Raw genomic sequence first — 288358 nt, 5'->3', positions numbered from 1 at the left:
ACCTCTCTTAAGATTTCCAATGTTGTGTGAAACCCCCTGTGACCGGCAGTGGCCGCATCATGGGCGTGACTTAACATCAGGCTTCGGAATGAGGTAGGAACCACCCACTGATCGTGGCCAGCTTTGGATTTCCTTACCAACAAACCGTCTTGGATCCGGAACATTTTTGGACATTTCATCAACACTCTTAGGTCCTCTTTCCCAGTGTAATCGGTATCCGTCAGGGGAAAGTTCTCAGGGTCCTCAAAATGCTGGTGAAATTTACCAATTATTGGATCCCCCTTCTGAGCGGTAATCAAATCAGCATCAGGGGTCTCCTTACTCCATTGGGCAATTGAAAGGTCGTTGTGAGCATTTGTCTGGGACCTAGTGATAGCAGTGACCTGGATTTCCCCCAACAGGGACTCAATCTCAATTAGATCCCCTTGGATGGCCCCGGTTTTGGCCAGCCGATCAGCTAAGTCATTTCCAGTTTTGTCTGGTCCCTCTACTTTGGAATGACCCTTGATCTTTTTCCAATAGATGGTCATCTCATTCGAGGTGACCAGATCATCAATGTTTTGGATCAACTTCCCATGTTTCAAGGGTTTGTTGTTGGCACACAACATGCCTCTGGTTTTCCAATTAACCAGGTGCTCCACGAACCCGTTCCGTACATAATCTGAATCTGTGATTATGACCAGTTTGTGGAGTTGATGCTGGACAGCAGTGAGGATGGCCTGATGCACAGCCATCACTTCTGCCACCTGACTACTTCGGGGACCAATTTTGTATCCAGCGGAGGGTTCTGGGGACTCATTCACCCATGCATTCCCTACGTCAGCCACCAGTTCTTTCTCCCCGTTGTTGTCAACATGGTAAGAGCATCCATCCACATACACAGTGGGCATTCCCTCACACTTGTCTTCTTCAAAGACTTTGTAGGGGGAATTAAGGTATGCCTCCATGTTGTCCTTTATTTTTAGACTTTCGTCCTCGAGGCAGTTTTCTCTGGCACAATCATGCAAGTCAGCCAGACCTTGCGCGAGGGGACACTTCTTGTTTTGGCCATATCTGACCTCCACAGGACGCCTTGCATTGACAGAATCCAGGAAGTAATTCTGGAATTACTCACATTTCCGGCCCGGATTCTGTCACTTTGGAGATATTGCAGAGGCTGGTGTGGAGTCTCCACTATGATGTGTTCCCCCTGGATAAACGGGCGGTAATTCTTCAATGCCCACACCGTTGCCAGGAGTGCCTTCTCACAATCGTTGAATTTTTCCTCCACAGAGGATAAAGTTTTGCTCGCATAGGAGATTACTTTATTGACCTTGTCATGCTTTTGGTATAATACTGCCGTCAAGCACGTATTAGAGAACCCCGTCTCCAGGAAGAACTCCTTGTTTCTGACAGGGTAAGCTAGGCAAGGCGCTTGTGAGAGGCTTCTCTTGAGTTGTCTTACTGCCTCGGCTTGTTCTGGACCCCATTCCCACTTGACCCCCCCCTTCAGGAGATGAATCAGGGGTCTGGTGATCTCTGCGTAGCCCTCCATGAACTTTCTGCTGTAATTAGTCAGTCCAAGGAGGCTCCTTAGTTCCCGCAGAGTTGTGGGGTCTTTCAGTTTTTGAAGTGCTTCCACTTTCTTTTCCTGGGGACAGAGACCCTGAGGAGTAATCTCATGCCCCAAGAAATTAACACGGGTTCTACACCACTGTGCTTTTTGAAAGGAAAGTTTTGCTCCGGCGGCCATCAACTGCGTCAAAACATATTGGATCTCCGCTATGTGTTCCTCCACAGATGAACTTTTGATGAGGACATCATCTACATAAGCCAGGTTACCCCTCGCACCCAGGTCGGGCATGGCCTTATGTAGGAAAATGTTGAACTCATTACCGGAGTTAAGGTATCTGAAGGGAGTCCGGGTCCATGTATGCTGCTGGCCCCCAAAGGTAAAAGCCAGCTTGTATTGGTCCTCCCTACTGACAGGCACAGTCCAGTATCCATTGGTCAGGTCTATTGCAGTGAATACCTGTGACCCCTGGATCTGGGCCAGCCCTTGGTCAATGTAGGGCAGAGGCTATCGGGAAGTATGGACCCGTTTGTTGAGCTCCCTAAGGCCAGCGCAGAGTCTCCACTGGCCGTTTGGCTTCAATATTCCCAGCACCGGATTATTGAAGGTGCTGTGGACTGGACGGATTATTCCCCGGGACTCAAGGTTCTTAATTATTTCAGTAAGGGACTCCATTGATGCGAGAGGCAAGCGATATTGCTTCACAAACACAGGAGTCATGCCAGGGTCTGTGGGGATTGTTGTTGTGTGGATGTCAGTGCGACCACAGTCATATGAGTCTACCGCAAAGAGATCTTGGAAATCCAAGAAAACTTGTTTCAACTTTTGCTTTTGTTCCAGAGTCACACAGGCATCAGCTAGGTTGACTCTCTCTTCCACCATCTGCCTGAAGCCTGGAAAGACTTCTGGTTTGGCTATCTCAGCGGCCTCCTCCAGCTGGGTGGAGAAGTCCCTGGTCAGAGTGCTGATTTGGACTGGAGGCTTCAGGTGGGAAAGGCAGCCCTCATGGACTTGGAAAATCACCTCATCCCTCCTGAAGTCACATCTTCCTTACCATAAGGGCAAGAAGTGTACACCAGGAAGTTCCCCCCATGCCGGGTAAAAATCCTGTCTGGTGTTGTATTGTCGTCACTGTCACTGTCAAAGCAGTCCTTGGGGATTGGCCCTAACAGTTCATTACCTAAATCTATGGAAAAATGTCGGTCATCAACCGCCATTCCAATAATGGTGCCTGCGGCTAGAGTAATACTCTTTAAGTCGCTGTTATCCACCTCCATTGGAATGGTGTCATGTTCTATGTTGACTAATGGTGTTGGGTTTACCCCTAACCCTTGCTGTTGGAGAGAAGCATTTAGATGTATGTAAGCATCAGGGTTTTGCAAATATTGTCCTCTTTTAACTTTCACTTCCAGGGAGAATTGTCGGGTCCTTTCTGGGATGGTGACTTCCTCTTTGATCTGAATTTCAACTGCATAAGGTAGCAATTGAGCTGACCTAAATGCTTTTTCTGGATCATCAAAGCCCATGGGATTATCCGCTAATCGGGACCAAGCTTTGAAGTTTATTAGGTCCAAACTAATGGCAAAGCGATTGAGAAGGTCACTGCCTAAGTAAAAGGCGGCAGGGACGTCTCGCACGACCCAACAATTGTGGACTATGCTCTTGTTGCCAATGGAGATTTTGAGCATACACCTGCTTGGCAGGAGATGTTTGGAATTAGGTGCTTCCAGGTCCATTTCCCATTTGTCTATCAGTTTGAATGTGGGAATGGCTGGATCTTTTGGGAGTTGGCGGAACATGGCTTCGCTGATGAAGCTCTTACCGTTGTTCACACACACTCGAGCGAGAACAGAGTCCTTCCCATCATTTAACTGAACAGGGATGAACAACTGCTCTCCAATTTGCTGAATATCAGCCAGGCTCTGAGCTGATTTCACATCTTTCTGGACTATAGGAGTGGGAGTTTCTGATTGTGGATTAGTATAGAATTTCAGAGTGTTTCCTTCCAGCGTGGAGTACCACTTTAGGCTGGAAGGAAGGTTGATTTTCAGAAATAGAGAGGACCCCCCATCACCAGTCTGTTGTCCTACTGCTATTACTGTCACGTCTGGAATTTGACTATTCTGGAAGTGAAATTTTACTTGGTCAGATTTTTGTTCAACCATGTGGCAGGTGCTGTTTAAACTAACATGGTTGACACTCTGTTTTAATTTTATTGGTCGGCTAGTCTGGGTCCAGAGGACCTTGTTTACACAATCTATTAGGGGTGACAACCTTCTCAGGAGGTCATTCCCTAGTAAACAAGGGGTGCCCTCTGGGGTCACTATTATGACCGGGTGTTTCAACTTGTGTCGCCCAATTTTAATGTCCAAATCTGCCGTCCCCTCGACGGGAATTTCCTTCCCGTCAAAGTTCTGCAGTTGTCCAGGAAGAGAGGTGAGAGGAATTTGGTGATTCTCTCCCCTTCCTGCATTCAGTTCATCAAAGGCCCTTCTGTACAGAAGGGTAGCTTGAGATCCAGTGTCCACCAGCGCTGAGATTGTACCCTGCCCCTGTACTTGTACTTGGGCATAATATCTTCCCTCCTTCTCCTCAAGGGGGCACAGATAATGTACATTTTTGGACAACTGGTGGGCTAATTTTCTGGTTTTGGACATTGCTAGCGAAGAAATTTGGGCAGAATTCTGTGGAGAGCCTTGGGAATCTGAAAGAAAAAGTTGGCAACTGGAGATCGGAGCCATTGTGGGTTCCCCTGGCTCTGGTTCTGGGCCGCCCTCCCCTTTTTGGAGGCAGTCATCAGGATGGGTTTGAACCAGGGGATTTTCTTGCTGTTGGTTCTGGGATGAGATCGTGGGCGGCGGTAGCTCAGTCTCCACATCTCCCCAGTCTGGATTTGCATCCCTAGGGACCCATTTTTCTTTGGGAGGAGTTCCCCCCGCTCTGAAGGAGAAGATCCTTTTCCCAGGATCCTCTGAGGATCCCTCTCCCTCAAATTGGAATATCTGTACCTCCTCCTCAAACTGAGTCTGTTTGGGTCTTTTGTTTCTCCTACCCCCTCTCTGCTCCTTGGGAGGCAGGCTTTCCGGGGCAAGAGATTTTGTTTCCGGTTCCTGGGTTTCCAGGGGCTGTTTACAAGTTGGGAAGGAAGCTTCAACCAAGGCTTTACACCCCCCTTCCCCTTGTGCCTCCTCCCTGGGAACCGGTGTGTTATCGGGGTGCTGCCCCCGTCATTGTTCTGGAGCACCAGGTCCAGAGTTGGGTGCGTTCTGCGCCGGCATGCCGATCTGAGGGTTCTGCTGAGCCCTCAGTATGTGACCCAGATCCCGCGCCATGTTTTGAACCTGGCGCTCTAACTGGGAAACCCGCTCAGGCTGATAAGGGGCCCTGTTTTCTCCCCTGGGCTGATCCCGGGAAGGGTAGCTATCCCTTCTTTGGTAGTACCCCTGGTTGGGAAGATTTGGGTACCCCACCACCCTTGGCCTCCCCTCTCCCGGATTAGGTTGTCTGGGCTCAGGGAATTGGGGAAAGAAGGATGGATGATTTTGGGGCTGGAAATTGGGTGGATACCTGGGGAAGAAGTTCTGACCAGGGTTTGGTGAGTTTCTGCCCTCCTGTGAGAAGTTGGGAGGGACGTTCCCTGGGTTAGGTGCTTGGCTGGATCCCCCCCCTTGGGCTGGAGGAGTCCACACATAACCCAGGATGGGTCTGTTTCCCTTGTAACGGGGGCTTACATAGTCAGGAGAGCGAGGGACCCCATTTGTGGGGCTGCCTCCCTGGCTCCCTGTCTGTGCCTGGCCCGAGGACCTTCTGGGCCTAGCATTATTAGGTGCAGGTAGGTTTTTAGGCCCCCCCATCTCCAAATCCAAAACGGGGGTGACCTTTACCTCTGCCACCTTGGCAGCAGCAGGGGTGCTGTTGGCTTTGGGGTTTTTCTGGGCATTACTTTTGCTATCTACCGGTTTCTGCACCTCATAGATCCGGGTAGCCTGTTCAATGACCCAGTCTAAAGATCTTTTCTCGTGAAAATCCCTCACGAGCTGGGTCATTATGTATTTGGGCAAGGCATGAAAAAATGTATTAATGAATTCTCTACTGTCTGTGCGCACCCTTCTGGTGGTCTGCGCAAAAGCACGTTTCAGTTCTTGCACAAATTCTTGTGGGGCCTGATCCTCCCCACATTGCAAATTGTAGGCTTCCTTGCGAGCCTCTTGAGGATTTCTGTGAATAGAAAAATGTTTCAAGATGGCCGCCTTATAGGTGGACCATCTTAAATGATTTTGGTCCTCCAGCCCCGCAAAGAAACTGGAGTATTCCGGGGAGAAGGTCCACTTTACATATTGAATACAGCTTTGGCTGTCCTTCAAATGAAAAGTCTCCATCATTTGCTCATAGATCTCCAAGTGTTCCCAAACAGAATACTTGGCGTTCTTATGATAAGGCGTGATGACACTCCTGATCGCCTTAATCTGCTTTAAGGGGTCCTTAAGCAAGGCCCTTTTTGCCTTATTGGCCTTTTTGGTTCGGGTAACCCTGGTCCATTCATCTTCTGACTCAGAGGCACTGCTCCCCGAGGTTCCCGTCTGTTCTTCCAGGTTTTCCCGGATTCTGCGAGCCTGGAAATGGCTGGCAGAATGTGGGGACCTGGTCTCCTGTGTCCTGTACCGCTCAGAGGAGTCTTCAGATCCCTCCTTGCTGCCAGGATTTGCTGGGTACCCCCCCACTGACCTAACTGGGCAGAGGTTTTCAGGATGCCCTTAAGGGGCCTACTCTCCTGGGGTTCCCCACTGAACTGTACTGTACTTGGGTGCCCATACCCGGATGCCCACCCCTCCATTCCTGAGTGGTACTGGCCTATGAGCCCCATACTTTTAGCTGGATAGTAATCTGCCATCCCTGTGGCCCTGTGCTCATGTGCGCCAGGGGACATGGGGGTGGTAGAGTCCAGGGACTGGGAGAGATGAAGGCCCCTGGTGTTAGGGCTCCTGAGGTTATGGTCAGGAGTCTCTCTTTCCCAGCGGACCTCATCTCTATCCGCCCCTGCTCCCTGTTGCAATGCAAGAGCCTGCATTTGTGCTTTCAGTTCCTCAGTCAAGGCCTTACTAGACTCTATCAGTCTCTCCTGCATCGCTACCTGTTGTTGGAGCCTATCATTGTGTTGACAGAGGGCCTCATTTTCCCTCTGTGCTTTCTGGTTGGTCCTGGAGAACTGGGCCAGTCTTTGCTGCAGGAGGTTTACCTCCTGAGTCCCATCCCTACTGGCCTGCTCCTTTCTTGCCAGAGCATCTTCCACCCTTCTGGTGTGCTCTACCAAGTTCTGGTTTTCTTTTTGGAGGTCACCCAGCCCCTGGAGGGCCAGGTGATTTTCTTCAATTTCCTTTTTTAAGTGGCAGACTTCCTGGCCTAAAGTGTCTCTTTCCTGACTGAGAGCCTGCATCTGTGCTGCCAGGTCGTCCCTCTGTCGTTGAAAGGCACCAGCTTTTTGGCGCTCCTCATCAAACTCTGCCTGGGTATCCAGGTCTTTCAGAATCAGTTTATTGCTCTCCTCTTTCTCTCTATCTAGCTGGCTTTGCAGGGTGACTACCTGCTCCGCGCATGCCCTGTTGAAATTGATCTGTTGTTCCAACTTTTTCTGGTTCTGCAGTAAGGAGTCCAAACTGTCTTGGTGCTCCTTCTGCAGGGCCAGAAATCTGGTATCCTGGTCTGTCTTTTCCTGTTGTAGGATGCCCATATCCTCTTTTATTTTAATGATATATTGCCTACTATCATTTTCTGACTCCTGGCTCCTCTGGAGCCTCTGCTCAGAAGAGGCCAGATCAGATCGGGCCTTCTCTACTGCCATCTGTTGCCTATTTGCCAGATCTTGGCTTTCAGTGCATTTATCCTGCATGTCTCCCATATATAGGTACAGGTATGCTGATATCCTGGCAATCTTATTGTGTTCATCTTTGGCTTTAGGAGCCATATATAGTTCACTCAGGGCCACATGTAATGGACCCTGATCTCTCCATAGGTCTGACCCTGTTTCAGTGACCTGTCGCGTGATGGCCTGCAACCAGGCATCCTGGCCCTGTTCAGTCCATTCACCTCTCACAAATAGTTTATGTAAGAGGTGCTCTCTGGCTATTTTCATGTCTACTAAGGTCGTCATTCTAGAGATTGGTCTCTGTCCTGACTTACAGAAGTTTGTATTTTATTTTTGCAAAACAGACCTTTTCCTAAGAGCGTTCCTTTGAGGAGTGCTTTACAGCGTAACACAGCGTGGTGATCCGACTGGATATGTGTATCTGGTCAGCTGGCACGCTGTATTAATCTGCACAAATGGTAGATCTAACCCAAACATCCCGGACGAGCCCCCAATTTGTAAGAGGATTCAATTCAGCACTACAGCCAAGTCAACGCCTAGTCTAGAATACTGAATGAAAACCCTTATTGATATATCTTTATGTCCAGTTCATGCGTTCTGGATGACTACCCCTATATAACACCCCTCCCTTGGAATCCCCCTGACCCCACTGAGCCAAGAAGTAGTTCTGTTTTGCAAGTTAAAAGGTATATTTGAGAATTTAAACAATATAGATATATATCACACTTTAGAATAAATTAATAATTGAATAGCGCACTTAATCTGATATGATAAAGATTAACAACGGAGAATCTGGCACTAGCACACTTCTTGATAATCACTAAGGAGTTGACATGAAATGGATAAGATAGCAACAATACTTTTATGGTTTCAAATGGATGCAAGGTGGAATGAAATTCAGTAAAGAAAATAACTTGATAGGATTTCAGCAAAAGACAATGTAATCACTTTCTTGGACAATTCACCCCCCCTTTTATGCAATGCAAGGAAATGGAAGGAAGGCACACAGTTCTCAGAAATGCAATCAAATGTGATTCAGTTCACCCCAGCAAGCTTAGACTACAGATCGGAGTTTTAAACACAGGCCCAAAATGCTTTTATATGTGCTGGCAATGAAGTGAAAAATATGCTAAAATGCTTTTAATTCTCTCTAGAGGTTCAGGTTGAGGATTAGTTGGTTTAAATTAGTTGCAGGCTTACTTTAGCAATGTCCTAGGAATGATTAGCAGGTTAAACGAATTTTTGGCAACTGAAAGCAAGAAAACTGCTGTTTTCACACGTTGAGAAATTTGCAAATCGCGGTAAATTCGCGAGTGCGTTTTCCGCGATTGCGGCAAAACTATAGGGGGTAGGAATGCGGTTACTGCAAGTCTCTAGCACAAACGGTCACGGAGATATGACCGATTAAATAAAGGTCGTTTTTCAGATTTTAAATTTTAAAGTTCAAAAAGACAAGTGCGGCTTGCAACTAGAAAATGACAGGTGACAGCTTTGCAAATGACAGTTGACAGTTAGGAGACAGTTCTACTTAGATTAAAATAGGATTGAATTATATTATTTTAACTAAGAGATTGGTTCTGCACAGTCTGCTAGGTACTCACAATATATTTTTGAAATATGCCTCGCCACAGATCTGGTCAGGTTTTGGACTGGACTCTGGTCTCTGCACTTCACAGTGATCTGGGTCAGCTCTGCTCTGCCTCTGGTCTGGTCTCTGAAGGTGGATAGATTGAAGTCTCTATGTGAGCTCTCTGGAGGTTGATGGAGGTAAAGTATGGATTTTCCGGCAGAGCTTCCAGCTGCAAATGGATTTGAAGGTCCCTATCTGTCCTGTCTGTCTGCTTTTATGTGTTTTGAAAATGGGTGTGTGTGCAGCATCACTAGGCTCTACCCCTCTCCACTTATCATTGGCCAAGCTTTCATTTCTCCCCTGATTGGGGGAGCTAAGTTGTGTCAGAGTGATGTCATTTTACAGCCTGCAGAAAGTCCACTCCTCCTGTCAACTTGCACACAAATCTAGATTTGAACCAAATACATATTTGCAGAGGTACATATTGTTTTAAAATTACACGCACCCATCACATATCACAGGAGGTATACCCTGTCCAAATCTGCTCTTCCTGGGGGCTTGCATTCAGAAATGGCTATATTTTGCACTTTTTAACTGGTTTGCAATACCGGACATTACCCCAAATTTACACACATGTGCGCAAGGAGTATGGACATTAGTTGATGAAGTGTCAGATTTTTCACATGCACACATTTTGAGTAATATCCTCTTTTCCGCTAAAACCCCCCTGAACATACCACCGGGTCCTAACACGTCTTAAAATGTGGGCAGAAAAATCACAAGAATTATGGTATCATTTAAATAATTTTCACATGTCCGCTCTATGAATGATCCATCTTTTTAGAGTTATGTTCTGGCCCCAAAGGGGTGTGGTTTCCCCCCAGCACAAGGTTGAATTTCTGGTTTTTCCAGTTCTGCCAAGCCAGCTTGCTCTCACAGGCAGTGCCCCTCCCCTTCCCTTCCAGGAGGAAGCTACATTTACGACATCTGCAATAAACCATCTGCCTGGGTGAAGGGGGTTGCATTGTTCAGAGCTCCTGTATTCTGTGGGGGCTCCCCTTAATTCAATTATCAGAGAGATGGCATATCCTTAGTGTGGCCAGCAAAAGGCAGATAGGCCTGGGAACACAGCTGTGACTCAAGTTTCACTCCTGATGGGGGGTAGTTGCCAGGCAAAATTGGAATCTCTTTAAGCCAGTTTTTAGCTACATGTCATTTCTGTTCCCCAGTCTTCTGCATTCAAATAAAACTGAACATTTTTACATATGCAGCTAGAATGCTGATTCTAAGTTTAAAACTATGACATTCAAACAATTGAAACCTATGTGACACTCAAAAGTAGGTCACTCAGTCAATTTAAACATTTAGATTTTTAGTGTCTTTCAGTCCAAATTTACTTAAACTGCTGAAATCCACAGCTCAGCCAGTCTTGTTATACACCTTCAAGTCACTTCAGAATATAACTTTACATTGGATCCACCTCTCAGTAAGTCTTTCTTTGGCTTGCTTTGGGTTCATTTATTCAGTTTTATACAAAAAGTAAAATCTGGTGTTGTTTTAAAACGCCGGCTTTTGGATAGTGGTGAGTACTGGTACTGCACCCCTTTTTGGGATTTAAGAAAATGAATTCCCAACAGTTATGGGTTTGCTTTTGGCAATCAGCATTGCCACTCCCAATGGTTTCAGACTACTGTGTGGGTAGTCCAATGGTGGTTTTAGGCAGTGTCCTTCTGTGCCCATAACATCGGCAAAAATGAGTGGCAGCCTATTCTTCATGCATTTCCCTGTGCATTTTCTGGGAAGCTCTGGCCCTCATGATGTTTTCCATGTCAGTACTGCACAGTTTTGAGGTAGGGCTTGGATGCGTGGATAAAAACATCCCACAACACATTTATTTACAGTTATAGCAGAAGCAAAGAAACTATACGAGGAGCTAAAATATAAAACTACAGAGACTAGAGTGACAAGCATGCCTGAGAATCCTCCAGCAAGGAAAAGTCACTCAGACGCGTTTAGAGATGTAGTTATCGCAGACTACAAAAGGACACTAAGAATCAAGAGAAACCCATATGAAGACAACAATGAACTGAACGATTACCTGGACAGCACAGCACAGCTAGGAAATAACATTTCGTACCAACACATGAAAGAGGTCGGAAGAAGAAAAGCTGAAGGAGAATGCTAGGTCTGTGCACTTCTACCATACAGCGTGGGAAAATCCAAGATCTTTGTGGCTGTAGAAATTAATGTTCCGACAACACACTGTTTGTCAGACGTAGCAATGTGCAACACCAGAGGACAGTTCATGGGAAGAGATGCCTCACTGATATGGGCAACAGAAACAGCATACCCCGATGAAGATGACTATATCCAAGACATTAAGACAAGAAACAGAGATCACACCAGGAATCACGTGATTAGGTATGCAAAGCCAGAAGCACAAGGAACAGGAACAAGATGGGAGATAAACCTGAGACTGAACGTCCAAGGAAAAACTCCAAAAGAAGCCCAAATTTGGAAAAATAGAGGCCAGATGCAGATTTGGGGATCAGTGCTTTCTCCAGACGGATGGGAAGCAGGAGTAGTGATATGCCGAGCATGGATAGTCCTTGGAGCCTGCAAGGAAGCAATAGAAAACTCACAAAAACTGTGCAAACCTCTGTGGCCAAAGTTGGTGAAGTTACTAACATGGGTCAAAGACAGAGGAGGACCCCTGCAGATAGTGCCAATGGAAAGCCCAAAATTTTGCTTTAGGAACAATGGCATGAGGAAGATGGGAGAGAATCAGAACTGCAGACGGATCTTTGAAGCTCCAGGTATGACTCACGGAACTGCAGTAATTATGGACCATTACTGGGCGTGTTTATCCAAAGCATACATGAGGTTGCCGAAAAACTGAGGGGGCATATGCATGATAGTGAACGTCATGTTCCAGCACTAGTGATCCCAAAAAGTGACTTGAGTATTGACAGCTTCCCAAAGGCAGATGCTCACATGAGAAAGAGGAGGTCTGTGGAACTGGTATCCCAAATGAAGAGAGAGAATTACTTTTCTGCCAAATCAGAAGAAACATTTCATGCAATACCATATGAACACAGGCTGTTCAGCCTCACCTCAACAGTATTCACAACACTGCTCTTGCCGCACATCCAAGTTGGAGTAAATACAAAATGGTTGCAGATGACCAGATGGGAATTATTGCAGACCATCAACACCACCATAAAAGGATTCAACGCAATCAAAGAAGAATTAAGAGCAATCCAAATTGATGACCCTCCAGAACAGATATGTACTCGACATGATCACTGCGTTGGATGGAGGTGTTTGCACAACAATTGGAGAATCATGTTGAACATTTGTACCTTCGCATGATGAAGTAAATGGAACCTTAACAGAAGCCATAATTATGCCGACAAACCTACAGAACCAGATGATCAGTGAAACTGATGAAGTAGACGATAACAGCTGGTTTGGAACACTGTTTTCATGGGTCCCACAATGGATGGCAGACATATTCAAGTTTCTGGTAACCCTACTATTGATGATACTACTAGGATTTTGTGTTATCAAGATAATCATCACGCAATGCCAGAAAAGTGCAAAGAAAGCCATCGGGATGAAGATCATAGTTGACGTCAAACCAGGTTGGAAGCCCAAAGACCTAACAGATGAAGAAATAAGAGACTTTGTGAAGGCCAGAGAATTTGCGCCAGAAAAAACAAAGTTTGCATACCCCAGGAAACAAAGAATGTATGAAGGGAAATGGATCTACTGCAGCCCAAATGTGCAATGCCAGCTAATGACCTGGAACAAAGACGAACACGTAAAAACCGCAGGAAGTTTGAAAGGAGTGATAAATATATGGACTCCAAAGAAGCACACGTAACACCATCTTGTACAAACCCTGAAGACGATGAACAAGATACAGAAAAACCAAGGAAAATGAATACAAAGGGGGAAGCAGAAGTGGTCGATGGACCGACCAGAGGGGGAAGTGTAGAGGAGGTCCCAGACATGGCCTACACCCCAACCCCACAGTTTGAAGGACCAGGAACATACTCGCCAAAGTATGTGATGTACGAGGAGAAATTGAACCACCAAAGAGCCATACTGACCCTATGCCCGGTGCCCATCAGAAGAGCAATACCTGTTGAAGTGCCTACAACCAGACAGCCATGGGAAGCTCGGTACCCACTGAGACAACCGTACGAGCAGCTGACACGAAATGAAGACTACTTACCAGCTGTCTCCGAAGAGACCCAAAGAGCCCTAATGGAGGGTAAATGGTGACGACATAAGAGCCTGAACAGATGTACAAATAAACATAAACGACGAATGAAAGTTGACACACAAGGGAGAAATGCTAAGAATAACGATGTAATGGACATGTAAGAAGAAACAATGTGAATATAAAGAAACGTAAACATGAAGGGAGATGAACACATGTAAACTGACTGAAATTCCTGTAAATAGGCTTGGAACGCAAGAATCTAAGAGAACGGTTCTGCTTGCAATGCTTATTAGAAGAATAGAGCGGCATGCACCAATTATATATCTACCTCAATTAAGCACAGTACACAAGTGCGACTCCATTTTGTAAAGCAGAATTAAGCCCATGCTGCAAAGGACTAACAGGGCCAAGATTCATATTCCAGCCAAAGCCAAAGGAAAGAGCGGAATCGAAACTTGTTAAGAGGCAGCTCATGCCTGGGAATTCGAGGTCAACTCCAGGAAGGGAGGAGAGCCGCAACTCTGAAGAATCGTAACTTCAGAGCATGACTGCCAGCCAGTGAAGGTCGCGATAAAGAGGCCCCAGGCAGGTGGTGAGGCTAAACAAAGAATTAAATACACGAAAATGAAGCAAATTCACGGTGAACAGACATGTGACCAGCCAAGGGCAAAGAGGTACCAACGTCTGATGTCACCCAGAACCCAAAGATGCCATAACTTTTCCTGATAAGAATCTACAGTTTCAAGGCCATCCTCAGCCAACTAATTGACACATAACCCTAAAGCGCTGATTGATGGAGGGGAGGCAGGGTGAATCTTGGGGCACTCCGCATCTGGGTTTCCATTCTGCATTCTGCTAATTAAAGTGGAGATTTATGCCTAGGGGTGTAACCCACCCAATCACAATGGACCAAATAATCTAGGGTCCTATAGTTTGTAGAGCCAATCAGACGTCGTAGTTGTAGTGACGTCTATCACGAGTGATGTAGAGGGATGGGCGTAGATGCCCGCCCAATAAGAGTTATCCAATCCACACACAAGTTTTGACACTCTCTTTTCTGATGGCTACAAGATCCTCTCTGCACCCAGATCCAACCGTTCCGGTTGGGGTGTAGCCCTGATATTCTCTGAGTAGATTCCTGCCTCTATCAAATGTAGGCCTACTCTTCCTTTGAATGCCTTGTCTGTAGGCTTTCTCTCTCGCCTGGCCACTCTCTCACAGTGGCTACTATCTACCAGCCACCTGGTCAGATCACCTTCTTCTTCTCTGATTGGGCGGACCGCTCTTCCTCCCTCCTGGCCTCAACCACTCAACGCCTCCTCCTTGGAGACTTCAACATCCGCCTGGATGCTTCTTGTCCCGCTACGGGACTCTTTCGCAATCTTAGCGTCTCTCTCCCTTTATTCTTCCCTCTGGCCCGACTCACTCTGCCAGGCACACTCTTGATGTTATGATCTCCTCAGGCCTCCCCCTCTCTAACCCGCTCACCACTCCTCTCTCCTGGAGTGACCACTTTCTCCTCTTCTCTCAACTTTCTCTCTCAACGCCTCAGGGCAAGCCTACCCCCACACTGCCACCCACCTTCACAGTCATTCGACCCATGAAGCGTGTGTCATTTGGGGCTTTCACTGCATCTTTCTCTCCCCCTCCTGCACCTCTAGCTGACTCACAACCTGACTGCTATTTCTGATACTCTCAATGTGATTTCACCTGTTGTGCGGATCCGCATGAAATCTAAAATCAAGTGCAAAGCCTAGTACGATTCAGACCTCGTCACCCTTAAACGCAAGTGTAGGGTGGCTGAGAGGAAATGGTTGGCATCTTGTACATCCTCTGACAAAGTGACCTGCCGATTGCTCCATACCGACTCTCTGTCCTCACAAAGAAGAGAGCTCAAATCCAAGTCATTGTTTCGTTGGCATCTAACAACTCGGCCAAACTCTTTAAAATCTGCAAGGAGCTGGTCAATCCTGCCGCAGTCTCTACCTCTCCTGTCCCTTCCCAGGCCCTGTGTATGGCTCTGGCTTCTCAGGTCATCTCTAAATGCGAGGACATCCCGTCCACCCTCTCGGCTTCTCTTACTTCTCCCTCCACTCTCTCCTCTTCCTTCGGCCCCGTTGTGCCTACCTCCTCCCTTCTCTGCCTTTCCTCTCTTCTCCCATGACAAGGTTTCTAGACAAGTCCGATCTATGAAAACCTCATCAAAACAGATCTTTCCCTGCTCTTCCAAAACCAGCAAGGACCACATTGACACCCTAGCTCCTGCTTTGGCTGACTTCTGCAACCACTCTTTCACGTCTGGAACCTTCCCCTCCCCCTTGTGCACCCTCTTCTCAAGAAACCCTGAGCCGACCCCTCCCTTCTGGGTAATTATTGCCTGATCTCTATCACTCCTTTCATTGGCAAACTCCTGGAAAAGCTGGTCATCTCCCATCTTCACACTGAATTTGTTGGTTGTCTCCATGACCATCAATCTGGCTTCAGAGCAGCCAGAAGCACAGAAACTGCTCTCCCGAACATCAGTGTGGACCTGCTCTCTAACCTCGATTCTAATTTCCCCTCTGTCCTTATCTTACTTGATCTCTCTTCTGCCTTTTACACGGTCAACCATGCCATCCTGCTGCACCGGCTCTGTGAAAACCTGGGTATCACTGATCAGGCTTTGGCCTGGCTGATTTCTTTCCTCTCTGACCGACTCTCCCGGGTCCAACTTGGGTCCTTCCTCTTTTCTATTTCTCTCTCCTCCTGTGGTGTTCCCCAGGGGTATAACCTTTCTCCTTGGTTGTTCAACCAATACCTGGCACCTCTCGCCCACTGCATTGCTGCTCTCTGCTCCACCTTTCAGGCTCCCTCTGCTGCCTCTTCGCCTTCTCTTATCACGGATTGTCTGTCTGCAATCTAAGAGTGGTGCGCCGCCAATGATCTCTGCCTGATTGCCAGTAAAACGGAGATCCCCCTCATTGGTTCACTTGTGCCCCTCTTTCCCACCACTTTCTGGTTGGCATCCCTTGGCCCTCTTCCTGCTCTCTCCTGTGAGGCTAAGAACCTCGGGATTATCTTCGACTCCATACTCTTCTTCTCTCCTCTCATCTCCCACATCTCTAAGAAGTCAAACTACCAATTGCACCTCCTCAGAGGTATTCTTCCTTTCCTCTCCTTCTCCCAGAAGCTCACAGTCTCCAGCGCTCTGGTTCTCTCTAGGCTTGACTACTGTACCAGCCTCTTTTTAAATCTGCCCACCTCTACTCTCTGTCCTCTGCAACTCATTCAGAACAGGAATGCAAGACTTGTCCTTGGCCTCAAGCCCAGGGATCGTATCTCTCCAGCACTGAAATCTCTCCATTGTCTCTCAGTGGCTGCACGGATCAAGTTTAAGACCTTTGGGATTTTCCACAAAGCCTTTTGGGGTCTGGGAGCAAAATATCTCCAGCTTTCTCTTCGAAAGTATCTTCCTACTCGAGCTCTTCGCTCCTCTACCTCCACTCCTTGAGTGTCAGTCGCTTTTCCAAGCAACTGGTTGTGGGCAGATCTCTCTTTTCAGCTGGCTCCTCCCCCTGGAACAGCCTCCCTGCCTCTCTGAAACTTGAGCAGAACCATCTCCGGTTCCAGCAGCAGCCAGCTCAAGACTTTCCTCTTTGCTTCTGCCTTCTCTCTTCCTCCTCCCTTCTGATCTCCTGTCTGTTATTTCACTGGTTACCTGGTGACCCTCTGAACCATGGGCCCAGGTCCTTGCCTTCCCAGTTGCACACCTGCACTGCGCCCTTACAACCCTGCACTTGGGGCTAGATCTGCAACCCTACAGTCCCTCCCTACCTTCACATATCTAACACTTCTCTGCCCATAACCCCTGCTCCGCCATTTGCTGGCCGGAATTCTTGTTTTTTGATATTTTTATCCTATGTCTTGCACTCGTTCCTCCTCCCCCTGCCCTGGCACTTTTCCCCTTCCCTCTAACCTGCATTTGCACGATCTCAATGTCACTTGGCCTAGTAAGATCATTGTCTTGTCCCCCCCTTTGTTCCCCTCCCTTGCCTTGTCGCGCCTTGAAACACCTAGGTATAGGCATGCTATAAATGTCATATCATATCATGCTTTTTACTCTATTTAGCATAGACCATGAACCCAGTGTGTTTAAAACATCACTTCCAGTGGCAGAGTCTCAGGCATGTTCTTCGATTGGGTCTGTTTACTGTGGGAATCCAAGTTGTGGCTCTTCTTTTTTCTGTGGTACCACCACCACACAGCTTCCTTCTTGCAGTTCTTGACCTTCTCGACCCATCATCGCATTTAGCAATCACCCCTATTCCTCCTCTCCTCCCCTTTCTCTGTATTATTCGGTTTTTCTATCTCTCCAGCACCTCTTCTGGGCAGTTCAGTGCATGTCTATTGTGCCCTATCAATGTGGGGGTTATTCTATCTTGCCCGCTCTGTGTTCCTATGCTTGCCCTTTCGAGGGGCAGACCCATGTAACCTCTATCTCTTTGTTTATTATCCCAAAGGTGACAAACTCTTGACACCCTCCCTTTTCTTATCTAGGTCCCTTCCCCCTCTTGCATTTCTGCTTCCCCTCTGCCACCCAGTGCATGAACCCATCCCCCTCCTATTAAACTACATCTCGGATCGCCACAAATGTTGAATGGAGGACCATGGTTTCTTGCTCGTGATATGATGACCCACTCCCTTATTGTTAGACTGGCATTCATTTACTTTTCCCATTTATTATGTATGGGTGGCTCATCCATGATGGGTGAGGAGGCATTCACCTCTATGTACCCTCTTCTATTAAGGTGGTTTCCCTTTGACAGTTTATGTTCTCCAGCATTGGTATCATGCTGTTTTGCCGACAGGAGTCTTTCTCAATGTAATTGTTACTGAAAAAATTACAACGAAAAAACTCATTGAAAAATATAGGGTTGGGGTAGGGAGTTAAAAGGGGTGGGAAGGTGTTTGGGTGAGGTTACAAAACATAGGGAAAGGTGGGGATTGGGGGGCAAAAAATAATTGGATGTGTTTTTCGTTGTAATTTGTTCGGTACAAATGACATTGAAAAAACTCCTGTCAGCAAAGTAAAATAGAACCCCGGCATGCATGTCTTTTGCGCCATGCAAGGCAGGTGACTTTTTGCTTTCAAAGCCTTAGATGCTCAATTGCAGATGCATGCTGGGGAACTGCATGTCTGAGGGTGTCATTGAGCTTGTTTAATGGAGTGGTATTTTGTTTGAGAGCTGCTGCATCCATTGATTAACCTGCACCAGAGTTAGCAATATGTGAGGAATTCGACCATCGGCATGGTGGGTGTGGGCTCGCCTGGGCTTTTTTTGAAATTTTTAAGTAAATGGAATGGTAGACCTACCTCAGGAAATGTGTAGGGCTAACCCACATGCATTTTCCTATGCCCACACCACAACAAATGCATAGACCCAGGTAATTTGGCATGGACACAGCCTACAGGTACAGTCCGCCTCTGTCATTTATGGAATATGACATGAGAGGAGAGCCCGATGTCATCCCAAGGAAGGGGGAGAAAAGATTCCTCTCGCCATGGACAGCCTGATTAACTGACAAGGCTTCATGGAACTGCTTTGCTCCTTTGGTAGCCCATAGCTGGTGGCAGTGATTGACATACCAATAGAGGGTACTTCAAACTGCCCCCCATACAGCCTGGCTGCAGAGTATAACAAAGGAGATAGGAAACCAAACAAACCTTTCATGTGTAACTGTGTCAACCTGAAGCCAGCTCCCGCTGCTCAGTGCACTGATATGTCTGAGTCTATTGTTGCAGTAGCCAACCCCTGATAAGGGGACCACGTTCATAAAATACAAGAATGTGCTTTGCAGAAGCCAGAGAGTCTGGTCTCACAGCATTTACAAGGGATATCTGCCGCTTTGGAAAGGAACCACACAGGGAGAACCATTAACCAGAGAGACGCTTTGATCACAGCAGACAAGAATGTGCGTGGGACCTAGTATCAAAGGGGAGTGAGTCCAGAGCTCTTTCTGATGAGGGAAGCATTCAGCCATATTGGTTATGGGACACCCCTTCTTCCTGCAGAACCCCATACCTTTTACTGTTGCATGGAACTCTGGTTATGACCTGACACACACAGAAAATTCTTGGTAGGGACACCAAATTGGTACACTAAGGTAGGCTCAGCCTACACCAATCACTGTGACCGACTTGGCTTTAAAAGAGGGCTGAGACCCTCTTTTGGCAGATGATCTGAAGATTTCACCTGAAGAACAAAGAAGAACTCATCCTTGAACCCTGCCTGAAGGTACAGTCGGCCTTACAGCTCCCACCATTGAAGGAAGGCCAGGAACATCCAAAGAGGGAAGCAGGATCTCTCACCTTAAATTCTCCCAGGGAATAGAGGGGGAAACAAACTCAGAAGACCCTCCAGCTGCTTCAGAACTGGTACCCAGCCAGCATAAAGCATGTCCTACTAGGCTCTGCAGCATGCTCCCTCAACGGGGAGTGCCAGAAAGTCTCTGAACCCAAAACCATGGACACAGCAGCTGCCTCCAACACATTCCCTAGGTCTGGGCCATCAGCCTTAAAGGACAACTCAACGCCATTGTGGAGGTGGGGGGAAGTGCAATGACAAGCACCTGCCGTGTCTACCTTAAAGGTCACTCTCGAGCCAGTCAAGTTTCTCGATCTGCATCCGCCTGCAACACTGACCGCCGTCAAGTCTTGAGCTACCAGGTCAAGCCACAGTCACTGAAGGAACCCGAGGCGTCTCAACCAGTGCTTCAGAACTGCAGATCAGCACTGAGACAATTCCTAACCCCGAGTCACTGTGAAGGTCAACCTGCAGCCGTTCGCTAAGCTTCATTCAATGAACCGCTTTGCCGCTTGATACCCACAGCTGACCCCCATCTCAAACTCTGTCACAGAAGCCTGAAGAGTGCCCTGAAGCTGACTCGACGTTGTCGAGCACCAAGAACAACTACAGCAAGAGGTACATTGTGGTTCTGTCCCCTAGTCCTTCCCAGAAGGGCCCCTAGAGACATTTTAAGATGCTTCCTCCCTGTTTACTGAAGCCAAGCAGCCTTTTAAAAAACGATTGCATTTATTAACCATACCATCTATCAGTATCCAAAGTGCATCCCTTTTCCTTCTTAGAAACTGTCTGTTCTCTGCATTCCTTTACAGGATGGGTTGTATTTAGTAGTGTTATTAGATTGTCTGTTGTGATAATAATAAAGTCGATATTTTTACACAACCTTGACTGGACCCTCCTTGCAGCATCGGGTAATAATTGTAATTTCACTGTGCTGCAAACAACTAACGATTCACAACCTTTATAGGAGATAAGCCTACCGTTCTACCCAAGTTACCGGAATTGGAAAAGGAGGTTTACATTTTTAACTAGCGGTACCACCCGGCAATGCATGGGTCTGTAGCTGACATGCACGTGGGGCTCTGCTATAGCCTTCTGTAAGTATTATTGTTTCATAACTTCCTATTTTAGAAAAACCGCAAAATTGGCAATCTCCCAAAAATACCCTATACTGTGCAGGGTCAATGGGTGGGGTTGGTCAGATTTTACTATCGCCGATACACCCCAGACTGGCATGCCGACTTCACCACCAACTGCTGTGGCGCTGGACCCAACAATTGCAAAATCAGCAGTCTCCTGAAATTGGCCATACGGATAGCACAGGACCGAACCCCGCCCTGTGCAGGGTGGATGGGTGGGGTTGGTCAAATTTCACTATCAGCAGTACACCCCAGACTGGTATGCTGGCCAGGGGGCCAACATTTCTCCCCACCATCTATTATGGGGCTGGAGCCAACCCCGAACATACAAACAAACTTTCACAAATCTGATTGCATAGGGCAGGACCCCACCCTGTGCAGGGCTAATGGGTGGGGTTGGTCAGATTTCACTATCGCCACTACACCCCAGACTGGTATGTTGACCATGGGCCAAAACCTCAGCTCATCAACTGTTGTGGGCTGAAGCCAACCCCAAAAATACAAACAAACTTTCCCAAAAATATATATATAGATTGTATGCTTCTTTAATCCAATCTGTTCAGGTACATTCTGGTGTAGTAGAGTTGTGGGGCTGACTGATGGTTTAGAACCCGATATTAACAACTGGAATACTGGTTTGTTACACAATATTTTGTACCTTCTGACTTTTGCTGAGCTTTGTAGGTCATGCTTTTTTTTATACATTTTTATCAAGAATATGGACATAGGGTACATTATTGTTTTTCAAAGTTTTTTAGGTTATGCTTTTTTATGCATGATTATCAAGATTATGGACCTATTGCACATTATTGTTTTTCAAAGAGTTTAAAATGTTGATATCTAACAAACAAAAACTATACTCTACATTTGGTCCACAGAAATATGTCATTGGTTTTCTTGTGAAGATGCCGGCCATGCAATTAGAATATTTGGAAAGCGATGAAAGTCGTCATTTGAACTAATTCTACTTACTCTCTATACTGTGCCTTTGTCTTCTATTATTCCTTCTTTTGGTCTGGCTTGCCCTTTGCGGATGATTCCCAGTTCTTTGTTGCTTTCGCTTCCTTTTCTGATGAACACCAATTTTCTATTTCTGACCGTCTGTCTGCTAGCAAGTCTTGTATGTTTGCTCACTCTCATCGTCTTAATAATGGATCCGAAACTGAGCTCCTTTTTTCCCCTGCTCCTTATGGCTGCCCATCTCGCCATCTTTCTTTATCGTTCAACTGGACATAACATTGATGTTATTTTTGATCCCTCTCTTCCTTTCTCCCTTCACATTTCTGCTTTTCCAGATTCCTGTTGCTTTCAACTTTGTAACATCTTCAAGATATGTCCTTCTTATACTTATTGTTCTACATTCTCACTCTAATTTTCACTTTACTTGACTACTGCTCTTCCCTCCTACTTGGCTTTCCTGTTTACGGGATTTCTCCTCTCAACTCAATTTTTAACTCTGCGATTCATCTTCTATTTCAGCTTCTGCCACATTTTCCTACCTCATCCTCTTTAGACTCTTTACACTGGCTTTCATCCCTGATTGCCTTTAGTTTCAACTCTTTGTATTGTTTTTAAATGTCTATTCCTTTTCTTAATAGGGATTAGTCATCCCCTGCCTGCTGCACAGTCCCATTTCTGCTTTTTGTCCCACTTTTTGATCCTAAACTCTGCAATACACCTCGATGTGCTCTTTATTTTGCTTTTACACTTGTTTCCTTTGAATCTTTTCTTAACGCGTAATTTCTCTTTTCTTTTAACTTTTTAACTCGTTACATAATGTCAGTTTCATTTTAGGCTAATCATGACATTTTATTGAAATATATAAATAAATACATTTGCCATGCATTCAAGGATCAATGGTACGATCAAGCCAATAATCAGAACAATTTGAGAAGTAGGTAAAACATGTTCCAGTTGTAACCCAAAATTAATTCTTATTTCTTAAGGGGAGGAGTTGATACTTCAGGTGCCCCACTCATGATGGGCAGATCCTTATATTTAAAAAGAATGATCTTACAATTATTGAGGACGCTCTGAATAGCCAAAGATTCGACCGATGCTCTATGCATCCTCAATGGGTATCTTTAATTGAGTTGCTGCAAACTGCAGGTAGTCTTAGGGTGCAGTTGCAAGAAGAAGCAACCATGGTGGACGGAGTGAACATCCGAACATGAGATGTGAAGAGCAAAGGCATTGGTTCAACCTCATCCACACTGTCATATGTTTTAAGAGTCCACAGGCAGAGTCTAACCGTCTGTGGGATGATTCAACCCACTTTTTGCTCTGCCATGCAGCATCACTGTGTTCTGATGGTGCCAAAAATATTAAAATGGCCGCAAAAATCTTGTAAGCGCCAAAACCTCTGAGAATCGCACTTTGCAAAGCACAAAAAGATGGCTGCCCAATCTGCCATGCATGTTGTTAGTGGTGGAACAGAGATCTCACTCCTGAAATGTGTCACTGGGCTCCACAACAATTGAAAATGGAGTCCAGAAGGAAAAGGCAGTGCTTTGCTAGCTGAAACCCCAACATTTTGCTTTAAATCCTTTTTCTTTGTTGCTGAAAGTGCAGAATGTCGGCATAAAACACCCTGAAACATCCAAAATTCTTGCTGGGGGCTACAATTCACTTAGTGCAAGACACGATTGTGAACTTACAATGTTCTGAAAAGCTGAAAGCATCAGGGGATTTCCACAGCAAAAGTGGCCTGGCTGTGGATCTGTCAAAATCTGGGCGCAGTACCCTCTGCCGCCTGAATGACAGCTGTCAGGGGCCTGCAGGATTAAACCTAAACATGTATCAACTGAAATCAAATGTTTGCAAGCTAAGAGGCCTGTTATTGAGAGTAACCCATCTTGTAATTGTTTTGATTCCATGGTTTAAAATATTGAAGAAGTATTTAGCTGTGGTTTGATCCCACAAGTTTGTTGTATGCTAAGGGAAAAATTCAACAGAACTAACATTTAAATTTAAGCCTGGCTAAAGCTAACCAAACTGGAATAACAGGTTTCCTCACAGAGGCCATTCCTCTCCCGCAGGAAATCACACCTAACCGGTAATTATCGGGTTTGGAAAGAACTTGGGCTACAGAGGCATGAGGACAATGAACAACTGCTGCTCAGGAAATGCGAAGTGCGAAGACAGTCGTAAATGGCTTCTGCCAGGAGAAAACAAAGGGGGATGACTCCTGGGCTCCCAGGGAGAAACTAAAGGGGTGGATCTAAACAACCATTTGTTGCTTAACAAGGACAAAGGACGGGGGATCAAACTAAGCCTGGGTCCAATGTCCCATATAGTACATAATCCTGATTTTAGGCCTGGGCTCCAACAAAAGTTCTGGGACGGTTGGCAGGGAGCAGACACAGTGTCCTTACGAGACTTGTACCAGGATGATGCCCCACTTTCCTTTGAACTATGCAAACAAAGATTTGGTATCACCGAGCATTACAGATTTAAATATATACAAGTGTGTCACTGGATCTCACACCTAGAGGTAAAACAGGCTGGAATACGCCCCCCAGTAGGTCTAGAACTCACGATACAGGAGGGGACACAGGGAAAAGGGATAACTAGACTGTACAAGTTACTCGATAAAACGCAAGCAGATGAAACCCTCCAATATATGAAGGACTGGGAGCGGGACATAGGGGAGGAAATCACACAGGAAGAATGGAGTCAAATCTGGAGAAGGGCTCACAAACTATCCAAATCCATGGCAATCAAAGAATCAGCCTATAAGATATGCCACCGGTGGTATCTGCCCCCAAGTAGAATACATAAAATGAACCCCACGTATCCTTCAGATTGTTGGCGTCAGTGTGGAGAAAGAGGTGACCTATTCCATATGTGGTGGTCATGCCCAAGGATAAAAGTGTATTGGAAAGGAATACTGAGTCTAATCAAAGACATAACAGGCGCAGACCTACCACAATCCCCTAAGGTCATTCTGTTGGGGGCAGTGTCAGAAGGAATATACGCAGCTTCAGGGAACAGAGCGGCTCTCATCACCCACCTACTGTCTGCAGCAAGGATGACAGTGGTCCAACGATGGAAGACAGTGGAAGGTCCTACAACCCCATGGTGGTGGATGAAAGTGTGGGGAGTTATGCGATGGAGAACATTTGCGCCACAAAATCAGGGACATACCTGAAATTCTTAGCCATATGGGATCCACTTCAGGACTATGTGGGGGAAAGGGAGGCTCAATTCTTTAAACCCAGGACTCTAAGAAACATTCAGATCGGATAGAGACAGCAGTAGACATGGAGGAGCGATGAGCTCAGGAAACAGCTTTGCTTTGGTTATAACCTTGATTCATTTTGGTTCAGATAACTCTAAGGGAAAGGGGTAGGAAGGGTGGGTGAAGGTGGGGATACTCAGGGGGGAAAGTTGGAAGACAATAATAGTCTAGATGCCAAAGTTCAAGTAGATTAAATAATTTGTTTTCACAGATGATAATGGTTGTAATACTGCTGTAACCAAAGGCTAACTGTTGTCTTACATTTAAAAAAAGAACAAAAATGAAAATAAAGTTGGTTAAAAAAAAACAAAACAAAGGACACATTTTAAAAAGACTGATAACTGACTATGTAATATTGTGAAAAATGTAAAAATAACATCATTGTTAATGTAATTTCTGGATGCACGGGTGAAGAGGTGCCAGAACTCTGTGACATGTTCTGGACAGAAACAGCAAGAAATATGGTTTTCCACAAAATGTATTGTGGCTAGAAGTATGAAACTTTATAAACTTATGCCCATGGTAAACGTGCACACTTGTAGAAATTTGCTCATAAATTGGACATTGTGTTCCCTTTGAAAAGGGTAAAATTCTGGGAAAAGCAGAGCCAAGATCCCATGGCTACGGGGTTTGGAGGGATAGCTGCTACATAAAATATGTAATCTGGATATGTGATTCTTATAGAGGTTTCACATGTGTAAATTTGTATGGTGCCAAAAGTAGATTTTGTGTTCAAGGGAGTAGGGGTGTATCGTCAGCCTCATAAAATCACACCATAAAGGTGACACCCTGTTTTTCTCATCCTATCAAGGTAGAGAGGAGACTCTGACCCAATCAGCTGTCAAAGGGGCGAGCTTAGGATAAACCAGCCCACACACCCTTTATCATAGCATAAATAGAGGCAGCTCACCACTCAAAAGGACAGACAGATTTACCGACGATCTGAATGCTGGCAGAGCACCATTGTCATGATGCCTGCCCCCGGGAAACCAGGTTTGGCCCAGCTACCCCGGAAGCAGGCATCATGCCATTTAATGCAAGCCCATGAACCCCAATTAGGGGATATTTGGGTGCAGTCCTGGCGCCTATGGCGCCAGGCTCATAAGTTCAGAATCAGTCCTGGCGCCATGGGTGCCAGGCTCATGGTCAAGGACTTACCTGAAGCAGACCATGATGCTAACTTACCTGAGGCAGACCATGCTGCCAGTGACCAGAAGTCAAATGAGGCCTAGGAGGGACTATTTTTCCCTAGGAACTATTTTTTACTCGGGTGGGGCCGCGGAAGGATACTTACCTGGAACTACTTCCAAGGCTATTTAAACCACGCCCTGACAGCAACCCATGCTTCTCGTTATTCTGCACCTGCAGCATAACGCTCACCGTGCCTGCAGCAGCTTCCAGTCTTCAGCCACACCCGCCTGGATGCTGGAGCTCCTGAAAACCTGAAAGAAAGCAGAGGGAAGGTTAGAACCAGAGTTTTATCTGCAATCCTTACCTGAATCCTGAATCTTCTTGGCTCTGACCTAGAAGGAAGAAATCATCAGACGCGCGCCGCTTCGCATCCTGCAGCACCGCGCGGGAACTCACCTGAAGCAATCCTCTGCATTCCATCGCGCTTTTCAGCACCCAGCGGCCGCTCTCCAACACCTGTGGAAATAAAGACAATTAGGTGAGCAAGGGAGCATTCCCAAACAATAAAGGCAATCCCCAGGATTTACCTGACACCACAGGGGGTACTTACCTCATCTCGGGTCGGCGCGGCCTCCACAGCTTCTCTGCCGTACCCCGGCCCCAAAGGGGAAACAAAAGCAACACAAAAGCGCAAGTAGGGGAAACTGAATTCCTCTACAGACTTACCTGGTTACTGTCTGAGGCCGCAATCACCGGAACCTCCACCGATTCAGCGCCTGCAAAAGGAAAGGGTCACAGGTTAGACCAGGTCCTCATTATCGAACTGAACCGAATCCATAAACACTTACCTGCATATTACTGGTTGCCACTTGGAACTCTTCTCAAGAACTATTAAGGCAACCTAGGGAATTTGGACAGAGTGAAGGCCAGACGTTTTTGAACTCTTTTTCAAACTATTTCCTTACAGAGTCAATACCGTTCTGCAACTCTCCAACATCCCACACCAGTGAAGTAACTGGTCATCTACGCGCCCCTGCGCTCGAGGCAGGATGGAGAGCTCATCTTTCCAAACTATCAGGTGAGAACATAGCAAGAGTTCGGAAGTAATTTGTGGGAAGAGATCGCAGGAGTGGGGGAATGTGGAGTTGGCGCCCAGTCCCCGCAGGTGGCTAATTCCCTTTTCTCCATTACAGAACAATATTCATACGGGCAAAACAAGCTAAGCTGGGTGGTCCGGTCCAGTCCATCATTTCGGCGCCCCGTGTGTCGCTGGAAGAGGTAACAACAGCCCAGTTCAGATCGACGCCCCCGTGGACACCAGGTGAGCGTAACAGAATACGAAGCCTGCCCACAAAATGCCACCTGGGCGTTATGGAGACCTCAGAGACGGAGCAGTTAGCCCAATTATTAGGGGAGCTAAGAGCAGAAGTGCACTCCGCCCGCCAGGAAACTAATGCCCTTAGAAGGGAACTGATAGTTTCAAAGGAACGGACAGATGATTTGGCCAGACAGTTATTGTAAAACCAGGCGGGGCAAACACCACTACCTGGACTCGGGGTTAGTCCAGCTCCTGTACCATCAAGTAACCCAGTACAAATAAATTTGCCAAGAACTGTTCCATTGGCTCCGGCCGGACGTTTTGCCGTAGACCCTAAAAGGTTTGCCGTATTCATGAATCAGTGCCGCTTACACTTTTTATGCAGACCTGCAGCATTCCCAAGTGATCAAGCCAAGGTAGCCATTGTACTGTCCTATCTCAGCGGCAGTGCAGCAGATTGGTCCATTCCTCTAGTTAATTAGGATGACCCAATTCTTCGGGATTTTCCAGGGGTTTCAAACAAGCATGGAAAGACTTTTTGCCCGACACTCCCAGGGTCAGGCCCTGGATAACAAACTTTTGTCCCTACGACAGGGGAATCAGGATCTTCTTTCTTACATTGCAACCTTTAATAGACTAATAGTAGAAACCGAATGGCCTGAAGTTAAACGAATCACATTGTTCCATCGAGGGCTTCGAGGAGAACTCAAAGATGTCTTGGCCCAAATTGTGAACCCGCCCCAAGATTGTGCGGAATACATCAACCTAGTGGTCCAACTAGATCACAGACTTCAAAATAGGAAGGCCGATCGAGCCAAGTTTGAGAACCGAGTGTTGGTCAAGACCCACGTCAGTTCCAAGGGAGCAGAAGCCTCAGAACCTATGCAAATCGGTGGGGTGAGAGGACCCTTGACTCAAAACGAGAGAGAAAGGAGACGGCAATTGCAGCTATGCTTATATTGTGGGAATACTGGTCAGTTTCTGCAGAACTGTCCTATAAAACCGCCTAAGAAGGTCGTGGGGGCAGCAGATAAAAACTCTGACTCGGGAAACGATCTCGCCCGGCAAGCGTAGAGGTCCACTTGCCGAGCTTAAAGAAGGACACTCAGACCTCGCATTTCATCATTCCAATGGTCCTCGTACGTCCAGAACAGCCATCTTGGATGCATGCGGTAAAAGCATACGTTGATAGCGGAGCCATAGGAAACTAAGTGGACCGTGAATTGGCTTCCAGGATGAACATACCTCTCGCCCAAAAAACCACCTTAGATGTCATCACCACAGTTGATGAAACGGAAATTGCCTCTGGTCCCGTAACTCACTCCACCACAGAGATGACATTGCTGGCGCAGGATGGGCACCGAGAGGCTTTGGTGTTTGATTTAATCAAGGCCCCGCAGTTCCAAGTAATACTGGGGATACCTTGGTTGGAAAAACATAATCCCTGCATAGATTGGCGAGAGAAGAGAATCACCTTCCCAGAATGTGCGCACACCTGTTACCCCAGGAAATCTCAGAACACAGCCCTGGCTTCTGTAACCCCAGCTGCCATGCAATTACCTGCGGAATATCAAGAGTTTCAAGATGTCTTCCAAAAAGAACAGGCAAACACCTTACCTCCGCACAGATCGTATGATTGCCAAATAGATCTCATCCCAGGTGCACAACCGCCTTGCAGCAGAATCTATGCCCTTACGGAGCCCGAAAACCTTCACCTACGCCAATACCTGGACCAGTACCTTGCTAATGGTTTTATTTGCCCGTCTAAGTCCCCTGCATCATCCGCTTTGTTCTTCGTGCCCAAAAAAGAAGGTGACCTCAGAACATGCATAGACTATCGCGCACTGAACCAGATAACCATTAAAAATCGGTACCCGTTGCCTTTGATCCCAGAATTACTAGACCAAGTGAAAGAAGCTTGCATTTATACTAAACTTGACCTCCGGAGGCATATCATTTGGTACGTGTCAAAGAGGGCGACGAATGGAAAACAGCTTTTCACACTAAGTACGGACTATTTGAGTACCAGGTGATGCCTTTCGGACTGTGCAATGCACCAGCAGCCTTCCAGTTCTTCATGAATGATGTCCTTAGAGAACTCATCGATGTTTGCGTTGTCGTTTATATTGATGACATCCTAGTATATTCTTCATCAGAATCTGATCATATCAAACACGTCCGAGCAGTTTTAGAAAAATTACGCCAGCACAAGCTTTATGCCAAATTGGAAAAATGCGTTTTTCACACCACCGAAGTGGAATTCCTAGGATTTATCCTAACCCCGAGAGGAATCAGGATGGATACACGAAAGGTGGATGCAATTCTCAAATAGCCTTCGCCAAGTTCTGTCAAAGGTGTGCAAAGCATGCTCGGCTTTGCCAACTTTTACTGCAGGTTTATCCCATACTTTTCGCATATTGTTCATCCCATTACGGCGCTCTTACGAAAAAACAAACGCTTTATGTGGACAGACGAAGCGGAAAGCGCCTTTCAAGAGCTAAAGGCTAAATTCACATCTGCACCAGTCCTAAGGCACCCACGTCCTGAACTCCCGTATATTGTGGAGACTGATGCATCCAGCTTGGCAATGGGAGCCGTCCTCTCTCAAAAGGACCCCGAAACTAACCAGATTCACCCAGTGGCCTTTTGGTCAAAAAAGTTCTCGATTCCTGAATTAAACTATGCCATTACTGATAAGGAGCTGTTAGCTATCAAGTCCGCCTTCAAGGCTTGGTGGCATTATCTACTCGGAGCCAGACATACCATTACAGTCATCACCGAAATTTACAATATCTAAAGACAGCTAAGGCCCAGTCTTCTCGCCTACTCCGTTGGGCACTATTCTTCGCCGAATTTGATTTTGTAATAACCTATCGGCCCGGTTGTAAGAATAATAAAGCAGACGCCTTATCCCAAATAGGGATGGGAGAAGCAGAAGTGACCCTTGAACCCGTACCTTTAATTCCTGAACAGCGAATTCTTGGCATAACATCTGTACAGACGCTGGAAAACATTCAAGGAATTATCCGACAACTCTTTGATCCTCTTGCCTTACAAGACTGGGCTAAGAAAGGCCCAGACTTCTCCGTCACCAATGAGCTACCATATTACAGAGGATGTCTATTTCTGCCACAAAAGGAACTACAAGAGCTAGTCGTCTCTCGTTACCATGACACGTTAATGGAGGGGCATCCTGGTATTACAAAAACGGAAGCTAAAATCAAGAAACAATTTTGGTGGCCCACCTGGCGAAAGGACATTAAGTCGTTTGTCCTATCTTGTGGCATTTGTGCCCAAAACAAGAGCCAAAAAAGAAGACCAGCTGGTCTATTACAACCTATGGACATCCCACTGATTCCTTGGCACACCTTGTCATTAGACTTTATCACGGACTTACCCCCATGCTATAGTTTCAACACTATCCTAGTTATTGTGGATCTTTTTTCTAAAATGGCCCACTTTATTCCATTAAAAGGGATACCTTCATCTGCAGCCCTGGCCAAGGAGTTCCTTGAAAACATCGTTTGTCTACACGGCTTCCCATCCGTGTTAATTTCCGACCGAGGGAGTCAATTCATCTCACACTTCTGGAGAAAATGTTGCCAACTGGCACAAATAGATGTTAGGCTTTCAACTAGTCACCACCCCCAGACCGATGGTCAAACTGAGAGGACCAATCAGACTCTTGAACAGTACCTGCATTGTATGCTACATCAGTCTGAGAGCAATTGGAAAGACATCTTATGGATCGCTGAATATGCGTACAATAATTAATTACACTCAGGAACTGGACACAGCCCCTTTTATACTATATATGGACATCATCCTCGAACCTCGGACTTGGATTCGCCCCAACGTTTGGAGATGCCTGCAGTAGACCATCTCCACACCGTCATTACACAAACCTTCAAGGAAGCAACAGAACATTTACAGAGAGCTAAGGATAAATACAAGAAAAACGCTGATCAACTTAGGAGAGAAGCACCACAATACCAGATAGGAGACCAAGTATGGCTATCTACTAAACACATCCCACTCAAGGGAACACAAACCTTTAATCCTAGATATTTGGGACCCTACTCGATCAAGACCATTATCAATCCAGTGGCCGTCAAGTTGGACCTGCCCACCCAAATGCGAATTCATCCCGTCTTCCATGTCTCTCTCTTGAAACCAGTCCAACCAGGAACTAGATTAACCAAACCACCAGATCCCATCCTCATTGACGGGGAACCTGAATTTGAAGTTAAAGACATCTGGGACTCCAAGAGGGTTAGGCCAAAACTCTTTTACCTAATCGATTGGAAAGGATACGGACCCCAAGAAAGGTCCTGGGAAAGTAGACACCATGTGCACGCACCCCAATTGGTGAAGAAATTCCACCGGGAGTTCCCTAACACACCAAAGCCCAGAGGAAGAACGACTTTAGGAGGGGCCTTGAGGGGGAGTGCTGTCACGATGCCTGCCCCCGGGAAACCAGGTTTGGCCCAGCTACCCCAGAAGCAGGCATCATGCCATTTAATGCAAGCCCATGAACCCCAATTAGGGGCTATTTGGGTGCAGTCCTGGCGCCTATGGCGCCAGGCTCATAAGTTCAGAATCAGTCTTAGCGCCATGGGCGCCAGGCTCATGGTCAAGGACTTACCTGAAGCAGACCATGCTGCTAACTTACCTGAGGCAGACCATGCTGCCAGTGACCAGAAGTCAAATGAGGCCTAGGAGGGACTATTTTTCCCTAGGAACTATTTTTTACTCAGGTGGGGCCGCGGAAGGATACTTACTTGGAACTACTTCCAAGGCTATTTAAACCACGCCCTGACAGCAACCCATGCTTCGCGTTATTCTGCACCTGCAGCGTAACGCTCACCGTGCCTGCAGCAGCTTCCAGTCTTCAGCCACGCCCGCCTGGATGCCGGAGCTCCTGAAAACCTGAAAGAAAGCAGAGGGAAGGTTAGAACCGGAGTTTTACCTGCAATCCTTACCTGAATCCTGAATCTTCTTGGCTCTGACCTAGAAGGAAGAAATCATCAGACGCGAGCCGCTTCGCATCCTGCAGCGTCGCGCGGGAACTCACCTGAAGCAATCCTCCGCATTCCATTGCGCTTTTCAGCATCCAACGGCCGCTCTCCAACACCTGTGGAAATAAAGACAATAAGGTGAGCAAGGGAGCATTCCCAGACAATAAAGGCAATCCCCAGGACTTACCTGATACCACAGGGGGTACTTACCTCATCTCGGGTCAGCGCGGCCTCCACAGCTTCTCCACCGTACCCCGGCCCCAAAGGGGAAACAAAAGCAACACAAAAGCGCAAGTAGGGGAAACCAAATTCCTCTACAGACTTACCTGGTTACTGCCTGAGGACGCAGACACCGGAACCTCCACCGATTCAGCGCCTGCAAAAGGAAAGGGTCACAGGTTAGACCAGGTCCTCATTATCGAACTGAACAGAATCCATAAACACTTACCTGCATCTTACTGGTTGCCACTTGTTACTCTTCTCAAGAACTATTAAAGCAATCTAGGGAATTTGGACAGAGTGAAGGCCAGACGTTTTTGAACTCTTTTTCAAACTATTTCCTTACGGAGTCAATACCGTTCTGCAACTCTCCAACATCCCACACCAGTGAAGTAACTGGTCATCTACGCGCCCCTGCGCTCGAGGCAGGATGGAGAGCTCATCTTTCCAAACTATCAGGTGAGAACATAGCAAGAGTTCGGAAGTAATTTGTGGGAAGAGATTGCAGGAGTGGGGGAAGGTGGGGTTGGCGCCCAGTCCCCGCAGGTGGCTAATTTCCTTTTCTCCATTACAGAAGAATATTCATACGGGCAAAACAAGCTAAGCTGGGTGGTCCGGTCCAGTCCATCATTTCGGCGCCCCGTGTGTCGCTGGAAGCGGTAACAACAGCCCAGTTCAAATCGACGCCTCTGTGGACACCAGGTGAGCGTAACAACAATGTTGCAGAACTTTCCATCTTCCTTGCTCCAGACTCCAGAAACTTGGCAAAGCAGAACTCGTTGCATAACTGAACCACTTTCAGCTAGGCCTCAATTTCCAGAAGCAGAACCAACCCCACAAACCTAAGAGGAACTACAAAATACAGCCTGGCTGCGCTGTACTGCTTGCCTGCTGAAAATAATTTTCATCATAACCAAGAAGGGCAGATCCAATCCAATCCTGTGCCATGCTGTGACCAGAGTGCCTTGCAGATCCAATCCAGTCCGGTGCTGTGCTGTGTCCAGAGGGCCTTGACGCTGCCCAATCCGAGGTGCCCAGCAGTCTGTCTTAAAACCAGATCCAGTTACCTGACCAGAATCCCTGACCAGAATCCCGGACCAGTATCCTGACGGTTCCGTTTAAAAACATATCTAGTGAGTATCTATAGATAGACCTGTGTCACTAGCATATGTACTGTTTTTAGTCAATCCCTATCTTAAATCCATCCTATCTTGTCTTCAGAACCCATATTGTTAGGAGTATTTTTGAATTGTCTAAACTCTCTATCCTATCCCTCCTATCTTCCTCCTGTACTAGTATTGCCAAAACTATCTTTGCGCTGATATTTTTCATATGAAGAAGGCGAACTCCCCGGCAAGCAGTCACCCTGATCAAGTGGCTGTGTCCTGTGTGGTATTCGTTTATTCATAGTCATCCTCTAGTGTAAGAAATCTTTTTTGTCATTTTAAAGTGCATTCCTGTTTTTCCTTCTCGCGCATTTCTCGAAAAAGCGACCTCCACTTAAACATCCATAACTTCCTCAGTTTTAGTGCTAAAAACATAATTCCAGCTTCAGCTTGTAGCTAATATCCACAGCTTTAAATCGCATCTAAATCCGCATCCCAAATCCATATAGTTATCCCGTTATCGCGATTATCGCGCAGTGAAAAGTTTGACGTGAATTTCATTTTAGGAAAATTCTTACACATGTGAAACAGCTTATGATTGCTCCGACCTTAAATTAAGATTTCAAATTGTTTCTTGGTATTAAAACATTGCTAGTATTTGTGTTCAACTATCCAAAGCATCTCCCATAAGAATTATAACAATTTCAGCAATTTTGACCATATTAGTGTTTTTTGCCCGATCCATTCTCAAGATAACATTAAAACCATTCTGACAGCTTGCCAATCAATTCTGTTTTTTCTTGTGTTTATTGGGGGAAAGTGGGATTGTTATTTTGTTTGAATTCTGCCATTTCTGAATACCTGCTCTCTCCTCCTATCTCTTTACATTGCCTATTGGGGGTTTAGGTGTGCAAGGGGAACCTTTAACCACAGTGATATCTGATCTGCACACACCCACAAAAGTATTATTTCTGTGCTGAATTGTTTTGCTCATTATGACTCCTTGTGTATTAAAGAGATTATTCTGTGTTACATCGCCCCATTTGTGGTTATTGTATACCCATTAAAACATAGTCTGATTGAATTGTAAATACATAAATAAATATTTTAACTTTGCAACCAGCCTGATTCCTGGTTCACTTGTCACCGGGGGGGGGTTCCAGGAGAGGGGCGTGATATGAGTGGTACATCGTTCGAAATAAAATAACTTTTAGATAAAAAAATAAATAAGGATTTCAGTTGTGCATTACACACTAGACATTGACTTGGGTGTGTGCCGGATTGAAATCACTTACACGTCTATACATTGGCAGTAATAGACCGCAGTCAAGTTTTATGTGCTGTCAAACCTTTTTAGTTTTGGCTAAAAGTTGTTTGCTTTAGCACCACCTATAGACTGAAACTATTACACTGGTGAGCAGAAAGGAGGGCGGTGAGATGTGAGGAACGATACACAGTGTGTGTTTTTTTAATATGTATCCACCAATTGACCACTTACAGCCATGCTAATCCCTATGGCCACTCCCACCCACTACCTGTCCCGCCCTGCCAAAAAATACTCTCCTAGGATCTATTTAGGCTACCACTATCAATCAGTATAAACCTTATGCTTTATGATGCCTGACATAATTTCGAAGGATTCGTCTGGGAGTTGATGGCTTAACTAAAGCTGTAAATGGCTCATGTGCTAATGAAACATGTGTAACCAAGTGTGCATTCAGCCAGTTGATTTATATACAATAGGTGTGTTCTCACACCTGTTCTTTTCACTGAATGTCTGTTGAACAAAAGCACTAGCAAAGATAACATTTGTGTCTTGTATGTTAGATACTAAGTATTTGCCAGGCACTGAAATCAAGTGCACAGATACGCCTCTATTGAAAAAGCCTGGTTTGTGTTTGGATACACCAACCAACTACAGGCCCATCACTAATACACCTTTTTCTGGTGAAGATCCTGGATCGTCTAGCATACACACAATTGGTGATACATCTGAAGACACATAGGATTCTGACTAGGTGGCAGCCAGGTTTCAGGGAGAGCCATGGCACAGGAACAGCCCTATTGGACTTGAAATCCAGACTGTAACGAATCATGAATAAGGGGCAAACTGCACTACTTATGCTGTTGGACCTTTCCGCTGCCTATGACCTGGTGGACCATGCTTTATTGGTTAGCAGGGTGAGGGAGGTGGCGGGCTTCTCAGATAGCGCAGCACAATGGGTTAACTCATTTCTGAGTAATAGATGGTGCAGAGTCTGCCGCAAGGCAGCTGGAGCTCAACAAGTACTTCTGACATATGGTGTGCCACAGGGGGCTTGTCTATCTCGCTCTCTATATAATATCTGTACTGTGCCGCTTTTTACCTCATTGGAAGAAAACAATGTTGCTTTCACCAACTATGCGGATGACACGCAATGTGTCAACCCTCTGTCTGGTAAGCACAAAGATGATGAGGAAACCATCAATAAAATCTATGGACTCATCCAGTTTTGAATGATTAATAATGGCTTTGCTTTGAATAAAGACAAAAACAAGCTGAGGGGGGTTGGTACAGAGGTGAAGACACGCACATTGCGAATAGATTACACTCACTTTTAAGTGACAGGATGTAACATCAAAACTAAAGGAAAGGTTAAACCATTGGGTATCTATTTAGATCAGAAACTGAATATGAGGGCCCAGGTGAGCAGCCTTGTCTCCTCCAATGCATATTCCATTAAGCTACTAGTGCAGCTTCGTCTGTTCATCTCAAAAGCTAACGGTGAAACTCTGGCAAAAGCTATAATCGGTTCAGAAATGGATTATTGCAAACTATTCAGAATAGTGCAGTGGGAGTAACCACATGACTACAGAAAAGGGATTGTATATCCGATGCCAGACGTCATCTGCCCTGGCTGTCCATAGAGGTAAGAATTAATTTTTGTTTACTGGTGATGACGCATAAATGTCTTATTGGGTCTGGCCCGTTGTACCCAAGTGAGGCATTAGTGAATACATTGATATCAGGACGCCAAGATCAAAACACTCCAGTCAACTTAAAATTCCTGCCTGCAAACTAACTCAGGAGAAGGAATGTGAATTCTTTATGGCAGTTCCTAGAGCGTGGAATGCGATTCCTCTCAATCTTAGGGGGATGAAATTGACTGTATTGTTTAGGAAAAAACTGAAAACCCTTCTATTTAGATAATGTTTTTTGCCGGATGGGAGAAGGAGCGGGTGCTGTTCTGCACTTCATGTGCTACATGTCTGTTTTTTAGACCTGTCCTATTGTTTGTAAAGTTACATGTGGTTGGTGCCCTTAAGCCTCCGCGCCATGTGGTGCGCGTTACAGACATATTAAAGTAAAGTAAAGTAATACTATTTTCCAGCCATTACCATCCTGTGGCCTTATAGTGAATCATCGCACCATATACATCACTCCATGGTGCATGGAGCAGCATCAATATACTTCTTGTTTAATGGACAAACATTATTTCTGGCACTCGATTTCGGAATTACTGTGTGTATTGTCCTGATGACGGTCCTCGCAGTTAAACAGACTAAAACCTTCTTGCTCCTTTGCCATGGGGAAAAAATTAAATGCTAACATAATCAAATTCACGTAATGAACTGCACTGATTTCCATTGTGACTGTAAATATATATGTATATATATTCAAGGAAAAAACTTTAATTGCAGGGACGTAAAGGTGAGCAATACATTGTAACAAAACCTTTGAAATTGAAGAAAAAAATGTGCAGGGATGTTAAGGTGAGAACTTAATGCAACAAAACCCTGGAAATTCAGCTAAAGCCACCTTAACTTCGTGCCCCCTGTTGCGCAGACTATGAACACAATGATGACATCACAGATCACATCACTGATCGAAACTTTGCAGTGGGGGATGCGGGGGGGGGGCTGCACACTTTTAATCACTTTCGAAATTTCAGCCAAATGCGTTACTCGAATCAAAAGTTATTAACAATAGAACCGTGAGGGATTCCTTTGTGTTTCTGACTCACCTTAACTATAAGGCGGCGACCGCCACCCTATAATATATATGTATATATATATATTTATATATATATGTTTTATTTTTTTATTTTTTATTTTTTTTATTTATATAGATCTTTAGGATAGTCCATTTGTTCCAAGTCACACATTCCACAACCCCACCTAGTAGCCATTGCTGGAAGTTAACTCCAGTTCTGAGCCACATCAGCAAGGCATTGTGGGTATGCAAATTAGCCAAATGCAAGCCTTTTTCTCCAGGAAATTGTCTGTGTCTAAGAAGACAGTGCTACTTTATACATAGCTTAATGAACACAAGACAGGCCTTTTGCAAGGCTGTCAGGATAACTACATACCTGGTTTCACTCTTATATATAAGCGTGAACCGCAGTTGCCCAAAGCGCCTCTTTCTTTGCTTTTTGCTTGCACGTTGTGCTGTGCAGTGCCCACCTGTGAGCAGCGACTCAAGCTCTTTTCTCATGTGATGGCTTTGTTTATTTTGCGTTCCTTGCTCATGGGAATGCACAGGTGTGGGCAAGCAGTAAACAAGAGGATTTTTTTAATGGAATTGGTCGTCCGTGCTACAGTGAGCTTTCCTTTTGTTCCGGGTTTTTATACCCGTGCTTTCACGGTATGTCACTTTGCTTGGCTGAGTATTTCCAGGGAACAAACATGAACAGAGGTTCTCTATTCACCTTGGGGCATTTGGTGTTAAGAGCTGGGGAGGTACAGTGCCTGATTTAAAAGCAGAGGCATAGTCAGGGTAGGGCTTGAGCGGGCAAGGCCTGCCCAAAGTCTGGAAAAGCCCACTCAGCAGCGCTGTGTGGGCATTTACAGATGTTAATGTCACTGCGGTGGGCCCAAATACATTAGCTTCCGTCCCCACCTGTTAGACAATCCTGGTTACGCCTCTATTTGAAAAGGATGTTTCTCATTAATCTTTCGCACCTTACAAATATCTCCACTTTTCCATCCATTTTCTCAGGCACCCATAACTGTCTTGGGGTTGCACATTATTGTGCAACTTTTGAATATATGTATGTTTGAATTCAATATTGCTAAGGATGCATTGAATATTTGTTTAAAGCTAGCACTGCGTCATCGCTGTTTGGCTTTTTTTTTCTCTGTCAGTATCACATACCATTTTTTCAGAAGATTATTGGCATACCGGAAATCCGTTGCCATTATGGACTCAGCAATGCCAGTAGCGAACCATGTTAAATTGGCAGATTTAGCTTTTGAGGTAAGTGTCAATACACTATCTAGCGCAAGCAACCAAGTCCCTTCCACCACTGTCACATCTACCTTGGACACATTAAAATGGCTGGAGAAATTACAATGTAAGGTGTTGTCTAAAAGGTGGGAATTCACAGTTTAAGAAAAGTATGTTGAAATTAAATTGATTTTCGAAGGACTCCGCATTATGACATTCGCCAGCTATCAGCATAAGAACAGGGGCATTTTAAAGGAGTGGGAATTGGCACTCACAGAACACCCACATTACATGTTACGCACTTTGATCAAGTGTGCCAAATTATACGACACACCAATTACTGATGAAATCGCTGAACTCACAGCACATCTTGAAAAGGAACAGGACCATCACATGGTCAAGTCTTTTAGATTCAAATTGAATGAGAAATTACAGTGGTATCAGGATGAAATTTGACAGAAGAAAATCAGAACATTTCAACAGCATCAAGCAGATTTTAATATGATCAGGAAATACACTTTTGTCAAAATGTATGACTCTTTGTATATGTTGCCTACTCAGATCCCAGTAAGCACGGTTACAAAAATCTCCACCTCCTGAATATTCTGATGTCAGCACTGTGTAAGATGGCAGTACTCAGGTTCTACTACTCTCAATAAAGGCAAACATGATTATTGAGAACTGTGCAGTTTGAACTTATTACGGGTTTCTATAACGTCTCTAAACTTGACTGTTTGAAATTATCTCAACATCATAGAACGCCGTAAGATAAAGAAACTATCAACCAATCCAGTGCCACTGTGACACAGGCTCAACACCCACACTGTGAATATTTAGAAGAAATGTGCATGATTTACAACGAGAAAGAAAAACTCAAAAAGCTTACAAAAGAGAAATTCAGAATCAGACGGGGCAGACAGAGGCAGAGGAAGAACGAAGACCAGAGGCAGGGGACAGCCAACAAGAGGCAGAAATCAAACACAGATTTGGACACAATCACAGAAATAAACTTAGTAAACATGGGTCTAACCAAAAAAGTCAGTAATTTGACTGATGTTAAAGTTGAAGATTGTACCAGAAAATTACTTGAATTAAGACTATCTTTTGTCCCAGAGCATAACATTGATAAACTGGAAACACTTATTCATATTTTTAGTTCTGCTGGAAATAACATCTGTGTAAGTCCTTTACTAATTCCATCGAACTGACTACCCTACTTTACTGTATGTTCAACATCTTAGCATCAGAGAAATGGAAGCTCTGACATGTTTTATAGACTTGAATTCTGAATCCAATACACACGAAAGTGCTTTTGAATTTTCGGATTAAGAATATGTAGATTTCTGTCATCATAGTCAACTTTAGACATAAATCATACTTCACTCCTCCCTTTATTGATGATAGGCTTATCCTACAATTTGAGAACAGTGTCAAATCTGATGTGTCCAAAATCAATTGGTTCCAATCTTCTACCAATATATCACACAGTGATGTGACTCTTCTCAAAACTCTTAAATCTAATCATAACCTGCAAATAAAACCAGTGGATAAGGGAGGTAATGTGATGATTTGGAGAAGAAGTTATTATGAGAAAGAAGCTTAAAAATATCTCGAAGATGGTCTATGTTATCAGAAATTGACTAGTGACCCAACTTATACATTTCTTGCCTCACTAAAGTTTCCTTTGGTCAAATGGTATGGAGAAGGCATTCTTTATAGAGATGAATATCAATTTGTATGCATCAAACATTGTACTATTGCCACCCTATACCTTTTTCCCAAAATTCAGAAGAATATGACAGAACCCCCTGGCAGACTGATTGTCAGCTCTATTGGTTCTCTAACTGAACCCATGTCTAGTTTTATTGTTTTTTTTCTGATTCCTTTGGTGACCAGCTTACCTTCCTATTTCAGGGATACTGTTGATGTTCTCAACCAATTACAAGATATCCCTTGGGAAGATCTGTTTATTCTGGTGACTTTAGATGTCACCTCTCTGCATACAGTCATTAAACATGTTGATAGCATCAAAGCAGCACAATTCTTTTTGAGGAACATATCTGCAACTTTTACCTGACACAATGTTATGCTTTTGGAAATGATTTAATTTGTATTAGAACATAACTATTTTATTTTCAATGAGGATATTTACAACCTACTGGTATGGCTATGGGCACCATGCTTGCCTCTTTTTATGCCAACCTGCTAATGGGTTACTGAAATGAAGTATATGTCCTCTATGATCGTCTCATCAAATGGATGGGCAATATTGCATCTGGCTGAGATACATCGATGATCTGTTTTGGCAGGGTAGTTTGGAGGATCTTCATTTTTTTTTAAATTTCTTCAAGTAAACAATTTAACAATTTAAATCTCAAATTTACTAGGAACTTCTGCAATCAAAATATCAAATTCTTCAATCTGAAAATCTTGGTCATTCATGAGTTAATTCATACTCAGAGGTACGAGGAACAAAAACATACAGCTGGCAATTCTATCTTACAAGCGCATTCTTGTCATCCAGAGAGTAACATCACCAACATCCCTTATGCAGAATTTCTCAGGGCAAAAAAAGATTGTTCCTTTACCATTAATTTTGAAGCAACATGTGCAGATATGAGCCCGAGATTTCTCCAAAGAGGCCATTATTAAGATACTATCAGGAAAGCTGAAATTAAAACCCACAACCGTATTAGACAGGACCTTTTGAAGTAAAACAATATGTCTTCTAATGTTTCCCAAAGTATCAGATTTGTCATCACATATGTTATTCAGGCCAAACAAATGTATAATATTGTTAACGAACACCAGCATATGTTATTAAAAGATGAGGACCTGAAATCCTGTTAATCTAATAAAGCACAGATTACATATAAACCTGCTAGAAACAGTGGAGATTTAGTTACTAGTAGTCATATTGATGTTCTTAAACATCCAACTGGCTTCAACCCCAAGTGGGTTGCTTTCCTTGTGGCTCTTGTAGCATCTGTAAATCCATCAATTACATGATAGTATATAATATGATATACATCATTTATAACACGCATGTACACAAGTGTTTAAAGACAGTAGCTTCAAAGTCAAAGGGAACAAATGGCGGAACCACATTACCAGTCAAATTGATTGTAATTCTGATTATGTTGTTTATGGTTTAGTATGTCCCTACAAAAAAATGTTTACATAAGCAGCATAAAAAGAAAGATCAAACTATGACTTATGGAACTTTTTAGAGTGATTAATCATTTGATGAGAAGTATCCTGTTGCTGTTCATTTTGCTGAATTTTGTAACCACGACAAATCCCTCCCTAAATGGATTGGGTTGGCACTAATACAATTGCATCCACATAAAGTAATAGGGAATTGACTCTTCATAGGACAGAAAAAAAGATGGTTCTAAGGATTATCACCAAAATACCAAATGGTTGGAACACCAGTAAAGGCTGATATGTGTTTCTGTAATTGCACTTTTTCTCCCCCAATTCTAAATATGTATGAAAGTTCCTTTGGGATTTTTGTAAGCAATTGTGTTAGGTAGTTGTCTTTTAATGTAATTTGTAGAAGTATGTATTTGTCAGGTGATTCTGACAGTCTAAGGTTGATATACATTGGGATATTGTGCAGTATTAGTTTGGAGTGTGTTAATTGAACATATTTTTTATGTACCAAGCTGTGGCTATTTTCTTCTTTTTAGTCAGTTATTCTTTGCAATATATTAGTTCTTTTATTGACTATCTTTCTAGCCAAATTAGTAATGTAAATTTGCTTGTACTTCACAATAATGTGCAAGTCACTTGACCAATACGGTTGGATTTTCTGCCTTTGAATTAACTATGAAGGCAATGTTTTGTCACTAACATGCCTCAAGTTATGTGGCTGCTATTTGGTCATTGCACCTTTATTGCATTAGTCACTCTAGAGTTCGAATTGACCACTATGGTTCGATTTTTGTCTCTCAAAATGATTTTGGAGGCACCTTTTTGTCCACCAAATATATTTGGAAATGTACTGCTGCTAATTAGTGAATGCACTTTAACTGCACTTATCATTTTACTGGCCAATTTTCATATGTTGCACTAATGTTATTTCTATTTTTCACTGAAACTACAAGTTCATACCATATATTCTGGCTAATGTGGTTTTCTTTTAAATGGGGTTAAAAGGCCAGTCCTGTTTTGTTGTTTTTTAACTCTCCATTTCAATCTGTGGCACACAGGAACTGTCAGTGGCTTTCCTTTTGCTTTCAATCAATCTTTAAATAAAAGCTCTTTTTTCGTGAACCACAGTTTCCCAAAGCATCTATTTCTTTGTCATTTGCTGGCATGTTGTGCTGTGCAGTGCTCACCTCTGTGCAGCGACTCTGCTCTTTTCCCGTGTGGTGGATATATATCTTTATATATATGTATATTCATTGAAAAAATGTTTGTTAAAGGGACTTACGGTTGCAAGGTAAAATTGAAACGAAAGACATTCACCAGTTTTGGAAAGTTACGCAACCATAACTCGCACCTTTTCCATGCTCGGCTAAAACTAACACCCAGGACATCAAAGATGACATCACAAATGGCATCATTGATGAGACTGTAACCGTAATCAGTATTTTTTCCCCTTTCAAGCATGTCCCGATTTTGAACAGTTTTGGATTCCTCGAGATTTTGCCCCTTCATGAGGAAATCCCTTAAAACATTACACAAACATGCAAAGTAGGGTCTATAATATTTTTGCAAACTTGTGTGTGGATTCGTCAAACGGCATCAAAGTTATAAGCCATCCAAAACCTTTGGGCCCCCCTCTAATTTTGCTCCCTCTTGAACAAACGGCACCACTTTGCAACAACATTCAAAGTCAGCTCTATATTTTTATTGCAACGTTCTGTGTTTTGTTGAACTGCACCAAAGATAGAAGCCTTCTAATAACTGATCTTCCCCAACCCTGTTAAACACACAAAGGCATGGAAGTCCTCAAACATTTGTCAAGTTTGCGAACATCACAGCAATGTCCCCGAATATCTGAGATGTTCACTGACATCAGAGAAAAAAAGAATACAATTTTTGCTTTTTCTGGACATATCCCATCCCATCCTCATCACCCCTCACCTTACAGTGATTGTTTAATTTGTTTGACAAATGTAATGTGTTTTTTAAAATGTTTTTAATGAAATGCTCACAGACTAAAGGCACAGATTGCAAATCGAAGATGATGTCCATTTCAAACCTTTTGACATACGTCAAAATTTTTAATTGACCAATTAGTGCCACGTATGATGTCCGCGAAAATAAAGCGTCTCCGTTTCTGGTCCAGAGGCATCCGCAGACACCGAACCAGAAAGTGAGCTCACGGACCGGACAGAGATATCCCTATTTTATTTGGATCTACTTTTTGGCCATTTAAAAAACATAAATAACTTGATGGATTAATACCAAAGTTGCAAAAGCACACTTACGGGACCAGGCTGCCACTCCTCATACAAGTTTGATGCAAATCTGTCCAGTGGTTTGGGCTGTGGCTGAAAGCAAAAAATGTTTCCATTCATGTCTATCTGGATTTCAAAGGTTTTGGGAGCCCACCTATAACTTTTCACTCCTTTGACAAACCTTTGCAAAATAATTCAGAGTTGGCTCTATACATTTTTTGCAAAGTTTTGTGAGGATTTGTTGAATGGCGCCACAGATATAAGCCACCCAAAACGTTTTCTTCCTATGGTAAGAGCAATTTAACCATAACGACATGGTCTCTACCGAAGACCCTCTAAAAAAAGAATATATATGCCCCTACTCAGGAGAGCCAAATTGTTGGTTTTCCCCCTTCCTCCCCTGCCACTGTGGGATTTACACTATGTAATTGGAAGGGTGAGTTGGTTCCTGGCTACCTGTATGACTACAGCAACCAGAATTCCCTGAGGCCACAGTTGGTATTAACTGCCAACACCTTTTACTTTACTTTACTTTACTTGAATGCATTTATATAGCGCAGCCATAGACCTGAAGGTGTGAGGCGCTACATGACATATACAACGAGTAACAAGAAGAGTAGAGGAACCGGTATGCAGCGCCACAAAAAGTGATATTCCAGAGAAGCTCAGAGTTATTTAGTTGAAAAGATGAGTCTTCAATCTTTTCTTGAATATTTCTAATGAATCAATAGATCTCATATCCAGTGGCAGAGCATTCCAAGCCCTTGGTTCAATGGAGAAGAAGGCTGAGTTGGCTACTCTGGCAGTATGGCACTTTGGTTCAAACAGGAGGTACTGATTATTCGACCTTAGTGTTCTCATATTATTTCCCGTAGTAAGAAGCTGTTGCAAATATCCAGGCATATTGCCAGATCTACATTTGTGTACGACAGTCAGGGTTCTAAAGAGAGATCTAGATGCTATGGGCAGCCAGTGGAGCTCTCTTCTTGCCGTCGTAACATGATCTCTGTGTTTAAGTTTCATGACGGCTCTAATAGCCCCATTTTGACATATTTGCAACCTATTACAGTCAGACGTATTACGTCCCATGAGAAGGCTAGAGCAATAATCTATTTTTCAGCCTACTATTGCTCTAGCAATGGTCTCTGCATTTTCCTGAGATATAAGATGCATTAGATGCGCTGAGAGTTTAATGTAGTATGAGCATGACGATACCAGAGTACTGACATGCTCTTTCATAGTCATATGTTGGTCAAAGATCACTCCCAGTGTTTTCACTTTTTTTAGGGGCTTAATAGATTCTTCCTCCATCTGGAAGTTATCATATTGTGGACCGAGTTTGTTTATAGTGTGTGGAGAGCCTATGACAAGCAGTTCAGTTTTTGATTTATTCAAGGCCAACTTATTGTGGACCATCCAGGTTTCAATTAAAGTAAAGACTCTGTTGGTGGCCAGTTCGTCTGAACTGTGAGAACCAGAAAGTGGGATGACACATTGAGTGTCATCCGCATAGTTGGTGAATATTATGTTCTCGTGATCAAGCATTGCGAACAGAGGAGCCGTGAAGATATTATAAAAACAGGGGGAGGTACAAGCACCCTGGGGAACACCACAGGTTGTTATAACAGGCTCAGATTCAGCAGCGCCGCAAAAAACTCTATCACGATTATTAAGAAACGATAGGACTCATTTGCATGCAAGAGGGGAGAAATTGGCTACTTCGCACAACCTGGTGGCCATGATATCATGGTCCACCAGGTTGAAAGCGCAGAGAGATCGAGTAACATAAGTAATGACGCTTTCTTACTATCCATACTGGCCATTAGCTTAGACTTGAGTTCAAGGAGCGCGGTCTCGGTAACGAAGCCGACCCGGAATCCAGACTGATGGTAATTTAGGACAGGATAAGTCTTTAAATGGTCTGCAATTTGTATGTAGGTCACACAATCAAGGATTTTGAGTAAGTACGCTGTGTTGGTAATAGGTCCATAAATGTTTGGCATATCGACTGTAAGCCCATTTTTTTTTTTTAAATTGGCATAACCCATGACTTCTTAAGTTCCTGAGGGACTGTGCCAGTAGATATAGAAGTGTTAACAAATTGGCAGATAGTCATTAAAGAATGGGCACAGGTTGTGATTATCATGGTAGTATGAATAACATTTTTACATTTTGTGGGCTTAAGTTGATTGATAATAATAGTTTCTAATTCCTTTTCTGTTATGGTGGATAGATTAAATGTTGGAATGATCGGTGACCTGTGATAGGACCAATCCGCAGACTTACACTTAGTGCATTTTAAGTTGTTGCTTTTCTGTAGTATGTTTTTCTTGATGGTATCTAGTTTTTGTACATAGCTTGCTGCATAACATTGCACCAAGTAACATCATCAGTGACAGATCTTTCTGGAATGATGTAGTTGGTTCTTTCTTGTTCTTTCAGTATGCGGAAGAGCTCTTTTGTATTGTGCTGAGCATTTTGGATTCTATCATTAAAGAAACTATATTTTTCTTTTAAAATGGCCTTTTTGTAAATGGAAACAGAAGCTTTATATTTACTGAGAAGCAACGGTGTGTGTTATACTTCTTCCATGTGTGATAAGATTTAATGGCTAATGACTTCAGGGATTGAAGCTCCGACGTAAACCATATATTGTGTTTAATTTCGGGTTTTATCGATTTCATTTTTATAGGTGCTAACATTTTTGCAACACCTTCTAGGTTAGAAGAGATCCTTTTTGCTAGATCTTCCGGGGTGTCAATTATAGAAGTGGACATGGTATTAAGTATAGATTGCAGTTTATTCATCTTGATGTTTTTTAGGTTCCGATGCAAAGTTTTAGTGGGATTTTGACATTTACGTTTGATGGGAGGATCTACCAACATATCAAAATTCACAAAAAAGTGGTCAGACGAGGGACATGGTGATACCAGTATATTATTGATGTTAATTTCATGACTGGCTAACAAGTCCAAAGGGTGACCCATACTGTGTGTAGACTCTTGGATACGTTGAATAAAGCCTAGTTCATACAGAGCTTTTTGCAATTCAAGAGCAATCTTATCATCCTTGTGGTTAAACCATAAGTTAAAATCTCCCATAAGCAGATATTTCGTGTTTGCCTTAAGAGAGGCAAGCAAGAAGCTTAAAAGATTTTTCATGAAATCAGCCGTGATGTGGGGTGGTTTATATAACAGGAGAATGTTTAGGGTGCTCTCTGCGCTCAGACTAGTCTTAATGCAAAGAGAATCCACACCCTACATTATAAAATCGTTGCTTTCCCAAAAGTTACGAGTTAGCTTGTATATAAAAGTGACACCGCCTCCCTTGCCGTCTTTTCTATCACATCTGATCATTCCATAGCCTGATGGAATGGCTAGATTAAGAGAAGGGCCAGCTGCTATGTGTGCCCAAGTTTCTGTAATAGCGCCTGAAGATTGCAAGAGGCATGAAAGCGCTTGGAGGAGATCAACTGGACTGTGGAAGGTACACCCAGCTGGGAACCAGAGTGTGACCCTCCCCCCTTTTCTTTTAAAAAAAAATCATATATATATATGTGTGTGTATTGTATATATACATAATTATTGATATATCACAATATTACACATGAGGTTTCCTTGACACATTTACGGAGTCTAAATCATTCTAGTTCACAGTAAAGCATTCTTATCCATGCTTGCTTGAAAAATTAGAATTTCCTGGAATGCGGACAAAAACATGCAGACACTCACAATAGAATCACGCAAATAATATACCATCAACATGCAATATGAAATCCAAGTAAAATACAACAGGTTCGCATTTTATTTTACATGTTTCACAATGGTTTCATTGTCAGAAATATTTCTTTTCCTTGTCAATTTTCTACGTTCACAAAATGTATAGAATATTTGTTTTGCTTTTTACAAAAAAAAATACATGTATGTACCCACTGTGGGTGCAGGAAAATGTTGCACGTGACATCACACACAGAGAGGCTCCTTCACAAGTCTGGGAGACTATTGCAATCTCATTTAAATAAAAAAGAAAACAAATCAGTACTCCATTTTTAAACAAAAAAATAATAATACTTTCTTAAAATATAAATAGGTGCACGGAAACGTTGTGACCTGCACGGTCCCCGGAGAGCGGTTTCTAAGATGGAGGTTCACTTTTCTGTGTCGATGGGAAGGTCCACAGAGATAGCACTGGAGCTAGAAATGCAGAAGGGAAAGTGGAGAAAAGGACCTGCTCTCCATTGCATCTCACAGTAGTGTCTACCCTTGCTACCTTGAGCCGGTCATCAGCTGAGCCCCACTTCATTTCAGCAGGACCTTCAGCTTTTCAGCCATCGGCCCTGCGTATTTTTGCCTTTCTCTTCCAACAATCTGAAAATTCTCCAGCACTGGTGCCGGGCAAATTAATCTGCCTGATGAAAAGGCTTGACTCTTGTATTAGTAAATGGAATATGTGGGTGGCCTGAAAGTAATGCAAATGTGCCAGTACTGTAACTGATCCTTCACAATGTTAGTTACAAATGCTTTCTATTGGATCCTTTGGATGTCATGTGGGAGGGGGCGGGGACATTTGATTCTCATTGCATCCTGCAATTAGTTATTATTGTTAAATTTTGTCTCTTGATTTTAGGGTATCACTACATATTATCCCCACCAAAAAAATCGTATATATGGTCATCTGGAACGGCCATATGGAATATTTATTGGGGGGATAATTTTTAGGGTTCTTGGGAGCGGAGGTTGCGGGGGTGTCCTCTGCTCCTTTAAAAATAATGCGGAGGTTGCGGGGGTGTCCCTGACAGGTTCCATGCCTTAATATCACCTAAAAAATATGGTGATATTTTTGTATGGCAATATTTTTGCAGGGATACCATTTAAGCAGTAAATGTTCCCTCATGTTTTATGCTGATCAGTTATATCATTATTATTATTATTATTATTATTATTATTATTATTATTTTTATTATTATTATTATTATTATTTTTATAATTATATAACACACGCCTAGCTCAGAAGCAGCAGAGCTCTGTACAGCAGGATTAGGGTGACAGTAAAAAGCAAGATTGTGAACGGGCGCAATATGCATTCCAACATCAAAAACCCTCCTGCCACCTCTGGCTCCTGTAGAAGCCATTTGCTTTTGGTCGGGAGGAATTTCCACCAGTCACTGTGGAAGGTTTAAGACCATAGGTATGTGCAACAACGGGTGTATGTTCACTGTGCTGGGCACAGCACCGGATGCCCTGTGTCTAAAAGGTGAGTTTTCAATGTCACATTACATTAATGGGGTGTTACCAGGTCATATACGGGTGCTTCATGGGACATGCCTGGTGTCAGTTGTAACTAATAAACAAGCATTGGTTTGGATTGGGGGTTCCCCATTTTGGTGTAACCTTCCCGGTTTATAGCATCAAACTTACTTTTTGATATAGCACAAGAGTTCCTGGGTCTCCTTTAAACAGTTACTGAGGGTCATATAGGTCAATAGTGGCCTTAAAGATCTCATTTTTTGTTCCAATATTATTGACTTTTTAGAATCCTTTGAAAGTGGTGCTCCATTTTTTGAGGTACACTTTTTGACCTGTAAAATAAGGGGCACACTATAATGCCAGGGGCTCAGCTATAACTCTTCCTTATCTCACCATTGATCCATCCTGCGTTTGCCAGGTTCAAGGACAATCCCCCAATTGTTGCTTGATTGTCCTCCCAATACACTCAGGCAGGACTACATGTCCTCCTGTGACCCTATCCGCTGCTTAGGTTTGAAGGGAGATGGATCGAAGAGCACAGTAGCCTGGCTGCCATCTCACACCGATCCCCGGCATACCCCATGCTTCCCTACAGTTTCCTCATTGAGTTGCCACGGTTGCTACCATTTGATCCAATTTGAGGGTCTGTAGCTCTTCTCCCAGGATCTAGAGCTAGCTACAGAACCAGATAGAGTTTCCCGAAGGGCGCCACCAGCGGCCTTGGGATACCCTGTTGCATTTAATTGACTTTCACACACCACTGAGAGGGAAATACGACATTGAGTAGGACAAACAACAAAACACGCATTTAAGGAAGAAATAATTGCAGTGGGGTGAAGGCTGAGCGAGGAACTTGACTTTTATTTAACACATACAAACATTAATTTTTACGTGCTTTTAGATTGACCTCTAGTACATTATACGTTTTGAAGATTTGTTTTGACTAAATATTAGACAGGGCCACTGTACAGCAATGTGCTTTGAAAATGTGGGGGGGGGGAGGGGCAGCCTAACTCAAGGGAAACGTTGAAAGGGATGCCCTAAGGCTATCCACGAGAGAAGTGGGTCAACAGAGAGAAAGGGGCACACATCGATGCTGGCATAGTTTATTAGGATTAAACTTGCCATATTATGTTATTTATAATGCGCTTAATACCCAGATGTTTCTAAGCGCGGACCGGGGATCGAACCTGTGGTGCTGCGTGTCGTCTTGTTTCCAAGGCGATCACATTGCCCCTGAGCTACAATGTTCTGCTATAATAGGTGCTATGTTCTATGATAATAACACTGCTTTTAATAGCCACTTCTCATGGTGGTGAGGGATCTATTTAAGAGGGTGGGGACAACCCCATGAGAGCTTTTGAACTGGAGTGTTTTGTTTATTTTACTTGTGAGGTTAATTTCAGTGTACTGTCACTATGGAAGTTGTTTTGGGGAGCTCGATGTTGCCGGGTTCTAGTCGGGCTTGTGGAGATAGTAAAAGGCCATGCTAATGCTACTTTCAATGTATAATTGTGGGAATTGTTGCTTTCAAGACTGTGAGGAAACGGGTTGATACATACTCCTAGTCCTACACTCTTTCCTTGTTGTCATGGTTTCCTCCGTCCTGTTGCTTGTGTGAGGTGCACAGTATTTCATTCCATTTTTTTTCCTGTGAAATGTTAATATTTATTTTTTTTGTTTGTTTTGTGCGTAGGACAGGATGACTTGTGCAGCGTTTTAACATATTTTGGAGTTCATTTTTGTAATTATTGTTTTTTAATGTCTGTTCATCATTTTGTGGTTTTTGAGAGTCTTTCTTTTCTTCCAATAAATAATTGGTTTAAAAATATAGCTTTGCCATATGGGTTGTTGCACAGCACAAGAGTGTTTTGCTGTGGTAATTACACCAACTCACCTTGCCCCTTTCACTGCCTGTGGTGAAGAGCCAGGTTACTGCCCTTTTGCCTGGTATTTAAGGGTGGGTGCAGGACAAGGGGATATTTTAATGGGATTTTAGGGTTTGGGGTGGTGGTGAGGTGGAGGGACCCCCAAATAAATCCCACAAAGAAATGTGGTGATATGGCCCAGGTGGTGAGTTGTCCCTGATCTATCTCCATAGCCTAAGATTATTTTTCAAAAAGGACGTTGTCCATTCAAAAGAAAAATGGCCACGGTGACATACAGTGGTGAAAAATATGTGCTGTGGCCCCACAACAACATTTGACCGGCAGTGGCACAGCTGATTGATCCGTTGACGTTGGCACTGAACGACTGGTGCACAATTCAGTCGTTGCAGTGGTCAGTTGATGCAAATGTAATTTATGTACTGATCAGTTAGGGCAAATGCCTTTGCAACACTGTCCTGGATTGGTGCAAATTAGCTTGTCCCTGGTACACAATTGACTGACACCACTGCACTTCATGCAGTCTGGCTACCGGGGACCACACCTGATCATCCACCTCGGTGCCAGTTGTGTGTGCAGCAACAGTTCAGCGACAGTGCAACAACAGCCCAAGTCCAACTGGTTTCGCTGAACTCCGGTGCTCATCAAAGACCTTTGGCAACACTGGTCTGAAGTACATGCTGGGCTTTGCCCACTGTTGTTACTTTTTTCATCTTCAGTACGTGGTTCAAGCGAGATACAACTGGTAACTCATTTCACACTGCGCCGAGAGATACAGAGGAAAAACCGAACCAAAGCAAATCCGGATTTTAGCCCGAGAGCTGCTTCAAGAAGTTCACAACTTCAATAGCAAAGCACCCAATTCAATGAGATTCAAATTGGATACAACTGTATTTTGCAGGGAATGTATTAAGTGATTTAAAGGCCTGGGGAAGGTTATTTTGGGGATTTATAGAGACAACTGTGATTTCAAGGTGGATAGGTAATAGAACAGGTGAACTGCATTAGCCTTACCTTGGACACCAATGAAAGACCCATTTCTATCACCTGTTGCCCAACAGGTCAATGTTTTCTGCTTGATTTTCCGGTTGCTAATGGTTAGGCCTCTGGTACTGCTTCTGTTGACAAACCCTCAACTCTTTTACCATTTTAATCAGCGCTGGTGCAAGGATTGATGTCGGCCCGGGTGCATTGCCATTGTGGCCACCCTGGTGCTTGCTGTGGGGCCAGCTCTGCTGATTCTAGCCTGAATAGCCACTCTCCCAGTTGCCCAACTGTTGGCACCCTATGTGGCAACCTGGTAGTGCCTTGCCTTTGTTCCAGAGACTCAAACACAAAAAAATGCCGAAATGTGAGCAGGACTTCCTCTCTCTCCCCCCGGCACTCCGCCCCCCCCCCCATCTGAGATACATTCACAGCAACGTTTCACAACTCCAAATTCAGTGTCTTTTACGTGCAGTGTGTCATTGACTTAGGTTAAGTTGTTAGTATCTTTATTGAATTTTTTGGCCAACTCAGAAGTTAAATACACAAATATGACATTGCTCTTGGTTCGTAGAAGATGAAAATGACTCCTTATTTTTCTTGTGGTCGGTCTTCTTCGTTCTTCCCTTGGTCCCTTTCCCTCCCCGCTTGGCAAAATGCATGACATGAGGGTGCACAAAGACACTTTTTCTCCACTTGTAGTAAAAAGGCTGAAACCTAATTTGCTTTGGTGCTTTCTGGTGTTTTATATATACATATTGGGTTTTCTTTAACATAAACTCCTTATATGACAAAACAACAAAACAAAAACAAATTGACTTAGTTAATATAAATGTTCTTTACAATATATATTTCTTGTTCACTCTAAAGGGCATTTTTCTGTGAGGGTTGCACGGCGTTTCTCGACCGCCTCCTGGGGCTTCTCTTGTGCAGTCTGCGTCTGTAAGTGGAAGCTGTGGGCAAATGGAAACACACATATAATCAGATTGTAGGTTTCCAGTTATCAATGTAAAATCATTGCTTTTAGTTCAAACAAATATGTGCAGGAAAAGGTGCTCAATGCTATCAGGGGGTATTGATCTGAACAAAATACCTTCGGGTCTGGCGCACGTTACAAATAAATAAACAAACAAAATAGAAGCCCCCGTGCTTGACATGAGCATTACACTATATTTCGATAGTTCCACCTCTTTCAAGCAGCCACATTACAATATATTTTAACATTTGCACTTATGAAACGGAGGACGAAATTTAAAAACTGCATTTGGAGTATTTGTCCGTATGGCCTGTCACAACCTCTGTGGTCACTGAGCTCGTGTTGGTAGAGAGCTGCACTTATCTCCCACCCAAGAGGGGTCAGAGTTCAATAGATGTTCCATAAAAGTCAGGCCTGCATCTGCCACCTGATTTTGCATAGATGGTTTAATTGTGGCTCCTTGCACTTGCAGCTGTGACTTTCCTCATCTGAAAAGCCCTGGACTCCAGCGAGAGACTCCCTAACCTAATGGGATCCTTAGTTGCTAATTTTGGTAGAATCCTTAGCAGCAATCCCCCCTCCTCTTGGCACTCATTGATTACTGATGATATGATAGGTTATTTATAACGCACTTAATACCCAGAAGGTTCTACGCGCAGACCCGGGGATCGCTCCGAGTTGTCTTGCTTCCAAGGTGAGCATGTTGCCCATGAGCTATCCTCCCGAGATGGGGGGGGATTGTTGTACGTGTACATAAGGAGGTATCCAGAGCGAGTAATGGTTTTGGAGCAAAATACATGTGATTGTCCCCGAAATATATATATTTTTCACATATGTGCATGATTGTCTTGAAAGCATCAGTGTCATTGACCATAAGCAGTCAGATATCAGCTTTTGAACTGTCTGTCTGATATATAGAGAGAGAGTGTCCTAGACCCAGCCTTATGGGCAGGCTTTCATTCCCTATTAAGGTTTATCAAATCAGATGTTTTAATAATATTGGAGGTCACCCGAGTTTATGTTTTGGCCGACATATTTCTGAAATGCCTGTAAATAGATGTACGAGGGTAAATATAGAGGATGTCGATACAAGCATTATGCTTCTATGCCAGTTCTACACATGGTACAAGCTGAAGGCTGTCAATATCCTTTGTTTTATACCTTTACTTCTACTTTTCAATCTTGAAAACGTTTTGATTGCTATATCATGTGGGTCATTCACTTGTGAAAATACTCGATGTATGCATGTATTTTTTGAGAATCGCTGACCATTTCATTTAGAGGGTGTGATTACATGAAGGGATTGGTGCACATTTTAACAAGCGCCAACATGGCCCACCGATTGCAGCCTTGCTCATGTCATGTATAGAGAGTGCCAACACAAAGGAAGGACTGTGATTGAACAGAAGGCTACCATAGATTTGTGATGAATAACGGGGCAATCCTGATGTGATCAAGCAACTTATTTTGCGTTGTGAAACGTGTCATACCTCTGCTTACTTGTCAGTCCCTGGCACGGGGATTTTGTACTAAAATAATCTGTACCTACGAACTTGGATGCGTTCGCGCCTTAAATTTGGACGAGGTTGGGGAGTGCACTTGCAAGGTGGTTGTGCACCTCTTCTTGGCTATTTGATGCGTATAGGGCTGATTTCATTGACTAAGCTAAATTAGTAGCTACATTTACTAATGAGCTAAAGAAATAGTGTAAGTAGCACTTAAGCCATTTTTTGGTTCAAAGGTAAGTAAAACTATTTTTAGCTTAGTAAATCAGCCACATATACGTGATCTAGTGCTCAGTTGAGCGTGAAACACGTTGTAAGCTTGTCGAGCCCATAGGCGTCCTGCCTCTGTTTGTTTTGCTGTTTCCCCAGCCATTTGCTCTGCACATTATGTGCAGTTTTTTTCATTAAATGACTTCCTATTATCCCGTGTGAGCTGCGTTTCTTTTCCTTCCCTTCTGGGATTGCAGGATTTTACTGGGTCCACGGAGAGTGTGGTCCCTCCCCTCTCCTCTTTTTTATTCAATATATATATATATATATATATATATATATATATATATATATATATATATATATATATATATATGTTTTGTCATGGTCCATCAGTTTGGAGTACCATCTCATAATGGACATTCAGCACTGGGGGGTCTTCAAAATTTCCCAAATTTCTAACCTATCAACTTGTTGGTTGACCTAAATTAACGTTCTCCCTGCTCCTTTTATTAAAAAAGTTCTATCTATCTTTTATTTATCTCTTTTTCAGAGATTCTTTTTGAAATGTGTGAACAATGTCTTTAGAAACAGTGCTTTCTTGGCATCACATGTGTTCCCATTGCAAAGGAAAGCTATGGCGTGTGTGAAAATACTGATGTCATTGTTAATGGCTACTTGTAGAAAGGTAATTGTGGAGTGTGGCAACAATGTTAAGTCATGGATCAATGGTGTTGAAATGGAGAAATTCACAAATCAAAGAGATGGTTACGTACGATCTATGCAGGCTATCCTGGGTTCTTCCCAGTTCCCGCTTGGTTGACACCGGACTGTTGGCAAATGCCGCTGCAAGTATCCTTGGTGACACTGGTACCTCACCAGTGAGTTTATTTCATAACGGTCCTTCTTTTTCCCAAAAGCTTGGGCGTTGTCTACGTTTGGTGGATCACCACAAGCAACTGCCAGATATCAAAGAAAAGGGACAACATAGTGAAAATGCATCACAAAAGGTAAGAGATAACAACTTCCACAAATAAAATGTGTTTTTCATGGTAAGGCGTATAAGGAAAAATGAACATTTCTACATTTCCTGGCCCGGGAATACAACACAGACAGCAAAATGCATTGGTTTAAATACATTTAACTCCATGGTACACATCAGTCCCAACACCACAAAGCTCTGGGAAAGAGGTTGAGTGGGAGTCTGTTTATTGATACTTTGCAAGAGCTAATTAAAATCAATGCACCTCTTTTAATTACTGTAAATGCTGAGTACATATGGGACCATGTTTCAAATGTTTGGACAGGGATAAGTGAAATGTTTTATGGTATTAGAATTAGGGCAAAAATTGCCTGAGTGCAAACAAGCATATTCTTCCAATGTCTTTCTGCTAGAAGACATTGGGGCTCATTACGAATATGGTGGTAACAGGATTACTGCCGCTTTTCCGGCTCCGCCATACTATAAGTCTGTCCCTGGAGTGGGGGATATACCCCAGCATCAAGCTGGAGGTAACTCCTCCTACTGTCAGTTGACAAAATTGGCAAAATCGGTGGAATTACTGCAGCAGTAATTCTGTCAAAATCTCCAATGGAGTCCCACATTATTGGGGACTAACCCTGCCACCACCACTTGTAATTCAGCTGTAAATCCACCAGACCAAGTGGCGGTCATGGTAATTCCATTGGGTGGTATTCCAGCGGATTTACTGTCGGAATACCACCCAATTGGTAATAAGGCTGAATGTTTGCTCTAATGTTAATAATCAACAGTATTGGAACTAGTGAAAACATCGCCCTTGTGCCAAAATGCATTGAATTCCAACATTGTTTGTACCAGGGCATTTTTTTCTAATGCTAATAATGTCCAAAGCTTCTTTAATATGGGCTGTGGCATTGGACCAAGAAAGATAGCTGTCAAATATTTAATATGTACAAAATGGAAGGAAAGTAGGACAAGCCATAGGACTCAACCCCAGGGACATCATTTGGGGGTTGCCAGGTGTCGCAGCCACAAACTCTGGGGTCTCCCTGGCTACCCCTGCAATCTCCCTTGCTATCCCTGTATTTTTCTTTTTTTTGTTAGTTTTTTAAACGGAAGCTCCTGGGTATGGATTAGTAGCCCCCATCAGCCCCTGCAGTGCACTCCATGCCCCATCCCAGTCGTCACCCATGAGGGTGAAGGCTGGGCTGGGGCTTGTAGCCCGAGAAGGAAGTGCTCAGTAGAGGTTGGAGTTGACTGTGACATGTTGCACGTGTCATGTGCCAAATTCAGCCCCAACCCCTTCTCCTCTGGCTTCCTCGCAGCTCATATACAGGAACCGGGAAGCTCTCCTAGCTTCCTGGTTCCTGTTTGTGAGCAGCACAGAGGAGCTGAGGGTGGCCTGGAGTGATGGACTGAAGCTGGAAAAACAGGTAAGAAGGCTTTAAAAAAAATGTGATGTTTATTTTGCATGTGTGAAGTTCATGTCAGATGTATTTATGTGCTAAGGGTCAGTGACTGATTGATGCATGAGCGGGAATCTGATAGTGTGTTTTGTAATGTTCTGGGTGGGGCGGTGTGTGCCTGTGTAGATAATGCAGTCAGAATGGATGTAAACGAAGGTATATGAGTAAGTGACTGGTGGGTGAATGAGTATGAATGTTATGGTGTGTTTCAGTGTTCTGGATGGGTATGTGTCAGTGTGGAGAATGCAGTGTGAGTGGATGTGAGAGTTTTATCGGTGAGTGAATGGTGGGTGAGTGAGTAGGAAAGTGATTGTGTGTGTGTGTGTGTAAATGTTCTGGGTGAGTGGATGCCAGTGTGAGTGTATGTGAGAGAAGGTATACGGCGAGGGACTGGTGGGTGAATGGGTATGAATGTGATTGTGTGTGTGAATGTTCTGGGTGGGCACATATCTGTGTGGTGAATGCGCTGTGAATGAATGTGGGGAGATATGCATGGGTGGGTGAAAGGGGATGCCTGGGTATGTGTGTGTGTAGGCTCTGGGAGACTGGGGATCACTGAAGCATTTTTGCCACATCTTTTATTGACTTTGCATGTTTGACTGGTATTTATGGGCAAAGCCAAGTTCATGTGTGTCATTACCTGTCTAGACTGGCATATTGATACAGCCAGTTTAGCCATTTCTTACTGTGGCATGGCATTTATTACTCAGCATCTTTGATGAAGCAAGCATGATCAGTGATATTACCGCGCTAGACTGACATTTTTGTGTAGCGGCCTGTATATTTCTTACTGTAGCATGACATTTTATTAACTGTGCATCTATGATGACACAAGGATAATACGTGTTGTTATGGGTCTAGACTGGCTTACATTGGAACCAATCTGGACATGTTTTCTTATGTGATGTCACTTTTAATGGACAAACCAACCGGAGTATTTTCTTACATAGGAGTACTGGCATATATCGGCAGAGCCAGCTTTGTGTCTACTGCCAATAATGATGCTATTAAAAACATCTCAAAGTGAACATGAGTATGTTCTTATATGGGAATACTAGCATATGTTGTGGGGCCAGCATGGAAATGTATGGGCACAGCCAGCATGAAAATGTTTTTTATACTGCCATATGTTGAAGGGACAATGTACTGGGAAATGTGCTTGCGCACTTTTGTTGACTTGCATCTATTATACGTTTTTCACAAGTTACCCTACACCCTACAAAACCAATTGCAAACTGTCTGGCATTTTATCCAAAGCTTCACAGAAAGTGTGCTCTGTAATGCACCATTTTAACCCATTATTCAAAACATGTTCTCATGGGAGGGAGAAGAATCCCCCCGAACCTCCCTCACATGTTTTCTTTAGTTCTGGCCCCCTCGCTATGCTCAGTCGCAATCACATACTTTTGCCAAATATTTACACCCTCCAATAAAACAACTCATCAACCACCACCGGTGGCTGGTATATTTTTTGGACCAGGCACCACCCCCTTCTTTCTACAGTAGGTGAAACTTTAAGCTTTGATTAAAAAACATATTTACTTCTTTCACTTGAGTAGTGCATGCCCCTGCAGCTCGAAAAGTGCAGTGCAATCTTCATGGACATTGCACACACTTGGTGGTCTGGGCTGGCCGGGGTGTGGCATGCCCAGTGCTATATATGGGAGCTTGGGGGCAGGGGATCAGGCCCCCAGATTCTGTGCTACACCACTGATTGGGCTCTGCTCACCTTGAATGCATTTAAGTGTGATGTGAATGGTTGAGAGGGGCTGCAAGCTTGACCCAGACCCTGCTCTAGTGCAACACTGTTTAGGAAAAAATGCACTTGACACAGAGGCCCTCATTCCAAGTTTGTAGGTAGCTATGGCGCTATTTGCGCCACGGCTGCCTCCAAACCCGGGTCCCTGTCCGGTCTGGGTGAATGAGAACTTACCGGGACGTGCGGACCCGGTAAATCCCCATTCACCCGACCATTCACCATTCCCATTGAGCCCCCTTAGGGCTCAATGGGAATGGGGAAGGTGCTAATTACGGGACTGCTAACAGCAGGCCCGTAATTGGCGCCCTGGTCCCTTAGCGAGACCCGTAAAGAACGTGTGGCCCGACCACACGTCCTTTGCGGTTCCCACTAAGGGACCTCTGAATTGGGCAGTAAGGGATTACCGGCACCGGTCTTCTTACCGGTGCCCAGTATCCCTTACCGCCCAACTCGGAATGAGGGCCAGAGTCTCTAAAGTGAGAGAGCCATGGAGTGACCCACCCCTGCCCACTCAACTCCTTCTTGGAAAGGGATTTGTGCAAGCTTCATTCACGGGCCCGTCCTGGGGGGGTCATTGAATAATGCACCTCGCACATAGAGCTCTAAAAATCGTATATGCATTGAGCCCCACTCTTGAGAGAAATGAAGGCCCCATACCCACACCTCATCTGGGTAAAAAAGATTGAAGAAGAGTCATGTATCAAAGCCTAGGACATTGAGGTATTATGTTTGTCTCTCGGTTGTGGGGGACAATATGTGGTTGCTTGTTACAAAACTTAAAGATAAATGCACCCGGAGACAGATGGCCTCAGCTTATACCCACATAATAGGTTTCTTATATCGTAGTGGAAGCTGACTCATAGATACATTTATAACCAGGGAATTTTGCTGATACTAAATCCTGGTCAATGATTTCATGTTCAGGTCTTGCTTGTGCAACAATTTGCTTCTGAGTAAACAGGTCAGTGCTTTTTTGGTTTGTTTAACACATAAATGCCACAGATAACAAGTACTTCTGTGTAGATTGATCTATAGATGTTTCATACACTAGCTGTAGCCTCCATTAGAGATTCTGATTATCCTGATACAAGTACTGCATTATGTATGTTTTACATATAGGCCCATGTCGAATTTGGAAAATGACATTCCCTAAATGTGTCACCGTGGACAAATCAAGCCTCCCTCTGTGCCTTGGTTCTTATATTTGGCTGAAATGAGAGTGCCTGGAAACACAGTTGTTAGATGCATATGAAGGTTGTGTGCCATCACTTCCCGTGATTTCACTTGGGATGGGGTTCCATGAAATCACTTCCTGTGATGTCATCAGCAGTCAAGGGTCGTGTGATGTCACGTCCGCTACGCCTGGCATTTTGGTGAAATGACGTCCCTATCGACCACAAAGGATGTCGCTTATAGTCACACAGTTACAGACAAGCACCCATGTGTGCAGAGCACCATCACCGCACATTTTGATTCGATTGGGTCTCAGATGAAGATTGGTATCACAAATGTGTGTATCACATGTGTTGGAGTTTTAGACAAAGGGGTTCAGTCCACTTGTCAGTTTTTTCATTGATGTGAAGCTTATATTTACACAAATGAGTGACGGTGAATGTCATCCCCATTGAAGGTAGTAGCCACCTCAGCGGTTGTACATGTGTGCTCCACCACACCTAAATCAGCATCTGTAGTCTTTGTGCCTATAGCCTCAATATAGTTACAGGCAGATCGTGTGAGCTATTCCATTGGCATCCTGCGGGTCAATGGTCTGAAACCCTTGGCTCTATGGATTTGTTTTTGACTACATATCCTATCAGCCCTAGCCAGCATAGTCAATGGTAAAGGATCATGAGAGTTGTAGTCTGAAACAACTGGAGAACCAGAGGTTGCACCCCCCTGCTGCAGGTGTTGTTCTACTTCTTAGTGAAAGCACACTTTGGCCAGTCCCTTCATGCAGGCATGGCGATGTGAATTCGGGCAATAGTCTATGCTGTCAGTGTTGCTAGGTCTGGAAAAGATCCGGGGCTACACTAACGTCAGGATTGTCGGGACTCAGGGCTAGGTCACCTTTTGGTTGTAGACCCTGAGATTATATCTGGGGCTACAACCAAAAGACCCGGGGCTATAGCCCCCTAAGCCCTCCCGCTAGCAACGCCTCTGGAGTCCACCATTCCATGTGGTTTGTCACTTTGTTCACAGATGCGGGTAATATGAAGGCGGTGAACGGTGACCTAATGAAGAAAGGCTTTTGCATAGTAACTCTGGTACTTCAAAGGCTGAGCATTTCTGCCAAGTGGCCTATGTTGGGGCTTTGCCAAGCATCCATCTCTTCTTACTTTTCTTCACTTTACAAGTCAAACAGTCACAAGGACTAAACATGATAAACAATCTGTCAGTGGAATTTATCCGGTCTAATAAATTCCAGCAAAACTAGAGAAAGCAAAACACCTCCTTTTCAACATTGCGCCTTTTTCTCCGCAGGTCAATCTCTGTGAAAATTAAATATTCCCATATTTAAATTCTGTGGTGCACTCTTCCCCAGCTGGGGTACTTGGCAACAATATTCCATGGGCTTAGGAAATAAAGCACATTCTATTGAAATGCACAATGCCACTCATTTTAGCAAAAGCCGCAAGAGTAGCTTTTGTTATTAACACACTGTGTTGGCGCAAATGTGCCAGCAGGGAGGCGGGCACAGCCAGTGGAAGCGATGCCTTAAAGGGTGGCAGGTTAACACTCTCAGCTCTGACAGCCCTCCGGCAAGGCAAGCTTAGACAGGATACACAATATGCACATGGATGTTTCTGGAACTGGATGCTACCCACTCAAGATCTCGTGGACCAGTAACACAAGTAACCTTCTGAAGCTAGTGGGTCCGCCTTGCCCTCGATACCTGCATAACCACGCGGTCACCCTCTGCCCCCCTGGATTTAAATCTTTATAATGGTACCCTTAGTAGTCTTTCCTTATTATTGTATGCTATCACTCTATCACTTTGTGCTAAAGTGCTACGTGAGTTTGGCACTTTATAACTCCTCATGATGAAAGCTTTTATGTTCTTGCTGCACAACCAGATTCCAGAAACTTCTTACCGGTGCAAGAGCAAAGTTTGCACGGTATTAGCACTAGGGCAAAGTTTGCCCTATTTTTAAAAACACTGGAACACATTAAAAAAACCATTGCAACTTGACATGTGAAGTTTGGCATATTAAGAGCACAAGGGCTAAAATTGCCCTAGTGATAAAAAGATGCATTTTCACTACATTTTTGCAACAGGGCAAAGTTTTCCCTAGTGCTAATTCGGAACAGTATTAGGACTAGGTCAAACTTTGCCCCGATACAAAAATGCTTCAAAAACGTATCTTTTTAGCACTAGGTAAATGTTAACCCTGGTGCTTCTAATATGCCAAACTGCACTTGTTGAGGTGCAATGTTTTTTTAATGTGTTCAGTGTTTTTAAAAATAGGGCACACTTTGCCCTAGTGCTAATATCGAGCTAACTTTGCACTCGCACCGGTGCCAAGTTTCTGGAATCTGGCCCCTGATATCAGAGCAAGACTTTGGGGTCGGCAAGTCCATTGCATTCTCTTATTCACGTCTATCCCACCCACCTGCTGCCCAGGCCATTTGCACAGCAGCAGCAGCTCTGAGGCATGGCAGTAAAACAATGACTCACTTGTGGACTCCCCCCAACTGTTAAAATTCGTAAAGGTTATGAAAGGAAATGGCTGCTAGGCCTCCCCGCTAGAATTAGCTGGGAAAGTGAGTACACAGGTGGAAAGTGCACCCGAAAGGGGAGATTATTCTGCTTAGTAGCATTACAGTCAATCTATAGCAGGCTCTTATCAATATAATGTGAGATTTATCACCTGATTCATTTAGATAGTCTGCTCCGTGTCAACCATAATGAATGCCTTTAGAAGTGAAATTTGATGGCTCTCAATATTCATTGATAAAGGTTTGAAATCGCAGCAAATACATTTAAGGTGGATGGATTCAGAGAACAGCCCTGTTAAGACATGGCGCTGTGTTTAGGTAGAATGATGGATTGACATCAAGAAGATCTCTTGATCAAGAGCTCTTATCCTTCTATACTCTGTCTCGTTCTCTCCAGTCTTCCTCTCACTTTAGACTTGTGGTTCCTCGTCCCTGTGTGCCCAGTCTCATTTCAGATCCTTTGAGCTCCTTGCTCCTCTCAACTGGAACGCTCTCCCACTTTGTCTATGGTCTATCACTGTCTACTCTTTCTTTCGTGCCTCTTTAAAAAAGTACCTACTTCAACATTCCTGAATGATTTTTATATGGATTTGATTGTTTAATTGCTTATCCATTTGTATTGTACGGTATCCTGTTTTAATTGCTGGCTTAAGGTTGGACCTAGCGGGCGTACCGGCAACCGTGAGCAGACCATGTCGAATGCACCAGCACCATTCACGAATGGTGCAGGTGCATCCGGTCTCTCCATTCCCACTGGGAATGGGGAGCAATATTTTCAGGCATCCGGGAATGGGCAATTACCAGGTCCGCCGCAGCTGTAGTGCCCTGGTAAGTACCCATACCCGGGCGCGGTAAAAAAATGTATTCCAGCAGTCTCATAATGAGGCCCATTGACATCATTTTGGCCTCACACATCATTCCTATGGATCTTCTTGAGGGCATACCAATAGGTGAAGCTAAATAGTTACACATTGTCCAGTGTCTTTTTTGGGGGGATTCAATCTACCATGGCATTTGCTCAATAAAACAGAGATTAGAGCCAGTGGTGCAAATTGACTTTTTCTAACTGGGTGATGCCACATAGCAAGGGAGTAAGGGTGGGGGGTTATTTTAGTCACCCCCATAAACATTTGCCTCTCAGCACCCCAGAATATGATTTATAAACACCTGGAAAATAGCAAAATGTCTTACAATGTTGTCAGCAAAGTAGAAAATGTGCACACCTTTTAAAACCCCAATAAATTCACATCAATATGTCCTGTGCAGTGCAACATTGACATGGGATTTCAGAGAGCTTCTGCTCAAACCCTCAAGTGGACTTGCGGGGAAGTATCACCGTTCAAGTGCCAGCCCTGACATGAACATACGGAACACACTGCAGCATTCAAAAATATATATAACATGCACCAGAATTCCCCAGTATTGAGGAGCTGCACCTGAGATCCAGGGAGGCATTTTTTTTGCCGGATCCCAGATCCGAAGAATATCCGGTCAAATGACAGCACTGATTAGAGCCCCTTGTGGCAAGAACTCGTGGCCGTTTGAAATCTGGGCGGACCCAGCAAAGCATGTGGACTTTTTGTCGATGACAAGGTAGTGACTAAGCGCTGCTATGGTAAGCAGTGTAAGGATACATTGGGAAAGTCCACCAAGACATTGACAATTAGAGTCTATTGAAAAACATTCCAATAATACTTATTTAAGCTAGGGTGAATAATCATGCATGTGATGTTTCATATGAAAGGCATCTGCTAAATAGAGGCCAGCATATGTTGTAACTACATGAAATGATAGTGTGGTTCACAGCTTATCTTCGTTCAGGTTTACATAGGTGACACAAGCCGGTCTGTGCTGGTGGAGTCACTCTGAGGAGGATTTATTAAGGGCCCATACATGTGGCCCAACCAACCAGCATGCTGATGCCCAATACCAAATCCTCCACTTATACAGACCATATCCAATGCCAACCGTAGGTTTTAGAATATGTACCCCGCCCTATACCCCTGCATGTATCTCTCCCATTATTGTGGCAGCAAATGGACACAGGCGGAGCATATGGAAGCTTACAGGGTCATGCTAAGTGAACATCCGGTGGCCATTGGATCGGTTTCATGCCATAGCCATGCGGGGGGTCTGGTTTGCCCGATCTTGACTCACCTGTTCCTTTCTTGCATGTAAATGGCAGATGGTAGTTACAGGGGACATCATTCCACTCCCCGCGCTCATGCCAGATCATCACAACGCAGTCTTCTCCGACAGCAAAGAAGTTATCTGGCTGGTTTGGCCTCCAGTTTTCATATTGCTTCAAGGAAAATTAAGAAACATTAAAAGCAAGCAACATGACTTGGCATAGCTCTACAGGTTGAACTAATCTTCCCCCGCTCTGCCATCTTCTAGTCACCCATCCTTTCCCATTTTAATTTTTTTATAATTCCAACCACACTTACCTTATTGTGGTGGAAGCACCGCTGTGCACTGCAGCAGCTTCACTCCTTCCCGGTTTTCCGCTGCCATGGTAATGGAAGAGGGGCTCTGTACAGACCCACGCCAAGTATAACCATGGTGGCCATCTTGGTAAAGTATTTTCATTCATTGAACGGGACGCATGCGGCGTCCCGTTCAATGAATAAACATACTTTCTGTTTTAGCACCATGGGTAACCGTTATGCTAATGGCGTTAGTATCCTGTTTCATGGCCTACACTGGGGGCTAATGTCCCTGAGCCCTCATTAACTCAAGCAAAGGCTTGAGCTGTCAACTCAGGCTGCCCGGCCATTAGCTCCCGGTGCAGCCCGTGAAACGGGTTACTTATGAAACATTTGTAGATTAACAAGTGGTCAAGTTTCAGTTTTAGGTCCTATTTTAAACACATAACCGACCAAGATGGAAATGAGTCCTCAGACTACCCTAGATGACCGTAACTCGCAAATGTAGCATAACAGACACCAACCAGGTATACAGCAGGTGTATCCCCACACCTCACTGTACACCTTGATCATGTCACAACAGGCTACATGCCAAAAACACCTGGAAACATTCTCTACATGCAGATCCTGTATGCTTACAATCTGCATGCAGCAATACAGCTGCAAAGCTATCTTGCACAGCTACCTCTGCTCCTAGTAACCATACCCTTTCTCTTGCAGACAGGAAGCGCCAAGAGGCCAGGAGAATTGCAGAAGTTGTGCTACATAAAATCCATTAACATAAAACAGGGCAATGTAGAAGTTTTGACACTCACCGTCAGTGAGGCTTTGAGGTGTGTGCGTTTGCCTAAGAGAGCACAAGATTACAACCTGAGAGTACCTAGAGTATAAGGGCCTGATTCATGAACCTTTTTTTTTATCAAGGTGCAAAGTGACTTTGCACTGGTGCAAAAGTGGTGCAAAGTCACTTTGCACTGCAAAAATACTCTTTTCACTTGAAGGACACATCTCATTTTCTTAACATCTTAAAGGAGAAGGGCCCCCTACGAGGTGATGACATTCTTGTGTCCTTTGACGTACAGAGCCTCTCCACCTCAATTCCTCATGATGGAGGTGTGGAAGAACTTGAATGGATATTACTTCAAGAGGAGAACTGCCACGCAGAAAAAGTGTTCATTCTTGAACTTACCAGGATAACACACTGGGCCTCATTACGAGTTCGGAGGTAGCCATGCCATTTCTAGCGGCATGGCCACCCCCAAACCGGTACCGGGTCTGGGTCCTGCAAAAGGGGATTTACCAGGCCATTCCGACCTTGGAGCGCCCGGTAATTCCCTTTCGCAGAACCCAGACCCGGTACATCCCCATTTCCATTTGAGCCCCCCATAGGTCTCAATGGGAATGGGGAGGATGCTAACAACGGGCCCGTTAATGACGGGCCCGTTCTTAGCATCCTGGTCTGCTAGCGGGTCCTGCTCTGCATGTCTGGTTAATCAAGCATTACAGAAAGGACAGCAAGGCAAGGCATCCATGCTCATTCTCTGACACCACAATTCTACAGCTGCAATACGACTAATGCAAGTCATTGCACCTTATGCAAAAAAGAGGACTTCTCAGTTTCTTGACATTTGCATCTTCTCCCTGTGCCTCCTTTAAATGAAATATCTTTCCCAGGTAATTAAACAACAGTTTGTGGGTGTGGAACATACTGCATTTCAATGACTGCACTTGACTGGTATTGTCAGAAGTATATTCTTAGAAAACAGAGATGGGGTAATGACTAAAATGTAAACATTATGCAATGACGGATCACGTGAGGTGAAGTCCAAAGCATCAGAAGGGCTAAATAATGAGTGACCATGATCCTTAACATGTTAACCCTTAGAGCGGATGTTCTTATGGCAATCTCATACAGTATTAACCAATGACATGGCTATCTCAGTTTTGTACATGAGCTTTGGTATAGCACTGAAACTTTGGTTCTTAGTCATTACATTCTCAGGGGTCTGCAACATGTAGTTTACCAGATGTTTTGGACTACAACAGCCATGACCCCTCTCCATTCCATATGATGTTTTGAACTGATTGAAATTGTAGTCCCAAACATCTGGAGAGCCAAAGGTTGCAGACCCGTGCATTCGCAATTATGAGCAAATCGTTGTGAATGTAAAACATTTTCTTTCAATTTTGACAATACATTTTCATGACAGGCATAAATAAAAGAAAATGCACCTTTGCTTACACCCTTATGAATTTGAAAAAGTGCAGCTAATTTTCAACACTTTTTAAAGAGCTCAACACATTCCTGCTCTTGTCAACCCATAATGTTTATAAGCACCATATGTGATTTCCTAAGACAGGGGTCTTCAAGCATTAGTTCGAAAGATATTTTAGACTACAAATCTCATCAGCCCTAGTCAACATAATTAATTGTGAGAAATCATGGAATTCACCATCCAAAATATCTTAAGACCAACAGGCTGCCAACCCCTGCCCTGAGACAAGGGTACATTGATGAGGTGGATGTACAACACACGCACACAGACAGTCTCTCATTTCAAGCAATGGACTTACCAGTGGGAGCCCATCAGACCAACGGAAGTCATGCTGGATCGTCTTGTCATTGAGCCCGATCCACTGATAGTCTTGTGCATTGTCTATATAGAAAGAAAGAAAGGATTACATACATATGAAAAGAGAGACATTACAGTCTTGTGCATTGTCTGTAGACAAAGAAAGAATGGATTACACACATATGAAAAGGGAGAACTGATAGTCTTGTGCATTGTCTATGTACAAAGAAAGAAAGGATTACACACATATGAAAAGGGAGAAATGATAGTCTTGTGCATTGTCTATATACAAAGAAAGAAAGAAAGAAAGCATTAAACACATATGAAAGAGGGAGAAATTATGGTCTTGTGTGTTGTCTGTAGAAAAAGAAAGAAAGGATTACACACATATGAAAATGAAAAGGGAGAGCTGATAGTCTTGTACGTTGTCTGTAGACAAAGAAAGCAAGGATTACACACATATGAAAAGGGAGAAATGATAGTCTTGTGTGTTGTCTATATACAAAGAAGCAAAGGATCACAAACATATTAAAAGGGAGACCTGATTGGCTACTCATCCAAATCCAGGATGCATGGAACAACCCCTCTTTTTAAAGTCAAGAGTCTAGCATACATTACTGTGTGCATGTTCCTCCCCCTGCATCACTGGGTAGCATTCCATTGAGTGTTTGATCTCAAATAGCTTCTCTTCGCAGTCATAGAGGTAAACAACGACACTCATTGGATTTTAGTTTGCCTAATAGAAATCAAACTGTTTATTCACTGATGTACTGACATCAGAGTAAGCCTCTTTCGAAAAGTAACATTTGCTATAGACTGCAAGGTCAGGATAGGTTCAGCGCAACATGCCCATAGTCATTGTGTGAGTGAATGAGCTAATGGGTAAGCCCAAGCGTGTGAGCTAGGAGGTTCTAGTTTTAATCACGCGAGAGGTTGTGGATATGGATCCTGTGGAAATAGTACTCTCTTTCCTTGTAATGCGCTTCCATGGGACGGGGGTTGAAATCCTGCAATCCAAATGTTCGAGGGAGAAAAGACAGATTATTTTTCTGAAATACTCTTCAGTCTTTTCTCCCCAGAAAATGTACAACTTGGCCCCTCCCCCACCCACACATCCACCACACCCCCACACCCCTATTTACCTTGTGTCCCTGCAACGCCTGTTCCCTTTCACTTTCGTGATCGGCGACCGGCACAGCAGGGTCCTTTTTTTTTTTTTTGTTGGGATGGCTGCGGGGGACACCTTTGCAACCTGACTCACAATATAGTGAGCAAGGGTGCGGGGGACACCCCTGCAGCCCGCTCAGCCCCTTGCACTGAATGCTTCATCTGGTCAAACTTTTCACCGTTCGGAATTTTTGAACACCTGAAATTCGGGCAAATCACGCATTCGGTCATTTCATTTCGGTCATTTTAGCTGATTCCCTTCCATGAACTGCCCACTTTGAAACAGCCAACTTTCACAGACGTTAATAATAGTAATACTTAGTTGCTCCGAAAGAAGGTTTTGAACAGTGCTAATCGTATATCTATTTACATCTAGCTACGTCTCATGCCCTTCCTATATTCTATTACATGTACGTCCATTGTCTTTTATCACATTTAAATCTGATCACATGTCAACTGTATCGAACAAGCTGTGATATTTCATTTGTCACTGGACATGCATGCACATTGTTGGATTTAATACAGCTAGAAGAATGTTAGGCCACCAAGATTATTTGGTACAAATTACATGGTAAGTACTAACATAGGATGTCTCATTGGGCCGATTATCTGCTGATATTTGTCTTGTATTCTTAAAACAAATGTGCCTGCCTGCCTTAATATTAACAAAAGGAGTTCTTTGATGTGGGTCTTTTTTGTACATCCAATGAACCATTTAAATTGTGGAATTAGATTTTAATTTGCATTGTGAGCAATTCGACCATCTGCATTGTTGCCGTGCGCTCGCCTGGGAATTTTGAAATGTTTAATTAAATGGAATGATGGTAGACCAACCTCAGGAACATGTGTGGGGCTAATCCACACACATGTTCCTATGCTCACACCACAACAAACGCCTAGACCTGTGTACTCTGGGTACACAGCCTACAGGCACAGTTTGCCCTGTCATATTTAGTTCTAATGTTACAGCCAGGAGTACACTATGTCATCTTCAGGAAAAGGGAGGACCAAGCTTCCTCCTGCCATGGCCACCCTGATTAACTAACACAGACTCCATGGGTCCACCCTACTCTTTTTTGTTATGCCCTGCAGCTGGTGGCAGAGATTAACATATCAATTAGAGGGTACTTCAAACAGGGCCAAATGGGGTCTGTCAGCAGAGGTTAACAAAGGAGACTGGAAACCCAACAACCTTTCATATGTAACTGTGTCAACCTGAAGACAGCTCCCGCCCTCAGTATCAATTACAATGAACTGGCATTTCTGGGGCTGGTGTTTACAGTAGGACACCCCGGTAGGGGGACCCCTTTCATAAGGTACCAGAATGTGGTTTGCATGAGCCAGAGAGTCTGGTCTCACTGCAGCTTCAAGGAAGACCTGCTCCTTTAATCAGGAGACACAGAGAGTTCCATTAACCAGAGAGACTCGTTTATCAACAATAGACAGGAAAATGGGTGGGAAATAATAGCACACGTTTTCACCCCTTTACCTTTCCTGTTTCAAAGCACTCTGGTTATGATATCACACGTACAGGAGATTGTTGGTAGGCACCATAGGTTTGGCTAATTATGGTAGGCTAGCCTACACCAATCACTGTTGCCCACTTGGCTTTAAAAGAGGACTGGAGCCCTTATTTAAGCAGATCATCTGAAAACGTCACAAGAAGTAAGAAAGAAGAACTCATCCTTGGAACCTGGCTGAAGGTACTGCCTGCCTTACAGCTTCCGCCAGTGAAGGAAGGTCAAGACATCCAGAGAGGGAAGCAAGATCCCTCCCGTAAGCATCTACCAGGGAACAGAGGGAGATACAGAACTCAGATGACCATCCAGCCGCTCCATAACCCGTACCCAGCCAGCACACAGCATGCCATGCTAGGCTCTGAAGCAAGCTTCCTGGAAAGGAAACGGCAGAAGGTCTCTGAACCTACAACCAAGGACAAAGCAGCTGCCTGCAACACGCTCCACAGCTGTGGGCCGTCCTCTTTAAATGACGACACAAGCCCATTGAAGAAGCTGGGAGAAGTGACTTGATGAGCATCTACTGATGTCCGCCTTAAAGGACATTTTCGAGCTAGTCAAGTTCCTCGATCTGCAACCGAAGGCAATGCTGACTGTTGTCAAGCCGCCCTTCGATTAAAGACATCTGAGACGTCTCGCCCAGTGCTTCAGAACCGCTGATCAGCAATGAGACAACGATTCCTGATGCAGAGGTGTTGTGAAGGTCAGGCTGCAGCCATTGGTCCAGGTTTGCTCACTGAATTGTCTTGCCCGGCATAACTGCAGCTGACTCCAGTCTCAAACTCTGTCACAGAAGCCTGCAAAGCACTGAAATCGACTCGATCCTATCGAGCACCAAGAATACCAACTGCAAAAGGTGTAGTATTGTTCTGTCCCCCTGGTCATTCCCAGAAGGCCCCTAGAGACATACTAAGACATATTGCTCCCTTTGTGCTGAAGCCAAGAAACCCTTACAAACTGATGTGGTTATAGCTACCCTCCTGTCAGTATCCTGAGTGCACCCCTTTTCCTTATTTGTAACTGTCTGTCCTCTGCATTCCTTTACAGTCTGGGTTGTATTTTGTAGTGTTGTTAGACTGTCTGTTGTATTTAATAAAGCAGATATTTTGTATACAGCCTTGACTAGACAGTCCCTTTTATCACTGGGTAATAATTGAATTTTCTCTGTGTTGCAACTAACGAACGTCCACAACCTTTTGGAGATAATCCTGCCGTGTCATCCCGGTTAACAAAATTGGACAAGGGGGTTATAATTTGCTTGTTATTCCCATCTGTTCGGATCGCTTCTGGTATATTAGAGTTCTGGGACTGATTGATGGTTCAGAAACCGATATTCACCCCTGGACCACTGCTATCCCGGAAGTTGATTCGTTACATGCATGTATGCATGAAGGGAAGGGTTTGTTTAACCTTAGGAGTTGTATTTTAAAATCTTACAATGCATGGAAGCCTGCTATATCTGTATAAATACCTTCACAAAATATTCATGGTAAAGGCAAGTTGGGACATCGCTAATCACGTGTAATAAGAAAATGATATTACCCAACTGCAGTAACGTATTAGAGTTGGGTAGTGAGCAGTACCATCACAATGCTTCTGCCTAATCCTGTACAGAGCAGAGTTCCAGGCGCCACTTGACAATTCACAGACATTTCTTGTTAAGGAGACATTTATGGTCGGATATTTAGGGCCTGATTTTCAAAACTGTCTTCAATGGGTTTTTCCCATGTTAAAACATGTTTATAAATCAGGCCTTTCGTGCAGTGCTGGAGGTGTATTGCCACGAAATGTGTAAGCCAGGGACCACACAATGCAAGGCAGATGAACTCCCATAAAGTGGTAACGTGGTGGGGTTCACATTTTGTATTCGCACATGCAGCTTTTGGCACAGCCAATGAATTTGCTCGAATAGCAGGCTTTATATGATGTTAGAAGCCTACATTCTGAGTAGCCTGTTGACCTCTCTGGCTTACCCACTCCTCCACCCCACCTCTTGCACTTTCAGAACTTTGCCTTCCACCGCACACCAACCTAATCCATCTGCCAAGTTTACTTGCCCCTTTTCTCTGCTCCGCACCCTTTCCTTGCTCTTCTGCCACCTCCCACGGCCGCCATGGAAGAGGCTCCCCCTCGAGCTGTTATCTGACAATTGTATGGCAGCCATCTTATTTGTATTTATTTATTTATTTAGATAAAATATTCATTGAGCGCTCTGTGTGATATATTTGTGTTAACCACTCCGGGATAACTTTGGGGATGGTGTGAGTGTAATCAACCCATTTATCAAACTATGCTTATGAGCAGGACCACTGAAACGGAAAACTGGGGTGTTGGTATTTATTTATTTATTTAGTGCTAGTTATCATGCCGAGTGCAAAAAAGATGGTTCAGAGCCCTGTGCTTGAAACGGGTGGGAAAAGGGGAAGGGATGCGCTCAAGTTCTGCTTTTTTTTAACGACAGGAATATCCTCACTTTTCTATCAAAAGAAGGCAAAATATAAACTTAAGAGGCAAAATAGGAAGGCAAAACCAGTTCTGTTTTGTTAGAACATTTTAGAATAATAAAAATCAGGGTAGCACACTCTATTAACGTTTCTAGCATAAACGTAGTTTCCCTTCAACACTTCATACATCTCGCACTTACTGTTGACAAACTCCTGTTCTTCCGGGTTGTGGATGCTGGCCAAGTGGGACTGATGATTTCGACACAGTGTTTCGGCATCGACCCAGGTTTCTCTGTCGGGGAAGTGCTTGTAACAATTCCCCTGGAATTTGGTCCATCCTTCTTCGCATATCTTCAGATCTGGAATGAATTGGAAGAGTATGAACAGTCTAAGAAGAGAGACCAGTGTGATTCATGGACTCAGGCATGGCTGTTCGGATAATAGATTGGCCGATTTGATTCTATTAAACTTCACACTTATTGTTAAAAGCCATGGGGTCAAGTCGGAACTATGTTTCTCCGACTAACCATTGACTTAAATCTAGAGTGGGCTACTTTGAGTCACAAAGAAACTACTCTATGTAACTCCAAGCTCACCCTTCTCCTGACTTCTGGTGTGTCAGCAGTGAGTCAGAGTCATTATCAGTAACTTATTGAACCTCAACTGAGTCAATTAGACGTCATTGCTAGTAGAGTGCTATCATTGCATTTTGCCCATCTAGTGGAGGTCCTTATTTGATGAGCAGGGGATTTAGAACTTGTGATGAGAGTCTGGATTATCTGGAGTCTATAGTTGGAGAAGAGACAAGACGCAGCAAGCTAGAGCAGTCCTAAAACCCCCGTAAAAGAGCCCTCCTCTGCACAAGGATCCAGAATTATAATAGAGGCTATGACGCGAAAACCTTGACTAGAGAAAACCTCTTGCGTTAATGGCTTTTAGGTAAATACCATTGATGTATATCTATCTATGAAACAAGGACTCATTCAGTTTCTTCATGCTATGATGCTATGTTCTCATTAAAGTTTGTGAGTCTGTAAAATGCTTTGCATCATTAAAGTGGAGATCCAAATAATAGCACCCACGGGTTATCCTTTCCCTGTTTGTGAGTGGGCTGCTATTGAAAGTCAACCATTGGGGTTGTTGAGTTAAAAAAAAACGCAACCATCTGTTGTCTCTCAAACCACAGTCACTCTTTGGTGCTTTTCTTTCAGCATGCTACTGACACTCTTACTGTAGACTACTAAAAGCACCAGTCTGTGCTTGATGAGACTACACCACCTAGGAGGCACCTTGATTGAATATCATGTATTTCCTTCGTGCCTCACATTTTTGGGAGTTTGTAGTCAAGGTCATTCTTTTAGAAAAAGTTATGAGAGTAAAAATGAATTCCTCTGGGGCCCAAATGTATTCCTTTTACAGGGATTTCTTTCAAAAGGGAACTTGATACCATGAGAGAAATGATGTGTGGTTGAGGCCAAGTGGGCCATAATAATGAAATTACAATTGGAGTTTGGTTTGTCGACCATGGGCATATCTGATTGATGGAATTGGTCAGGCTAAAAGTGACGCTCTATCTATTGTTTCCCTACCCATCCTTATATATACATAGATGTAACTAGATATATCTATCTGTCCGCCTTTCAAGGTAACAATGTTCATATTTCTTTCTAAAATGAGCTTGTCACACGTCGGTCAATATTTTCCAACATTGACTGATTTTTAAGCTCTCTCGATGTTTTCAGTGAACAGCGTATATTTTTCGCTTAATACCTAAGTTGCGTGGGAGAAAACAATAACACTTTTTCTTTAGTGGGGTAGCTTCCTGTTTCTGACTTGAAAAAAAGCATTACAAATACAAAAGGTTCTGTTTAAGGTGCTTATAATCGCTCTGTACCCGTTGTTCCAGTGCCATTCATATGGCCAGCTTTTACCCACTGGCACGTTACACATTATCACTTGTGTATTGTATGTGTTCAATTTTCTGACCTGGCGATAGGTGTCGAAAATAACAAAAAAGGAATAACCATTTTTATAAAAAGTTTTTTTTTTTTAAATGTCTTGTACTAAATTTTCTATGGTGCTTTGATCAAAATAAAAGTGTCTTTTTTATACACAACCAAGTAGTGGTATAGTGTGTTCTAAGAAACTGGATGTCACCTGGAATTTATAAACATTAAGTTAGTATTGTGTTTGACTTCTTTGACTCATGACATTGTATAAAGACTTTCCCTAGACATTGGAGTCAATATGGTTTCGCTTTTGACTAGACTTGTAGGAAATACTTTATTTTTACCTGTATTGTATTGATGATCTGCTAGAGGTATAACCAGAGCAAAGCAGCCTTTTGGATAGTTTTCTATTGCATTGGCGAGGTACTGTGGTGCCAAAATGAGGTCAATACAATTCCAAAACAAGGGTACTTAATACTTTTTCTCCACATAGACAGTTTCTTTGCAAATGTCCAGTCGACCCTTAACTTCTTAAATTGCATAAGGGAAGCTAAGAGCATATCTTTGAGACACCTTTTCCCTGTTTCCATTTTGTTTTTTTAAAAAAAAGAGATTGGGGACAGCAAAGAAGTGGTGTTGGTCTATTTAATGACAGAACATACCTTTCACTGTTTCCTTATTTTCTTCTGATACGTTATGCTATATGTGCAGTCATCATTTGGATAACTCCTAAAGCAAATATACACGGTACCTTTTAGTGCATAGGGCAAATGGTTCACCAGGGAGCGCAATATAGCTTCTGTCCTGTGGCTTTAAGATACATTGGGCCTCATTACCATCCTGGCGGCCACGGTATGAACAGTCCCGGTAAGGCACCGGCACCGTTCATACCGGGCCGCCACATTACGAGTTTGCTTGCGGGTGGCGATATGCATGTCTGGTCTGGCCAGACGTGCATACTGCCACCCGCGAGCAGACCAGGATGCTAACAACGGACCCATCCTCCCCATTCCCATTGAGTCCTACGGAGGCTCAAACGGTAATGGGAACGAACCGGGTCCCGAAAATGGGAATTACCGGGCCCGCAAAAGTCAAAATGGCCGGGTAATTCCCTTTTTTCAGGACCCGGACCCGAGTTTGGAGGTAGCCATGCCGGTAATGGAGGCATGGCTACCTCCAAACTCGTAATGAGGCCCATTATATCTTCCACACACTTGACTTTACTGTGAGCCAGAAATATCCCATATGACTATACTTTACCATCAAGCCTAAATATTGCTTATGTGACACACTGCAGCAATTTAATAATATTAAGTTACTTTTCGGTAATTATCTAGTTTATTACATATGATATGATATGATAGGTTATTTATAACGCTCTTGATACCCAGAGGTTTCTAAGCGCAGACATGGGGATCGAAACTATGTTGCTAACTATGTTGCTCCATTACGTCTTGTTTCCAAGGCGATCACGATGCCCCTGAGCTATCCCCCGAGCCCCAGAGGCTGACATCAGACTCAAGATACGCTGGTCACTATCAATAAAAGGACTAAACCTCATAAAGGTCTTCTGCCCGATTTGGGGGAATTGGGGATCATTTCCGTTTCTCTTATTTCTCATAGATAATGAAAAAATGAAGTGTCTTTCGGGGAGGAGTTAAAAAATGATATCAACATTATTGTCTTCTGGTTTTTGATCTTTCAAGGAAAAGTCCTTTGAAGAACTGTGCAGAGAATGTGTCCGTCCATTGTACATGCATTCATACACACCAGGAAATGGTGCTCTGAAGCGCACACACTGTTTGCTGGGCAGACACCGCAATCCAGTCTTTGTTGTGATAACATTTCCAGATATTCTCATCCATGTTATCTGTCATTGTGTTCTGCGTCAACTGCAGTGAATATGGCATTTGATGGAACTGGAGTTGAAAATCCCAGACTCCTATAAGTTAATTTACTGAACAACCCAACTTTTTCACTGTGTCGTTAAGTAAAGCTCTTTCTTCAATAGTTGGGACCCAGGACTCTTGGTCATGGAATTGGTCATGCACCGTTGCATGGTGTGGTCGCAGTTTGTGTCTACATGTACATGATATGTTATGTTACAGTGCATTTGTACAGCACCTTATATATGATTTGTATGATCTCAAAGCGCTGTGGGTTGAACGCCCTTGGGGACCGTAGTCCCGGTCGGTGGAGAGAGTTGGGTAGCATTGAGTGCTTAGGTGCACTTGGTATGTGTGCAGCCAGAGTGGTTTGTGCGGGGTTGGCCGCATTCTAATGCTAGGTGCGGTGCAGTGGTTGTGAGAGATCAGTGTAATCTGTGCAGCAAGGAAGGTGGTCTCTGAGTCTGCATTCTGGCTGCCGTGGGGCCTGTGTGAGAGGTTACGTGTGCAGCTAGGTTGATTTTTCATGGGGTATAACTGCGTTCTAACAGACTTTTGAGGTGGTTAAGGATTAGTGTAGGTATGTGTGCAGCTAGGCTGAAATTGATCGAGGGGTATATCTGCGTTCTATTGTTTGTTGGTGTAAAGTGGAGAGCAAGCATATTGGTAGGAATGAGTGTCTGTGATTACTTGTAGGAGGCCCCCGTTGCAGGTTAATTTCAGAGCTCGAAGAGCAGACCGTGTCTGTCTGGTAGTTCGCGGTAGTGGATCAAGGCTGGTGTGGAATAAGGACGGTCCTTTTCCAGGGGTTCTGTTTTAGGTGTCAGCAGGCCTATTTTCCGGGTCCCTGGCATGGTTTATGGCGGGAGGCTGGGTAGTTCCTGGCTCTGATTATCGCATTATTCTCCAGAGTCCAGCCAAGCCTAGTCGCTATTGCGCCTCCAGCGTGGGAGTTCTTGGCCTTATTCCTAAGTAGGCCAGGGTTCCCTCATTTGATCACATACCATTTTATGTGACTGATAGGTGGCATGATATGACATAACCATAATGTTTAACCATAAGTGCTATGAGGTTCTGCAGTGGTGGCTCTGTGAGATGATACCCACACAGGTTGGAATGGAACAGAGCCAGACGTAGTTTGCTGGCGGGGGGCCTGCAAGGTTGGCTTTGCGTGTTAGTTCCTAGTTGGGTAATGTTTTACAGGAGCGGGTGCTATCGCATTTAGCTGTCTGTTTGAGGAGCTATTGAGCTCAGGGAGTGTGTTGGTGTGGAGGGTCTGCAGATAGGTTTGTATGATAGCGGTTGGTATCTCCTGGAATTATCGAGCTATGCTTCCTTATAGGAGGTAGTGAGTATGCTTGGCTATGGGTATTGTTGAGTTCTGGAAATCCATATAGAGAATCAGAGAGAAAAGAAGCCGGGAGGGACGTTATAGGGGGAAAATATCTTCTGGAGTGCTCCCTGGTTTAAGCATACAAATTGTGCATACTATTGGTGAAAGGAGATGAACCATTTAAGTGCTTGGCATGAGTCAACCATTTAGATCTCCAATGAGAGAAAAAGCATGTTGTGGTGTTGGATGCTGATTGGACCGTATGATCATCAATGTCTCCCCAGCATCTCTGGTACTTAACTACTTGACACGTGGACAATTCAGTACTGTCTCTGTGTGATGGAGGCCATGTTGAATACTTATGCCGTAGGGGAATTGGGATTGAGATGTAATAGTTTCTGTACAAAGAGTAGGTTTGTAATGAGGTATTAGCTTTGGAGTTTGTTGTCACTGATGCTGTGTAGGTTTTCCGCAGAGTGGGAAGACCTGTTCAATTCAGGGTGTCAGTTTCAGTGACAGAGCACAGTGAAACCCTACTGGTTTTGATCCCAAAGAGGCAAACTGGCTGTTGTTTTCCTTATGCTCTCCTGCGCTATGGCGTGGGGATCTGATTGGAGATCGGATTCTTTGGGGGAATTTGGTAGTGATGTCGTGGGACACTGTGGTAAGAGTTCTCTCAAAGTCTAATTACAATGCCCATGGCCAATGTCGTAAATCATTGCACCCGTCTTCGGTGCAGTGGGAGGGCTTGGCGTGGCTGGGCAGAGTGACATGTTGGATGATTTGAACGCTTGTCTATAATTGATTGTTGAATATGCGTTACCATGGTGCGTGCCGTGGGATTACGTTTTAGATGGGATTTGAAGTTGATCAATGCAATGTCTGCATTGATTGTAGTTTCAATGGCAGCTGGTTATGGAGTTGCTTAACAGCATTGACCAGGTCAATAGCTTATGTTTTGGCAATTTACATTGTCAGGACTGTCTTTTTTTCTTTGTGACCAATGCCCGGTGTCCTCTTTTGTATTGTAATACATTACATTGATCTATTCTTCTATCCAGGATATCTTTTGTCTCCTGATTTTCCTGCTTCCTCATAGGTTGCTCAGGTAAGCACCTGGATCTTCATTGGTTCAGATTTAAATCTACTTGAATGAAGCAATACTATGCAGGGCATGGGATTGTGTCACAGGTGATTGGTGAATGCCCTCCTTGTAAGCCATTCAACATACGAGTCGGGTGCCATGAACCATTTGTGTTTTACCCAACATTTCACTTCCTTCTTAGGATGCATACATGCACTGGGTGGTTGTATAGCTGATCTTGTTAGAAGGAAGTGAACACCCGTCCTCCCTTTATGCACAGGGCAGAGCATTCTGGGAAAGAAAGCTTGACAAGTCATAAATGTGCACCAAAAAAAGATTTCCTTCTGGAAAAAAAAGGTAAGTTGCAAATTAGCTCCTGTAAAGAAAGAATAATGCTGAAACAAAGAAAAGATACATGTAAGAATGCATGAGCAATACATTGATGAAGGAATGAGACATGCTAACCATGTTATTCACCATCAACGCCTCGCTGCCGCCACGCCAGCTGTTAAGGATTAGCCCACGCATCCCAGCATAGCCTCTGTCTATTTTGGATGCAGGTGTTAGTAAGGTTAGCTCAAGCCAAGTTGCTCGTACCGATCTCACAGAGGTCCCCTCCGTAGCTGGGAAGGCATAAGCATGTGAAAGAGTCGATGCCATCAACGCAGGTGGCTCCATTCAGACAGGGGCTGGGGAGGCACACATCAGTGTCTGCAAGAAATCAAGGGTCTGCCGTTAGGACTCCTGGCAGCGAATGTGACAAAAAGGAGAGCGCATCTGGCCACTTGTTCTGGGATCGTTTGAGCTGTTGCTGCTGCTGCTGCTGGTAGTTTGCAATGCATTGTGGGTGCACATGCATAAATTAGTTGCACACATTTCCAGAAAGGGTTGGCCGATCTATGCACCCTGACTATTGGGTATACAGTGTTTATATCGAATCCTGTATGTCGAAACCCCATATATCTAATCTTTTATCTTGAAAACCTTTATATCGAATATATTTAGGGTGGGGTAAAGGGTTACATTTTTTGGGTAAGTGGTCGAGATGGGTTTTTAGTGGTTGTAAACAGGGGTTTAGGGGGTACCTCCCCAGCTCCCCAAAAAAATGCATTCACTATAACGGTTTTAAAGATAAAAGATTCGATATATGGGCATTCGGTATACATTACCTCGGTATAAAGATATGTAAACGACTATTGAGGTTCTTATATTTTGAGTTTTTTGCTTTATTCGTTTCTTATTCTGCATAATACATGGAAGGCCAACACTGAACGCATGCTAGGTATTGCTCGGTGGTCACCATATATTAAATCTATATGTGAAGGCTGTTGACCACTTCTTCGTGGTATTAGATATTTGTAACCTTCTAACTTCTTATCCGGATAAGCCATCACCAAGTAATTTAATAAGACATCTGGTGTTTCCACCTGGAGGAAAGTTCTTCAGTTGGTAAGGCAATTTAACACACTCCAAAGCTTTTGCAGGCTGTCTATTTATTTGGTCAGGAATTGGGAAACTGGGCTTGTCAAAATTCCTTTATCTTCTAAGTAGTGCATTTCTGTGCAAATGGCTTTTTGCATGTTGTTTCCACCAACATGCAAAATGTTCAAGCCTGCTGCACTGTGGGGAAGGGCAGGTGCATTGTGGCGTGCACACCGTATTTACTAAGGAATGTGTACCGTCTCAGCCTCCCACTCTGGCCATGTCTGCATTGTTGGCCAGGTGCAGGGGTCACTGTGTTGCACATCGGGGGGTCTTTACATATTCCTGCCTGCATTGCCATGCCCATACAGGAAATGCTTGTGCTTGGCATGGTATTGTACAAAACTACCTACTACCAAAAGTTCGACCCCCAATTTTTCTCATATATATGTGGGGGGGGGTAAAGTGAATAAAAAATGTATAGGGGTAAGGTGAGGGGGCTCTCCCCCAGATATATATTTGCAGAAAATTGGAAGAAAAAAAAACAGACTTTTGGGAGCCAAACTTTTCGGTTCAGTAAAATCGCGTAGATCCGCTTGGCATGAGTGTTTTCATTCATACAATGAAGAGATCATATTCTCTGGTTTCAATTTAAAGTAGTGGATGTGCAAATAAGGTGTCGAAAATTTCAACTACACCCTCCAGTTTTGCACCTCGGCTTCTCCAATTCCCCAAGCTGCTCTGCTTGTTTTCAGGACCTAAGACAGGCTGAAGGCAGCCAATGTAGACAGATTGTTCCGGCACCTTGGTCGAGATATTGCTTTCCCTTTATTCAACCCTCAATGACGCAGGACTCTTCAGCAGCCACAGACTGCATTGAGCGGCTCCACCACCCAGTATGACCTGTGCCTACAACGGGCACCTCCAATATGATTGCCATACACACAGCTATGTTTTCTATAACATTTGAGAGCCTTTTGTCATATTGTACTGCACATTCTGTTATGTGTAGATGACATGCCCTTTGGAAGTGCCCAAAGATTCAGTGCTATACTATAGACATGTTTATACAGAGGTCTACCACCTCTGGCTCTCCAGATGTTTTGGACTATGTCTCCCATCAGCCCAACCCATCATAGTCCGTTGTGAAGGATCATAGGAGCTGTAGTCAAAAACAAATGGAGAGCCACAGGTTGCAGGCCATGGTTTACAGGAACACTGATCCCTCAAGTGGTTTACAAACCCTCTAATGTAAGCCATGCCCCAGATAAGATTTTGAAGAAAGAAGTATTTTTTATTAACTAGTTGGAAAGTGGGGAGTAAAAGGGAATTTAAGGGAGTAAAGAATCAATTCCTAATCTCAACCTAACTATTTTTTATTAAGTAAAAATAAATGTGTAATTTTTAAAACATATTTTTTGTTGGACTCCTTATTTTCTTTTAATACAGTGATTAATGTGAATGAATAAATGCACTTTTCGCTTCAAGTCCCCATTATTGCCAACAATAACATATGCAGTTCTCATGTTTGTGGCGCGTGCAATGGATGCTGCTGGTGTGGACACATCATCAGAGAAGTGCTGGTGGCCTCAGAGCACACACCTGCAGACTGTTACTCAGCATTTGTTTTCTTAGGAGTATTGGCTTAGTATTGGACTGGTGATTTTAGGGAGTGCAAAGGACATATGCTCCACCTATCTGAAGGCGTGAATGTGAGTCTGTAGAATTTAGTATTTAGTATTTATTTTATTTAAAAAGCGCAACCAGGCCCTAGGGCATCCGGGCGCATCACTTAGGTTACAACATGGTAGAGGCAGACATATCATTACAGTAACTTACAGTTATATACATACACAGAAAGTACAGGATGAACAGTTTCCTATTTACACAAAGCTGGTGGCTATCAGTGGCTGGTGGCTAGCGAGTGGTCAGGGGTGAGTCTTGGGTGGAGGGCCAGGTTTTAGCCATGTTTTTGAATCCCAGGAAAGAGGGTTCTTCTCTTAGCGGGTTAGGATGCGAGTTCCAGAGTTTGGCAGCCATTACTGGGAAACTGGTCCCACCAGCTCTCTGGAGGTTGAAGCGTGGTATGGTTAGGCAATTAATCTGAGCAGTTCTGCGGGGTCTGATAGCTCTATGGAGAGAGAATCTGTTGGCAAGGTAGCTAGGTGCTTGGTTAGAGAGGCATTTGTGAGTGAGAGCAAGTGTTTTCAGGGAGATACATTGTGATAGTGAGAGCCAGCGTGTACTACGTCTGGTGTCTGAGATATGTTGGTTCCTGGGAATATTTAATGCAGCTCTGATGGCATTATTTTGGCTAATTTTTAACTTCTTTATGTTACAAAGGTTGGTGCCTAGATAGAGGGCATTACAATAATCAATTTTTGACAGTGCCAGTGTCCTGGCTAGTATAGTGCAGTTTTATGGGGATAATAAAGGCCGACTGGCTGTGATCAATTTACAGGTGTAGGCAGCTGCAGAGGCGACTGCGTTAGTTTGCCTGGCCACGAATAGTGTGGAATCAATGTAAATACCTAATGTTTTAGTTTCCTTGGAGACCTTGATAGTGTTGCCATCAATGGTGAAGGAATTAAACAGGGGGTCTAGTCTGTGAAGTTTTTGGTGTGATCCGAGAATGAAGAGCTCTGTCTTTTCATCATTCAGACCGAGTCCGTGCTGTGTCATCCAGGCTTGGATGACTTGATAAATGGAATTCACAGCAAGCGAGTCAGTTATGTAGTCTCCTGTGATAGGGATGAGTATCTGGGTGTCGTCAGCATAATTAGTGTATGTGACACCCAGATAGTCCAGAATATCGAAAATAATGGCTTTGTAAACACATTGTACAAAGTGCGGGAGACACACGAACCTTGTGGTACCCCACAGGTGACTGGTGGTGAGGGTAAGGCTGCTGCTAGGGGGGAAAAAACCTGCATGGATCTGTTGTCCTGAAACAAACTGATCCAGGCTGTTGCTTTATCCACAAATTGTGCAGCTAGTTTAAGTTTCAGTACCGTGTCGTGGTAGAAACCCGGATTGCCTCAGTCCCAGGAGATTGTTGGATTCAAGGGGCCTCATTACAACTCAGGCGTTAAGGGTTAACGCCACCGTTAACCCTTAACGCCTGATTCTGATTTTAACGCCTGCTTTTAGCAGGCGTTAAAATCCATGGCGCTAACCTGCCATGGTGCTAATTACGCCGCCGTAATTTACGGCGGAGTAGTTAGCGCCTTCCCCACTCCCATGGGGCAAAAATGGGAATGGGGAAGGGAAAATGGGAAATGGGGATTTACCGCCCCACTCACCTTGGAATGGGGCGGTAAATCCAACAGAGTTTACACCATGGTGGTAAAGTTGGTGCACTTAGCACCAAGGTTGTAATGAGGCCCACGGTGTTCTTGAATCTGTAAGTAAGCAGCTCAATCAATGATTTTTAGAAGAAAAGGCACCGTAGTGATGGGCCTGTAATCCAGGCAATACAAACAAAATATATTTGTAATAACGCTTGGCCATATTGCTGTGGATGACGAGTGCGCATGATGCAGTCATCAAAAGGTCCCCCTTGAATGCTTCCATATCACAGTTCCTTATATGGGTATCCTATGAAATCCATTAATTCCTTTCATGCTCTGTACTTAACCTGAACATTGACGCAGCTGGTATAGGGGGCTCATTACACGCTTCCCGGTATCCTTCCGGTAGTTCCAGCGAGATCCTGAGGAACAAATGTGCCGTCTCCAACACCCAATATCCCGGTGTTCCTGGGTTTTAATGGGTGGCTGAGACGATGGTAAATCCCCATTCCCACAGAGTTCCATAGGATACCGGTGCCTGTGATTGTGGCAATTGGTCAGGCCTGCTGGTAGATTACAGGCCCTACCAGCAGACTTGGATCTGGCTGGTCCAGAAAGATGCCAGTGCATATTGTTACCAGCACCTTATTTCCGGACCGGCCAACTCGTAATGAGGGCTATATTTCTGAGAAGTGAGCTGATTCTTTTAATGCAATATATTTGACCTTAGACGAATGCCTGATAGTTAATAAGCCAGTGTGAAGAATGGTGGTGGACAAGAGGTTTAGAGTTTGAGTTGCTGGCAGCCTTGTCTGAAAATGAACACGCTACAAGAGTTTGAGATTTGGGCTTCCTGCCTTGTAGGCCCATATTGTGCTTGTATGGTGATTGCCAGGGCTCTTGTATCTTGTACATAAGGACACCACCACATGTAATTTCCTTCTGCTAAACCAGAAGTGTATTGTCTTGAGTGCTAGCCATCTTTTATCGCAAGGACAAAGTCTTGCATCCTAAACTAAAAGCTTGTTTGTAAACGTACAATCGTATTTCACATTTTCTTTATTCAAAGATGAGTTTTAAGGTTAAAAAAATGCATCTTTGAAAATGGTCTTCAAAACAATATTTAGCTATGTTTTGAATGTCTCTCTTCTGGAAATGCACAGGGTTGTTCTGGCACATAGCCTAATTCTAGCAGACACCTTTGGTTTTTCTTGTGAGCAGGCAGCAGCAGCAGCAGCAAACATCACCAATTGAAAATGGAAACCAAGGGAACAAGTGGAAGGTTTCTCCTTTTTAATAAGCAACAGCATCTATTAATTTGAAGCACGCCATGGAAACTGCAAAAAAAAGCAAGGCGCCGAAGCAAGATAAATAGCAGAGCATCATGGGCTATATTCGGCTATGATGCCTTCATGACATATTAAGCATTTCCGCCAGCTGTGTACATAGGTCGTTGGTTGTGGCCTCTCATAGCACATGTACAAGTCCTGAAAGAGCAGAAAAGAAACACGAGTACCATAACACAATGCAGAATAATGTACAACATGGTAACATGTATTTAAGCCACGTCCACGTGTTCTGATTGAAATCCGAATGCAACTTTTCCTCCACCTGCAGTTGCCCAAACACACACATGTTCATCAGGGTCTGCAACCTTTGGCTCGTTTGGGCTACAATTCCCATCAGCCCAAGCCATCATAGTCAATGGTGAGGGATCACGGAAGGCATAGTCTAAAACATCTGCGAACCAAAGGTTCAGGCCCCTGTCAAGAGGGAAATTCCCTTCTGTAAGCCACACTTGAGAAATCGTAAAGACAAACTTGAGAGCACTTGAGTGCACTTGAGCGCACTTCAGTGCACTTGTACACAGGGGTGCAACTCTAGCAAGTAATGTAATAAAAACAGTTTTGCTTAATGGGGATATCTTTGTAAAGTGCATATTGTCAGTTGCTTGGAAGACCTCTGCCCATTGGTTATCAAAGGGTCACATTGTTCTTCGATTCACAGCTCATTTTCCCAGTCTTCTTTTTCATGCAGTATATGCCATACTTGAATGGAATCAGAGGATGTGTTTAGTGGCCTGTCCTGAGCAAAGCATCATTCTTGATCATGTAGGGTGCAGATTGCGAAAAAACATAGAGGCAGATTTAAAAAAGTTTCATGAAGTGTAAGTGAGCTGTTCACCTGGAAAGAGTCAGACTAAATGTATGCCGAGATTTACAACACAAACTACATTTGTAGAAAATGCATTCAGAACTTTGAAAGCTATGTGAAAATGCCAACCTTGCACATTTGTAACTACCAAATCTGAAAAAGTGGGCATTGTAAGGGTTGTGCTCGAGAAGGGCAAATGTTGGTGCATATGTACCAGGTCGTAACACCCACACCATTGCCACTGACAGATATTTGCAGATGCATTTCCCACATGTATCTGCCGAAGTAAGTTACAACTTAGTGATCTATGTTAAGGCGTTGCCAAATGTGTGGAAAGTGCTCCAACCGCTGTTAAACTGGCAGCATGTGTGCAGAAAATATCAACAGACATGGGGACATTATTTACAGTTGAGTGAACAAACATTTTAAAGGTAAACACTTTTAGATCTCAATTGCACAGCATGTAACTCGGACATTGCATGGATTATGCGCACGAAAGTCAACATTTCCAGGCATAAGTGGGTTTCCTTTGTGAATACCATTTACACTTGTACTGCGCTGTCACACTTAAAAGTACATTACACATGCAGTAACACACACATGCACTCCCTTATCTTCATGAATCAGCCCCCTTGTATTAGATCAGAGATCTGCAACCTGCTTCTGTCCAGATATTTTGGACTAAGACTCCCATATTGTGTCTAGGGCTGAGGAGAGTTGTAGTCATAAACATTAGGTGAGCCAAAGGTGCCAGACACTACCTATACAGTATCCGTTGGCCCTGAAGAAGCTCTCAATTTTTGGGTTACTGAAAAGTGTTATGCCCACCATGTGAAACATGTGTCGGCCGAGTTTTGCTTTTTAGAGTTATACGCCTGGAAATACACCATTTTTCCTTGGCAAGGCAACTCTCCCTCTTTTCTACACATTGGGCCTCATTACGAGTTTGGAGGTAGCCATGCTGTCATTACCGGCATGGCTACCTCCAAACTCGTGTCTGGGTCCCGAAAAAAGTGAGTTACCGGGACATTCCGACTTTTGCGGTCCCGGTAATTCCCATTTTCGGGACCCGTTCCTGGTACATCCCCATTCCCATTTGAGCACCCATAGGGCTCAATGGGAATGGGGAGGATGCAAACAAGAGACTTGTTAATGACGGGTCCGTTGTTAGCATCCTGGTTTGCTCGCGGTTGCCAGTATGCACGTCTTGCCAGACCAGACATGCATACCGCCACCCGCAAGCAAACTCGTAATGTGGCGGCCCGGTATGAACGGTGCCGGTACCATACAGGCATCGTTCATACCGCGGCCGCCAGGGTCGTAATGAGGCCCATTGTGATTTAGAAAATAATGAAGACAATTCGCTTGTTGTATGAATAAGACTCAAACCATTCAATTAATTAAAAACTGCCAGAAGAAGTGAATGACTGTGCCTCGGGTGATTTTGAGTTATTTTTGGAAAATGGCAAAATCTTTTTCAAACACATGCTAATCATACCTGTCTAATTAGGTGGCTCTGCCTACATCAGTGTCTGTCTTTATTTGTGGCACTGTAAATGCATCTGGTACTATTTTCCAGTTTAATGGTATCCAGTTTGTCAACCTACGAGGGATTAAAGGTCTAGTCAGCTTGACCGTCATTTAACCTGGTGACCTGCAGGTTGACAAAAAAGATTGCAGCAATGCTCACTTACGTCACTGAAAACAAATTACCAGCCCGTAACCATGCCCTTACTATATCAAAATCTATAACCCAGGCCACATTGATCACTTATCACCAGAGGTGTTGCTAGGTTTGGAAAAGATCTGGGGCTACGCTAACGCCGGGACTGTCGGGACTCAGGGCTAGCTAGTCATTTCGTTGTAGCCCCATAGCTCTATCTGGGGCTACAACCAAAAGACCCGGGGATATAGCCCCCCGGAGCATCCTCCTAGCAATGCCTCTACTTATTGCCCTGATGGATACAAACAGTAGCACAGTATGAGCTCCAGTATCCCAAACCTCTATGACTAGAACCGTCTATTACCAGAACCTGGTATTTTGGGTAATAGCACAATTTGATGAATCAATTGCCGGGTAATGAGGTTTTGAGGCCAGATAACAATTAGTGTATGGAATAGAGGTATTGAGGCCAGATAATAGTTAGTGTGTATGGCTTAGAGGTAATGAGGCCAGATAACAGTTAGTGTGTATGGCTTAGAGGTATTGAGGCCAGATAACAGTTAGTGTGTATGGCATAGAGGTATTGAGGCCAGATAACAGTTAGTGTGTATGGCATAGAGGTATTGAGGCCAGATAACAGTTAGTGTGTATGGCATAGAGGTATTGAGGCCAGATAACAGTTAGTGTTTATGGCATAGAGGTATTGAGGCCAGATAACAGTTAGTGTGTATGGCTTACAGGTATTGAGGCCAGATAACAGTTAGTGTGTGTGGCATAAAAGTAAACAGTGCAAAAAGCAAGGACGTGCTAGCCTATTGGTTTAATTTTTTGTCTCGCTGACATTCAGTTATCTAGCAGATTTGTTATCCGGCACCATTGGTTGTGCATTGGCACGGGATAATCTAGGTTCTCCTGTGCTTTCATATTTTCATTTTCATTTTGGATGTGCTTATTCCACATAACTGTGCCATAGCTGACCTCCGAGGTACAGCAATGCCAGGAGAAGACCCATCCAGTAGCAACCTGCTTCTTACCATATTATGAAAGTGTAAGTCAAATTGCAATATTGAATTTTAACTGTATGGTAATTTGGAACAACTGAACATAGATACGTCACCAATTACCGTGTGTAACCTGTGCCTAAATGCTTCTCTGCTTTAGGATCATGTGTGATTTTTATAAGAACAATGTGTCTTTTGCTATAAGAACAATACTTCTTTTGCTATTAGAACAATATGTCTTTTGCTATAAGAACTATAAGTCTTTTGTTATAAGAACAATATGTCTTTTGCTATTAGAACAATAAGTCTTTTGCTATAAGAACAAAAAGTCTTTTGTTATAAGGACAATACATCTTTTGCTATAAGAACAATACTTTTTTTGCTCTTACAACAATAAGCCTTTTGCTATAAGAACAATAGTCTTTTGCTATAAGAACAATACGTCTTTTGCTATAAGAATTGTTATAAGAACAATACGTCTTTTGCTATAAGAATTGTTATAAGAACAATACGTCTTTTGCTATAAGAACAATACGTCTTTTGCTATAAGAACAATAAGTCTTTTGTTATAAGAGCAATACGTTTTTTTCTATAAGAACAATAAGTCTATTGTAGGCAGCGGGTACACAATTGTCAACGTACTATTGTATAAAATGCTTGCATTTTACAACATGTCAACTAGTCTTCACTTACCTTCAGTGTCAGTCATTTCAGGGGACACTTGAGGAGGAACAGCAGTTAACGTTGGTGGAGTGGTGTCGTAAATTGTTGGAATGTCTGTCGGTTCTTCAGAGAGAGGTACTGCAGATGATTCAACTTCTTGCTTAGCCTCCTCTGGGCCTTCGGGGTGCTGTGTTAGTTCAAAATCTGGGATTCCAGTGGTAATAATGATGTCTGGCACAGAGGTTTCACCTGAAACATCTAGCGCAGATAGGGCAGATGGTCCTGAAATATCCCCGCTCGCTCCCGTGCTTCCGTCTGGAACCACTGATGGTGTAACGCTGATCAACGGAATTCCAGAGGGTTCCCCACTAATTCCATGAACTCCAGAAGCATCACCACTGATTTCTCCAGATGCAGAAAGTCCACCACTTGTTTCAAAAATATATGGGAATGTTAACCCGCCCATCTCCTGTGACACAGTTGGCTTTGTCACAACCTCTATTAACTCTGAAGATATCAATGTGACCTCCGCAAGTCCAGATGTTTCACCGCTCATTTCAGAGATGGCTGAGTGCTCTCCGCTAGTGTCAACAAGTCCAGATGTTTCACCGCTCATTTCAGAGACGGCTGAGTGCTCTCCGCTAGTGCCACCAAGTCCAGATGGTTCACCACTCATTTCAGAGATGGCTGAGTGCTCTCCGCTAGTGCCACCAAGTCCAGATGGCTCACCACTTGTTTCTGCAGTGCCAGAGGCTCCTTCTATGAACCCACTTACATATGGGAATCCAGAGGTCTCTCCAGAACCCTCCCCTGATAGCAATCCACTTAGTTCTAGCACTCCAGATGGCCCTTCTCCTGCTTCTTGCTCCACAGGGGCCTGTGTCTGCATCTCAACCAACGTGGACTCTATTATGGAGATAGTAGGGAAACCAGACGCAAACCCACTGCCATCATATGCGCCAGATGGCATATATTCAATCCCAGAGGATTCCCCACTCAGATGACTTTCTCCACTTGGAAGACCACTTTGGTCTATGTCCCCACTAGCTGAACCGGCAATTTCATCAAATCCAGAAATAAAGCCACTGGTCTCAATAAGGCCAGAGGATTGCCCACTGATGTCAAAAATACCTGATTCTGCACCAGACAGTTCTCCCTCTCCAGACATTATTCCACTAAATTCCACAGACCCTTTTCCTTCTTCTTCTCTACTTGTAGGGGGCGTTAGTTCTACCAACCCGGTATCAACAAAGGTGATCCCAGAAGCTTCACCACTTTCATAACTGATGCCAGAAACCAGTCCACTTATGTCCGATTCTCCACTGAATGTGGGCTCCTTGGAAAGATCTCCACTCATGCCAAAGATTCCAGATGTTTCCCCACTAAAATCAACTATTCCTGAATGCTCTCCACTCATGCCAGATGCTTCTCCACTGATATCTATAATAGGCAATGGTTCTCCGCTAGCTTCACTGATCCCAGACTGCTCTCCACTAAGGTCAATGATACCAGACAGTTCCCCACTGCTTTCAGTCATCCCAGAAGGCTCTCCACTTACATCAATCATTCCAGATATGTCCCCACTGGCATCCACCCCTCCAGATACTTCTCCACTAATCTCAAATATCGCAGATGACTCCCCGCTTATATCGAAAGGTGCAGATGAATCGCCACTAATGATAATCCCAGATTGCTCTCCACTTGCTTCAAATACTCCAGAAGATCCACCACTTGCCTCAATTAGTCCTGAATGTTCCCCACTGATATCAAACCCTGATGGCAATCCACTGATGCCCAAATCACCGGATCCAAATCCGGACAGAGACCCTACACCGCTGATTTCAATTGTTCCTTGCCCTTCGGTTTCCTTTTCTGGTCGTTGTGTTACACCCTCGACCCAAGGAGTATCCACGTGTGTGATGGTTGGGAAGCCAGATGGAAGTCCACTGATCTCTTCGATTCCAGATGGGAATCCACTTATCAACTCAATCCCAGAAGCCTCACCACTGATATCTGGTATTCCAGAAGGCATTCCACTGATATCTGGTTCTCCACTAATTTCTAATTCACCAGAGGGCAGTCCACTGAGCTCAGAAATTCCAGACTCTCCCCCTGATATAATTTCCTCCCCAGAAGGAAAGCCACTAATTTCAATGATACCAGAAGTGGTCCCACTAATCTCTATTTCACCTGATGGCAGTCCACTCTCCACAACCTCTCCTGATGGCAGGCCACTTATATCAACCTCTCCAGAGGGAAGGCCACTGATATCAAGCTCACCAGAGGGCTGGCCACTGACTTCAAGCTCTCCAGATGGCTGGCCACTGATATCAACCTCACCAGAGGGTTGGCCACTAACATCAACTTCCCCAGACGGCAGACCACTGGCATCAACCATTCCAGAAGGCAGGCCACTGACATCCTCCCCAGAAGTGATGCCTATTCCAGACGGCATTCCACTTTCTCCAACACCTGATGGTTCACCACCAATTCCTGAGACTCCTGATAAATCTCCACTGGCGATTGGTTCTCCGCTTACACCTGAAACTCCAGATGCGTCTCCAGAGGTTGCACCACTGGCTGATGGTTCTCCAGAGGGTTCCCCTGATGATACACCACTGGCTGGTACAGATGACTCTCCGCTTACGAATTCTGGAGGCATAGTGACAGGTGGAATGGCCGAAGGGCTCACTGTAAAATAGAAAACATTTACAAAATGAGGTCTTTGAATGTCTATAGTACATATATTATTTACATATCAAACACGTTTACAGCTATTCATCCATTCATATAAAAAGTACAGTCGATGGCTGGAAACCTGGAAAACAATAGATCATACATATTTATTCTTTGTTTTACGAGGCACCACATGCATATGAGAATGTTCATAATATAAATAAATCGCATATTGAACTTCTTTTTTAAGTGCAGGCCCTTTTCTAAATTACAGTACTACGCGTATGATGAAGGGGCATTTCTTAAGACGTAGTATGGAGAGAATGGGCCTCATTACGACCCTGGCGGTAGAGTGATAAGGGCGCCGGTAGTGCTGCCAGTGCCATTATCACTCGACCGCCACCTTACAAGTTCTGCTCGCGGGCCTCCCTGTACGCCTGGTCAGACCAGACCTGCAGAGCGGCACCCGCTAGCAGAACAGGATGCTAACAAAGGTCCCGTCATTAGCGGGTCCCTGTTGTTAGCATCATCCCCATTCCCATTGAGCCCTATGGGGGTTCAAATGGGAATGGGGACGTACGGGGTCCGGGTCCAGCAAATGTGAATTACCGGGCCCGCAAAGGTCAGAATGGCCCGGTAATTCTAATTTTTCGGGACCCGGACCTGAGTTTGGGGGTAGCCATGCCGCTAAAAACGGCATGGCTACCTCCAAACTCGTAATGAGGCCCATGTATAGATTTTTGCATGTTGTGGTGCCACTGCTATTAGCAATGATTGTGGTTTAAAAACACGATTCCTTTCATTATCTTAATTTGAAGAGAGAACTCTCATAGGCCTCCGTGGCAGGCAGGATAGTGCAAGCGGAAATAAATGTGATCTTGGCGATCTGCAGTAAGGGAAGGGAAATTCAGGGCCTGGGGTGGACTGGGTATCATAAGATGGCGTGGGCCATGGGGAACCTTACTGCTTTTCAGCAAACCTTGCATGATATGATTTGATATGATAAGGCATTTATGACGCGCCAATAGAAAAGTGTTTCAAGGCGCGAGGAGACAAGGGAGGGGAAACAGAGGGAAGACAGAGACAGCGGTCATACTAGGCCAGGTGATATTGAGATTGCGCAAGTGCAGGGGACGGGGGAAGGGGAAAAGTGCGGGACGGAAGGGGAGGGGCAGTGCAGTACATAGGATAACAGTAAAATAAATAAAGGCAATAAATAATAAATACAAGTGCGGCCAGCTGGTGGCAATTGCAAGGCTAAGTGCAGACATCAGGGATACAGAAACAGTCTCCGAATGCAACGGTTGCCAAGGGGTCAGTGCAGGTGTGCAACTGGCGGGGACAGGACCAGAGGGTCAGAGGGTAGCCAGGTAACCAGTGCAGTTTCAGATTCAACCAGGAGATCAGCAGGGGAGAGGAGTAGAGAAAGCAGAAGCAAAGAGGAAGGTCTTGAGGTGCTTCCGGAACCAGAGATGGTTCTCCTCAAGTTTTAGAGAGGCAGGGAGGCTATTCCAGAGGGAGGCCCCAGCAGAAGAAAGAGGTCTACCACCAACGCGCTGCTTGTAGTAGCGACTAACCCTGAGGGAGTTGGAGGCGGATGAGCGAAGAACTTGAGAAGGAAGATGTTTAGGAAGAGAGAGTTGAAGGTATTGAGGCCCCAGGCCACAGAAGGTCTTGTGGGCAATGCAGAGGGTCTTGCACTCAATCCTCACTGCCACTGGGAGCCAGTGCAGAGATTTCAGTCCTGCAGAGATACAATCCCTGGGCTTGAGGCCAAGGACAAGTTTTGCAGTCCTGTTTTGGATGAGTTGCAGAGGGCGGAGTGTAGTGGCAGGCAGATTTAGAAAGAGGCTGTTGCAGTAGTCTAACCTAGACAGAACCAGAGCTCTGGAGACAGTGGGCTTCTGGGGAAAGGACAGGAAAGGAAGAATATCTCTGAGGAGGTGCAGCTGTTAGTGTGCCTTCTTAGAGGCATCAGAGATGTGAGGAGAGAAGGAAAGTGTGGAGTTGAAGATGACCCGAAGTTTTTATCCTCCTAGGTGGGAGCAGGAAGAGGACTGAAGTGCGGATGACCAGCTAGAGAAGGAGAGAAACAGGAATCGTTGATTGATTCTTTAAATTATGACTTTTTTTTGTGCAAAGCAGTCAATTGAAATATCATCCTGAAATGAAATACACTTTTAAGCATGTGCATGTGCTCTCCAATTCAGTGTTTTGGAAATTTTCCATTATGCGCTTTGTGCATTTGAAATCACGGGCCTTGTGCATTTCTGCATTTCTGTATCTTTGTCATTCTGTCTAAGACCCACACTAAAGCTACATGTGAATGCTAAACTAATAAGCCCCTACTACACAGAGCACCCAGCTTCAGAGCCCCCAGCACTTCAGAGCCCCAGTTTTAAGGAACGGCTTTACTTGTCAAATGTTAAGTAGGAAAACAATAATTGAACATGGCTACTTTCTAAAAGGAACAGCCCATTGCCCAAATTAGAGCCTGTTGCCAACGGTCAATGTTTCTCTCTGTATCATGGTGACAATCTCTTGTGATTACATGCTATCAGTTGGACTTTGTTGTCCATTTACAAGTTGTGTTACCTAGTGGGGTACCGACTAATGCTGACAGGTATTTCACCCTGCAGGTTTTTTCAAGGCTGTGGAAATTAGTAATGGATATCAAGTACTGATTATGCAGAATTGATCATTTATTGGACTGTCTGAGCCCCTTCAATTGGGTAATAATAATAAAAAATAATGTATGCAAATATGTGCCTTGTAAAGTGCTTTGGATAAAAGCGCTATATGAATACAATATTACGGATACAATATTATTATTACAAATCCTCCGCAATAAGTATAAAGGCATTGTGGCCACTGACCTCATAAGTCAGGCGGTAGTTGTATTGATTGCATGACACGACCTATCATAGTATGTGACCTATGCAGTTTCATAGCAAATATCTTCAAGACAATTTCATTTATTTTTATTGATTTATGTTTGCACTTATTTACAGCGCACATAACCCATAGGTATCTAGGCGCTAGTTTCATTTATAACACGCTTGTGATTTCATTTTGTTTCTTCTACAAGTGCAGGTCCGCGATTCAAACCAGTGTTTGCTCAGCATGGTCTTGCTTCCAAGACCCGCCCGTTGCCACAGAGCTAGCCATCGTCACTATATACATGATGGTAACGTCTTGTCTTGAAAAAGCCTCCTAAGTAGTCGATATGTTGGAATACTGGGACGCTTAGCATCCCTGCCGTGTTAAGCTATCGCACTGCTTGGCAGTACAGATTGCTACTATCCTATACAGAGAGACATTATTTGTCAGCAATATGCTCTAATTGGGGCAAGGGATTATTCATTCTGGAAAGCAGCTCCATTTGATTGTATCTACCTAGATGATAGCTACTTCAACAAATTGCAATGAACAACTAAGACTGTGAAATATTTGTTATTTAACAAACTAAAAATCTTTTAGGTTGAACTTTCCGTCTTATTCGTACAAATGAAAACAATTTGAACATCTTTATTGTCTCAGTCCATTATTTACAGGAATATTTAAATGGCATCAAGCAAAAAAAAAAAGCATATAGCAAACGTGTGCTCTGACAGAACCTGGAGCCTTTAACATAGTGCAGAGTTGCGGCAGAGTTGCAGTCTCTGGCAGAGTAGAGCATTGGCTTGGCTGTTGCACTGTTTGCATATCTGATGAAAAGTTGGATGAAAACAATTTGACAAGGGGTGACTTTAGACCCAGTCAACAAGTCATTGTGGTCGTCATCTGGAAAATATATGATTGGGGCTTATTCAGACCCTGCAGGTCCGGAAACAGCGGTGCTGGTAAGCTTACCGGCACAGTTGTTTCCGGACTGGCATATTACAGGTCTGCCTGCTGGAGCCGCCGAGTCTGAAAGGTCTGACCCTGCCGTGCACAGCGGCCACAGTAGGCAGACCGTTCACGGAAGAAACAGCACCGTTAGAAATGATGCCAGTACTTCCGTGGTCCCCACTCCCATAGTGGCCTGTCAGACTCTATGGGAATGGGGACTTACAATTTGCCGGCGCCTGACTTTCTGGGCCGCCGGGGTTGTATTCCCTGGTGGCACCGGGAAGTCAGGCGCTGGTAAATATTCACGGGTCCTGTGGCAACTCGCTGGCAGCACTGGCACGGTTACCGCCGGGCCCGTAATGAGCCCCAATATCTTTTGTTGAAAGACGAAGCTTCAGCACTTCATGGAGGAGTTGCAAGATGTTAGTCCTATGTAGTACCACATTGGCGTCCATTCAATTTAATAGCTCCAACTGCACCATATTTAACAATGGCGCTTCAGTCCATTCTGTAGCTCTTTGCGCAGTTACCAGGACACATGGATCTTGAAAAATCAGTAATGGGACTGAAGGCAATGAGGAGGGTGGAGTAAGAGAACCCTCATTCAAGGTCCTCCTCTTTTGGGAAGGGCCCAATTCAGAATGGGAGAGGTGAGTACTGGACCATTTTATGTTAGTGTTGTTGCCCGAAGACAATGCTGGTTCTGCTGATGTGACTGCCTCTCCTCCCCTTCGCCCGGATCGTCCTTTATTTTTTTATTTTTTTTATCGAGTAGCATTTGTAAGCAGCTTTATACAAAAGAATTGTGTTTCAAAGCGCCAGAAGGCTAACTGTACGGAAAATGGGAAGGGAACGTGAGAAATACTAACAGTGGCATAAACAGTAATAGCAGTGGTGGCTGCGTGGCAGGGGCTCTTGTTTAGGCAGAAATGTGGGAGATTTGTATGGCTGACTCCACTCAGGTACAATTGGTAAGGGCCTGTGAAGTAGCACATTTTGCGTGCTTTCTATAGGAACAGGACGCAGTGTGCCCATCAGTAAGTAAGGAGGGAAACCGGCATCACATATCTGATCACATATTATGCGACAGAAAGAAATCTATCTTCCCATGGAAGCCAACATTTAGAGGCTGTGGAATATAATTTAAAAACGATTGATGCTAGGCTATAAAAACTGGCTTCAATCGCATTGATACTTGATGGTTCAAAGGGATGGTGAGCTGATGCGTACAAGGCTCATTACTAAGAATGTGTGTAATGTTAGGTTATTCATTAATCCTCTGTGCAAACTAAATCCATACCAGAGGCCAGCTGGAAAGCGTATTTTGAGTATATTTATAAAAAGCCAAATAATGAGAGGCTGACCGCTGGAAAATATTCTGAATGGAGACTCCATTTCTACATAGAAGATGTCAAACGCCTCATCAATAAAGCTTCTACATCCAGGGCTGCTGCGCCTAACAGCCCTGGTATTAGCATAATTGACCTAAAAACATTTCACCTAAAACATGTGATCGTGTTTTTTTTAACCTTTTTTTCAGTCAATTGTAATTAAATATATATATATATATGCGGGTGGGTAAGGGTATAGATTAGGTTGATGGGAAGTGTCGGGTTTGCGGGGGTCTCCCCCCGCATTTAAGCCCCAAATAAAAGGTGAAATATATTTGATCAAATGTGATTAGATCAAATGTTTTAGGTCAAATAGTCCAAAACCACAGCCTCAGAAGTCAGATCCTAAAAGCAGATAAGGCACTATGTTCTTCTATATTCTTTCTCGTCTTTATCAATATCATAAACACCAGACAGATGCAGCAATCATGGACAGTTTAGATAACTGTTCTAATAAGATCGGCGATCAAGATGCAGATACTAAGATCTTTGCTGGCCTATATTTGCAGCAGCAATTGGAAGCCTGGGTTGCCAGCGTGGGTGTGCTGCAGAAATTTCAAATAGCGTTCAGGAGGAGGATGTCAACCAATTTAAGTGGCATGATGTTGGATACCATGCAAAACTTGGCATGGTCCCAGGGAAACTCTACTTTCTGTGCAGCACTCATTGACTTTTCTGAAGCCTTCAACACTGTAAATAGAGGGTGTTTACGGATGAAATTGAAACAATGAGGCCTGTCCCTCCCACTCCTCTCTATAATAGAATGTATTCATACAAACACCATGGTACAGGTAAGCGTTGATGGACAGTGTAGCCTGTCTCGTCCGATTGATACTGTTAGAGCTCTGCAACAGGGGTATATTTTAGCCCCCTTTCTTTTTAATTTGTATTTGGCAGATGTTGTAGAGAGTCTTCAGGTTTCTGACTTTATTAGTCCTCAGGCAGGAGAACAGAAGATCTGCTGGATGGCCTACCCCAATGGTATTATTCTTGTCGATTTAACACCTATTGTCCTCCAGCGTCACATGAATAATGCAATCTCCTATGCCTTGCTCAATGACCTGGTAATTAATGCCAATTCGTCCTAGATCAGCTGCTTCATGAAAAATGCGAGGAGTACTTTGGGGTTTACATGGTTTTCCAATTCAGCTGAAATTATTCCTAGGAAAGAAGTCACCTATTTAGGTTTTGACACCACAGCCCAGCCGAATGTGTTCAGGTAAAACTGGAAGGCAAGATTGACCAATTTGTCTTCCAAATGATGAAACTCCTTTTTAAATGTTGTAGATTTCCTATTGTACCCTTAACATTTTTTTTAAAGAGAAGGTTGTGCCGGCTGTGCTATATGGGTTGGCGAATGAATCTCAAGCGCTCAGATTGGACTCAGCCAAACCAGAAAGGATGCTATGGAAAAAGGGTTTTAACCTTCCCCAGAGTCTTCCAATGACCTTCTTGTGATTTGAATTAGGTCTCTTCTCCCTAAAGATTTTTTTAGACTGGAGGATATTGTCTCTTTATGGACAAATCAAGCCACCCATGGCATCGACTTTGTAGATTTAAAAACAGCAATAAGTCATGGGGTGGTACTATTGTTATGTAAATTTCAGAATGTTTTGAAAGTCAGTTTGACATATTATGGCCGGTCAGCAGTTGATATAGTGGAAATCCCTGGATGAGTAAGAGAATCATCATTGAGGGCTGATTGGCTGTGAAAGAATAGATAACATGAGAAATTACAGTTTGCACTCTACGATCTCCAGATTAGGCATGCTTGCTGGTCTATTACCGAGGTATTTAAGGAAATTTCCTAACCCTATTGGCAAACTCAATTCTTCAGACTTCATCTTAATCTGTTACCTACTGATAAAGTTATAGAAGCACGTGACAGGGCTGAGGGTGCAGATAGTACGTGTAATACTGCCAGGGGATCGGATTAAGGCAAATTCTGAAACAAGTGCTTATGGCATATCCAGTTCTGTGGGATCTCCAGCAGGTTTTTTTTTTAGGTCGATTTCTAAGTAATATTGAGACACTCAAATCTGAGGACTTTTGGGATAGGCTAAGTTCAGGGCATGACACTTTTCTAACCATTGAAGTCCTTAAATTGCTAAATGAGATTGCTCTATTGAAATTATTTTTTATTTTTTTATAATTAATTATGCTATGAATTGAAAGAGTTTATTTTATTTTAATTTGTTGATTCTGTGTAATGGGAATTCCCATTTTTACTATGTAGATGTTTAGTCTAGATTTTAACTGATGTCTTTTGGTGTATGTGCATGAATATTTTGCAGCGATTGATGTGCTACATGAAAGGTCAAGTTTCTTTTGACCGTAACGCGTTCAAGAAATAAATAATGCTTTAATGCCTCCATTTAATGATCTGCCCCATTTTAGAGCAGCGATGCGGCATAGAAAGGGCACGGAGCGGGGATAAGATCTCTGCCGTGCCAACCTCCTCCACTTCACCAGTGTGCTCCATTGTTCTCCTTCATGAGACTTTCATGCAGGCACACAACAAATGAATTCCTATGGAATCCACCTTGGTTTTGCACCTGCTCAAAACCAGGCGCATTTCATAGGAATCTATTATTGAATAACTCCTGCAAAGTGCAATTTGCAGGCAGCGTTCACGTTTTCATGAAACAGAGAGGAAATGGGAGAGTAAAAGCGAGTTTGCCTCTCAGTCATAGTTCCTCCAATCTCATCTTTCCCCCTCGCCTCCCTTCCTTTCTTCCACCAACGACTGAGCATAGGTTCTCCAAAACCAGTGGAGTTCTTGAAATTGTTACAATTGCATTTTATGAAAATATAGAGAGGTACAGGGTTTCCAATCTTGGAAGGTGTGATAGCTAAGTCCCTGGTTCACATCATCTGAATTTTCAATGCGTTATATAGTGGATCTCTTGCATCTCAAGTCTGTGTAGATTTGGAGTGGCGACCAGGTGTTTTCTGATACTTTGGGGTGGTGCTATGTCAAGATGAGGATTTTAAATTTACGTGGATCATTATTAGCCGGGATTGTGAAGTGTATGTAAGTATGGAGGTTTGCACTATGCATACAAACTGGTAATCGGCTATGACTTCTTAACGGACTAGATCCTGGGAGTCGCATGTGTGGGTCAAGCTAGTTTGCAGCATGAATAGTGATCATATATAGCATTCATCTGAGTTCTTAAAAAGTACAGTTGCACCTGGGTAAGATGCTTTATGACACCACACCCGCCCCCTCCCGCAGTGCACTGTTGCGTGCCTTGTATCTATGTTTGAGGTATGTCTCATCACAAAGAATTGCACAAAGCAATATAATTACCATGAAGAACAATACTTATACTGAGAACAGAAATAGGCAATGAGTAGTGGCATGGAATTATTATAACGATATGTTAACTAAATACGCACCAGATGACCTGTTGTTGTTAGAGCATTTCATGTGCTATTTTATTTATTTATTTATTGATTTATTTATAGGGTGCCGAAGCCCGCAGGCATCAGAACGCACAAACAAAAACACAGTGGACAAACATAAAGGCACAGGACAAAAGCACAGGAAGAACCAGCACGTCAGGGAAACGGCATTAGTTCAAGGTAGAACTTAAAAGATTTTAGATCAATAGAGCAGCCTTCAGTTTCCGACGATGACAGAATAGAAGAAAGGGACAGAAGAGGAGTGAGGTGAAGGGAGAGAAAAGAAGGGAAGAGAATAGAAGAAAAGAGGAGGCAGGAGAAGACAAGTGAAGACGAGAGGAGAGAAGAGAAGGGGGAGAGGAGGGGTGAGGAGAAGAGATAAAAGGAGAGGAGAAGGGAGGGTAGGGGATAAAGGAGAGGGTGTGCGTGGAGAAGAGATCATTTGAGGAGAGGGGTGTTCATTGCCAACCCTCCACTGAACAGATACTGGAACACGGTCCTGAATCCTTAGACTCTGCCACCCTCTTTCCTAGGGAAAGACAGGGATGCCTTAAACCATGCATGATGCCTTCCTTGTCCTGCATAGGATGGCATGCGCTCTCACCTTGGTTGCACTGTGGGCACCCTCCTCAGGGATGATCAGAATGTGCAGAGAAGATGTGTATGGAACTGGGTGCCTCCCTATAGATACTGACATACACACTCTTTGACAGTCCTAGTTTCAGGGGAAGACCTAGATAGGTTTGCCTGGTGAGGCCAGGACGTTCCATTTAAGCCATAACCAACATTTGGGCAGCATCACGAAAGGAACATTGGGTGACATATATAAAAGCTTGCAAAGCCAGGCTTTAAGTGAAGTTTATTAAATCCCAGCTATGCTGTTCTCACCAGGAATGCACTTGCCTGAGAGCTGTGATATATCAGTGGGCAGGGCAGTGAAATCAGTTATCCAAATATCGGTCTGATTCTCAACCCCAGTGGCAAGCTCCATTTCCATCGTTGTCTCCACTCCAGAAGGGCTTCCTTCCACCACGTCTACTTCGGTGACCCCAAATTCTTCATCAATGGACACGGTTACATGCTCCTCTTCCTCAGATGGAATGGCTGAAGAAAAAGATAAACAACAAGCGGAATCTCAATCATGGTGTTCAATGTGATCGGAATGCCCTTCTTTTATTGGTCCTTGCTATGATCTTACCCATTTGCAGATCTGTCTATCAGTTTCCACTGGATCTGTTTTGAAGCTATTTAAAGTAAAAACACGTTTTCTGGTGTTGGATCGGAGGCAATGCTGATATGCTACAGACTACTAGACCAGCATTATATGGTTCCATGTCATTTCATCGGATGTTTTTTTGCTGGGTTTTTACCGCAGATTTTTTAATGAAAAAACTCATCACATTTTTTCTTTTTTAATTTCTAACTCCCCCCCCCCCCCAACAAAAAAAATTGAGTTTTTTCAGCAAAATATTTGCGGTAAAAAAAAATGTGAAAAAACGTCCTGCGATGAAAGGACGTCGTACCCATTATATATACCACTATAATACTCCTCAGGTTCAAGACCCTGCTCCTCACGGGATAACGAGGGGTCACTTACGACCTGTCACTCTTGGGTATATACCATCCAATAGTATAGGATATCCAAGCTACTATTATCTATAAACACTGCTTCCATCGACCTCAGTTAGCCCCACATTACTTGTATAGTTCTCTGTTGCTTGCTATCTAGGTTTGCTCGATATACACCCAAACACACAACAGATTAGGTGTTCATGCCACAGCGTAAATCCTTGGGCGACGATGGGCAACCAGGAGATTCTTTGTGCACTTCCTGCAGCCCCACAGAATGGTGGCTCTTCTGCTTGGTGTGGAAAATTTCCTTTCGGCACCAGTTTTGTTTAGCAGACTGTGGTGAGCTCAGGAAGAGGTAGACCATTTTTAGGCTTAGGACCTTGGAAGTGGTGAAAGACCCATGAGTAGAGGAGCTTCGCATATCCACCATTTGCTCCTGATGATTGACAATCAATGTGGCAATGTTGCATGGGTCTGTGCCGGAAATACCAAGTGGATGTAGACAAAGACACACACTATTATAATCCGTGGAAATTTCACAAATGAATGTTTAATGCTGCTTGATTCTTTAGCATTTGAAATATTGGAGTATGCCTAATTTCTGTTTGTATCTGAAGTGAGGGTAGGTTTAGAAAGTCGAAACACAATTTCACTCTCAAAGTCAGTAGTAGTGAGCGGAGATGGCATTCCATGCAATGCCCACACTCCCTTGAATCACTGAGGATCAATGTGGTGGTGTCAAGTGTGTGAGTCTAGAGAAGTGGAATGCGTCAGCTGGTAGTTATTAGGGCTGGGAGGTCTGAGGATGGACTAGCGACTAAGATGTTTAGGGGAGTGTTGGCTGCATATGACACATTCGAGGGAGTCATTGTGCAAGCAGTTGGTTGGGGGTGATTGGGGAAATGTTATATTGAGCATGAGTCTGGAGTGCATGAGGCTTGTGGCGGTGCTCGGCACTGGTCCTCCTTTCCTTTGCTTGTGGAATGTTGTGCATGCGGATGAGTGACAGCTCAGAGATTGTTGGGTGAATGTGATGCATGTACGGCTCCATGAGTGTCAGGTAGACCTGAGCTGTGAGAGACAGACGATGTACCGGTGAGTGTCTCCCCCAATCTGTCTTAAGAGTAACTGGAACCCTGGAAACGGATGAAATAAAGAAGCTTAAATGTTCCTGGAAGGTATGGGAAGCATGGTGCTGAAGGAAGGACACTTCTGGTTGGCAGTTTGATTAAAAGGAGCACTACAGAGAGATTGCTTGATCAATTCTTGATAAGGATCATTGGAAAAGATCTCACCGCGACGGACGGTGTCTTTGTAATGGATGACATTGACATGGAAACAACTTTTTAGTGATGCTCGTCACAGCTAGACTAGTTGGTGAATCCCACATGCTTTCTTCTCAGAATTTAGCATCTTAGTCAGAGAAAATGGGGTTTTGCGCTCTCACTTTTCCATTATTCTAACGGTAATTTCAGATTTTCAACCCAGATCGGACATCATTCCCCCAAGCTTCCCTGTTATCACTCATTCCACTTAAGTTAAAACAACTCTCCATAACCTGTATCTTTAGCAAGCTCTGAGATACTACATTGACTGTACCCTGGAGTTTCTCTGTACTCGTGCACAATCTTCCCTTGTCCCTTTTTGCCACTCTGTTGTGTCTTTTATCTTCCTATGAATTGATATGACATGTGTTCATGCCCTCAAACATTTCCACCTCATTCTCCCAGGGCTAATCATTGAATATGGCAGTAAGCACCCATTCGGGGGGCTTCACCGGCTGGCAATAGCACGGTCTGTGGTGCCGTGGTCCACTACAGATAAGTGGGAGGAGGCTGAGAATGGAGACAGGAAGAGTGGGGGTAGAGTGTGGAGGGGGAGAGGGAGGAGGGGGAGGGAAGATGGCCGGCGGGTGCCTCCACTGCTCAGGTTGCTCACAGTCCGCGCTTGATTTGTTGATCCACCCACTGAGGGGGCTAATATAGCAATAAGCATCCGTTCAGGGGCTTCACTAGGTGGTAATGGCCCAGAGTCCTTCGCTCGGGCCTTAACGCTGGGCCCTGGTGCCTCTAACAGATGGAATGGGTGCTTATTGCTATTAGCACCTGTAGTGATATATATAGCGCTTTATAATATTTATAGCGCTTTAGAGTATATAGCGCTTCACTAAAAGTGATGGCAAAATTTTTGTTGCCAGCAATGATGTGACACACACATATAGTTATTTTATGTTGCCAGTATAAGATGGGAATATGTTTCTGGTGGCATGCAAGGTATAGAATTCATAATGCAACAAAAGCCCAATGTGAAGCTGCAGAGAGTAAAGTGCACCAATTTTTGTCCTCTCTTGAATACCTCATTCATTGAAGACTACATTATTTATATAACTGACTGACTTAATTAACAATTACTAATCACTAATGCTAACTCCTTAACATAATGTAGTCCCATGGACAAAATGAGGTGAAAATACATATTTTGGAATTCGTTTTTAAACGTGCACTGGAATTTGTTTTTCTCTTCTTTTCTCTTGCTGTGTTGAATGCAGAAAGCGGAAAGGAAGGCAGCAGGAAACCGAAAAAGATACAGTTATTATAATCTGAAGCTCTCATTGTTTGGGACATGAGGGTGGTAACAGAATACATTTTCTGCTAATATGATTGGAAGAAAGTGTCTGTAGATGTGTCACGTCACATGTGGGGAGGCTCTGAGTTTTTCTAATGGGAAGATGACAGAGGGAAGTTTAGTTCGGGATGACTGGGCTCTGAGGACAGAAGTGCCTGGTTATCGAGCGCTGGCTGGAGAACCCTTCGTTCTCGCCGCGCATTCCAAGCATCCAAGATTACAGAAGCAGTTCGTTGGTTGGCAGTGCTTTTCTGAGGGGAGCAAGGACAAGGTTGTGTGGGAGAGATTCAAACAAATACCTCTGGTAAGCAGACACAGTTTAAGTGAGGTCACTGTGTGCTGTTGGATGAATGACCGATCTAAAAATGTCATGTAAGCAAGAGTAGCAAAGGAAATCCCCTGCATTTTAATTTGTCATATTTATAATGTTAAAAAGTAATTCATATTTTTTTTAAAAAAGGCTGTTTGCTATGTTTCTGTTTTTTCTTTTTCTTCTCCTTTTGTTACAGATAATGGTGAAATATACATGGTAAGCATGGAATTGTGAATTGTACTTGTCTGCAATATAACCAGTATATAAAAAATTGTTGAGAGTCTTTTATTGCATTTGGGATTTTATATGTGGACACAGGGGAGATTCATTCTCTTTGGTAATACATTTGTCAATTTGCCCATGCAGATAGAATAACAACCAGAATAAGCAGTGATACAATAGATGTGTGTGTGTATGTCCTCCTTGCATGTTGTTTGGAGGCAATCTAATATAACATATAGATTGCTGGAGGTCTATGAGCCAGTAATGATGCCCACGGGCACATAGATCACTTGTGTAGATAAGCCAGTGATATCGGTCACTGACTGTAGGTGGCACTCTATATAAAAGTGCTGGGTTCTCTTGTGTGTATAGGTCCAAGGCCCTCTATAGATCACTAGGAGGTATTCTAATAGAAAGGAAGGTTTTGTTTATGATGGGGTTATAATGTAGGGAAGGAAACTATGCTCACCACTAAATACTGCAAACCATATACTACCACAAAATACTGTAAGTAATACATATTACTAGGTTCTCCAATATAATATAACAAGGTATGGTCTCTAGAATGATATGAGGCCAAACCCAATCTAAAGGCAAGGATAAGCTATCACCAAACTACCGCTCATCTTTTGGCAGTAAGAAAAATACCGCCAAACCCCAAAATTACACAAAATATCCTACACACCCCATGTTTTCAATTAGGAAACCCAGGTTGCTAACCGCAATGTATTTTGTATGAATGAAAGGGAAGACTTGTGGCATGGCGATCATTAAAAAAAATATACTTAGCTAATATGGCCACTGTGAAGCTAAAGACGGGGCTCCATATGAAGTCCCTCTTCTGTTTCCATTGTGACCTGTGAGGACAAGGAGAGGCAGCGCTGGGTCCTGCGTTAGAAGGGATCAGGTGGGTGGGGCAAAGAGTGGGAAGGGATCAGAAAACCAGAGGGGAAGATAGGGGAGGGTGGGAGAAGATGGCGGTGTGGAGGAAGTAACCATTATCCTGCTCGGAACGAGCGCTGAGATCCTGGGATTCTGCCCACAATCAAAGCAAACTGATTGGTTTGCTCCCCCATGCCGGGTGCTAATAGTAGTCTCAATTTTCAGCATCACAGAATATAACCTAATATGATGCTCTGGAAAAAATATATAAAAAATCATAAGTATTGAGATGTAAACCTTGCAATGGAGTTTAAAGTGGTTAAACACTGTAGTAAAGGCTATTATGCCAACCAATCTATGTCAGCATTATCAACTGTTATCTGGCGTGGCATACTGTCAGCACGAATCTGCATTTTATAGAAAGTTTTAGTTTTTTATATAATCTCATTTAAAACATAATTTCATACATGATCATGTATACTGAACACACCAAATACTGAATGTAAATTGTTACTATTACCTAAGTGTTTAGGGGTCTGCAACCTGTGGCTGTCCAGATGTTTTGAACTATGACTCCCATGATCCCTTACCACTGGCAATGCTGGCTAGGGCTCATGGTAGATGTAGTCCAAAACATCTGGAGAGCCAAAGGTTGCAGACCCATGACCTAGCTCAATGGAAGTTGTCTGGTCGACCTCTGAAGGACACAAACATGAGAAACCCTGAAAAGGTTTTGAAGTTGGAGCCTTTCAGTTACAAATAAATATGAAAACCACTCCGGTATGTAACAACCTCTGAGACATATGTGATGTGGAATAAACTCACATAGTAAGGACTTTGAGCTCAAAACCTCTTAACATTTGACCAATTAAAATGTCACGTTAGTAGGTAAATTTGGTGGCCATTTCCCTAGGGGCAATCATTTACACCCCTAGTCAATAGACCCAAAAAGTAACAAAAGCAATGCATAACGTATGCATTTCATCTTGCCAACCAAATCTGTACTTAATACATATCATTTTCATGCTGTTATTTTTGAATTCAAGATCACATTTTGAATGCATAACATTTCCTGCACATAAAATAAACTCAGGACCATATTTTTTAAAGATTGTTTCCCATAGAGTCCGAATGGGAGAGAACCTTTGGAAAATCGGGTCATACAGAGGAGCAGTGCCTCTCAACAGTACCTCTAAAACAGAAGGCATCGTGGCGAGACAGCGGGTCTGGGTATCCAGTTTGATTAGAATGGACATAGATGGTTCTGACTCCAGGCTTGTCTCCTCCACAGGCAGCTCTGGGGGTCACAATTGGGTAACGGGTGCTGCCATCTGCCAGCCAACCTGCCCGGCACTTATCGAAGCCCAGCTTCCAAGCAGCGTAGAGCTGTCCAGTAGTGGCCAGAGTGGAATTTTGGTCCAGACAGTATGCATGTGCTTCTTCGAAGGTGAACCGGTCTGGTTGAGTTGCAAAGAACACTTTCCCTAAAAGGGGAGCAAAGGACAGAGGCAGAGCCATGAAGGGGAGCAAGTATAATACATAACATTACTCGTTGAACAGCTGTGAAAAATATTCTACAAAGGCTTTTGGGCAGATTAGGTAAATGAGGCACATGTGGACCCCTAAGAAGACTGTGGGTTGGAAACATGCAGACGACCAGGTTGAACATTAATCTCTGGTCTGCTAAGAAAGACAAGGTACAGAAACCTTTTAACAGCTAATGAGACTGGCAAATGAAGAATTTGATCTAGTTACAATGAGTATCCAATACTTGCACCGCTAGGCAAAAGAGGGTAAGGAAACCTATTAACAGCCACCAAGAATAGGGTGTGAGACTATGAGCCAGCAAGGCAGAATGGAGCATATAACATTTCAATTGCAGGTGGAAACTGATCTGGTAACTTCAAAAGAGATCTTGGCCAATAACCCATCCCACGTAAAGAAAATAGTGTGGACTCAGGACTGGCAAGAGACCGAAACAAAGAGAGCACTCGCGAACGCCCACACGCTTACGAAGACCTTGTTCGGTTCTTACAATCACACTCCGCCCTACTTGACAAAGTTCCCACGTGTCAAACATCGACATTTGTTCATGAAATTCTGGTTAAACATCCTTCACAATAACACTACGCTCCATAGATATGGGTTAACTGCGCATTCAAAATGCAGACTCCGTAACATTGATCCTGTTTTGCCAAAAATGTTGAAGTTTAAGAACCTTGTACCTAAGTAGCCACCTACTGGCACAATTTGGTCTAGATGCAGAGGCCGGGTGGGAGGCTCCTTATGCAGGGGAGATGCCCACATGGTAATATGCATTAACTACATTTTTAGAAATTGTTTTGTAGAGATTGTTGACTGTTTAAATGAAGTTGGAATGTATCCTGTTAAGTTTTGTTAAATGGTAAAAGTTTGTAAGAAACTGGAAAACTTAATAAATATTTTAAAAAATAAATTGTAGGTGGAATATGGTACACAATCTTTTGAAAGCAAGATGGAAAGTGAGGAAAATGTGGTACATATGAATTGATTGGTAGATTAGAAAACAGTAACCGATGGACAGCTAAGTTGAATGCGATATATGGAGCTTGGACCACCCTGGAGAATTGGTGCATAAACCTTAGGAAATAGAAGATGAATGGATGATAGAAACATCTGAGCAGTTAGGCAGAAGGATGTTTAGAATCATGTTGAGGTGAAAGAAGCCTAGGTTATGTTAACCTTTGACAGAGAGTTAGAATAGGATTGGGAACTATAGGACAGCTGGGATAAGGGTACGAGGAAGGGCCTCTATGAAGAGTTGGGCAAACACATGGAATGGGCACCCTTAACCTACATATACCTTGCTAGAATAGGGCACATACATTGTAGGCAGCCATGTGGGATATTGTTGGCAGACCTCAGAACAGCTTGGTAGATTGTGGTGCAGAAGGAAACGAATGTCTAGGTAGTCCAGGCAGAATTAGCTTTCTGAGCAAAATGAACCAGAGTAAAGTTAATAAAATGGGGCATTAGTATAGCTTAAGAGGATGGGCACATAAAGTAGCTAGGTAGAATTCCATTTCGAAACCTTTGAAAAACCGGCCCCATCAGGAGCAGAATTGTTTTGAATACAAGTGAACAATGGGAGAAGAAAGCCTTTGTATAATTTGGTAGGATGCGGTACAGAAACCTTTGGATAGCTAAGTAGAAAGAGGGACAGAAGGCTCTTCTGAGGTATGTAGAATGAGACACATAAACATAAGAACAAAACACTAGAATGCGATACATTAACAATAACACTGGTATGCAAATGTGCTTCAAAAATGAAAGAATGGTTCCATAGGATTGAACATATATAAACCATCCAGCCTCTATGTCTAGCAGCTTGATAAACAGTTATACAGCCACGTAGAACGCCATACCGAGCCATGAGACCGTTCCATGTGTTAATATCTCTGCAGAAATATCACCATACAAGAATTTCTTAGCCCATGGAACCTGCGGGGGGCACCCCCACAACCCCCATATTTGTTTAAAGGGACCGGGGGGCTCCCCCGCAACCCCCGGTCCCATTTACCCCATAAATTATCCCCACTAATAATATCACCTATGGCCTTACCCCACAACCATATATATGGGGATATATTATTGGTGGGGATAATATTACCTGATACCCCATGAGACAGCAAGGAGAATGGAGTAAAGAAGCCACTCTGCAACGAGCGTGAATGGAGTAGAGACTTTAGAGAAAGTTTGCAAAAAGTGGTACAGAAATCAGTAAATAGTGAGTATGGGGAAACTTGGACAGGTAAGCATAATGGGGTCAGATGTTTGGGAGACTAAGCAGCATGGGGGTCAAAAGCAGAAAACTGAATGGAATGAGATCAGGAAAAAATTGGGTATTTTGGTAGAATGGGGGCATGTCACCCATCATTATTATACAGCTAGCTAGAACGAGTTATATATCCTTTTGGAATCTGAAATGTCTACCAGATTATTTTGTTATTGAGATGGAATCAGATCCAGACCTTTAGGATAGAAAGGCAAACACTGCTCATAAACATTTGGACCTCAAGGCAAAATGGTGTGTAGACTTTTTTGGAAGATGCTGCAGGGAAAATGAATTACGGACACCCTTGGGGATCTAGGTGAAGTTGGGTAAAGGCACCTGTGGACCCAAAGGCAGATTCCTGTACAGAACCCAATGGACAGGCAAGTACAGTAAGTTACATAAAGTTTTGGATAACATGATATAATGCAGTCAACACACCTAGGGACATCTATGGAGAATCCTGTTAGGAAACATTGAAGACCCAAGTAGGATTTGGGCACAAAAGCCTTTGGTCGGCTCTGTACAATGTAACACCGAAAGCTTTGTCCACCTTTGTGGAATTGGACAAAGAAATGGTATTGTCCAATTTGACGCAACGCCACGTTTGACCTACTCTCATTTGGCCAAATCTTTTTGACCTAATTCGGTAGGTCAAATGGTACACTTTAATTAAAAAATTGTGGTGGGGTGGGGTAAGGGAATAGGTTGAGGTTGGGGGGAGTCGGGGGCTCTCCCCCTGCATTAGGGGGGGTTACAGGGGTCTCCCTCCGCAGTAGGTAAAAAAAGAATTAGGTCAATAAAATTAGGTCAAATGACAGTAGGTCAAGTTTTTTAGCTGAAACAACCCATATCCAAATAAATCATAGGGCTGCTGGGCAGAATGGTGCATAGAAAGCTCAGTGATCCACCATTATGAATGAGTTATTTGTATTCATGTGAACATTTCTAAAGTTAAGCTAAAAGGAGGTTGACGCATACCTCCCAGTCGCTCAATGTAACAGTAAACATCATATGTCTGTGCAGGGTGAACCACCCCGTAGTTTCTCACTCCGGGAGATCCATTCTTGTCCCCAAAGCAGTTCTTTCTTGGGGTGACTATCGGGTATCTGTAAAAGAGGAAAAAGTAATTGAACACATGTCTGATATCATGTCAGTATCTTTCCCAAACTTAAAGATGAATGTCCTGTCAGCTGAATTGTTTTCAATGTTGTTATTGAGTGTACAAATGTTAGGTATTCAGTTGCCGCCTCACATCAATGCAAGAACCATTCAACTTTAATACCATTATGGAGTAAATGCTTTATGCCTGTGTTGCATGGACAAACATCAGGCAATCACGTGGCACACATGCTTAACCCCAGTGGTAATTAACATGCATTTATCTGATATATTGAAGCTTGACTCTGTGCCAACGACTTTTGCACTTCAGCTGCCAGAAAAGGTACGAACAAATTCCATACACTGTGTTACTGCACCGTCCCACAGCCTCGGGAGGACAGCTCAGGTGCAACAAGCTCACCTTGGAAGCAAGACGACACAGAGCAACACAGGTTCGATCCCAGGGTCTGCGTTAAGAAACCTCTGGGTATTAAGTGCGTTTTAAATAACATATCATATCATTGCAATGAGATTGATTGCCTTTTTTTCTCCGTTTCCCTGCTGATCCACTCCAGTTTCACATTCCTCCCCAAAGGGATATCTATATATTTAAGAGCATTGCCATTCAGCCTTAGTACTAGAACTGAGGGAAATCCTGAAAAGTGACCATTACATATTTGTGAATATTCCCCTTACAGAATTTGAGTGAACCGCAAATATACAATGGCCTTTATGGGATCCCAATCCTGCCATAAATTTGCAGCTGCATTCACAGTCCCACACTAGAAATAGAATAGTAAACTATTTTAGTGTGGACGAGCCTCAGTCTAGAAATAGGCATAATGCTATTGCCAGCCATAGTTAACCAGTTATTGAAGTAGTATTCTTCTATTTCTAGTGCTAGCTTCAGAGCTTCAGACCAGCTATGCTAGAAATAGAAAAAATATTATTTGCAATAAGAGCCCATTCATTCTATCAATACCCAGCATGGATGGCGTGAACTCGAAGACCATTGTTTCTTTTTCTAACATTACTCGAAGATGGCTCTGTGAAGTGTTAAACAGCAAATAGTTTTTAAATTGTTTTAGTATTGGTTGGGCTGTGGGGCATGTTTTACATACTTGGGGTAAGGAGAGGTGGAACCCTTCCATACTCCTCAAGGCTTCCCTGGCCACATGTTTTCCACAAAATCTCTGAAAATGACAATGATTTAGAAAAACTCGAATCACTAAGAAATTCAGGTGATTCCAGCTTTTGGCAAGTACGCTTTATCAGGAATACTTACTATCCTTGAAGAGATCATTTGGGAGACTAGAAGAAAATATTAAAGGTGCATGTGGATTCCCAAGAGAAGAAAACAAATGTTATTTCTAGCCTGTGCCAAATATAACCATCATCATATACAATGCTATTACCATGGATGCTTCTGCCCAATTGGCAGAAAAAGAAATCCCACTTTTTGGCAGTCTGTGCATCACCAGTAGTCAGGATGTGGCTAGACTAGAGCAACAGAAATGGAAAAAAAGAACCAGGAAATGAGCTGCCTCTGTGCACACCCCCAGACCGAGGAACCTCATACCCGCCATCTTCAGGTTGCCCCACCCTCCCTCAAGCAATTCAGAAAATGAATTAAGTCCTTCCTCTTCAAGGATCACCTTCGTATCACCCTGTAGGATACACCACATTAACCCACCCAACCCCGTATCCACCTGCTGACCACCCCCTGCAGCCCTCTCCAGTGCTTCCCTAAGCTAGGCTCATGCTGAGTAAATATATGTAATAAATAAAATAAATAATTGAAACTTTGCAACATATCACAAATATGTTATACAATACCACCAGAATACGAAGACCATATTAAAACGCATCAGACAAGCGTAGTACTTTAACATTCAATTCTGTTCATTTGGGGTGTTCTTGTTTTTGCTGTGACCATCTGGCGGTGACAATGACAATACTATAAGTGCAATTAGCAACCCGCAGGGCACATTCTTCCATCACCACTCTCTTTTGGGTATTATGGTAGTGCCAAGTAGACTCAGTGTCCAAATTGGGACTTTGTCATTCTGTAGGAATCCCACACCAAAAGTAATTATGCATAACTGGTCAGTGTGAAGCCTTCAACCGGACATGTCTTCTTGGCAAGCAGTAACTTCAATTCTGGAGCTTAGAGGTTGACCTTTGCCAATGGAAGTATGCCCCTGCAAGTAGCCATGTGCAGGGGACCCCACATGAGTGTTGGTGCTAGGCTGAAGGCCTTCTCCTGGGGAATATAAGGTTGTTGGCTAACGATTTAACGTATTGTGCCAAAGCATTTCACCGTTGGGTGTTGCGAACCATTAGGTCCTGGTACCACAATGTATCCTGCAGGGCATGTAAACGAAACAGTGAATTTAGGGTACCCCAAGTAGTATAACCTTGGAATGTCCTGGCCAGGAGGTTAAGGTTGGTGTGAGTGACAGCATAGTTGACTAAAACAGCGCCCTGGGAACCCGGGGAGCCAGTATAGAGATTGCAGTACCAGTGTGATATGAAATAGGTTATGGGACACCATGTTCTGCAATCTTTGCAGGAGAACATTCAAACATTTAGGTATCCTAGCACACAGTGCGTTGCAGTAGTCCACACTGGAATGCATCAGAACATTAGTTAATGCATTTTGGTAATGCCCTAGCTTCCTAGAAACCTGCAGGGCTTATTTTCTGATGGCCAACCACTCACATTGCTCGCAGCAGAAGCAACACATTGAGGATGAAGGATATAAGCAAAGCCAGAAAAAAAGGGAAGTCTCAGCCAGAGTATGAACAGGAACAGAGGCAATCAGGTTTCCGCACAGCCCAGAGCACAGAGACTGCCTTGCTTGATCTTAAGGCCAACATGTTTGAATGCATAGACAAGGGAAGCACAGCACTTCTTATGCTTAGTGATCTGTCCGCAGAGTTTGACCGGGTGGATCATAACATACTGACCACCAGGCTCATCCACTCTGACCACTTTTCATCTTTATCTGCTAAATTGGTAACATCTTTATTAACGGGTCGAACAGCCAGGGTCTTTGCTGATAATCAAAAAGCAGACAAGTTCACTGTGACATGTGGAGTCCAACAGGGGTCTTGCTTGTCACCTGTTTAAATATGTTGATCACGCCTCTGTTTGAACTACTCAATTCTAAAGAGGTGATATACACAAACTATGCCGATGATCCTCAGTGTCTTATCCCACTGCCAGGAGATTACATAAGGGACACTGAGGCTATCGGCACAGTTGTCTCCCTCATTCAAAATTGGATGATGTACAATGGATTGGCATTAAACAAAGCCACAACCGAGGTAATGATTGTGGGCTCAGCAGCACGACTAAGGACAATGGGGCTGGACTATAGGGAATTGTCATCAATTTTCTCTCCAAGGTCAAGATGCTAGGTGCAGTGATTAACCAGGAACTTACTATGGAAGCCCATGTGAGCTACCTGGTGTCATCATGATAGAGAAACAGGTTCAGCGCTTTGCAGACATTGCATGTGCCTGTTTCAAAGCTGAAGCCTTGCTGGGGGTTCCACTGTGGGGGTGAGAAGACAGTTTTGTCTTAGATTTCTAAAAACCTCTTAGAGAGCTTCCCTGATATGACTTCCTTTCCTGGGTCAGAAGCTCTATGGCAGTAAGCTAGGAGAATTTATGAAGCAGGCCCAGGAGGATTCTCAGCAGGCCCTTATATAACCCAATGCCAAGGGTTCTTGGAGGGCGTTCGGGCAACTGACCCAGAGGTTGTTTGGATAAGCAAGAGGCAGTGAGTGGGGTCAGTGTCATGCAGCAGTCAGACTACAGGCAGCCCATCCTCTACCTCTTGGCAAGCAGCCGCCTTCTGGGCTATCCTTGGCCTCTGTGAGTGCCCAGTGTGATTTCCCAGGTGGGAGGAAGAATTCAGCGGTTCTGGTCCACCTGCGAGAGGACCAAGATGGATGTTAAGTGTTGTACAAAAGGGGTATGCCATCGACCTAATTGGAGAACCTCCCCCAACTCCAAAAGTCCTTGCAACATAAATTTCAAAGAATGTTGAGAAGATGAGTGCTTTTAAGGAAGGGATCCAAGCCCTGATGGAAAAGGAAGTGTCTGAATCCCTTCTTCTCGGTTGGGGAGGGTTGTTCTTATCGCTGCTGTGTCTGGTCCACAAGCCTTCTGGGGACCTTTGACCCATTTTGGATTTGAAATCTTTGAACAAATGTGTCCTGTACTGAACCTTCTGAATGGAGTCGGTTCAGTCCATTGCAGTTCTGCGAACATAACGGAATTTCCTGATAGCAATCAATCACATGGATGCTTATTTATTTGATTTTCTATTGGATATATGTAAGGGGCCTATACAACAAATGGTTTTTCAAGGTACCACAAGACAAAGAGGGGCGGGGGGCAGGGAGAAAGATAACAATAACTGTCCTACTAGGCTTTATGACATTCGGATCATGCAAGTGCAGTACCAAGAAGTGCGCGGGATGGGGGAGTGCCATTCTGCGTGGAATGCGAAGTGCTAGGGTGGGAAGGGAAGTGCAGGGTAAAGAGAAAGAGTGAAACGGGGACTCTAGGAGAGAACAGGGCAACATGGTCTATGCAGGTGCAATGGGAGGCCAGAAGGGCAAGTGCTAGTGATTGCATGGTGTGCAGGGGGTGAGGGTCCACATGCTAAATGAGAGGAGGGGGGTGGACTGGGTTCGGGGGGTCTGGTGCCTGAAACCAGGCAGCAAGTCACTGCGGCAGACAGGGTTTTAACACGGGAACATGACATGATATGATTGGTTATTTATAATGCGCTTAATACCCAGAGGTTTCTAAGCGCAGACCTGGGTATCGAAATTGTGTTGCTCCGTGTAGTCTTGTTTCCAAGGCAAACATGTTGCCCCTGAGCTGTCCTCACGAGACCATGTTAACCAGTGCCCATCATGGGGGATTACCAGCAGTTCTTACGGTTCAGTGTCGCAGAAGTCCAATGCCGATTCCACGTTTTTCCTTTTGGTTTAACAACAGCACCAACTGTGTTCACAATGGTCCTTGACATGCAAGTGGCGGTCCGCCATGTGGAGGAATTTTGGTTGCACCCTTACATAGATGACTGCTTAGTGTATGCACATGCTGTAAATATGGGGAAATGCTTCCGGAGTTTGCATCCTGCAGGAAGATCATGGCTTGATAATAACCTTTGAAAAGTGTTAACTACATCCGGCCCGGATCATTAATTAATCAGTGTATTATTTGATTGTAAAACAAGACTTGGGGAGCTCAAAAGATGAGATGCAGTCTGCACCCCTATTCAGGGTTCCTCGTCCGACAATGAGATGATAGCTCCCGGTGCAGGGTGAATTGGCTCTTTGCATGTCATCAGTATCTTGGGCACATCTGCAGCTCAGAGTTCTGCTTTAATATCTGCTCTGGCCTTGGTCCCCGAGAGCTGAATTATGAATTGTCTCGGTAGGATAGCTCAGGGACAACATGCTTGCCTTGGAAGCAAGACGATGCGGAGCAACACAGGTTCGATCCCTGGGTCTGTGCTTAAAAACCTCTGTCACTGTTCACCAATACCTGAGGGAGAACCTGAAGTGGTGGTTCAGGACAAGCAAGTGGTCTGGGGTATTGCGATTCGATTTTTAAGCCCTCGGTCACCAGAGGAGTAACCCTGGCCTCCTCCTTCATCCAAGGACAGTGGTCGGCAGCGAAGGTCAGGTGCTCATCAACCTGGAGAGAATTTAAGGCACTCTCCCTGCCTTTGCAGCGTTTCTAGTCAGAGATCAAAGGTCATCAAGGCCATAATCGACCAATCAGGTTGCCAGGCGCTATGTGAATAGTCAGGGATGGCCGCAAGTGCTGTGGAGGGGGTAACCCAGAGCCTGTTCTCTTGGGCAGAGATTCACTTACATTCTCTGTCAGCCTTTTACTTCCCAAGGGAAGAAAATGTGGAAGAGGTTTCTCTGAGCAGGATTTTCTCTCCTCCTAGGATCTTACCGGTCTCCCCTTGTTTTCACCAGTATTTCCCAGAGATGGGGTTGTCCCTGTATAGATCTAATGGCATTGATCATCAATGCACAACTCTTGAGGTTTTGTCGAAATCGAAATAACATTATACCTCCTATCGCATTGTTTGAATGTATGTTGGCCTACGCCAAGTTGTCTAAAAACATCGTGTAAATAGATTCCGCGGCAAGGTCTTGACCTTAATGTATTGTGTAAATCGCCATCTTGGATTTAGCCTCCATTTTAGGTTCTCTTGTAGTGTGGAAGTCACCCTGAACAACAAAATGGAGGCCGAATGACATTTCGAGTGGGATTCTGGCCGTTGTGACCTCCGCACACATGAATAAGTAATATGCCCGCAGGCCACTTGTTGGGGTCGCAAACTGAGACCTTGTCCTATCCCTGACCTATGTGTAAATGAACAACTGTATCAGCGGAACTGATCAAAAATGCATACATTATGGGATTGACCTGGCAACGAACCCTAGGCCTTGTTCTAAGAATGGTTAACCCGCGAGGGGGTTGGCCAGAGCTGGATAAAAAGTATAAAAACCCGAGTATCCCAATGTACGGTCTCTCACACTAACACGGCGAACTACCGTTGATAGTTCGTTCTGTTACTCTGAGGGCCGAATAGCTATCCGTTTGTCAATTGACTTTTGGTAATTGTTGTATCTTTGAATAAAGCACTTTGTATGTTCTTTGTAACCTGTGTAGGTGTGTTTCCTTTGGGCTTCCCGGCCTCATATCAATTTTTCTGTTTCCACAGTTGGCGCCCGAACAGGGACCCTCAAGATTGATGCCGGATCATTGAAGGTTGACGCAGACTATCGAACTGGGATCGGACGGTGTGATTCTGTGGGCCCGACCGATCGAGACGCGATACCTCGGCAGCGCTGCACGATCCGATCCTTGGACGATAGTCGTGTGGTCTGACACGGCATCTTGATGAGGGTCCAATTTTGAGGCGGGCAGATTTGCCGAAACCACCAAACACAAGGTAAAATTCGTTAGGTAAGTTCTTTGGTAAACCGTACGGTCCTCCTTAGGTTTGGTCAGGTGCAGTCGTGACCCGGCTCTTAATTTAACCCTGACAATTTGAATTTGGCGTATTGTATCTGCAGACACAATTATTGAACCAGGTAACACCAATTTTTTGTGAAATGCCTGGGAAATTGTCTAGCTGTTTTAGGGCTCTGTTCCGCAGCGATCGACAATCCTTGGAATTTAGCCGCCCGGCACCACAGGAGGGGTCGCCAGCGTGTACTATGTACTGTAAGTATTTAATGATATTTGGCACAGACAGACCAGACATGCCTCCGAATTTCAGTGGCCAATCAACAGTAGTTTTGATATCCCCCGTATTGAATACTTAGAATCGATCTTGTTAAAGAAAAAGGCTAGACCAGCAGCCTTTGATGTGTTACAAAATTGGAAGAAAGAAGCATCACAACAGCTTAAAAGTAGGGATAAATATGCACGTCGTCATAAAACAAACGCTGAAAAAGCATTATTATATGATAAAGAAAAGCGGTCAGAATCAGTTAAAAATATGGATAGAGCCTTTTCACTCGGGATCCAGAAAATTTACCCCTCTAAAGATTTCCATGTTTCTGAGGAATTTATTGAGAAGTTATTAAATGAACGCAGGCCCGATGCCTCAGCACCACCTCCGTATGCTCCTATTTTGGGCGCTCTGCCTATTCCTGTTGTTGCGCCTGTTGTTATTCCTGTTCCCCCTGTACAGCCTATTGTTCCTAGTCCTTTGGTTGTTGTTCCTCCACCTATCGCACCGCCCCTTCCCCCTGCACCGATAGTTGCACCTTTGTTAAATTTACCTATACCTCACCTCCCGAGTGGCCCCGTATTGATTGAAGTTGATCCAGGTGCAGGGTCAAAGATTGTGACTCGTAGTACTGTTTCTGCAGATAAAAAACAGGAATTGTTTGCATGGGCTAAGCATTGCATGGAGAAAGGTGATCAAGCTAATGTTTTTTCCACATTATCTAATTTGAATAGTTTTCCCGAGAAAAATGTTTTTATCGAAGGTTTGGGGACTCATTTGTGTGTGATGTGGGCTAGATTACAAAATTCGGATCTTCCACTAGGGGTGAGAGATCTGAATGCTTTGGCACTTTCGAGGGACACAGAGCAGAAAGTATATGGACATGTTGAAAGATTGTTTGAGTTCAGAAAAGACTTTGAAAAAGCACGAGATGAGGATGATGAAGACGATAGAATATATGTACAGAAACGGTTCCTTCCGTGCCGTAAAGCAACACCTGAGGAAGTACGAATTTGTACCAAAGATGCGGTTCGATGGATTTCGGATTCATCGATACCGCCAGATGAAGTGTATGACACGTATAGTCAGTATACAGTAGAAATGCAAAGAAAGGTCATTCAGGTGATGGTACAGCACCTGCAAGAGGAATGTTTAAGGAAGAGGGTTAGTTGTCCCATAGAATTATTGGGGATTTGTAAAAGGGCTTTTTCGCCCGACACTTCTACAGCTGCCTTAGCGCTCGACCTGGCTCTATTGCTTAGTAAGCGGCCGGAGGTACCTATATCTCAGTTGCCTATGAGAGAGGTTCCTCCGACCTTTGTCCCAAAAGTTGAGATCCCCGCCAACGCTGGGACTGGTGCCCCCGCTGTGGATATCCCTGCACATTATGTATCGCAATTTGTTCACGTCCCGTTTTCACAACAGGAAGTGAACACAATTAGACAATCGGTTCCCGATATTAGGAAAAACCCGACGGGTTTTACAAAGAAATAGAGTCCGTTTTAGAGTCCTCCGTGTTCACCTTGAGTGACATTGACTTGTTATTCCCTGTACTCCTGCCCGTAGATGTATGGAAACAGGTTCGGACAATAGATGATGTGCCGGGGCTGGGAGATACGTGGGCAAATATGATTAGAATCGATGGAGAAAGACCAGCTGGCGAGAAACCACCACAGGTAATACTTACCTTACCTGATAGGATTGTTACGAAGCTAAAAACTACAATTCCAGAGAAAAGGATTATTTGGGACAAGTTTACGGCCTGTGTCCAAGGGAAAACTGAAGGCGCCACCGAATTTTTTAATAGATTCGAGCAGGTATTTTCTGACTTCAGTGGACAGGATTTAGGTACAGAGTCGGGGAAGAGGTTGTTCGTGGACAAATTTGTACGTGGATTGTTACCTGACATCCAGTCACAAATTATGTCCTCTGAGAGCGCTTGGCAGGCAAAATCTCAATCTGAGGTTTTGCACATGGCTCAGTATTATGAGAACCGTGTTAATAATGAGAAGGAGAAAATTGAAAAGAGAAAGGGAGATTTGAAAACCAAAGTATTATTGCAGCAAATTATTAGAAACCCCAGAGGGGTTACAACACAGACTAGAGGTCAGTACGTCCCGAAAGGAAATACTCCTTTGAGTCCTGTGAATATTAATCAATGTGCTTATTGCCGCCAGGAAGGTCATTGGCGAGCACAGTGCCCCGTCCTTCGCCAGAGGTCAAACAGTACGTTTGGGGGTATGGGTAGACGACCTAGGGGCCGCCCTGGAGCAGGGGGCCCTGACAGGGGTAAGCTTTTACAAGATTCTCAGCAACCTTTTTCACGGGAAAATCAGACCTCGAGTATGGACTCGAGAAACATATTTGATCACCCTTCTGCTGCCTACCTTTCTGAAGAGTTTCCTTCTGACGAGAATCTGTTCCATTAGGATTGCCCGAAGCAGGGTTTGGAAACTTCGCCTATTCCCGTTAATCAAAAAGGCCCCTACGTTGAATTATTAGTAGGGAATAGGAAACACCAGTTTTTGATTGAGACTGGAGCACAGAAGTGCTCCATTGATCATTCTCGGGTCCCAAACATCCCACTGTCAGGGCAAACAAATGTTTCCGTAGGGTTTTCTGGTATACCAACTGTTTGTCCGGTTTCTACGCCGGTATCCGTTTCTTTGGGTCCCTTTACGGATCATTGTCCTTTTCTTCTCACTTCGAACTGTGGAGAGAATTTGCTGGGGTTGAATTTGTTAAAGAAATTGAACGCAGTAATTCATTGTTCTTCGGATGGAGTACAGCTGACGGTTTCGCCACAGCAACTTCCTAATTCTCAGTTTCTGATTCGACCTTTACCTCCCGAGTTTAGCATTGTCCCGGAATGTTTGTGGGCGGTGGACGACAATGATGTTGGAGTGTTACAGATTGAGCCCGTTAAAATAGTTCTGAAACATGGGGTGAAACTGCCACGCATTCCGCAGTATAAAATATCAGTCGGAGGCGAGCGTGCTTTGAAATGCATTGTCTCCGATTTTGTACATCGTGGGGTGATCGAGGAGATTACAGGTAGTTTGTGTAACAGTCCGATCCTACCCGTATATAAGAAAGGCGACAATGCAATTCCATACCAGTTTATAATTGATCTTCGTGCTATTAACCGAGTGGTTGCCCCACAATTTCCAATTGTGCCTGATGTGACGACGATATTAACAATGATCCCTGCTACGGCTACGCACTTCAGCGTTTATGGATCTGAAAAACGCCTTCTTTAGTATCTCTATACATAAAGAAAGCAGATATCTGTTTGCGTTCACCTTGGGGGGACGCTCATTTACATTTACAAGGGCACCTCAAGGGTATACTGAAAGTCCTAGTATTTATAGTAGAGCCTTGAAAGAGCAGCTCGACACCCTTGAATTGCCACCTACTTGCACGCTGCTTCAATATGTTGACGATTTGCTTTTGGCTGCAGACTCTGAGAGTGCCTGTAAAGAAGGCACTGTTCTGTTGCTCGTTCACCTAGCTAAAAATGGTCACAAAGCTTCGCCTAAAAAATTTCAATATTGTTGTCAGGAGGTTGCCTATCTAGGCTACCTCCTGTCAAAGGAGGGGAGAAGATTGACACCTGAAAGAATAAAACACATTTCTGGCATGTCTGTTCCAAATACACAGAAGGAAGTCAGAGCCCTGATAGGTATGGCTTCCTACTGTAGGTTGTGGATCCCGAATTTCGCACTAGTGATAAAACCGATGTTGGCTTTGACGAAGAAGGGCATTTCTCTGCCACTGCCATGGGAATCGGAACATCAACGATCATTTGAGCTTCTCAAAACCGCGCTATGTTCGGCACCGGTTCTGGGTACTCCAAATTATGACAAGGCCTTTGTGTTGTTTGTGCATGAATGTGATGGATGTGCTTTGGCTGTGCTAACACAGGAACACGGAGGGAAGAATAGGCCGTGCGGCTACTACTCCTCCGCCCTTGATCCTGTCGCATGCGCTTTGCCAAGATGTTTGCGCGCTGTCGCTGCTGCTGCCGCGTCTGTAAGACAGAGTGAGGTAATGGTCCTAGGCCATGATTTAATTTTGATGGTACCTCACTCTGTTGATATTCTATTGAACAAAACTCAAACGCAACACCTCACCTCAGCACGGTTAACAAGGTATGAACTAATTCTGTTTGCCCCTCATATTCAAATTAAGAGGTGTTGTGTTCTTAATCCGGCTGAACTCTTACCTTTCCCGCAAAACACTGTTTGCGGTGACGAAGAATTACATGACTGCCTGTATACCACTGAACAAGAGACGAAGGGCAGGATAGATCTCATAGATACTCCTTTGGAGAATGCGGAAGGGGAGCTGTTTTGCGATGGCTCCTGCTTCAAACTTTCGAATGGTACATCTACAGCTGCTTATGCAGTTACTACCTTGAGCAAAGTTGTCGAAACTAAGAGAATTTCGCATAACTCCGCGCAGGCAGAGGAGATTATAGCGTTGACCCGAACTTGTGAACTTTCCCAAGGGCGAAGAGTCAATATATATACTGATAGCCAGTACGCATTTGGGGTGGCTCACAACTTCGGAAAGCTTTGGTCGGAAAGAGGGTTCCTGACCTCACATGGGACCAAGATTCAGCATGGCCCCTTGATAGTGCAATTACTTTCGGCACTCTCACTCCCTAAACAGTTAGCGATCATGAAATGTGCAGCACATCGCAAGGTCATAGATGATGTGGGCAAAGGGAACACTTTTGCGGATTTGATAGCCAGACAAACGGCCACAGACCTTAGCACGGACATGTATGCCTCGAGGGAAATGAGAGATGCTTGCATAATGGATGAAGGTATTGGGTCTGTGCGAGATATTCAAACTGATGCCACAATAGAAGAATCTAAAAGGTGGGTTGAGGGAATGGGGAAACTGGATGACGAAGGGTGTTGGGTGGATACATCCGAAGGGAAATGGTTGCTTCCTGATTCTTATGTATTGGCAATGGTTACGATGGCACACTGTCCTACGCATGTGTGTGCCCAGCAGATCACGAGAATGTTAGAACAGGTTTGGGTAAATGACAAAATTCTGCAAACTGCAAAGAGGCACGTCCAGAACTGTATGATCTGCCTACAGCACAATGTGGGTAAGGGGACAGCGACTCCAAGGGGAAGCTTTGGGCCCCCTTCTGTCCCCTTTGAGGTCATCCACTTTGATTTTATTGAGATGGAACGATGTAATAATCTAAAATATGTTCTTGTAATTATTTGTGCCTTCAGTAAATGGGTCGAGGCTTTCCCCGTCAAAGATGCTACCGCCATGACCACTGCAAAGATTATGGTAAAAGAATTCTTTCCTCGATTTGGGCTCCCGAGGATAATTTGGTCGGATAATGGTCCTCACTTTATCGCAGCAGTAATTTTGCAAATATGTGCAGCCCTATGTATTGAGAAACGATTTCATTCAGCTAGACATCCTCAAAGCGCTGGGTTGGTGGAAAGACACAATGGTATTCTAAAGAATAAACTTGCAAAAACATGTGCTGATACCAAACTAAAATGGCCAGATGCTTTGCCTATTGTGTTATTAGCTATGCGTACCACACCTCAGACTAGAACTGGGCTTTCTCCATTTGAAGTAGTAATGGGGAGACCTGCTAACATTTGGGGTCTCCCGAAACCTAAAGCCCTGAGGGAGGTGGAAAATGTATTGCTTGTAGACTACTGTAACCAGTTAACTAAAAACCTGTATTTCATTTATCACCAGGTATATTCTGCTTTACCAATACGGTTCACGGGCCCAGGACACGATATACAGCCTGGAAGTTGGGTCCTCGTGAAGGCCTACGAGAGGTCTTCCTGTCTCGCGCCTCGCTGGCGGGGACCCCATCAGGTGTTATTGGTCACCAGGACAGCAGTGCGGGTGGCTGGAAAGAAGAACTGGATCCACGCGACGCACGTCAAGAAACTTCCTCACCCGACTCCACACGCTACAGAAGATGCAGAACCCCTCCCTGACGCTACAGTCTTTGATCTTGGAGTAGCAAACAGCGCTGTAAGTGCTTCGGAGAAGTTCTCTGAGCCTGAGGAGCTTGGGGAACAGTCCATTTCGTCTCCGCAGTCTCTTGAAAAATCACTTCCGGAAAACACTGTTTTGAGCTCTGCGACTTCCGTCGCCACCGACACGTCGCTTCCCTCAGGAAGTGACGATACTTTGCTTCTGGACCAGACAATTTTGGGTACCATCAGGTACAACCTTCGACCAAGGAAATAGAACTACAGCACGAGTCTCGTGCCTCTGGAAAAAAGGAAGTGATTGGAAAATTGTCTTGTTATAAAGTTTTGTTGAACAAAAAAGGGATTCTGCTGGCTAGGGTTGGGAAGGACTAAGAAGTCACACGACCGTAGTGTCGCCAGCAACGAACATTGGGGCCATCCATTGAGAAACTACGATGCCTGCCACCTTCACCGCTGCTCCCCGCACTGGACTTTTAGATAAGGGGGTGACCAAATCGAACAATGAACAATGTGCCTGGGCCCCGAAAACGTACTGTTGTGTGTTGATAATGATTATTGTTATTTTTGCAACTGCTGCTGTAGGACTTTGGTATTTCGAAGAAATCTATCCTTTGAAACCTTTATTACCGACCGAGATCGTACCAACTGTTTTGACTCCCTCTGTACACCTTCACACTCTGTCCCCTAGAGACTCCCAACATAGACAAAAGTATCATAATAACACTCTGATGATAGTAATGAATGCTACTCATGCCATTTTTAATAAGAGTAATTGTTGGATTTGTTCTCATTTACCGCAACATGGGAACAAGGGACTGGGATGGTATATACATCCTCTACCTTTAACGACTGCTTGCTATGCCTCTCTTAGAGCACTATTCTTTGGCCGATGGAATGATAGCATCTCAGGGAACTTTGATGGAACTAATCTGAATGATTTCGAGAAACGTGAATTGACTCGACTGGGATGCTCGCTTTTCGCAAATAGAAGTAAACCTAACGTCGCTTCTATTAGGCCATCTGACAAACTATCTCTTCCTTTTCAAACTCTGATTTCCTTTAAAATGGCTCCGATAGGCAATAAGGACGCTGTACCTCCTTCTTATTCTATAAATCATAGACCTGACTCGGTTCCCTTCTGTGTACAGAGAAATGGCACTAGGCCAATGGGAGATTTTGAAGCTTGTGAAAACATTGTAAATTTGACTGGGGAAAACAGGCCTCTGTATGTAGGGGGACCTGTTTATTTTGTTTGTGGTAGTTTAGCATTTCCCTGGTTGCCCAAGGATTGGCAGGGAACCTGTTATTTAGGAATATTGTTACCCGGGGTATTTGTAGCAAGTACATTAGAGATTTCTAAGGCTCGCCCCCGGCGAGACAACAACGGAGATACCCCTGGGCAAGTATTGGGAGACATAGCTAAATCGGTTGTGCCCTTTTGGGGACAAATAGCAAATTCAGAGAACATTAGGGGATTAGCAAGGGTACTGGAGAGAACGATCAACCGGACCACTGACATACTCTACAATATGACCTTAGAGCAAAAGGCAATAAGATTGGTAGCACTTCAAAATCGGATGGCATTAGATGTCATCTTGGCAGAACGGGGTGGAGTATGCATATTAGTGGGGTCCGCTTGTTGTGTTTTCGTACCAGACTCCTCACCAACAATTTTTAAAGCAATTCAGAACTTGCATACTCTCAGTTCTGAAGTCCATATCCCTGTAGGAGACTTGAATCTTAGTACTTGGTTCTGGGATTCTTTGCGATCTTGGGGTTGGAAGGTGCTTTCCGTTATTCTGGTTATTTTAGGGATTCTGTTATTCCTTTGTTGCTGTTTTCAATGCCTCCCAAGTATGTGTGGAATGATAGGGGGGTGTTGTGCTCAAGCAGTGAGCGCAATAGGGCATAAAATATATACCCCAGATACAGCATCTAAAGAATTCATGTTACAAGAGGTTCTTATGAATGACCTTATGGCTATAGACATTACAGACAATGATGCGGAATCTATGGATGATAATACATGGGGTTATTTTCGAAAGTATTAGGGATGATGTTTAGCACTTGGCATAGGCCAAAAGGAGGGTCTGTGGAAATCGAAATAATATTATACCTCCTATCGCATTGTTTGAATGTATGTTGGCCTACGCCAAGTTGTCTAAAAACATTGTGTAAATAGATTCCGCGGCAAGGTCTTGACCTTAATGTATTGTGTAAATCGCCATCTTGGATTTAGCCGCCATTTTAGGTTCTCTCGTAGTGTGGAAGTCATCCTGAACAACAAAATGGAGGCCGAATGACATTTCGAGTGGGATTCTGGCCGTTGTGACCTCCGCACACATGAATAAATAATATGCCTGCAGGCCACTTGTTGGGGTCGCGAACTGAGACCTTGTCCTATCCCTAACCTATGTGTAAATGAACAACTGTATCAGCGGAACTGACCAAATGCATACATTATGGGATTGACCTGGCAAAGAACCCTAGGCCTGGTTCTGAGAATGGTTAACCCGCGAGGGGGTTGGCCAGAGCTGGATAAAAAGTATAAAAACCTGAGTATCCCAATGTACGGTCTCTCACACTAACACGGCGAACTACCGTTGATAGTTCGTTCTGTTACTCTGAGGGCCGAATAGCTATCCGTTTGTCAATTGACTTTTGGTAATTGTTGTATCTTTGAATAAAGCGCTTTGTATGTTCTTTGTAACCTGTGTTGGTGTGTTTCCTTGGGCTTCCCGGCCTCATATCAATTTTTCTGTTTCCACATAGCCAGCAATGTCAATGGTGAGGGGCCACGTGTGTCATAGTCGAGTGAGCCACCACTGCAGACCTCCAGCTGTAGTGGTTCTTGGTATGCAGTGTTTGCCACATTAGGCTAGCATCGACGCCGATAAGCTGAATGCGATAACTGTGAGTTCAGATTCGCGTTTAATCACTCTGGCACAGTATGGATGGCCAACCTCGACTTGCAGCTTATCACAAAGGGGCCTGCCTTTCCGCCGTGCTCCACAGCCAGGTGCGCCCTTTCATTCTGCTGATCCGTCTGAACACTACTTATTTCCGGGTTCCAGCTGCAAGCACGTCCCCAAGCCTTCCCCTGTTTACGACGAGCGTGTGAGCCAGCAGTTCGTGCCCGCCGTGCAGCGGGCGCCTCCAGAGCAATTTTGACTGCAGACGAAATGATCAAAAAAGAAAAAGCATAACATGGGCCATCTTGTGCTTGAGGGCAGCAGGCATCTCTGGCTTTCTTTTTACATGGGGGTGTCAGTGGACGATTTGATTGTCCTCTTTTTGAAATGAAATGAACTCCTAAATTGATAACTCTTGCCTGCTCACCTGCACCTGGCCATGTGCCCCCCCCACTCCCTCCCGTGCATGCTTCCTTCCTGGTGGAAATGATCAGGAGTGCTGTCTTGTAATGTGGGAAGCAGGCAGTGTACGCGTTCACTGTGCCTGGCCATGGCTCTGGGAGACCGTGTGTGCCTATAATATGCTTCGATTCCCCCATCCCCCTTCACCCCCCGCCAGGAGGGCTTTCTTTTATGCACCGAGAATGTGAGATGTGCTTTTTTCATTTCCTAATTTCTTGTATAAATCACTTATGGGCCTCCACAGGTTTTACAGATTAATTGGTGGCAGCACTTGAGCTTTTCAAGTTGCCTGCAGTCCCTGTTTTGATTGAGCTATTTTCTTGATTAAAAATGGTGCCTCCCTATTTACCCTATGCTTACCACACACAAAAACACTGAGGCTAATTACTACAATATAATTACATATTGCATCAAGGCTAACTACATACACACACGTACACACAGACACACATTGAATTATTCTGCTTTGCTTTATAAAATGCGACCTTCATAATAGAATGCTTTGAATTAAGTGAAGAAATGAAAAATGATTAAATACACCGCATCCACTTGTATTAATTCCATCGTAAGCAACACACGCCTTGCTAGTATATTAATGTGACTAACACAGTGAACGAAAGCGCTACCAGGGCCTCTACCTTCCGAACTCTTTGAAATTATATGGAGGTAATTTAGAATAGCAGCATAGTGTGGGGGAGGGACTCCTCTGAATTAACTATTAAGCCACCATTTTAGAAATGCAAGAGTGGGGACCTTGTGTTCAAAAACCTGAAAGAATTCACGGTCAAGAAGGGTCCAGCTGGCGGAAGCATTATAGAGGCTGACAAAAGCAAGGAGACGAGGTGAGCAGTGATCACCCCTGTTTTGGCCCTTCAATGGCATCTCTTCCTTTGCTTGCAGGCCGAGGTCGGACTCCATGGTCTCTGCAGTGGTAGCTATAAAATACAGGATGGTTTATTTATTTGTTATGTGTAGACACACCCTCTTTCATGAAGAACCCCTTTGAATTTCAAGGTTTGTCTCGCTGCAACAGGTAGCAGAGTTATTGAGAATGGGCTTCACTCTTACAATGTAGTCGCCACATCAGAACCAAGCCAATCCAATTACAGATGTCCCCTTCATTTTCCCAGTCCTCCGCTATACCCTCCGTCTTTTGAAGAGATCTAGAGTTGTTCATCAGATTTAAGAATCCCAGGATTTCGAGGAAGGTTTATTACATCCCTTGAAAGTAGATTCTGTGATTGCAAAAGAAGATGGCCATTTTGCCATAAGAGGCCCGATCCGAGTATCTTCAAAGAAAATACCCTTTATTCTGCTTTTTCTAAAACAGCTGCTGCTTTGTCTATCATTTGAATGCATGCTGCGATTCTGGATAAACCCGAAACTGGTTCTCACATAATATAACTCCTGTGTTACAAAGTTCAAATCTCTAAACATTCTCATAGCGTCTTTTCAGCAGTCGGGCCTGCTCTTCTTGCATGCTCCCTCTATACTATTGGTGTTGCCTGGCTACTAAAGAATATTCTGCATTGTAGACTGTGAATCAGAGTTCCACGTCATTCCTCACAAGACCCCCACTCCCTCTTGCTAATAAGAATTTAAAGAGATTCCCCAACACTTGAAGTGGAAGAGGAACACACCCCATGATTAGAAGCTGTCAGGAATTTTCAAGCGGTAGGGCATTCTAGCCTCTCAATTTTGCTGCCAAATATGTTAATTTCAGAAGCTCAAGTTGGTAAGCCTGATTCAGATTCCATTATCCATTCAAAGGGGAGTTTTACTGTCTTTAGTGGATTATTCGTGACCTGCACTCTTACACGACCTTCGCGAATGCCAAAGAGACAATTTTCCATCATTATTATTGGAGGTTAGTGATGCCAATGAAGAATCACCTTTATTTCCACATTTATTTTTCACATTTTGCATTTATAAAGCGCACTAAACCCAAGGGCATCAAGGCGCTTTTGCAGTGTTTTTGGACAACGCGGGTCTCTATGCAATACTCGTACATATTGGGGTCAGTGTGTTACGCTAGTGGCTAGTAGTACATGCATGATCAGGCCAGACCTTTACTGATATTGCTTTCTTCTCATGAGCTCACACTATCCCTAAAATCGTTACCATGGGCCCATGCAGCGTGTGGATCCATCTTTGTACATAGAATGACATCCCCCTTCGCCCATGGACGCATAGAGTACACAGTATAGGTCTCCACGAATCCCTTTCCTCTCAGCGTTTCTTCCCAGCTACGTTGTTAGGTATCTGGTCAATCCATCGAATACTAATGCATCTAACACCATACCATCTAATTATAAGCAACGAAATGCCATTACATCGAATGTCCATTTCGTTGAATATAATTCGATGGATCCATCGAAATTAGTAATACAAAACTGTGGGTTAGATTAGGGTTAGGGGTTAGTGTTCGGACTAGGGTTAGAATAAGGGTTAGATTAGAATTAGGGTTTGAGGTTAGGGTTGGGTCTAGGGTTAGATTAAGGGTTACATTAGGGTTAGGGTCAGGGTTTGGGTTAGGGGTTTGGATTGGGGCTAGAGTTAGATTAAGGTTTACATTAGGGTTAGGGGTTAGGGTTGGGGCTAAGGTTAGATTAAGGGTTAGATTCGGGTTAGGGTTTGGGTTAGGGTTTGATGTTAGGGTTGGAGCTAGGGTTAGATTAAGGGTTGCATTAGGGTTAGGGTTCGGGTTAGGTGTTAGGGTTGGGGCTAGAGTTAGATTAAGGATTACATTAGGGTTAGGGTTTGGGTTTGGGTTAGGGGTTTGGATTGGGGCTAGGGTTAGATTAAGGTTTACATTAGGGTTAGGGTAAGGGTTTGGGTTAGGGGTTTGGATTGGGGCTAGGGTTAGATTAAGGTTTACATTAGGGTTAGGGGTTAGGGTTGGGGCTAGGGTTAGATTAAGGGTTAGATTCGGGTTAGGGTTTGGGTTAGGGTTTGATGTTAGGGTTGGAGCTAATGTTAGATTAAGGGTTGCATTAGGGTTAGGGTTCGGGTTAGGGGTTAGGGTTGGGGCTAGAGTTAGATTAATGATTACATTAGGGTTAGGGTTTGGGTTTGGGTTAGGGGTTTGGATTGGGGATAGGGTTAGATTAAGGTTTACATTAGGGTTAGGGTAAGGGTTTGGGTTAGGGGTTTGGATTGGGGCTAGGGTTAGATTAAGGTTTACATTAGGGTTAGGGGTTAGGGTTGGGGCTAGGGTTAGATTAAGGGTTAGATTTGGGTTAGGGTTTGGGTTAGGGTTTGATGTTAGGGTTGGAGCTAGGGTTAGATTAAGGGTTGCATTAGGGTTAGGGTTCGGGTTAGGGGTTAGGGATGGGGCTAGAGTTAGATTAAGGTTTACATTAGGGTTAGGGGTTAGGGTTGGGGCTAGGGTTAGATTAAGGGTTAGATTCGGGTTAGGGTTTGGGTTAGGGTTTGATGTTAGGGTTGGAGCTAGGGTTAGATTAAGGGTTGCATTAGGGTTAGGGTTCGGGTTAGGGGTTAGGGTTGGGGCTAGAGTTAGATTAAGGGTTACATTAGGGTTAGGGTCAGGGTTTGGGTTAGGGGTTTGGATTGGGGCTAGGGTTAGATTAAGGTTTACATTAGGGTTAGTCGTTAGGGTTGGGGCTAGGGTTAGATTAAGGGTTAGATTCGGGTTAGGGTTTGGGTTAGGGTTTAATGTTAGGGTTGGAGCTAGGGTTAGATTAAGGGTTGCATTAGGGTTAGGGTTCGGGTTAGGGGTTAGGGTTGGGGCTAGAGTTAGATTAAGGTTTACATTAGGGTTAGGGTTTGGGTTAGTGTTAGGGTTATGGCTAAGCTTAGATTGGGGTTTGGGTTAGGGTTAGGGTAAGGGGGGTGTGGGTTGGGGGGTTGGAGGGAGATCCCCCCAATATAAAAAAAAACATTAAAGCATTACACGGAGCTGGCCAGTACCGAAATTTCAGCACTGGACAGCTCCATGTAACGTTTTAACGTTACAAAAAATGCTATCTTTTACATGTAATTTTATCAAATAAAAAATGCAATGGTCTTTACTTATATTCTGCTAATACACTAGGTGCAGATCATACCTGGCACCATTTAGTGCATGCATACCGCTTACTAGATGATTGGCTGATATCCAACCTGCATTGTTTATAAATTATCCCAAGACCTCCAAGCAGTTCTTGGGTTAATGCCTCTGTACAAGCCAGGGCAATGTCTTTTCTTCTCAAAATAGGGCTATATCTACAAAGAAACTGATCTGCCATTTTCCAGTCGAGAAATTCCAGACACTGGAGGGCCAGCCTTCAGGCTAGATTAAGAAATGGAAGATGCAGATTTAAATATTTGCTTATTGAATCCCAATGAAGACTCTCAGTCCAATTTACTGAAATCTGTCCAGCTCTCAAAACGAATTTGTATGGATTTGCTCTGGCTGCAGGTCATTTATGGAAGAGGTTTGCCTCCATTAATGTAACTCTTAGAATTCAGTGACCTCATTCTGTACAGGACCCGACTCTGTAACCACGAACTGATGTTTTATTAAAAATTGCAGTAAGGTACTGTTTTATTTTTAGATTGCATTCTTATGAATTTTATTTTGTATTCTGATATTTTATTATGTTGACTTTTTTGTTTGTATACCAAACGTGGTCTTATATATTTTAATTCTAATTGGTTATTTATAACACGCTTAATACCCAGAGGTTTCTAAGTGTGGACCCGGGGATCGAAGCTGTCGTGCTCCGCGTCGTCTAGTTTCCTCCTGCGACAATTAACGTTTTATGAGTGGATGCCTCCGAAATAAACCTGTTTATCTATATGTGCACTTTTGCATTGGGATAAGGGCTTCTTATGTGAATTCCCTAGGATCACAACAATTCATATTAGCAAAATAAGCATTTGTATATTGACTGAATAGTTATATTTCTGCACCAGGTACTTTTTCTGAGTTGTACTGCAAACGGTGGTTCTGGTGTACACAGACAATCTACTAGCCATGATCTGCATCATTAAGCAAGACGAGGCCCTTTTTCTCAGTCTTTGCTAGATGGGCAAGAATAACATCAGAGTAGACCACATGCTTCAATACCTCCATTTCCACATTTAGATTTAAAAGTGTGGAGGCAGAAAAGGACGTTTGATGTGATGGTTGTAACAACACCAAGATGCCTACGGGTTACTTTGCACTTTATAAATGAAATCATAAATACATAAATAAATACATTAAAACTGCCTTTTTTCAATTTATTTAAATAGACTCTGTTTAAAATAATCCAACCAGACCAAATGAGGCCACACCCAGAGTTGATTGACTAGTGCTACCTATAAGGAGTAACTTGCATACCATGGTCATTGAAATTGAACCCATTTCCTGACCAAGAAAAGTGTGCTTACTTTAAGGGATTCGCTTGAGCACAGACACCTTGCTATTTACATTCTGGAATGTTCTGCTTTTCGGGTCTACAGTCTACACTTGGCTGAATCACCATGATAGGTTATTTATAATCCGCTTAATACCCAGAGGTTTCTAAGCGCGGACCCGGGGATCGAACCTGTGTTGCTTCGTGTCATCTTGCTTCCAAGGTGAGCACGTTTCTGCTGAGCTATCCTCCCGAGACAAACATGAACCAAACTATCACATTTGTCTCGCCTCTTCTTTCAATGTGTTTCGCTTCTGCTTAAATTCCTGTTCATTGTATCTTTCCACTCTTTTCCCAACCTCAGCACCCCATCCCTATTTCTCATCCTCCACAGACTTAGGTCTGGGTGTCCCCCCCCCCCCCCGGTGAGGCCACAATTCGCCAGATTAAAGACAAGGTTAGGCACTCTAAGAACACTAGGGGGAAGAGCTAGCTCAGTACAAAACCTTTGTAACATAACATGACTTCTAATTCCCTCTCTCCCATTCCTCCGGCCTTCCCACGTGCCTTCTTCTGCACACTAACGTGACCTTAGGGAACATAAGCACATTGAAAGAAACAGAGGTGGCTCGATAAGATTTTCTACTGTTGTGAGTATTTAAAACAACAGAAAAGTTATCAGTCAAAACAATACTATGAAAAAGTTCTGCTAGTATATTGCATACATACAATTTCATGATCAACACAAAGTCACAATAATGCGCCAATCACTACCTTACTTAGCAAGATTAGGAAATAAGTCATCAGTGTCAGGTTTCCTTTGGTTTTTTTTGGGTCTTTTGTACTCACCTGACAGTCTGGTCAGAAAGCCAGCCGGCATCACACTGATCAAATCCTTTCTCATACGCAAGTTGGAGTAAGGCAGGAGTTGCAATGACAGCGTTGTTATCCCGGCACGCTTGCTTAGCCTCAGCAAAGTTGAGGGAGTACCTGCTGGAACCTGCACGGTAGTGAAAGACTACACCTGTCCAGGGGAAACATGGAAACAAAAGTCAACACTTGCAGACGTGCACATTGGCTTAGTAGATTTCTCTGCCATGTGATCTTCCTAAGCAAAGCTGTTTAGATTGCAGAAGATTGAGACATACATGCAATGCAGTAATGCATTCAGACACATTAATCGCAGCAAATATTATCACATTTAACTGTTTCAACATCGATAAGAAAAATCATTAAAACAGGTGGTAATGCAGTGTCCACATTTTATCTGAATTTTAGCACCCGAAGCAGGAAGATCTGATCCTATGTAACACAAGTGTAGTTACTTTGTTTGTTTAATTAGTCGTTTCATTCACTTTTCCACTATATTAAGAATGCATTTCTGAAAAGAAATCAATCACACGCTACCCATGTACATGGCGTATCAAACAATAATTCCAAGTCTATAAGCCATTGCAATTAACCTGACCGGAACACCTTCCTTCATCACCTTGAAAGTGGAAAATCAACACAAACGTTTCAACCATTTATGCTAGATAATCTGATCAGGTACTCACTGCTTTAAATATGCTGGAAATACTCCATACTCCATAATGTACTTTGCAGAAAAGAGCATATTTTTCTGACTTTCAAGACTTTTTGAAACAAGATGATACACTTTTGCTTTGTCACAGAAGCCGCGTGGGACGCTAAATAGCTCGTCTATAGCGACGAGAATTAGTGCCTTTATTACAGATCAACACAAAAGGCAAAACCGTCAATGGAAATGACTTGAGAATAACCATATAACATCTCTCCACCTGGGTGCCCAGTCCTCTCATCTACATGGTGGCTGCGGCTCATTCTTCGCTAATCAGTTGCGGGCATTCCGGGTTCTGGGGTCCGATACCCAGAACTATGTACCTCAAACCCTCCATACAAAGCTTTGCTCAAACGTTGGATTTCCTTTTGTCCTGCGTTGAGGGGCTTCTGTGCCTCCTTCACCAGCTTCGGATATAACACAAGCTTCTCGAGGGGTTGGGATTGGAGCCAGAAGTACCCAATATCCATCCCTTTACCACCTTCTTCGACTACTACCTCTTACAGATATTTGCACCCTTCTTCTCCAACCTCCTCCTCCATATCTTCTCCACCTCCTCCAATTATCAACAACCCAGATCTTAACCACCTCGTCCAGATCTCCAAAGCCTCCTCTTAGTACTACCTCCTCCATATCTTCTCCACCTCCTCCAATTATCAACAGCTCAGATCTTAACCACCTCCACTTGCTGCCACCTCGACCAGATCTTCACAACCTCCTCTTAGTACTACCTCCTCCAGATCTTCCCCACCTCCTCCAATTATCAACAGCTCAGATCTTAACCACCTCCACTTACTGCCACCTCACCCAGATCTTCACAACCTTCTCTTAATACTACCTCCTCCAGATCTTCCCCACCTCCTCCAATTATCAACAGCTCAGATCTTAACCACCTCCACTTACTGCCACCTCGTCCAGATCTTCACAACCTCCTCTAAGTACTACCTTCTCCAGATCTTCCCCACCTCCTTCGACTGCCACCACCTCATAATATTCCCCACCTACTCCTACAACCACATTCTTCAGTTCTTCACTACCTCCTGATACTACCACCATCTCCAGAACTTGAACAGGCTCCTTTCCCACTTTTCACCTTCACAGTTCACTCCTCCAGAGTCTTTGTATCTTGCTCCAAATTCCTCCAATCGCCAACCAAAACCTACTCCAACAACCCACACCCAGCAACTGGGGCTACTGTCATTTATGTTCTCCTACCCAATGGGTATGATTTTTCCAAAGTGCCTGCACCTATTTGAGGGAATAAAATAAGGGGATGTGATTGGCTCTTGCTTTTGGCCACAACCATGCCACATTAAGGGCCTCATTACACGGAAGCCGGTGATCCAGGGTGCTATTAGCACCCTGGACCATGCCGGTAAATTACTGGCATCGCCTTGGCGGAAAGGGGATTTACCGCCCCATTCCAAGGTTGGTGGGGCGGTAAATCCCCCTTCCGCCATTGCCCTTCCCCATTCCCATTTCTGCCCCATAGGGCTCTATGGGAATGGGGAAGGCGCTAATTACGGCACAGCAATTTTGCGGTGCCGTAATTAGCTCCGAGGTCCCTTAGCGGGTTGGTTTTTAACGCCTGCAAAAAGCAGGCGTTAAAGCACCAACCCGCTAAGGGACCTCGTTGTAAGGCGGTAATGTTTAACGGTCACCGTTACCATTAAAGGTGGCCGTTAACCATTACCGCCTTCCGTGTAATGAGGCCCTAAGTTTTGGGGCTGAGCCAAAATTTTATGAAGCCCAGCTGCCATTTTGGAATTGTTTTCACTTGAATCCAGGTTCTCTGTGGCTGCTTGTACTAGGCTGCGGCCTGGGGAACAGCCACCAGCTGAAGCACACCCTGAGATCCACTCCATACCTCCCAGTGATCAGTTTCCTTCTGCAAACCTATCTGGAGTGATTTAATGAATTCACGTTGCAGCGATAACATGTTGGGCACAGAACATTATTTGTGGCTCTGTGCCCAACATGTAATGGAAACCTGGAAGTGCCCTGAGGTTGTAGAGTGATTCTCAATGTTATGCCATGCTGATGTTATAACCACAGGCTATTAGAAGCTACTCACATACTCTGGAGTTAGCACTGAAAGACTACAAGAAAGGCATTCATGAAAACAGAGCTAAAAACACCCTTTTACTGAGTATTTATCATCTCTGTTCAGTTTCTATAACTGACACATAATCTCTAAAGACTGAGAGTCTCAGTGGAGTGAGACCAAGTTGTGACGCACGCTATATTAACCAAGGTCTCTCACAAGTCTCTCAATGACCATACTAGTTTCTGGCAACAGTCCTGAGATGTTTTGTTTGAATAATTTTATTTAAACATTTTAGAACCTACATCACCGAGATGGTGGGCAGTGCTGCTGGGCTAAACATAAAGTTATGCCATGAGTTCACAGAAGGTAAAAGGGGTGCACTTTACTTGCTGTGCCCTGTCCCTCCATTAAAATTAAATTGAATTTGTTGTTATATCTGTGAAAGTCAGACTCCAGCCTCTAAGCACGGGTCGGGTATCGAACCCATGCTGCTCAGCATTGTCTTGTTCCCAAGGTGAGTGTATTGCACTTGAATTATCCTCCTGGCTCGTTTGGGTTTATGTACAAATACAATTTGGCAAAATGAGAACAGTTGATGGTGTGTCTGTATAGAGATATATTTAGGGCACTGAAAGAGGTATATGTGTGTGTTTTGGTGAAAGACTAAAAATATGCAAGCCAGTGATGACCACATGGACCAAGAAGCCATCCACTTATTCCCTGCTTACACTGAGTTTGGTCATCAGCTGAACCTTCAGCTGTCTATTAGTTTACAATAAGTTTTTCCTGTGTCACATCTAACCAACATTTGTGGAAAAGATACATTGTGTATCCTTCAAGGACAATCCAAAAAAAGTCTCAGGGTCTCATGACGAGTTGGGCGGTATCCCGTCTAATAGCGTTACTGCCACCCGGTCCGGTGCAATTAGTGCTGGATCAAGGGTTGGTCAGTAATGGGTATTCCCCATTGGGTACATTGGACCCAATGGGGAATTTCCGGTGCAATTAGCGCATGCTAAAGGCGCTGTGCTAATTGCGCCCGAAAATGGGCGTTTAATTGGTGCATTTACCCCCAGCATAGAGCTTTTGAGCTCGTGATTGGGCGTTACTGCTGCATTTAAGCACTATCCCCAACTTGTGATGAGGCCTTCAGTCTTAATATACAAATAGTTTTAACCCATTCTCACACCTCCCATACAGGGGTCATCCTCCTCACATGAAGAGTAATTGTTCTGGTGCCTGTCCCAAATAGATTTAATGCACAACTTTCCACAGTGCATTCCTTATTGAGCTTGATCACTAGTGCTCGTTGGTGACAGTTCTGATGCCTCTGGGTTGCAATATGTGGTGTGTCCTGCGTGGTTGAATAATTCAATGATTCTGGTAGGAGAGCCACATTCTTTTTTGCCATTATATTAGAGACTCATTTGGACTATTACTATTTAATATAACATTATCAAAAGCTGCATGCTTTAAGCTTAGAGTGCATTCAAGATATATATATATATATATATATATATATATATATATATATATATATATATATATGTAACCCTTCAAACCATGATATAAAATACTGACAATAACCAACGTTGAGCATGTTTGTGGGGTCTCTCAAAGTTATAACTTACCGGTTGGAGAAATTGGCCTTTCTGTCGGCTTTTCACCCTCAGTGATCACTGTTGCTGGGAGGATCCCCCCTTCGATGGTAAACTGTTCTGGTCCCGCAGTGACTACCTCTGTCAGGCCGGAGACGCCATCATCAGTTCTGTTCTCATATGGTTCTTCTGTAAAAAGTGAATCAGTTGTTATGGCAGTGATGTAAAACTCTGGAGTTGCTGTGAAGGTTTGCAGCACATCAAGCGGTGTAGGTGTTATGTCCAGAGGTTCCAGGGTAGCAATGCTACCACGTGCTTCTTCCTCTGTGACGTTACTTGGGAAGATGATCTCCACATCAGGTTGCGTGACAGTCTGTACTGTGATAAATGAACCAGATTCCTCCATATCAGTAAAGTTATCAGGGATTAGGGTGACGGCTTCTTCCAGCTCCCCTGTGGGAACAAAATAGGGATGTGTAAATTTCTCACATATGAATCTCAGAAGATCACTTCTAAGAACCATCAGATAAAATACGGAATTTGGTTTGGGAAACATCATGGGGATTGGTGTTGCAGACTCAAGATTAGTTTCCCAGATCCAGTTAACTATCATCAAGTGATTCTCTCTCCTAAAAAAATAAGGATATGCTATCTATATGTTCTAGTCCATACCCTGCAGTACTCACCCAATCATTGAGAGAAAGGATGAAAATTGTTAGTAAGGCTCACTTCTCGGTCTGCTTGCTTACCTTGATAAAAAATGTAATCATCCCCTTCCCCTGTTCTATCCTTTATAGTTGATATCAAATCTGAGAAAATTAGCTAGAAACCACAGTATATTGTCTTCCTCTGGCCAATCTTATTTATCAAATTGGCAGATTGTATTACTTGGAAAAAAAACCTCTATAAAGCATCTATGAAAAGTATTTAAAACATTGCAAATCTGATGGAAGAAACACTTGGATCAGCTTCTAGACATAACTATTAATAGTATTACAAAACAAAGCAGCCTCTTTTAATATTAGTTTTAAGAGATTTCACTGGTGGTTCACATTCGCCTTGCTCTCTTAAACACAGTCTTAAAGCAGAGAACATGGCCCAGCACATGCTAGATGGTTGAGTTCCCGCATGTGAACAGGTGAATTTCAAACTTGTTACCTGTAAATATCTTTTTAAAATTGAATCACATCTTTAAAATGTAAAGTGCCCTCTGACGAAGGTTTGTTTCTTTAGTATGTCCAAATCTAAATCCTCTTCACCTGTGTTAAACATCTTCTAAATGGATAAAGAGTGAAAAGACTGAGCCTGAACATAAGGGCATACGTGGGGAATAGAAGATCTTGTTCTTACAGTCTGCCAGAGGTATGCTAAAATAAGCAGATGAATGCTGAGACCTATCTTTCTTCTGCATCGCCTGTGCCATAGAACACATTAAGAAGCTTGGTAGAAGGGAAAAATAAGGAAGTTAATGATCATTTAGCCAAATTTGTGGAAGAATGCTGATCTGTGGTTTATATGATGTTTAGTATTTCTATATAATAATTTGTCGAATTCATATTTTCTATGGATTTTTTCTTTTTATCGGACTGCCCATTTGCATATTGTGTAGGTTTGTAAAAGCGAGATCAGGATACATTAATTTACTGTTGCTATTTTGTGAATCTATTGAGGCTGAAATGTTCAAATTATTATTGTGCTGTAGAGTAAAAAATGTATTTACAAAACATTTAAATGCACTCATAGTAAAAGGGGTTACAAGGGAAAAGGGAAAAGTGACCGCAGGGTTTCATCTTTCGGGCAATAGAGTCTTTCCTTTTCATTAAGTCCATGATCGAATGAGATGTTGCACATTTTTTTCTGATTTAATAAAATATGAGGCAATGTTCAATTGAAAAAAAACGATTATATTATGATACTTTTCAATCCAATGTGGGTTTCTCCATAATTTGTACGCAGGCTACTATATCCAATATAACATTGCAAATAGTTTACACCAATAATATAGAGATGAGCAGCCTAATGAAAAATGGCAAACCACTGAATATTCTATCTAACACATGTTTTGGAAATATGTTTTATTTGGTATTATCTGCTCAAGGACATTTGTGTTTGTTATGCTGTGTACCAGACATCAGACCTCCACCTCCACCCATGTAGGTTGTATGGTTCAATGAAACTTCAAATTTCAGGACTACAACCAACACTTCCTATTCCAGGAGGGCATGGTCTTGGACTTGCAAGGAACTCCATTTGAGGGAAGATGCATGTGTTTGCATTCTGCCCTCACAATTCTTTCTGAATTGAGGCCAAAGCCAATTTTGTTCTCCGAGGCTTGATTCCATTCTCAGTGTGCAACTATCTAGGTTTAAAGTTTGCACCACAAACTCCAGAGTCACATGGTTTGCAAATCTATCAATGTTGCTCACACTCTGGTTAAGTGTTTTTTGGATATGTACTAAGTATACAAAGCATGATGAGCAAAGATCATGGCTGCACGTTTGCCTGGGGAATTCTGTAGCACCAATGAGAACATACTATTTAAGGTAATTTGGGCAGTTATTCATGGTATGACTTCCGAGGCAATACTCCTAGATTTTGATAGTACAAGTATTGTGAACCAATCAGTAATTTGATCTCTGATATCTTTAGCCTGAGTTTGCAGTAACCTGTATGGTCATCTGTAGAAGGAGCAACTTGTTGGTCTGAAATCCCTCAAGTAAGATGTGGTAAGATCACTAGGGTTCACTTGTGTGAAGGACAGTTTGTTTAATAGCCCTCTCTAACCCTGAAGCCATGTCTTTAGATTTGATGATAGAGGAGAGTGCTTACCTCCAGACAGAACAAAAAGTAGTGCGTTCACATAAAGTAATCATCGCTTTCCGCAACGCTATGAAAACCATCCTCTTCACATAAGATCCTTCACACAGGCATGAATACTAAACACATGACACACTGCATAAGCTGTATCGTAATGACCAAGTGCATTAGCTGTAACAATGGAATTATGTTTTGTACTTTTCATAAAGTGCCAACGACTGCTACCATTCCTGTACCTTTGTAACTAAGCTCTTGCAAGTAACAGCGCCTCAATGCCCCTGGGCTGTTTGCGCGCTATATAAATGTAAATAAATAAATAAATAAGGAGCAGTACTCAAAAACCTCTTCACTGAGAATGATTGGTTCTCATTTTCAAAGGATTCCTGAGGACTGCAGTTTAGTGGCAGATAAAGGAAAGGGCTGGAAGGAGTACCGGGGCCGTTATGTATATTCTTCACTTCATGGAAGGAACCAGAGGTCATTATTAATGGATATTTGCACATTGTCAGCTGGCCTTGGTGCAACTGTTTGTGCACACCTGAAAGGTCTGGGCATTGTGTAAACTCTTAAAGGGGCAGATACAAATGTGGTTATTTGTTCTCTTCTTACTTCTTCTTACCCCATCAACTGACTGGGTCCTTTCTTTCGCATTATTGTAGCTCTGTGGAGGACAACTAAGGATTTCAGCAATTACAGTCATCCTGCAGCTCCCTTCTCTCTAAAAGCGGCGGAATGCCACAAGCATTGCCTCAGCCACCCCCCACTTTGGGAGTAGGGTGCGGCAGGGCCAAAAATGTATCACTGACCCCATGCCTTACCCCTGCCGCTCCCATATACTCAGAGCCAGCCTAAGTGGCTGTAGGGCCCTGGGCGGCAAAACAAAAATGTGGTGCCTCCCTCCCTCAAGTGCACCCATGGTCATGAGAGGGTGGGGCACATTTTTCAATTGGCACTGATGCTTCGCGTCAGCTACTTATTATATTAAATGTGCTCCGCTTCCGAGAACGGAGCGCATTTACTTTCAATAGGGCACCTGCCCCGCATTCTCCGACCACGCCAGCTCGGTGGGGACCTTGAAAGACTCGCCCGAGCTGGTGTGATGGGGGCTAGTGAGAGGGGGCCCTGGGCAGCCGCCCGGTCGGCCCACTCCTAAGGCCAGCCCTGCACATACTGTTAATCTGAGTGTAGGACAGGCGGCTGCAAGGCACCACAGTGGAAGAACACGAAGGACAAGTATTGTAAGACGCCTATAAGAGCAGCGGTCTTATTAGTAGCAATCAGGATCCCATTGCAGGCAACCTGAAAGACTTTCCGAAGTCAGGGATGGTCGGAAGATTGAACAGAACAGCAGAACCCACCCATGAGCCTCCCCATTTCTAAGCTGGCAGTTTCCGGAAGCTCTCAAGGGACTGTTTTGCTGAACATGTCTGGGTGTAAACCAGGCACCCATTTCTGCTGCCATTGTTATTAGGCTCCCTCTGCAATCAGAGAGCCTTTGCTTTTTTTCAGTCTGCGTCACCCGATCACAAAGTGCAACTTAGATTCTCAATTTCTTTTGAGCAAAGCAGGGCGTAAAAGCATTATTTGGTGTTTTCCCAACTTTTGGTACAGGTCCCTAAAGCGCAGAAGCATAAAGTGGCACCATTCGCTAAGGGAAGTGACCCTTACGTGTTCCTTCATAGGGCGTCTTCGCATGCACAGGGGTAATGGAAAACAGATGAGACATTTTAAATCCATCCTACTTTTAAATAAGGTTCATATAACTGAAGCACTCCCTTCTTTCTACCCTATGTCACAAATAGCCCATATGATCCCAACTCATAATTACATGGTATTGTGAAAATGGAAAGTATTTAAAATAGCACACGTGTATACCATTAGCAGCATACCCTGACTATTTCAGGCTATTGTCATCTGTAACATGTAGCATGTAACATTACCCTGGGCATATGTATGTAACATTATCCTGGGAATATGCATTTCCTCTCTGTACAATATGGTCTTCCGTTTCTAAACGTCAGTTTAAATTGGCCATTTTACGGTAATTAAAGTGAAGACACATGTTAAAAATGGTTATTAATAATTTCATCCAACTTTAAATTTCCAACCACACAGAGTGAATGGTCTTGTGCCACTAAAAAAAAAAAGCTTTCAGTAGTCCCCCAGCTCAATAGAACTTATCCACCCAGAAGCATGTGGAAGATGAAAGGGCTCTGCCAGGTTTCGAACCTGTTTTTACCTCTGTATATCCTCTGATATACCTGAAGGCAGGTGCTCATTCCACTGGCAGGTGTAGATTTTCACACTCACTGCTCAGATAATGTTGTCAAACTATGTCACTTGATCACGAATCTCCACTAGAGACATGGATGCATAGGCATAGCCTGATCAGCTCAAGCCTGAAATACTGCACGAGGACTCTGCGCGACCAGGCTATGGCAGGTAGACTCCTTTAAAGGAAAGGACCCACACAGTCTAATTCCAAGGGTGATATCAATGAAAGTAAATGCTGGGGTTTTGCATATCTAAATTGTTGCCTAGCAGAAGTGAGCTTTAGCGGTCTGTGGACCCCAGCAAGTTGCAGGGAGGTGGCTGTACTCGACTCCATTTTAGATTTTAGAGTCAGGAAGATCATTGTCCAAACTGAGGGTGACTAGATAACTCCATGCCACTGGGAGACCAATTTCCTAGTCCTCTTCCACTTTATTCATTTAAAAGACTACAACTCTCAGAATGTATTAGTTAAATGCAAGCCCAAGAATGGAAAAGAGTTGCCTCGATGACATGGCACCCTCTCTAAGACCAAGCTTTGATGTTTACAATGGGAATAATCCAGGAACAGAAACAAGCATATTATTTCCTTTTCAATACAGTGAAGAAACACATCCCCATGGAAACAGTATCATGAAGGAAAAGCAATGTTCACGTGCTCATCAATTACTACCAACCAGCAGAAATTACCAGTCAAGTCCTAAACACTGCTCCTATTGCATAGGTAATTTAGTGACATATACCTTTGGTTGTGGCCAGCAGGGCAACAGCAATGTCGGAAATTGCACCCACCTTTGTAGCAGATGGCATCATAGCGGGTTTCAGGGTGTGGATAGCCGGTCTGATTGGGATGGAGGTAAACTGTTCTCACGCCAACCAGGTTGCCACCACAAGTGGGCCGTGGTTTGACAATCGGGTATCGCACACTGCGATCCGCCAACCAGCCGGCACTGCACACATCCATTCCACCCTTCCATGCCAAGTACAGCTGCCCGGTGGTTGCCATCTGAGCGCCCAGCTTCTGGCATTCTTCTTCTGCTTCTTGGAAGGTGAACTTGTTGGGGGAAGTGGCATAAAACACTTCACCTGCAACGTAACCACAGAAAAGATGTGCATGAAAAAACTGTTGATACAGCTGTTGTGACGAGAAATTGATGCAACCCCTTTAAGAGGGATGGACTCGGAGCAGGGGGCGGGAGGCGGGACGATAGAGGAAGGGGAGAGGAGAGTAGGAGGGAAGTTAGTTGATGTAAGGAACTAAAGAGGTTAAGACGCAGGTCGCAGAATCTCCTGTGTCGTATGTTGGTAGGGCAAGCAGGGCCACAACAACTGGCGATGAAGTGACACGACACACGCTGCCTGCTGGAACAGAGCTCGCTGCTGGCATCAGAGAACAAGGATGGTGCGGACCAGGCTGGAGACTGCCATCCCACAGTGGGTAACGGGCACGTGAAGAAGTCACTGGCAGAGGTATCGTCTTTGACCTTTAACATGTGAACTCTACTAAAAGAAGAGTCAGTGTCTGCTTCTTATCTTGTGGTGGATATTTCAGTGCAGTACCCAAAGGTATGCGCATTAAAATGACATTAACTGAAATATCTGAATGAGTTAAAATATCTAAAACAAACAGTTCTCGATTCAAATCGTTCTTGGAATAGAAGGCGCCATGCTCGCTTAAGTTTCCTGAAGACAAAATATAACACAGGTGGTTTCCCAAGGGATCTTTGAGGGATCTAATGAAGTACAGCCATACTGGGAGCTAACTGACTGGCAGCTCGATTTAATGGCCCGAGTGAAGCGAAGTGAGGATGTTACACCCCGATATAGCTTGTGGAATGGGTTACTAACGCTATTAGCATCCCGGGTCACCAAAGTGGTAACCCGGGGTGTTAAAAAAAGTATTTTCATTCAAAGAACGGGACGCGCGTGGCATCACAGTTATTGAACGAAAATACTGTGTCAAGATGCCCACCATGGTTGTGGAAGGCTGGGATCCGTACAGAGCCCTTCCTCCATTTCTCTAGCAGCCCGAAAAGCAAGATGCAGGGAAGCTGCTGCGGCGATGGTGGGCTACGCCGCCACCATAATCAGGTAAGTGGGGCTGGGGAGGGGTTTAGGATTAGTAAAAGGAATAAGAAGGGGAAAGGGTGGGTGGGTGTGAAGAAGATGGCGGAGCAGTGGTGAGGGAAGAAGCCATTGTATTCCATGGAACGCGGGCTGAGATCGGGAGCATCAACCCAGAAACCAAGGAACCAGATTGGCTGTGGTAATACAATAGAATATATGGAAGGAAAAGCACATGATCAAATGATCAGAACAATGCAGAACCAGGGAAAGTGATGTCAGATAATCAGACGGACTCATCCCCTCTTCAGATCTTCCCACTCATATCGTCCCTAGAAGAGACCTTCCGGGGCTTCCAGGCTCCACCTGCTTGCTCCCCAGGACCTCCAGCAGGGAACTTCAATATCTCAGAGACCATAGATACAGCACTAACATAAATTGACTCCAGTGTTTTCATTCACAGCCTCTTTAGGTTTCGTGGAACATCAAACATACATTTTACAGATATTGGTGGGAATGTTAGAAAAGATAAAATCATGATGTTGTCACTTCTTCTTTAAACAGATTAGGAAACACACATTAAGCATCCATGCACAATCTTGTCTCGGAGACGTGAAGTGTCCTCATTCCTAAAAGCCCTTGGAATCACCTTGCATTTGCTTGGCGAAACAGTAGACATCGTAGGTTTCGTCCGTTTCCCGAATCCCATAGGTTCTTACTCCGGGGAATTCGTCTTTGTCGCCATAGCAACCTTCCCTGGGGTTATGCATTGGGTACCTGCAATAGATCCACAGCAGAAAACATGGTTCAATGCATTTTTATGGCAAGTGAAGAAAAGCTGCACCCCAACCCACCTTCAAACATTTCCCCAAGAATCGACCCTGTGCAGACTATTGCTACCAAGGGGTACAGCAAACAAATCGGTACATGATTGGGGGAACTAGCCTTGAATGATGGGAAGTCAATTGAACGGACTTTAGGTTTAATATATGTGTACACAATGTCCCTGCACACATTGGGAGACTACACTCAGACACACGTCCTCTATTGCTACCCTCCATTCACAAAGTCAGCCAGTTACACAGTGTGATATGCATCATTCGCATCATATTGTGTGAAGGGTCTGGACAACACACAAGTCCAAAAGGGATGTGTGTGTGTTGTGGAACGGCTATTCTTTCAGCGATTGGTCCTCTATGAATAAATGATGAGTACAGGCCCAGCGCTTGGCTATAGGTTTCATGGGATCAGAGTACACATTTGGGTAGTGGGGCAGGAGACTGCTGACATCAGCAACCCCGCCGGCCCTCCACCCACAGGGTGCAAGGAGAATCCAGGAAGCTGTGGTGTAGGCCTCTAAGAAAAGGAATGGAAGATTACCAAGCCCCAAGCAAGGCATGGTTATTGGCTGAATGGCATGCACCCCTCACTAACAGACCCGGCCTTCCTCCGGCATTCCTCCCTTACCTAGCCTGTGCTGGTCAGACCAGGTGCAGTGGAGGACATGCATCGCATACATACCAATCCACAGTGCTCTAGAAATGCGTCATGTGTGAAATGGGTGTGTCTGGAGGAGTGCCAGTGGCCGGGACATGTTAAGTGGGGACTCACCTATCCACAAACAGGGTGTAATCTGCTTCGCCAAAAATACAGAATGTGCAACTAGATCAAGTCACCCCTGTTATAGTGATAACTGTTTTCTCTGCATAACGCCTAAAGGCCATTTCGTATCCAACAACATGTTGATGTCTATAATCTGTGCTTAAGTTGCATGTTCTTACTGCATAAAAGCTGCCATGCACGTTAAGTGAATTGTGAAATGTTTTATATGGGTAATGCATACTTTTTTAATGGACAGTTTTTTGGAAGTAAACAATGTCTCGGGTGGATAGCTCAGGGGCTAAGTGCTCGCCTCAGAAGCAAGACGACACAGAGCAATACAGGTTCGATCCCCGGATCTACGCTTAGAAACCTCTGGGTAATAAGTGCGTTATAAATAACCAATCATATCGATGTTTACATCATTTGCAAATGGGGCAAATCTGCAGCAACAAGTTTAGATTTTTAACATTTTTGTCTGAAGACGATTCACTTTCCCAAAAGTTTGAGGCTCTTTTAAAAGATAAATGTTAATGTTTTATTACCTTTTTTTTGTTCATAGAGTATTTTTACTTTCCTGTGATTTGTGGCAAGAGAATAACTTTTTGAGACTCAAAGGGCAGGACTGGCAACTTTTTGCCGGGGGATAAAGTATCATTTTCTGTTCCATAGCACAATACAGGGGCCCAAGCACACAATGCAGTGCTCCCAACTTCAAGAACATGTGAACCCAATACCAATCTCTGCCCCTGCCACACATTGTCAAATATATTGTAGACATTATTGACATTACATCCCGTTATTTTAGCATATTTTACAGTTCTGTATTGAGTTGCTTGCTGACCCAGGCCCCAGGAAACTCTCCTGCGTATTAAACATAGTAAAACGGTTTCACCAGGATAATATTATAAGTGAAATGGGAAAGCAGGCTTTGAGCCCAGGATTTAATTTGGCAGCTTGTCAGCCAGCCACATCTCCTCCGATCCCATCCTACCTTTAGTTTAGGCTAATGGAAAAAGGTGCACATCTAAAACTTTCAGGGGTAGAGATGAGCATAGCTGAACCAGGGGGTCTGGATTCTCTCTCAGAGAACATGAGTTAACACAGGAAAAAGACCCATATCTGGCTGCTTCCTGACTCCCCAGCTCACAACACAAAACCCATACCTAGTACCGTGTCTATCCTCCTAAGCCATAAGCAGAAGTCTCTTATTTGGCAACCTGCCTCCCTACCGGTTTGTATGATATCATAGGTTATTTATAACATGCTTCATTCCCAGAGATTTCTAAGTGTAGATCTGGGGATCGAACCTGTGTTGCTCTTTGTCATCTTGCTTCCAAGGCGAGCACGTTGCCCCTGAGCTATCCTTCCGAGATATGTAGTATATAAAGGGCTACAATTATCATTATTTATGGAGTTCGCATATTCTAAACCATATGAGTGAGACTTTTCTTACCAATAGTTAAGGAAAATAAGGCACAGTGATGGAAAGTGATTTGCTCAGAGCGTATGCAGGAAGTGTGGAAGATGGGGATTTTGGCCCTGTCTTACTGTTTCCACAGATTCAATTTAGAGAGCAGAGGAGACTTCATATTCTCCTAGAACTTAGAAAACGCTTTATGGAAAGTTGTTATTCAGGGGCTGGTAAAAGTAAGGTCACCCTTCAAAGAATCTGGCTTTCCGAACCCAATGTATCTACAAGAGGGACACCTGTTAATTGTCTGTATCCTGAGGCAAAAACATCTGAAAGTAAACATAATTGTACAGACCCAGCTTATGATTACAATGAAAACTCAGTAAATTTATAATCTCAGTCTGTACAATTGTGCATACTTTCAAAGCACCAAGTCACATGATAAATCAACCTGAAAAAATAGTCTTAATTAAAACATATGTTCATAAAGCAGGTATGGTACTCCTCAGAAACAGAAGTTTGAAGATTTTTATGAACAGTTAGACTCAAAACATTTTTTCAGGATCTCCCTGAAAAAACACCAGCTCAAGATTCAGGACTTTGATGTCATTCAACATTGACACCACAGGACAACCAGGTACCAAAAGAAATTCTGACCTTTGAAAAATGTGTTCTCAACGATCTGCACAGTCTCAAAACTAAAAACACCAGAAAGTTTACCAAACACAACTTCTCTGTTGAGGAGAATTTAGCTCTCAAGGATTTGGCAGCTAATGCAACTATAGTTATTTAACACCCACACCTTGAAATGGTGAACAACTTACTAAAGGATAGTGCTAGTTATAAAAAACTGAAGAAAGATCCTACTAAAGAAATTAAAGCAGAAATTGTCCATGCAGTTAAATATACCTCGACCGGGATTGGATTACAGACAATGGTCCTCATTACGAGGTAGGAGGTAGCCATGGTGCTATTCACCATGGCTACCCCCTTACCGCATACCGGGTCCGGGTTCTTGTAATGGGTACTTAACGGGTCATTCCAACCTTGGAGGAACCGGTAAGTCCCCATTCTGAGAACCATTCCCCATTCCCATTTGAGCCCCCATAGGGCTCAATGGGTATGGGGAAGTAGCTAAAAACGGTAGCGCAATTTGCGGTACCGTTATTAGCTCTGAAGTCCCTTAGCGAGTCCCGTCCTTAACACCTGGTCAGACCAGGCGTTAAGAAGGGACCCGCTAAGGGACCTCGGAACATGGAGGTATGGGATTACTGGCACTGGCACCCTTACCGGTGCCGGTAATCCCTTACCTCCTACCTCGTAATGAGGCTCAATATATGTAAGTTTTTGACTATAAGTCAGATTCGTACCCCGACTCTATATGCATTACCCAAGACTCATAAAAACTCATCCAAACCACCTGGCACACCAATTGTATCAGGATGTGGCTCTATATTAGAACCTCTTTGTAAATTCATTGATACCTTTCCCAAGCCCATTAGCATTCAAAAAACACTTACTTGAGAGACACTATGAATAGAATGCAAGTCTTTGAAAACCTAAGTTTTGACCCTAAGAAACAAATACTAGTTACTATGGACATAGCGTCCCTTTACACAAGTATCCCCCAGGTCCAAGCCCTGGAATGCATGCAGCAATACCTAACCGAATTTGACTCACAGAAGCGGGTTCCAATTAACTTTATTGTATGTATGTATGTATGTATGTATGTATTTTATTTTGTATAGCGCCGGTAGCCCTTGGGCATCAGGGCGCTTGCACTTACAATACAGCAATAACAAGACAGACATAAAGTAACGAACACTGCGGCCTATTAGGAACCCCGAAACATTGCTTTCCCCCGCCTCTTCATCTGAAGAGGTATGTCTTCAGGTGCTTCCTGAAGGTAAGGTGGTTTACCTCTGACCTCAGCGCTTCAGGCATGCTGTTCCATAATTTGGGGGCCATCACCAAGAATGATCTGCCCAAACCAGATTTCAGCTTGAAGTTAGGGACGGACAGCAGACATTTTCCCACCGAGCATAGACTTCTCCTCGGTATATAGGGCACTAGGCTCTTTTTCAAATAAACCAGCGCAGAGCCGTAGAAACACTTGTGCACCAAGCAGAGGGCCTTGAACTTGATTCGCTCCTCTACCCTGAGCCAGTGCAGTGATAGTCTATCTGCCGTGGTGTGATCTTTCTTCTTTAAGTTCTTGACAAGCCTGACCGCATTATTCTGGATCACTTGGCAGCTAGATAAGTCCTTGGAAGAGGCCCCCAACAACAGAGCGTTCCCATAAACAAGCCGTGATAGAATAATGGCTCTGGCTATCGTGGCCATATTACCTTCGTTAAGGAACGGCTTGATAGCTTTCCTTAATCTCAGGTAATACGCCGTGTTTTTTTGCAGGTAGCTGGTCTGGGCATGGGAGTCGACCGCAGAGTTGACCATCATACCCAGTGTTTTCACTGTAGGGGCCACCAGGATGGTGGCATTTTCAATTTGAAAAGAACTGTACTCAGGCCCCAAATTTGCCAGCTGGCGGCTGGAACCAAACAGCATCAGCTCGGTTTTTGAGTCATTCAGGCACATCCAGTTTGCCTGCATCCAGTCATCTATTGTCTTGTAAATCCTGGCGATCAGTTAGCTGTCCATGGCGTGATGTCTGCACCCCAGTTCCAATATGAGTTGGGTATCGTCCGCGTAATTCGTGAACGACACACCTGCTTCCACCAATAAGCTGCACAAAGTGAGCATATATATATTAAATAGCATGGGAGATAAACTGGCACCTTGGGGAACTCCAAATAGGATGTCACAGGGATCAGAAAAACTGTTACCCCAGTGGACTCTAGCTTGGCGGTTAGATAGAAATGACAAAAGCCAGTCCAGGGCTCCTTCGGAGCATCCCACGATTTCTCTAAGTGCCTTGATGAGTAGATGGTGGTCCACTAGGTCGAAAGCGGCACTTAGATCAAGGAGCATTAACATCCCTAACTTGTTCTTATCGAGCAAACTCAGCATCTGATTCTGCAGGTCCAGCATGGCTGTCTCTGTACTGTGAGACGCCCTGAAGCCTGACTGTTGCTGGTGTAGAACTTTCTGGTTCTCTACAAAATGTTGAAGTTGCTGTGTTGCGACCTTTTCTAGAAGTTTGAGTATGAAGTTCGAGTTAGTTATCGGACAAAGGTTAGCTGGATCCTTAGGATCCAAGCCAGCTTTTTTTACAAGCGGTGTGATAGTGACTTTCTTCAGATCTCTAGGAACTGTGCCCTCTTGGAAAGATGCATTCACTATTCTCCGAAGGACAGGAGCAAAAATGTCATTATGTTGGAGGATAATACTATGAGGTAGGATGTTTTCTACACAGGTAGTAGGATTCATATTATTCAGCACCTCAAGCATATCTGCCTCCGAAATGGGGTACAATTTGAAATGCTGTTCTCTGACAGTTGCCCTCATTTGTGTGGGTGGCAAATCCTGTTTAGCGGAGGATCTAGCCTTAATAATATTTTGTCTGGCTTTTTCCGTTTTGGCTTGAAAAGCATTTAGGACTGTATTACAATCTGCCTCTGTGGGCATAAAAAGAGGAGTGAGGGACGCAGGTTTTTCAATACTCTTCAGAATATTGAAGAGTTTGCTGTCTTGCTGTCTGCATGCTCTATTTCAGAGTTGAAGAATTCAGCCTTAGCTGTCTTAATTTTGTCCCTATATTCCTTGTCTTTGCTTTTCCATTCATTTTTGCTAACCTCAGATTTATCTATGGACCATTTTCTTTCCAAGGACCGTTTTTCCTTCTTCAGAGAGTGGAGCTCTGGGGTAAACCATGTTTGGCTGTTGTTGTTTTTCCTAGCAAGCTTTGTAGTAAGGGGTGCTTCAGACTCCACCAGCTCCAGATGATGCTTGTTATATTTGTCTAGAAGAGTAACATATGTGTCGTGATCCTGAAAGGAACTCAGTATTTTGTCAATGCATGTCTTTAACTGTGGCTTATTTAGCTTTTTGAAATTTCTAGTAGCTATTTTAATATGCGGGTTATACTTATGTGCGTATGAAGGCAATTTTAAGTTAGCCGATATTAGGAAATGATCACTCCAGATACATGGTGTGGTTCTGCAGTCTTGCAGGGATATGTTATATCAACACAACCAATCTAACTGGTTACCCTGAGGGGTAGTGGGATCCTTGTTGAGTACATTCAAATCTAGGTTGTTCAGTGCTTTTTCCAGAGCGATGGCTCCTTTGTCCTTCTTATTCCCTTGCCATAGATTCAGGTCTCCCATGATGACTGTCGATACGTTAACAGATCTTAGCGTGTTTAGATATGAACAGAGTTCCAGTGAGAAGTCTGAGACCAGTGCCGGTGGTCTGTATATAGCTATTAGATTGAGGCAGTTATTAGGTGAAAACTCCAGTTTCAGGTGCAAAGCTTCATATCCACTGAATCCCAGTGTCACTTTAAAAAGTTTGAGGCTATTTTTTGCAATGATTGCCACCCCACCTCCCCTGCCCTGCAGTCTGTTGTCAAAGTAAATAGTATAGTCATCCGGTATGGCCTGCTCGCAGGCAGGCCCCACTGGGTCTTTAAGCCAAGTTTCTGTTACACAGAAGATGTCAAAATTGTTGGAGCTAATCATGTCTTTGATGTCAATCGCGTGTTTAGTTAAGGAGCGTGTATTGAGTATTATGGAATTATTGGAACTTGCACTCTGTAAGAACTACTTTGAATTCAATGGTGCATTTTTTCTCCAAACCAAAGGGACAGCAATGGGCGCAGTCTTCGCCCCTTGGTTGGCTACATTATTCATGTCCAAATTCGAGGAAGATTACGTCCTCTGTGAAGCCAATCCCTTTTTTCAAATCTATCATGAACTGGAAGCGCTATATCGACGATATTGTTTTCATATGGGAAGGACAAGAAGCTGAGCTGCACTCCTTTAAGGAGTGGCTAAACCAGATCAACAGCAACATTCAATTCACTCTGGAATATTCAAGTAACTGTATTATTTTCTTGGACTTAGAAATCAAACACGAGGAAGGCAAACTCAAATATTGTCTCCACCGAAAATAAAGTGCTAGGAATACACTCTTGCACTACACTAGTGATCATCTATGCCATTTCTGGGATAACCTTCCTTATGGGCAGTATCTGCGCATAAGAAGAAACTGCACTGATCTATCAGACTTTCACGACAAAACTGATGAATTAGACATGAGGTTGAAAGAAAGAGGCTACCCAAAAAAGCTAATTAGCCATCCACATAAGCGAGCTTGCTTAACGGACCGTGAGTCTCTGTTAAAAACCAAATCTCAGGCATCGGACAATAGCAAAATGACTTGTGTTCTTACTCATGGATCAAAGACCTTTCAGATAAAGTAAATTATTCTTAAACACTGGGGTATTGTTAAATTAAACTTACCTGATGAACCTTGCCCCCGTTTTGCTCTGAAAAGAGCATCAAATATACAAGACAAACAGGTACATTCTAGCTTTCAAAAACAGTCACCCAGTACTGGACTCTGGGACCTAAGATCTGTAAAAGGACACCACCCGTGTGGTACATGCACAGCATGCACCTTTACGAAGAAAATAAAAGAATTTCGGATTGGTGATCGCACATGGGTCCTACCAACTCTGACAAACTGCAACACAAAACAAGTTGTTCATTGCATTGAATGCCCATGTGGACTAAGGTACGTTGGACAAACGATTAGAGCTGTACACATTAGAATATCTGAACACCGGTCTCGCATTAGGTGCAAAACGATTACGCCACCACTTGTGAATCACTACATGGCATTGAAACACTCAACCAATGACATTCTTTGATGGGTCTTGGATGTGGTAAAAAACTCCACCAACATATCCAGGTGTTTACTTGAAAAAGAAGCGCACTGGATTTACTGAATGGAAGCACACATTAAAGGGCTTAATGAGGAAATAATTCCACCCCTTCAGAATTCCAATTCCCATGCCAAATCCATTTGTTTTATAAGTGACAACAGCATATTATTGATTTGTTTTCAAATCAGCATTGCATTGTCACTTCCAACATATACACTGTCTACTATGTTGTGGGCACAATTTTGTTGGCCAACGCGTAACCCTGCAGCACGCATTGAGCATTGCATTGTATATTTCACCCAGCCAAGCAAGGAAGATGCAGCATTTCCCATCCACACAGTAAACCTACTCTATCATTTTGATCTACAGATTACTAACCTACTTATGGGACTGGCCTGCTGACTACACGGTCTCCCATTAAGTAGTTTACTTCTCGTATTTCATTAATGTCATCAACGGGAAGCTTTTTGAAACTGGAGTCAGCATATCACCATGTTACTAATTGCAGGCTTAAACGTGTACCTCTGGCTTGTACTTCTGGAAATGACCGGCATTCTCGAGTCTACACATGCTGGCTATAACTATACATTTCTGAAAGCATTTTTTCTGCTTTTCTGCTTTTTAGAAAACATTCTTTCTAAAAAACATGGCGGCAACATTATGGTCCAAGTTACTTACACATTGCCATGACTACAGAGGCCATGTGTCAACAGGAAGGTACGTGCCTGGACAATCGGGATAAGCTTACGCCGCAGCAGGAAGTAGTTATCCAAGGCGGTCCCTTTCGCTAACAACGTCGAGCCGAATCACGGCTTCACTTCATTGATCCATCGCCAACTGGTTGGAAATCACGGATAAGAATGTATGCATAGCGTACTGAATACGAATGCATTAATTCAACACTTTTTAGTATCTACCAATGAATGCATGCCGGATCACTCGGCTATGCTTTATTTATGTTCCATGGCATTTCACAATACAACTGATGCCTAGATCTTTCTCTTTCATTTTTTGCTCACCACCTCTGTTGAGATAATAGATGCTGAATTTTCAGCACACATATCATGAACAATTTACCATGCACACTAGTTTGTGTCAGCCACTGGTTCTCTAACAACGTAACAGTTTTTGACAAAAAATAGTTTACTATCTTTTACGATTCACACCTTGGAAATACACATCTCCAGCCAGAATAAATTTGTGACTCTACCCGGGAATGGTCATAAAATTGCATATACTGAAGTATCCGTGGTGGATTGCTTCCTTTAAAGACATAGGGCCTCATTACGACCCAGGCGGTAAGTTACCGCCTGGGCCGTGACTTTACCACCATGGCGTAAACTACGTTTACGCCATGGTGGTTGGCGGACTTACCGCCCCATTCCGAGGTTGGCGGGGCGGTAAGTCCCCAATCCCCATTTACCCTTCCCCATTCCCATTTTTGCCCCATAGGGCATAATGGGAGTGGGGAAGGCGTTAATTACGCCACCGTAAATTACGGTGGCGTAATTAACTCCATGGTCCCTTAGCGCCATGGATTTTAACACCTGCTAAAAGCAGGTGTTAAAACCTCCATGGCGCTAAGCAAAATAAAGCAAAAATACAATTATTACTCAATGATAAAAGGGACTGTGCAGTCAAGGTTGTATAAAATATCTACTTGATTATTACAACAGACAGTTCTAGCACAATACAAAATACAACTCACCCAGAGGACAGACAGTTTCACGAAGGAAAGGGAAGCAATCTGGATACTGACAGGGGGTACTCGGTAAAGCAATCAGTCTTAACTGTTCAAGGTTATTTAGCTTCAGCACCAAGGGAGCAAGGGGTTATATATGTCATTAGGGGCCTTCGGAGAAGGAACAGGGGGACAGAACCACAATGTACCTGGTGCTTGAGATGTTGTTGATGCTCGACAGCGTCAAGTTGGTTCCATGATGCTTTGCAGCTCCTGCGACAGAGTTTAAGACGGGAGACAGCTGCGGGTATCAGGCAGCAGGCAGTTTGGCAAGCAAGGCTGGATGGGTGGTTGCAGGCTGGCCTACACAGCGGCTCAAAGTCAATAATCGTCATCTCAGTGCTGGTTACAGGATCAGGAATGCTCAGATGGCTTTAGTGATTGCAGCGAGACAACAGTCAGTGGTGCAGCCAGCTGCGGTCTGAGGGTTCGACTGCCTCAAAAATGTCCTTAAAAGATGGATGCTGGTTGATGCTTGTGTGACACTCCTCCTAGCTTCTTCGTGGGGCTCATGACGTCCTTTCAAGTTGGACAGCCCAAAGCTGAGGAGAGTGTTTGCAGGCAACGGGCTTGTCCTTTGTTCAGAGACTCTCTTGCACTTCCCTCCTAGGCAGCTTGCTGGCAGAGCCTAGTAGGGCATGCTGTGTGCTGGGTGGGTACTGGTTCTGGAGCTGCTGGACAGGTCCTCTGAATCTGATATCTCTCTCTGGTCCCTGGGTGATGTTTGGAAATCCTGTCCTTCCATCACTGGCGGAAGATGTAAGGTATACCTTTAGCCAGGGTCCAAATGAGTTTTTATTCTTACTGCTTTTGAAGTCGTCGGATTATCTGGTCAGTGAGGCACTCAGCCCTCTTTTAAAGCCAATAGGTCCTGAATGATTGCTGCAGGCTAAGCATACCTTAAGGGACCAATCCAGGGTCCCACCAAGCATCTTCTGTAATGAGTGAGGCCAAGACCAGAGTGCTTTGCAACAGGAAAATTAGGGGGTGACACCATCTACTCCTAAATCCCGGCCATCTTCCTGTCTTTTGTAGATCAAAGTGTCTCTCTGATTAACTGAGCCCTCTGTGGCTCTTCATCAAAGTGCAGGCCTCCCTTGAAGTTTGTGACGAGAGCAGACTTTCTGTCTCCCTTAAATCACATACTTCTCCATCTGAAAGGGGTCCGCTCTGCAGGGGTTGCCTACGGTACTAGTGGACCCAGACATGCCATTCACTGTCCTTCATACAGAGGGGTGGGAACTAGCTTCATGTTGTCACATTGAATACCAAAGAGGTGTTATATCTGCCTTCCTGTTGTCTGTCCTGCATCCAAGTCCCTTGTCTTAATTATTTCGCATTAGTATGCACTGCCACCAACCGAGCCAGATAGTAGGGAGGCAGATCCATGGAGCCTTTGATATTTTAATTAGGCTCCCCATGGTTGGAGGAAGGTGTGCCTTACCCCTTCTTGAAATGCTTTGATGTAACCGTGGCTGTCACATTCCAGTGGAACATGACAGGGGAGGATGGCACCTGTAGGTTGTGTCCTCCTGGAGTGCATGTGACTATGCATTCTATGGAGTGAGAAGGGAAAATATGTGCTGAATGGCCTCACACATTTTCAGAGGTGGATTTCCCATCATTCAGTTTCATTAAAAAAAAAACATCCAGGCAAATTCTTCACACACCCAATTCAGGTTTTGATCAAATGGCAACAATTGTATTCCAATGGAATACCAGTGGCGGTACTTTAGGAAGACTTTCTGCAGAAAATCCAGCCATTCTTACCTCCACCTAAAAGGTGGAGGTAAAAAATCCAAATTGGCCCCAATTTTTTAACGTTTGTTTTTTGCTTTTCAAAACGAAAGCACAGGTGCTTCCCTTCAATACAGTGCCTTTTTTTTTTTTTTACAAAGGGCCATGTTGAGGAGATCAAAATGTGAGCATATATGATCCTCCCCTATAAGTATATTACCACTGGCTGAGGTGGTATTTCTGAAATACCTCTGGAGGTATTCCAGAAATACTACTTCCTCCAGTGGTTAACTGTGAATAGGGCAGATTTTTCAAAGTACCACTGGTGGAGCTGGTAACTTTCTCCAGCGATTATTTAAAAGAAATCCACCAAACTTTAAAAGCCCCCTTTGTAATTTACTAGTGATTAATACCTGAATGTTACATCTTCCTATGAGTGTTTTTCAACTGTGCTCAAAGCAAGTACCACAAACAATCCAACAGCTATTTCCATGCCCACCACATACTAACATCCATGGGAACTATTAAACTCTTTTTGCAATGAACTCAATAGTGATCATGAAATTTGTATTTTGTATTTTATTTATATTTATATAGCAACTAACGCTTAAGCGCTGTACAGTAATCAGAATCACAGTACAATATTAGAGGTAAATGAAAAATAAGACACAAAGGCAACGTTAAGCAGAAAGAATGTGATCCTTAAACCAGGATTTAAAAAGAGGCTGAGAGGAGAGAGATCACAAAGACAAAGGAAGAGAATTACAATGTTTTGGTGGTAATAGTGAAAATGAACAAACACGAGAGGGAGCACATGGAGGACAGGGGACAGCGAGGAGAAAAATAATTTCAGAACAAATAGAACTAGACGGAGTGTGTAATGAGATAAGAGACGAGAGATACATCCATGCAAGACCATGAAGACATTTAAACAGTAAGCACAAGACATTGAAGAGCAGATGGGACTCATAGGAGAGCCAACGAAGAGACAGCAAAGATGCTGAGATGGAGTTATGGAGAGAGAGAGAGAGTGTGGAAGCATGATAAAGTGGAGGGGGCAAGTTGATATGCAAGAAGAGCAAGAAGACTAGAACAATAGAACAGATGTGATAACACAAGAGAAGAAATTAGGAGTTTGTAGCATCAAATGTAAGAAAGCGTAGGCCTTGTGGATGTTACAGAGCTGGAATCGGAAAGACAGAGAGATAGAAACAATATGGCAGGCAAAAGTGAGAGAAGTATGACACATTTCAACAAGATTCCAGGCAGTAGAAGAGATAGGGAGAATAGATGGAGGGAAAGAAATAGACCAGGAGGAAAGATGAAGTGGAACAGTGGAAGCATGAAAAAAGACAACCTCAAAGACTCAGAGAAAGAAGAGAAGGATAGCAGGATTTGCGTATCTGTGTAGGGAGTGATACACAAGACCAAACTAAGTCATAATGGTAGCAAGAGGGATAGTGTACAAAGAAAACAGTAAAGGGCCAAGGACAGAAACTTCAGGCACACCGTGGGGAAGAGACAAGACAGGGGTGGAGTGTCCAGAACAGGAAACAGAATAACTAGATTTAGAAAGATAGGAGTCGAACTAGTCAAAAACAGGACCTTGAAAGCCAAGCTGGCTGAGAGACGAAAGAAGAACCGAGTGATTGACCGTATTCAACAGAATATAGGGGAAGAATTCTTACAGAATGAAACCAAGGATCAGCAGTAATAATATAGGAACCCTTACTTCCTTGGCAAGTAGAGGTCATGATAAGCTGCTGAGGACTGTAACAGAGCAATTGTGCATGGGCACAGTGGTGCCAACACACCATTTACGGCACCATAACCTGTAATTTGAATGCTTGCATTGCTGCGGTGTGACCGTACGCCTGCAGCTTAGGATCTTCTCAATCCCTGTGGATGCTAATGTGACGAGGCCACCCAAGCACATCTGCAACATTTCTGCAATCATGACGAGTGCCTCCACCCATCTACAAAGAGCTTTGTAGCACTCGGCTCCTTTGAAGCAGGCTGGATTCTGAAAGATTTTGTCTTTTTCATTTATTTTTCAAAATGTTTGATCTCTGGCCCTTTGATCAACAGCCCAGCCAGCCTGGGGGGCAATTGGACCCCTGCCCACATTCCCAGTCATCCTCTGGCTGGATATGTGATTGTTTGTGAGTCATAATGCATTCACAAAGTACTGTGGATGGCAGCTGCAAACTTCCAGCTGCAAATGTGTTCTTTGTGAATGAGTCGCATGATCATTGGGACATGGACATCCATTTTCCTCCAAGGGGCACTGTTTCTTCATCTGCTATGTGGATCCAGTGGGATTATGGGGTACACCAGTCGATGGGGTACCAAACTGGTTCTGGAACTGCATAGCCGATTCCTGTTTTCAATGTACATCTCTTATGCTAATGATTTGCTAATACCCGATCTCCCGAATTCACAAAGCACATGGGTAACTGGTTTGCTCTTCATGAATTAAATTGAATTGATATTTGATTTATACCGCGCTCGTACACAAGTAGGATCTTGAGTGCGACAAGGCAAGGGAGGGGGACAGAGAGAACAAAAACTACGATCTTACTAGGCCCAGTGACATTGAGAACGTGCACGTGCATGGGGCGGGGGAGGGGAAAAGTGCTAGGGAGTGGGAAGAAGTGGAAAGTGCGGAACAAGGGAGAAAAGGATAAATAATAATGAATAAATAAATAATTAGGGCAACAAACCTTCCCATGGACTGACTTACAGAGCATTTCATCTGTCTGTATGTTGTGATGTGTTCGTTCTTCCCAGGGTGGGTGCATCTTACGCACTACATGCATGTAACCAATTTATCGAAATAAGCTTTATTGTGAATTTCAACATCAGCTTTTAAGATCGCCAGTCCATAAAAAGCAATTTAGAAAAAGGAGTTATGATTCAGGGTTTCTGGGCCACGGCATCCATATATCTTATGGGCTGACAAAACACTAGTGGGTTCCGGGCCTCATAGATTGCAGGCGTTCTTCCTTGGCTGTAATCAGCATCATTTTGTCCCGGGTCTCTAAGTTCATCCTCCCTCTTTCACTACTTGCATGCTGCCATCTTTTGTAGATGTTGCTTATAATATCAGCAATGGCATCAGAGGCGTTGCTGGGGGGGGGCTGTGGTGGATATAGCCCTGGGTCTTTTGGTTGTAGCCCCGGATAGAAACTCAGGTGCTACAACTAAAATGCTAGCTAGCCCCGAGTCCCACCAGTCCCGACAATAATTTAGCCCCTGATCTTTTCCAGACCTAGCAACGCCCCTGCGCGGCATAATGTATTATTGATGATGGACCTTTGAGCTGGGATGCCAGGGCAGCCTGCCTAAAGTCATCCTTCTTCAGAATTGGTTGTTGCCATGACTTACTTGTCCCCATGTAAGGCTGGTATAACAGGTGGTCGTGGTGGAGGTCGCAGATGCATTGCTAGCCTTTTTGATCCCGTCCACACCTCCTAGAGCACCTGCTCCTGGTCCATAGTTTGTTCAGGCAGATGTTTGTAAGCAGGTTTCTCAACCCTGGAGACAGCATGCCTTTCCGTTTTTTTCCTTGCTCCTACACAATTAGAGGATTTTGCAGGTACAGGCGTTGATCCCTATTTTCAGTGTTATCTTTTTCTGACCTTTCTGTTCTCTGCTCCGATGTTTTTTGTTGCACCAAGAGGAAATTAGATGGATCTGGTCCAACGATTTTAATACACGCTCATATAGACACAGCCAACAGGTCTTCCGGATCGATTTTTTGCTTGTGAGGTCCTTCATGGCCATTCCAAGAAGAGGCTCCTTAGCCTCTGCAAGCTTTTTTTAGGCAGTTAAGGGCTGGCACTATGATATTTTGTTCAGTTGTGTGGTATGCCTTAGGTCCCACGTTTTGTAACCATGTAATGTTCCAGCAGTTACTTTGGCATCATAGATTTTTTTGGGGGAGGGGACGGTCTGATGACCTTTTTGCCATGTAGCCAGGCAAAGTGACTGATACCCATAGCGCCATTTTAATTTTTCTGTTTTGTCTTTTCCCCACTTTTAAGACAGATATGCCCACATATTCATATATCAGCCTAGCCTTAACCACTTCCCAAAGTATGTGCCGATCCATGATTCTTTTGCTGGTCATCCAAAGACTACTATAGCAGCAGGGGTCAAGGGACGGAATCACTGATTGGACCCGGTAGCGTAACAATGCCTTTTATTTATTTATTTATTTATTCATTTTATGGGGTATTTATAATGCGCCTATACAGCAAATGGTGTTTCAAGGCACAACAAGACAAAGGGGAGGAGGGGACAGGGATGAAGAAAAACAAAAACGGTCCTACTAGGCCTTATGGCGTTCAGGTTGTGCAAGGTCAGTAACAAGAAGTGCAGGGGAGTGGGAGAGGTGGGGGAGGTGCCAGTCACAGCAGAACACACTAATGGTAAGGAGGGAATGGAAGTGCAAGTGGAGTGGGGAGCGGGCAATTGCTGGGGGGACGAGGAGGGGGGAAGAGGGCCACAAGGTCAGGCGAGTGCTAAGGAGAGGCCATGTGGACAAGTCTCAGGGGAATACAGGGAGGGCAGGGAGGGCAGGGAGTGAAGGTCTACATGCTAAGTGCGAGGACAGGCAGGATGGGCTCAGTAGGGGTGCAGCCCCCACCAGGTTAGTACAGGGGGAGGGTGCCCAGTAGGGCAAGTAGTGCAGATTTGGGGCAGGATGTCACGGTAGATCGAGGTGCTAGGGTAGACTGGGCGAGGAGGGCAAGGTGTCCTGTATGAATCAAAAGGAAACCAGGCAGCCAGCCAAATGCGGCAGAGGGGGCATTAGCATGGAAGGGGGAGAGGGAAGAAAGAAGAGAATAGGATGGTCTTGAGAAGCTTCCAGAATTTAAGGAGATCCGGCTCAAGTTTGAGAGGGGCATGGAGGCCATTCCAGAGGGAGGCTCCTGCGGAAGAGAGAGATCTACCCCCACTCTCTGCTTGTAAAATCATCTGATCTGCCGAGAGTTGGAGCTAGAAGACCGAAGGGCTCTAGCAGAGAGGTATTTTGGGAGAGAGAGTTGGATGTAGCGGGATCCAAGGCCCCAGAAAGTCTTGTGGATGAGGCAGAGGGTCTTGAACTTGATCCTCGCAACAACCGGGAGCCAGTGGAAAGGTTTTAGGGCTGGAGAGAAGTGGTGCCTGGGCTGTAGATCTAGGATAAGCCTCACAGTTCTATTCTGGATTAGTTGAAGCGGGTGAAAGGAGGATTTAGGCAGATTGAGGACTAGGCTGTTGCAGTAGTCCAGCCTATTTAGGACTAGAGCTCTGGAGACATTGAGTTTCTGTGAGAAGGTGAGGAAAGTGTGAATGCCTCTGAGAAGGTGCAGCTGAAAGTGGGACTTATTAGCAAGGTCTGCAATTTGAGGAGAAAAGGAGAGAGAGGAGTCAAAGATTACACTAAGGTGTTTTGCCTTAGAAGAGGATGAGGGGAAAGGACCATGGAGGGAATCTAGAGAGTCGGAGGGAAAGTTGAGCTGGGGTCCAAATGCGAAGGATCTCAGTCTTACTGGCATTAAGGCAGAGCTTGTTAGCAGCACACCATGCCTGTACAGCAGTGAGCCAGTCAGGAATGAGAGAGGAAGAAGAGGAGGCAGTGGAGGGAAGCTTGAAGGAGAGCTGCATGTTGTCTGAATAACACTGGAAGTTAGAAGAGAAGGCATAGATCAAATGGGCTAGAGGGGCAAGGTAGATGTTGAAGAGCCACAGTGAGAGGATAGAGCCCTGAGGGATGCTGCAGGTAGAGAGTGTGATAGGGGTGAGAAAGAAGCCCAGTTGAAGCTGGGATGGTCAGTCTGGGAGGAAGGAGGTCAACCAGTCCAGTGCCAGGTCCGTGCTGTCGAGGGTATCACAGAGCCGATTTATAAGGGTGGCATGATTGACCATATGAAAAACAGAGGAAAGGTGAAGAAGGATGAGAACGGAAGGAGAGTTGGGATCAGGATTTGAGAGCAAATCATCACAAGTGTTCAGGAGTGCAGTTTCCATGCCTCTGGATGCTCTGATGCCAGACTGGTGGTCGCAGAGACAACCAACAGATTCAGCGTGATGGATCAGCTCGGAGATGACCAGCTTCTCCAAGAGTTTACCCAGGAAAGGGGTAATGGAGATAGGTCAGTAGTTAGCTGGGCAGGAGAAGTCATCAGAAGGCTTTTTGAGTAGAGGGTGCACAAGGGAGTGATTGAGGGGTAGTAGGAATGAGCCAGTGGCAAAGGAGTGATTGCAGAAATCAGCCAAGGCTGGAGAAAATGTTGTCTTTGATAGTCCTGGAGGATCAAGGAAGTACCTGTTTGCACGACACTTTCATAGAGGGTAATTGTCTAGAGACCTCATCCAGTGGTATGGGTGAGAAGGAGGAGAGTTGGAGGGAATGGGGGGTACCAAGGGAGGCCTGAGAGTGAGTGATGGAGAAGGGAGTGGTGTAGGGGAGAGTGAGGTCAGGATATCCTGAGTTTTGGTAATGAAGTGAGAGGCCAGTTCAGTGCAGAGGGTCAGGGAAGGCAGAAGAGAAATTGAGACTGTAGTAGGATTGGAGAGTTCCTTGCAGATTTTGAAAAGTTCAGCCACATTGGTAGTGGCCCCCAGAGATGCAGGCTTGGATATAGGCCCTCTTCTTCAGACAGATGGAAAGTCTGTATTGCCTTTGGAGCAGGCGGCAGGCCAGTTTGTCAGAGGATGTGCTCAAAGGCCTTCCACTTGTGCTCAGCAGCTCTGCACTTGCGTTTCAAAGAGGCCAGGTCCGAGTTATACCAGGGGTTGCACTTGGAGGCAGGCTTCATGTGGCTTCTCATGACATGGGCAAGGAAGTCCAGAGTGTTGGAGATTACAGGTGAAGGTTAGCAAGGGATGTGTCAGTGTGAGAGTCAGTGGCCAGAGTGGGAGGGGGAATGAAAGTGGCAGCGAAAGTATCAACTGTTGGGAAGGACACATCTTTGTAAACTCAAAGAAGGTTAGCTTTCTAGATTGTATTATTATTATTATTATCATTATCAGGGTATTTATTGAGCATGGACGTAGCTTTGGGATGTAACGGTGCAGTTTACAATCATAGGAGGAAGAACATGGTGAGGGAAGCAAAGAAACAAGGGAGCGGAGTGATAACAAAGGAGGGAGAGGACGAGCAGTTTGGTAGCAAGTGCTCTACAAGCAATCAGTAGAGGATACGGTGGGTAGCAGATCACCCTGTTTCGGGTAGGGTGGGAGTGGGTTGATGTCATGCAGTTAACCCTATGTGATTCTCATTCTTGTTATTAGATTTCCCTTCATCTTCTCTAGAATGAATGTACTGTCTACATCCGGGTACCTTGGAATAAATACAGCAGCTGTTATGGTGGGAAATTTGTTTCTCATTACGCTTGTTTGCTCAAACTCCACCAGGTATAACAAGGACTTGAGTGGATTGGCAATGCACCTGTTTGTGTGCTATATTTATACCTTGAACCTCCTACGGTCTCCTCGTTTTGGCTTGACTGATTTTCCGCAGGTCCTCCTGGACATTTTTCTTTTGAGTGTTGACCACCAAAGTTTGACACTGATAACTCGCCTTATTGCTTGTTGTAGGTATTGAAAGCAGTCATACATTATCGTTCAGATGCCTACAGCATATTTCCCTGTTTTCCAGCCTATGAGAAAACTATGGTATGTGGTAGAGTAGAATTGTGGGAATCCAGCCTGCCGTGTAGGTTATAGATACTTATATCATCAGCCTACGGTCCTACCTGGGGGACCAGACACTTAGCACATGTATTTATCATCCACTTCAACTAGCCTGATTGGGCTAAATGCATTAGGATTATCATATGCAGTATAATCTCACATTCCGCGCTCACAAATCGGAATGAGTTTGAAACCAGTTGTGTGACCATGTGCCATATGGCTTGAGTTATTTGGAAATCTTACAAAAGAACAACTTGTTTAGTATTCTCTTCTAAACACATTGAACAATTGTAATTTTAAAGTATAACTTGGTTACGTTCAGAAATGTGTACTACCAAGACTTTGTGAACTTCCATGTGACACACAAAAGGGTTAATATATTCATCAGATATCAACTTCAAAAGTTTGTTGAACCTCAAATCACACACAAAAAACCATTGGATAGTCAAAAAGCTATGTAAAAGACTGATGTTTGTCACAAGGATTATCATGCTCCAAATACACAAAATGACAAAAAGCCGCTGCCAACACGTGTTTCAACCTGCTAGGGTCGTCATCAGGGCGTTAAATTTATACTGTTTACACTGCATTGATATTTTGCGAAAACTAGAATGTATTGCATGGGATTTGAGAACCTCACTTGAGATCCAAAGGCTGCCTCATTCAATAGTGTCAAAATTACCTGCCAAATGGCAACAAAGAGTAGAAACGGCATGCAAACAAATGTTCAGAACAGGTTGATTTTCGACTGGGGTGGTTGAGAATCACTGCATTATTGTGTTAGCAGGTGCCTGAGCCAACCGGCAGGTAATTTTGAGACTATTGAATGAGTTTTTTGTGTGTGATTTGAGGTTCAACAAACTTTTGGAGTTGATATGTGAGGAATATATTAACCCTTTTGCGTGTCACATGGAAGTTCACAAAGTCTTGGTAGTACACATTTCTGAATGTAACCAAGTTATACATTAATATTACAATTGTTCAATGTGTTTAGAAGAGAATACTAAACAATGTGTTCTTTTGTAAGATATGTGAAGGAAACATATCTGTCTATATACTTTCCAAATAAATCAAGCCATATGGTGCATGGTCACACAACTGGTTTCACACTCATTCAGATTTGTGAGCACGGAATGTGAGGTTACACTGCATATGGTTTCTTCTTTTTGGGGACTGTGAGAAGTTTCCTACTTTGTCTCATTACTGCAGCACACACCCTCTTTATTTGCTTGTTACATTTGCATTTTATGAGTGGTTGCACACACCCAGAACAAGGTTTTCTCACACATAATGCATTAGGATTATCATCACCTTTTTTCAAAAGTAGTTCAATAATTGCTTCTTTCAACCAGTTTGTTATAGAGGCATCCTCACAAAAGCCTACCATCTTGATAACTCATTGGTTGTTGAATTGAGGGTGCCAGTAGCTTTACTCCATTTGATATTCTCTAATATATTCTTGCCATCTTTTCCAGGAGACAATTTAACTGCTTGAAAAGTATGCACAATGGGCTTGCCTGCCCTCAATTCTCAGGGATTTGTGCCAGGCACCTTGTAGATGTTTATAAGGTGCTCCAGGCAAGTGCTAGGTTCCAATAGGGCCTCTGCCTTTCTCTCTTATACTTCTTAAGAAGAGAGCAAATGCATAATTCTGATGGGTTACTCTTTCTTAGTAAGCAATGTCTAGTTGGTCTTTCTGTGAATTCCAGAGTTAAGATGAGGATGGGGCAGTCTGTTTTTTATACTATTTATTCTACATTAATGCATCATTCCACCACTCTAGGTTTACCAGCTTCAGCTTTGTCTCCTGAGAGATCCTGCTTCAGCCGTCACAACCGTAGCTCACAACAAATGTGTTTACCCTTGTCCAGAGGTATCCCAGGGTCATGCAATTGCTTAATTTCATATTGAACTTCTCTTTCTTTTCAGTTTCATTTAAGACTTTCAGGTGACCTTTCTGAAGCATTCCTATTGTCTTTTCTCTTGTCTCAAGTCAGGGAACTCTAAATGATTTCTCAGCTCATTCAAGTTCTTTATGTTATCTACAAAGACAATTAGTAGTAGCAAATGATAGTCACTTCTGCTGAGTGTACTCAGACATTCTTTTGCCGTCATCACTACTTAGTTCCAATTCAATCCTATTTACTTCAGGAAGAAGGTGAGCTAACCACTACGTTCTTTAAGGGGACCAGTCCACTTTTATCAGTTTAATTTTTAAAGTTTCCTTGAGGTGATATCACCAGGACTGATTTCCAGTGTATCGATACCCTGCATTTCTTTGTAAGTTTTTGCTCATAAACCTCTACTATTAAGTTTATTAATTGTTTATCATGTCAGGTAGCTGCTCTGTCTTCCTAGGTACTTGCTCTATTGTTTTATTCTCAAATGCGGATAATGTGAATGTGTTTGTATGTATGTACCTTTTTCCAATGTGATATTTGTTGCACAACTGATTTAAGTTTCCCATCCGAATTGGAAAAGTAACCATTGTTAGGCCTGTGATATTGATTTTCAAAACTAAATCAGATTTCAAATATGTTTATTGTTACGGCTAGATGTTTCGCTCGGTGAGCCAATTGAAAATATATTTTTTTCTATAATACTTCATTGATGAGAAAGACATCTGTTGAAAAAGATATTACTTTGGAGCTTTGGAACTGTGTCTTGCATTCAATCCTTCATTCATTCCTTCATTCACAATTTCAGTTTATCTTACAGTACCTGACAGTCTGATCGGACAGCCAGCCAGCGTCACACTGATCAAAGCCGTCATCGTAAGCGGCCTGCAGCTGCTCCGGGCTGGCGATGGCAGCGCTGTTCTGGATACACGCTTTCTGTGCCTTCTTGAAGTCCAAAGTGTACCTGGTGGAGATGGCCCTGTAGTGGAAAACGATCCCTGAAAAGCATAATATCACAGAATGGTGAAATGAGTACATGGCCTTCTAGTCTTCTATCAGTTAATTGGCATCGTGTCTCTCTTAACAGTGATCGCCTGTCAGTGGGTGCAGCAGTGGGTGTCATGTTTCTGGTAGATTATGTCTATCATCTATCTTTCCTTGCAGGAAAGTTTCAAACACTCTCAAATCCATTACTCAGTGTCATATCTGTGTACATGTTTCACAAAACCGTAATCTTTTGAGAACATTATCTGAATACCATTAGAATCAAGTATAATGTATTTTTGGATGTAAAAAAACGGCCAGACTTTTTTTCTTCCTGTTTTAGTGGCTGGAAAATTTAAAGCACATAAGGTACTTCCCAATTTTGAAAAGCACACTGTTAATTTTTTCAATTATTAAAGGTTTGATTTATATCATGCTTTCTTGCAACATTTAAAATGATTTATTGTATACACTGACCATCAGTTTAGCACTCATTGCACCACTAAAACCCACTGAAGGTGCCAGTGCTACATGTTACTGCCCAGTGCATAAATATTGTGCATTGTGCGTTAATATGCAGTGTATCACATCACAGAGTCTGCTCCGGTCCTGCACAGGCTAGTGCACACATTCTCGTGGCCGGCTTGTCTCTATCTGTCTTTCTGCCCTCTGTGGAACATCAGCCTGGCATGCTTCTCCTACAGTGTTCAGCCACAAGCGTCCTATGACCGGTACAATGAAAAGTCAGACACAGTGTAGCTTCAGGGGGCAACCTTTAGAGTTCCTAATACTTAATTCCCTACACCATTACATTAATTTATTTCTGTCCTTGTCTGAGGCCAGTCAATTGGGGACCACTCCAGTGGTGACTACAATTTGCAAATGGCACAGCACAGCTTGACTGCCAGCTCAGAATCCGTAATGGTTTGTCGGTGCAATCACCCCTTCGATAAGGTCAAGCTGCTCTGTGTGCACTGTAACTAGAGGTCATTAGGTTGTGTGCTGGTCCCACCCCCGGCAGTGCATTCTATGAATGATATCCACTCCTTCGTTTCCCTCCAAACAGTCCTTCTTGCCTATCAGACCACCCAAACCCGCATCTGTGCACTCACCCAAATCTTTACCTATATAATGTGGTTAAAAATAACAGACTCCTCCTGTTTTCTGAAATCTATTCCAATCCATCTAAGATATGGGAACAAATTAAAGTGCTGCATTAACCTATTAAAGCAGCAGGTGGTTCCACTTAGAGTAGAAAATGGTACATAAAGATGTGGTTTGAGGAAAAGGACAGATGGGAAAGAATGCACAAACGCTTACCTTGCACAATAACCTCTATGGAGTCCTGGCTGTCCTCAATGCCTCGCATCACCTCACAGCGGTAGATTCCAGAATCACTGGTTCGCAGACTTGTGATTTCCAAGGTGACATCGGTGGGAATGAGAGGGTAGTTGGGCATTGAAATTCTTCCTTTGTAGTCACTGTTGATGCGGACTTGGCCATTGATGGCCACCAGTAGTACAGTCTCCTTGCCATCATGATGTCTGCTCCATTTGATCCTTGGGGTCACTGGAGGGGTTGAGGGCGCCACGGTCACATGCTCCAAGGAGTCGATGAAATAGCAGGGAATACTTAAGGGGTGCCCCAAGCTGCTGTTTACTGGAGACTGTTCAGGAATGCTGACACTCAGTCCATTAACATGATCTGTGAATTCAAGAGCAGGGATAGAGAGAGAGAGAGAATTAGGGACTGACAGTTCACTTTAACATTGTGAATTGGCTGTTGTAGTTTCAGCCATTTCAGTCAAAATCCACAAAGTGAGAAAATAATCTCTCCCACTGTCTATGTTTTGTACAGTTCAAAATCAGTAAATGTCACAGTGGTTTCTTTATATAAAATGTTCCTTTCCAGTGTTTCCTGTGCCATATTCCCTAATTAGTTTACTTTTCTGATTAATATTTCAGGTTATTCAATAGCCTTCTAACTCTAGCTGGCAAGATGATAGACTGACTATGTGTTCACCCTGATGAAGACTAGCATGATACAGCACACAAGTCGAAACATGTTATATGTCAGTGATTCGATAGGGGATTAGCTGGAGACAGCATAGTTAGACATTATATGTTTGATAATAAACGTCAATATTTTTGGTGATGACAACTACAGAATGCATAACTCACTTACTTCATTTTTTTAATACTAATACAAAATGGTGTACAGTAAGGCGAAAACTGTCTACAGTATTCATATAATATTTGTATAAATGAGTAAAACACATGGACAAGGCAATTATGTGCCTTTTCTCTTCTTCTGAGCCATTCTGTAAAGGTTCCCCCCAAGGTGCTGCAACTCTGGGAGGGACCACTTAACCATGTGTGTTTCTGCTTTGCGCAGGAGACCCACAAACCTGTGGTGTGATGGGTATTCTGATGCCTGCTGACTGTTGGATTCTGACCGACACCCTGCTTTTTGTGACTGCTGAAAAGCCTGTGCGTTCTTCCAGGACCCGTTGTAATGATAGCTGCCAATTTTATTCATAGCGGCCACCAGTACTAATTTCAACCATGCTTGAATGTGTTCACAAATAGATTATCCACATCCAGTGGTAATAGATAGAAGAGTCCAGCTCTGGTCAGTTTTCAATGCCTACTAGATGGGCATAATGAACATCATGTGAACAATGTTTGATTGAAGGCAAATTGGAGGCAGGATACCCTTTTAACCATGCCTCATCTCCCTTCAAGCTAACATTTTTCCCTCACAAGTGACCTGCCTCTGTCCCTCACTTCCTCCGACTCCATTCTAGCGCTTCATCCATCATGGTCACATCCATAAGACAGCAGGCGGTACCACCTACCTGCACTTAAAACTGTATATTGTTGATTTTCCCTAAACTATGTATGTCCACCCATGTATTGTCCCAGGTGACCTTTCCATTTACTCCCCTCTCCAACCTGGTCAGAAAGTCCCTCAAACTCACCCCGTTATAAGAAGCTCCCTGCTTCCCGTCAAATCAGATATCTTATCTATTGTACATTCTTTTGTGATCAAAAGAGCTTTTTTGTCTCCCTGTATATACATATAAATAAAAAAAGCCCTGGATGTGAAGCTGGAAAGGAATGGCTGCTTTCTGTCGGCTTCTCAAGGGCCACAACAATCCATGTTAAATTGAATGAAATACCATTGAATAAAAGAATAATCCCCCAGGCCGCTTGTCATGAAGGTGTTGCAGTATTATGCTTGGTAAAAGTTGTATGCAGGCCGTTCATAGTTTCCCCGGATTTGTGGATTCAAATAGGACTTTTTCGTAGTCCTGAGGGATCTCACTATGTGACAGAAAATTCCAATTTCAATTTACAGCACAGTAATAAATGTTTCCCTTCCAAAATGAAGATAAAAAAATGCATTTATATGAATTGCAACATATTACATTGGCCCAATTGACATGTTTGATAGCCACCTAATAATTAAACTTAGATTGTATTCACACTAAATTGCACAGATGCTCCTTGGGATTAAATTGCAAAATGTTAGCGTAATAAAGCTATCAAATTAGTTTATCATTGCTGAAATATCACACAAAGGTGATCTAAAACAGCCTTTTTTATTTATCTGTGTGGAGCTACAAAATGTCTCTTAAGGAACCAAAGAGAGGATTCATGACTATTTTATGAAACCAAACAATGAAGATTTATTTTTAAAAGCACAAAAACAGATGATCTTGTAGCAAAAATACAATTATTTGGCCAGCTCTAATTTCCTATCTGCTAGCCTTCAATATCACATGGTTCTTCTCATTAGGCAGATAATTGCCTGAGGATGAGACCCATGTGTTATTGAAAGCTAGCAGATGGAGCTGTCTGAAATAAATATATCTTTGCTGCAAAATTGTTGTTTTTTCCTTCTTTTTTTAAAAAAGAAAACAGCACCCCACTCTCAATCAACCAAACAGTTTAATCTGCAAAATGCCATTAGATGCACTTCCTCCTATAGGGTGATTTTGCACAATCAAGTGATTTATATTTTGGAAGTAAGTCTTTTAAAATGCAAAAATACGCACCTGTAACTTCCACGGATATTGCTGCAGCGATGACTCGCAAACACACAAACACTAATAGTAAAGTGGTCATAGTTTACCTGCAACAGAGAACGTGTCATTAGTAGCAATACTTAAAAAAACAAACGGTTGTTAACAACTTTGCATTTTAGATCAGAAAAATTGTTGATGTTCGTTATTATAGCTGTTCATGAAAAGTGAAGCAAAGGAAGCACAAGTGCAGTGGAATACAAACTATTTCACCAATCTGTGCCTTTATGACGACGGTTTGCTTCAATATCTCCTGCCTTCGCCCATTTATTTCCCATTTCCCAAGTCTCTTGTATAACAATATTTATTTGAATTTTCCAATTCTATTCACTATTTATCCAGAACTAATGTATATTTTGCTTAGTTTTCCCTGTTTCTCATCAGGCTAATGTAGCCATAACCTTCCCTACTACTTATTGCTTCTTGCTGCCACTGGAATAATAGCTGGCAAGGAGGTGGGAGTACACAAAGCAAATCTGCATTGACCTTGGAAGGGGGGGAATTCAAGTGGACGGTACATCCTAGGCAAAGGGTCTGATTGGGCACTGTCCTTGGATAGTGTACTAAGGGTTCATTTGTGCCCCAGGGAACACCCGCCAAAATTGCAAACATCCCGTGACCGATTCTAGCATTGGCTCTGGTGTCATTCCCCAACACAACTCCTCCTGATTCCCTTTTGCAGTGATACTGGCAGTGGTTGGTTGATGTGGTTAATGTGCATGGGAAAATGGGATTGTGCCATGCCTAGATTACAGAATGTACTGCAGACGTATCTACTTAGTGAAAGTTGCCAGTGCCCTGACCCTTCACCACCGCATCAATAATGGTAGGGTACCACTGGAACCGTTGAATGCAGTGGCTCGTGAGTGACAACAACAGTCCTTCCTCTCTCTCATGTCTAGTCAGGTGATGGACAGAACAGTAATGCTCAGGGTGCCTAACCAAATGCTATATAAGAGAGCCCCACTCATTTGTTGTGTATCATTTTTCATTAGAATTCATCCAAAAGTGGCATCAAGATACATTATGATGTACTTTAATAGTTGTTTGATTGAATTCAATTTTCATTTATTTTGTAGTACATTAATAAGACATTTTGGATGAGGGACATCGGACTGCGTTGGCCATTTTACCAAATTTTTCACTGTGTTTTTATGGGGTGCAGGCCCCTATCACACTGTCCCACCCCTCCCCCACCCCCACTATCAATATTTAATATATCTACCACGCCCACTAATCAAATGCTGCAAAAAAATGCTGCAAAATAGCCGTTTCACAAAATCCAGTGGAACAGGATGACCAGATGGCCAGGCCCCGAAACATTGAAGTTACTCAAAATAATGCAACACTGTAGCTCTGGTGGGTGTATACACTGTGATGGTGCAAGTATATTTTGAAAATGGAGAAATAATCCCTGCGTACTACCATCACAAATATATGCAACATACAATCAGAAATGGCCTATAATTGATTACAAAGCTAAGACACTATGGGGGTCATTACGACCTTGGCGGTAAGGGGTTTACAGCGTCAGTAAAGGTGCTGGTGCTGTTAACCACTTTCCGCCGCATTACGAGGTCCGTTAGCGGGTCCCGCTAAGGGCGGCTGGTTTTACCAGGCGCCCTTAGTGGGAGCCGCTAAAGGACCAGCATTCTAATAACAGGCCCGTTATTAGCATGCTCCCCATTCCCATTGAGCCCTATGGGAGCTCGAATGGGAATGGGGAGGTATTCATTTGAGGAACCCGGACCTGGTATGCGGTAAGGCGGTATCCATGGTTCTATTAGCACCATGGCTACCTCCAACCTTGTAATGACCCACTATGTAAGTGGGACAGAGATTGATAAGTGCCAGCTTTGTTACACATATTGTTAATGAATTATAATAAACAGTCAGCATTATACATGGAAAAAGAAGGAGGTATAGCTGATCTGAATAAAGAATGGAGATTGCTAAAGATTCTGAGGATAAAAAAAGCAAAGTGGCAAAATGGGTAGTGAAGTGGTAGGATTGCCAAATGGAGCGATCCTATTACTTTTACTGTTTTCATTTTAGCCCTGTACTTTGTAGGGCTTTGCTCTTGGCAAGCCAATGCACAGACCATTAAAAACCAAGTACGCATGTTTATTCTAATGCAGCAGAGCATGTAAGACTAGTTGTCCTGCAGTGAAACAGATTTGGTTGGTAATTAGGTTGCCCTATGGTTGCGGTGAGTTGAGTTTAGAAGCGGAATGCATAAACAGCAGAGGCAAGTGTTCATGTTAGGATGTTGGTTTAGAGGCATTCTTGTAGGATTAGCAAAACAAGGGGGTTCTGGGAGTCCCTCTACCAGCACAAACACATCCCATTGACCTGTTCTTGGGTGGATGGCCCCTGGGAGAGACTCAACCAAGTCTTTAGCTCACTGTCCATTTCACAGAGAAGAAATGTCCCTGCATATCAGTCTTTGTCCTGCCCAGGGGCAGTCCAGCACCGAAATGCTCGGCAATTCTCCTCTGAAAAAGAGTACCAACAGCAACCCCAGACATGTGCTTCAGACTAATCGGGCCTCATCAGTGAGGTGGAGCTGTGCCTCTCTAAGAACAGTGACCAAGGGGTCCACGTCTGGATTCCCCATGTAACTTAGGGTGAGACCCAAACTTACTTAACATGCAAAAAAAGGGGGTTCTGGGAGTCCCTCTACCAACACAAACGCAGCCCATTGACCTGTTCTTGGGTGGATGGCCCCTGGGAGAGACTCTACCAAGTCTTTAGCTCACTGCCCCTTTCACAGAGGAGAAATTTCCCTGCATATCTTGGAGGATTAGGTTACAGGGAAGAAGACAGCATATGGATGCTTTAACCAAAACATAAATAAGCACCACAAAGTGCTTAGAGAGCCATAGCCATCTTATGTAGGGTTAACTGGAAATGGTATGGATGGATACAAACACACCAATTGGACTGGAGAAGTGAAGAAGGTGGGTAAATGTTTAATCAAGTTTAGAGCAGCAGTGGAAGGCGTGGGGATAATTATGTAAGTTGTAACTGGCTGGACCACATGTCCTTTGAAGAACTGGCATTGCTTTGGTTGATTTCTGGTGGTGCTCACAACTGAAAATGTAATGTACCCACTCAATTCACCCTTATATTCAATGTGAAGAGAAAGAAGGGGTTGCATTGAGATGGGGATCCAGGACTAGAGAAGGGAGATCTCAGTGAGCAAGGGGATCTCATTGAGGAAGGAGATCTCATTGGATGTTCCTTCTTTGTTTCTACCAGACATGTTTTAAGGACTAGGTTGTGGAAGTCCTTCAATCATTTCAACAGGATTTGGCTACATGATTTCATGTGATGTATTGAAGAGCAGTAAAAATGATTAAACTCTAAGGTACGAAGAAGAAATACATTTCTGAGGTTGCTGGTTCTGGACTGTCTCTATGGGCGGGAGCAGACTGGTGTTCAAATGGATATTTCTTTTCTGGCAAAGCAAAGGGAGTGATGTCTGCAACCACTCATTCGCCTGACTACCTACTGCCCTATTTCCATCACCCACTTCCTGGGCAAACTCCTAGAGAAGCTGGTCATCTTCCAACTGATTCAACACACTGATTCTGTTGGTTATCTCCACGATCACCACTCAAGCTTCAGAGCAGCCAGAGGCACGGAAACTGCTCTACTGAACACCCATGCTCCCACTCTAGTACTTCGCTTTCACCCTACTGGCACTCCCCCCCTCACACTTCTTGTTACTGCACTTACACATTCCGAATGTCAGGCCTAGTAGGATCGTTTTTATTTTCTTTCCCCTTTCCCCCCCCTTTTTCTTGTGGTGCCTTAAAACACCATTTGTTGTATCGGCGCCTTACAAATATCCAACAAATAAATAAACAAATAAAGAGAGCTAAAACATAATTGTGGACCCTCCTGAGTGCTCACCATCCATGTTATCAGTACAAAAGCTCTCAAAGGACTCACATTTTTGGAAATTGTTGAAAAATTGTTTCACACCAATTTGTATGGGTAAGGCATGTGTGGACCTGCTCTGTGTCTAGAGTGATGCTGCACCTTAGCTGCACCTTACTGATAAAAGCCAAAAGGCAGAAACATGTATCATGTGTTGCTGCAGATACTCTTGTTCAGAGGAGAATTGCCTGGATCCTGATCCATCCTTGTCAACAGGATCAGACTGAAGATGGATATGTCCCCTCTGGTATGGCACAGAGAGCTAAAACATAATTGTCAGCCCTCATGAGTGTGCACCATTCCATAAACCAGGTTTATTGACAATGGCCCTCATTACGACCTTGGCGGAGAACCATGGTGCTATTAGCACCATGGTCCATGGCGCTAAGTTGCCAACTCCGCCATGGTGGTTGGCGAACTTACCGCCCCATTCCAACCTTGGCGGGGCGGTAAGTCCCCAATCCCCATTTACCCTTCCCCATTCCCATTTTTGCCCCATAGGGCATAATGGGAGTGGGGAAGGCGTTAATTACGCCACCGTAAATTACGGTGGCGTAATTAACAACAAGGTCCCTTAGCGCCATGGATTTTAACGCCTGCAAAAAGCAGGCGTTAAAATCACCATGGCGCTACGGGAACTCGTACTCAGGCGGTAAGGGTCGGCGAAGTTTACGCCGGCGTAAACCCCTTACCGCCTGGGTCGTAATGAGGGCCAATGTGTGTTATCTGGAGAGGGGCTCATCAATGTTTGGCAAATGTTAAGCTAATATTGACCAAGATAGCAAAGCCCATCGATAAGATTTTATTATAACGCGTTTGTGGTTTCAATTTTGACTCTGCCTCCCAGGAACGAAAGTGGCTAATTCCATATTTTACATCAGTGCTAGCCCCCATTTTCAGCAGGTACATGTCACAAAAACAGTACTTTAGCGTTCATATTCCAAGGGGAGAAGCACCAGCTAGTTGTCTGAGTTTGATTGTGAAATACTGTGGATTGTGTGAGAAAATACCCCAACGTATAATTATAATTATATAATTGGTTATTTATAACACGCTTAATACCCAGAAGTTTCTAAACGTGGACCTTGGGATTGAGTCTGGGTTGCACTGTTGCATCTTGCTTCCAAGGAGAGTGCTTTGACCCTGAGCTATCCTCCCTTTATAGGGGCCTGGATTGTTAGAAGTGAGATGTCCTGGGTTTACAGTGCCTCCATCATATTAGACTAGCCACATCTTGTAACATATTTTACATATACAAAGACATTATATGATACCTCGCCTATTGCTCATTCAACACTTTTCCTAATCTCCCTGTGAATTCCATGTATGTTAGTAGTTTCGGTATTTTATTTAGTGTGCACTTGCAACTTCCCATATACAAGAAGCTCTTAAATAGGGGACCTTATACTCACTTCATCGCACATGATTATTCACTTTAGTTTGGTTTACAAATAAAATCTGATAATCCTTTGATTCCACCTACTTTCTTGGTACACAAAACTAGTAACTAAATTACTCTCATGGCAATTGTTAGGTAACATTTAAACTGTACATTGTACAATTATGTCACCTGTCTGTTATTTGGTAAACTACAACTTTCTTGGTACACTAAACTAGTAACTAAATTACTCTCAGGGCAATTGTTAGGTAACATTTAATCTGTAAATTGTGCAATTATGTTAACTGTCTGTTATTTGGCAAAACTAACACTTTCTTGGTACAGATAACTCGTAACTAAATTACTGTCATGAAAATTGTTAGGTAAAATTTAACCTGTAAATTGTACAATTATGTCAACTGTCTGTTATTTGGCAAAATGACAACTTTCTTGGTACACAAAACTAGTAACTAAATTACTCTGATGGAAATTGTTAGGTAACATTTAACCTGTAAATTGTACAATTATGCCAACTGTCTGTTATTTGGTAAAACTACAACTTTCTTAATACACACAGAACTAGTAACTAAATTACTCTCATGGCAATTGTTGGGTAACATTTAACCTGTAAATTGTACAATTAAGTCCACTGTCTGATATTTGGCAAAAACTAACACATTCTCGGTACACAAACCTAGCAACTAAATTACTCTCATGGAAATTGTTAGGTAATATTTAACCTGTAAATTGTACAATTATGTCAACAGTCTGTTATTTTCCAAAACTACAACTTTCTTGGTACACTAAACTAGTAACTAAATTACTCTCAGGGCAATTGTTAGGTAACATTTAACCTGTAAATTGTGCAATTATGTTAACTGTCTGTTATTTGGCAAAACTAACACTTTCTTGTTACACGCAGAACTAGTAACTATGTTACCCTCATGGAAATTGTTAGGTAATATTTAACCTGTAGATTATACAACTATGCCAACTGTCTGTTATTAGGCAAAACTACTACTTTCTTGATACACAGAACTAGTAACTAAATTACTCTCTTGCCAATTGTTGGGTAACATTTAACCTGTAAATTGTACAATTATGTCAACTGTCTGCTATTTGGCAAAACTAACACTTTCTTGGTACAGATAACTCGTAACTAAATTACTGTCATGAAAATTGTTAGGTAAAATTTAACCTGTAAATTGTACAATTATGTCAACTGTCTGTTATTTGGCAAAATTACAACTTTCTTGGTACACAAAACTAGTAACTAAATTACTCTGATGGCAATTGTTAGGTAACATTTAACCTGTAAATTGTACAATTATGTCAACTGTCTGTTATTTGGTAAAACTACAACTTTCTTAATACACACAGAACTAGTAACTAAATTACTCTCATGGCAATTGTTGGGTAACATTTAACCTGTAAATTGTACAATTAGGTCCACTGTCTGATTTTTGGCAAAAACTAACACATTCTCGGTACACAAAACTAGTAACTAAATTACTCTCATGGAAATTGTTAGGTAATATTTAACCTGTAAATTGTACAATTATGTCAACAGTCTGTTATTTGCCAAAACTACAACTTTCTTGGTACACCGAACTAGTAACTAAATTACTCTTATGGAAATTGTTAGGTAACATATAAACCTGTAAATTGTAAAGTTATGTCAACTGTCTGTTATTTGGGAAAACTACAACTTTCTTAATACACACAGAACTAGTAACTAAATTACTCTCATGGCAATTGTTGGGTAACATTTAACACCATGTCTGTAATATATTTGTTTGAGTTGAGTGTGTTAGACCTGTATACTCAATATCATACCACAGAGGTTTCCTCCGGGACTCTTGAACAAGGGAGACTCGTAAGCGCATCCTAGGCCGAAGGGATTGCTGGAGAAGTCAGGTTGCTTTGCTTTCCTGGCCTGGCTGTGTTCTTCGATGTCCATGCTCAGTTGTGTGGCGTGAGAGATGTCCAAACTGGACATCTGTCCCTGAGATGTCCATCATTCACAGACAGGTGGAGCAAAAGATCTTACCGAAATGTGAGCTCCATAATTATCACATACAGATGGCTCACATACCATGCCAACATTGGCCTACAAAATTCACAAATGTTTTAAGACCCAATTCTCCAAACTTAATTTCATACAGATGATGGTATGCGTAGAAACATTTCCTTCACTTGCGTGGAAAAGGATTGGTCCACTACATACAGTGCATCAAAAATAAATAAATAAATAACAGCTGTATCATTACCTATGTACTATCTGTCCTAACTGCATTAAGTAACCTTCTGTAACAGCGCCACAATGCCCACGGGCCGCTGGGCGCTTTATAAATTCAAATAAACAAATAAATAAATAAATCAGACTGTCCTCATTCTGGTGCCCTTTTTCACCCCCTGTGCCCAATTGCCCAAAGCATACGGGTGAAGGGTGAACCTCGGTTCTTTACAAAGCAAATCCCAAAATCACAAATGGGATGTGGTTTGACAAATACAAAAAAATGAATACATGCCCCCTACCTCCCAGCCAAAAATGAAAGCATTTCTCTATCGGACAGGTGCAGTGTGCAGCAAAATGCCTGGGATGGTTATTTCTGACCCTTCTGTGCATTTTATTTTAAGTGGATCAGCAGCAGAAGGAACCACCCCGTTCTGCTTGCATTTATATGTTTCATCCATGGATTGAGATGCTTTTTAAAAGAATTCATTATGACAGGTTCCATGTCGCAATGTTCTCTGGTCCAGGTTAATAGCATCTTTAATGCATGCATGGTCCAAAAGAGGGGGTATTATTGCTATTTGTACCCCCCTCACCAATGCTAAAAGAACCCTGTCACTGTATCTTTCCACTTACGGGAGTACTCATATGGCAGCGGGCGGAGGCATCCCTGGGGTGGCAGCGGAGGGATTTGACAGGGAGCAGAGGCAATGCGGCCCAGGAAGTTGCTGAAGCTACAAAGTGGAATTCAGCCTTGGGAGGCCAGAGAAGCTGAAGGTGGGGGACGGGGGAGGGGAAGGGGGGTCAGCCCTAGGAGGGTGTTGCGGATTCAGAGTGGTAGGGCGGCACAAGCAGGAATGCACGCCAAGGTGGCAGCTGGTAGAAAGCTGGCGAGCAGTGCATGCAAGTAAGAAGGGATGGGCAGCAACCATGTTACAATTGTAATGAATGGTAATGTAATTGAATTTCACAATGTTTTTTTTTCTTCTTTTGTTTCGCAAAGGTTATTTTATTAACCGTATGCAAATAAAAAAATAAATAACCAAGCTGGGAGAGAGTTGTACCAGGCATATTAGGAGAAACAAATAGAATAGGAAAAAGGAAATACCCTGAACTGGTGAGCAGGAGAATTTCCATATGGTAGAAGAGAGACAGGTAAGGGGGCGATGCCTGGAGGCAGGTGGAGACAGTAAGAGCTGGCAGCATTAATTCACCACAGGGTTTGACCAGACGGTAAAGCCCTCATTTTAGAGATCGGAATTGGCTGGCAGCATGCCACAGAGTGCTAATTGGCATGTCACAATGACAGGCCTTTTAAAGTGAACTTCTCTCCCTTTTCTGGGGTTATTTCTCAGACGTATCTGTCTGTATTTGTCTATATTATTTTCTCCCTAATATTTAAATGACAACTAATGTTTTTTTCATGTTCGTGTTTCTAGATTCATTCGGAAATCCTGAAAAGTATACACAATCCCCACAGATAAGGCAGTCTTCGAGATTAGTGACAGAAGAGGATAATAGCCTCCAATGGCCAATAACCAAAGTGAATGACGCCCTCCACCTGGTATGCAGCAGAGCATAATCCCAGTCTCCACACAACTAGCAACAAACTGCAATCTACCCACAGCAACACCAGATTACGTTTAGCAATATCGCTGGGACTGACATTAGCGATCACCACATGGCCGGTAACAGACATTCCAATCTTCATTGATCAAAGACAGATGATAATGCCTCTCACCAATGGCCACCAACAAAAGTGAATGACAGAAAATAATCCCAGTCTCCACAAAGCTAGCAACAAACAAACTGCAATCTCCACACAGCCAGTACCAGATTCAGTTTAATAATGTCTTTAATAATATCTCTGAGACTGACTTTAGCAATCACCACACAGCCAGCAGCAGATTAAGTTTAACAATATCTCTGAGACTGAATTTAGCAATCACCACACGACCAGCACCAGATAAAGTTTAACAATATCTCTGAGACTGACTTTAGCAATCACCACACGGCCAGCACCAGATTAAGTTTAACAATATCTCTGAGACTGACTTTAGCAATCACCACACAGCCAGCACCAGATTAAGTTTAGCAATATCTCTGATATTGATTTTAGCAATCACCACACGGCCAGCACCAGATTAGGTTTAGCAATATCTCTGATATTGATTTTAGCAATCACCACACGGCCAGCACCAGATTAAGTTTAGCAATATCTCTGGGACTGATTTTAGCAATCACCACACGGCCAGTAACAGATTAAGTTTAGCAATATCTCTGAGACTGACTTTAGCAATCACCACACGGCCAGTAACAGATTAAGTTTAGCAATATCTTTGAGACTGACTTTAGCAATCACCACACGGCCAGCACCAGATTAAGTTTAGCAATATCGCTGAGACTGACATTAGCAATCACCACATGGGCGGTAACAGACATGCCAATCTTCATTGATCAGAGTCAGATGATAATGCCACTCGCCAATGGCCACCAACAAAAGTGAATGGCAGAAGAACATAATACCAGTCTCCACAAGGACAGCAGCAGAAGAACATCGCTCTCACCGCAAAGCCGGTAAGAGATCAAGCCTGTCTCCAAACACTGCATTAGTAATAATTTCAGTCGTGACATTCCCAGAACCAGGTATAAAAAATGCACACTTTCCAAAGGAATGCCTGACGTGTCCAAACATAGCCTCTATGGGGGCGGGCTAATCCCCATATTTCACAACAACCGGCATGACCATTATGCATATTTCCCAGTAACAGATATGGGAATACACATATAAACAGTAGCATGTATGACCAATCTGCATATGACCAGTAAGTAATATCGGCAACCACCATTGTCCATTAGCACCCTGTATGTTGGAGCTGGCCAATCAGGCAGCCCGGAACACGGGCTGTACTGTATTGTACAAACCCACATTCCGAGCTGCATGGGCAGCTGGCGCCCCTTCCCTGCTCGCCCAACCCCTTCACCTCTTAGTACCTGCGTAGTTCCCTACATGGGTGCTGAGGTTTTCTCCTCCCAAGAAATAAATAAACCTACCTTTGTGGTGCAACCTGGCGCAACAGAGTGCTGTCTTCCCAGCAGTCCCTCTCCAATGTTCATGACATTACTCATGAACATTGAAGAGGGACTTCCCTAGATGACAGCACTGCGGCGTCGGACTGCGCTGCAACAGTAGGTTACTTTTTTTCTTTAAATTAAAAAAACATAATCATTAGCACCCGTGTAGGGATCTACACGGGTGCTAATGGCAATAAGCCCCTCAGTGGCGGGCAAACCCTGTATGTAACAGCGCTCCACCCTCATTAAAGGGCCCTCCATGTGCTCAGGGTCTAACCATGCGCAGCAGGCGTTACCTACAGGGTCGGCCCGCCACCTCGGGGTATAGCGCCTCACTAACAGGTGTTCCACACCACAATTTCACGTGAGAGCAATATTCAGGATCCAAAAGCCCAGTGAAAGATATGGCCATTCTTTGGTGCCCAGTTGAAGCAGCATCCATGGTCTGCCCTACTGCACTTACTGGGGCTAGTTCACTGGAAAATGCACTAAATGGAGAAATCCATGTTCTCATTGGCCGACTGTGTTGTAGGTCTCATAGGGAAATAAAGAGAGCTTTATTACCAATTGGAAATGTCAGCTATGCTCCTGTCACGGATTCTAACACCTGTGCTTTTTTCTATTTTTTCAGTATTTATAAATAAATGAAGAGTGAGAGACAACTTGTTTTTGTCTTATTTATTTAAGAGTAAAAGCAAAAATAGGGAGTCCTTATCACATTGGTATCCCAGATGATTGGCGCTTTGGGCCTCGTTACGAGATTGCTGGAATCCTGGCAGTATTACTGCCAAGATACCGGCAACCGGTAACACTGTTACCGCCACCTGGTCTGGTGGAATTGCTGCCAGATTACAAGTGGCGGTAAGGGCATTAAATATCCATTCCATGGTGTCCCATTGGACTCACTGGTGGGATTGCTGGCATTACTGGCACTGGAAAAACCGGTGCCAGTAAAACCGGCTATTGTTTGCCAGTAGGGTGGCAGAATTACCTACAGCTGTTAGCTGAATGTAATTCTGGTCACCCCACCAGCAAACCTGTAGTTTGCCGGTGCGGAAACCGCCTGGTATATGGAAATACCAAACGTTATTTCTGCACCGGCAAACTCATAATGAGGCCCATTGTCTTGTTGGTGTTATGAACATTTGCTAGGCCAACCAGCATTAAAGATGTTAAACTCTTATACAAAAGCTACATGCCAGGAGTTTCTGGAGTTTCTGATTTGAAGTGTGTGTCACCACCTCTGACCTTTGGCCATGAGGCCACAGGGAGAAACTGGCAGGGTAACCTTCTTTTGTGTTTACAATCAAAGATGATGATTAGGCATTACTCAAGCATGGATCCTAACATCAAAAGCAGGGCTGACGAATGTTCTAGAAGCTGTAGCAAAACAACTTAAAGGATGTAGCTAGTTGCTGAGTTAGTGCTGCGTGATCTTTGGGAAGCATTAGGGTTTGAAATGAGTACTGCGCACAGGGATTGGCAGCTGTGGAATATCAGAGAATCTAACAAAGATTGATAGTCAAATTATCCTCTTTTAATAGACAACAAGAGATGCCAATATTTTAGACAAGGTGAGCAAGATAGAAGTCATATCGTCTCCAGTTTTGGGAAAGAAGTGTAAGGACTGTGCTTGTCATTCACTTTTCATGTCAGGAAAACTATCATAATGTTCACATTTGTCATCCCGTGATAGGGCATTATTGACTTTGAACTGGTTATCAGAGTATTTCTTGCACTACAGGCAAGAAGATTGGTAAGGTAAGATTGGAGTCCCATTCCTGCAGGTTAATTTGTACCTAAAACACAACGTCCACACATTGTACATCCTATTTTTTTTATACATGATTGGCCTAAGACAAAAGAAATCAATCCTATTTGGAGATGAGCAGTAGCCTTGTTCATCCATACAGTCAGGTCTACAGGAAATCTACAATATATTAACCAGAGGAAAGAGTGCATACGTAAAGTTCAATGGAAATCATTTATATATCTGTCCATTATTCTGAAAACCAGTCTGAATTGTAGTATGTGATGGGCTGGATTGCTTTGGGGAGGATTCATGATGTCACCACGTCTTACAAACAAACAAACGTGTATGGCATCAGCACAGCTATTGCCTGATCCCATCAACCTACCAGAACCCCACCCTAACCACAAAACACAGATCAAAACAACATGGCAGCCCTCCTACAAGAACCTCCTTTCCTGAATGTTCAGAGACTCGCTGAAGGCCAACATCTCCAAATTGGCCACTGATGTCCCAACTGTCTCTCTTCTCACTACTGTCTAAACGCCATAACACAAGTGATCAACTCCTATGCCCCACCCAGGAAGGAACCAACCAGTTTAAGAGAAAACCATAGTACACAGAGGAGGTTAAACACTACTAAACAATATGCTGTCAAAAGGAAACACTCGAGTGAAATCAAAGAACTCCCGGGTACTGGTGGAACTTGGACAAAAACGACACACACTACATTGCAAACTTTGCAGAAAAAAAACAATCATTTGATTTCACTGAGCAACCACATGATATGTTATTTATAACACACTTAATACCCAGAGTTTTCTAAGAGCAGACCCGGGGATCAAACCTGTGGTGCTCTGTGTTGTTTTGTTTCCAAGGCGAGCATGTTGCCCCTGATCCACTGGTTCCCAAAGCATGCAGGGATCTGCCTCCCCTACAAAGGACTGGACAAAGCAGCTTCCTCCTACAGCCAAGAAATGGTCATACCCCACAGCCCAAAAATAACCATATAGTCAGAGAATGACCCCAAGGATAAATTCAAATAACTGGAAGCCAGGTATTTTGCAACCGTGGCTCTGCTCCATGGAACGGCATCTCAGATGCCCTCAGATACGCAAACACTATCACGACATTCAGAGATTGGCTGAAAGCCTTCCTGCTCTGGCACCCCAATACCTGGAAGTAGATGGGACCTAAATCTACTTCTGAGGCACCTAGATGCAATTAGGTTTTGCAAAGTGTGTGATACAAACATTAACGCCATCGATCTTACCCAGCCTGCCCACCTACCTGCTGCTTTCAGGCATGGCATGACCCCACTCCCTGATGTCATCAACAATACATTTTGGTGGGGAGAAATCTGTACATTGGGGGATTTGTTCATGGAAGATGGCATGGTTTTGGAATAGATTTTATTATATACGTATGCCTACATTTCACTGAATACCATTTCACCGAATGGGAAATCTTCGATTTTTCTTTCTTTGAATTAGTGGTTACATTTTAAAACATAAATGGGGGTGGGGTAAGGGTATAGGATAAGGTAGGGGGAAGTGAGGAGTGCAGGGGGTCTCACCCGCATAATAAAAAAAGAATTTGAAGACAAATAAATTTGAAGATTTCATCTTTAGGTGAAGTGGATTCGGAGAAATCGCATACATCCATCATATGGATGTAGGACATTATCCATATGTTCATTGTAACGTGTTTTCCTTAATTGGTTTTACATATCAGTATGCTACTAACAGGAAGAACCTTAATAGCCCAACTAATGATGTTACTGTAGGCATTTGGCTGTGTCGTGTCAATTAGTGCAGTAGTCGAATAAAGTGCAAGATGACACACACACATTACAGCTACAAAGTTCATAAAAACATTTGATTACATTTTTTTTTACCATCTGCACTACTTTGTAAATCACCTCTAGGCGCATCTTTGAATAACAAACATGATTGATCCATTTGCATATTTTAATAATTGAAAATGGCTAAATCGTGTGAAATAAGAAAATTGCTTTAGTTGGCCAGGGAGGATAGCTCAAGGGCAACGCGTTTGACTTCGAAGCAAAATAACGCTGATCAAACACAGGTCCGAAACTCCAATATTAAGCGTGTTATAAAAGAACAATTATTATAATAACATTGTTTAACATGTTATGCACACACCGTATTTGGCAAATTTGAGTGGTTCTTCTGTAAGCATTAACACAAATTGATAACAAATATTAATGGAGATGGAGATGAGGACAGCTAAAAGGTACCAGGATGCAAATGGGAATTTGGTCAATCATTTTAGTTTTTCCTCTGTGAGCAATTTTAAGCACAAACACACTGTAGTTGCGGCACACTACAGGGCTGGTGAACATGAGGAGGGTATGGACTGCATATGGGGTAGCTCTAAAGCTTTTCGACCTAACGCGCTGAAATGTACACTGAATTTATTTCCTGTTCTGGGTTCCATTTCTGTTTGGGACTTTTCTGTGAAGTATGCCTCGGTTTTGTTTTGCACGGTATTCAGTACTAGGTAGAGCCCAAATAAATATATAACCAGGAATGAAGGCCACGTTACTCTAGGCTGCCGTGTACTCTCTCAATGTCATTGGTCCTGTCTTGTGCTTTTTCCTTTTCATCCCATCCACCACATTCATGCCGCCTGCTCACATGCTCGTTTCACCATTTTACCACAGGCATGCCCCCTGCTCCCTCAACTAACTTCTCCAGAACCTGGAAGTGACACCATCTTCTGGTTAACACCATTACCATGAGCTATGAGTGGGAAAAGAGGTTCAAATGACTGACTTGGTGACATGCTTGAGAGGAATCTGCCTGATGCTGGATTTTGGATTTTGGGAGTCCATAGGGGTCTTTTTGTCATCATCCCAAGAGGAGCTTTGAGACATCATAAGGCTGCTCCTAAAATATTTGCCTTGGAGGAAACCAAGAGATGCCGTGAGTATCTCAGATTGCATCTGCTCCATTTGAACTGAGTCAGAAAGCCTACAAGCAAAGCAAATCGGGAGATGCCTGGAGCAAATCACGGTGAATGGCATTTACAGATGAACATCTCAACAAGGCAAAGGGACATCGGGAGATGCCTGGAGCAAATCATGGTGAATGGCATTTACCGGTGAACATCTCAACAACGCTCGGGCCATCAGGAGTTGTCTGGAGCAAATCATGGTGAATGATATTTGCAGGTGAGCATCTCAACAATGCTTGGGGCATCAGGAGTTGCCTTGAGCAAATCACGATGAATGATATTTGCAGGCGAGCATCTCAACAACGCTCGGGCCCTCAGGAGTTGTCTGGAGCAAATCATGGTGAATGATATTTGCAGGTGAGCATCTTAACAACCCTCAGGGCCTCAGGAGATGCCTGGAGCAAATCATGGTGAATGACATTTGCAGGTGAACTTCTCAACAATGCTCGGGGCATCAGGAGTTGCCTGGAGCAAATCACGGTGAATGGCATTTACCTTTGAACATCTTTACAACGCTCGGGGCATCAGGAGTTGACTGGAGCAAATCACGATGAATGGCATTTGCAAGTGAACATCTCAACAAAGCACAGGGAAATCGGGAGATGCCTGGAGCAAATCATGGTGAATGGCATTTACCGGTGAACATCTTTACAACGCTCGGGCCACCAGGAGTTGCCTGGAGCAAATCACAATGAATGATATTTGCAGGTGAGCATCTCAACAATGCTCGGGCCATCAGGAGTTTCCTGGAGCAAATCACAGTGAATGATATTTGCAGTTGAGCATCTTAACAACCCTCGGGGCATCAGGAGATGCCTGGAGCAAATCATTGTGAATGGCATTTGCAGGTGAACATCTCAACAACCAGAGGCGTTGCTAGGGGGTGGCTAAGGGGGCTATAGCCCCTGGTCTTTTGGTTGTAGCCCCGGATAGAATCGCAGGAGCTACAGCCAAAAGGCTAGCTAGCCCTGAGTCCCGACAGTTCCGACATTAGCTTAGCCCCGGGTCTTTTCCAGACCTAGCAACACCCCTGTCAACAACGCTCAGGGAAACGGGAGATATCTGGAGCAAATCATTGTGAATGGCATTTGCATGTGAACATCTCAACAATGCTCAGGGAATCGGGAGATGCCTGGAGCAAATCATTGTGAATGGCATTTGCATGTGAACATCTCAACAATGCGCGGGGCATCTCCAGATTTGCTCCAGTTATAGGCTTTGTGGATCCTGCTTAAGGCAGCAGATGCTAATTTGAGACGCTCATCGGCATTGTCTCATTTGCTCCAGTGCAAACCTATGAGAATCAAGCTACATGTATCTAACGTATACATTGCTATGCAAAAATGGGATTGACGAACAATAGCTCAGTGGATGGAGGGACTTGGCTAGAATAATGTGAGCTCCCCAAAGGTCTTTTCATGTCCTCAGACCACTTACTTGGACCGATTTAGCAGATATTTCTCTACACATTCCAACACAGCCTGCCTGTCTCTTGAGGAGGGTCTAAAAACAATGGCTCACTCTTTTTACAGAGCGAATGGAATTGGAGTGTCCTGCCCCACAGTCTGCAAGACACTTTTTTCCATCGCTGCTTTCAAGAACAATTTGAAAACGCACATTTTTGTTGCCGCATAATATCAATGAATTTGTTTTCCAAGGCCGACCATTGTTTGATAGCTCGGCGCTCTGCGAGGGGTGTGATTACGCACGCGGCGCTCGGCAGATAACCCTGCGCACGCACACAAAGAGCACAGGCAGGCCCTGAAATCAAAAGGAGCATTCTACTGAAATGCGCGCCGCTGGGTTCCCGTGTTAGCCCAGCTGTTTGAAAAACAAATTAAAGAAAATATTCCACGGTGTCCTTGCCCGCGCGTTTTCTAAGAGGAGCTCTGTGTGCAACATTTCAGAACTCGCGTCCATTTGGAGCCAGAAAACATTTATACACCATTACGGGACAAAAACCCCTTTTGATATTCAGAATGAAACGGGGCACTATCAAACACGTTCACTGTTCCCTTTTTGGTTGTTTGTGTTTCGCTTGTTAGCCCAGAGAAGCGCTGGCAGACGTGACAGGGCCCTCATGTTCGTTTTCCCGTCAGCTGGCCTAGTGGCCTGGCGCTGTCTTTGAATGAATGAACACATCAATGACTCATTGAATAAATGAATGGATGGGGTTTCTTGCAAAGTGCTAAATGCCACACCTATCTGCTTCTGAGCTCAGGAATAGACCTGCCATCCTCACACTCCTTGCAGATACACTGACTAAGCATGACAGGATAAGTCAAACCTCTGCGGTCAGGACACAGAGGCCATATAATTGCTCTCACATAAATGCAGGGTCTTCCCTATAATGCAGGAGAAGATGAGAAGAAATGAGAAATGAGAAGAAACAAGAAATTAGTTCTTCAGAGAAAAGGCACTGGACTTTCTGGGGCAATGTCAGTTGTATTTGTTGGTGCTCGAGAAGCAACCCCCCACGGGAAAGTGGTATCTCCTGGTAGATACAGAGAGCCGGATCTTGAATTTCTTGGGAAATGGCTTGCGGAGGGTTGCCAACTCAGTGGCAGGAGATTCCATACCCTGCACGCACGACCACCTGCTTAAGCTTTGGAAAAATGTGGCACGCCTGAGGGGGAGCTGTACCAGTGGTTGTGAAAGACAGCATACCAGCTTTTAAAAAAAGTGTTAACTGGGGCCTAACCAGAGAATGCTTTGTGGTTGGAAAACTAAAGTAGCCAAAACGATCACATAGATTTGGGATGTTTGTATGAAATCGATCCTAATTGGGTGCATTTATATATGTTTTTCAGTGTGTTCATTGAATAACCTTGGGCATTCCCTTTCACTAGTTTTAAAGGAAGGTAAATAAGACTATTACACATCATCAAGTCCCTCTCTGAACCACCATCCACACCTTCCAGACCCCATCCACTGCAGTATACAACTCCCTCATGTACTACATCAACTCCAAAATACACACAATGGCAGCCCTCCCCTCAGTTCTCCCACCCACACCCGTCGCTCCCAAACATTCCAAACATGGGAACCCTTCCACCCCATCGACACTGATACCCTCACTGCCAAAACAAAACCTGCACACTTCTTGGATGATGCATGCCTACCTCCATTTCTATCCAATTGCATCACCACCCTAGTTCCCCACCCGGTCTACTTACTCAACTCCTGTCTCTCACGTGGCACTATACCCACTGCACACAAAACAGGACAAATGTCAGACCTTCTGAAAACAATATCTCTTGACCCCTCCCTTCCTCCCTGAAAACTACGGACCAACTACTAACCTACCATACCTCGCCAGAATCATGGAACTCTTTGTAACTACCCACATGAAACATGACATCACCACAAACAACCTAGTCAACCCCTTCCAATCTGGCTTTCAACCGGAACACAGCACTGAGAATGACATCCTTGATGACTTCCAAAGTATAACAAACAAAGGGCACAGATCACTACTCGTACTACTCGACCTTTCTGCAGCCTTCAATATCATTGACCACACCATTCTACTAGACATCCTAGCCCACAGGATTAATCTCTCTTGCACCGTACTCGACTGGTTCACCTCCTTTCTCACTGACAGGACACACTTTGTCTCCATGACCCCTTATCGTTCAGACCCCACCCTGGAGAAGTATGGGGTCCCTCAAGGCTCCTCCTATCACCACTCCTCTTCAACCTATATGTTGGATCCCTTGGACAGGCCCATAGCAAACACAACATACATTTCAACCAAATCGCAGATGACACACAAATATACTTCCAAATGTCATCCCCTTCAGAACTCCACACCCTCAAAACCGGTCTCTCCACCACCATCAGCTGGATGGCCACTCACTTCCTCAAGTGCAACCCTTCCAAAACATAATATCTCACCTGCCCCCGAAGTCACAAACCCGACCTCACTCCCTGGATCCAAGAACTTTCTACCGACAACCTACACATATCCTTCTTCACATCTGTTGACTCCCTTGACTTTACCATCCACCCCTCCACCTTTCCTTCACACACCACATAGCCACTGTCACCAAAACATGCAATCTACAACTACACCTCCTACGGAAAATCTAGCATATCCTTCATCCTGACGACTTCAGCACTGCAGTCCAAGCACTGGTTCTCTCTAAGCTGCACTATGGAAATGCTCTCCTGCCTGGACTCCCCAACAGCACTCTTGCCCCCTGCAAACCATAGGAAAGCACAGCAGCCAGACTCATCCTCCACCTGCCCAAACATTTACACACTACCCCCTCTCCTCTCGTGCCCATCACCACTGGCACCCCATAGCTCAGAGAATTAGGAATCCACCACAAAACTCGGCCCTACCTTTATTTATTTATTTTGCATTTTTAAAGCGCTCACACAGCCTGGGGGAGCAGCCTCTAATGATGGACAGCTGCATCACGAGCCGTCTCAGAAATGAGCAACTCCGTGCAGCAGAGAGGCCTTGCCTTGTGTATGCCTGGTTTACTTCCCTGGTGCTTGCCCTGAACAGCTCTTTCAATAGGCCAATTGTGGCAGACCTATGCCATTCAACCCCTCCCTCACACCCCATGCATAGGCATCACTAGTGGAGGGCTCGGGGGGGGGGCTATAGACAGGGTCTTTTGGTTGTGTCCTGGATAGAAGCTCAGGGGCTACAACCAAAAGGCTAGCTAGCCCTGAGTCCTGACATTAGCGTAGCACCAGATCTTTTCCAGACCTAGCAACACCCCTGCCCCCATGGGCAGGGTACTGAAGGCATGTCTGCTGTTCCACAGAGCATACTTAGGCCAACAAAACGGTTTGGGAACTGTGTCACAGCACATGTTTTACCTGTACACCCGTTGCATATGGTGCATGTTCAATATCCGCAATGGTTTATTATTTGATGAGTCAACACCCCTTTTTGCAGTCGCTCTTCAGATTTAATATCATGATGCTTGACAGGATGCTGAAGGTCTGTGTCAAGCAATGACTAAACACGGTGGCTCTTACACACACTCCCAGGGAGTGTGGCTTTTAGTGCTTACAGTAATAGGAGAGGTTCCGAGTGTCTTGTGAGAACTGTTCTGCCAGTTCCAACTTTTAAGCTCATGTCATGTTGCATTCTGGTCTTTGTGGGTCAATATTTATAAAGGCAATCTAATGTTACAAGTACATCACAGGAAGGGCTGGGACATGTAGGACATCACTTGTATATTTGAGAATGATGAAGGTGTGATTTTAGAAGAGGAAAGCGGGTATTGTCAACATTACTAGCTTTATTAGCATAAAACATTTCCACTTAAAGTTATTGGAAGGGCCCAGGTGCACACAATTCACTAAAAGCTATTTGCAGTGCCTTGCCGTGATTTCCATCCCCTGGCCCCACTTACTGTGGTTTTGCACATTCTGTAGGCTAGTGTCCCCATGTATGTCTCTAGGTCTTCCTCCCTGATAAGGTCCATAGATAAATCGGTGTGTGGTGTTGTCCTTGATGGCCAGTTTTTGATTTCTGATTTTTAACTGCAGTGATGTGTGTGATGTGATTTGGTGAGAGATGCACCTCAGAATTTGGTAAAAGATCACCGGAGGCTCTCCATTTTTAAATCCACCACATTCAACACACCGGAAATTAATGTTTTCCTCTTCCTGTCAAGTACTGTCAAATTGATCCTGGCATAATGGAGAATATTTTAGAAGAGGGATTAGAATATGGTTTACACAACATTTTCCCTCTCTGGCTTCCAGTAAGTCACCCTGCATCAACCCACCCTTAATCAGTTAGATCAACATGTATACTCTGTCGAAGTCTGGTAGACTACTGCCAGCTTTTACTAATGAGAGAAAAAGCATGCACTGCTTATACAAATTGATTGCCTCTATACTGTAAAGAATGGAGTCAATTTTGCTCCACTGGAAATTACTGCTCAAGCTCTGGTAAGATTCCTAGCACAAATACAGTGGTTTATGCACTTTCACCAGACAACCTGAATCCACATAGTACACTGAGGCCTGGAATTAAAATGGAACATCTTTACTTCGGAGTACAACCTGATTTTACTGACCTCAATTCTGTTAGGGTGTGTTTAAGGCCCAGTTCAAACATTCCTACTGGTGCTCCCCGGTTGAAACCGGTAGGGCTTTCTCACACTTAGAACATAATGAGCACATTTAAAGAAAAGTTGGGGCAGTGAAACCTGTATATGCACCTGTATATGCACATATGCACTCCTCTATCTCTTTCTCTACCTCTGGTGTTCCCCATTGGGTCTAACCTCTCTCCCTAGCTGTTCAACCAATACCTTGCATTTCTTGCCCTCCGCATTGCTGCTCTCTGCCCCAACTTTCAATGCTATGTGGATGACACTTAACTCATTTTCAGGCTACCCTCAGCCACCTCTTCTCCCTTTCTCATCTCTGACTGTCCGCCATCCAGGAGTGGTGTGCCGCCAATGATCTCTGCCTTAATACCAGTAAGACTGACATTCTCCTCATTGACACACCCGCTCCCTCGTTAACTGTCACTCTCTGGCTGGCCTCTCTTGTCCCTCTTCCTGCTCCCACCTGTGAGGCTAAAAACCTCAGGGTCATATTTGACTTCACACTATCCTTCTCTCCTCACATCTCTGACATCTCTAAGAAGTCACACTACCAGCTGCACCTCCTCAGAGATATTCTTCCTTTCCTGTCCTTCCCCCAGAAGCTCACTGTCTCCAGAGCTCTGGTTCTCTCTAGGGGGACTACAGCAAAAGCCTCTTTCTAAATCTGCCTGCCCCTACTCTCCGCCCTCTGCAACTCATCCAAAATAGGACTGCGAGACTTGTCCTTGGCCACAAGCCCAGGGATTGTATCTCTCCAGGGTTTCCAGTGGCAGCGAGGATTAAGTTCAAAACCCTCTGCATTGTCCACAAGGCCTTCTGGGGCCTGCGGCCTCAATGCCTTCAACTTTCTGTTCCTAAATATCTTCCTTCTTGAGCTCTTCATTCATCCGCCTCCAACTCCCTCAGGGTCAGTCGCTTCTCCAAGCAGCGAGTTGGTGGTCGATCTCTCTCTTCTGCTGGGGCCTCCCCTGGAACAGCCTCTCTGCCTTTCTGAAACTTGAGGAAAACCATCTCCAGTTCCGGATGCACCTCAAGACCTTCCTCTTTGCTTCTGCTTTCTCTCCTCCTCTCCCCTGCTGATCTCCTGGCTGAAACTGAAACTGCACTGGTTACCTGGATACCCTCTGATTTCGGGCCCAGGTCCCATCCCCGCCAGTTGCACACCTGCACAGCCCTTGTGGCAACCCTTGCATTCAGGGACTTTTCTATATCCCTACAGCCCCCTACCAGCACTTGACACCGATGTCTGCACTTACCCTTGCACTTGCCATCAGCTGGCTGCACTTTTATTTATTGTCTTATTCATTTTACTGTTTATCATATGCACTGCACTGCCCCCTTCCCCTTTCCCCATGCACTTCTCCCCCTGCCACCTCCCCTGCACTTGCGCAATCTCAATGTTACCTGGCCTAATAAGATCGTTGTTTCTGTCTTCCCTCTGTTCTCCCTCCCTTGCCTCATCACACCTTGAAACACTTGTGTATAGGCGCGTTATAAATCCCATATCATATCATACCATATTATGTCATGTGCCTGGGTGTCCTAGCCACACAGTGCAAGATGTATTGAATAAGAATACATTCACAACTTATAGTTGTTGAGCTTTAAAACACACTAGTGGTCTAACTCGCTCTTTTGACATTACCAGTGATTGGAGCACAAACATGGACTCAGGGCATCCCTTAGCATCCAAATTCAAGCCCTACATTGCTTTAAGAGTTGAAGTTTGTATTGTCTATTATAAGATTACTTATCAGTTGTATCTAAGTGAAATGTACTATGCCCCCCACAACGCCTCCTGCAACAACACCATTTTTTCACCAGTGTCCACAGCTGCACTACCTTTTCTCCTTACTTACACCACTGCCCCTTGCCCAGCTTAAACATTCCCGGAGTGTGCTGAATGAAGACTTATGTCCCTGCTGTAAAGGTAGGGAGGAATGCGCTGCATTTCCTCTGTTTCGAGGGCTGAAAGGAGGCGTTGCACAGCCTACACTTGGAGCCTTTGCTGAGCAGGGGTATTGCTAGGTCTAGATCTGGGGCTGCGCTCATTTTGGGACTGTTGGGACTCTGGGCTAGCTAGCCTTTTGGTTGTAGGCCCTGAGCTTTTATCCGGGGCTACAACCAAAAGACCCGAGGCTATAGCCCCTTCAGCCCCCCCCAGCAACACCTCTGTTGCTGAGAAGTAGTTGTATAGTTACAGTAGCTGACGCAAGGCTCTTCTGCAAAGCAGCAGAAGCTATGAACGTGATTCTAAAGACAGCCATAGGGCTTGCTTGAACAGAGGGGAGATGATCAAACTTGTCAATCAATACCAGTGAGATATGATGCAGGTTTTAATGTTAAATGCATTGTAGATTTCATTACTACTGTTTGCCTGTTTTGTCTTGTTTTATTTTGTAATTGTGTTTTACTGTTTGTCTGCTATTGAACATAATGATGAATAAGGCCTTGGTTATGATGATGAGGCACATTCACAATATTGACAATCACTTGGCATTCAGAAAGGTCCTGAAAACCTGGCATTTTCCCTCCCTCCTCTTGAAAACCTCCACCACTCTACATTCTTGACTGCGCACAGAAGCGCTGAACCAAACACTACAACACTCCATTCCACCAATACTCCACAGATGCAGCAGTGTTCGCAGCGGCACACTGTGACAAATGTCTTCCTTGCCAAACAAAACAGTCCTATCCGCCAATACCCCACGTTTGCCGGCATCGTTCGCAGAGGCACACAGAAACAACTATCAACCTCCCCGTCATCTCTCCGGCCCCTCTCCCTCTGCTCAGACTTTCATTCCTAGGAGACCACGAATAAGGAGACCAGCCATTCGCACTGGACCAAGAAAAAGAACTCTGCAGTCCTACTCCAGCCAAGCTTACAGTACATATACCTTAAACCACGTCTGTGGACACAGGCCAAAGGCACGGCCACCCATCCATGCACTCTAGAATGCAACCATAGCTATGCTATTCCGGTCTAGCAGCAAACATACCCATCCACGCTGAAAACCCTGACGTAGCCCAACACCTCTGTCATTAGTACACAGCGACAACCAACGAAATACAATTTGGTTTAGCTGGAGACACATTGAATCTCCAGCACTAGAACTCTACCCTAAACCACCAACAGCACCCACCCACGTGCCTGACCTCCAGGCTGCTTTCTGGAGCCTAGCCAGCCCACCTAAGTCGTACCCCAGCAAAAATGCACAAAGGCATCTTTAATTTAAACTCTTAAAACCTCCTACATATGGACTGTGGTCGCTGAGGGCTTATCAACCACAAATCGCATTGAGGCCATACAATGGGGAAGGACGTTATATAAATGATTAATATAATACAATAGAAAAACTACAATAGAATACAAATTGCATTTTCAGGGATATGCAACCGTAAATGCAATTTTGCAACATTACCAAATTTGTGGGGGAAACAGATGGGTGGTCGGAGGGTAAAGGTGTAGAACTGTATGGGGGGAAGCAGAACGCGCTAAGGAAAAACAGGGGATCTGGAGGGCCCCATGTACTGTAGGTAGAAAAAAGGGTCTTTATCCCATCCTGTATTTGTGAAAATGAAGGTGTGGATGAGGAGGGTCCAGGCTGCCACCTAGATCTGCTGTGGTATATGCAATCATTCCAGGGCCTTAGCCAGGCACAGCATACATTCTTGCACTCCCTACTGCCAAGGGCCGGGATTGCATAAAGTGCCACAGTGACAGGAATTTAGCATGGTTGACGGGCAATTTTGTCCAGCTGATGGGCAATTTTGCATTGATATTTGCCCCAAGTCCCTTCCTTTGGTAGACATAGGTGCAGGTGCTTTTTTAGCTTCTGATGATTATAAAGCTCTGACTTTGATGATAATGATGTGATATTTATATAGCGCCTTCATCCAAAGCGCATATTTACATACAATATCAACCAACCAAAATTGGTACTCATTTATCGACCTCGGAAGGATGAAAGGCTGAGTTGGCCTTGCCGGGACTCGAACCTGCGACCTGCAGATCACAGCAGTGAGCTCTCAACCCACTGAGCTATCTTACTGGCTTGATAATGATATAATGAGATAAGGGAGGTCTTTTCTCGTCATTATGGTATTTTATTTGGGATTTATAAACCATTAACACAACAAACACAAATGGCCCTGAAAGAAATATAAAAATGTATAATTCCTCTCTAAACTTTCAAGTGACAAAAGCATGACCTGGCCACTGAACCGGCCTGGCAAATCAGTGTACATTCTCCTCAGCATCTCCCATGGCTAGCACAAGAGAGTCAGAACATGGAAGCAAATTTGGGTAAACAGCACAAAACTGGTGTCTGAGGACTTTAGCTTAACTGACCGCATAGGAAATTTGCAGTGTACAGATATGGCTTAATTAACTGGACCTTTGTATTTGTCCAGCAGCATGAAGGGTGGGTTTATATATGCATAGTTGCATAGTTATTAGGATTGCCTGATGCTTCCCCCGCGGAGGCCTTGAGGCTGGAATTAGGGCCGCCCTCTCTCCTAACTTTATGGAAAATGGCAAGGTGTAAACTGTTGATAAAAAGTCTTCTGAATGCTGGTTCTGATTCATCACTGTTGGTCATGCTCCGATTAGGCCATGTAACACTGCCTATGAGGAGTGTTTAGCCACTGTGCCCTTTCACCTTGAGGAAATAGGGTTGGGTGCTGCCTTCTGCCTGTGAAACCTCCTCATTTTTGAATAAATTGAATGATAAGACACTTGGGAGGGATGGCTCGCAATCTATTTCTGAATTGGCTGAAAAGAAGAGATACATGGAAGTTGAAACGCAGGGCTCCTTCTCTGAATGACTGCCGGGATATTGCATGAAGTTACGTAACCAATCGCTGATACGCTCTATTCTATAATTGCGTTTCAATATTCTCCGTGTCTGGGAGTATCCTGGAGTTTGGAAGGGCAGGCAACCAGCGGCCAGACTCAGTCGTCTCTGAAGGCATAACATCGAAACCGCCAGACCTATTCTGACGGAACGTCCGCCACTGGTTGAAGAATATAGCAGAGCGTATGAAAGGTTTCCGTGTCTTAGCTCTGACAATTTTGGTCCAGAATCTGTGGGGCAGAATCATTGGTAACTACTGCAGCGGAGTATTATGTATGGGAAAAGTTACTGAAACAGTTTAGTTTATAGTTCTTTTTTCCCATTTTTATTTTAATATAGCTGTATAGATGTGATGTGATTTGAGTTGTATTGTTATTTATATATTTCTGTGATGTTTGTGTGGTAACAATGTATTTCCTAATAAGTTGTATTGATGGTGATTGTATAGTGTAAAAGACTTGCATGACAAGATATAAACACTAAAACAAAAATAAAGAAAGAAATATGCATTGTTGCCAACATGATCTGTTCCGATGTAGAAGTAGAGTTTATTACTTTGCATTCTGGCAGTTGTGATTCTGCTTTCCCATGATAAAACTCAGACTGCAAGCCCCAGAATACAAACCGAAATCCTGGACTGGAAGGCACCCACAGATTGGAATGGACATGTTCGCAACTATTTACTATGTATACATGCGTGTAAAAGGTAAAGCTGCATGGCTGGCAATTCCCTGCTAAGGGTGGTGATGATACCAATTAAAAGGAACATGGAGATGCATAACTCTTGAGGAACCATGAACTCCCAGGTCGAGAGGAAAAGGGATTTATATTTACCATACAGAAAGTAACGCAGGAATTAATCTTATTACAAAATAGGATAGAGTCTGGATTCATGCTTGAGTCCTTCAAGAGCTTAGTACACAAACTCTGAAAACATTAGGTAGCCCACCACACATGGTAAGGAAGTCATCGACACATGCTTCAGATGGCCACTTACAGAGCCTTTACCAGCTGACAAACAAGATTCAAAAAGACTGATTTGCCAGAGAGGTGTACTCCATGTGTTCATATCCACATGTAGACCCCTTGGCATTTGCCAGAGAGGTGTACTCCACATGTTCAGAGCCACACGTAGAACCATTGACGTTTGCCAGAGAGTTGTACTCCACACGTTCTGATGTACAAGTAGACCCATTGGCATTTGCCAGAGAAGTGCACTCCACATGTTAGTGTGCACAAGTAGACCCATGGGCCTTTGCCAGAGCGGTCTACTCCACATGTTCATATCTACAAGTAGACCCATCATCCTTTGCCAGAGAGGTGTACTCCACATGTTCATATCCACAAGTAGACACATCGACCTTTGCCAGAGAGGTGTACTCCAAATGTTCCTGTGCACAAGTAGACCCATCGACCTTTGCCAGAGAGGTGTACTCCACATGTTCCTGTGCAGAAGTAGAACCACTGACCTTTGCCAGAGAGTTGTACTCCACATCTTCTGGTGCACAAGTAGACTCATTGGGCCTCATTACGACTCTGGAGGTAACCATGGCGCTAGTAGCGCCATGGTTGCCTCCAAAACCTTACCGATTCCGCCATGGTGAATGGAGCAATTACCGCCCCATTCCAAGGTTGGAGGGCGGTAATTCCCCATTCACAATGGTCCTTCCCCATTCCCATTTTAGCCCCCATAGGGCTCAATGGGAATGGGGAAGGCGGTAATAACGGTACCGCAAATTGTGGTACTGTTATTACCTCTAAAGTCCCTTTGCGGGTCCCGTCCTTACCGGCTGGTTTTACCAGCCGTTAAGGGAGGACCCGCAAAAGAACCTCGTAATAGGGCGGTAAGGGATTACCGGTACCGGTGCCCTTACCGGTACCGGTAATCCCTTACCGCCCGGGTCGTAATGAGGCCCATTGACATTTGCCACAAAGGTGTAATCCACATGTTCATATCCACAAGTAGACCCATCGACCTTTGCCAGAGAGGTGTACTGCACATGTTCCTGTGCACAAGTGGACCCATTGGCCTTCGCTACAGAGTTGTACTCCACATGTTCTGGTGCACATGTAGACCCATTGGCCTTCGCCAGAGAGGTGAACTCCACATGTTCATATGCACAAGTAGACCCATCGACATTTGCCAGAGAGGTGTACTCCACATTTTCCTGTGCACAGGTAGACCCATCAATCTTTGCCAGAGAGGTTTACGCCACATGTTCCTCTGCACAAGTAGAACTATTGACCTTTGCCAGAGAGGTGTAGTCCACATGTTCACATGCACAAGTGGACCCGTTGACCTTTGCCACAGAGGTGTACTCCACATGTTCCTGTGCAAAAGTAGACACATCCACCATAAGCAAGTCGGGGGCTAAAGGAGCTCCTATCCTAGATAGCCCCCTCCTTAGCTTCCAATACCCCCAAACAGACGAGCTGATTTCATTCACTGGTTTCAGAGCATATCCATCAAGTCTGTATTTACAAGTTCCAACTTTGCTGCCCGTCTCACAGAGATCGGTGTGAGGCACTCTGCCCAAAGCGCCACTGATTAAATGTGTGAAATTCCCTTTTCAGGTGAACTCTGATTACACCAAACATTAGATTGTGTGATGACACTAGGTGCCATGTGGCTGGGCCTCATGCGCCACATTGACAGTGTGGGCCTTGAACATAGCGACATTGGATTTGATTTTGTGTTACACAACCACTGACAGTAATCACCCTGCTAAGTCCCTGCCTTGACTGTGTGGCATTGGTCATGGTTGAACTCAATGAAGCCATATACGGCTTTGATAGCCTCTACGATTCAGATCGTTTTTTCTAGATTCCTATCATCTTTGACACTAATAATAATAAGATGGCCAGAAGTATCCCGTTTTACTCATAAATCCTGTGCGCACATCTGCCAGATTTAATCAATCCTTGCTTCTTAAGTGTCAAAAATGGACTCATTTAATGTGAATTATATTAGCTTTATCTCAAATTGTAAGACTAATCGGCTTGGGCCATTCGGCCCTCGGACATTGTCGCCACATCTTTTCAGACCCCAGGGTCTTATGTTGGTTTAATGTGATGCAACATAGCTCAGTTATGACTCAGAGACAATGATATCTGATCACAAATGTTACTCGACTATGAAGGGCAAGTTCTGATTAAATGGTTTTCGAACGTCTTCATTTAAGAATGTAGGTCTTATGAGAAATGCATGGGTTCAAGGCCCAAAATGTGGGGATCCTAAGAAGATTTAGACTCAGGTCAAGGACAGTCACGAACACCCCTGTCTTGTGTATCTGGATCTGTAAACCAAGAGTCAAATCAGGTAGAGTAGCAGACTGTTCATAATGTAACATGGAAGAAGCTACACAACTATCAAATCAATTGGAATGTGATCCCAAGATCCTTTCTGTTCAGGAGAATCACCATACTTGCGTTGCGAAAGAGCGACACTGTACGAAATGGGTTGAATAATGAAGTCTTTCAGGGACTCCGGTTTGATGAATCAAGTAGCATGGGTGAGTAAAAAAAGTTATAGGTTATATGTGATTTTACCGACCACAATTACAGAGTGGTAAATTTGATTGTTGAAAAAATATTGAAAAAGACTGATTTCTTATATTTATTTTTTTTGGGTGGTGCCCCCTAAGCCCAACATTTTGTAACCCTTAAAATGCCACCCCAACCCCATCCTGACTCATTTTAACCTCTTTACCGCACTGCCTTTTATTTATTTATTTATTTATTTGATTGTCACAGTGTTTTTCTGTGTTTTTGTCCACTCTGAAATGTACCACTCTGTTTTGTTTCAGATATATTGACTGGATACCTAGTCATATTGATTATTAGAGTGCTTACTAACTGGAGGAATCTGCCATGAAACACTACATAAAATAGTGAATTATTATTATTATTCCTTTCTTAAAAATGGTTTTGCTTATTCTTTTTTTTGTCTGCATTCTGCTCTTCGTACACAATGTACATGCCTTACAAGTTTTGTCCAGGATGTGTGTAATGAGTATTATGGCTCATTTAATGTAATGTAAAGGCTCCTATATTGCTCATCCCAGGAAAAGGACGGTGCCTGCAACACTCTCCTCAGCTTCGGCCATCCACCTTAAAGGATGACAGAAGCCCAGCGAAGACGCTAGGAGGAGCGCATCGACAAGCATCAACCATCATCTGCCTTAAAGGAAATTTTTGAGGCAGTCGAGCCCCACGAGCTGCAATCGACTATACCGCTGACTGTTGTCACGCCGCAGTCGTTCTCGCCGTCTCAGACATTTCGACCAGTGCTTCAGACCCGCCGACCAGCACTGAGACAGCGATTCCTGAAGTAGAGTGCCGTGTAGGCCAGAATGCAGCCGTCCGTCTGGCATCGCACGCAGAACTGCCTGCGGCCTGATACCCGCAGCGGCCTCCCATCTTGAACTCTGCCACAGAAGCTGCAAAGCGCCCTGAAACCAACTCTAAACTGCCGAGCACCAAGAACTTCTACAAGCACAAGGTACATTGTTATTCTGTCCCACTGGTCCTTCTCCAAAGGTCCAAAGGTCCCTAGTGACATTTTACAACCCATTGCTCCCTTTGTGTTGAAACCAAGTATCCTTGAACTATTGTGATTCATTACTTTACCGACTACCCTGCCCTCAGTATCCAGAGTGCATCCCTTTTCCTTCTTGAAACTTTCTGTCCTCTGCATTCCTTTAAAGGGTGAGTTGTACTGTGTAGTGTGCGAGAACTGTCTGTTGTGATGATAATAAAGTAGATATATGTATACAACCTCGACTGGACAGTCCCCTTTATCATTGGGTAATGATTGTATTTTCGCTGTGTTGCATCTAACCAACGATCCACAACCTTGCAGAGATAAGCCTGCCGTTCCACATTACCAAAATTGGAGAAGGAGGTTTATAATTTGCGTGTGTTTCCAATCTTTCGGATCCCTTCTGGAGTACTAGATGATTGATGGTTTAGAAACTGATATTCATCGATGGGCCACTGGTGCCCGGAAGTTGATTCGTCGCAAGAACCCTCCTGTTTTTTTCTGGATAAAAGTGTGATACTTTCACTAAAGCTGTATTGACTTATCCAAGAATTCTGACAAGTGTGTATGGGATGAAGGTTCCAGGGACCGGTCCAAATCAGAAGACTAAGGCTTTAGTTTGGAGGACTGTCCTTATATTGCTGACTCTATTGCCCATTCAGGTACTGACTCGCCCTCACCCTAATCACACTTAAAGAAGGATCAAGGTCCCACCACAGTGACCTTCACTAGGTGTTGGGTGAAATGGTAGGCCTATCTTAGACTGTTGTGGGACAGGTGACTAACAGATGTTATTAACAAGCTTTTCATTGGTTTTGTGAACCTTGGCAATCGGATGCCTAAATCGAAGCGAAAGACAGATTCCAATAGAAAGAAATTAACAGTAATCTCAATATCGCATTTAAAAACTCTGCTGTAGAGCGTCCCAAATTCAACAGCTAAAAATGAGGAATTGATGGTAGATGGCAATCTCCCCTTTAAAATGGGGCAGTATTCATTTTGTTGACAGGTCAACCCTGACGGTAACAGCCTACAACCCAAGTTAAGCCCTGCCAGACGAAGCAAGAGTCCCTTAACATGGGCAGCGGTGACCAGCTGGGTCGGCTCTCTGTCATATATCGCCATTAAAACCCACCTGAGTTGCCCACCAGGTTCTGAAGGTCCTAACTGATAGAAAACGTTACCTGCTCCATATGCGGCGTACCACGAAAGTGTTTTTTTTTCTGTGTTGGTGTCACAAAAACAGAAGAAGGACTTCAGCAGCACATCATTAATTGCTAAATGGAGTTTTTGTTTTTTCCTATTTAAAAAAAAGATGGCAGGCTTTGTTATCCACATCCGCGTCTCATGAGTGCTAATTTGGGTGGCTCTGAAGGGAGGTGGAGCAGGGCCGTCTTGGCAAAGGGCAGGGAACGCCCAGCTGACAGTCTGCTCAGAATGGGGATTGGCTTAATGAATACAGCCTGCCTTCCGAGCATCACGATTGGTTTGTTCTCACATTGTTCCCTGTAAAAGGTATGAGCTTAGCGCTTTTTTGTGAACCCAAGTATGAGGTGGTCAGTTATTAACCTGCACCATGGTTCTGGACTTGTCAGAGGGAAGAAGAGTGCTTTCTCTGAACGTTCAACTCTTCCAACATCATCTTTAATACTTCCCTTGTTGAAATGAAGGCCATTATGTAAACCCAATAAGAACGCGTGCCATTTTATACTTGATACCTAGATGAGATGACCTCGAACTCAACATTGAAAGCATGCACAAAAAGTGTGGAGAACTTCTATGCAAAGTAGTAACGTGGGAAGTGAGGTGGAAGCTTACAGGACATGTTATTAAAGTACAATACACTGAAAACAACACTTGTGTGCAATGAATGGCCTGCACTAGAATCAGTAAATAAGTTTAATCAGTACATGATAGGTTATTTATAACGCGCTTAATACCTAGAGGTTTCTAAACGCGGACCTGGGGATCGAACCGGTGTTGCTTGTGTGGTCTTGCTTCCAAGGGGAGCACGTTGTCCCTGAGCTATCGTCCCGAGCCCATGTCTTAAACTGAGCGCTCTTGTAGCAAAGAGTTGTCTTCGTTGGACTCATGTCTGCCGTGGGCCCACAGCTGCAAGGCTACACTTTCAAGGTAATTGGCAAAATAAAAGCCTTAATAAAGAAACACATTATACTGCAACGTGGCTCCTTTTATTGGGCAAAACTGACTGATGTAAAACAAGTCTCCTAAGACTTATAACTGGGAGCGCGTGCCTGTTGATTAGTTGCATTTGGAAAGAAAATAACGCAGTACTGAGTTTGCACCTAATAAAACACCAAAATAACATAAATACTAAGATAGAGTCTCCACGTGAGGTCCTCAAGCGCCAAGCCAACAGGATTTTATGAGGAAAGTCACAAGAAACGTGTTTGAGTCCAGGGAATGAACTGCAATTAGGCAGTATGTAAATAATCAGGTGTTAGCCTAAAACCCTCTGTGGTTGAGCCGCCCAAGGACCTGAGCTCGAGAGCCTTGTATTGACACTGGTTTCCAGCAAACAGGTAACACATAACAGGGGACCGGTAAGGAAACCTGAATCCAGTTATGCAATTTTTATTTTTATTTTATTTATTACATTTGATTATACGCCCCAAACCCGGGGGTGTCACGGCATAGGTTACAAGTGTACAGTAAAGCTTTCTGGTTACAAAGGAGAGAGTTATCAGATAATAACAGGAAACTTGACAAGGTAGTTACAAACAAATATTGGTTAGCATTAGTGCAGGCTTACAGTTATTTAGCACAACAAATGATTATAATACAGATATGTTAAATAGCCAGGTTTCTAGTAATTTCTTGAAATGGGTATGGGAAGGCTTGTTGCTTATGTTAGGGGGGGGTGAGTTCCAGATTCTGGGAGCTGCTACAGGGAAACTGGAGCTACCTGTTCTTGAGTTCTTGAAGCGGGGCGTGGGTGCTGGAATTGGGGTCCTAGTTGGCATTTTGCACATGAGACATTGGTTAAGATAGATGGGGCGTTTTGGGTGATACATTTATGAGTGGTGGTGAGTGTTTTATGTAGTATTCTGGCTTGAATGGGTAGCCAATGAACCTCTCTCCTAGTATGTGAGATGTGATCCATTTTTTTGGATCCAAGTGAATCTTAGTTCTTTGTTTTGCAATAGTCAATTGTTCATTTATAATATGCGTAATACTCGGGATCAGGATTCGAACCTGTGTCGTCTTGCTTCCAAAGCAAACGTGTTGCCCCTGAGCTATGCTTCCTGTGCTAATGTTGCATACATTTAAAGGTTGCCAAATCTCCAGTGGTTCAACCTATTGCTTCATAAGGAGGGCTTCCAAACTGCTTCAACCTGGTGGTGTAGGAATCTGTGACCTCAATTTCCGTGTATTCAACCAGTCCTGTTGCACAACTCCAGTCCTTGTAGGTTACAGACAGGTCGGGTTTTCAGGACATCCGACATGGACATTCATGAGAAAGACTTTCACCCAATGGATGGGAAATCATATGTACATTCTGTGGTTCTGCAGAATACTAGAGGAGGGCGAGACTGGTGGAGCTAGGGCCAGCCAGATCACAACCTAGGCCTCTGGCCTGACCCTCGTCTCGGCTCAGTGGCTGCTCAAAGCAGGGGCCAGCCTTGAGCCCGACTGGTTGTCTGCCCACTCCTCTGCAAAACCTTAATTTTAAAGACAAGCTCCAGAAAGTTTTCCTGTCCCGGCGGCGGGGGGAAAAGACACACTACTGGTGTGCCGGCAGCACTTACAGGAGCAAGTTTGACTGACTTCCGGTCCTGGCCGCCTGACCTCTGGGCCCTCGCCAGCCACTCATTGATTGGCTAGGCTGAACAGGAAGTCAGAACGGTGGTGCTGTGAAGCAGTACAGAAAATTAGAAAAGTATGTGAGCTTTTGTTATCCACTAGCTTCTTTTCTTGCCCTCAGAAACAGTTACCCCCCTTTTGTGCCCCCAACACCTTTAGTTCCCCCATAGTCTCGTTTAACCCCTTTTGTGGCCCCAAACCCTCTAGCTGCACCAGTCCTGTTTTGCTCCTTTTTTTGACTCCCTTTCCCATTTTTCCCCTCTTGTTGCCCCTCAACACCGTTAACCTCTGTAGCCCCTTTTCCTGCCTAAGTCGCTTTTTGCCCTTTTTCTTTCACCTTTAACCATTTTTGTTGCTCCCAGCCCCCTTTAAACACTTTTGTTTCCCTCTAGCACCCTTTCCTGCCCCAGCACCGTGATCCCCCTTTCTTGTTTCCAGACCCCTTTGGCCCCCTTTCTTCCCTCCAGCCCTCTTTGTTGAACCTCAACCCCTTTAGCCCAATTTTCTGGCCAGCACTGTAATTCCCCTTTCTTGTACCCCCATTCTTCTTCCCTCCAGTCCCCTTTGTTGACCCTCAACCCCTTTAGCCCCTTTTCTTGCCTTAGCCCTTTCGGTTATCCCGGCCCACCCCTTTAGCCCCTGTTCTTGCTCCTAAGCTCCTGGCACAGGCTCCTCCGCTGTTTCACACAGCCATTTCCCTGGCTCGGCTCCTATTTGGCCCTAAAAGCCAGGCCAGACCCCAGGCTCACTCTGGCTAGGCCATGAATTAACAGGCTCTCACCGGTCTCCAGAAACCAGACAGGTTTGTAAACTTGATGGCCCCGATTCAAGCAATCTACAACCAAGAGCTTGCTTTATAGATGCTAAGTATTCAACCTGTAGTCAAATACCTCTAGTTCTTCTTCCGACTATCTTTTGTTTAAAATCCCTCTTGCATTTACTGTGTTAAAATGAGAGAAATCAGTTTGTCTTTTGTTTTATTCTATACTACGTATAATGTTGCAAGGTGTTCATGTGTCACTATGGGCCTCCCTTCAAGTGTGCCAGTCCAGTAAAAATGCTGAAAAAAAGGTTTGTAATACCAGATCTGGCTTTTGTACCATCCCGGCACACTTTGCCAGTAGAGGCAGTGAACTACCGGCAGGCCTGAACTGCCGGGAGTTCAGGTCCCTAGCGGCAATGAATTGCCCCAATCCATGGAGTCCTCTAGGAACTTACCAACGTTGCTGGCACCCATAATATTCCGGTAACACCGGGATATCGAGCACCGCCAACAGTAAGGCAAGTCTGCCGGTAACCCTTCAGTACTAGTAATTAGACCCTATGTAATGGTGGTGTTTTTAAATCTTGTGAGAAAAGAAAACGTGTGCATGCTCGGTATCAGTTCAATACCACTAGATAATCCTATGACATTTTATTCAGATATAATGCAACAGAATATTATGATATAATCAACACTGAATGCGGGATTCAACGCCCCCAATACCCCATACTTGTAACCCCCGTAGGTTTCTATCTGACTGTAGTGCGTGAAAAAGTGGGGTGTCTACTGAGTGCAACTGTCAAAGAGTAGGAATATGGTCGTGTTTTTGTTTTCATTAATTAAATCTTGTGGCCAAATACACCCTGGGGTCTCATTATGAATATGTTGATACCAGTAAACAAAATTAAAATAAACATGTAGTATTTCTAATACCTTTTATTTTTAGAATACCCTCTCATTATGTGATGGAATCACCTGGGCAATTTACCACTTGGGGCAGACAGAAATTACCGCTTGCAGTAAAAGGGGAACATTGAGCCCATTAACCTGGTCATTATGTTCTATGTACCTCATGCGTGCAGTAGATATCTCACCTGACCACAAATCATGTAAATGTTGCATTTTGAAAACTAGTGGTATTTATAATACTACACGTGTTTACACCTACCACAATACTCTTAATGAAGCCCTCGGAAAGGATATAATGCAAGACCCGCTTCTCCCACCCTAAGGCATGATGTAGTTTATGGCTGAAACTCATATAAACGTGCCTGTAATCAATGCTAGCAATTTCTGTAACCTATTATCTATGCGAGCTAATCATGAAATGTCTGTAACCTACTACCTCTCTAAGTAGCCACTGCAACCAACTCCTTTAAGCAAAAAGTGCCTAGATGCCTCTGGGTTATGTGCGCTATACAAATGACAAATAAATAAATAAATACATAAATAAACAGTGAGTCTTGCCCCAGATTGTAGAGCATGTAGGAGTTTGAGTAGGTTCTGGCGAGTATAGATTTTGCACAGTGCAACAAGTAACATGACCATTAGGCATACCCAGCGCTTCCAGTATTTGACGTTACATCGTCCACTATGGTCACATGATCAGAATGAACCAAGAGCAGACTGGAGGTATCACACACCCACAGCACTGAGATGGGCAAAGGAACATTTTAAGTGTTGTCTTGTGTTGTGTGTGCTACTGTTTGCTTTATGGACTAATTTGAAACAGTATCTAGAGTGTGCATGTGAATATGGAGGGACGTGTGGTGGCCCCTATGATGAAAATACCTCTGTGCACCCCTCTCTGACAGGGGTAAGGATGATTAGGGATCCCCAAAATGCATTGCCTCGAGGCCCACACGGCAATCCTTGTGCCATCAGTGGCAGCTTGTGGCAGGTTCTTAGAACGGCCAGCATGGGCCACCGGTGAACAGGCCCCGCCTACCAGCAGCCTACCTGCTAGCACGCTTTACATAATGAGGGTGTCAAGGGTAACAGTAACTTTTCTGAAATGTGGCCACAGCTTTTTCTAAATATTAGATTCAATGCAAGGCTTCATTTTCTTTTTTTAAATATTTGTCACGACCCTTGTACCAGAATGCTACATATCGGGCATGGACATACAAAAGGTTTAGTGGTTTTCAGTGAATATTTCAAACGTTGAATTTCAATATTCTACTATCAAATTGACAATGACTTCCTCCATTGACCATTTTAGCTCTTTTCGTTTTCTTGAAAACAATATTTTTCCAAAAATGTACTAACTCTTGGGTGAGTGCAAATTATGGGGGTGTATTATAAGGGAGCCCTTATTGTTGAACGGCGTTCTGCTTTGAGCCTATTCTTCACATTTGCACGTTCAATTAATTCTGTGTCTGTGTATTAGGCTGGTGCAAGCCCAGCCACCACCAGACATGTTTCAAAAGGAGTGTTGTTGTTATGAGGTTGGGGTCGAGTGGTAAATGAGTCCCCAGGAACTCTGGCAATACCAGACATTCACTAAACGAGGTTCTAACATAGAACCTAAAATAACATGAACCGCCTCCCAGTATTCACATAAACTAAGGCTCTGTGCAAAAATGTTGTTGAAGGAGGTAGGGTTGGGGGGCAGAAGGGGGCAGGTTCCTCCCTCCATTTAGCCTGAGAATGTTGGCAATGTATGCTGCTCTCAGAGGTGCGGATGTGGACAGGCGGGATGAGTACCAATGGGTGCCTGGTTGCATCAAGGCTCTGTATATTAAGTAATTGTGTGCAGGATGTATTTACATTCCTACAACATGTAGACAGGGCCCTTGGGCATGAGGACCAGCCTGGGGGCAGAAGATAAAGCCAGCATTCTATCTGGAGAGAGACAGACACCAATGTACAAAGCAGCGGGAATGTGTGTGCCATGTCTGCAAGAGAACCTTCGTTTGGGTTAAAGAGGGTTAGAAAGAGTTACGCTCTCAATCATTTGAAATCTTAGAAGATGAAGAAAACTCTAAACGACTATGTAATTGCCCATTCACCATGGAGATAAGCTCAGGGCCAGTTTGTTATATCTAACAGTCCAGAAACTGACAAGTCACCACCATGACAAAGTCAGGGCCAGTTTCCTACCTTTAACTGACCAGAGACCGGCAAATAAGCACCATGGCATGCTAGGGCTAGTATTCTAACTCTAACTGACCACAGAATGACAAGTCACCACTATGGCAAGCTAGGGCTAGTATGCTAACTCTGAACAGAGACTGGCAAGTCACCACCATGGCAAGCTAGGGCTAGTATTCTAACTCTGAACAGAGACTGGCAAGTCACCGCCATGGCAAGCTAGGGCTAGTATTCTAACTCTGAACAGAGATTGGCAAGTCACCGCCATGGCAAGCTAGGGCTAGTATGCTAACTCTGACTGACCAGAGACTGACAAGTCACCACTCTGGCAAGCTAGGGCTAGTATGCTAACTCTAACTGACCAGAGACTGACAAGTGACCACTATGGCAAGCTAGGGCTAGTATGCTAACTCTAAATGACCAGAGACTGACAAGTCACCACTATGGCAAGCTAGGGCTAGTATGCTAACTCTGACTGACCAGAGACTGACAAGTCACCACCATGGCAAGCTAGGGCTAGTATGCTAACTCCGACTGACCAGAGACTGACAAGTCACCACTCTGGCAAACTAGGGCTAGTATGCTAACTCTAACTGACCAGAGACTGACAAGTCACCACTATGGCAAGCTAGGGCTAGTATGCTAACTCTAACTGACCAGAGACTGACAAGTCACCACTATGGCAAGCTAGGGCTAGTATTCTAACTCTGAACAGAGACTGGCAAGTCACCATCATGGCAAGCTAGGGCTAGTATGCTAACTCTGACTGACCAGAGACTGACAAGTCACCACTCTGGCAAGCTAGGGCTAGTATGCTAACTCTAACTGACCAGAGACTGACAAGTCACCACTATGGCAAGCTAGGGCTAGTATGCTAACTCTAACTGACCAGAGACTGACAAGTCACCACTATGGCAAGCTAGGGCTAGTATGCTAACTCTAACTGACCAGAGACTGACAAGTCACCACCATGGCAAGCTAGGGCTAGTATGCTAACTCTGACTGACAGAGACTGGCATATAACCACCATGGAAAGTTAAAGCTAGTATGCTAACTCTAACTGACCAGAGAATGACAAGTCCCCACTATGGCAAGCAAGGGCTAGTATGCTAACTCTAACTGACCAGAGACTGACACATCACCACTATGGCAAGCTAGGGCTAGTATGCTAACTCTAACTGACTAGAGACTGACAAGTAACCACCATGGCAAGCTAGGGCTAGTATGCTAACTCTAACTGACTAGAAACCGACAAGTCACCTCTATGGCAAGCTAGGGCTAGTATGATAACTCTAACTGACCGGAGACTGGGAAGTCACCACTATGGCAAGCTAGGGCTAGTATGCTAACTCTAACTGACCAGAGAATGACAAGTCACCACTATGGCAATCTAGGGCTAGTATGCTAACTCTAACTGACCAGAGACTGACAAGTCACCACCATGGCAAGCTAGGGCTAGTATGCTAACTCTGACTGACCAGAGACTGACAAGTCACCACTCTGGCAAACTAGGGCTAGTATGCTAACTCTAACTGACCAGAGACTGACAAGTCACCACTATGGCAAGCTAGGGCTAGTATGCTAACTCTAACTGACCAGAGACTGACAAGTCACCACTATGGCAAGCTAGGGCTAGTATTCTAACTCTGAACAGAGACTGGCAAGTCACCATCATGGCAAGCTAGGGCTAGTATGCTAACTCTGACTGACCAGAGACTGACAAGTCACCACTCTGGCAAGCTAGGGCTAGTATGCTAACTCTAACTGACCAGAGACTGACAAGTCACCACTATGGCAGGCTAGGGCTAGTATGCTAACTCTAACTGACCAGAGACTGACAAGTCACCACTATGGCAAGCTAGGGCTAGTATGCTAACTCTAACTGACCAGAGACTGACAAGTCACCACCATGGCAAGCTAGGGCTAGTATTCTAACTCTGACTGACAGAGACTGGCATATAACCACCATGGAAAGCTAAAGCTAGTATGCTAACTCTAACTGACCAGAGAATGACAAATCCCCACTATGGCAAGCAAGGGCTAGTATGCTAACTCTAACTGACCAGAGACTGACACATCACCACTATGGCAAGCTAGGGCTAGTATGCTAACTCTAACTGACTAGAGACTGACAAGTAACCACCATGGCAAGCTAGGGCTAGTATGCTAACTCTAACTGACTAGAAACCGACAAGTCACCTCTATGGCAAGCTAGGGCTAGTATGATAACTCTAACTGACCGGAGACTGAGAAGTCACCACTATGGCAAGCTAGGGCTAGTATGCTAACTCTAACTGACCAGAGAATGACAAGTCACCACTATGGCAACCTAGGGCTAGTATGCTAACTCTAACTGACCAGAGACTGACAAGTCACCACCATGGCATGCTAGGACTAGTATGCTAACTCTGACTGACCAGAGACTGTCAAGTCACCACCATGGCAAGCTAGGGCTAGTATGCTAACTCTAACTGACCAGAGACTGACAAGTCACCATTATGGCAAGCTAGGGTTGGTATGCTAACTCTACCTGACCAGAAACTGTCACGTAACCACCATTACAAGCTAAAGCTAGTTTGCTAATTCTAACTGATCAGAGAATGACAAGTCACCACCATGGCAAGCTAGACCTAGTATGCTAACTCTAACTGACCAGACATTGACACATAACCACCATGGAAAGCTAAAGCTAGTATGCTAACTCTAACTGACCATAGACTGAAAAGTCACCACTATGGCAAGCTAGGGCTAGTATGCTAACTCTAACTGACCAGAGACTAACAAGTCACCACCATGGTATGCTAGGCCTAGTATGCTAACTCTAACTGACTAGAGACTGACAAGTCACCACCATGGCAAGCTAGGGCTAGTATGCTAACTCTAACTGACCAGACACTGACACATAACCACCATGGAAAGCTAAAGCTAGTATGCTAACTCTAACTGACCAGAGAATGACAAGTCACCATTATAGCAAGCTAGGGTTGGTATGCTAACTCCATTACAAGCTAAAGCTAGTTTGCTAATTCTAACTGATCAGAGAATGACAAGTCACCACCATGGCAAGCTAGACCTAGTATGCTAACTCTAACTGACCAGACATTGACACATAACCACCATGGAAAGCTAAAGCTAGTATGCTAAATCTAACTGACCATAGACTGAAAAGTCACCACTATGGCAAGCTAGGGCTAGTATGCTAACTCTAACTGACCAGAGACTAACAAGTCACCACCATGGTATGCTAGGCCTAGTATGCTAACTCTAACTGACTAGAGACTGACAAGTCACCACCATGGCAAGCTAGGGCTAGTATGCTAACTCTAACTGACCAGACACTGACACATAACCACCATGGAAAGCTAAAGCTAGTATGCTAACTCTAACTGACCAGAGAATGACAAGTCACCACCATGGCAAGCTAGACCTAGTATGCTAACTCTAACTGACCAGACATTGACACATAACCACCATGGAAAGCTAAAGCTAGTATGCTAACTCTAACTGACCATAGACTGAAAAGTCACCACTATGGCAAGCTAGGGCTAGTATGCTAACTCTAACTGACCAGAGACTGACACGTAACCACCATGGCATGCTGGGACTAGTATGCTAACTCTGACTGGCCAGAGACTGACAAGTCACCACTATGGCAAGCTAGGGCTAGTATGCTAACTCTAACTGACCAGAGACTGACAAGTCACCATTATGGCAAGCTAGGGTTGGTATACTAACTCTACCTGACCAGAGACTGACACGTAACCACCATTACAAGCTAAAGCTAGTTTGCTAATTCTAACTGATCAGAGACTGACAAGTCACCACTATGGCAAGCTAGGGCTAGTGTGCTAACTCTAACCGACCAGAGACTGACAAGTCACCACCATGGCAAGCTAGTGCTAGTATGCTAACTGTAACTGACCAGACACTGACACATAACCACCATGGAAAGCTAAAGCTATAATGCTAACTCTAAATGACCAGTGACTGGAAAGTCACCACTATGGCAAGCTAGGGTTAGTATGCCCACTCTAACTGAGCACAGACTGAGAGGTAACCACTATGGCAAGCTAGGGCCAGTATGCTAACTCTAACTGACCACAGACTGACAATTCACCACCATGGCAAGCTAGGGTTAGTATGCTAACTCTAACTGACCAGAGAATGACAAGTCACCACCATGGCAAGCTAGGGCTAGTATGCTAACTCTAACTGGCCAGAGACTGACAAGTCACCACCATGGCATGCAAGGGCTAGTTTGCTAACTCCAACTGAGCAGAGAATGACAAGTCACCACCATGGAAACCTAAAGCTAGTATGCTATCTCTAACTGACCAGAGACTGACAAGTCACCACTATGGCAAGATAGGGCCAGTATGCTAACTCTACCTGACCAGGGACTGACTAGTCACCACTATGGCAAGCTAGGGCCAGTATGCTAACTCTAACTGACAATAGAATGACAAATGACCACCACAACAAGCTCATGGCTCGTATACTAACTGTAACAGAACAGGCAATGCCATCCCACAATAATGACAAGCTCTGGGCTAGAATATTAACTCTAATTGACCAGAAACTGACAAGTAACCACCATGAACAGTTCAGGGCTAGTATACTAATTCTTAAAAGACTAGAAACTGTCAGGTCAACATGTCTAAGAACCCATGATATAAGAGTGACCCTACCTTTAGCTTTAAAACCTACACACCATCCTAACTTAACACACAGAGCCAAGTATCCATCACTTAGAGCATGAACGCAAGAAACAGAAATGTTTTTGGAGGAGTTACTAGGTATATTACGTTTTGCGGATGAGACAAAAAGTGCAGCTTCTTTCCTCTTAGTTTGTACCATATTGTATATTACTCACTAAGGCTTTGGTGTTGCGGAAAGGTGTTTGAGTGGTGGTGCTACGCTTGAACATGTCAGCCAGGCTCATGTTTGCTATAGTTGCATCCGGTCATCTACTGCATAACTGGGCTCAATGTCAAGTGAGGACAGGCACTAGACTGCACTAATCAGGCAGAAAGGGCAAGAACTGAATCCCAAAGCTGTACTCATTCATTCATTTGTATGTTTTCAAATTGGTTTATTCAAAACAATGTACACTACTGCTGATGGATCTTGTAGAAGATACCTGAGTTGTAGAGTCTGCAGAGTAGGGGCAGTGTCTACAGCTGTTTCAGGCCTAATGCACTTCCTACATACTTTATACCATTATTGGAATTTAGCCTGGTTTCTGTAATGGCTTGAAAGGATTAATTCACAGCTCAGTGGCCGATGGGATCAATGTAAATATCAAAGCTGGATACCTGAAGAGTCCTGAAGAAGTATTATAGGTTTGAAACATGTGTATGCTCTGATCTTTCTCTGGAATCTGCACATGCTATGAATCTTCGACATGCTTCATCAACAATATTAAGAAACTTTATGAGAAAAAAATCACATTCACCAATAGATCCATGAATGCGTGATTACTGCATTTGGATTCAGTGACTGGCTTAGTTGCACAACATGTTCTTGTATGTTAATTAATGGAACATGTGTGTGTAATTAAAAAAAAAGACACATAGCTGCCTGTGTTTACGTTTTTTTCTGTGTTGCCAATTCCATCCGAGTCCCACACAATGAGTCCACTGTACACCGGAAAAATTAGTGCTGCAAATTTGCTATTAAATGGTTTACTCCTTCCATGACATAACTCAGGTGAAAGAAACTCTGGCACCAAAAAGGATTGTGTAATGGTGTGAATGGCTGAAGTTGCAACGCAAAACAAGTAGAGCAATTCAGGATTTTCATTTGGTCTCACTTTTGACCAATGTTTGGAGAAGTATTTTTAGATGATAATGTTGCATAAAGCTCCACGTGTTATTTGTTCCACTGTTTTGCACTAAGCTAGACACTGTGCTGAATCCAAAGCAATATTTTGTAGCTTTACATGCTGGCTAATAGTAGCAAAACTGGTCACATGTGAGGCATTCTGACTTAAAACCCGATCATGTATCGTCAACATACACACACACGCGCACACACCATTTATTTTTTAGACCATGCTAGTGTGATCATGTCTCTCGAGAGACCCAGTGCAAATCCCATATTGGAAGAAGCGTAGCTAGACTAGAGCTTTTCCTTTGGCTTCGAGGAAATGTCCCCCCCCCCCACTACTCCCACTATCAGGGTCGGACTGGGCCATAAAATTGTCTCGGGCGCCAATGGAAAAAATGGCCCACAGTTGCAAATGGCTATTCGTTCCTTTGGTGACACTGTTTGAATAGTATCCAAGGTGGAGTTTTGGGATGAAATGTGATGCAAATTGTGCATTTTAAAGTATATGTACTCGGCAACACTGGTCCAAACTATTAGACGCATAGTGAAGTAACTCGTCAAACTGGGCCACATTGGCCAAAAAGGTGGCCCACTTTGACCCAACAAAAATGCCCAAACCAGCATTTTAAGTTTTTGATTCGGGCATGGGCCTATTGCCCTATAGGCATGTCCGAGTCTGCCCATGATCTATGTTTGCAGGAGTGTCTCTATTAGAAAAATGCACAGGGCAAATGCAGCAACTGATTACTCATTCATTTATTATTTGTGTACATCAGGTTTGACAATAAACGCATACTATGTGTGAACAGAATTGACATGAGGGTATTAAAGAACAGAAAATGATCCATCGCAAATGTGCTTTCATCGTAACATAGTTGAATAACAACCTGCTGTGTAACCATTGTAGTGCAAGGGACCATCAACAGAGGGTTCCATGTGATAATGTCCCTGCAAAAAGGTTGTGTGACAAAAAGGTTGCTGCAAAAAGGCTGTGGTTTGCAGTGATATTGTCACTGTGACCCTGCGGGGGACAACCCCGCAACCCTCGTTTAATTTTTTAAAAATGATTATTTCTTTTCCCCCAAGGCGAGCGGGGGACAGCCCTGCTCCCCTCACAAATGGTGACCATAGCTAATGTTGCCACTGCCTTTTCCTGGGGTGACTATATGTATGGCAACTGTTTGTGTGGGGGTAATACTACCGGATACCCAACAGAGTGCCCGCACCGCACACAGCAAGCACTGACATAGCGGGGCTCAGCAAAGGGTTAACCGTCATAAGCAGATGCATTGGCTTGAGAGCTTTAATTGGCTTTGTGTGTTCTCCCTTGGGAACATTTTGCGGCATTCGGACTACCACATAAGGGCAACTAGATTTATGGAGAATGGTATTATGGAAGCCGCAACCCTGGCAGTGTATAATCTGACATATGGTGATGATGGCTCGGCCATTATCAGTTTGTGTTGCTTTTTTTGTGGAAATGCCAATAAAGACATAATATTGAAAAGAAGGTGTAGAGAATTCCATGATGAGAGCAAACTGCTCTAAAAGATTCTACCACACCTGTGTTGTCCGCATAAGGCTACCAGCATCAGTACAATCGACGAGTGGCAGCAAATTTACCCATACCTGTGTTATCCTTATAAAGCTACCAGGATCAGTACAATCGACGATTAGCAGCAAATTCTCCCACACCTGTTTTGTCCTTATAAGGCTACCAGGATAAGTAAAATTGACGACTGGCAGAAATTTCTTTTACACCTGTGTTGTCCTTATAAGGCTACCAGGATCAGTGCAAGCTACGATTAGCAGCAAATTCTCCCACACCTGTGTTGTCCGTATAAGGCTGCCAGGATAAGTAAAATTGACGACTGGCAGCAAATTCTTCCACACCTGTGTTGTCCTTGTAAGCCTACTGGGATCAGTGTGTTCCTCAGCTAGCAGCTTGCTCATCTCTGTTTTGATAAATATCTAAGTCATGTCGAAACAAGTGTCAACATAAGGGCAATACCCACAAAAAAGTCACTTTTGAACACTTATCATTGATGCATTTTTCATATACATCTGCTAACAAGCTCAACTACTTATTGGAGGGACTAGCACACATCCAGGTACTCAACTACAATCATTAACTTGGACTAAGGTTTGGGTATACCTTACAGTACCGGGAGCGAACGGCAGTCAACTTGTGCAAGACTTTAAAGAGCTAGTGCAGAGTGAACAGAACGAGCCCGATTTTGAATCCATTATATTGTAAAGTGTATTCATGTAGTTTTGATGTGCATCAATAAGCGGCTATCAGTTCAGACTGCACAAGTGCCATTCTAAAATTAAATAAATAAAACATTTTAAAAAGTGCCATTTTTCTGGTAATTGCATGAGATAAGATTCGATTCACAGTTCGTTCCAATGCACGCTTCCTCAGGACTTTCATATTTTTGCTTATTTACTGTGATTGGAGAGCATGATTCGGACAATGTATTCACTTACGAATACGAAGTATGCAATGAGGATTAGTGAACGCATTAACATCGAAGGCTCAATGTCAATCAACACATTATTACATTTCAGCCATCTCTGGTCAAGTGCATCCATGCTGACAACATAGCAATATAAACTTAAAATTCATAACAGCAAATCATTTATTTGAAAAACAATGCTGTGCACAGCAAACGCTGTTCACGCTTTATTGAGCCCGGGAGATAAGGCCACATTGAGGAGGGGGAGAGTGCACTCTACATAATTTGCATTTTTTGCATTGATTTAATAACAGAAATTGTTAAAGCATACAACAACAGAGAGTAGAGGCAGTCTTAGGGTGCGTTGCTTTTGCATCAGAAGATTGTTGGATGTAATGACGTATGCAGGGTGGTGAAGGGATAAGAGTACGTATATATACCCGGGACAGGGACTGAAATATTGAAAACTGTGGCCAGTATATTTACATATTTACAAATTGCATAGCGTAATCCTGAGAGCAGAATGCAGAGATGAGCATTCCAATGGAGTGGGGTAAACAGGCAATAGGAGCGACAGTATGAAGAGGCTTTTGGGGTGGGGTAAAAGGGGGTGCATAGAGACAAGGAGCCAGAGTTCGAGCGGTTGAGTATTGTGAGGTGCATTTAGCAAAGGAGAGCAGGGGGGCAAGACCATGGATTATTAATAGAAGTGTAGCATGGCTTTAATGGCAGAATGGTTTTGCACTGAAAGATGTCCAGTATGGTGAAAATAGGTTAATGTAGGGGAGGATCTAAGTCGGATATGAAGGGCGAATGCTGAGGATGTGGGAACTTTGTTGAAGGGATCAACAGAGTAAAGTGGTAGACCAAGAACTAGTCTCATCCAGTGGTCCAGTTTTCTAAACACAAGTGTAGAGTTAGGAGTTTTAGTATAATGGTGAGTGGGGTGTGGGAGGGTTTTTCTAATGTTCAGGAGGTCGAATTTGGCCATTATGAACTGGTAGAATTGCAGGTCTTGGACAAAGAGAAAAACAAGGTTGTGAGCCATGGGTAAGGGAGGGTGAAGGTCAGGTAGCAAAGGGATGTGACACTGGAGTTGATGTTGGAGGCAGAGAGAAAGATGTTTTCCTTTTTTTCATGATTTTAAAACACGAGAGGCACTCGCAGGCCCCTAAGCTGGGAGAAACACTGTAGAGTCATCCAGGAGGCCGATGGTGGTTGGGCAGTTGCTTATGCATTCAGAGGCTGCAGGGGCAAAGTGGTGCAGGAGATCATAAGCAAAGAGGTGATAGATGAAACCAAAGGAGAAAATGAGTTGGCTGAGGGAGGATCTGTATTGGTGAAGAGAAGGGCTAGCACTAGTCCATGAAGGCCATCCGGAGGAAGGGGCGTAAGGGAGGGGGTGTTGGAGTCCCATGCATTGGATGAGGTGGGGAAAGAGGGGTCAGAGAGAGAGATACGATTACACCCAGTCAAGAACAGAGTCCTTGAAGTCAAGGAGGGGAAGAGTTTGAAGGTGGGAGAAATGGCTTGTGGTAACATTAGTGAAGTTTCTCTTCCAAGTCACACATGAAGAGCTGGTAAGTGGAAGAGTTTCCAAGGATATCACAACAATAACATTGTCCAGCCAATGTATTTCCTTTGGATAAAGTATGTTTTATTTTTGTGACCTATTTATTCTCAGAAACGTTCACCACATTTAGTTACACATCTACTAGTTGGTTTAAGTTTGATCTTACATATATATGTTTTTATTCTTATGATTTAAGCAGGGCCCAGCCATTATTCTTGTTTGGTCATGATGAAAGAATTGAACCCTTAATTCACACCAAAACATATATGTCAACTACTTCTACAGCCAAATGTTTGATTATTAATACAATTAATTGAGTATTGCTATGATGAAATAATTATTACCATTACAGCAACAAGAAGATTCTTTTTGGCATGCTTAATCCTTTAACTTGAAAGGCAAAGAGTATTATGCTGTATGGATAGTTTTATTCTGTATGTAAAGTTTTATGTTTTCCTTTTGAATATTTAGAAAATTATTAATTTTGTATGCATTATTGTTCTTCTTTATTTTAATTTGTATATCAACTTCTGTTCGTTTAAAATATCCATGTTTTCTAATGTTGACGCTCTTCTACAATCTCTTAATTTTTTGTTATGTTGTAATAGCGCTTTCATTTTTATAGTACAATATTTTATATGTTGTCCTTGAAGTAAATTGACATACTTTTTAAAGATAATAGTCACTCAGCCCCATATACTAAGGTTACCTCATTTTTTGGGGTCATTAACTGACTAGCAAATAGAATGACTTCAGTGCTAACATGTCATAGAAATGATACATATTGAATATTCCTACAGGAACACCATTCTTTGCGTAACTTTGAAGCTTGAAAACGGCAACATCATTTATATAAACATTGCAGAAAAGGAACTGTGCACCCTGAGCTGCTCCACCGGGCCAGAATCATATTTAGAATACAAGTAACAGGTCATGAAACATTGCGGTTCATTTTCAAAACACTTACATAGAAGAATACCACTGGTCACAAGCAATAAAGTAGAAAACCACTGGTTACAAGCAATACAAAAGAGAACCAGTGGTCACAGACAATAAAAAATAGAACCACTGGTCACAGACAATAAAGAAGATAACCACTGGCAACAAGCAACAACGAAGATAACCACTGGCAACAAGCAAGAAAGAAGATACCCACTGGTCACAAGCAATAATGAAGAAACTCACTGGTCAAAAGCAATAAAGAAGATAACCACTAGTCACAAGCAATACAGACGATAACCACTGACCACAAGCAATAAAGAGGAAATTCACTGGTCACAAGTAATAAAGAAGAGAACCTCTGGTCACAAGAAATACAGACGATAATCACTGGCCACAAGCAATAAAGAAGAGTACCACTGGCCACAGGCTGCAATAAAGAATAGAAGAGAAACACTGGCTGCAAGCAATAAAGAAGAGAACCACTGGTCGCAAGCAATAAAGAAGAGAACCACTGATCAGAAGCAATAAAGAAGAGAACCACTGGTCACAAGCAATACAGAAGAGAACCACTAGTCGCAAGAAATAAAGAAGATAACCACTGGCCGCAAGCAATTAAGAAGATAACCACTGGTCGCAAGCAATAAAGAAGATAAGCACTGGTCACAAGCAATAAAGAAGAGAACCACTGGTCAAAAGCAGTACAGAAGAGAACCACTGGTCACAAGCAATAAAGAAGAGAACCACTGGTCACAAGCAATAAAGGAGAGAACCACTGGCCACAAGCAATAAATAAGAGTACCACTGGCCACAGTCAATAAAGAAGAGGAGAACCACTGGTCACAAGCAATAAAGAGGAGAACTACTGGTCACAAGCAATACAGAAGATAACCACTGGTCACAAGCAATAAAGAAGATAACCACTGGCCGCTGGCAATAAAAAAGATAACCACTGGTTGCAAGAAATAAAGAACATAACCACTGGTCACAAGCAATAAAGAAGATACCACTGGTCACAAGCAATAAAGAAGAGAACCACTGGTCACAAGCAATACAGAAGATAACCACTGGTCACAAGCAAAAAAGAAGAGAACCACTGGTCACAAGCAATAAAGAAGAGAACCACTGGCCGCAAGCAATAAAGAAGATCACCACTGACCACAGGCAATAAAGAAGAGAATCACTGGTCACAAGCAATAACGAGGAGAACCACTGGTCACAAGCAATACAGAAGAGAACCACTGGCCGCAAGCAATAAAGAAGATAGCAATAAAGAAGATACCACTGGTCACAAGCAATAAAGAAGAGAACCACTGGTCACAAGCAATAAAGAAGATAACCACTGGTCGCAAGCAATAAAGAAGAAACCCACTGGTCGCAAGCAATAAAGAAGATACCACTGGTCACAAGCAATAAAGAAGAGAACTACTGGTCACAAGCAATACAAAAGATAACCACTGGTCACAAACAATAAAGAAGATAACCACTGGCCGCTGGCAATAAAGAAGATAACCACTGGTCGCAAGAAATAAAGAAGATAACCGCTGGTCACAGCAATAAAGAAGATACCACTGGTCACAAGCAATAAAGAAGAGAACCACTGGTCACAAGCAATACAGAAGATAACCACTGGTCACAAGCAATAAAGAAGAGAACCACTGGTCACAAGCAGTAAAGAAGAGAACCACTGGCCGCAAGCAATAAAGAAGATCACCACTGACCACAGGCAATAAAGAAGAGAACCACTGGTCACAAGCAATAAAGAGGAGAACCACTGGTCACAAGCGATACAGAATAGAACCACTGGACACAAGCAATAAAGAAGATAACCACTGGCCGCAAGCAATAAAGAAGATAGCAATAAAGAAGATACCACTGGTCACAAGCAATAAAGAAGAGAACCACTGGTCACAAGCAATAAAGAAGATAACCACTGGTCACAAGCAATAAAGAAGATAACCACTGGTCGCAAGCAATAAAGAAGAAAACCACTGGTCGCAAGCAATAAAGAAGATACCACTGGTCACAAGCAATAAAGAAGAGAACTACTGGTCACAAGCAATACAGAAGATAACCACTGGTCACAAGCAATAAATAAGATACCACTGGTCACAAGCAATAAAGAAGAGAACCACTGGTCACAAGCAATACAGAAGATAACCACTGGTCACAAGCAATAAAGAAGAGAACCACTGGTCACAAGCAATAAAGAAGATCACCACTGACCACAGGCAAGAAAGAAGAGAACCACTGGTCACAAGCAATATAGAAGATAACCACTGGTCACAAGCAATAAAGAAGAGAACCACTGGTCACAAGCAATAAAGAAGGCAACTACTGGTCACAAGCAATACAGAAGATAACCACTGGTCACAAGCAAAAAAGAAGATACCACTGGTCACAAGCAATAAAGAAGAGAACCACTGGTCACAAGCAATACAGAAGATAACCACTGGTCACAAGCAATAAAGAAGAGAACCACTGGCCGCAAACAATAAAGAAGATGACCACTGACCACAGGCAATAAAGAAGAGAACCACTGGTCACAAGCAATACAGAAGATAACCACTGGTCACAAGCAATAAAGAAGAGAACCACTGGTCACCAGCAAAAAAGAAGAGAACCACTGGCCGCAAACAATAAAGAAGATCACCACTGACCACAGGCAATAAAGAAGAGAACCACTGGTCACAAGCAATAAAGAGGAGAAGCACTGGTCACAAGCGATACAGAAGAGAACCACTGGACACAAGCAATAAAGAAGATAACCACTGGCCGCAAGCAATAAAGAAGATAGCAATAAAGAAGATACCACTGGTCACAAGCAATAAAGAAGAGAACCACTAGTCACAAGCAAAAAAGAAGATAACCACTGGTCGCAAGCAATAAAGAAGATAAGTACTGGTCACAAGCAATAAAGAAGATAACCACTGGTCGCAAGCAATAAAGAAGAAAACCACTGGTTGCAAGCAATAAAGAAGATACCACTGGTACAAGCAATAAAGAAGAGAACCACTGGTCACAAGCAATAAAGAAGAGAACCACTGGTCACAAGCAATACAGAAGAGAACCACTGGTCACAAGCAATAAAGAAGATAACCACTGGCCGCAAGCAATAAAGAAGATAATCACTGGTCGAAAACAATAAAGATGATAACCACTGGTCACAAGCAATAAAGAAGAGAACCACTGGTCACAAGCAATACAGAAGATAACCACTGGTCACAAGCAATAAAGAAGGGAACCACTGGCCCCAAGCAATAAATAAGAGTACCACTGGCTACAGGCAATAAAGATGAGAAGAGAACCACTGGCCTCAAGCAATAAAGAAGAGAACCACTGGTCACAAGCAATAAAGAAGAGAACAGCTGGTCACAAGCAATAAAGAAGAGAACCGCTGGTCACAAGCAATACAGCAGAGAACCACTGGACACAAGCAATAAAGAAGAGAACCACTGGTCACAAGCAATACAGAAGAGAACCACTGGACACAAGCAATAAAGAAGATAACCACTGGCCGCAAGCAATAAAGAAGATAAGCACTGGTCGCAAGCAATAAAGAAGATAACCACTGGTCACAAGCAATAAAGAAGAGAACCACTGGTCACAAGCAATACAGAAGATAACCACTGGTCACAAGCAATACAAAATAAAATCACTGGTCACAAGTAATAAAGAAGAGAGCCTCTGTTTACAAGCAATAAAGAAGATAACCACTGGCCGCAAGCAATAAAGAAGAGAACCACTGGCTACAGGCAATAAAGAAGAGAACCACTGGTCACAAGCAATAATGAAGATAACCACTGGTCGCAAGCAATAAAGAAGAGAACCACTGGTCACAGGCAATAAATAAGATATCCACTGGTCACAAGCAATAAAGAAGATGCCACTGGTTACAAGCAATAAAGAAGAGAACCACTGGCCACAAGCAATAAAGAAGATAACCACTGGTAATAAGCAATACAGAAGAGAACCACTGGACACAAGCAATAAAAAAGAGAACCACTGGTCACAAGCAATAAAGAAGATAACCACTGGCCACAAGCAATAAAGAAGATGACCAATGGTTGCAAGCAATAAAGAAGATAAAGACTGGTCACAAGTAATAAAGAAGATGCCACTAGTCACAATCAATAAAGACGAGAACCAGTGGTCACAAGCAATAAAGAAGAGAACCACTGGTCACAAGCAAAAAAGAAGAGAACCACTGGTCACAAGCAATACGGAAGATAACCACTGGTCACAAGCAATAAAGAAGAAATTCACTGGTCACAAGTAATAAAGAAGAGAACCTCTGCTCACAAGCAATAATGAAGATAACCACTGGCCACAAGCAATAACACAGAGAACCACTGGTCACAAGCAATAAAGAAGAGAACCACTGGTCACAAACAATAAATAAGATATCCACTGGTCACACGCAATAAAGAAGATACCACTGGTCGCAAGCAATAAAGAAGATAAGCACTGGTCACAAGCAATAAAGAAGATAACCACTGGTCGCAAGCAATAAAGAAGAAAACCACTGGTTGCAAGCAATAAATAAGATACCACTGGTCACAAGCAATAAAGAAGAGAACCACTGGTCACAAGCAATAAAGAAGAGAACCACTGGTCACAAGCAATACAGAAGAGAACCACTGGTCACAAGCAATAAAGAAGATAACCACTGGCCGCAAGCAATAAAGAAGATAATCACTGGTCGAAAACAATAAAGATGATAACCACTGGTCACAAGCATCAAAGAAGATACCACTGGTCACAAGCAATAAAGAAGAGAACCACTGGTCACAAGCAATACAGAAGATAACCACTGGTCACAAGCAATAAAGAAGGGAACCACTGGCCCCAAGCAATAAAGAAGAGTACCACTGGCCACAGGCAAGAAAGATGAGAAGAGAACCACTGGCCTCAAGCAATAAAGAAGAGAACCACTGGTCACAAGCAATAAAGAAGAGAACTGCTGGTCACAAGCAATAAAGAAGAGAACCGCTGGTCACAAGCAATACAGAAGAGAACCACTGGACACAAGCAATAAAGAAGAGAACTACTGGTCACAAGCAATACAGAAGATAACCACTGGTCACAAGCAATAAAGAGGATACCACTGGTCACAAGCAATAAAGAAGAGAACCACTGGTCACAAGCAATACAGAAGATAACCACTGGTCACAAGCAATAAAGAAGAGAACCACTGGTCACAAGCAATAAAGAAGATCACCACTGACCACAGGCAAGAAAGAAGAGAACCACTGGTCACAAGCAATACAGAAGATAACCACTGGTCACAAGCAATAAAGAAGAGAACCACTGGTCACAAGCAATAAAGAAGACAACTACTGGTCACAAGCAATACAGAAGATAACCACTGGTCACAAGCAATAAAGAAGATACCACTGGTCACAAGCAATAAAGAAGAGAACCACTGGTCACAAGCAATACAGAAGATAACCACTGGTCACAAGCAATAAAGAAGAGAACCACTGGCCGCAAACAATAAAGAAGATCACCACTGACCACAGGCAATAAAGAAGAGAACCACTGGTCACAAGCAATACAGAAGATAACCACTGGTCACAAGCAATAAAGAAGAGAACCACTGGTCACCAGCAATAAAGAAGAGAACCACTGGCCGCAAACAATAAAGAAGATCACCACTGACCACAGGCAATAAAGAAGAGAACCACTGGTCACAAGCAATAAAGAGGAGAAGCACTGGTCACAAGCGATACAGAAGAGAACCACTGGACACAAGCAATAAAGAAGATAACCACTGGCCGCAAGCAATAAAGAAGATAGCAATAAAGAAGATACCACTGGTCACAAGCAATAAAGAAGAGAACCACTAGTCACAAGCAATAAAGAAGATAACCACTGGTCGCAAGCAATAAAGAAGATAAGCACTGGTCACAAGCAATAAAGAAGATAACCACTGGTCGCAAGCAATAAAGAAGAAAACCACTGGTTGCAAGCAATAAAGAAGATACCACTGGTCACAAGCAATAAAGAAGAGAACCACTGGTCACAAGCAATGAAGAAGAGAACCACTGGTCACAAGCAATACAGAAGAGAACCACTGGTCACAAGCAATAAAGAAGATAACCACTGGCCGCAAGCAATAAAGAAGATAACCACTGGTCGAAAACAATAAAGATGACAACCATATCATATCATATCATATCATATCATATCATATCATAACCACTGGTCACAAGCAATAAAGAAGAGAACCACTGGTCACAAGCAATACAGAAGATAACCACTGGTCAGAAGCAATAAAGAAGGGAACCACTGGCCCCAAGCAATAAAGAAGAGTACCACTGGCTACAGGCAATAAAGATGAGAAGAGAACCACTGGCCTCAAGCAATAAAGAAGAGAACCACTGGTCACAAGCAATAAAGAAGAGAACTGCTGGTCACAAGCAATAAAGAAGAGAACCGCTGGTCACAAGCAATACAGAAGAGAACCACTGGACACAAGCAATAAAGAAGAGAACCACTGGTCACAAGCAATACAGAAGAGAACCACTGGACACAAGCAATAAAGAAGATAACCACTGGCCGCAAGCAATAAAGAAGATAAGCACTGGTCGCAAGCAATAAAGAAGATAACCACTGGTCACAAGCAATAAAGAAGAGAACCACTGGTCACAAGCAATACAGAAGATAACCACTGGTCACAAGCAATACAAAATAAAATCACTGGTCACAAGTAATAAAGAAGAGAGCCTCTGTTTACAAGCAATAAAGAAGATAACCACTGGCCACAAGCAATAAAGAAGAGAACCACTGGCTACAGGCAATAAAGAAGAGAACCACTGGTCACAAGCAATAATGAAGATAACCACTGGTCGCAAGCACTAAAGAAGAGAACCACTGGTCACAGGCAATAAATAAGATATCCACTGGTCACAAGCAATAAAGAAGATGCCACTGGTTACAAGCAATAAAGAAGAGAACCACTGGCCACAAGCAATAAAGAAGATAACCACTGGTAATAAGCAATACAGAAGAGAACCACTGGACACAAGCAATAAAAAAGAGAACCACTGGTCACAAGCAATAAAGAAGATAACCACTGGCCACAAGCAATAAAGAAGATGACCAATGGTCGCAAGCAATAAAGAAGATAAAGACTGGTCACAAGTAATAAAGAAGATGCCACTAGTCACAATCAATAAAGACGAGAACCAGTGGTCACAAGCAATAAAGAAGAGAACCACTGGTCACAAGCAAAAAAGAAGAGAACCACTGGTCACAAGCAATACGGAAGATAACCACTGGTCACAAGCAATAAAGAAGAAATTCACTGGTCACAAGTAATAAAGAAGAGAACCTCTGCTCACAAGCAATAATGAAGATAACCACTGGCCACAAGCAATAACACAGAGAACCACTGGTCACAAGCAATAAAGAAGAGAACCACTGGTCACAAACAATAAATAAGATATCCACTGGTCACACGCAATAAAGAAGATACCACTGGTCGCAAGCAATAAAGAAGATAAGCACTGGTCACAAGCAATAAAGAAGATAACCACTGGTCGCAAGCAATAAAGAAGAAAACCACTGGTTGCAAGCAATAAAGAAGATACCACTGGTCACAAGCAATAAAGAAGAGAACCACTGGTCACAAGCAATAAAGAAGAGAACCACTGGTCACAAGCAATACAGAAGAGAACCACTGGTCACAAGCAATAAAGAAGATAACCACTGGCCGCAAGCAATAAAGAAGATAATCACTGGTCGAAAACAATAAAGATGATAACCACTGGTCACAAGCAATAAAGAAGATACCACTGGTCACAAGCAATAAAGAAGAGAACCACTGGTCACAAGCAATACAGAAGATAACCACTGGTCACAAGCAATAAAGAAGGGAACCACTGGCCCCAAGCAATAAAGAAGAGTACCACTGGCCACAGGCAATAAAGATGAGAAGAGAACCACTGGCCTCAAGCAATAAAGAAGAGAACCACTGGTCACAAGCAATAAAGAAGAGAACTGCTGGTCACAAGCAATAAAGAAGAGAACCACTGGTCACAAGCAATACAGAAGAGAACCACTGGACACAAGCAATAAAGAAGAGAACCACTGGTCACAAGCAATACAGAAGAGAACCACTGGACACAAGCAATAAAGAAGATAACCACTGGCCGCAAGCAATAAAGAAGATAAGCACTGGTCTCAAGCAATAAAGAAGATAACCACTGGTCACAAGCAATAAAGAAGAGAACCACTGGTCACAAGCAATACAGAACATAACCACTGGTCACAAGCAATACAAAATAAAATCACTGGTCACAAGTAATAAAGAAGAGAGCCTCTGTTTACAAGCAATAAAGAAGATAACCACTGGCCACAAGCAATAAAGAAGAGAACCACTGGCTACAGGCAATAAAGAAGAGAACCACTGGTCTCAAGCAATAATGAAGATAACCACTGGTCGCAAGCAATAAAGAAGAGAACCACTGGTCACAGGCAATAAATAAGATATCCACTGGTCACAAGCAATAAAGAAGATGCCACTGGTTACAAGCAATAAAGAAGAGAACCACTGGTCACAAGCAATAAAGAAGATAACCACTGGTAACAAGCAATACAGAAGAGAACCATTGGACACAAGCAATAAAAAAGAGAACCACTGGTCACAAGCAATAAAGAAGATAACCACTGGCCACAAGCAATAAAGAAGATGACCAATGGTCGCAAGCAATAAAGAAGATAAAGACTGGTCACAAGTAATAAAGAAGATGCCACTAGTCACAATCAATAAAGAAGAGAACCAGTGGTCACAAGCAATAAAGAAGAGAACCACTGGTCACAAGCAAAAAAGAAGAGAACCACTGGTCACAAGCAATACGGAAGATAACCACTGGTCACAAGCAATAAAGAAGAAATTCACTGGTCACAAGTAATAAAGAAGAGAACCTCTGCTCACAAGCAATAATGAAGATAACCACTGGCCACAAGCAATAACACAGAGAACCACTGGTCAAAAGCAATAAAGAAGAGAACCACTGGTCACAAACAATAAATAAGATATCCACTGGTCACACGCAATAAAGAAGATACCACTGGTCACAAGCAATAAAGAAGAGAACCACTGGTCACAAGCAATAAAGAAGAGAACCACTGGTCACAAGCAATAAAGAAGAGAACCACTGGTCACAAGCAATAAAGAAGAGAACCACTGGTCACAAGCAATACAGAAGAGAAACACTGGTCACAAGCATTAAAGAAGAGAACCACTGGCTGCAAGCAATAAAGAAGAGAAGCACTAGTCACAAGCAATACAGTAGAGAACCACTGGTCACAAGCAATAAAGAAGAGATCCACTTGCCACAAGCCACATGCAAGAGAATGATTGGTACCTCGTCAACAAGAGGAGCATCAGTGTTTCAAGCCACCAAGAAAAGAATAATTGGCGACAGGCTACCAAGACTATAGAGTATATGCCACCAAGAGAAGAACTATTGTTTATATGCCACCAAGAAAAGACCCAATGCTTGTATGCCACCAAGAATAGAATCATTGGTTACAAGCCACTAAGAAGAGTACAGTTGGTTACAAATTGACTACAAGCCACCAATACGAGACCCATTGGCTACAAGGTACCAAGTAGAGAACCAAGGCTTATAAGCCACCTAGTAGAGAACCACTGTTTACAAGTGACCAAGATACTGCGCTCTCCAGCAAAGATGTCCTGCTTTTAAATTGGGCTTTAGGCTATAATATGATACGATTGGTTATTTATAACACGCTTAATACCCAGAGGTTTCTAAGCGAGGAACAGGGATCGCTCCATGTCGTCTTGTTTCCAAGGTGAGCACGTTGCCCCTGAGCTATACCCCTATGTAGCAAACTGCCATGGCAATGAGACACGACCTGAAACGGAAGGAAGTATGTACCTACCCCTCGTCAAGTAATCGTTTTCTGGACTTCTCTAGAGGAAGCAATGTTCTCATTGGCTTTACTCTTTCTAGCGCTTGCTACCTTTTCCATCCTTCACACCGGAAGAATATGAAGGAATACAATGGAATTGCTGGAGACATCCTAAAACGCTAACATTGAATCTGTGTGTATTTATTGAGACACATGAAACAACTGCAAGGTTCCGTAACTATTTATGATAATTGTCACTAGTTCTATTTTGCTGTACATATAATTATTCGTGAGTAACTCTTTGGCTGTGTGATCATGCTTTATAAGTGAATGAATGAATGAATACTTTACAGCTACAATGTGTTTTTAACCATTGATTAATTACTTTGCAATGTGAACAATGACAACTAAAGAAATGCAGGCCACAGGACATGGATTCTTCTTGGTTTCAGAAATCTTTGAGAAATAAAGAGATGACCTGTACAGCAACTTTTACGTGTGTGTTGTGCCAGATGTCGCACCTTCTGTGTTGCAGAAGGCAGAGCATACAATACACACAAACCAGCATTTGTGTAGGGTGAAAAACGGTGTGGGAGTGTAAAAATGCAAGGGAATCATGTTTGCACGGGTTTTACTGCCCCTGCACCATACTGGTTTTGGTTCATAGCTTGGTACAGGCACCGTGGCAGGAAATCCGCACCACACGTTTTCTAGCACAATGCGGGGAATCCAAATGCATCCCCACCCTTATTAATAGTCGGATGTGGGCGGGCATGGGAGTTCCTTGAGCAAAATGAGAACGTAACACCAATGCGGACCATTGAATTCTAGAAATCCTAGTGAAAGCTCCTAAAGCGAACGAGCAATGATTCATGGTGGTACGCTGGGACTTGGAATGCGGGCTCTGAGACTGGACTGAGGCAGACACTCAGACAAGAAATGTTACGGTATCCCTGCATGGAAGTGCTTCCCAAAATGTTACCTTGTTTTTGAGGCTATGTGATAGGCTATTTATAATGCGCTTAATACCCAGAGGTTTCTAAGCGATGTCGTATTGCTTCCAAGCTGAGCATGTTGCCCCTGAGCTATCCTCCCGAGATATGGACAAGACCATCTAATAGTTTTGTTCTTCAGTTTATGAATTCATACATTTAAAAATATTCACAATCATAAACTGTGGTGGTAAATGTGACTTCATTGCCATAAGAATCATTGCTATGCCAACTCTATGGTCATATGTTTCGCCCACCGGGCTTTTTCAAGGCAATTTTCTGAAATCTGTTTTGATTTACATAGAAAGAATCTGTGCTGCCTATTCAGACTAGGACAGCAGATTCTCATATATAGTCATCAATTTCACAAGTAATATCCTCTTTTTCATCCATCACTTGTTCAAGTTGGGGTTTCTCCATCTCTTCATGAGTGCTGTCATGTGAGTGACAGATGTTATGAGGGTGAAGTCTAGCAGGCGTAGTCCATTTTTGTCTATTCGCTGTGTGCCTTTTTCTTCATCATGGGTTCAATTGTACATCCTGAGTGCTCCGTGAAGAGTGGCAAGGTTCCAGAACTTCTGTACGGGGTTCAGTTCCGCAGATGTGTTGCTCAGTTCTGCATTGCCTAGCTCAGCAGCACCCAATCACTACTTGCGATGTTTAAGGCCTCGATGGCACAGCCCTTAACAGACTGACAAACAACTTGTTCCAAGAAATGTTACAGGCAGGGACAGATATTTCAACGTGGAAGACCCAAGTGAGGGAACTAGGGTGGCTAGGAGCATTGAATGTTAGGACTTAGAGTGCACGTTCCTAAAGAGCGCTAAGACAAACGTACTAGCGAGGAATGTTTCATGATTGGACTCACTGTAGGAAGTCCTAAAAAGAACCCAGAGTGATATACTGCCAATACCCATTGCATTCTGGATCTCCATACACATTTGGAAAGAAAACTCAAGACGCATCAAGGGAAATAACCTGAAGAGGGTTATACATGTTGTGTGTAGGAGTCAAAACCACCCTCAACCAGTTGAGGAAGAGATATTTAAGAGCTGCAGTGTTTGCGGGCTACAGGACTTGGAATGCCTCCAGCTTCAGAACCATGAAGCTTCGACCCTGAAAGCAAGGGAGGAACCTGATAACCTACCAAATTTGAACTTCAAATTTGTGGTTCAACTTTAAGTCATTGTCCACTCATTGTTATGTTAAATATGTCACTCGAGAGAAGAGGGGAGTTTTTGAATAGTGAGTGTTTATCTTTTTTGAATAATCAGTTGACGATAAGAGTTTTTTTTAAAGGTTCCTAATTCTGTGTAAGATTGACTTAAGACATCAAACAGGATATATATTTTACTTGATATTACATCCGATATTAAGCCAAGAAATGTAATTTCCTCATCGCAATGCATTGGCATCCATGAATTTATCAATGATTTCTAGCATGGAATTTTTAAAATGGTTTCATTAAGCAGTGAAGCATAATACATGGGGAATATGTGTACCTATAATGTTTAATTGGTTTTAGTATATATACAATGTTACCAATAATTGGTATAATTGTGAATGGATGCTGGTGAGTGGATTAACACACGTCCGCGCGTGTTCAGAGATTGATCCAGGTCTTTGTTATGGGCTTCTTTCCTCCACTGCCTCATCTCTTCTCTGGCTTGCCAAAGGAACCCTTGACTCATATGAAAATATACTGTTCATAGAATGCCACGAGGAAAGATGCCAAGGCCGCAAAGAGCGTGCACCTCTTCAAAGCATTTAGGCCTGAGCCTTGTTTCCCCCTCAAAACACAGAGGGAAAATCAGAAAGGCCAAGTTTGAGCATTTCACTGAATCATAGCAATGCACAAATAATCTGCATTTCACATATTTTTAAGTGCTGAAGTTTTTTTTTTTCCCTATGAATTCATATTGTCTGGTTGGGTTTGGAAACTACACCAGAGATGAATAGGGCACCTTAAATAAGAAACTTAAAGTGCCAGAGGCACAGAACGTTGCAAACTGAGGTATAGAGTCGTGGGCTCTGTCAGGGGGAACAGTGCCAAAGATGAGAGATATAGGGCCTGATTAACAAAAGCAGTCTCTAGCCCAGTTTGGTAGGGTTTGGAAATCGTAGTCTCTAACTGAGTTTAGTTGGGTTTGTGGAAATCGTAGTCTCTAACTGAGTTTAGTTGGGTTTGTGGAAATCGTAGTCTCTAACTGAGTTTAGTTGGGTTTGTGGAAATCGTAGTCTCTAACTGAGTTTAGTTGGGTTTGTGGAAATCGTAGTCTCTAACTGAGTGTAGTTGGATTTGTAAACCAAAGTCTCTAACCGAGTTTAGTAGGGTTTGGAAATCGTAGCTTCTAATCCAGTTTACTACGGGTTGGAAATTAAAAGCTAATTTGGTGACCACAAGAAATTAGTGGACGGTCTCAGAGCAATTGCAATTCTGTCACAGGCCTCATCTATTTGATGAGCTAAGGTGTGAGCAAGAATCCAATGATTATCAAAATGTGTCCGCACAACGCCTGTGTTAGGCACATTACTAACTCGATGTCTCACAGGTCACACATGAGAATCTATCTATAGAGTGATGGCCTCACCAGTATTTTCTTTTTTATGTTACAAATGATTCTGGACACTTGTAACATAACATGATATAACATGCCATAACACAGCATAACATAAAATGGCATATAACATAAGATAACTTCAGTTCTATAAAACCGTGGGCACGGATATGAATGGATGTTTGTCATTTTCTGAATACTTTTAGAGATAGGGAACATATTGCAGCAACCAAAGACTTAATGGTGAATGAATTAGAATAGCTCTGTAAATATTCAATGCCATATGCCGCTTATTGGCCCCAAGAAATTCCCAGTTCTCTGTAGGTTCCTCCCACTCCAAAGCATTTCATCACTCCACTTGCTACACAGAAATCCTATCAGGCTTAAGGTAAGTACATCCCCTTGCCCAATTTAGTAAGCCTGCCTGGTGAATAATGGATTTACCCGCCAGTCTCTAATCTGTTTTTGTTCCTTTGTTGCATCTCTTCCCTGTACTGGCCTGAGGAAGTTTCAATGAAGCATTCAACACCTCCTAAATAAGTACCGACATGAATGGCAGGTGGAGGGAACCTTCAGCCTTACACTGCAAGTTTGGCGTCCAGCGTGATGGGGTGGTTTTACAGAGTGTTTGTGAGAAGCCTAAGGGGGGTACCTTATTCCAAGCTCTAAAAACTTGGGGGAGGTGACTGAGTTCAGTATGGTGCTCCATTATGCTTTAGTGCAAAATCTCCTTGACTGCGGGAGGGTATTGTAGAAAGTGAGGTGGCAAAGCTGTCCATATACACTCTCTGTGAAAGGACAATGGAGTACAATGGCTGACCTCTGTAACAACTTTTAAAGGTCAGAGCTGGAGCACTTAATCGTGAACTGGAAGTGTGTCTACTCCTTACCCAGCTTTCTAGTGATAAGCTTGGGTGACTAGGGAAGAGTTCCCCACTAATCTGAAGAAGTGGAGGTCAATGTGCTAGGTTGGCAACCCACTTTGTTAGTTCTCATTATAGTGTCAGAAGTGGTGATCCAGGCTGTCATTGTGAGCAGGATGGTAGCCTGCATCTTTTGAGGTGGGCAACTTGGCTTACTCAATGAACAAGCTAAAGGTAATCGCAGGGGAATAAGCCACTCTTGGCCACATGCGCAGGAGCTTCTACTTTGGTGAGAATTGCCCGTAGGAGGAGAAAGAACCAAACGTTCCCTCTGCTCTGTCCTGATCCTTAATCTGTCTTGGTGCTCTGGGGACTTAACCCAAACATCTTCACTGGGTTTGCGTGTGTCATCAATCCACCCTAGGTACTTTCTCAATGAAACTGACCCTCGCGGTTGATCTAGGTATGGTCCACATATTCCGACTTAACCTTTCCCCATAGTTCTTTACCGCCCAAAGGTAAATTCTAGCATGGTGGTACTATTTGGCATGTATATGTGGTGTGCATTTGGAAGGATTCTCCATATCCTGTGTCGGGCTGTATTTGGCCAAACACTTGTGTATAGGCGCGTTACAAATGCCATATCATATCATATCATATCTGCGTTATTTTTGAAGATGTGCTTAAATTACTTGTGTGGATGTCCCCTTGATATCCTGGTCAAATGTATCTTCATTTTAACATTTTAAATCTAATCAAATGTAGCTTTTCTTTTTTCCTGTCAACTCCCTGGGGCTTGCTTAATGAGTCTTCATTGTGTTCAACTGCATCACTTATTAAATTGGTCCTCAAACTTTATATTAAAAAAAGTGCTTAATCCATGATCCGCTGCCAAATTGGGATCCAGATTATCTTTTGAAACGCTTGTTCAACCTTTGCGTAGGGCCATTTAAGCCATATTAGGCAGGAGAGCAGACCTAGCACTTGCTAACGCTGGTTGAAGTTTTCAGTTCACTGAAAATTGGTGGACAATACCCCTGACTCTTTTAATGCCGAACAGGGAGAAACCACAAGGAAGCCAGTGATTTGATTCTTACCAAATTCTAATCAACCAGGCAACATTTTTTTCTGAAATTAATTGTACAGCCTTATCAGGATCAAGTCTGAGTGAAGCTAAAAAGCGATTCCAATGAAGAAGCCAAGGACTTGACACCATGAAGCACCTTGGTGACACTCGAGCAAAGGGATTCATAGGAAATAGACACTCAACAGAGGGTTTGTTCAGGTGGAAATTAGAATATTTTATGTTTGCCGGTTGGACCACGGACAGGCATAATTTTCAGGGCGAGAATAGAACCTTCAGTGCCAATCTTGTAGCTGCTGTCAGTCAAACGAAAAAGCTAAGAACTTCAAAATGTCACTGCTATTCCATACCTTTGGTCTCTGAAACATCTGCAAAGGGGGTCTCCATTGCAGACCCTGATAGAGAGTTTGTGATAGGATATGTAAGTGCTCACTCCTGACAACAACAGCGGCAGTAGAGCTCAGGCAGAAGGAACTAGGTGACCTAAGATGTTAGCATTAATGGTCAGTGACAGTGAATATGCTTGTGTAATGGACGGAACTAAGGACGTCATGCAAGAAGACTCAAACATGCCCATACTCATCCTCCAGCCGTATCAATGTTTAAGCCGTATCAATGTTTAAGATGTTTGCATAGCACCAGTGGTCTGTACAGTCAACACAGAGATCAGGACCTCAGGGGAAGGGAAGTACTCACAGTTCTCACTAGCAAGCAGGTGTCGCCTCATGGGATTGACACATAATGTCGTTTTTAAACAGATGGAGGGGTCATTATCATGAGATAATGACCCATGAGAAAGTTATAGCCTGGGGCAAACCCAAGAGCCATGAATTGGAGAAAGGTTATTATCCAAAGGAAACATTTCTCTTCCCGAGGAGTATAAGACTGTTAGCACATGGTTGTAGTATGAATACATGTTTTTGAGATTTGGTGGTGAGTTAAAACATGTTGCTTTAAGAGTGAGTATAGTAAATAGACAAACTGTGCAAGTAAAATAAATGTGGTTTTATTTTGTAGTATTTAAATAACATGGTTGTCTTCATAGGTTAAGTATTTTAATTGCAAATGTGTTGAACTGGAGCAGGTTTAACATGACCATGCCTTGGGTATCATGTACAAGTAAACAGGCTCTCTATATGAAAGTTAAAGCATTTTCCAATGTTTTAGCTTTTCTATTTAATGCATTAATGTAATTTGCAACAAAAAGAAAAAAAAGGAAAAACTTCCTCCCAGAGTGAACATGTCTTGTTCAAACAAATCTTGCCTGGAAACCGAATTGATGTTTTCCTGTCTGCTTCTGGAGACGCAATGTTCAGAACGCAGTCAATACTAGTAGTTATTGACTGTGCTCTAAACATTCGTATTGGCAGAGAGGAGGTTGATAACGATCTCTGTGAGCTGATATCGATGAGACAAATGTCCTTTAGACAGAAAGGGTATCTTTAGCTTTCTGTGGAGTCAAGAATGTTTTCCAATGGACAGCCAAGAGGAAGTGTTAGTAAAATATGTATTCGCTTGTGGCTCCTCAGAGGACCCTTGTTAAGATTCGGTTCAATTAAAGGACACTTTGAAAACAACCAAAAGACTTTGCTTTCCAGTGTTTTAATCCATCTCTGTTCAAAACACAGCAGTAATCACCCATAGCAATTGATATTACCTAATTGATATGTCAAAAAAACAAAACAGCATTGGCAATGCCAACAGTTTGGGCTTTTGTGTAGAACTGTGAAAGGCATTTGCCAAGCACTGCTGTAGTGGTATTAACTTGCCATCAATGGTAGCAGCTGCTGTACCTGGGCATGAAATAGCTGTGCCTGGCAAATGCATGATACTTATACACAAGACAACACTGTTGGCTTTGCCATTGTTTGCCAATGTTTGTTTTCAACAAAACATGCACAGTGCTTATAAGTGGATTAGCTGAAGGCCGACCTGGTTAAGACATTGTTATTACACAGTGCGTTTACAACTGCAATTAAGTCATTAACTCTCAGAAGACTGCTTTGAAAAAACACTGACAGGTACTTTGACCACAATGTTTGATTGTAAGGCTTGAGAAAGCTATATATGAGAGATTCCAGGAGGACATGTTTTGGGCAGGGAGGAGCAAGAAGTGGGGTGGCAATGGCCACAGGGATTAGCATTGCCATGGGCAGTCAATGGGTGCCTAATTGACCAAACAACATCTTTAAGTTTTGTGTTCTTCTTAGCTTCAGTAGTAATGACGTCCGGCAGTTCGGCTGACTAGAAAGGCCGGGCTGTGTTTACTCAAGCAGGTTGCTCATTTTCTGGATCAGGCCCTTGTTAGCCTTCGGCCTCCACTGACTTGACCTTTCGTGACAAGGTCAACATGAATCTATGCCCTTAATAAAGATGGATGGAAACGTGTGAGGGAAAAGGGGGAAAGGTCAAATGCGTCTCCACACCTTTCTGTGAATGACCAATAATTACCAGCTTCCAAAGGTCACAGGAGAGAAGTATTTCTTCATTAAAAAGCAATCAAACGCGAGCACGACGAGTCATTTGTCAGGCAGCAGAATTGTACACGCTGGAGAGACATCTCCGCTGATGTTGCTTAATTGTGGAAATGTGTTCTACTTGTGGGACCCTATTCCCTTTCCTTTTGGAAGCTCGGCGTTTATTGGCATGGAATTACTGTGGCACAAATGTCGCCTATTTATCAATAAATCAGCACTTTTATTTTTAAAAGTATTCCTTTGTGTGACCAAAGCCGCAGCACTTAACTGAAGTACTAGACCATTCCTGCCAGGGGTCCACCGACCCCAGAAGGGGGCCCCTGGGAAGGAGACAAAAGACTTTGATGGATTGATGGACCTGCAGCGAGGCAGGTAATGATGGACCAGCTCCCTTTCCCACCCCCCCCCAAATAACAACGGCAGAATAGGCCACCCGACCCCGCAATGGGAGACATGCAGCAGCAGTGACGCATCCCCCTGCAGAACAGTCCCCGCCGCTTTTACTTGTGGGCAATCGAGTGGTCACCCGACGTGAGGCCAGTCAAAGAAACATCAGGCCTACTGCTAAGTCTGGGGTGGCCAAACTACTTCCCAGGCAGAGGAAGTAGCGCCTGCCCCAGAGGAACAACCAACGTCATCAGTGGTGAACTGCTGCACAGCCTCAAGCAGCCTTCTGAGATCTTTTATCAGGCCCGGAAGCCAGACGCGCCACTTCCCGGAAGCTAGACGCGCCCCTTCCCGGAAGCTAGACGTGCCACTTCCTGGAAGCTAGACATGCCACTTCCCGGAAGCTAGACGTGCCACTTCCCGGAAGCTAGACATGCCACTTCCGTGAACCTATAATAGGACACAGTGGGATTCGTGTGTTTGACGAAGGGCAACTGTATGCAGAAAGGTGTTCAGTAAGGACTTGCAAGGAGTTGTCAATTTCATGAAGTTTGGAATTGTACGCACATGGTCAGTATCATTATACTTGGTATGGGAATGTCTTATTCTGTGAATCAAAACCTTACATATTCGTTGACTGTGATTTGTAACACACCTCTTGCAAACTGATCACGTCCAGGCCACACAAGTTTATTGAGTGCAGGTGTGGTTAGGTGAAAGATGGAAGCAATGGTCACATATGTCGGGGTATAATAAAAAAAATGCCAGCGGCTGCTCACTGGGCAAGTTTAAATATTTCCGTGGAAATCTGCACATTGCCAGTCTAGTTTCGAATCTGCACCAGTTCATCACATATTCTTAATGTCATTCCTTTTTCAACAACAGTGTCATCATACTAGTGTTGTCCCAGTAAAGAACATTGTTTGCTGCTTTGAGCATTGACTAGGGTGACCAGACGTCCGGGTTTTCCCAGGACAGTCCGGGGAAATCACCCGGGTCCCGGGAGTTTTTTCATTTTTTAAACCCCATCCGGGGTTTGCAAGTTTGGGGGGCTACGGTAATTAAAACCGTGATTATTTTTCACAACGCTTTCAGAGTTTTGAAGTTGGAGGTTTGGCTGGAACCCCCAACCTCTCAGTTATGAGTACGTCAAGCCATGTAATATCAATTAGAGCTCACGCTCGTTTTGAATTAACATGCCACGATTCACAGATAAAACTGCACAAATGAGATTATATACAGTTTATAGAAAGGAGAAGTGCTGGAAATATAGTTGGGGGGTGGTTGTGGGGCGTGTTGGGGGAGGGGCCGTAATTGGTGGGCTGCGATGGGGTAGTCCCTCTTTTATGTTTTTGGCCGTCCCTGTTTTTTGTTTTGAAAATCTGGTCACCCTAGCATTGGCCTCAGAACAATGTGATGCCAGTCCCAAAAAGTCATGGCACTGTTGCCCTGCACAGCAGGTTCTCATGCTGACATTTGCCTTGCCCCCAGCAAAGTATAATGCCAGTTTTAACAATGACATTCCAATCCTGCCACTTTAAGACATGGTATGCCAGGTCCTACGTTGACCCCGTGAAACTGTGATTGCAGCCTCAAAAATGCTATTCCATGGCTGCTCCTATAAAAACATATTGGCATGCTGGTATTTACATTGCTCTCGGAAATCTGCTATGCCAGTGTCTCAACAATGCCATGCCAATGTTGGCTATTTAAAAACACTTTCAGTCTGGTTTCTTAATTTTCCCCAGTGACAATTGTTATGCCAGCCTCGACAATTCAAACCATTTGTGGACTTTGCTAAGCACATTGTCATTCTGGTTTCAAGTTGGGCGCATTGACACACTTGCTCCACATCCCCCCTGAAGATTTCTCCAGATGGTTTCACGTCGCCCCATCTGCTTCTACCACATGCCAGGTCCTAGCATCACCATGCAGTCCCACAAAACGTACAGGGATACAACCACGTGGACAGACACATATGCACACACCCTGATGCAGTGTCATGTAGATGCATTCTCATGCGCGCGCGCGCACACACACACACAGGCACACACACACACACAAACACACACACACACACACACACACACACACACACACATCATCAAATACAGTCAATCAAACACACACAGACACGCACGCACACACACACACACAGACGCACACACACACACACAATCACTTACTCTCACATGCAGTCTAATACACAGCCTCGCATGCCAAGCTTCAACCAGCTGCTTACCCCGCTACCCTCCCTGGGGAAGATTGTCACCACCCTTATTGAACGAGACATCAGTGTGTTTTTACGTTAAATTGAATATAGCTGTACTTGCACCCGTTAGACAGAAAGGTGACCTTTCTTTGGGGATGGAATGTTTCTATGCAATGTAAATTAAATATGGTTGCACCCAGCAATCGTTTTAATTGTGGCTATAAAGTTGCACTTACACACCGCCTTTACGCTGAAAGTATTCAATTGAAGTACAGCAAGGAGGGAGATGACATGCGAGGAGGCACACCCATCCTGTGGGTAGTGTTTAGCTATTTAGCCACCCGTTGCTTGAAAATGGTCCTGCTAAACGCTAAGGCCATTCCCACTCACTACCTGCCCTTCCCTACTCAATATACATGCTCCTTGGACCTCTTTGAGCTAGCTTTATCAATGAGTAACATCAAACCTTGCCTGTCAGTGTTGTTTTTAAACTGTCTGTTGAGCGCAAATGGCTTAATGCAGCTGTGACATGCTTCTGGCATATTAGAAATGTGTTTAACCACTTGGTTTATTTCCGTTTCTTGCACTGAAGTCTGGTTGCAACACACATTGACAAAACCAACAGTTTTGGCATGTACGTAGGAACTTGATAGGCACGTGCCAGACACTGCTATCAATTGCACAGGTAACCACACCATTCCCAGCTGTTATTCTCTTATGGCCAGGTAGCATCATTATGACAGTGCACGGCAAATCTCTATTCAATGCCTACACATAAGCCAAAACGGTTGGCTTTGCCAATGCTTGTTTAAACAAGTATTACTGCATTCAGGAGCTGGTCGCTTAGCTTTACACTCGGCCATTTTGAAGCGTACAAAAGACTAGGGAATTCAACTGGATGGTTACAGAAGGGTACAAAGATGCAAATTCACCGCGTCTGCGCTCTGCAGTGTTATCTTCTATGTCTAAAGTCACAGACCAGTCAATGAGCTGCGTAGGCCCGCTGTCTTCAAGTCAATGCTATTCCACCCATTACGGTTATCAACGGGACCACCAATTACAATAAAGCAATCAAGTAAAATAAATGAAGACAGACACATACAGACAAATGAAACAACACTGGGTCAGCAAACACATAGGGCTTGATAATGAGTTGGGCGATATTTAATTGGTAAACCCACTAGGATTCCGCCCAATGGAATTACCGTTACCGTCACTTGGTGTGGCGAAATTACTGCCAGATTACAAGTGGCGGTGCCAGAGTTAATCCCCATTTTCTGAGAGTCCATTGGTCTCTATGGGACATTTGTGGGGGAATTACCACTTGTGGAATAACCGATGTGGTAATTCTGCTGATCTTGCTAATTTTCAGTAGAAAGTGGGAAGATGCTGAAGGTAAATCCCCCACTCCAGGGCCATACTCGTAGCATGGCGGTGTGGAAAAAGTGGGAGTAATTCCACTACCACCAATCTTTTCCCACACTGCCATACTTGTAAATTGTGCTAAACTTCATAGACTAGTTACATCGATTTTGTCTTTGATTTACATACAGACTGATTAAGCACAAAAGGCTCACAAACACAGACAGATATATGTAACCACCCTGACGTTATTGCACCACCCCTGACGTTATTGCACCACCCCTGACATTATTGCAACCCTCCCTTATGCTGTTACTCTACATTGCTGCCATAATGGAGATCTGCTCAATTCTGGATTATTTCTCCTTTGTATTTGTGCGGCACGTGGCATCCACCAACTCGCAATCACCCACCTGCAATATCTTCGCCACGCCCATTTTACCCCTAAGCACTCCCTTTCACAAAGCCGCTAAGAATTAAGATCGGCGTTCCTCTCACAATATTTTTTAAAGAAATATGCCATTTTAGGTAAATTAACTCAACAATTAGCCATTGTACAAAATTGCTTGCACCTCTAATATTCCCACCAATCGCAGATGAACTAGGATGGGAACTGGGAAACCGTTCTAGAATTTCAGAATCTCATATCCAAATGGGCCTGCGGATGTAACAACAGGAAAGAAGGACCGATGAAGGTTTACTGTTTTTTTTTTTTTTTTTTTTTTTGCTGAATATAACTTTCCCGGATTTACCGCTTGCTTAATGAGGGGGGTGGGGGGGGACTGACCCCCTGCGTCCCCCCTTAAGCACCTAGTCCCACTCCACTGCATCCCCCCTTAAGCACTAGCCCCACCCACCTCTATATACCATACCCATATTTACCATCTGTAGTTTTGAGGTAAAAAAAAAGCGGAAAAAAAATCGACAGAAAAGAAATTCAGCAAAGTTGCATTCAGCAAAAGTGTTGAATACCGAAATATATGCCCTCTGAACCCACTGACATTACAACAAAATCATTGCACATCTGCAATCCTCTCATGATTGCATATATAGAAAAATCTGGACTCTATAGCTGGGGGGTAGAACAGAACACCAGACAGCCATCTTTTCAAGGCCAGCATCAGCCCCTTCTCTGTTGTGGACTCCAGTTGCTGGAAACTCTTTGTCGCTGACATGGCATACGCGATTGGCACACATTTGAGAGTGATTGGTTCATCTTTTCAAGGTTCCATTTTGCTTTTCTGGCTTCCTGATCAGCAGAGAACAGGCTCGCAGTCTTGTTTCTCCCTCTGCCGGGACTTTACTTTGCGTGAATAAGCCATTATACGAAGCCCCTTCATCAGGCGAAAGGTTAATATCAACATCCCTCAGCACACTTGAAAGCACACAAAATGGTTTCAAAACCCATTTTTTTTTACGAGCCCAGACATATTTCTTCATAGTCTAGACACCAAAAAAATCGAATATTTCCAACCAATTCATGCCTTGTAAGCTCTTTAAATATTGACCTTACTAAATGAATAACTGCTGAACTTGTGTTGCGTGTGTAGGGAATTGGGTGCATACGGTAGCAGGTTTGTGTAGGGCGATTGTGTCTGCTCACACAAGAGGCCCTGTGCTACAGGAAAGCGCCAGCGTTAAAACTTTGCATCTTTTGGGCTGTGCAAATGAATGCACTGCGGTCACACGTTCATTGACTATGTCTCTGCATTATACAAGCGTGAAGCTAGACGTCAAGGACTCTCTCCCTCACTCCAGTGGCTAAGGCCCAGCATGTAACCCACCTCGCTATGCAGTGTTGCGCTTCTTGGCCCTGCCTTCTGCTCCTGCCTCTGCTACGCTACACTGAATTCATGCAAATAAAAGGTGCACATCATGATCAAACCTGAGAGTGTGAGGGCGCGAGGAAGGGGGGGAGGGATGATCTCCCATCGAAAAGTCTGTATATTTCAGCTGAAATTGACTCGGACCCCAATGCAAAAGTGACCTCCATTCACAAATGGCCATTTCTTCCTCTTGTGACAGACTGCACCCAAGGGGGAGTTTTTGGTACAATGTGTGGGACGTTGTGCAATGTAAAGTATTTTTGTTTAGTGACACCTCCCAAAACGAATTGCTGTACTAATTGTCTCGGGAGGATAGCTCAGGGGCAACGTGCTCGCCTTGGAAGCAAGACGACACAGAGCAACACAGATTCGATCCCCGGGTCCACGCTTAGAAACCTCTGGGTATTAAGTGCGTTGTAAATAACATATCATACAGGCAAGCAACTCAAACGGGACCATTTTGGCTAAAACACAGTCCCACTTTTGCCAAAATTTCTGGGCCAGACTAGCATGTTAGGCCTGCACTACTAGCATTGCCCTACTGCCCTTTAGGCCAGTCCAAGCATGTTCCCACTAGACAAAATAAAAATGAAAGTGTTGGACTAAATGAATAGTTTGGCACTGAAAGCAAACCCAACCTTTGATGGTCACTGACATTCAAATATGTTGGATCAGCATTGAGGCGTATTGCCCCAAAAGCAACATTTTAATATCCCTTAAACACCTGGTTAGGTGTGAACAAGGCCAGTGTGAATATGCCATCTTATCTTTCTTATAGCAACTATTAATGATAAACCATAAGCACCACGAGCTGAACTGGCACTAGGCGCTCCACCATAGCTGTTATAACACCCCAGGTACATTGTACTCCTTTTATCAATATGAGATTGGTGAAAGGGTTGGTTGACCCTGCCAAGATTTGAAACTGTAGTGTGCATATCTGCCACTAGGGGCTTCTCCCTTGGAGCTATGTGAGCAGTGACAGCAGAGTGGGCTCTGGCTCCAAGAATTCGGATCACACATTGTGCGGAGTATCAATGGGATCCAGGCTCAAGCTAAGAGCCAGAGCAACCTGCAGCCATCTGTGATGAGACCACCCACCCGTATGAAAGACATGCAAGAGCAATGGGAGTGTGAAACATGTTGGCAAACTATTTTGAGAAGCATAAGTAGCAAGAACACATGTAACAATATCAGGGTGTGACCAAGGTCTTATGTTTCCACGAAGTAAATTACTTCGTGGTCATTTTCTTTGTGGCAATTACTGCAACAGTTTACATGGACATGTATTTATTGTGGGTTAAAAGGTACAAGGGCAGTGGGCAGGGGTTAGGGTTAAGGGTTGTAGTAAGGAGGGAAGGGGGATTTGGGGGCGGTATCGTCCATTAAAAAAACACATCTTGATGTAAAGTGTCAAAGTAATTTCCACAAAGTAATTTACTTTGTGGAAATTACAATGTACTAAACCATACTATCAGTACTGGATCTTTCCCACACACCTGTCACAGGTAAAGTGGTCCAGAATCATCATTCACACACAATGGTGTGCATAGAAGTCAAGAAATTGATGAACTTTTCTGCCCACCTCTTCTCTGTTCATGCCACCCAGACCCCATTTAATAGAGAGCAGATTTTCTTTGCCAGGGTGTTGTTATGGTTTATGTGGCACAGATTTTTGATTCAGGTTATTGCCCTCTCCCTTGTATGGGGAGAGCCCTGCTTCTGTGAGGCACAGCATGGGATCTAGCTTCTAGTAGCCATGCTGGCTACTGACACACTTTGTCGTACGCTTGTGCTACGGCACCACTGATCTTGCCGGCCTTCTCATGTAGCCTACTGGCTGGTGAGGAATCTTGCCCCACCAGTAGAGGGTGGCCACGGCCCTGTCCTGGTGGGTGCTCATGGGGCAGAAGGGGGCAGAGAAGAAGTCTTATCAGCCCCCAAACATCTGAGCCGCAGGTGGCTCTTGGGTGGCAGCCAGAGCTTTACATACAGGCATAGGGAAATGCCTTCAGAGCTCAGGAGTCTTGCCCAGGCTGCCTCTGTCCCTTTTGTTATGGAACTAATGCCTGTATCCCCATCTAGATTTTGGCTAATACTGTGCACCTGGCCCATCAAATTCCTGTTGGTGATTGAAGTGCTCATGCTCTGCACTCAGCCTCTCCCTTTGAATACAGGCTTCTCCTGTCTGTCAATGGAAAAAAGCATGGGGTGGCAGAAGCACAGCAAGAGCCTATTTCTGAAGCCTCAGAGGACACTGATTTCACTGTGGAATGAAAGTTAGAGGACGGGCACTATGGCTCTGTGAATAAAAGAAGACACAGACCGTGACCAGGGACAGAGAGCGGCTGTGACCAGCCTGTTCACCGGTGTCAGTGGAATCAAAGGAAGTTCACCTACCCTGGATCTTGAAGGAGACGAGTGGTAGAGGATATTTGATTAAACCTTGTTCTTCATTTATCATTGCAAAGCTGAAGGTCTATGCTCTATTCACACGATGTATACAACATTTGAAGGACCCCAGTTTGGAGACAGGTCTGTGCTGGGGAAACATATTTGTGAAGTGAGCCAGAAACCAGCTACCTTTCAGGAAAACCACTTAGCACCTTGAGATTATGTTGAGTTATGGGGTTACAGGGTGCATCGTTGTCACCTACATGGTCTCCTGGCTCGCTGTTGGATCTGAAAGAAAGGAGTCGGTTATGTTAGTGGGGCGAGAGGGACACAAACAACATAGTTTTACTGCTGTGTTGTTGCGTGCAGCCTGGGAGTCCCCAAGCACTCGGTGTGGGCCTAGCCTATTTCTAGGTGGTCCATGTCAAGGGCATGGAAAAATTTGTGTCCAGAGGGACCTTGTTGCCTGAGGCTTATTACCGGTAATCCCCAAGTTAACTAAAAGCCATCCTGGGTTCAGTGTTCATACTCAGGCATTCCTTTTTTTCTTGTCCCTCCACCCCTGTGCATGCATGCACATTCTCTTTTCACTACCGCCAAATCTCAGGTGTGGATCCGTAAAACTGCTACTCCCATCATGTGATGCAAAGCAAAGGCAAATCAAATCAAACGTAGATTAGTGTTACACGTTCCACTATGTACACCTTCCATAGTCATCACAGTGCATGTCTTGCCTTCTGTAATAGATTGTGCTGGGAGGTGGCCAGTGTACATTGTGTGTTGTATTTTACATGTACACATGAGACTCCTCGCTCATCCATGTCCTCTTCTCTAAGCTGCAGTCTTGCAAACTGTATCATGTGAGTAACATAGCAAGTGAAACCTGCAGGCCATTGGGTTTGGAGCCAGCTCTGCACATACCCTAAGCCCCCATAAAATGTAGACACACACACCCCACACATACATACACACTAACATGGCATCCGCTCACAGTATTGAGATCCAGATATTTCGATTAGAGAGAAACGCACCTGGGGCAGACGGTCAAGGGCTGGAAACCTGACAGGTTTTCAGGATTCCCTAATTTATATTCATAAGCAAAAATTGGCATACATTTAGAATCAGAGTATGCAAATTTATCTAATGAATATTAATGAGGGGTATCCTGAAAATCTGACATGGATCCAGCTCTCGAGGCCTGAGTTACACAACCCTGGTATAGAGAGAAGATGGCACGCATCATCACCTGGCCCCCTTTTCTTGTATCGTGGAAATGAAAGTAACATTGGCACACATGGGCCATGGTGTCTCTGGGCCTTAGAATTAAATACGTGCCAGAAGAGTTATGGCTAATAAGAAAGACTCTCCCTGCCCTCCGTACTGAGTGCATGAGTGATAGCACACGCAGCACTCCTCGAACGAGACTGAAGTGAGGTGCTCCAAGGGCAGGATCATCAGTGCTAGGCGTCCCAACACCTTGCCAGATATTGCACTCGCCTTGCTGCAGATGGGGGATCTGCCCGATTTGCCTTCAGTAACAATACAATATATTCACTTTCAATATGCGTCTGCCGGCCATTCGGAGGGTACCATTGTCACTTGTCATTGGCTGAATAATCGTGCTTGTGAAGTCTCTCTCGACATACTCAACACCTAAACAGTCATCAAACCTCTGCACGGTTTATCAATTCCTTGGAAACCTTTCAACATTTCTGTCAAATGATACGGCTTTCATTTAGAAAACTGTATCGTTTTTTTTTGTAGGGGGGTTGGGTCGGTTATGTTTTGCCCATGATGAATGATTTGAATTCCAGGCAATTTATAATAGCCGTCTTAAAGAGCTGCGATAGGTCTTTCTGCCCAAATTGATGAAATACTAAATATTTATTTATTTATCAACATTTATAAAGCGCGCCTCAGCCCTGAGGCATTGTGGCGCTGTTACAGAGATAATTGCTGGCTACAGACAAAATACTTAGTTACATGATACACCGTGGAAAAAGGAAAGGGTGGAGTAGGGAAGAGGGGGAGAGTTAGTTGAACAGTCTAGTTTTGAGGGATTTTGCAGAAGGCTTTGCGGGAGGTTTCGGCTCTTGAGTGCATCAGGTAGGGCATTCCAGAGTTTGGGTGCTAGATGTGGAAAGCTGATACCCCCTACATTTGTTCTTTTGATGGGAGGTACACATAGTTGGTTAGCGTAGTGACACAAGATAGCTCACTATTAGCTCTGGAGAGGCTGCTGATGTAGCTTTACAATAAGTGACCTCGCTGAAGCTATTCTCTAGATCACGGTTAGTAAACATGCGGGATGCTGCGTTACTACAATTCCCATGATTCTTCACCACTGTCTATGCAGGCTAGGGCTGATGAGAGTTGAAGTCCAAAACATCTGGGGGGCAGATAACGAGTAACATCGAGACACACTCTTAAATTTAATTCTGCAGGAGAACAGTGCCCTGAGAAGACCTGGGATACAGTGGGCTGGCCTTTCACAGCGGGGGGTCAGTGACTTCACTCAATGGCAGGGGTGTTGTTAGATCTGGAAAAGATCCGGGGCTAGGCTAACGTCAGGACTGTCAAGACTCGGGGCTTGCTATAGCATCCTTTTGGTTGTAGCCCCTGAGCTTACCTCAAGCTCCCCCACACCTCAGCAACGCCTCTGCTCAATGGGGCTCCCATTTCAAAGGCAGTGCTGTGGTGTTTGTGAGGACTCCTCCAGCACCAGAGGTAGCTTCAGGGTGCAGGCGAGATGTGGTGCTCTGCAGACTGAAACTTTCACAAGTTTTTACTTTTGTTTGCACAGGTCCTTTGAGGGTTCCTCATCCTTGACGCCTGCTGCTGAGATGACCGCTAGTTTAAGTTGAGACAACACAAACCTTTTCTTTTCCTATAAAAAAAGCACTGGTCGAAGTGAATGGGAACGGTCGGGAGCAGTGTTCCACTACTTTTATTTTTTACTGTTAACAACTCCACTACTTTTTTCAACTATTTTCACCATTCCAGAGCTATCCACTGGATATCAGCTAATCTGAAATCTGTTTCAACTCAATTTTCTCTCAACCAGCATGACTGCAACCCTTAAAAATTGTGTTGCAAGGTGCTCCCTTCCTTCCTACTCTGTCCCCCGCCGGAGTCACAGTTCCACTACTTTTTTGCTACACTTCTATCACTGCAAAAGAGCAAACCTCAGAGCGCTTTCCTGCATCCTCTGTGTGTGCGCTTCTCCCTCCACGTCCGTTCAAAAGCTGCTGTTTCTGGCTGTACCTCACAGTGATTGCATTTAACATTTTCCCTGCATTAATTCTAGACTGAGGGTAAATACTGTGCTTGGACTTTCTTAAATAAGACTATTTTAAACCGAATTTTCCAGCTAGTTAAAAAGAAAAATATTTTCCGGACCAGTTAGAGCATGATGTCTGTGCTGCTTTGGTTTCTCTTCGACAACATATATGTGTAACTATCTACTGTGGGTGAACCTGCTTCCTCGTTCTTCCCCTCACTCTGGCCATCTTCTATGGGCTCTCCTCTTTCTTCATCATTGAAGCCAGAAACTTAGGAGTCATCTTCGACTCCTCTCTCTCCTTCATCCCTCACACTCAGGACCTTGCCAAGAAAGCCCACTTTTAACTCTACCTTCGCAAGGAATTCTTCCCTTTCTCACTTTCCCCAGAAGCTCAATGTCTCTAGAGCTCTGGTTCTCTCTAGGCTAGACTACTGCAATAGCCTCTTTCCTAATCTTTCCTCTTCTTCTTTACAACCCCTGCAGCTAATCCAGAATAAGGCTGAGAGACTTATCCTTGGCCTCAAGCCCACTGACCGCATCTCTCCAGCCCCAAAAGCTCTCTTCTGGCTCCCAGTTGCTGCAAGGATCAAATTCAAATCCCTCTGCATCATCCACAAGGCTGTCTGAGGCCGGGGACCACGCTTTCTGCAAGTTGCTCCCATTAAGTGCTCTCTCTCCAGGTCTCTACGTTCTTCCGGCACCAACTCTCTGCGTGTCAAGCGATTCGCTAAACAGCACGTTGGTGACCGATCTCTTTCCTCGGCAGGCTCCCTCTTATGGAACAGCCTCCCCCTTCCTCTTTGTCTTCAGCTGGATCTCCTAAAATTACAGACACTTCTCCAGACTTTCCTCTTCATCTCCTCCTTGCCTTCCTCCCTCTTCTGCTAAACCCCACAGTTGCTGAGATTGGTTACCAGGGCCGTTATGTGTCCTCCTGGGCCCTGGCCTCCCACCCCCAATCGCCTTCAGCCTCCGCCCTTTCCTAGCACTTGCCTTTGCAGCCACTGGCCTATGCCACCACAGTCTTGCACTTATTTATTTATAGGCAGCTGACCACTCACCTAGGCTCTTACAGCTGCTCACTCCCTAGCACTTCCCTCTTAGTACACCTAGCACTTACCCCGACTCCCTTATCCCTGCTCTCTCTCTCTGCACTTGCACGTTCGGAATGCTCACAAGGCATAGTAGGTCCGCCTCTATCTTTCATTGTTATATTGATTTTCATTCCCATGTTCCCTCCCTGCTGCTCTGTGGGCTCTTTGAAACAGAATTTACTTGATGTATAAGCGCCTTACAAATGCACAGTAAATAAATAAATACATAAATAAATAAAATAAAGCCTGACATTTCGTTTGTGGGTGTTGGGGTTATAGAGGGTGCAGGTTAATCCTTCTTCATGTGCTGGTGGATGATAACAACGCTGTGGCGATGTCCGGTGGATTTGCCCCATTATCCGTCAGATCACCCACTATCTATAGATTTCCAGTTTACCCCCTTTTGCTGGGGGTAATCATGAACTCTGACACCGGTGTCCTTAGCGCATTCAGCTACTGGCATTGAGAGTGGGATGGAAAGACAGATGCCTCCTTTACCTTCTCCCCACCCCATTCACCTAGAGCGGCACCTTTGTCCCAGTCGGTATCTGACCCTGGTTTTAATGAAAATCTAGAGTGTTTCTGATTAATATGATTCTGTTCTAAGCCCCCCATGGAATGTATATGACTCTATAGCAACCAAACATGGATCGAGCTTCATCATTTCTAGTGTTTGAATGAATGAGTGAATGAATGAGTAAATGAGTGAATGAATGAGTGAATGACCATTCCTACCAAACACTGCAGGACAAAGCTCCACATTACTGAGTTTCTTCTGTTTAGCAACACCTGTGCAAAAGCTGGCACTGATCCGCAAAGCTTTCCATAAAAAGGCCCCAGAAACATTTTTTGTAAGCTCACTAGGCGGCCAAGGATCTATGGACTGGGCCAGGAAGGTGCGTTTTTCCGGATATTCTTGCGGATTTCCGGATATTCCGGATACACCAACCGCTATCTGAGGCTAACAGTACAGTCTCAATGAATCAAACCGGCGTGCCTGGTGCACGAAATGTCATTGACAAATCTCAGAGCTAATCATCCTAAAGATAAAGGGAGTAATTTTGTGAGTCCTGTGGATTGGTAAAAACGGTAGTGAAAGTAGCGGTACGCTATTATAACCATGTTTATTCTTCGGCAGGATGGCTATGCAGTTATGACTATCAAAACTGCGCCGAATAGGAATTAGTCCAAGACCTTAACTGGTTAGCATAGTTGCATTTTTATTTTGTTTTACAGTGCCCTTATGCTGACACGTGTTTCGGTTGGTTGCAGCCTTTTTTCAAAATTGGGCATAGTGAATAATTTGAAGCATAGTATGTCTTGGGTTAGATCCCTCTGTTCCGTGCTTCTACTCCATGCTCAGATGAGCCTGGGCTAAAGCCTGCATTTGCTTCCTTCTGCAGGATTGGTCACACTTTAACGGTCATAGTTGGGGAGCAGGGCAGACTTTACATGTCCGCCTGATGCTCCCGCTCTGCCTGACAAATCCGTCGTCATTGCTGCATGCACATCTTTTCATGGTGGTGGCAATGGATTCTACGAAAACTTCCTGAAATTACCACTTGGTCAGCACATTCCGTAGGAATCCAATGGAAATGCCTCTCACAGTCATCCATTGCAGGAGGCATTGACAATTTCCCACAAACATGGAACGCACATTCGCCTTTGTTTTACTCTTTACTTTTCCACTATAGAGTCCAAAAGTTATTGCACAGAAGGACTTTTTGCACTTTGCGTCAATGGACATGGAAACCTCTGTGCTTTTTAGTTGTAAATTAAACTCACCACCAAGTTGTTTCCTAGCAATGAACTAGCGATAACCAAGCTTGCCATTCATTTGCACCCGAAGGCAAGCAGTTGGGCAGCAAACTACCTAGCATTTACTAAAGTACAGAGAAGCTAGTAAAACATCACATATTACTGTTTCAGTGGCAGTGTAAAGTGTTAACTCTCAAAGCAATGTTTTGCTGCAGGGCAATCATTACAATTAGCCAGACAACACATCTAGCTGAGAATGGGATCGCATGGCAATGGTGCGGACAATGTGATGCAAACACATACTGGCAATTTAGCAAACGTTCCTTTCTTTTCTTAACACTGACATCTGATGTTAAGTTCTCAGCAATTCCAATCCAGAACCTCCGCAGACTTTACCCAGTTTATCTAGCATTTGCATCTGGTGCAAAACATCTAGAAAATGCACTTGGCACCAGTCACTTCAGAAAGGAGCAAATAGGTTTAAGGCACACATAATCGTACTGTCTCTTTTTTCTATATTTGCAACACAAAATCAAAAAAATGCGTTTAATGTTTTGTTTTATTTTCTGCTGCAAGCATAGTACTTAATTTTTCTCTAATAAAAACATTTTGATATCACCTATAATGGGGATAAACCTGCTTGCTCCATTCCAAATTATCTATGCAGCAACATTGGTGCCAAGTTACTTTGCTTAATTTCTTTCCACAAGGGCAAAATTTAGATGACCTGGCCTCTGGTGCCACAGTTACCTTCTGCCTGATGCCTCAATTCCATACAATGCACATCATGTCTATGAAGGACCCGAGAAACCCCAGTGAATCCTGCAGCAGCCTGGCTCCCTCTTTACAGATGACAAAATTAAATCACACAGTGTTGGGGATCAGAGAAGACATGTAGTAGACAATGGAACTCACACATTCTGAATCCACTATCAAGTTACGACAACCACGTGATCAGACACCTCATCCTTACACATCAGTCCCATTTCAAGTAGCAACAAGCATTCCCTATTGGTACTTCTTAATGAGGGAGAAACATGTCTAGAGATTCGCTGATAGCAGGATCTGGAATAGTTAGCTTCAAAGCACTACACAAATATCCTCGCGTAATGGACCGTACGCGAAACCAGTATTACAGAACAGCTGACCAAGAGTGGCACACTGAGCCACTTGACTCAAGCCAAGAACCTTCAAAGAATGGGTGCGGCCGGTACAACGTCAGCATCCTCAGTTTCACTATCAAAACCTCACTAAAGTGTGTAATACTTTCCACAAAATCAGATAATCAGATGCAGTGACAGGCAAAGAGCTTTGAAGTATGATTGCCACTTGGAGGACAGCTGGAGGAGGAAGAACCAATTCCCTAGTAGCTACATGACTACATTTGGGATCAAGGCAATGTGGGGTTCACTCCCAATACTATCACTTAGGGAAATATTTTCTTTTTTTGGATATGGCTGATTAATCAGGTTCAGCGGAATACATTGTTCTTTTTCAAAGGTCCAAATTTCAGAAACATGCACTCATCTTTGTTAAACTGATTATTTGCTGTTGATCCCCATCTCTAGAGAAAAACCAAACATTTGCAGCACCCAGAAATAACAGCTGAGGTGTCCTGAGGGACCCAACGGTGCAGGAAACTGAGAAGATGGTGTCTTATACAGACTTTGCTTGTAGCCCAAAAACGGTTTTGAACACGTTTTTGCTAGTTTAAGGTGCAGCTTAACTCTGGATGTCAGACAAGACTTACATCTCCATTTTTCTGGTATTAGCATAATTGACCTAAAAACATTTCACCTAAAACAGTTGATCACATTTTTTTTCACCTTTTTTTCGGTCAAATCTAATTAAACATATACACAGGGGTGGGTAAGGATACAGATTAGGTTGAGGGGAAGTGGGGGTCTCCCCCCGAATTTTAGACTGAAAAAAAGGTCAAATAAATTCAATCAAATGTGATTAGGTCAAATGTTTTAGGACAAATAGACCCAAAGCATTTTTCTGTTACAGAAACAAGCGGAATCCTACATTACCCCATAATCACGCAATTTATGTGAATCTGGAAAACGATTTCAAACTTAAACTTTATAGAGAATCACCACTTCAATACAAATTAGTATTGAGGCATTTTGCAAACACTTTAAATCAAAAATGTGATGTGCGGACAAAAGACACGGTTTGAATCTACTCTTAATTAAGGCTACAATGCACCTAGACTCGGCAGAACAACACATATTATATTTGCTCAGGAATGATCACATATGCAGTAACCCCTATATACCCATGAGCAGATACTACCCGGTATGTAGGGTGCCAATGTTCACTACCCATAACAAATGCAGCCAATGCGGCACGTGGTGGTATCATCCAATGCTCCTGGGTGGCAAGCCATGCACATTCAGTAAAGGTTGCATGCCCCTCAAAATTCTAGGGATTGGCAGATTCCTGCTCTGGAGATTTGGTCACATGAGAATTGGTTGCAATTTCTTTTAACGCATTTCTCTGCATATAAATGTGGGGTGGTGGGTTTAGGGATATAATTAATGCATAGGGATTAAGGGGGGGCAGTGGGGGGTATCGTACCGTATAAATGCAGCAAAATGAAACTGCCAAAAAAAACATTCGACCAAATCAACCTAAGCCATATTCTGCATTACCGTTGCGCATAGTCATTAACTAAGCATTAGTGCCTGCAGTGGGCGGCATCCCCGGCTATTAGGAGCCTGGAAAGTCTGATTAACAGCCCTGAGCGAAGTGGAAGACACTAAGGAAGGTTTAAGGTGCTAATGGCTGGGTATGCCACCCCCTAATGGGTCTTCTTTCGTTGGCGGGCCAAAAGGAAAAGGAAGCGGGAGGGTAGCTCAGCAGCCATGTGCTCGGCTTGGGAGCAAGACGACATGGAGCAACACAGGTTCGATCCCCAGGTCCGGCCTTAGAAACCTCTGGGTATTAAGCACGTTATAAATAACCTATTATATCATATCATAAACTGTACAGCTCTACTACACCAGCCCCACTGTGTGGCAGTGAACAAGTGAGAGAAGAGATAGCCAGGCTGGGCAAATGTGAATAAAGAGGGCAGCCGGTCAGACAGCAATAGACAGGGAATGTTTCTTAATACTGTCTTTTGTGGGTGAAAATTCCGGGGCACTACTAGAAATGAGTGCCCCGAATTACTGATTCCTGATTGGCTGGTCACTCAGCAATGTTCCATAAAGGGTGCAAAGGTTTTGTTGATGTGCTACATGTACAATAATGTTACCCTGATATTCGCAGTAAGGCACAGTGTTAGTAAATAACATGCAGCAGATGCAAGTGGCCCATATGGTGCCCTTCCCATTCAGCCATAGAACAATTTGGCCTCATTAGGAGTTTAGAAGTTAATTTGGCATTAAATGCACAAAATGACCACCAAAATCATTTCCTGTTACCGCCACTTGGTTTCGTGGGTTTACCACAGGATTACAAGTGGTGGTAGGTGGTATAATTCTGTATTTCTAGGGTCTGTAAGACTCCGTGAGAACTTTTTGCAGATTTACCGCTGGTGGAATTACTGCGTGGTAAATGTGCCAATTTTGGCTTGTGAAGTGGAGGATTTACCTGCAACTTATTGCTGGATGTAAATCCTGCATTTCATAATTTGGCATAGTGGTAAACGTGTCAGTAATTCCGTTACTGAGAAAATAAAACGGTAGGAAGGAAATTACCTCTACTTATTTACTGCATTGCTGAACTGAACTTGTAATGAGGCCCAAACATGTTCGGTAAAACAATGGTAGACATAAATATAATTTTTTCAAAGTAAGGAGGGGCTTATATTTCTATCCAATCTTCATTTTAAAGACACACGGTGCCTGCCGTGCCGTGGTGGAATTGGTGGTTAGGCTGGTTCTTCTGTTCCTGAGTGTCCCCCCCGAGAAGACTTTGCCAACTGACCTGCTGTCTGAAGCGCTACCTTAGGAAGCTTATTTCATGACTTGATAATATATGCATCGCACAGTGCGATGCAGTAGAGATTAAATATGTTGTCTGACTAGTGTAGAGCTATGTCTTTATGTGTGGGTGACAATATCCATAACAATCAAATGTGTAGTATTGCATTTATTGTGCTGGGATGGTCAGGTTGCTATGGACATGGATGTGTCACCACAAGTTACATTTCTGATTCATTAAGAGGGTTTACAAAGCAGTGACAAATATTGCTATGCAGTCGCCATTTTGAAATCACTCAACAATCATCTTAAAAAGACACAGTGCGAATGTGGCGACCTATGGATTATTTGCTTTAAAGTGGACAAAGGTTGCAACAATTTTTGGAAGAGAAGTATTCACCTAAAAAGAGATCTTTATTGTAAAAATTGCATTATGTTCATTGCACCCTGAAGATCTATGCTCTGAATATGGACAACACAAAACATGAACTAATAAACAAGTAAATGCAATCTAAAACTTGTATATTAAAATAGTGAATAATGTGGTGTTACAGGTATTGCGAAGGAGATTACGACTACAGAACAACCTGTTCTTCATCCATTCCCCCAGTGCGTTCACGATGACCCTACTCCTAAAATGTAACATTACAAAACCAAAAACATCATTGATGTCATCAGATCATTTTAGGGATTTGAAGACATACTCGCGGCCTCTTCCTTTGGAATAAGATTGGAGCGTAGATGCTTTGCCTTTTTATAGATCAATGATATCCATAAAAATGAAAAAAGGTGAATAAATCTACTAGGCCCATCACTTGACTTCAACAAACTATGAAGACAATTCACAAAGAGTTCACTGTGAGTAGCTGTAACTTACACGTGACATATATATGATTCCCAAAGAAGGCACTGTTAGTAACTCTAAGTTACATGTGACTTAAACCCGATGAGGGATATTTGATTGCCAAAGAAGGCACTATTAGTAACTATAATTTACACTTGACTTACACCTGGTGAGGGGTATTCGATTCACAAAGAAGTTACTAAAGGTATCTCGGAATAACCTCTGACTTACTAGCATTTTATGGGTACTAAGACAGAGTTACTGACAGTAATTCATTTGTGAATTTAATTCTCTTCAGATTTAAGTTAAAGCTAAGTCAGAGAACCTTTTTTTGCATTAACCTCTGTTCGACTGTGGCACAGCCAATAGCTTCTCAACGATACCACTTACCACAGCGCATTCAGCAACAACGTTATTGACAACATGGTTAATTATTACAAAGCTGAAACAACATGTATAATATCAGGCATATTAAACTTCTGAATTGATAAGATCCCTGTCAGTGACTTTCATGAAGGGCCAGTACAAATTCTTGATATTTCAATATATACGATCCTGCATTCCACAAGATATCATTGCAATATTTGTACAAATGTTATAGTTTGGTGTGTGTTGTGTGATGGTTAAGTATCATTATCATAAAGAATGCTCTTTCCATTTGCTTCCAACTCTTTAACACTAATGTACCTATTGTGAAGGAAATGGGGTGTGATGGTTAAATGTCTGATTCGGACACGGGGCGCTTGAGTTCTAGTTTAGCATCAATGCTTGTGCAAATCGCAGCATTCTGCACACACTTCTTTCAAATGTTGCTGCGCCTTGTCTCGCGGATTTGAACAAGGGGAGCGTTTCTATGATCATGTCCTCTTCCAATGATAGCTACAAACAAGCCACACCAACAGGAACTGCAAGAAGGCACATACCCACTGGACACCCACCATAAAATGTCATCCACCAGCGTTTTCTCCTGCATCTGGACCGAGCACTAATAATGTAAGCAATGCAGCCCCAGGCCTGTGCTGCCACTAATTGCAACGTGATGTGCACTGTACTGACACAGGCTTGCCTGGTGTTGCCCCTCTCACCTAGGGTCCAGAGTAGCCCTGTGGTGAGATCAATGCACCAACTCCTGCTTCATCACATAAGTGCAATGTAAGGACCAGTTCGATTTCTGAGGCCAAAGACCACCATTCAAGGGACATGCCTTTCCTACCCTGCTCTACCCCGAGATGCCTGCATACAATATTTGGGGGAGAAACCCCAAAGTCAAGAACAGTGATGGCTCCTCCATGACAGACAATGCAGTAAAAATCTACCACCCAAATTGGCACGCCAAAGCCAGCTTCATAAAAACCTGAGCACCTACTCACTAATGTGAGCAGCCGAGGGAGAGCTCCTGGGCTGCTCTGTTGTAGGGAAAGCAGGTTTCCCCCTGAATGAAGTAGTTCAGCTGTGCATGTCCAATGAGCCTTACAAGGCCATACAAGGCCGAAGGCATATTGCTTCACCAGCCTTGCATGGCCCATTGGCAATGCTGATTGGGGTAGTTCAGCAGAAGGATGCCCAGGGTGATGCGAATGTGCTTCCATGAAGGTTACAAGGCTGTATGGGGTTTAGTTCCTGCTGCTCTGCCATGCCTACTAGGAACCAAGACTCGGCGAGAGGAGTATGATTGACTCTTCCCACACGTTCCTGCTTTCGGGCTAATGTGTGCAAAAGGCGGTCCTTCCAGAGTATGAGGCATGGGTAGGTGCCTGGAGCGGACATATTAACAGGTAAGGAAATAATTATTAAAAATACGTTGGGTGTGTATGTATGCGTACATGCGTGTGAGAGGTTGTCTGTTTCTTTGTGAATGTGTACACATATGAATTTATGCACAGGTTTGTCAGTGCTGTATGAATGTGTGTGTGGGCCAGTTGGAAGGGGGCTGCTGACTGCGCGTGAATGTGGCTGGTGGAAGCTTGATGGCCAGTGCCAGAAGTGAGGGGCAAACTACTGGCACGTATTTGCACAGCAAACTTGGACATGCTTACTTGTAGTGCCATTATTGGCTGTAGGCAGAGGAAACATGGATGCCTAACCGTTTTATATGGATACTGGCTCATATTGACACAGCCAGCAGGGACTTTCATTTCTTACCAATGGATTGTTGGAACAATGTGTAAAACCAATATGAGGGTGTTGTTATGTGGGCCATATTGGCACGAGCAGAAGGGAGATGTGTACTTGAAATGGCACGTGTAATTAATATGTGTGGATACTAGCACATATTGGCACAGCGAGCATGGACACGTTTCTTACCATTGGATTACTGTCATTATGGGCAAAAGAAATATGAGTGAATTCTTATGGGGCACAGTGGCACATATTGGTGTAATACCCATGAAGATGTATACTTGCAATGGCAGTACTGGATATATGGGTAAATTAAATGCAAATGTAGTACCTATGTGTAGACACTGGCACATGTTGACACAGCCCACATTGAGAAATGTACTTGCAATTGAATTACCAGGTACAGGGGCAAAGCTACAATCAACGTGTTGTTAGCTTGGGGATGCTTGCAAATTCCTCACTGGAATTATGCAAAACATGGGGCATGACTGGCTCTTGCAACATTTCAAATGGCATTTGCCCCCTAGCCTAACAGTCATTCTAAAATCTAAAATAAAGTGTTCCCATGACCCCCATGTGGATGCTTGGAGTCATTTATGGAAGCCCAAGCACGAGAACCAAAATTCAAGGTAACCATTGTTTTGATTATAGGGTAAACCTCTCTGAAGCCCTTGCCCTGCCATACCTTCCAGCCAATCTCTCTACTGCGCCCTAATCAATGCAGATCACTCATCGTGACATGCGACTGATGTCAGAGACCTCATCACGAACAACCATTTTAGCAATAACCGAAACCTGGCTACACCCTGCAGCACCTGCCTTGCCATTCCCATTCCCACTAGTTACACCATGCTTCACTGTTACCGCCTAATACACAAAGGAGGGGGAGTTTCCCTACTCCACAAAGACACCTTATCATTTAAAACCCTGACCTCAACCGGTCCTCCACTTGTGACTTACGTTGCGCTAGACTCACCATATCATCCACCTCCGCCTTACCCATGTACATTATCTATCATCCTCCTGGCCCAGCTAACTCCTTTGATGATGGCCTCTCCACAGTCCTCAGCACTAATACTAAACCCACGTCTAAGGTTCCAGTCCTTGGGGACCTAAACATTGGACTGCTAGACCCAGCATTCAAGGACGCACTTTCACTGGCTAATTCCCTTAACTCCCTTGGGTTCATACAGCTCATCTCCACCCCAGCACACCAACTTGGGAGAACCTTAGATTGGATTGCTGACCTGAACAGTAACGTGGGCAACATACTTATCTTCCCTAATCTTTGGTCAGACCACTTCACCATCTCCTTTAGAGTGCCCACCACCCCTGCCCACCCTCCGAGCTCCCCCCTACCACTGACTAGATGCTCCTGCAACCTCACCAAAGAATGCCTTCTCCCCATCCTCTCTGCTGACCACACCATCTCCAAGGCCTCCCTATGAACTGACCCAACCAACCTGGTCAACAACCTACAATTCTTCCATCCTCTCAGCCATTGGTGCCGTTGTTCACTCAAAGCTTGGAAAAAAGCCAAACCCATTTTGCACATAAATTCCTGGCTTACCCCGGATCTCCAGAAACATTAAAGCCAAGAAGGGCACTCTCAAAAATAATTTGCCCAAACTCTCATCTGTAACCAACAAAAGCAATTAACTCAGCTTTATAAGGAATACAAAAATACCACCTTTGCCGCAAAAGCTTAGCACTCTCAAACAGAATCCTCAAAGCACAAACCCACTCCCGCGAATTATTCTCCATCTAAAGGGAGTTGGAAACCCCAAGTGTCCTTACTGGCGACTGAGCCAAAGTTGACACCTGCTGTCAAAACATTCAGGACGCACCCACTGCCAAAATTGCTTCCCTTCAAGAAGAAATCTAAATTAAACACTCTACCATCCTCACCAAAGCAAAGTTCAATCATGCCACAGCCCCTTGGCTGGCCCCCTCTCCACCCTCACCTACTACCTGCCCTTTAATTTTAGTCCTGTCACAGACCTGGACACCTCTGACACCATTGTTGGCTGAAACTATCACATTGCCAAGGGGACATCTGCCGTGCCCCTCTCATTGAGGATTGTGTTGAAGCGCTTGTTCCAATCATTACTGCCTTCATCAATTCATCCTTCACATATGGCTTTGTCCCTCTGGGCCTTAAGGAAGCATGGATCTCCCCTCTCCTCAAAAAACTCTTTCTAGATCCCACCTCTGCTACTACCAACCTAACACCCACTGTACGTTCCTATTGGAAATCTTGGACCGAGCTGCCTACTCTCAAATACAGTCCTACCTTGAACACTATAGCATCCGCAGTCCCAGAAAATCCGACTTTCACCCTGGTCACGGCACCAAATCAGCCCTAATGGACATTAAAAAAAACAACTAGATGACATCCGGATGCAGGGACCTAGCCCTCCTCCTCCTAGATATTTCTGTGGCCTTTCACTTGGTCAACCACCAGACACTTACCCACCACCTGGCCACCGCTGCCACTTTCGCACCACCAGATGTTGAATGATCACCTCCTTCCCCGCACACAGGTCTGCCATTTCTATGCAGGAAATGCAGCAGCCTACCACACCTCTGTTCCCTGTGGAGTCCCACAAGGTTCATGCGTCTCCCCAACTTTATACATCTATACAAAACCTCTTTATGACCGCCTCGACTCTTTGCGTATATCCTTCCCAAACTATGCAGATGATACGCAAATCCTCACCCCCTTCTCAGGTAACCATGCACAAGATTCCAAAAACGTCAACACTATCTGTGATATTGTTCAAACTTGAATGGCCACTCACCAGCTCTGTCTGACCGATGATAAGACAGAAATCCTGATTGTCGGTCCTCTGGCTCACCTAGCCAAACTGGACCCAGCCTTCCACTCATTCACCATCAACGCCTACACCATCCCGGTCTCATCTAACATCAACATGCTTAGCATCTACCTAGATTCCAGCCTCAGCATGACCCGACATGTCAATGCCATTGCTTCTTCAGCAGCACACACCACTAAACTCTTGAATGCCACTGAACACTTTCTCTTGTCTCACGACCGGTTGACCATTGCAGGAGGCACCATTGGCTACTGGTTCGAGTACTGCAACTCCCTCCTAGCCAAGACCACCGAATGGAATCTTTGCAAGCTACAAACTATCAAGAACAATGACATCTGGGCAGCTATAGACCTTCCCAAACGTGATCATGTAGCAGCACTTAGAACAGGTGCTCACTGGCTTCCAGTTACAGAATGCATAAACTTTAAAATCCTCTCGATCACGCACCATTGTCTCTCGAATAGAGCACTGGCATACCTGCCTCAAAGGCTTAACAAGCGCACGTCCTCCAGACCCACCAGAACCATCAATAGCCATAGAGAATACCGCGCTTCAACCGCACAAGAACTGGGGGCTTCAGTTTCCCAGTCATCACCGCCCGCCTCTGAAACAAACCTCCCTTATTAACTACACGCTGAACCCTCTTACTGGCCATTCAGGAATCATTTTAAGACCAGCCGCTTTCAGTGACTTTGATGCTGTGTTCTTATGTATTCTGAAGCTTTGTAACCATCTGTGCCCCCATCCTTTTCCCCCCTTCCTATCCTCCCTTCCCTCACCCTGCCCTCTCCTGTAACCAGCGCCTCGATGCTTGCTGGTTTGTGCACGCTTTACAAATTCAAAAATAAATAAATACATAATTTATCATTCCATTTCATCTACATACATTTATGAACCATGGAGCGCCCTATTAAATTGGATGGCTCTTCGCTTCATTCTAAGAGCCTGCGGTGCTTCCCTAGAACCATACTGTGATCATATTCACTTGAGCTCCGATTGCCACTAAACATTTCTTTTGATAGGAGAAATATAACCTCTTGTGAAAATCATCATTTTCAGTACTCCTTGGCGGTATATGTACATCATTTGGTATATGTTTGGCCCAGTATTATTTCCATGGAACAGCAACACAGTTCGGTTGGACCACTGAACCATGAGCCAATCTTCCTAGACCAGTGAACTTCACGAGCTGAACCTCTTCCAGAGACCCTCAATGTTACGGTGCAGAACAATAAAAACGAGCTGTGTTGCCATCAAGCATCCCTCTGGCTCTGTCCAGTCTCCCCCTCTTCCCTCTCTCCAGACCAAACACACCTGTCTTTCCCCATAGATAAGGGACTAAGTGAGGCCATGCAAAAGGACAGGGGTCTCCAACTCAAGAGTGGATCTTGCATGATTGGAAAGCTAACGGGGAACCCGGTACCTCACTGGCCACATGTAGGCCTTACACATGCTAGGTACCATTTATAAGCATGCAATGTCTCCTGCTTGCCACAATAGTGTCTGCGACTGATGACCCTGAATGAATCATAATGTAATTTGTATGATGTATTAATTGACTTTCAATATCAAATGAAAATGCACTTCTACTAATTTAGAACAATGACGCTACATGATGCATGGAGAAGTACTTCTATTATTTTGATCTCTAACAACACATGTTCATATAACTCTATTAACTTTAATCTCTGACTCTATGATATATCAAGAAATGTACTTGTATTATATATATGAATAACAACTTAAAGCTCCGTCCTCCAGGAGAATATTTTCCATAATGTTTTCTGATTTCACACATTGGCCCTCATTACAAGTCAGGCGGTGGACCATGGTGCTATCAGCACCATGGTCCATGTTGGATTCCGCCATGGTGGATGGCGGAATTACCGCCCCATTCCAAGGTGAGTGGGGCGGTAATTCCCCATTCACCATTTGCCCTTCCCCATTCCCATTTTTGCCCCATTGGGCATAATGGGGATGGGGAAGGCGCTAATTACGGCACCGTAAATTACGGTGCCGTAATTAGCACCAAGGTCGCTTAGCGCCTTGGACTTTAACGCCTGCAAAAAGCAGGCGTTAAAGTGTGAATCAGGCGTTAAGAGTTAACGGCGCCGACGGCGCCGTTAAACCCTTAACGCCTGACTTGTAATGAGGGCCATTGCATGAAAATGCATTCTTGTTAATCGCAGAACCCACAACTGCAATCAGTTGCTTGAGAATAGATAGTCATGTCTCAAATCACTTTGCTTTCTCCACCTTTTAGTGCAGCATCCCCACAATAAGTGGCCTTGGCTTGTGAGCGGTTTTCATGACAGCAATCACTAATTCACTGACACAGTGAAACACAAGTGTCTCCCTACCGCCAGTGTTGCTGTACTAGTCATTGCTGTCAAAGCACGTGTTGTTTTCTACAATGTTATCTACAGTTTTTCATGTGCAGTTCACAATATGGTCCACCAAAATATCAAGCAACACGCAGTCTGCCTAGGCTATTACATAACCACACAATTTGGGCCATTGTAGATTTGCACTGTGGCCCCAGTGTGGGTTGTATTGAATATTTGAAATACATGTTTTTTTTTCAAATTGTATTGTGAATGTTGTTTTATGTAGTGTCTTTTATGTGTTGTTACATTTTGTGCAATACCAGTTTTAACAAATGAACTTTGTAATTAAGTTGTATTTATAACTATGAGATTAATTCTGTCCATGATTCAATAGTTGAGAGGGTTAGAGCCACCACCAATTGTCCCTGAACTTCTTGCATTTTCTCTTCCTTTTATAGAGAAGCTGTACTGTTATCCAGGCAGTAGAGAAAAGGCTACTTTCCCGGTGCTGGAGAGTGTGGGGTTTTCACCCTATTTTTAATACATAAAATACAACTACATAACATATTTCTTTTTCCTTTAGGACATACATAAAAATCCTGATTCCTGAGTAGCGGGAGTGTTTTATATCCTTTGATCCACTGCCACACCACCCACAAGTCCTGGGCATCTCAGGAAAAAATATGACATGCTGTGCCCACCATGCCATCCCCCGCCCTCCCGGGGAGTGGCACAAAAGAGAGTAAGAAGTAAATGTGTCACTGCGTTAGACTATTTCGCATTGTTTGAGACTGCTATTGAGGTTGCGAGAATGCACGTTTGCAGTGTTTTTGTCCAAAATCGGTACAGCCATGGGGCTTTTCATTGTCTTTCAGGGGTCTCTTGATTCATCGATTCTTAGGTCAGAGCGATCTTTATTTTCATTGGCAGGTCTTTTCTCTGCAGCTATCGGGCATTTGCCCCTTCGTTCTCAAGCTTGATGGCTGCGCCATGATTGTTCCTGGCTGCCCCTCCACTTCCTGTCAATAATGGGGTCATTTCTGGGCACTCCTGCATTAATGCATGCCCCAACAGGGACAGCTCTGCTGCACTGGTTTTGCTAGCTGACAATGTGTGCCAGTTGGGCACGTGTCTCCACCAAGGTTAAATCCTGGGTAGGGTAGGGTAGTGAAATGAATGGGTTATAGAATTGAAATAAGTGGGTTACCTCTGGGCTCATGGAGGGTCAAATTTAATTGGCATCTTTCTTCAACCTGGATAGATAAAGCCATCACTGGGAACATTCTTAAAGGTCTGCCTGCCCAATACCATCCCCTTTAATCCTACGGTAAAGTTCTCAATCCAAATTGATGTCAATGGTGAGAGGGAGCATGGGACCAAAAGCTCCTGCTTAGGCTCTATGTTGCAATGACTGAAATCTTTGAGGTATGGTTGAAAGGGGTGACTTATTGCCACCTGGCTACTTGTTCCATAGCACTATCTCTGCGGCATGGATGAAATGAGAGTAGGGTCCTGGGCTCATGCCTTGCCAGCAGGCAGCTACTTTAGTCAAAGAAGTTAAAATACTCACAGATAGCACATTTATCAGTCAAGGCGCCTGGTACTTGTCAATGACCATTGCACTACTTCTCACACTCAAGAGCGGTCCCTTGGCGCATGTAAAGAGCTGAGTGATGGCAATCCCAATGGAGTTTGTGTTTTACAGGCCCTGGTTATACATGTTGGGAATGAATGATGTTGGACTCACTTTAATCCAGGGCTATTGGTTTTAAGCCTACTGTCCCAGTATAGACACTTGGGCATTCCAATATTCAAAGCATTGCTACATTGTGGACATTAGCACACTCGGGTGAAAACTCCCCAGCTGCATCGTGAAGCACTTCCCGCTGCCTCTGCCCCGTCAAATTTGGTTGATGCATTCTGATATTATACTAGCGTGAACGCCTGTGTACACGGGCCAAAGTGTGCAAAGAAGACATTTTCAAAATGTTGATGTATTATGTGGTATATCTTAATGTAATCTTATGCAGTAGGTTTTCATTCACACAGTAGGACCACTATACATCCTAAGGCAACGGCTCCCTCTAGTGGTGGCAACAGGCAAAGCAGGCAGTCTCTACTGCGCATGACTGCATCGGACAAACATACATCTGGCCTTGTATGATGTGTGTCCATGTGCCACTCTGTTTATGTATTTTTTTAAATTTAATATGAATTTTGCATAATGAGCACCAGGATCCATAGTGTCTCAAAGCATCAAAATATACATATTGTATACAGCGCCATACAAGAGATAACCAATTGTTAACAGTGGCAACCATATAATGCAGTGATGCCGAATTATAACATTAGAAGGTGTTTGGAAAAACTGGCATAAAGTAGCAGAGTGGCATGTTTCCTTGGAACAGGGCATTAAATATATGCTGACATACAATGAAGAGACAAGGGTAGCAAAAACACCTTAGCGGTAAGTCTGGGTGTATGATATGATAGGTTAAACCCTGGGATCGAACCTGTGTTGGTCCATGTCGTCTTGCTTCCAAGGCGAGCATGTTGCCCTTAAGCTATCCTCCCGAGACAATGAGAAAAAAGTACTGACTGGATTAGACCATCCAACCCTGTACCGATATGATGGGACGCGGCCCTTAGTCATTGCCATTCATTGGTAGGAGGAGCGCCCACCCAGAAAATTCTGGACACCTAGTGGCGAAGAAAAGGATGTGCATACAAAGCTATAACCTACTCTTCTCATTGACTTCCCAAGTGGGAGTGGCATTTAAAAGCGGGAAAGACCCGTATGGGATTGTCTAGCGCCTCACTCCCCCCGCGTGGGAAAGTAGGATGAAGCTCTCAACATTAGTGGGTGGGACGGGTCCCAGCAGCGTTTTCACCCTAAAAAGTATAGTTGAATTAGCAGTGGCCCCACAACAGTGGCATGACTAGTGTGTAGAGGAACACACAGTTATTTTCCTAATCTTATTCGCAGCAACACTGGGGACACAGTGGGTGAGAAAGATGCGCAAAGCAGACACGCCACCATCATTATCCAACTGGAAGAGCGAACATATATGGGCACGCCACTGCAACATTTTATTCCATGGATAACCCTAATTAAGATCATTAAGATCCCATTTTAATGATGCCACGATTGGGCAAAGGCACATCAAAAGGCTCTTTTTTAAAGACCATCCAAGAACATTAAGGGCCCAATTCATGGAATATTTGCCTGGTTCAAAGTGACTTTGCCCTGCTGAAAAGTGACTTGCAAACTCCCGCCAAAGTTATTTTTGTACTGCAAAAAGGACTCTGCGATGACATTGCCCGGACTTCGCACTGCAAAAATACACTTTGCACGGTTCCATGAATCAGGGTTTGTGTTGGCAGTGCAAAGTCACTATGAACCGGGCAAATATTCCATGAATCGGGCCCTAAGTGAGTGCTTAAGTGTTTGTCACCTTACAGTACCAGTGATAAACGACACAAGCGAACCGTATGGGTGATGCTTTGTAAAAGATTACCTTGAGTCAAATATGACTTATGAACTTACCCTAAAGCTAGGTGCGAATTGCCTAATGGTGACCAGCCTAGTCAAATATGCATTAGGTTTTTTAGGAGACAAAAATATTAATTGAATGTTTTAATATGTTTTTTTTTTTTTTAGCCCCAGATAGACGTTAGAGGCCTTCAAAAATTGGGCTTAAAGCCGAATATCACAACCACACGAAGTGCTGTGAATCACTGGCTGGATGTTTGGCCCATCTTAATATTAATAAAGTGTTAATGTTAATGTTAAAGATTATTTATACCACGCACTATCACCAACAGAGTGGTCCCCTGGCGCTCTGTGCATGTAGAAAAACATAGAAATGTACACAAACAAGTAGTCTTCGCATCGGAGAGGTATGAATTCTCCTCGTAGGCTCGTGGACAATACTAGTGCTTATTTATTTATTTATTTGTTTTTATGGTATAACATACAAATGTGAAAATTGTGCAAAATACATAGATTCAATACATAAAAAAAATAAAAACTACACGGATGCTTAACCGCACCATCCTCACTGCAAGCAAGTCTGCTATCGCGTTTCCAGTAGTGTGATGTTGGATAGCCTAGCGTGCATGTGCATCAGGGCATTAGGCTAAAGTGCTGCCCTGTTCTCCCTCCTGTGGGCGTCGGTGAACATGCAACAAGTGCTGGACCTGGTACAGGAGTCTCATGGGTCTCCTAAACTTTACTTTACTTTGTTACATTTATATAGCGCAGTCCATGGACCCTGGGGCTTAAGGGCGCGTACAAGACAAAACACACATGGAACATAAATTCAGATGGGTGTATCCAATCGGTAGGTGGGGGAGCAGTCCTCTGTAATGGCACTATGGGAGTGCCAATTGCTAAGTCTCCATGATAAAGTGCTGAGTGCCTACTAGATAAACAAATTGTGACATTAATTGCTGCGCTCAGGCCAGATGAAATCTTGGTGCTGGGGTCTTGCTAGTTTCGACGAATGCATCGTCTTCTTCAGGGCTAGTCTTCCTCTGAACTGTAAAAGAAAAATGTTGCTTTGGCTGTACTGCAATAAGTTTACTATTAATATTGCCTTTCTTAACTATGCATGAAACGGGTCGGGCTTCATATCGACAAAAAGTACCCGGTACTGTAGAGGTACACACGTAGGTCGGGAAGGTATCCAATAGATCCTAAACCTTACAGTACCAGTACACCTTATGACAGGATATAGAATCCAAGTTATCTACCAAACATTTATGACCAGCAGACACCACTGATTGTTTAGTGTCATACTGGGAAAGTAGGTGATGGTATTCTCCAGCCATAGCAGCACACCACCAGCATGGGGATATTAGACAGACCTATTAGCACGCCTTGATTATTACGTAGCCCCCAATTTTATTGGACTTGCACATAAACAAACCAGTTATTAAGCACTTTTGAGTGATTGACACCCTTACTAATGAAAGCTGGCATTCCTTCCTCCCTTAGACTTTAAGCAGTCTTCGCTGGATGACACCCTTACTAGACTAGCACATAAATAGACTAGCACATAAACCAAACAGGCATTAAGCACTCTTAGGTGGAGGACGCACTCTTAGGTGGAGGACGCCCTTACTAGACTAGCACATAAACCAACCAGGAATTAAGCACTCTTGGGTGGAGGACGCCCTTACTAGACTAGCACATAAACCAAACAGGCATTAAGCACTCTTGGGTGGATGACGCCCTTACTAGACTAGCACATAAACCAACCAGGCATTAACCACTCTTGGGTGGAGGACGCCCTTACTAGACTAGCACATAAACCAACCAGGCATTAAGCACTCTTGGGTGGAGGACGCCCTTGCTAGACTAGCACATAAACCAACCAGGCATTAAGCACTCTTGGGTGGATGACGCCCTTGCTAGACTAGCACATAAACCAACCAGGCATTAACCACTCTTGGGTGGAGGACGCCCTTGCTAGACTAGCACATAAACCAACCAGGCATTAACCACTCTTGGGTGGAGGACGCCCTTACTAGACTAGCACATAAACCAACCAGGCATTAAGCACTCTTGGGTGGAGGACGCCCTTACTAGACTAGCACATAAACCAACCAGGCATTAAGCACTCTTGGGTGGAGGACGCCCTTACTAGACTAGCACATAAACCAAACAGGCATTAAGCACTCTTGGGTGGATGACGCCCTTACTAGACTAGCACATAAACCAACCAGGTATTAAGCACTCTTGGGTGGAGGACGCCCTTACTAGACTAGCACATTAACGACCCAGGTAGTAAGCAATCTCGGGTGGTTGCCACACGTACTAGACTAGCACATTAAGCAACCTCTGAGGTGAATGACGCCCTAACACATAAACCAAAGAGGCATTAAGCAATTTCAGGTGAATGGTGCCATTATTGGACTATTGCATGTCTGGTTCTGGACCACAAAGGCTCCTTCTCATGCAGTAGAGGTATAAGGATGCCATGTGCAAAGCTTGGCAAGCCCTTACTCAGGACCCTTCTAGAGAGAAAATAAGGATACCACACGTGTGTGGAGTAAGTGCCTAGTTCCAAGAGACCCAGGCTCCTAGCACTACTTCTCATTTCTGGATGCATGTCACTTCCAGGCTGAATTACTTCCGGGGCAGTCACTATCCCGGACATTCGTAGCCCGTGATGCAGGTCACTTCCGGTCTTAATTGCAGGGAACTAAGATTCCAGGTATTCACAGCTGGGAACACCCATCCCTTTTATTCTTAATTGCTTTCAGGTGACTTTGTCATCACTTTGGGCCCGGGGGATAGCTCAGGGGCAACACGTTTGTCTTGGAAGCAAGACAACACATAGCAACACAGGTTCGAATCCTGGTCTTGTGCTTAGTAACTGGTCTCAGGTATTAAGCGTGTTATAAAATAACAATTATAATTATAACTTCTGGTAAAAAAGTGCTTCTGGGTTAAAAACCTATCTATGGTAGTCATTCTCACGAGGAACAGTATGTTTACTCCCATACTCCTTACGGAGTGTAGCTGAAGCCACTCTACAGTTGTCGAGGAGGCCAGCTGTCCTTAATGGTGAGGGTGCCTGCTGCAGGCCTACTTTCCCTGGCCACCTCCAACTACCCAGACAGAATGCCCAGGGTACCTACCTTAACTCCACCCCTTCTTGAGGAGCTGGCTTGCACCCAGAGAGGCAGTGGCTATGGGGGCCTGCACCTCTATCCCTGTCCCCACAACTGAGTACGAGTACATGGATTCTGCAATCGTTCAGGGAGCCAACCGAGAGGTCCAAGCAACCTACCTTTGATGTCAAGTTTCCCTTAGACAACGGGGCGTTATTTCCTCCTTTCTTGCCGTCTGTGGACAGTCATGTAACGTAAAGTGGTTTTATATAGCGTAACTTCTGCCATTTCGGCGGCCCCTTGGCACACATGCAAGCAGCATTCCCTTAGCCCTGCGACGTGGTGCTGCTTAGGTCACCTTGCATTTCTCTCACCTTCTGAAGGTAATTTACCCGGATAATTACCCGTCCAGGCTCCCTGCATTTATCAAACTGAGGTTACTTGCAGCTGCCATGTAGCCTTTCCAAGCCTGTAAACTGCCGCGGCGCCAGCGAGTTGAAATGGCTTCCCTCTAAGGGAAGAATCTGCCTCGGTCGCATGGAAACTTACTGCGGACAGGGATTGGGCCATTATCTCCGGAGGATAGCACAGGGGCAACTTGCTCACCTTGGAAGCAAGATGACATGGAGCAACAGAGGTTCGATCCCCGAGTCTGCGCTTAGAAACCTCTGGGTATTAAGCACGTTATAAATAACCTATCATATAATTTCCTGAAAACTTGCAAAATAAAATATATTCTAGCAAAGGCACCGAGCGTTTGGTTGCCTTTCCTGATGGTTTAGCTAGTATATGGTGACATGCAGAACTGCAAGAAATGAATTGTGCACAATGTCCCTTCCTTAAGTTGGCCTTATTTGAATGCATGTTCCATGCATGCAGCACCCCGCCTGCTGATTTCAATGTATGATATGATATGGCATTTGTAACGCGCCTATACACGAGTGTTTCACGGCTCGACAAGGCAAGGGGTGGGATCAGAGGGAAGACAGAGACAGCGATCTTACTAGGCCAGGTGATTTTGAGACCGCGCAAGTGCAGGAGAGGGGGGAAGAGGGAGGGGAAGTGCAGTACATAGGATAAACAGTAAATAAATAAGAACAATAAATCAGAAGTGCGGCCAGCTGGTGGCAGGTGAAGGGTAAGTGCAGACATCAGGTGTCAAGTGCTGGTAGCGAAAGGTTTTGCTTAGGCCAACAACCCATCCTTTCATTTTGGACTCATTCCCAAATGTGGAAAACTGGACACGCCGCACAACTTGCCCGCATCATTTCGTCTCTGCGACACTGGGGAACAACGTGAAGAGACTCTCAAAACGTCCATGCGCCACACGGCTTTAAACGCGTTTCTAAAATCCATCTATTCATGGGCTGGACAAAAAGCGTCTTTAAGCAGAACTGTGTGTCCATTCAGAGGCCTGGTGGTAGGGGCGCGCGCACACACACACACACTATCCTACGCGCACACAGAGCGGCTGTTCTGCCCCTCACAAGCAGTCACTGAGTATTTAAAAGTAAACGTTCAGGGTTTCCGTTGTTGCACTGGGCCCAGGTTTTTTTCTACTTTTATAACGGTCCCCTCTCTTGAGCACTCCCTCGTTCTCTCTCTCGCTCCCACTTTTAAACAGCCTTTCATTTTCTTGGCTTCTGCTAGCAGCGCGTTGGCAGACGGTCTGTGGTCCGGGGCCTGTCGTGAACACGGCTTTTGTTGGCCGCTGGGAAGTTGGCTGCCAGCGGCACAGAGGCCGCTCTGTTTGGCACGCGGGGCGGGGAGGTGGCGATGGCGGCAGCCTCGGCGTCATCCTGCGGTACAGGCCTCTTCGCTCGGGCGCTGCGAAGCCCAGGGCGCGCATGAAGTGCCTGCTTGTGTGGGGTGGAAAGTTGGATGTGTTCTCTGCGGCTCTGGAGCAGGCGTGAAGGACACGTACAAACTCATACATACGCACTGATTCAGCCAAACGACTAAGCTGAGTACAACTGCCCCCCGAACCTCCATCTCCAAATACCCACGTAGATATTCAACGTAGGTACCTGGCCAAAACGTCTAAGCATAACTATTTGGCTTCCAGGGAAAAAGACGCACTCTGTGCATGTTTTCTTTCCGAAAAACTTTTAATTGAAAAAGCCTCAGCGCTTAAGTGTAAGCCAGTTCGGAATCCAAACATGTGACCTGCAGAACTCTGCAGCAGGCGCTCAACCCACCGAGCTGTCTTGTTTCTACAGCAGCTACGCCTGCGCTGTTCTGTCTATTTCAGTTGTCCTTTTATAGTGGTCGATAAATTCTTCCTTGGTTAGTTTCTATTGCTGCAGATGGAGCCTATAGGCGATGCTTTCACAAATGACACCTCTCTCAAAATCCATTCCATTGGTTAAGCTCTGCTCCCGCCACCGCCTATTGTATTTATGTGCCTCGCTTCAGCCATATTAATGCACGAGCCCCGAGGTTGGCCATCCTTGCCCAGAAATGGTGTCGGATGCTCGGTTGCCGATTAACGTTTCATATGAGGTTTTAGCTCGTACTGGTCCTGGGGGGGGACATTTTTCCACCCCCCTTTCCTGAGTTCACTTCCCTCGCTTCAGTCTTCCAATAAAGGGCAGCTTTCTTTAGTTTCCGTTGCGCAGCCCACCCACCCCTCACACCTATCTACTGTATAGTGACCTCTTTATCCAGCTTCACACAGGCCTCCATTATGTAATAACCCCTCCTGTTCCCTAAAATGCCGTCCAGAGGGGGGGGGGCAATAATGATAAAATGAGGAGCAGATGGAACTCGCCTGATGTTAACCCCATAGATTGCTGCTGTGTAAAATGAGCTCGCAGAGGGATTATTCAATGGTTATGTCTGTCTGGAATAGCGTGGCCAATGGACGGTGAAATGATGAGCAAAGTGTGCCCCAACGCACTGCATAATTCATCAACCGCACCAGAAAGTGTGGGAGATCTATTGTTCCCCAAGGGATGCTTATATGTTGCTAAAATAGCTCAGCAGGTTGAGTGCCTGTTGCTGTGATCTATGTTTGATCTGCAGGTTCAAATCGTGATGAGGTCTACTCAACCTTTCATCCTTCTGAGTTTATAAATTGAGTACCAGTAATGTATGTTCTATGTAAAGAGTTTTGGCTAAAAGCGCTAGATAAATGACAAGTTATTTATTAATTAAATTTGTATATAGCGTTTTACGCCAAAGCGTAATATTATTGTTATTGCTCCATCATCAATCACCCTCAACTACATGCACTTTACTGGTTGTGCGCATTCAACACTTCGGCCCTCTATTGAGGTCTGTAGATGAGATGTCAGGGCTGAAAGTTTTCATTCTTTATTTTGTGAGGGGCATTTGTTAATTGATCACCTAGCTCCTAGAAGTAACACCAGGAGCTCTGTGCATAGTAGTTTACGAGCATCCTGATACGTGGGCTCGTTTCAACTCGCTAGTAAAAGTGTCGAGGGCCTGATTCTGAGCTCCATGTAAACTAAGAAAAGTGTCCAAATAAGAGAAGTGCCATTCGATCATGGAAGAACACTTTTCAAGTTTTACATGGAGCACGCAATCATGCACCGAGTCAAAAGGCCCAAGGCAGCAAAAGCTGACTGAGCATTTTATAGTCTCGAAGGGCGGGGGGGGGATAGCTCTCTTGCAATGCACTCGCCTTAGAAACAAGATAATGCAAAGCAACACAGGTTCGATCCCTGTGTCCGCGCTTAGAAACTTCTGGGTATTAAGTACGTTATAAATCACAAATATATAAAATTCACTCGCTGTCCTTCTAATGAAAAATATTTTTGGTTTGCAAATCGTAACAACACGCATCACCCTTCCCCGAATGATTTCAATATCCTTTAAATGTGCCCCTTACTACATCAATTGCCAGGGATATCATGCTATACATATGCCACTCAGCTTTATTAACACACCACATAATGTCAGATAGAATCAAGTGCACGCAAATAAAATAAATATATGGGCACTCTGTGGTTTTGGGTGTGAGTTACCATTAAGAAGACTGCAACCATGTTGCTTGCTAACAGAGGATGGTGAAGGCAAATGCTTTATTTATTGGTTTTTATAATGCACCTATTCAGCAAATGGTGTCTCAAGGCGCATCAAGACAAGGGAGGACTAGGTACAGGCGAGAGAAAAAAAAAACCCAATAATGCTCCTACTAGCTCTTGAGACATATGTATCATGCAAGTGCAGTAAGAAGAATGTAGGGACGGAGGGGAGGTAGGGATTAGGGGGAGGAAGAGAGAAGAAGACAAACAATAACTTTCCTACTGAACTGTCTCCTGTACTTCATCTATCAGTATTTGGAATGTTTGAACGCTCTGGTAGCCCAATCCGTTCTGTGATTTGTTTTGCATAATAGCAATAATAATATATGAATGATAACAATACGAATAATAAACATAATTATTTTTATTATCAGGGCTGCAAGATTGACTAGCCCACTTGCATTGGCAAGGAGATTTTATGAAGGACGAGTACCATTTGCATGGTACTAGACCTTGCCGTCAAGTATTGGGAGGTTTGACACTTTTATTTAACATTTACTGCAAACAAACTTTATTTGTAATCAATGGCCAATAGAAGTTTCAGTGTGCATGGCTGGCCTTTCAGTGGTAGCATTTTGCAAAATATGAAGTGTGCTTATGGTGACAGGCACCATTTTGCAGAAAACACTGGCAAATATTTTGTCTCCAGTCACCATTGGTCAAATGCAATTCTGTTAGGTCAAGTATGTAAACAAAGGAACTCGCCCTGCAGGTCTAGTGGGGTTTTTAAAAATGTGCAAGGCCTGTTTATAGTTAATAAAAATAATAATAATACAAATTTTGCGCTTCATCTCCCACTTCCAGGGAGCGTAATAATTACTTTTATCACCAATGTGGTAGTAATCACTTTACCATTTGCGTCTACTTTGGTGATGGTCGTGAATAGTGTGTGTGGTGAGTTTGTTCACGCAGCACAGCAACCCTACGTGGCATTTTACGATAACGCTTTGACAGATGAGAACTGAGCAAAGCTCCCAGCTATCGCGAGACCTCTTTGGCTCTTGCTATCCCAGTACGTGGGCTCCATGTAGTGCAAGGTAGCACGTCTGGCCCCAGAAGATGAGCTGCGTGCCCGGAGGCAGAAAGCATTGCACGTGCAAGGTAGCACGTCTGGCCCCAGAAGATGAGCTGCGTGCCCGGAGGCAGCAAGCATTGCACGTGCAAGGTAGCACGTCTGGCCCCAGAAGATGAGCTGCGTGCCCGGAGGCAGCAAGCATTGCACGTGCACCAGGAAATGCAGACCGCCATAAGCAGCAAGCCTTCTTTGAAATTCCAGAAAATCGCCATTTCCAACGTTTTAGTACTCAGGAAATGTGGAAAGAATGGAGAGAGTAATGTTTAATAACTGAGACACAACTACAGGTGGTAAACGAGACTAGAATAGGTGGCAGGACTTACACTGTAATTATTTAAACCCTTTCCGGCTTTCGAAAGGAAATATATCATCTGATATTTCTATCGAATTCTTGCAGGGACAACATTGTCCCTTTTCTGAGGGCTACTCTTGACCGGGAAGCTATCTTGACAACAATGGAGCAGGGACGCAGCACAGACCTATGGAACATGACCGGACTACGCCGCTCTTGGGACAGCCTGCCTGTTTCCCAGGAGACCAGTTCCTCTGAAAGGAAGGCGGGTCTGAAGCAGAGCCAATCAAATATCAGCTTTCTGACTTCCGCCTCTGTCACAGCGGCCTTTCAGAGGCCCTGGCTTGCCCGGAAATTAGAAGATTTCCTTTAAGGCCAGTTGCCTACTGGATAATGACACTATGACGCACTTTTAAGCATAGTCTCACTACATGGTGGGAAAATGACCTTCTGACACGAGGTCATATTGCACCTCGAAAAATATCACACTGCTTTGAGAGCTGGTGAGCTCCAGCGCAGTGCTACATATCACAGCTGGCTCGATATCACTGCCTGCCAAAGCAAGACACGGGGCTGCGGGAGAGTGTTAGGAATGTTCCACCAAGGGCTCAAGGAAAACGGTGGAAACACAAGCCTTCAATAACACAAATCATTCTTTCAAAGTCGGTGTTGTCTGCCATTATGCAGACAGTTGACGATGACCCATGTCAGGATGGAGCTGTCCACGTAGGTCTGATTTTGTTTCCACGCTGTGCAGACCGTTTTGTGGTTATGCTTATAAATGCAGGGCTTCAAGGAGTAGAGTGAGAGTCTAAAATAAAACCAGGACTGGTCGACCTGCCCATGCCTGGCATGGGATGACTTGAGATCTGAGAGTTATGTCTATGAGTTGTGGGTGTGTTGTAAGATTTAAAGCAGAAAGCTAGAATAGGAAAAAATGACTCCACAGTTTTCTCTGGAAAATGGTGCTTTTCTTTATTTTCATGTTTTCAATCTCTGAACATCTAGCTGGGGAATTGATTCGAGTAGGATATATGGAAAACGTATGAAGTGTTACACAGAGATCCCATCACCCACCTAACGCTATATCCACGATCATAGCAGTACAAACAAAAAAAAACAACAGAAGTTTGGCATATCTGTGACACACTAGGAGATGCTCCAGCAACCACATCAAAGGCTGGACCCAAGATCGTGGCAGTAAAAACCCCAGGGAAAGATTGGCATATCTGTGACACACTAGGGGAGGATCCAGCAAGCACACCCAACGCTAGACTTAAGATCATGGCAGTAAAAACCCCAAGGAAAGATTGGCATATCTGTGACACACTAGGAGAGGATATAGCAACCACATCTAAGGCTTGTCCCAAGATTGTGGCAGTAAAAACCCCAAGGAAAAATTGTCATATCTCTGACACACTAGGAGAAGCTCCAGCCACCACATCTAAGCCTGGACCCAAGATCGTGGCAGTAAAAACCCCAGGGAAAGATTGGCATGTCTGTAACACACTACGAGAGGATCCAGCAACCACATCTAAGGCTGCACCCAAGATTGTGGCAGTAAAAACCCCAGGGAAAGATTGGCATATCTGTGACACACTAGGGGAGGATCCAGCAAGCACACCCAATGCTAGACTTAAGATCATGGCAGTAAAAACCCCAGGGAAAGATTGGCATATCTGTGACACACTAGGAGAGGATCCAGCAACCACATCTAAGGCTGGACCCAAGATTGTGGCGGTAAAAACCCCAAGGAAATATTGGCATATCTGTAACACACTAGGAGAGGATATAGCAACCACATCTAAGCCTGGACCCAAGATTGTGGTAGTAAAAAACCCAAGGAAAGATTAGGATATCTGCGAGACGCTAGGAGAGGATCCAACAACTACATCTAAGGATGGACCCAAGCTTGTGGCAGTAAAAACCCCATAGAAATATTGGTATATCTGTGACACATTAGAAGAGGATCCAGCAACGACATCTAAGGCTGGACCCACGATTGTGGCAGTAAAAATCCCAGGAGAGATTGTCATATCTGTGACACACTAAGAGAGGATCCAGCAACCACGTATGAGGCTGGACCCAAGATCGTGGAAGTAAAAACCCTAAGTAAAGTTTGGAATATCTGTGACACACATAGTGATGATCAAGCGCCCACCCAAGGCTGGACAAAAGATCATGGCAGTAACAATCCCAAAGGAAAGTTTGGCATGTCTGTGATACACTAGGTGATGATCCAGCACTTTCCTAAGGCTGAACTCAAGTTCCTGGCAGTAAAAAACCTCAAGTGAAGTTTGGCATTTTTGTGACATACTTGAAACTGTGACTGTGGATGATCTTCATTGGAGGGTATTGGGTTGCTATTCCTTGTGAACATGGCACCAGCGTGCAGGGAAGCTCCGATTCGGCTGATTGATCGGCTGGATACCCATCTTGCACCTCAACCCTTTAAACATATCATGGAGCCATGAGCTTTAATGTACCATGGCGTGCATGGGGGCATGTGAGCCTGAGATGAGGCGAGTACGCACTAGGAACCTGCATCTCCTGCAGCGTCGATCATGAGACAGCAAATGCATATCCTTAGACCGCACTAACTAGTTTTCGAATCACCCAAAAGTAGGGCGGATGGCATTCTTGGTGACATCAGACACACCATTTCCTGTCCTGGTTATTCTGATAAAACAATTAAAGCATTTTGGGAGGTGTACTGTTGGTAACAAGTGAACAAATCAGACCAATGCGCCTGAAATCTGATGCCAATGAGTTGTAAGGGGAACACCCTGGTCTGGAAAATTGGTGAGCCAGTGACATTGAGTCATCTGGTCCCCCCTCCATTCCAAATCAGCTGATGCTTCCTGCATACACCGAGATCCTCAATGGAGCGCCCCCACACTGGGGGTCCTCCTAGTGAAGACAATCCCCACCATTGAAGAGCCGCCACTTAAAGAACTGGCCAATCGATACCCCGCACTGCGCGTATGTGGGGATCGGGCACGCTCCTGTCAAGTCGCAAAACCCACGCATCGTGACTGCACGTATTATGAATGCAGTCCTTCCCCTGCCAAGGCAGCCAAGAAACTCAGCACATTAAGTATCCTCTCCACTCTAGCCCAGCCCCCCTGTCAAGCGCTTTGCCGTATGTGCTAACATATGGCAGAAGGCTCCAGCTATCAATGGGGCAGTGTGGTGTGTTGGCGGTGGGCGCCTGCAGCCAGTGCCATGCCAACAGCGATCACAGCCAGCTATCTACTATGCCTTCCCCGTCTGTAGGGGTACAGTCTCCCTACACACTACTTGTACAATCTGAACATTTGAGGTCACCATCAACACCTACTCATGTAGAGACCAGTGGTTCATATTTCTGCAAGATCCTTGCCCTGCTGTGGCTCTTTCCATGACAAATTAGTACCTTCCCTGCAGCGGGTGGCATAGAAAAATTGATAGAAAATAATTTAATTTCACCCTTCAAAGCAGTATATGTGCAGTCAAACATCCGGCTGATTGATGGCATCACAGCACGTGCGCCTATTTGCCCTCCAGACCACCCAGCTTTGCACCCCATCCACCCTTTACAAAGTTATGGAATTTATGGGGGAAAAAGGGATGTTTGAGAAGCAAACACAACTTTTGAAAAGAAAGAAAGAACCGCACTTACCTTCGACAGTTCAGTGCAGTATGTCCCATACACCTGGCAGAAAACCTGGGCTGTCTTCTTATGTGAGAAAAGGGTAGATGTTGCCACTTCTCTGCTGTGTTCTCTTTTTTTGCTCACAGCCTCAGTCCAGATGTTTCGCTGCCTTCCCTCTCCCCTTGAAGCAGAAAGCCCAATTCCCCGTGTGGTAGTGTCAGGTTCCGTGGAGGCTCTGGCGGGCGCAGGGTCAGCAGCGGCGGGGATGAAGTGTTCAGGAGGGATGTGTGAAGCAAAGAGAAGGCTTTTTTCAGAATCCCACCAACTTTACTCCCTTGCCTCAGACTCCTCCTGTCCGTTTCTTTCCACTCCTCATGGAAATGCCTGCAGATTACAAAGTGCCCCTGGGCCCTCCTGGAAAGGTAGGCAGGGCCCAGGGGCTACCATTCGCAGGGCTCGGATGGGGGGCAGTGGGGAGGGGGGTGAAAGAGGAGGGCTTTGGGACCGAGGGGGAGGCCAGGGCTTCCGGGAGAGAGGGGGCCAGCTCAGCGTGTAACACAAAAAGCAGAGTGATGGCTGCTGTAAGGTAAAGCTCCGACCACCAATAGAAAAGAGATTGGCCACCAGGAGTGGCTGGAAACGGGGGATACTTGAGACCAACCAAGCTAATTAAAACGAGGTGAACTTAATTAAGGGGTTGCAAAGTCTTATTACAACAGGACATGCAGTGCGTTTGATGTGCAGCGGCCCTCAATGTATATTTGAATTTTCATTCAGAACATAATTAAAATTTTCTTAGCTTTTCATTTCTTAAGCTAGGCTTTCACAAAGGGTTGGCATCCCCGAGTAGAGTGTAACTGCCAGTGTAGGTGAAGTGGGTTAGGGAGGGCGAGCTTGTAAGCGTTAAGTGGAGAACAGAAAACCGGGGGACCCTCCCCACACCCCCTCCACGATCATGCTGGAACAGGCCTGTCGCGTTACTGTTAAATCTCATGTTTATTGTTGGTAAACGAGTTCCTGCAATGAACTTTCACTCAGTATCGCGATGTAAGGCGCTAGTGGGGGTTGGCAGACAGAAAGCACCCCTGCATGAAACTGACCTCTAGTGATTACCCCCCCCCCCCACAGCTGCGAACTCCACCAGCCTTGGAGTTCTGGATTCATCCACAAGTGGCTACTTCGGGGGTGCATTTTAGGCTCACACAGGCTGCTGCGTTTCAAGGTGCTTTACGGTGCCACCCACTCTCTGTTTGCTGGGCACCCACCCAGTGCTACAATAAGGTAATCCCAGGCACCCTTTCTTTACTCAAAACACAAAACCTATCTCTTTTCCAGTTAGTCCTGTGAACCATCCCTGCAGTAAGGTATTTGCTCTTCTGCCATTATAGTGCCCATATTCCAGCAGTTGTAGCTCTTTATATAAGACATAGACGGCTCCATGGGACATTGCTACCAGAGGCTCTGCAGAGCTCCATTTGGGCCCTAAAACATGCCATCTGTTCTCATTGTAAGTGTGTGGCGAGGGGCACAAACCTGGACCTTCCCCAGGGACTGCAAGAGTGTGGAGAGGAGCACCAACCTGGAGCTTCTCCTGAGACTGCAAGAGTGTGGAGTTGAGCATCAACCTGGAGCTTCTCCTGCGACTGCAAGAGTGTGGTGAAGAGCACCAACCTGGAGCTTCTCCTGAGACTGCAAGAGTGTGGCGAGGAGCATCAACCTGGAGCTTCTCCTGAGACTGCAAGAGTGTGGTGAGGAGCATCAACCAAGAGCTTCTCCTGCGACTGCAAGAGTATGGTGAAGAGCACCAACCTGGAGCATCTCCTGAGGCTGCAAGAGTGTGGAGAGGAGCACCAACCTGGACCTTCCCCAGAAACTGCAAAAGTGTGACGAGGAGCACCAACCTGGAGCCTCCTTGAGACTGCAAGAGTGTGGCAAGGAGCACCAACCTGGACCTTCCCCTGGTACTGCAAAATTGTGGCGAGGAGCACCAACCTGGAACATCTCCTGAGACTGTAAGAGTGTGGCGAGGAGCATCAACCTGGAACTTCTCTTGCGACTGCAAGAGTGTGGTGAAGAGCACCAACCTGGAGCATCTCCTGAGGCTGCAAGAGTGTGGAGAGGAGCACTGACTTGGACCTTCCCCAGAAACTGCAAAAGTGTGACGAGGAGCACCAACCTGGAGCCTCCTTGAGACTGCAGGAGTGTGGCAAGGAGCACCAACCTGGACCTTCCCCTGGTACTGCAAAATTGTGGTGAGGAGCACCAACCTGGAACATCTCCTGAGACTGCAAGAGTGTGGCGAGGAGCATCAACCTGGAGCTTCTCCTGCGACTGCAAGAGTGTGTTGAAGAGCACCAACCTGGAGCATCTCCTGAGGCTGCAGGAGTGTGGAGAGGAGCACCAACCTGGACCTTCCCCAGGGACTGCAAAAGTGTGGCGAGGAGCACCAACCTGGACCTTCCCCAGGGACTGCAAGAGTGTGGAGAGGAGCACCAACCTGGAGCTTTCCTTGAGCCTGCAAGAGTGTGGCGAGGAGCACCAACCTGGAGCTTCTCCTGAGACTGCAAGAGTGTTGGGGGGAGCACCAACCTGGAGCTTCCCCTGAGGCTGCAAGAGTGTGTTAAGGAGCATCAACCTGGACCTTCCCCAGGGACTGCAAGAGTGTGGTGAGGAGCATCAACCCGGACCTTCCCCAGGGACTGCAAGAGTGTGGCGAGGAACACCAACTTGGAGCATCTCCCGAGACTGCAAGAGTATGGCGACGAGCACCATCTTGCAGCTTCCCCTGATACTGCAAGAGTGTGGTGAGGAGCACCAACCTGGAACTTCCCTTGTTGCTGCAAGAGTGTGGTGAAGAGCACCAACCTGGAGCATCTCCCGAGGCTGCAAGAGTGTGGAGAGGGGCACCAACCTGGACCTTCCCCAGGGACTGCAAGAGTGTGGCGAGGAGCACCATCTTGGAGCTTTCCCTGAGACTGCAAGAGTGTGGTGAGGAGCATCAACCTTGAGTGTCCCCTCATACTGCTAGAGTGTGGCGAGGCAAACAAAACTGGAGCTTTCCCTGAGACCACAAGAGTGTGGAGAGAAGCACCAACTTGGAGCTTCCCCTGGGACTGCCAGACTGTGGTGTGGCAAACTAAACTGGAGCTTTCCCTGAGACTGCAAGAGTGTGGCGAGGCAAACTAAACTGGAGCTTTCCCTAAGACTGCAAGAGTGTGGTGAGGCAAACTAAACTGGAACTTTGCCTGAGACTGCAAGAGAGTGGCGAGGAGCACCAACTTGGAGATTCCCCTGAGACTGCAAGAGTGTGGTGAGGAGCACCAACTTGGATATTCCCCTGAGACTGCCAGACTGTGGTGAGGCAAACTAAACTGGAGCTTTCCCTGAGACTGCAAGAGTGTGGTGAGGAGCACCTACTTGGAGATTCCCCTGAGACTGCAAGAGTGTGGCGAGGAGCAACAACCTGGAGCTTTCCCAGAGACTGCAAGAGTGTGGAGAGGAGCGCCAACTTGGAGCTTCCCCTGAGATGGCAAGAGTGTGCCGAGGAGCACCAACCTGGAGCTTTCCCTGAGACTGCAAGAGTGTGGCGAGGAGCACCAACTTGGAGATTCCCCTGAGACTGCAAGAGTGTGGCAAGGAGCAACAACCTGGAGCTTTCCCAGAGACTGCAAGAGTGTGCCGAGGAGCGCCAACTTGGAGCTTCCCCTGAGATTCCTAGACTGCCAAACAATCCTCACCTGGAACTTCCCCTGAGGCTGCATACAAGCTTGCAGCAGCCTCAGCTGGCCAGACCTTCTCTAACCACTAAACTTTGCTGGTACTAAGTTTTGGCTTTAATTTCCCAAGCAACGACCAATTGTGAGCAGGTTCTTCTCACAAATGAGCATTATTCAGAGGGCAGAAATGAACACAAGTGAAGCCATGACACTACCACCCTCTTTTCACGCGTTTCAGGTTAGAAAGGCGGTTTCTTTTTTACTCATAACTACAGACCTTGCCTTTACCTGGATAAGTAAAGTGGAAAATGAGAAATGGCCGACAAATGTTATGGGGAACCATACATGATTCTTTGCAACAATGGGGAACCTTTGGTATCAATGGGCACATCCTACAATAAGCCACCTCTTTGCAATGTAGAGCTGGCTTGTTTCTTATAAGGTAGGAGTCTGAAACCTTTGGCTCTCCAGATGGTTTTGACTTTGAATCCCGTCAGCCCTCGACAACATAGTCAATGGCGAGGATCATGGGATTCAAAGTCTAAAATATCCGGATAGCCACAGTTAGGCGACCAACAGGGCAGTTTCTAGTCAATCGTGCGCCTGGGGCAAAACAAAAGAATACACCCCACCGTGCATTGTTACTCTATACTACCCCCCCTCTGCAAATCATTAAATAATTCAGTAGACCATGTGCACCATTTCCAAGCTTCGGACCCGGGGATCGAACCTGAGCACTCACCCCGGAATCAAACCTGTGTTGCTCCACGTCGTCTTGCTTCCAAGACGAGCACATTGCCCCTGAGCTATCCTCCCAAAAAACAATATTTGAGACAGGATTTCGTTTTCTATCTCATGTTTTTGTTCATTGTCTATTTGAAAGGCACGCTCCTAAAGGTTGGGGCCACAAAAGCATGTATTGCTATTGCGTAATCTATATTTTGTTCTGATTCGAAAGTGTAGAAAGAGGTAATCGTTCTCTTGCGTTGGTAAACATAGCGCCCAGAGGCCGTTCCGAATGCTACAGCAGAGGAATGGAAGATGTGTGTGAAATAAAGGCAGAGTTTGGCGGTGTGGTGGAAAAGAAGGCAGTTCAAGCTACATTAAGTAAGGTTAGGTTACAAAGAGTGCTTTGATGCTACTTAAAAGTGCTGTACAGGATGATCAGACAAGTTGGTAGGCGTTGATGGGAAGTAGCCATGTTGTCATATGATTTGCATACCTAGACTAAGTATAAAAAATATGGGCCAAATGGCGTGAGTGAAGGAGTATTTCATGGGAACACCTGGTGTATGACGAGAGTTCCGGAGTAGAGGATGGCAAAATCTGGGCAATGGCATGAGTACCTACCTAGGTGTGTGTTGGAAATACCTGCCAAATGGCATGAGTGCAGGAGCATTTAATAGGAAATCCTGCTGTGTGACGAGAGTATCCGAGTAGAGGATGGCAAAATCTGGGCAATGGCATGAGTACCTAGGTATGTGATGTAAATACCTGCCAAATGGCATTAGTGCAGGAGCATTTAATAGGAAATCCGGCTGTGTGATGAGAGTATCCGAGTAGAGGATGGCAAAATCTGGGCAATGGCATCAGTACCTAGGTGTGTGATGGAAATACCTGCCAAATGGCGTGAGTAAAGGAGTATTTCATGGGAACACCTGGTGTATGACAAGAGTTCCGGAGTAGAGGATGGCAAAATCTGGGCAATGGCATGAGTACCTAGGTGTGTGATGGAAATGCCTGCCAAATGGCGTGAGTGCAGGAGCATTTAATGGGCAAACCTTGTGTATGACGAGAGTAACCAAGTATAAAATGGCAATATTTGGGCAATAGCATGAGTACCTAGGTGTGTGATGGAAATACCTGCCAAATGGCGTGAGTGCAGGAGCATTTAATGGGCAAACCTTGTGTATGACGAGAGTAACCAAGTATAAGATGGGAATATCTGGGCATTGGCATGAGTACCTAGGAATGTGATGGAAATACCTGCCTAATGGCATGAGTGCAGGAGCATTTAATGGGAACACCTGGTGTATGACTAGAGTACCCGAATATAAAATGGCAATATCTCGGCAAAGGCAGGAGTACCTATGTATGTAATGGCAATAGCTGCCTAATGGTGTGAGTTCCTGGCATATAATGTGAACTTCTGGCAAATATCTGCACTCCAGACGGATAGCTCATGTGCAACGTGCCGGATTTGGGAATTGGACATTACCATGTGACGAGACTGAAAGCCTGCTTGCACTGACTAGGCCCTTCCCCATTCTGAGGGCGATGAATCGAGTACTAATAATCTGTTACAATAAAGCAGATTATACAGAGCTTAGAAGCGGCCATCTACATTAAGCTCTATAAAAACCACTACATTATAATTATATAATGCAAGTACAATGGCAGTATATTGCAATGCCAGTACATTGTGCTTGTTGCTGTAGTGTAATGTAAAAGATGGCCATTTGTGTGAATATCCAGCAATAAACCGAGTTCCTTACTGATGATGATGACAATACTTGTAATAGTTTTTATGTTGACAAATCCTGGCAAATCTATCAAATGATGG

General features: G+C 44.0%; 1 protein-coding gene across 1 annotated transcript; it reads right to left on the bottom strand.

The window, feature by feature from the left end:
* Positions 1 to 48129: 48129 nt before the first annotated feature.
* ACAN (aggrecan) lies at positions 48130 to 282469 on the bottom strand. Its single transcript, XM_069624296.1, has 18 exons — positions 282107 to 282469; positions 172823 to 172899; positions 170083 to 170466; positions 168602 to 168776; positions 146505 to 146632; positions 144584 to 144877; positions 138737 to 139156; positions 134329 to 134503; positions 111364 to 111491; positions 107762 to 108055; positions 101861 to 102061; positions 89682 to 92342; positions 80056 to 80169; positions 73407 to 73565; positions 68080 to 68162; positions 65237 to 65381; positions 55932 to 56114; positions 48130 to 53417 (listed from the first exon to the last, which is right to left on the bottom strand). Exons 2-18 carry the CDS (start codon positions 172890 to 172892, stop codon positions 53329 to 53331), a joined length of 5703 nt encoding a protein of 1900 aa, XP_069480397.1. The 5' UTR covers positions 172893 to 172899; positions 282107 to 282469; the 3' UTR covers positions 48130 to 53328.
* Between the last annotated feature and the right edge of the window lie 5889 nt (positions 282470 to 288358).

The sequence above is a fragment of the Ambystoma mexicanum genome, chromosome 11 (genome assembly GCF_040938575.1).
Source record: "Ambystoma mexicanum isolate Mex_15411 chromosome 11, UKY_AmexF1_1, whole genome shotgun sequence".
Lineage (NCBI taxonomy): Eukaryota > Metazoa > Chordata > Amphibia > Caudata > Ambystomatidae > Ambystoma > Ambystoma mexicanum.
The sequence above is the reverse complement of the archived record's forward strand: the minus strand, read 5'-3'. Positions and strand labels throughout refer to the sequence as shown.

Bases quoted from the DNA above. Each gene is read 5' to 3' on its own strand.
- ACAN (XM_069624296.1), bottom strand. From the start codon at position 172,892: ATGACCACTTTACTATTAGTGTTTGTGTGTTTGCGAGTCATCGCTGCA. The intron at 168,777-170,082 runs GTAAGCGTTTGT...TATGCTTTTCAG, and splicing joins CATAGAGGTTATTGTGCAAG to GGATCGTTTTCCACTACAGG. The intron at 139,157-144,583 runs GTGGGTGCAATT...TTGTTCCCACAG, and splicing joins TGATGCCATCTGCTACAAAG to GGGAGCTGGAAGAAGCCGTC.